General features: G+C 40.7%; 3 long non-coding RNA genes across 5 annotated transcripts; all 3 read left to right on the plus strand.

Moving 5' to 3' along the window:
• Window positions 1–8644: 8644 nt before the first annotated feature.
• LOC113604424 (uncharacterized) lies at window positions 8645–209050 on the plus strand. Of its 2 annotated transcripts, none has more exons than XR_003426370.2 (11): window positions 8645–9025; window positions 124368–124572; window positions 145464–145588; window positions 146087–146261; window positions 176922–176970; window positions 182373–182512; window positions 184796–184919; window positions 198497–198655; window positions 200069–200174; window positions 203987–204011; window positions 205331–209050. It is a non-coding gene; the product is annotated as an uncharacterized LOC113604424 (long non-coding RNA). The 2 variants fall into 2 exon arrangements; XR_008293495.1 differs by lacking the exon at window positions 8645–9025 and adding an exon at window positions 59616–60915.
• A 2542-nt stretch (window positions 209051–211592) lies between these two features.
• LOC113604356 (uncharacterized) lies at window positions 211593–218618 on the plus strand. Its single transcript, XR_008293619.1, has 3 exons — window positions 211593–214958; window positions 216851–216937; window positions 217112–218618. It is a non-coding gene; the product is annotated as an uncharacterized LOC113604356 (long non-coding RNA).
• Window positions 218619–218630: 12 nt separating this feature from the next.
• Window positions 218631–230810, plus strand: LOC106983429 (uncharacterized). 2 transcript variants are annotated; one of them, XR_008293620.1, is made up of 4 exons: window positions 218631–218690; window positions 220121–220160; window positions 220924–221162; window positions 230435–230810. It is a non-coding gene; the product is annotated as an uncharacterized LOC106983429 (long non-coding RNA). The 2 variants fall into 2 exon arrangements; XR_001431514.3 differs by lacking the exon at window positions 230435–230810 and having other exon boundaries at window positions 220924–225383.
• The last annotated feature ends 12983 nt before the right edge of the window (window positions 230811–243793 follow it).

A 243793-nucleotide genomic window follows, 5' to 3' on the forward strand; every position in this document is an offset into this window, starting at 1 on the left:
ACGCTCAACCAACTGAGCCACCCAGGTACCCCTCTGATATTTTTGGTTATAGTAGTCATGGACCACATCAGGGAACTGTTTCATTCTTGCAAGGTTAGAATTCAGAGAACTTTCTGCCTGTTGCTTGTTTGACTGTTAAAGACCCTACGTGTTTAATGTCATAAACCACAATTAATAAGTCATCAGTTTTGAAGCTTAGTAGTTCTTAGAGAGATTATGTTGGCAGTTAATAAAGGGATTATATTAAAGCACATTTAATGACTGCCTGAAAGGCTTTCTCTGCAGATTCAGCCAACCCCAAAGGCACTGTAAAAATAAATAATAGGGAAAATTATATAATAGCACACTCAGGATGGTCAAAACAGGAAGCATAGCTGATGTCTCTCGATTTGTTTCTCTTTTACACTGGTACAAACTAAATTATCAGAATAAACTATGACTTGTATCTGTTAGACTATCTTCGAGCAAGTTAGACTGAACTCAGATATTGGGATTGACATCTAAGATGAATAATGACTTTAGTGATTATATTTTCTTAACAAAAATCGGGAATCCAGTTCTGTAAAATATAGTGGAAAGAACAAGACAAAGTATTTTAACTTGTACAGTCATGGAGTGTTGGGGGATTTCTTTCTGTCCTTTTTCAGATTCTCCAAATACAATTTGAGACAGCTTATGAAAATACACATGCATAAAGATGAGAGAGGAGATCTTAGTGGCTTGGCCCTTCCCAATTCATCATGGTTTTATCCTTGTTTTCTCCTCCCCCTGGTATGTTGTCCCCTACTTTTTCAACTGCTGGCTTCTTATCCTTGTGGTCTCAGCTTAAGTGTGATGGCTTTGTTGCGTTCTTACTTTTCTGCTAAAAGTGGCTAAGGAATGAAAGGACAAGGGAGTCTGGGGTTTATCCACTCAGCAGTGTCATCCAGGACCCAAATCTGTTCATCTTTCTGCTCTCCTATCCTCAGCACATGGCTAGACACAGTCCTGTCACCTTATGACTGGAAGCTGTCCGCTGGAGTTTCATGCATCACAGGTGTTTATGGTGACGTTCCCACAAAGAAGAAGGAGCATTTGTGGCTTCATGTCACTTCTTTGGTTAGGGATTAAAAACACATCCAGGAAGGTGCCCTTCAGGTGTCCCTGTATGTCTCATTGGATCAGGCCTGAATGATTCCATGTCAAGGGGGTAGAATTACATGGTTGGCTTACAGTCATCAGCATTTACCTCCTGGGGCTGGGGATGAGCCATTTTCCTGGAGTGCAGTAAACACCTGAAGTAAAGCAGGCAATGAAAATGGAGAAGGCCACCAACATCCCTCCCATGCTTGTCCTGGGCCTCAGGTCTAGGGTAGGTAGCTTCCTCCCTCGCATCTCCTGACTTAATCCTCTCCTAGCACCAAGCATAATCTGGACTTTGTTTTTTTAAGTTTATTATTTATTTTGAGAGAGAGGGGATCCCAATCAGGGTCCACACAGGCAGCACAGAGACCTGCATAGGACCGGATCTTACAAACTATGAGATCATGCCTTGAGCCAAAACCAAGAGTCAGACACTTAACCAACTGAGCCACCCAGGTGCCCCTGTACTTACTTTATCAATAGGATGCGTTTTTTTTTTTTTAATGTCCCCGAACTCTCTAAGAGTAGGGACTTTGTTCACTGTTGTATCCTTAGTACGAAGCACAATGGAGATGAGTAGGAAGTATTTTTACTAATAGTACAAAAAAAGGAATTATATAATTCACAGTATCATCAAACATTAATCTCTTTACTTAGAAGAAATGAAACCTTCCCTTATACAAAGACCTATTTTTTTTTTCTTTTTGGCTCATAAAAGAAACATGATGAAATAATACCCCAGTGAGGGTATATTGTTCCCAAAGTCTTGAGTCACCGTAAACAGCTGATCTGAAATTCACAGATACAACAACTGTGTATGAGTCAGGCTCCTGGTAGGAAGCAAACAACACACCCTGAGTGAATTAAAGGGATTTTAGTGGAGAGCCCAGGTGTAGGGACAAGTGAAAAAGCAAGTGATGGTAACAGTGAGTCACAGCTAAAAGCTGTTACCATGCCAGACCAGAGGGGCACAAAGAAGCAGCTGGTCTGGGTTTCGATTAGAGCTTTAGCAGCAGCAAGAGGGCTCCTTGACGGGTAAACTCCAGACACAGAGCCACAGCCAAACTACAGCCTGGCAGGAGGCAGCCAGGAGAAGACCCCAGCCTCCCTCTCTTCTTACCTTTAAATTATCAGAACCAAGCTGGAAGTCAGAGGGGAAGGTCTATTCTCTATCTGTCTGTCTGTCTATCTATCTATTGTGTATATATACTATATACCATATACTATATAGATAGGTTTAGATTAGAGATATAACGTAGATTATAGATATAGTATAAACCTTGGGTTCCCTTTGGCTTCTACGTAGACCGATAATACATACACATATATGTAAATTTAAATATGCATCTGGGAAAGCAGAGTTCCTAGCTCAATTCTGCCATTTTTTTCCACTCAGAATCCATTATTGCCCTTTGCTTGTTGTGCTTTCCTTAAAAAACAAAAACAAAAACCCCACACTTACATCTCCAGTGTAAGGGCAACGAAAATCCCCCTTAACTGCCGTATTATTTCAAGGGAAGTTAACGTGCTGGTATTCTAACCTGGAAGGTAAGTCGTAAACTTTAATCACTACCGGTGTTCTTTATATCAGGTGGCAGGAAACCGTGGAAGAAGGAAATAACTCACTGACAGCAAACACATCTGTTCTTGCTCCTGCTTCCGTCATGCTATTTACATGAACACTCGTGGTGCCTTTCTTTCACTACCAACTTCACAGTCTCCTTACGACTTAATTCATAAGGAATTCAAGTCTTTGTTGCTTTCTTACAGCTTTCCATTGATGTCCGTGGAGTTCCAAGATTCAGGCCACCGGCAAATCCTTTCTCTTCCAGGGGTATACGTAGGGGTGATTGAGCGGTTCACATCTATTAGACCCACTTCTTAAGCCACTGGCCTCGTTCAGTCACAAGAATTTCCTTGGGAATTTCTTACTTTAACCTTGTGGACGATGGATGCCCATTGATGAAAGAATCAGTCAGTCGTTCAGGCTGTTAATGCCATTTCAGGTGTTCAAATCAATTTATTAAAACCCAAGCCCCGACAGAGTGCATGCATGTAAATAAATGTAGCCCAGATTTAATATGGGACTTCGTCATCCAACGGCTTCTGATGGAAACTGGGATGTGTAGGTTCTGAGTTCTCAGGCTCAAGTATGCTTCCCAAATGCCGCATCCCACGTGTCAGAATCCCATTTCTTCCCGACCAGGGAAGAATCTTCGCATCGGAGATCTGCGAGTGTAGGGCAGACATGGCTGAATATCAGGCTGTGAGGCTTCTATCTCCAGCATTTTGAATTAAGCCAATGCTTTAAATCTGTATTTCCCCTGAGGTACGTTCCCAGGCAGCCAGGAATAGTTGTTCCTCCTCACAGTCTTGGTTAAACACCATTGTGACTTTGGTACCTATGTGCCGATCTTCCCTCCGCCTGACCTGCATCCCATACTATCAGCAGCTGTAGGTTTGAGCAATAGTGACGCCACTGTGGGCCACAGGGTTTCCAGGCCCATCTTCGTCTTCAGGGAGGAGGTGTATGTGTTGATGAAATACACGAGCAATCCTGTGCTGTTCTCCTGTATTGAGGGTGTGCTTTGGGAATATTCTCCAGTAGTCTTCAGCGGTCGGCGGTGGGGTGGGGGGTCCCTGTAGGAGACAGTAGTCACGACCAAAGAATCACCTGAAGAGAGTTTAATGATGGGCTATTGAATCACCAAGGGACTGGTAAGTGCCGAAAGCTGTTAGCTCCGTGGGGCCTGAAGGACTGTGGAGAGGAAGCTGTTCTGGGGAGGAGAGAGAAGCCGAAACAGAAGGAGAACAGCCACGTGACCGGAGCAATGGCCACAGATCAAATGAGGCAGCCCCTGCCAACACGGTAATCTGGCAGGGAGAGGGCAGGAATAAAAATATCCTCCCTTGGTCCTCCTCCCACAGTAGATGTTTCTGTGTCTCTCGCTGCCTGCATCTAATTGGTAGCCAGAGTGTAAGAAAGCCTGGGAATTGTAGCCTATAGATTTCAGCCCAGAAGAACATAGATTAGAGCAGGAGAGGAAGGAAAGGAAAAATAGAATCTAACCAGAGCATCTCGCCTCTTCTTTCTTGCTATTAGAAGATGACTAGGGGTGGATAATAGAACTCTGCTACATGGTTCTGAGAGTACTGCATTTGTGAAACGAGTTAAATACCACATAGTTATGACTTTATAATTATTTCGATCATTGTTTTCCCCAAAAGCCCTACAGGGAAATGAAATCGGCAAAACAAAAATAATTCCGTTTTGATTTTCCTAAGATTTTTATGAAGTTTTCTTTTTGATCACTGTAGATATGTTTGAGGTTCTAGATGAATTCAGAAATCATTGTTCCAAACGTGCTGTGTCAAATGCACATTCAGTACCAGTAATTCTCAAAGGCACCCTCTGGAAAAAGGAATTTCAGTCTTTAACGGATTTAACTGGTTGATACAGAGAAGAGGCAGACAACGTAGGAACGAGACCTGGTGACGGTAGCGTGGCCAAGACTAGCACGTGGGGGCCCATGGTCCGCTTTGTGAATCCTGGCTTTGCCAATTGCTAGCTACGTAAATTGGAGAAATTATTTAAATTCCAAGTCACGACCGACTCATCTATAAAATGGCAATACAATAATAATCCTCTTTATTAGAGAATATGAACTAAAGTAAACACATTAGAAGCTGACTAGCTTAGCACCTGCCATATGGTGGGACGTGAATTGTAGTGAATCTTTTCCTCCGCTTCTTTTCATGTTTTCTGAGCTGCCTCAAAAACCGTTAGGAGCCAGGAAGGGAGTCTGTTTCTGAAAACTAGATTTGGCATAATATAAGCAATACACACTTTCTCTCAGCGCACTGTCCTCCAGAGTAAGGAAAAAAGGAGAAAGAAGGAATATATCTGCATCTTATATAAGAAGACATTCAGGGCAAGAGCACACACTAGCTTATTAGTTCTCAGTCCCACTGCGTCATTGGCAACCCAAGACTCAGAATTAATAATAAGGAAACAACGCTTGGGTGGGAGAGCTTTGGAATGCATTATAAAGGAGACATAGCCGTTTTTCATGCAGACATGTGGTAATATTCCCTTGCTAGCAGTTACATTTAAACTTGGTACGGAGTGAATGGGGAACATAAGATTTTGATGTTAGATTACAAAGGACTATAGTGACACACTTTAATTGCGTGGTTCTTTTTGTTTTTTGTTTTTTTTTTTTTGAGACAACATTCTAGATGCTGAGGTGAGATGGGGGGGGTAGGGGGTGGTGGGAAGAAAGACACAGAGAGAAAGAGACAGAGAGAGTTTGCTGTATATGTTGTCATTTAGTTATTTAGTTCATAGAGTTGGCAAATATTGGTAGATGGGTAAATTTTGTTTCGTGTCTAAGCTTTTCTCTCAATCTTTTAGGACCTTATGAATTATAAGCATCATATAGGTATTTCTATGATACCAAACCTTGATGGTAATAGAATTCCACCGGAGTGGAAATATTCTCCAACCAAAGTCTACTAAGTAGAAAGCTAAATAAAATTCATCCTATTTAAACTTCTTGCCCAGTTTCCAAATATATTATATTGAAATTTTCCTTTATTTTATTCTGATATTCATTATGTATTTGTTGAAAACTTGCTCTTCACTCTAAACTACATTAGGTACTCTAAGTAATACAGAGAAAAAGAAAGTGTTGCCTTAAGAATGTTTAAATGTAGTAGCTTATTTAAATCTGTGTAGACTACGCAAATCACATGTCTTTCACTGAAAAACTGAAAAGATAATATATATTCTAACCTAATGAATTCGATAAAAGAAAAGCTACAGTATCATATTGTGTGATAAACATTTACCACATTTTTGTAATTCCTTACTGAGGAGAAATGGACTGAGCTTTGAGTTGGTATGTGTAGATTGCTAAATATTGTTCAATGAATTCCTGCCATGTCTCGGGTGTAAAGGAAGGACATTCATTTGACCATTTCCTCTGATTGGTATGAATTCAGATCTGTTTAACAGCCTCAGTGAATATTTTAGAATACACAATAAGAATTTTATTATACCATATAGACTATAGACTGTCTAGATCTTCTGTGGTAGATCATTGCTCTTTTTGATGCAGATCTGTGTTACTATTATATTATGGAAGCTTGAGTTACAAATATAGTTAAATATGTTAATTAGGACATGATTGCACATCTCAGGGGACATACACGAATATGCTTTTTTGTTTGTTCGTTTCTCGGACATGGCACAGGGTTCATGTAGCTGTTTACTGGCAACACAGAGTAGGTAGTAGTTGTTTCTGATGCTCTCAAGTGATAGTCTAGCAAAAGATAAAATCAGTATTTTTGCTTGCATGTATTAAAAACAGTATCATAGGGGTGCCTGGGTGGCTTAGTCGGTTGAGCGGCCGACTTCGGCTCAGGTCATGATCTCACGGTCCGGTCCGTGAGTTCGAGCCCCACGTCGGGCTGTGTGCTGACAGCTCAGAGTCTGGAGCCTGTTTCAGATTCTGTGTCTCCCTCTCTCTGACCTTCCCCCGTTCATGCTCTGTCTTGCTCTGTCTCAAAAATAAATAAACGTTTAAAAAAAAAACTATCATATTCAGTATGGAATCGCATACTGGAAATAATCTTCTCCTAGAACTCCAAGCCATTTTTTCCATCATAATTTTTGGTGCTTCTTTTGAAAGTCTGATGACATATTGATTTTTAATCTATTTGAAGATTGAAGCCTTGGCCCTATGGACACTGTTGAAATTTTCTTTTATTATTTTTTTTGAAAAATTTTGAAAACATTTGAAAACTTGCCTTTTGTGGTTTATTGTGCTGGGTTTAGGTGAGTCATGTCAATATGGAAGTTCATATCAGTTCTGGGGAAATTTGTTGAATTAAAAAAATTTATTTCACTTAATTATTTTCATTTTACCCTTCTGGAAATCCTATTGTTTGGATTTGGACTTCTTGGATAAATTAGTTTTCTTATCTTTTTTATACAATTTCCCTTAACTTTGGTGGTGTTATTGCTTTTGTTTTCCTGTCTTCATGGAAAGTCCCTTAAGTTTGTCTTTCAGACTTTTCTGTTGAATTTTTGTTACTGTTACTATATTGCAACTTCCAGGGACTCTTTAGAATCCTCTGTGTGTTCTTTTTGTATAGTCTCCTGTTCTTGTTTCATCAATAAAATATCTTTTCAAGGTATTAAGGACACCAATGATAGCATTAAAAAAAATCTGCTCAGAGCACTAATTTCCCTTCAATCCCTTGTTTTGGTTTTATGTCTGTTATGGTAGAAGCTTTATCTCAATGCCTGCTGGTCTTGCTTGTCTACTCATATTTAGGAGACAGTCACTGAACAACTTTCAGAAGCTCAAGAGTAGGGATACTGTGGACATTGCCCCCCAATGGCTCTCATTATATGGTGATCTGATAGGACTATTTCACAAAGAACCTCCATGTGTGTGCACCTTGGCTTGGTGTATCTCACAGTGTAGCTGGAAATTCTAAGGCTGATTACCTAAATTTGATTAATCCACGGAATCTTACTGTTCCATGGAAACTTTCATCTAATCCCTGTATTTTCAGTACAATACTTATACCCTGGAGCCCTAGTGCCTCTCCAGAGTGCAAAGGAGGCAAGGGTCTGCCAGATTCACAGGGTTATGGAGGAAATCCGGTGTCTATATCGGATCTTGTGTTTCGAATGCTTCCCTACATTTCAGCTTCCAGGTGTTATTGATGTTTCTTTTGCCTCAGCTTTATGGGATCTGAAGCACAAGCTAGACTTTCAGGCTGGGTGGCTTATCATTTCTCACAATTCTCTGGGCAAGTGGTGTGTTCTTCTTCTGCCTGTTTTGCCCCTATACCTGGAAGGTTGATAGGGAGGGGCTTAGCTATACTAACTGAGTGGGAGTCTGTCTCTCTGTCTCCATGTTGTCCCCCTTCCTTCAAGATACTAAACTGGTCTTCCTCACAAGATAGACAGCCTCATTCCCAAGGTGCCCAACATCCCAGCATTTATTAAGCCTCTGCTTATTTTACATTTGCTGATGTTCCATTGACCAAGCAAGTCACATGACCATGCTGAGAGTGAATGGGAGCCGTTAGGGCAACAGTGTACCACAGTGGTCACACCAACTTGTATTCCCACCAGCAATACGGGTGTTCCTGTTACTCCATAGCCTCCCCAGTACTTTATAGTTTCTGGTTTTAGTGGTTATGCGATTTTCAAGTGAGTCCAGTGTGTGTATACTGTTTTCTTGTTGTGATTTGATTTTTATTTTAATGTCAATGAATGATGTTGAATAACTTTTTAGATACAGTGAAACCTTGGACTGTGAGTAACCTGTTATGTGAGTGTTCCGCAAGATGAGCAAACATTTCTAATAAATATTAACTTGGCCAAAGGGCAGTGTCTTGAAATATGAGTAGTATGTGATGCCAAACGTCATACAATCACAACTGAGCCAATGATTCTTCTCTCTCTCTCTCTTTCTCTCTCTCTCTCTCTCTCACTGCGGGATTGTGGGTGATCGTCTCCCATGCTTGGATGCTCAGTCTCGAGCCTTGGTATTTGGCAGAGTTCAGTGATTTTTCAGAATGTTGGAAAGTGCCCACAACGGGTGCTAACTTATTTTTTGTCACTTCAAAGCACCTAGGGACAGTCCTTTGCTTTTCATAGAAGACTGAGCTTAGGAATGCTTTGCTTCATTCTAGGTCAAGCTATCTGCAGATACTGACCTTTTCCTGTTGCCTTATTGCCAGTTATATTAAATAGAGTATATGACAAGAGTTTATTAATACTGTACTGTAGTCAACTTCTGTTAGTGACAGTGAAAGTCGTCCTACACAATAACCCTCCTCTCTGTCGTCTCCCTCACGCCAACCACGAAGGTTTTCAAAGGTAAGTGCAGGTTAATTTATTTTATTTATATTTTGTACTTGCTTTATTTTGTATTATATTACAGTATTGTAATCACTTTTATAAGGAATATTTTGGGGTTGCGGAACGAATCATCTCAGTTTCCATTATTTCTTATGGGGAAATTTGTTTTGATATACAAGTGCTTTGGATTACAAGCATGTTTCTGGAACAAATTATGCTTGCGATCCAAGGTTTTACTGTACTTGCATTGGTTATTTTTTATTAGTTTTTTTGTACTGTCTGAAACCACCCAAATTTTCTCTCTTACCATTCTGGAGGTCAGATGTCCTAAAATCAAAGTGTCGACAGGGCTGCATTCCCTTTGGAGGTTCTAGGAGACAATTCGTCTCCTTGCCTTTTTGACTTATGGAAGCTGCCTGCATTCATGGCTCCTGTTCCCTTCCATATGCAAAGCCAGCCGCATGGTGTCTTTTGGTGTCTCTCTCTCTCTCTCTCTCTCTCTCTCTCTCTGACCTCTGATTCTATCATCTCATTACCTTCTTTGATTCTGACCCTTCTTCTTCCATCTTTTAAGGTGCCCTGTGATCACACTAAACCCAATCAGATAATATCTAGAATATCTTGGATAATCTCCCTGCATTAAGGGCCTTAATTTAATCACATCTGCAAAATCCCTTTATCATGTAAGGTAACATACTCACAGTTTCTAGGGATTGGGGCATAGGCATTTTAAGGATAGGCCATCATTCAGCCTGCCACACTACTTTTGCCGTATCATCCTCTGTTATATTACTCTGTTACGGTATTTGCTTCTGTTCACTTAAGTTAAAATATATTTTTTTAAATATTTAGTTTCACAGACCCTATTTTTAATGATGTATTTTTGAGTCCGCTGTGGCAACTAAGAAATTTAATGTAAATTTAGGGTATATAATAACTTGGTAAAAGAAAAAAATTAATGACAAAATGAATAATCACCCTAACTTTTAAAGTTTGTTGGGTGTAGCTTTAAACCAACTTGCCAACATCTTATCTATGGCTTCCTCCTTAAAATAGCCTGAAAGTGTAGCCGGTGGAATTGTATGTTCTCTTCATTCATCAGTGCATGAGTTTATTTCTCCCAGCAGAAATAACGGAAGTGGTTACAGAGTAGGGATGGAGTGACCTGGATCTGTCTTTGGTCCTTTTTTTCCAGGAGAAGGGATCAGTGATTGATTACTGACTAAATTAAAGAATGACTAAAACCACTGGTGTTATTTTCCGCTCCAGCACCTTGGTTTCTTTTGTGTGGCTTGCTTTAAATATTCAGCTCTCTTCTCCTCACTGCAAAGCAAACGCCTCGTTAATCTCTTAACTGTGTCTTCTCAGTTTATGTCTCCGCTGATCCTTATCTCTCACCTTCTGCGTATTTTAGCATTGTATATAAACTTATTTTTTGTGGGGCTCAAATATTTATTCTCGAAACAAATTTTAATTTCCTCAAAAGAACTGCTTCTCTTTCTGGAACTTGAATTGTAACTAGCACCATTGACGCTTCATGGCCCTCTGTTAGGAGCTCAACATTTATTACATCTGTTTATCCAAATCTATCTATCTCTCTGTCTCTTTCTATGTCATCTATTCATCACCTATCCTTATCTCTTCTGTCTCTTTCTCTTTCTCTCTCTCTTCCTTCTTAGGGAGTGATAACATTTTTTTCTATACGTAATAAAATTTTAAATTAATTTTATATTTGGCAAGGCATCAAAATTAATTACAGGACCGTGCTTTTTGAGAGTTTTATTAGAAACGTTTTGTGATCATTTTAGTGCTGAGATGGTTCAAAGGAAGGTGTCTGGGTTTTGCACTCTTGACATATACACTCTTCTTTGGGAGGACATCAGCTCGTCTGACAGAATGTCCTAAGTGTTGCCAGTGCATAATAATTTGCATTAATGTATGAAAATCCTCTGATGATCACATTTGTATCAAGCTGCTTGGGATTTGTGCAAAACCATGAGTCAGGGAGAGAAGGAAGCAATGACAGATGGGTGGAGAGTCTCAGTTATTGGAAAGGAGCATCTTTTCTCATGAATGTCATTTTCCATTTAATTTCATGTTGTCATTGAAAGACCCTAATGCATCCGTTGAAAGAAGAGTCTTGTAGGGAATGACATTTGGGAGAGCGCCAACATGGGACACAACCTGAGGCTGGAAATGCTGGTCTGTTTGGCAGCTGCAAGGAGAACAACTGTTTGGCATCGAATTACTTGGTAGGAAGCCTCTAGAATCAGCAAAGGATTAAAAATAGAAAGATGGGACGGGTTTCTATGGCTTCAGAGGGAGAGAATTCAATTCCCCTGGCTGCAGGGATAAATCTGCAATGCCAGAACCTTCCTTAGAATGTATATGCCAGAGTGTTAGATGACAACCAGGGATGGCCACAGTAAAAGGAGTAGTTAATTCTGTTCTAAATCACTCTGCCAGTCATGCTCCATGACCTTGCGTATTATTTAATTAAACTGTATCTGAATTGGCTCAGAGCATAATAATGCTGTTCCTCCCTCACAGGAGACATTTCAAGGCTATTTAACCATAAGATGGGGGACTGATCATCTTGACATGACTTTTCCACAGATCAAGATCCTCAATCCAGGGTTGATTTTATTCAAAAATTTTGGATTGCTTCCTACACCTTTGGCATATATTTGTATTTTTCAGAGTATTCTCTTTTGCGACTAGAAATACATTTCTCCGTTACAAAGCCAAGAGTAGGATTCTCTTTGCCTTGTTCTTCTGAGAGTACAGCTAGTAATTGCCAATGAATCATAGATCCATGCTGCTCAAAATTTAATTTGCAGAGGAATCACCTGGGATCTTGTAAAAAGACAGATTCTGATTCAGTAAGTCTGTTGTGAGAGGCCCTTTCATTATTTAAAAAAATTTTTTTAAACATTAGCTAGTGGCACCAGCTCCCTAGCTTCCCACCCTACTTCTCATGGTGGTAATCCCCGCTGTCTCCTTGGCCTAACTTAGGATGACAATGGTGGTGATTCCTCTTGCACTATGATTTGGCTGCTTCTTGGTGCCCACACTGATTAGACTATTTGGTTGAGAGGGAGAACGTGGTAGAGAGCTTCATCAAATTCAGAGTATCTTGTCCACAAACAGAATGTGATTCATAGCCGTCCTGGCATATGATCTGGCCTCAGTCACTTTACCGTGTTGTTCTTTTCCTGTTCTCAGAACCAGAGCCTGATTCAATATCTGTTCCCCAGCCCTGCTGTGCCAGAAACCAGGATTTGTGCATTTGTGTATTTCTAAATGGATCATTAGAAATTGGGACCCCTTTCCTACATGACTGAATGGTTTTAGCTGGTTGAATGAGACTAAATTTGATAATATCCCCAAATAAGTTATTTTTACAGTCCACAATTAATGATCAGCACAAGGTGATTAATGTTGCTTTCTTGTGATCGTGTTTGTATCATAAAATTATATGTCAGAACTCGTAGTCTTTCCTGATTCCCCAAGGTCTGATGATCACCTGCCGAATTTAAACAAATTCACCACACAGAAATAATTAACACCATTTTACGGGACATGATTGAATTTTACATGTTAAAGTCTTGTAAATAATATTCATGATAGTATTTGCTATTAGTCAATATGCTACAGTAGTCAGTATGTTCCAGTGTAATATGAAAATTCTGATCTTCAATAAAATAGGCTTCTGTAGTTGTCTTCCCTTTCAGGGTGTATCAAAATCTGGCAAGATCTTGACTCAAATAACTTATTTGGAGAGTTTCACTTTTGCAAATAGAAATGCAGTTTGGGGGCTAAAACATGGAGGTCCTTTTGCCTATTAACTGAGTCATGAGTTCAGGAGTATATCATTCAGTAATGTATACACTGTTTTAGATATTTGCAGCACAAAGTGACTTATATAGGGAATTTTGTGTTAAGAAATGTTGGAAAGGCTGCAGAAGGCATCAGAGCCTAAAGCTTGTTTTCAGACTTATCACTACAGTTCTGGTCCAGAGAGTTAGGAAGATACCGGTGTTCCCCTGATAAGGAAACTATTGGAAACCACTGCTAATGGTCACTGAAGTGAATGTATCAGTATAAGATCGTGAGGGGTGCAAAACCTCGTATCTGCCACAGCAAGCCTTTGCTTACCAGATCTAAAGGAAGAACAGTATGGTGTCTGTCATCCTTGCATTTTCAAAGTCTCATGGGAGAGAATCTCACTGTCAGAACATAGACTGAAGTCACAACTTTGGAATAAAGGAATGTGAGAAACACAGCTCTCAGGTGACCCTGGAAAGAGCAAAAAATACAGTCAAATAAACACTGGTTTCCAGAACAATACTTGTTACACAGAGGAGATGGCATTTACTGAATGGCTTAAAGTTTTAGGATATTTACCCAGTTGGTTAACATCTCTGTTTTACAAGGTGAGAGACAAATCCTTTTAAACTGTCTGGGGACCTTCTGAGAAATTTCAAAGTTAGAGGTTAAAGTGACTCCATTTAGGATTTGTTTTGGGAAAAGACCAAAAAGTTTGGACATTTGATTAAATTATGTGACCAAAGTGACGGGAAGATTTTAAAGGCAAATACAGAAGGGGCACCTGGGTGGCTCAGTCGGTTAAGTGTCTGCCTTCAGCTCAGGTCATGATCTCACAGTCTGTGGGCTTGAGCCCCGTGTTGGGCTCTCTGCTGACAGCTTGGAGCCTGGAGCCTGCTTTGGATTCTGTGTCTCCCTCTCTCTCTCTGCCCCTCCCCTGCTCATGCTCTGTCTCTCTCTGTCTCAAAAATAAATAAAAAAACATTAAAAAATTAAAGAAAAAAGGCAAGTACAGAAGGTTACATGGTTGTGGACAAAAATTAGCTCTCTTAATATTGAGAAGACTGGGTTTTCTTAAGTAATTAAAGACCCAATAAAGACAACAGGAAGCACAGTAAATTATTTGGTAAGCCACAGAATCTTTGCTTTCTGGGTTCACTACCCAAAAGATAAAACAACAACCACCAGAAAACAAAACAAACAAACAGAAACTTTCACTATCTCTAATCAAGAGCAGACTGATAGTCCAAGAAAATAGAGAGTAAACCAAATTCTAAAATGCAACAGTATACTTTTATATTAAATCTCATTCTTCTAAAACCTTAAATAAATACATTCCAAACTTAGCTAGCTTGATTAGCTTGATCATACATAAAATGCCTTTTCCAAGATTCTTTTTCCACAAATCTTGCATGACTTTTTAAGTCATTCATATTTTGTCTAAGTTTTTTTTTTCTTTCTCATTCTTGAACAGTTGGTCATTTTACTTTCCTTACCTACTTTCCACAAGCTATTTCCTTTCATTTTTATTTCAATGTAGCTTTAATCACATATATTAATTGGAATTCTTAACCCTTAGAATACTTAATTCCTAGTGAAAATTAAGAAGGAAGCACTTGTGAGCTATCACATCTGTGGATTGGCAAATTTTCAAGTACATTTCATAATTTCCAGAAGTATATTCTTTCTCAGTGTAAATTTTTCAATGTGGCACGAACATGTGGACCAAACTAATAGACCCAAATGTCTTTAGTTTCTTTGTAAAGCCAAAATAGGATAAACCTATGTTCACTGATTCATGCTTTAGTATTTTATCTTACTTGGAAATGATCTGTGTATTCAGAGAATATCCATCATTTCACCTATCTCAGTATAACTTAGGTTTCAAGTTATCAAAAAGTTTTGGAAACTATTTTTAAGTAGACATGCTATAAAGCGTAATTATTATTGAAATGTTCCTCTATAAACTTTTACCTTACTTCCATCTATTTAATTAACTTGTTCCTAATAATTATGTTTATGTCAGTTATGAAGCTTTCATGAGACATTAAGCAGAATTTTTTTTCAGCTAACTATTAAGTTATTCTCACTGACAGATTCTGTAACAGAAATAACATGAGCTTATTTGACTTCTAGTAAACCTGTGTTTAATGCTGATAACTCTAAAGACATGCTTGTTTTAATTAAACCAACAAACTTAAACTAGCTTTTATTTGCCTAAGATTAGCCTAGATCATGTGAACTTGTAAAACATCTGAGTAGTTTCTGTATTTCTGAGAGTATCCTTGAGTTATGCAAATACTGATTGTCTTTAAGCTAATTAAACAGAGCTCTTTACAAATTAATTTTGTCAATGCCATCTGGAGGTAGAAAAAAATCACACATTTATAATCGACATACACATGCATACAGACAGATGCAGACAGAGATCTTCTAGCTTTCACTTGAAAATTTTAGCCACAGGATGGGTACAATAATGCAAAACTCACTCCATGTTGTATTTAGGACAGATAGTAAGTTAAGGTTAGCGGCTCAGATGGCTAAAACTTTTTACTAATATTACTGGAAGAGACTTTAAATATTTTTCATAAGTCTAGTTTTTAAAATAGTCTTTCTTTCCTTCTAAATATATATATATTTTTAATGTTTGTTTATTTTTGAGAGAGAGAGAGGCAGAATGTGAGCGGGGGAGGTGCAGAGAGAGAGGGAGACACAGAATCCGAAGCAGGCTCCAGGCTCCAAGCTGTCAGCACAGAGCCCAACACGGGGCTCGAACTCAAAGACCGCGAGATCATGACCTGAGTTGAAGTCAGACGCTTAACCGACTGAGCCACCCAGGTGCCCCAACTTTCTTTCCTTCTAATAAGAATCCCTTTGGTTCCTGAAGAAGACCACGTAGAATACTTAAATCTTTTCTCTGTAGAAAGAATGCAAGTTCCACCATAAAGGGTTTCTGTTTCCTAAATCCAGATCTTTTGCAATATCTGTAGGCCTTTTGAGATGAATAAAGGATGTTTGGGGATTGGTAAAAAGGATAGGCTGGCTTTGAATTCTTTCTAGAGCCACACTTCTGATCTTACAAAGACTAGCTTTTAAAGACAAGTACGGTTTGTAACTTCTTGAAGAATTGGGTTGTAACCTGAGTGATACGGACGGTGAGTCATCCAACTATTATCTTCAGCTTGCTCCTTTCTATCAGGGAGGAGATCTTCAACGAAGATGGAAATTTCCAAAGATTCCTGTGTTCTAGATTTAGACCTATATATCTTTGGAAAGTTTTAGTAAACCCTTCCATAGAGGCTTCAGAATGTTTTTCTTACCCTCTGGGAACATAGTTTCATTTTAGCTGAGGAGTGAAGGCCTCAAGAAAAAAAAGTTCCTATCAGGCTCTGAATATCAGCTTCCAACTGGGCCAGCTTCTGACCTAAGAGCTATTTTAAAAAAGAATCGTTTCAAGTATCTTGTCAGATTTCAGCTGGGACAAACAGTAAATACTCCTGGCAGTATTGAATAATTCCTTGAATGCAAGAGACATGCCCAAAGAGGGTGCAAAAGATACTTACTACCCTCCCAAGATCCAGAACCAAGGAAAACCAAGACAGACAGACTTAGTTTCCCCTGAGAGCTGCCAACCGTCAGCAGAACAGCAGAACCCCAGCTCAAAGGGAAAATAATCCACATTGCTGTCTGGCCGCTTGCTGGGGCCCCCAACCTGACTGCTACCAAGCTATGTTCCCAGGACACAAAACAAGACCAGAAAGCAGTAGCTGTCCCAGAAAAAGCCTGAACAACCAAGGCGTCTGCCAAGATCAAATCCACCAGAGTCTGAATTTGCAAAGAAAAGGACAATGTGAAATTTTACCTTTTTCTTGCAATCAGGCACCACAGGCAGAGATCTGGGAAAGCTAACTTTGGGAAGAATCCTCACCCTTTGCAGTTGTTAAAGTCAAACACAAATGGAAGCCAGACTTGAAAATTCCCTGAGCAGACAAAACCAGCTTACTCATATGAACAAAGATTAATTTAGCTTAGTTTGAAGACAAGGGAGGCTAACTTGACCTGGGTCACTTCTTGTTTCATGCGTCTAAAAATCATAAGCAGAATTTAAATAGTTCTCCACAACTGTTATGAGCTAACCAGTGACTAGTTCCTTTTCTTTTAAGAAAATTATAATATTTTAACCAATTACCGGTCGTATAAGCTTCTTTATAACAAGCTACCTGTGAGCCTCATCCCATGTTTTGGTTTGAGTGTTTTTGGTTTACAAACTATCTTTTAGGAGGGGGCACAATAAGCATTTACCGATTACTACTTCAGTGATTTGTTGGTTTCCTGTTTGTTGCTTAAGTTTATTTAGTTTTGAGAGGGGGTGGGGGCAGAGAGAGAGGAAGAGAGCATCCCAAGTAGGCTCTGCACTATCCGTGTAGAGCCCAACATGGGGCTCAAACCCATGAACTGTGAGATCATGACCTGAGCTGAAGTCAAGAGTCAGACCCTTAACTCTCACCAAAGCGCCCCCATCGGTTTTCTGTTTTTTATGAACCTTGACCCGGGCTCTGTCAGTTTTCCCAGGATCCCCTCTGCAGGCTCTGGAATGAATGGGGTGACCCGGGGGTCTTATTCTGGTTCCCAGAAATTGTAGAGGAGGAAAAATAATTTTCTCTCTTTTCTTTATGGTTAATGCTTGCAGGAGACCCCTTTTGCTCTAGGGCATCCTGTAAATAGATAAAATTCCTACGTTAAAAGTTCTGCACTGAGGCCACCATAATTCAGGTTTATCTTTGGTATGTTTAGCCTGCTTGATCAGCCTTAAGGCAAAATTTTATTTACCTGAGACCTCACACTGGCTCCATCCCTGCTTATGTCAGACCCTGTTCGCTTTTTTCTTTTTTTTTTCTTTTCACTCTTTATTTTTTGAGAGAAAGAATGCCGTTGGGAGAGGGGCAGAGAGGGAGACACAGAATCCAAAGCGGGCTCCAGGCTTTGATCTGTCAGTACAGAGCCCGCTGTGGGGCTGGAACCCACCAACCATGAGATCAGACCTGAACCCAAGTCAGACGCTTAACCTATTGAGCCACCCAGGTGCCCCAGACCCTGTGAGCTTTTTAAGTCAGACCCAGATGGCCCCCTGGACCGTTCCCGTTCCAGCCGCGGTCTGGAAAAAGAGGTGCTCCGATAGTCTGAAAGCTCTGAACACCAAGTCCGTGGAGCCAGGACCCGGGACGTGAGAGGAACGACCCCCCACCTCCAGACGCCCCGGAGCAGGGAGCTCCAGGGAGCTCGCAGGTAGGATCTTGCCTGGTCGCTCTGGCCCCTGGGGGATGGCAGGGACTCCTTTGGCTCCTTCTCTGACACCAGAACGGCTGAAAGGTAAACTGAGGCCCATTAAAGAGTTTAAGAGTTTATCTGCACAAAAATGGATTCGAATCCGGCAGCATTCAGTTCAGTGGATAGAAAGGCGCTCTGAGGAGCGCGAACAGTGAAGGAGCAGGAACAGTGAAGGAGCCTACAGGCAGCCTGGAGCCCGAGCAAGGAAGTTTTCTAGGCAGAAACGCGGGCTGGTTACTGCAGAGTTCTTTTCCTTTAGGGAATAGCGGGTGGGCGGGGCGTCCAGCTGGTAGGTCACGCGTGGAGGGCTGATCCGGTGATTGATGGACCGGTTTAAGTCTACTTCTGAGAGATCCCAAAGTGTAACTAAGTGAAGTGTCAGTTTCGTGACCCGGGGCTTGGCATAGTGATTCCATTTGGGGCCTATTGTCTTGTTTGTAACAAAGGGTGGGGGCATTATCCTTGTTAAAAAGACGGGGTGCAGGCGAAATCCTGGCATTTGAAGCGCCAGATGCAGTTTTCTTTATAAATTGTCACACGCGTGTGGGTTCCAAGTGCTTGTGCGGACCTTGTGAGAAATCCCACTTGCTGGTTACTGCTTTCCTTCTGCACCAGAAATAAGTTCTTGTTAACCATCAGTGCTTAAAATACTGCTTTCGTTGAGGAAGGAGCTCACATCAAATGGAGCTCTTCCCTCTTGAAAGAAGCCTCAGAAACTGGAGCGTCCCTGGGCGCATAAACCCGCTTGGGTCCGCTAGGAGCTCGTGTTCCTTCTCTTTGCCTCAGTTCCTTAGGAAATCTGAGTACCTTTTGAGTGGATACCGTGGGCACCGGACGCACGTGGTAAAGACATGACAAACTTGTCATTGTTATCTTTTAGCCTCTGGCCAAAAAAGAGTGTGGAGGAACTGACAAAAGGTTCCACTCTCTTCCTGTTGCTAAACTCGAGATGGTTTTGCTTTTGTGTACAGGCTTCTGAGTGCGTCAGGGAAAGAAAGGGATGGAAGGAAAGGAAGAAGGAGACAGCGAAGAGGAGGGAGAGGAAAAGGGAGGGGGCAGGCCAGGGAGGGAAATGGAAGGAGAGGAGAGAAGGAAGAATGGAAAATCTTGCATTTGGGAAAGTGAAGTGGAACTTGCTAGATGACGAAGGGGTTCCTGGGTTACCCCTGTTCCGGAGCCCCATCCTATGGCTGGGCCGGATGCCCTCTTCAGGACGCCTCGGAAGAAGTGCAAAACCAAAGCAGGGTCAGAGATGGACCTCCATCCCGGGTTCTCAAGTAGGAATTGGAAAGGAACTCTGTTAGCAAAGATTCAGGTATGTGAATTGGACTCAGTAGAGGTCGGTAACACTGGACTTGAGAGCATTTTTGACCACGATAGACTTTATATAGTAATAAGGTGCTTTTTATGTGTAGGATCTCATTATAGTCTCAAAATAATGACGTAAATAAAAGTAGATGTGGCTGAAGCTGTGAGGTTCCCCTTGTGGAAGGAAGAACTCTGGGATCGCCCTCCATGATCCACGACCATGTGTAATTCACCCTCTTGATTGGGGGGAATCCTACATAGGTGACAGGCTGTCACTTTGTCATGGGTATGCCTTATGACACAGCTGACTTCAAGAAAGGGCGACAGTCCTCAGCGGGGCTGACCTGTTCAGGGGAGCCCTTAAAAGGGACTGGGTGCGGGGCAGCTGGGTGGCTCAGTCGGTGAAGCGTCTGACTTCAGATGGTGGCTCAGGTCATGATCACATTCATGAGCCTGACCTTCATTGGGCTCTCTGCTGTCAGCACAGAGCCTGTATCAGATCCTCTGTCCCCCTTTCTCTCTCTCCCCCTCCCCACTTGTTTTCTCTTTTCCTCTCTCTCTCTCTCCAAATAAATACACTAAAAAACCAAAACCAAACAAACAGAAAAGAAACCCAGAGAGAGACTGGCTGCTTCGTGGTGAAAGAGATTCAAACCATGGGAGGGATTGGACACAGGGGATCTTCGCCCTTGCTGGCTTTGAAGCTAGAGGGGGCCGCGTGACAAGGAATGAGGCCGCTTCTGTAAGCCCAGGAGGCCATCCAGCTGACATCCAGCAAGGACACTTTTCAATTCATTTGCATTATTAATATTTTTTCCATCAGGTTCGGGAACATTTTTCGTAAAGGGCCTGCTGGTATATATTTCAGGTTTTGCAGCCACACACAGTACGTGTTGCTGTCACGTATTTTCTCTCTGCCTTCCTTTTAGATTTTGAAACGTAAAAAATTGCTTCGTTTAAGGACTGAACCCAAACAGGTGTGGGCTGGTTTGCCAGCTGCTGGTCCAGATAATCAACAAAACAATAAATTAAGGCCTGAATTGCAGGCTTTGCCAATTTCTGTAGTGTAAATAGACCAGCCGTGATGGATTTCAAGCTACCAACGTCAAGTATCTTGAAGTCAGGAAAAGATCGGCGGTAGCCTATGGTCATGTAATATTTGCATGCATCAACACTGGTAAATAACCACCTGTAAGAGCATAGATAGTAAAATACACTTAAGGTAATCGGGAAGGGTTGAGTTTTGAATATCTGTTGCCCTTGTTTTTCATATAAATTGTTGTGCGTTTTTGTAATTGAACTTTCATAAAGGTTGTGTGTGGCCAGTCCTGGACAGGCTGAGGGGTTAAGAGCTGGCTTTGGGCTGGGACCCGTCATCCCAGCACAGCACTGCTTGTGCCCTTCTGATGGCGTCGGGGGTGGGGGGGGGGTGTTCCTCATGATTCCCTCCTGGGAGCTGACTGCGGGCCCCTCCACCCTACGGACGTGACTGTGTCACAGGCGAGGGGAACAGTAAGAACAGAGGGGTCCTTCGAGCCCAGGACCCAAGAGGGGTCGCCTTTTGTGACCTCCTATGAGGCAGAGGGGAAGTGAGCTGCTCACTTGCTCAGGCTGCTCCTCTCTTGGGGTTTTGTTACAACTCTTGGCTCTATATTCTAATGCGGTTTGGGAATTGCCTTGTGTGAGTGAGGAACCCAGTCCTCAGAGAGGAAATCGCCTTGCCGGTGTCACAGGAAAAGTCCCATGCTTAGCATTTTAAACCACACCTTGAATGCCACCGTGATTCCTGTTAACGTCCCTTTGCAAATCAAGTCCCTCCACCAGTCATCAGTAGCGGCAGCCAGCTCAGGCGTGTAAAGAGGCCCCTGACTGCCGTCGCCTGGCTAGTGCTCTGGGATCCGGCAGTGTTTCCCTGGGCCGCACGGGAAGTAGTTGGAGAAGGTGACCTGTGAAGCGGGAGAGCAGGGCCTCCCTGGGCATTCGCGGAGTGGGGGGTGGACAGAGGTGGCCACAGGGCCTTGTCGTACCTGACACTTTGTTGAACACAAGCAGGGAGTTCATTGCTGTGCTGCATGCCACAGGGGTCACAGAAATACAGGAGGAAAAGTCACCTGATATCCAAATATGTGCATTTCCCCCAGCTTCAATGTCCCCCTATCCATATGCTTCAGGACCACTTTGGATGATTCCAGTCTTATAAGACCACATGTGCCCAGGACCCGATTCATTCCTGACTCAGAAAATGACACGTAGACGCACTTTGTGATCATTTTCCAGTTCAGATTTTCTAAGTTCTTGTAACACACAGAGATATAATTAAAATATCGAGATCCATATTATGCAGTAAAACAGTTAAACATCGTGGTAGCTCATTTAACATGGCTTTTCCTTGAACGAGCGCTCTTTCCTTGTTGGGTGTAGAAATATGTTTATAGGTCAAAGGCACTAGTGATCTTTGCTCTCAAAATGACTACTTTCAGGCATTAGAAATGTCTTAGGTTCTCTGTTTTGTCTTAGTCCTGGTCAGCCTAACTGCAAGCCAGGCAGAGGGACTTAATTTTCACTGCTGCTTCTCTGTACCAACACCAGCTGGAGGCCAGTTATTAAATATTATGACATAATTTTGCTCCCTGTGTTGGGAGGTCAGGGAGCCATATATTCCAGGAACACAAATTCTGGGGTACTGCAGCTTGCTATTTCCAGTGTCTCCGAGTTACTTATTTTTTTCAGGATGTTTTATGGTGCTGAACCCTCATTTGTCAGAGTCTTCCCATGTTAAACGTGTGAGGGTCACATGTCTCTTGGCCTCATTGTGTCTTGGGCTTTGACCACTTGCTAATGGAGAGAGTCCATACCGTGGGCAAACCTTATGGCCACCGTGACCTCATCTAATCACAGCATGGACTAGCTCCTCTCTCCCCCAAGGTGGCATCCGGATGGACTCCTGTGTCACCACTGGATGGGAGACACGGGAGCTCCAGCAGGCCGCTCTGACTTGATAGATCCCCGGAGGCTGTGTTTCCTCCCCCCACCTCTGGGCGAGAATGAAGTGCTGCCATATGGCTTAACTGAGTGTGCCGTATGGCTTCACCAGTAAATGCTGAAATGCTCAGATGACGAGCTGGAGAGGAGAAGGCGTTAACTGCTGGTGGGGCCAATGTTGACCAATGAAAGAGGGAGACGATAGGAAGCTGGAAACACACGCTCTGTCTTTGTCCTCTGACGCCCTGGTCTGAAGTCGGGATTTGCTGCGTGCAGCCCACCAATGTCCTGTGTACCGAGTGACCAGCTCTTTGTCTTTGGGAAGCAGCAGGCTCCCGGGTAACGCATTACTTGTGTCGGGAAAGAATTCCTGAGTTTTCCAGGTCAACATGGCACCAGCTGAAAGTAAGAATTCAACCCTTCTGTAATGACATCGCAACTGCTAGCATATTGGTATCTACGATAGGCTGGAATCCACATAGAATAGTAGAAATAAAAATACAAGCAAGTGTTACAAGAGATCATCTAATAAAATGAGTCACGTGTGTTACCTAACGCCTCAGAGGACTCCAGCTGCCCCATCCAGGTACTTACACAGTTGGATTCGGAGTACAGAGTAGATGTTGAGAAACAGGACTAATGATTGCATAGGCCCAAGTTACTGAAAAGAACCGGCCCCTGAGAACAGGACTGGCCGAATCTGTGGTTCTGGGCGCGGAACAGCCACGCGGGAACCCCCTGGTCGTCCGGGGCCCATCTCTTCTGGCTTCCCGGTGGAAGTAAGTGCGGGCCACCCGGACCAGAACAGGCCGAAGCCGCTGTTCCCAGTGGACCCATAGCAAGGGAGTCAGTCACCGTCATTCGCCTTGGGCAGGGACTCCAAGGTAGATGGGAGAAGAGCTTTCTGGTGCACAAAACCCGAGGCTGCGGGTGGCCCTGGCTGGAGGCTGCAAGTGGGGCTGACCCCAGGGGGCGCATCTGTGTGGTTGGGTGGGGCTGCGTTCTCCTGGGGCCGCGGGGAAGGCTTTGTCCGTGGGCCCTAAGTTGGAAGTGAGGGCCGAAATGAGGAAGAGGGTCAGTTATTCCAGTCCTGACTCTCGGGGGACAGTCGCTAAAGGAGTTGCTGTCTGGCTTCCTGGCCTGGGTCAGGAGGATCGTGAGGACTGTCGGATGGCTTCCTGCAGGGGGTAGCGCCTGTTGGCGTCCCGTCCCCCCCGTGTGTTCTGGCTCTTGTCCGCTTGTACCTTCAGTCTCTCAGCCCCGAGCACCGTGAAGTGCACAGTCAGGAAACAAACGGTATAGTGTGTAAGTGCTATACAAATGAACCGATTCTAAGTACTAAATCAGGGTTATAATCTAGTCTTCACTATTATTTCTTTGGAGAATTATGTTCTAGATTTTTGTTAAACATGAGTTCCAGGGAAAGGTCATCTTGATACGATTTTAAATAAAAAGGGAGGGATGGGTGTGGTTGGAGAGGGTAGGTAAAAAGGTGAGAAGGTCGCCAGGATAATCCACCTGTCATAGTAGAATGGCTACATGATTCACAAGACAAAGGACAAGCGCAATCTGAGAAAGGGAACATTGAAGACCTGACCCGTAGTTGCTCTGCCTTGAAGGCATTTAAAAACGTCAAATAAGGTACTGTTATCCTTCTCTAGCCTAGCCTTGGGAACGTTTCTGTGCGTGGTGTTGCTCGATAGGGGTCGGAAGGTTAGAGATAGTTGGAACCATGTAAGATCCTTCGGGGCTTTGGTTTGATAAAAAGGCAGTGAATGGTGTTGGAGTTCAGGTCATCTGCTCAATGTGGACAAACAGGATTTTGGTCTCCATGAGTTTGCAATTCAGTTATTTTGAAAAAGGAAGAGTATTTGAATAAGAATATTAAGAAGATAAATTGAGGTCAGGAGAATTTAGAAAGAGACCCTCTACCGCTAATAAAACCAGCCATGACATTAGCTAGTTTGTTTGCAGTTGCACATGGAAGTGGTTATTCTAAACGCTAAAATGATGCTGATATCTCACAGATTCCGGATACGTTCCAGAACAATTGACATTTATCAAGAGACATTAGAATCAAAGGCTTTTTGGCTTCATGGGGAATTGATTTTCATTAGTAAATAAAAATTCTTCTCTATAAGAGGTGGCATACCGGCTTCCTAGGGCACTGTACCAAAATAGCCCAAACTGGGTCATGTAAAGCAACAGTAATGTTCACAGTTCTGGGGGCTAGAAGTCCAAAATCAAGGTGTTGACAAGGTTAGGTGTTCTGGGGGCTCTGAGGGTGAAACTTTCCCATGATTCTCTCCTCACTTCTGGTGGTTGTAGCAAATCCTTGCTGAATTTTGGTTTGTGGGCACCTCACTCCAGTCTCAATCCCCTCCACCTTCACATTGCCTTCTTCCCTGCGCTTCTGTTCATTCATTTATTCCTCTTCTAAGAACAATCACATTAGATATAGAACCTATCCTAAACCAGTATGATTTTATTCCAGTTCTCTTTTTCTTTTTAAGCAAGGTCAATGCCCAATATGGGACTTGAACTCACAACCCCAAGATCAAGAGTAGGATGCTGTCATCGACTGAGCCAGCCAGACACTCCAATTCTTAACTAATTAATTCTGCAAAGACCCTATGTCAAAATAAAGTCACATTCAGGTGTCCTGAGTAGACATGAACTTGGGGAGCATAGTGTTGAACCCACTACAGATGGATTCTCTGAATGATATATCTTAGACAAAGATCCAAAGAAGGCACAGCAACGTTTTTAGTTAGAATTCTGCTTCATTGACTAGTAGAAAATACGACCTTAATAAACCAATCCTGGAAAATTCTGTGTAGATTTCTTCATTATTTATAAGAATTTTCTTATAATAGTGATTTATCTATCAAACAGCATGGTTATGGGCTTTGAAGGAAGTAGTAATTACAAAAGTTTGTTGACAAGTCTAGAATACTGTCCATATCCAAATGCACTGTGAGTTTAATTTTATTATCATTGTTTCCTTTTTTCTCCTCTGTTCTCTACTGGCCAATTTCAAAAGCCATTGGACATCCTGCATATTAGAGAAAGATTTTAGGAAGACGGTTTTTCATATATATGTAAAACTTGTCATTAGTAGCCGTTTCTAGTTTGCTCTTTGCTGATTTTCAGACATCGTTGATGATGTCAGAGAAAGAATGCGTATGCAACCCAGGTCAGTCAATTGGAGTCCTTTCCAGAAACTGAGGAATGGAGGGCTTCGTGCAAAAAGAATTACAAGATGAAGTGATAGCTGTGTTCTTTTGCCAGTTCACTAATTCCCGCCTCCTCCACCCCACAGCCACGGATAATTAACGGAAGTGTGCTTCTCTGACTCTCCCCCCTAGTCCCCTCGTCTATCAGTGTACCTCTGCTACCATATATGATTGTGGACCGAGGACTCTTCCGTGCTACCCAGGCAACTTCTGTGAGTTCCAGACATACCTAGCCATGCATTTATTCAGGCTCTTTGATCTCTCCAAGACCTTTCAGATTTACCACTTGTCTGGGGTGCAAACCATGCTTGGGGCCCCACCCTTTCCCCCACCCCACCCTAAAACCCGCCTCTTTTGTGTGTCTCCTGTCGCAGTGGATGACCTTCCTGGCCACTCAAGCGTGTGGCCTGGAAGCCTATGAGTCACCCTGTTGCCTATGTCTCCCATCGCCCCCCACCAGTCCCTGCATCCCCCACCTCTGCCTCTGTCAACCTAATGTAGACGGTAATCCCCCTCGCCTCCAGTGACCTCTGCAAACCTGTCTGGCTTTATAATTCTTAACCACAAGTTGTTACTTCTTCCTCTGTACCGCACACACTGCCTCTGGGATTATTTTGAAAACCTTCTAGTCATCACATCATTTAATCTCTTAACTATTTGTATCCACCTATACGAGATCAGGAGTTTTTAAAAAAGCATACCTACAGGTTCATTGTCACAACTGAAGCATTAACCACGATTCAAGGATTGACTATTTAAACTTCCCCAATTTTGTCTCATTTTTATTTTTACCCCCTCATACAGTTTTTTTTTGAGTCAGGATTTCTTGTAGTCTCTGGTCGCATCAGCTACCTGATGGATATCTCTGTGGCCCTCAGGGATTTCAGGAGGAAGAGGGTGTTGCCATGGCCATGATGGGTGCCGGCATCCTCCTCTTGGATCCCCTTTCCTCTCTGCTCTCTATTCCTCAGACTGGGGTTCTTTGCATGTATTATTTTTATTATTCAGTTAGTGTTTATTTCTATCAAGACTTTTGCAGAAACTTCCTTCCGCCAAAACACTTTCCCCTCCTCACTGTGAGATCCCAGGTCGGCGGCAGGTACTCAGGGTCACTTGCCTCAGTGCTCTGACGGGGTCTAGTCCCCTGACACACACAGTCCTGTACCTTGTGTTCCCTCTTGGCCCTCCTTAGTCACAACTTATGCATGTAAATCATTTACACGCCATTTGCTACTCGTGGTTGTTGACCCTCACTGGCTCCATTCCTTCCCCTTTCCAGTTGGTTTGTAATTTTAGAGCCCTGGGTTTTTTTGGATTGAGGCATGTCTTCAAATCTGCAGGGCTGGTGCAGGCATTGTGGGAGACTGCTGAAGCCAAGGATAATTTTTTTTTTTTTTTTTTTTTTTTTTTTTTTAGAAATACTGTGCAGAGGGGCACCTGAGTGGCTCAGTTGGTTGAGCTTCCGACTCTTGATTTTGGCTCAGGTCATGATCCCGGGGTCCTGGGATGGAGCCCATGTTGGGCTCTATGCTCAAGCGTGGAGCCTGCTTGGGATTCTCAATCTCTTTCTCTCTCTCTGTCTGTCTTTCTCTCTGCCTCTGCCTCTCTCACCTGCTCATTCTCTCTTTCTTAAAAAAGAAAAAACTATATTGTGTAAAATGTCAGCAAGTTTCTCAACTCTTTAAAACCCTTGGTGATCGTAAGTCAATAATCAAAACTTTTTTAGGGACAGTGAAGTATTATCGTACCTCCCCTCTGAGAGATCCTAAGACGTGTATATACTAGATTTCCAAGTTCAATTATTCTAAGTTATAATAGTATGCTATTTTAAGATTATCCAGAGTTTTTTATATCCCAAATCTCAGAAATGAGAAATTAAGTCAAATAATGCATTTTTTTTTTTACTTCAGAATCAATGGGACATCTTAGTATGCACTAAAAACAGTAAAGAAAGAATAGCAAAAAACATGGACAGATACTTTGAGGGGAAAAAAAATCAATAACCTCTCTGGTGATAACAACTGTACAAAAACACCAGCAAGACATCAGAATGGTCATGATAGAAATAAAACCGGGGAAAAGTTTTATCTAAAGTAAGGAAAACAGAAGAAATGTTATTTCCATGGATTGTAGCTTATTCCATTTTTTTTTTTTTTTTTTTTTTTTTTTAGTCTGTGAAGTTTATATATAAACATCAAAAGGAAATTTCAGGGAAGCTGTGATACATCTTGAATCATGTGTCAGTCACCATCTTCTGTATGTTATTACATTTGGGAAGACAAATTTCTAAAATATTGGTAACATAACCTGAAATTTAGTATTTAGTAGATTCCCAGTTCATTGTTTCATAGAGCCTTATTTTTCACTTTTTAATTTTTTGCTTCATAAAGCCTTTAAATTCAATATTTTACAGTTAAAAACTATAGGTCTGATCAAATTATCTTGTAATAATAAGAAAATTATAGCTTAGGAAACTTCTTTATCCAAGAAACAGTATGGTCTGTGGTAACCAGTCATCACGTATGTCATGATGATACGTATTTGACCCCCAAAGAATCCATTAAAATGAAATATCTTCTCTATAATTATTGTTTTTTGAAATAAGTCTCTAGAATGAGTCTTTGGGGGAGGGAATGAGTCTTTGGGAGGGGAGAAGAATAGATAAGAAGGGAGGAACAGAGATGACGGATTCTGGAGAAGACCAGACTTCCAGAATCTTTGAATCTCTAACACAGTGCCTGTCACACAGTAAGCACACACAATATGTATTGAGTAAATGCATGATCAAGAGATGAGTAAAATTCAAGAGACTGTCATTGATGGAGGGTGATGATAAACCATAACGGGATATTTCTAATCAGCCAGTTGGGTGGCCAGTCCCCATTCCTTCAATTGCTATAATAATGATGCTTGAACAGAAACCTTTTTGGGATTCTTAAAATCAAGAGTCACATGCTCTTCCAACAGAGCCAGCCAGGTGTCCCACCCTTTTGTAATTCTTCAATTTTATTTTTGAATCTGAGGTCCATGGTTTTGAATAGTTCCCATTGTGGCCTTATCTTTTTCTTTTTTTCTTGTTTTCCTTCCTAAAATGGAAAGCTTAGTGTTTTGTAAGAAGCTAAAAGTCATCTGTTGACTACAAAGAAAAATGTAGACTATTTATTTATTAACTCCAAAGTGGAACTATACAGCAATGAATCATTTCTACTTCTAGATGAAATTGGGAGAAAGAGTCCAAAATGCGATGATCAACACTACTAAAGTAAGGATCCGGCCTCAAGACGTTACTACTTAGGAAGTCCTCACAGTCTTTGAGTAGAGTTATTTCTTAAAAGTCTTTTCATTGTTTCAAATAGTGGTTTCAAATGTTTTGTGCAGAGCTCTGGAGTGGCTCTGTCATAGAGCTCAGTGCCTAAATTTTGATTTTGATTCTACGTGTTTCTAGATTTTCTCTTTATTGTATCTGGAAATAAAATTGACTTTGCTTTCCGACCTTATACCCAATGACTTTGCTGAACTATCATGTTAATTGTAATAGCTGGTCTCTGTATTCATTTGGATGTTCTATGAGGCCAAGTCAACTCTGAATAATGGTGGTTTTATTCATTTTCTAAGCTTGCCTTGTTGCATTACCTAGGACTTTGAGCAAAATGTCAGAGAGAATTGGTGATAGCAGGCATCCTTATCTTACTTCTGATCTCCAGGGAAAGGTTTCAATAATTCACAATGAAATGCAAGTTTTGCTGGAAGATTCTTGTAGATGTTCTCTATCAGATTAATGAAGTTCTCTTTGATTCCAAGTTTGCTAAGAAAGTTTTCATTAATGAAGGCTGAATTTTATAGATTTCTCTGTCTGCATTAATGGGAATCTTTTATTATTTCCTCCATTAGTTTGCTAATGTGACGAGTTGAATTATTTTTCTCCTTTTTGGGGGAAAATGTTATTAAAGTATAGCATGCATACAGAAAAAGGGCACAAATAATGTGTAGTTCAGTGAATACAGTCAAGACCAGTGATCAGCTTTCACATGAAGAAGCGAGTTGTTATCAGGACACCCAAAACCGTCTGGTACTCCTTCTAGTTTAGAGACTGAATGACCAGTATCTAGACTTTTAATACTATAGGTCGGTTTGCCTTATTTGGAGGGGGGAAGGGTTAATCTGGCTTCCTTCCTTCAACATTTTTTTTTGGTGTGTGATTAATTCTTGTTATTGTGAGTAGTTGTAGTTTTTTAATTATCATTGCTGAATAGTATTTCATTGTATGACTATGTGACAATCTATTTACCTGTGCTGTTTATGACCATCTGGTTTGCATCTTAATTTTTTTTTTTTTTGGCTGTTATGATTAGTGTATATAACAACATTCTTGGACAGGTCTCTTGTGACTATATCCTGTATGCATTTCTCTTGAAGACACCCACCCACCTACCCACCCCCCCCCCACACACACACCCTATAAAGAGTGGAGTTTCTGGATCAGAGCTTAGGCATATGTTCAGCTTTAGTAGATACTGTCCAGCAGTTTCCCAAAGTGATTGAAATTTGCATTTCCACCAACAGTGTGAGATTTCTTAGTAGAGTCTTATTAAATAATAGTTCTGGGGCGCCTGGGTGGCTTGGTCGGTTAAGCGTCCGACTTCGGCTAGATCATGTCTCACGGTCCATGAGTTCGAGCCCCGCATTGGGCTCTGTGCTGACAGCTCAGAGCCTGGAGCCTGTTTCAGATTCTGTGTCTCCCTCTCTCTCTGCCCCTCCCCTGTTCATGCTCTGTCTCTCTCTGTCTCAAAAATAAATAAACGTTAAAAAAAATTTTTTAAAAATAATAGTTCTTATCATTATTAGAGAATGTCCTTCTTTCCTTTGGAAGTGATAGAGGGCAGTAAAAAGTGGTGAAACTAGCCCTGGTCAAATGGATTAGATTATATGGCGGCTGGTTCTTCTGTTTTCCTTCTACGATGTTGAAAGTATTACCTTGCAGTAAGTAGCAATCCAGCAAGCTTTCATTGAATCAAAAGGTATCGCTTCAAAGGATCTGGCCTGTGGAGCAAGCGCTTATATTAAGTGATATGCTAGTGGATAGAAATGGGTACCATTGTGGACAGGGAGAATGAGAGAGAAGGATATGGAAATGGACAATGGGAAGATCTTGAAGATACATTTCCTACTTTTCATTTTCTCTCAAGGTTGTTTGTGGGTGAATTATCGATATTGATTATTCCACTTATTTTCCTTATTATAAAATACTGTTTTAAAACTGGAATTGTTTGGGGGGCAACCTTCAGAGAGATAAGTGGGAGATCCAGTGTCTGGAATTCCAGCTCCTTCACCCTCCCCCTGCCTACAATCAGGGCCTTTCTACCCATTTCAGCTGACTGCCATAGAAGATTTTGTTTGAAAATCATGTTTTGCTAAAAAAGAGAGAGAGAGAGAGAGAGGGAGAGAGAGAGAGAAAGACAGAGAGAGAGAGAGAGAGAGAAACCATTGATACAGCATTTAATGAAGAAAAATATTACTAAATTTTCTGTTTCCCATCTTAACTGCATGTTAAGCATTTTGTAATGATTCTTTTCAACTGTCACATGATGACACCATAGACATATGTTTTTCTTTGTGCAAGGGTCATTCTAACACATTGGAGTTTTTTGTTTTTCTGTTTTGGGGTGTTTTTTGTTTTTGGTGTTGCTGTTAAGCTTTGCTTTTAATCACATCACCCCTTTACTTACATTTTTGTCAAAGAATGTTTATTAGTCTTTCAGAGACACCTGTGACATTTTTACTGTTCTTAACATGGGTCATTTTTAGCAAACGAAAGAACTGGAAGCCGATCTTTAAATCTGTGGGATTTTAGCAAAGCAATTACCTCTTGATATATATGACCTGACATAAATGAGCCAATTAAAAAAATTTCTCATTCTCTAGAAAGGAAGTGGACTCCGATAAATAATTCTCGATGATGCTGTTAATATTGGTAGCTCATAAAAGCATGATTTATTTAATCATTTAATTAGAAGAAAAGGCAAATTTCTCATGGAGGCATCCATGTTAGGTAATAAACATTGTATAAAAAGTATTTTATCATTTCGTACTGTTAAAGTTAGAGACATTTTCCGTAGTAATCCAGTCACTTTTGAAAATTTTGTTTTCCTTCAGCTTTTTTTGTGGGTGTTTATTCTGTTCCAAGAACAACAGTTAGTTGCTCTAAATGTGTTACAACGTGTGCATGTAGAATATGAGATCTCAGCTTCCTTTTAGCCTATTAGCATCCGGTGTATGTGCATGATTTGTGGAGCAGGAGGCCTTTCTCTGACTGTTCCATTACAGTGTCAGGCCACTTCTAAGAATCCAAGTTGATGCTTTTTTCCACATGTCTTTGAGTACATCCCTAGTATACTGACTTCCAAATACCAAGCACATACTGAGGAAATATATGTAACATACACAAATCAATCATCTTATATGTGTGGGTACAAACTCCTTGTTAGGATCCCCTGGCCGTGAGCCAAGAGATGCTTTGCAACCTGGTGCTGACGTTGGGAGTTGACACTGACACTCTGTAAAGTCTCAGCCACTCCCTCCATTATCAGAGTTGGGGAGTTAAGTGACATTTAAGACGTCAGGGCACGCTCTGCTGATTATTGGCACCTGCCGGGAAGAATTGGCTCTATTTTTTTTTTTTTTTTTGGATGCTTGGATTCAGCTTGTCTGCTCTCTTCTCAAGTCTGTTTTTTATTTTCTTTTATTGCCAGGGACCAACAGTCAACAACGCTGTCGTTAGTTTCAGAGTGATATTCTCAGGCAGTGGTTCACCATATTTTTGTCATATCAGAGTTCTAGAGTCTCTGCCGATCTTGAGTCCTAAAATAGACTCAGTTCAGTTTTAGGGCTGGGGTTTTCCAGCTTTCCAAGCTTTGTTACCTAAGGGTGTCCTTCACCAAAATGGGAGGAAAGACTTAAGGCCAAATATTGCTGTGCAGAGTCATAACCAATGTATAATACGAGACCCACCCCAGCACACATAAACTGTGGTAAAATCTCAAGAAGCCAGGTCTGAGAGCAGTGGACGTGGGTTCAGGAACATTTTGTCAGGCCATTCCTATTAACTGGCTGGGAGAACAACTCAACAATAGAATTGTCTACGTACTTACACCTTAAAGAAAGAATCAACTATAGGCATGGGCCATGGCCCTCAAATCACATTTTTCTTTCCCAATCTATAGTCTCTTAAGTCACATTAAGTGCTAATGATTCCGTTACTGAATGTAATGTATCATAATTCCCAGCCTGTATGTCTGCTGTGGTCTAAATGTTTATGTCCCTCTGAAGGCCAGATGTTGAAACCTAATCCCTGAGGTGACGGTGTTAGGAGATGGGGTCTCCCAGGAGTGGTTAGGTCCTGAGGGTGGAGACTGATGAGTGGGATTAGTGCCTTTCTAAAGGAGAGCCCAGAACGTTCCCTGGCCCCTTCCGCCGTGTGTGGACACTGCAGAGAAGCAGGTAGCCTGCAGCCTCGGAAGAGGGCTCTAACCAGAACCCAGCCATGCTGGCACCCCAGGCTTGGACTTCCAGCCCCTAGAGCTGTGAGCGATACATGTGTGTTGTTCAAAAGCATCCAGTCGGTGGTATTTTGTTATAGCAGCTGGAAGAGCCCGAGATAATGTGCACAACTATACAAGGTCTCCTTTCCCTCCTTCCTGGTTGTCAGAGCAGTTTTCCTGATGGAATCCCAAGACCTACCATCTCACCTTCATGGAGATTCTGCTTCTCTCTGCTGGAGAGGGCCGGGGAGGGCAGGGGGAGAGGGGCTCCTGGGGATTTAAGCAGTAATGCCGAGGATCACGGCATCCCTTGGGCAGCCACTGGATTTAAAAGTTAAAGCATCTTCTCCAGTTGTCCGGTTCTGTTTTCTCATGGGACCGTACGGTATTTGCACAATCTTTCCAGGATGAAAACTGATAGAATAGAAACGTCTGGCATTTGCTAACACCTAAGATTGTTTTGCTACTGACACGTTGTCGGGTTGAACCCACGTGGAACGCGGGTCTGTGTTCCTCACGTCTGGGGGGACCTGCTGTCTGGACGGGAGCGTGTGTCTGCCGTGGTAGCAGAGTGAGTGTGAGGTCAGCAGAGCGAGCGAGTAGGCGTAGCTGTGACTCTTCAGGGGTGCGGAGCCCAGCGAGATGAGCCTGACCGCGAGGGTAGCCAGCACGTTACTTGCGCCTAGAGCCTGTGTTGCAGAAAATGTTCTGCCCGTGATTTCTTCTGAACCTCTCAAGGCAGCGTATTCAGCAAACCAATACTTGGGATCATTTTTAAAAGTTCAGCTTCCAATTTTGTTTTCTATTTTGGTTGAGAAAAGTTAATGAGATTTTTTTTTTCATATCAGAAAGGATTTTCTCCACTTTTTTTTTTTTAATTTTCTTTAACGTTTATTTATTTTTGAGAGACAGAGAGACACAGAATATGAGCAGGGGAGGGGTAGACAGAGGGGGGAGACATAGAATCTGAAGTAGGCTCCGGGCTCTGAGCTGTCACCCAGAGCCCGACGCGGGGCTCGAACTCACAAACTGCAAGATCATGACCTGAGCCAAAGTCGGTAGCTTAAGCAACTGAGCCACCCAGGTGCCCCTCTCCAATTCTTTTATTCATTTACATTTGCAAGGTGCACATGTCCCATGGGTCTTCAGATATCTGGAAGAGGAGTTTCCTTTGGCGTTGGTGGAAGCATATTTTTTTCTCTAATGGAACTATACCAGTCTCTACCCTGCCAGCTCCTTTAAAATACTCACCCCCTGACGTAAAACACCCTGTATTCATTTATAATTTTTTGTCTCCCTTAATCTTTTGAGCACTTGGCCTCATGAACTAAACACGATGCCCTTCATTTTACCATTTTGTAGACGTTCCACCCGATAGTTTGTCTTCCCATTTCACAAATGCCTTGTTACCCTCTTAGCTCAACCATCCTATCTGGAGTGAAGACCCTAGATCTTGTGCTGTCTCTCAAATCTCTCTCATATTCTTTGCTGTAGATTTCCAGCTTCCTTCTAATGGTACCTCCTCTCCATCCAAAATCCCCCACTCAGGCACCTCCTGTTCAGGGAGCTCAGTGTCGATTTACCAAGGACACTGGCCTCTGGTCCTCATTTCTGGCCTTATGTGGTTCATTTTTCACAGTATGTTGTCCTAAGTATGCTCTCATCGTCTCTCCACTTGTTTTCCCTTTTTCCAGCTCCGTGATGGTCACTGGGCACTACCCCTCCTTGGTCGCATAAAGTGTTCCTCCTGCTCTGTGTCTGTGACTGGGCAGCTCTTTCTGGCTGAAGAGGAGAGCTGGCCTGTCCTGACTGGCCTCACTTTAATTAATGACCACTGACCTCAAGTACAAGTTCAGACTTGGGTGATACATGTCCCTTTTATGTGATTTTTTTTTTCAAACTCCCCTGGTCTATAATTCCACAGAAAACAGAAATAGAACTATAACTTCACTCATGTTCAGGAAGACTAATTTAACAGACCAATTTAACCAGGGGCCAATTTAACAGTATTCTGTATCAAAAAATTATGAAGATTCTACAAATAATTTACAGCCAAAATGAGTTCATATAACTTTATTGCTACGGCCTCTACTTTCAACTTCCATTATTGATTATTTCAACAGAGCTTCAAAATGAAAACAAATAGACATTAATTAAAAATGACTCAATGATTTAAAAATATATGACTTGCCTTTCCAACTATCTAAAATTAACATCTAGGCCATTACACTCGGGGAGCAATTATGAAGGTTTGAGTGTGAAACGGCACATAGAAGCAGCACGGACTTATTTTTAAATCAACTTAATTGTTAGCAATAAAACAAAGTGAGGAGAGAAGACGTTTATCTTCCACAGATAGAGTAACTCTCATGTTTTGTGCCATTTCTTGATGGAGCAAACAATTTTGGGGTCTTCTCAGTGGGAGAGAAACCCCCCACCTCCCTTAGAGGGCCAGCATAGCCACACAAAATAAAGAAGACTGATCACACGTTCCAGATGAGGACATCTTCCGATCGGCCTGGGCAGACCCTGACCCTGGATATTGACAGAGAGAGAGATGGTGTAGTTATTTAGGGGAAGCATAAGAAAATGGACACGATAGAAAGTGCTAGAACTGTTTCCAGGCTTGTCTTTGTTCTCAGATCCTGGGTTTCTTCCTCCGTGTTTCACTGGGTGTTACTGTGCAAAACCAGGCAACACAGAAACCAGTAATTTAGTTAGTTCTGCGAAGTGTAATTCTCTAAAGAATTTTATGAAAGAACTTTAAATTCAGTACTTTTTTTATGGAACATAGAAAGTGAAGATAGAAACTTACAGGGGAAGCACAGAAATAACAAAACACAGGTGAAGGAAAATAACAAGATTAAAAGAGAGGAAAGTGAAAAGATACATCAAGGAATATGTAAAAATAGAAAAGTAAACTTAACTATGGAAAATCAAATGCACTCAAATTGGTAGCAGTAGTGACAGTCTCATTAACATATATGCAGTGCATATCTAATGCTCACAGCTGTTCTGGGACTTGATATGGATTGATTGAATCTTGACCTTGGCCCCAAAGGTAGTTGCAGCTACTTTTCTTATTACTGACGTTTATAAAACAAGGTAACGTTCCTGGCTGGAGACGGCGCAGTCTATTCATTCATGATTGATAATGAAGAGAAGAACAAACATTTTGGACAGCATTTTGGTAATGGACATTGAGAGGCTTAAGAAGAATTTGCCCACTAGTTTTCAGTTGAATCAGCTCCCCTAAGGAAGCAAGATTGGATAGAATAAAGTGTCCATGATTTGAAAATGTTCAAGTTAATATACAAAAACAGCAAATCCGGGGCGCCTGGGTGGCTCAGTCGGGTAAGCATCCGACTTCGGCTCAGGTCACAATCTCACGGTGCGTGGTGCGTGGGTTCAAGCCCTACATCAGGCTCACTGCTGTCAGCCTGTCAGTGCAGAGCCTGGAGCCTGCTGCAGATTCGGTGTCTCCCTCTCTCTCTCTGCCCCTCTCCTACACAGACTCTATCTCCCTGTCTCTCTCTGTCTCTCAAAAATAAATAAACATTAAAAAAAATAAAAAGAAATAGAAAAACAGCAAGTCAGAGTATTATGCAGGCTTGAAAAAATCATGCGGCTTCAGAACAATAGAAGCAGGTGAAAACCTATGCAAAATAACCAAAAAAGATACAAATAAAAAAAAAAAGATACAAGTCACATGTACTTAATGATTCTTGTTTTGTAAGTGGGAATGTAAATAATCACAAAAAAAGGGGAAGAAATGGGACTTTTTTTTTTCTATAGATAGTGAAATACGGTGAATTTTATACCTTTCATCATTCCCAAAGTTTCTACGGTTAAACAAACATCAGGTGTGGTAGATTGAGTGCATCAGTGCTCCCTGTATCCAGACCTTTCCATAATGCCTTCCCACAGTGAATCTGGCCTCAAACAACTTGCTTTAGCCAGAGGGACAGTAGCAAATTAGATGCTTGAAAAACATTAGTGCATTTCCAAGCTCTCCTGGGCTTACCTCTGATCACCATGAGAGCATTTCCCAGATGGAGATAGGAAGGAAACACAGAGGAGAGTACATTCATTCCAGTCTTGGCCATCCTAGGTTTGGTAACTTCCAGCCAACGGGCCAGCTACCAACAGTTGCACGAGCCAGCTCAGCTCAGCTCAGTAGAACTGGCCTCTGAGACTTAGGTGTGAGAGGAATTAACAAAAGCGTGCTAGTTACCTGCCTAATATTCAGGTAGTTTGTTTTGCAGTGAGTTAACTTACAGAGGGGGCCATTTGAAATTTGGAACTTCCCTGAGGACCAAACCCAGGTTTCAAAGCATCCGTCAATAATGATACATGTGAGGTATTCCATTACTCGTTTTTCTACTAGCCCTCCGTTTATGATATGTTCCAGGGAAACCTGGCTTTATATCCTCTGTATATTTAACTGGACACCTCCACTAATATTTTCCAATTCCTGTAGTTGTGATTAGATTCTTTCTTAAGACACCCCCCCAGCTTCCTCTGATCACTTGGGCTTACGGCTATCTAGAGAAGCTTCAGGAAATTTTCCTTGCTCATTGAACCCTTAAAATTCACAAGGAGACATCATTTTCCTTAGCCTTTTGCCCTACTTGCTACCACATCTGAAGCTCAGAGTGGGAATGTGTCTAAAGAGGTACACAGCTGGGGCTGTAGTGTCTCTGGCACTTTCTTCCCTATTTGAGCCAGGGCTCCGTGTTTCCCCATCGCATCCAGTGAGCTGACACCCGCATTTCGGTGACTCTCATCCCATCACTGATTTTTTTCCTTGACCCCCATTCCTTACTTTCCCTTCTGTTTGCTGTTTGTCTTTGCAAGCCTCCCTGGTCCTCAGGCTCCACTCATCACCTTTTGAATGCTGCTTCCTGAAGAGCCCGTGGTCCAGCCTTCATCTCACCTTCTTGGTTCATATATATACATATATACGTATATGTGTATATATATATACGTATATATGTATATATATGTGTATATATATACATATATATATGTGTATATATATATATATACGTATATATATGTGTGTATATATATATATATGTAAAGTTTATTTATTCTGAGAGAGGCAGAGGCAGCACGAGTGGGGGAGGGGCAGAGAGAGGGGATCCCAGGCAGGCTCCATGCTGCCAGCGAAGAGCCCGTTGTGGGACTCGAACCCAGGAAACCGGGAGATCATGACCTGAGTGGAAACCTAGAGTCGGATGCTTAACTGACTGGGCCACCCAGGCACCCCTCACCTTCCTGGTTTCTGTTTGACTTCTGCAGCCCTGCTCAACTATGACATGCCAAGCCTTTCGTCTACTCACCACCTACCTGTGAGGTATTCATGTCCCAGCCAGTGTCTTACGTGCTTTGGGTATGAAGTTTAATGATGTTTCTTGTTTACAAAAACACTCTGAGATGACCACAAATAGGTACATGGGCAAATGGTTTTGAAGTAATGTATTAACGGTCAAATCAAAGACATTTATAAAATGCTATCTTCGTCTTAAGTCTATTTCTGACCGTTCCTGACTCACTGACGGTGCACGGGGGGGAGGGCTACTTTGATGCCGGAACAGAGGAGCAACCACCGTGCCATCCTTTGCCCTGTGCGCAGCTCCCTGGGGCTGAGATGTGTGTGCCGCTCGGAACAGGGTCATCTGTGGGGGTAGTGGCAGTGTCAGGCATGCGTCACGAAGCCTGGTTGGCTCCAGAAAGAATAAATCGTTGTCCAGTTATAAGGACAGAGGGTGGAGGTCGGCTAACACATCCAGGTATGTTGGAGGAAGCACACAAGTGTTCACGGAGAGCGACAGGGCCCCGTCTCCCCTGACTCCCTTCTGAGTCCTTCGAAGTGTATTGCTGAGACTCTTAACCTTTTTTTTTAGAGGCTGATTTGCATCTAGTTGGAGGGAAAAATCACCCAAGTCAAAGAAATTCTCCCCAAGGCACTATTCAGAGCAAGCCCATTAGGTGCCCTTGGCCTAAGCGTGAATACAACTCATTATGACCTTTTCCAAATTCACTTTCTCAACTAAGTAACTATGGTTCTTATCACTACATCAGGATGCAGTGAAATCCCAAAAGGTCCATGTTGTTTCCTTCAGATCAATTATCTCAATAGATGGTATATATGTGTGCACACGGAAGTATCCTGAGCCCATCTGATTGGCTGAGAGTGTGGTTTGGCCTTCACTCCAGAGAGTTGTACTCATGTATAGATAAATGACCGCTTTCTTGTGGAATTTTGTGCTTGGTGTATTCCCAGGGCTTTGGAGAAATGTTGGAAAGTATCTCGCTACCCAGAGCTGTGGCTCTTAGTGTTAACATAGTATCAAGTTTCACACATGGGTGGTTCTCAAAAATTAGTTCTAAATAGGAAACGGAAGTATCCTCTGTGACCAGGTTAGGTGATCAGATACAGAAATTAAGATAGCTAAAAATACGTATAAAGGTTGTAAAAGCATGATGCAGTACAGTATTCTACCAGTGTGGTCCCCAAATGGCAGCATCAGAATTACCTGGAAACTTAGAAATGCCCATTCCAGTTCCCCCTTTATCCAAGGAACCAGCAGCACCAGCGAATGGGGCCCAACCAACTGTTGTAGAATCTCCAGTGTGATACACGTGCAAATTTAAGACCTACCAGTTGGAGTCCCTTGTTTCTAACAAAGGATCACAAAGTTACGCATTGTAAAGTTAACTTTCATTTACTTTTCTAAACAGTTGGGAGATCACGTGATTGACGAAGACTGTGTCAGAAAGGAAAACAGCACAGTTCCCAAATCCTGTATCCACAACTTAATCTTCCCAGTATTCGAAGGATTCTTTCATAGTTTAAAACAATTCACAATCTGTTTTAGAAGTCACATTGGGTCAATTGGAAAATTTCCATACGGACAGGTGTTAGACAATAGGAAATTGTTCATCTCATTTGTGAAATGGTATTGCAAATGCAGGAAGGTGCTGGAACACATATATATGAAAGGATTATCATATAAATGCACCCAATTGAGATAAAATGGAAAATTTGTGAAGTTTAAGCATATACACACGTTTTTAATGGCTTTAACTAAGACAGGACCTAACAAATGAAAAGATGACTATTGAGTACAAATCAAAGAGAATTGTTTCTTCTTAGGATTCTAGAGGAAAGTTACATAAGATCAAATTAAAATGTGAACACTGTTTGAGCAGGGGTGCCTGGTTGGCTCAGTCCGACTCTTGAGTTCGGCTCAGGTCATGATCTCTTACTTTGTGAAATCAAGTTGTGCTTAGGACTCTGTGCTGACAGCATGGAGCCTGCTTGGGCTCCTCTCTCCCTCTCTCTGCTCCCCAGCTTGGTGCACCTGCCTTCTCTCTCTCTCTCTCTCTCTCTCTCTCTCTCTCTCTCTCTCTGTCTCTCAAAATAAATAAACAAATAAAATCTTTAAAAAAATTATTTTAAACTGTGTAAGCAAACATATTACCAGTTTTCTTGTTCTGAGTACACTCCTAATGGCAAGAATGTTTAATGCTTGCCCGTATGTGTTATTCTGAACCTCATGTCAGAATCCGTGCCTAAGCCTCCTTTCATCTTTAGGACAACAATGGAAGGCAGCCGTTGCACTCCCTGGGTAAGCACAGGGAGAAAGTGAGATGTAAAGAAATGAAGTAACTTGTTCAAAGTCTTTTTAACTAATGACAGTGTAGTTAGGATTCATGACAAATTCTGAAATCAAATTTTGATTTTGTAGGGAACAGACTCTTCCCACATAGCATGCATCTGATGGAAGGAGCTTATGAATCGCCACACTTGTGGTCTGAATGCAGGCTGTTTCAAGAGCCATTTTCGACGAAAGCATACACACGCATGGAGCTTACTGGATTGGGATTGGGAGTAGAGGTGGAGATGGGGTGAAAGAGGCAAAATAAAGTCCTTAATGAAGATGAAGTCTGGGAGATCCCTAGAGACCAGGTGGATGTTAATGCCTAGAATCTGGAAAAGATCAGCAACAAAATGCTACAGTTTTTGCAGAGGGACACTAGGTCACTTGGAAAAAACAATTCCTAAGAAAGAAATATAGACTCTTGACTGTGACCTCAAGGACCCTACACCCTTGGGTCCCTTCCTGCCTTCTTGATTTCTTTTCCAACCTCCCTTTTTCTGTCCACTAGGCCCTGGTTCCCTCCCTGAGGCTGACAGTGATCCTGCCTCAGAGCCTTTGCACTTGCTCTGTGATCTTCTTCCCTAATGACTAATGACCTGTGTGTTGGTTTTATTCCTAAGTATAACATTTTTATGTTATAAGTAGTACTGGTTTTATTTTTATGCCAAACCCTTAGTTTCTAGGACATAGCGATGTCATTTAGTTTTGTATACTGATCTTTTACAAGTTTTGCTTAACTTAGAGTTTTAAGAGTTTGGGGTGGTTTTTTTGTTTGTTTTGTTTTGCTTGGTGTGTGGATTTCACAGAATTCTCTGTATGCGTATTTGGCATAATGTATATTATGCTGTTTTGCTGCAGCGTTCTCTAAATGGCAATTAGGTTAGGTTGGTTAATAATGCTGTTGAAGTATTTTATTTCCTTCCTGACTTTCTGTGCACTTTTTCTATCATTCATTGAGAAAGGAATGTTTAAATATTTGACTATAACTGTGAGTTTGTCTATGCCCTTTGCAGTTCTATTCGTTTTATCTCCATATATTTTGAAGCCATGTTATTAGTTGGATAAAGGTTTAGGGTTATGTACTCTTGGTGCATTTTTCATTATGACTTTATCATTATGAAACGACCCTCTCTGGCCCTGAACTATTCTCTTCTCTGAAATCTGCTTTGATATCATTTTCCATACTTCTAATTATGAAATAGTCGTGTCTGTATATTTAATGTGAGGTTCTTATAGGCACCCGAAATGTGGGTCTTGCTTTTTCGTTTCAGTCTGACTGTGTTTGTCTTCAATGGTGTGCTTTTTAGACTACTTACATTTAATGTGATTATTTTTATGTGTGGGTTTAAATTCAGCATCTTGCTCTTTGCTTTTTATTAGTCTCATCTGGTATTTGCGGTTTTCCTCTTTTTTTTCGTAATTTGGATCGTGCCTTTCTTTATTCCATGCCATCTTGTTTCTAAAACAATGATTTGTTTCATTACCTTAGGGTGTAGAGTGCAAAACCTTAAGTCATCTCAGTCCGCTCAAGTGATACACTTTTTTTGCATGGAGCAGAGGCATATTTTAGCTCTCCCATCTCAGAGGTGAAATAGGAATTCTAGTTTCCTGATGGCTGACTGCTTGCTTTTCCCATAGTGTGATGGTCAGATGAGTGCGAGCCTGCTTTCTCTGGAGAAGAATACCGAGTCGCCGCAATTGGAAGCACCAATGGGAAAAAAGTTGGGATTGTTTTTTTCTTGTTTAGGAAAGGAAAGGCTTTAAACATCCTATAGAAGAGCTCTAAAAGTTCCCTGCAGACCACTTGGGTAAGCATCAGGCATGAGCATCAGGTAAACCATTGGAGATAAATCTGGGAGCTCGCTTCTCAGTTGGGACCCTGGGGCCGAATTGGGATTCCTTTGGCTTTACACATTAGTCGCTCTGGGAGAGCAATTCACATCCCATAAATCACATTCAGTCCGTGGCTTGTAGGGTTGTCTGGAATTGTGTTTACCCATCTTATTCTGTGTGCCTGAATTAAAGAATATCTGATCCTGTCAGCATGATACGTGCCTCTCTCTAGGCCTGGTTGTGTAAACTTGAATGCAAGACACATACTTACTTCTTGCATTTGTATCTTGAGGATTGTGCAATTAATCTGTTAATGTGCTCCATTTGGGCAGATCAGATTTCATGTTGCCTACATCATCAAAGGAAGATTCGATGCTGTTAACGATGTAAATCATCATGTCAGCAGCGCTTTTAAATACTACTAAGGCATGCACAGGAACCGATATTTATTCAAATTCGAAATAAATGTTTGAATTCCCGCAGTTCTTAGATATGTGTTCCTGACTATAACTGCATTTGTGTCCAACTTTAAGCATTATATTTTTTTACATTTATTTTTTGAGAGACATAGATAGAGCACAAGTGAGAGAGGGGCAGAAAGAGGGAGAGGGAGACACAGAATCCAAAGCAGGCTCCAGGCTCTGAGCTGTCAGCACAGAGCCCAATGTGGGGCTTGAACCCACGAACCGAGAGATCATGACCTGAGCTGAAGTCGGATGCCCAACCGACTGAGCCACCCAGGAGCCCCTCTAAGCATTATAATTTGATACAGGATTAAAATGAAATGCCCTTGGGGCACCTGGGTAGCTCAGTGGGTTGAGCATCTGACTTTAGCGCAGGTCATGATCTCACGGTTCTTGAGTTCGAGCCCCACATTGGGCTCTCTGCTGTCAACACGGAGTCCACTTTGGATCCTCTGGCTCCCTCTCTCTCTGCCCCTCTCCTGCTTGTACTTTCTCAAAAATAAATAAAACATTTAAAAATTAAAAAAAAATGCCTTTGGAACACCTGGATGGCTCAGGTCATAATCTTGGGGTTTGTGAGTTCGAGCCCCGCATCAGGCTCTGTGCTGACAGCTCGGAGCCTGGAGACCGCTTTGGATCTGTGACTCCCTCTCTCTCTGCCTTTCCCCTGTTCTCACCATCTCTCTCTCTCAAAAATAAATTTAAAAAAACATTAAAAAATTATATATAAAAAATGTAATGCCCTTGGATATTTATGTTGTCCTTATTCATGGGCTCTAAATAGCAGATACTTAAATCTCTGAGCCTAGGAGACAGGTCATAAATGTAATCAGTTGTTATAACTAGTGCAATTTCTGCTGTTCTCTGGTTGAAGGAAATAACAAGTACAATTCTTGGGTTCAAACAGTTTGTCAGACCAGGAATTTATGCATGGGTGTATGTATGCATTTTTCCAGAACTTGTTCTTAAAGAACCTCAATGATGCCAAAATGCCCAAGTTTCTTTCCTCTATTTAAAAGAATATTATATTGAAATAGACTGAAAATGTAACTTTGTTTTAGACTCTGTTTTTCGGTCATTTGACAGTATCGAATCAGCGTCCCCTAGAAGTGTGCAATGTATTGGGGAGAAGAGGAGGGAGGAACCACAGTTCAGTGGTTTCCACACTGCACAATAATGGTGGTGAATAAATGCTTGATAATGGCTGTGTGTGCGCATTCAGGCAAAGGCTCATCACCAACAGGCCACAGAAGACAAGGGCAGGAAGAGTTTCATGCTGGGCACATGACAGAAGGGAGTGGGAAGGCAAAAGGACAATAGAGGACAGGGAAACGAGGCCACTTAGCCTGGTCCAATCACTCTTGCTCTATAGCTCTGCGACTTTGATGCTATTTGTGGTTTACAGCCTTTTCCATATGGTTTAATAAAAATTAGAAACATCTCCACATTCTGCAGTGCAGTTGGGATAGATGTTTAGCTGGCAGTTTCACGCTCTCATTTCATTATAAGAGACTCATTCTTAGTGCTCTTGGCACTTCAGTTTCTGGAAATTGCTTTGTTTCAGTTTGGTGTCTCTCTTCTATCCTAGGCTCGATGACGGCACATTATCACCCTACATGTCCACCGAAGGTAAATGTGATGAATGCCATACAGGGGGTGGCTTTGACTTCACTTCCTAAACTGTACTTTATTATTTTTAATTTGTTTTAATATTTATTTATTTTTGAGAGAGAGACAGACAGAGTGGAGCAGTGGAGGGAAAGAGAGAGAGAGACACAGAATCCAAAGCAGGCTCCAGGCTCTGAGCTGGCAGCATAGAGCCCGACGCAGGGTGCAAACCCATGAACCCTAAGATCATGACCTGAGCTGAAGTCAGACACTTAACTGACTGAGCCACCCAGGCGCCCCTCCTAAAATGTACTTTAGATAGGCTGATCATTTGGGTGAATAACACAAAACCTCTGTAAAAATGAATGAAAATGTTTGCTCAGGAAAAGCAAGAATGCAGGGTGAAATTTTATAGAGGATTAGTGGCACAAAAGATCGTATTTTATTGATGAGATGTTCATTCATTTATCCAAGAGTATTTCTGATGCCCTCCATGTTCTAGGCACTGTATTAGGCTTGGTTATGAGTGCACACACACAAAAAATATCACTGCTCTGGGAACTCAAAACTTAATCTGGGAGAGTGTCAATCAATAAAGGACTGAGCAATTAAAAATTTAAATTTTATATTATAATTATATTTGAGTGCTATGATAGAGAACAATTTAGCTTGGCTCCTATTCAGAAAATGTACTTTTGGAAAGTGCCTCAAGGAATTTGTATTTAAACCAAGACTCAGTGACGACCAGTCCACCGTGTAAAATATGAACAGTGTCATTCTAGGGAAAAGATGAGAAGAAGACTGGAGATGGTCAAAGCTTTCACATATTTAAGAAATGGAAAGGGAGCCAGAACACTGAGAGGGAAGCAGAATTGAAGTCAGGGAAGATTAAGTTGGATTATTTGGGGCTTTGTAAACCATAGTAAGGTGTTTGCAATAGACACCAAAGATGGGCCACTATGGTAGTAATTCCTTCTTTACTGATTGGTATTATTTCTGTTATTCAATTGAAGTTATTGAATAAAATACATTTATTCTGGGTACACTCATAGACACTCACTTCAGTGATGAAGACAGGCCATCTCAGACCATCCGATGGAGAAGAACAGGCATTGTGATGGGGCCAGTGTGCTGAAGGGAAGGACAGAGACTTTGAAAAGACACAGACTGAGGTTAAGTGGTGGAAGCCGATTTAGATCTTAATTCATGTTTAATCTTTAACATGATTCTGTTGAACTTCAGTGGATTAGAAAATAAATCCTGGAATTGCTGATGTATGCTGATGCAACGCAGCCCAATAAGCCATGGGATAAGGTGTCGTGTCAAGCGGGATTCAGGAATTGACAATGCCATGGAGATGGCATGGTTTTCCAGTTTCGATCTTGTACTTTCAAAAGAAGACGGAAATGGGTAGAAGCTTAAAATCTTGTGACGTGCATATACTGTAACCACGTATGCATCAAGAATGTTAAAATTCAGTGCTGTACCAATAATTTCCCCAATTTATAGAGCATTGGCTTCACTGGAGAGTTTGGGGGAAGGGCGTGCAGGCAATACCGTCAATATGGTGGATAGAATTATCCTTGAACGCCTAGTTCTATACTTAGTTTTTCTGCTTTCAGCCTCAATGTATTTGTCCCTTTACCAATTATCCTTTCATGTCTTCCTGGGCCCTACCCTGTTTTTGAGTCCTTCAGACAAAGGAAGTGCTGTGTAATATACCCTCTCTCACGTGGTAACGCACTATTTTCTATAATTGCTGAAATGCCTACCGTGCTGGACATACAGGAAAGGAGACGCTGTCCTTCCTCGCAAAATACTGAAACTGGATTAGTAGGAAGAAATACTTAGATTAATGACTACAATGTAGGAAAAAAGTTAGGGTTGGTGCAGGAGACATTTAAAACACCCGAGGGTGGAATTGCGAAGAGAGAGTAACGTCGGGTTGGAAGGGGAGGTCGAACACCTTTATGGAGGCAGCAGCATTTGAACGGATACGTGAAGAACGGACATCATTTTACAGGCCGGGAAAGGAGGTCCAGGTGCGGAACGTGGTGAGCGGCCGTGAGGCGTGCACGCGCTGATCTTGGGGAGGGTGGAATGATTGCCTCCAACTGATGGTTTGGACGGAAGCCAGTATTACCCGGCTTGTTCATGCCCTTTATTCGTCCTGATGCCACCAAATGACTTTGGTGGTCATCAGAAATAAAGTCTACCTAGTAAGATAAAATACCTATTCTGATACGTTTATGTCTGTGTTACTGTCGGAGTCAGGATCCTAGTGATTCACACCTTTGTGCAGTTCACTCCCACCTTGCACCAAGGTTGGTCTCCGGGACCAATATAATGCAGATGAGAGGATGGGATGTCACTTCTGAGATTAAGTCATCAATAACTGCTGCTTCTGTCTTGGTGGTGTACTTGCTCTCTCTTGGATTGCGCGTTCAGGGAAGAAAAGGTCAGCCGCCATGTCATGAATAGCTCTATGGAGGGGACATACTCAGGGAGGAACTGAGGCCTCCAGCCAGTAGTCACATGAGTGGCCTTAGAAGAAGATTGTAAAACACCAGGGAGGCCTTCGGATGACCAAAATCCTGGACTCCATTTTGATGGCAACCCCATGGGAGACCCTGAGTCAGAACAACCCAGCTACACTGCTCTCAGATTCCTGATCTTCAACGTTTTCTGTTTTCAGCTGCAGAGTTTTGGAATTTATTTTGTTACGCATCAATAGATAACTAATACAATTCCCAATGCCTACAATAAGGTCTGATATATATAAATGATTTTAGTAAAGGCTTAAAAGAATAAGTGAATGGAGTGTTTGCTTTTTATACTAGGGACTTTTTAAAAACTTTTTGATCTGAATATATAAGCTTCTATTTGGAAATCAAATTATGTTTCAAGAATTTTTTTAAAATACTATTTGCAGTCATTGAATATACTATTTACTTGTTTACTCCCCAGGTTAGTCCCTGACATTCAAATATTGCTGCTGGCTGCAAGTTAAGATTGAATTTTGAGCAGCTGTCTTCATTCCATATAAAAGGCTATGATTCTATTTTTGTTTATCACCTATGATTTTATTTTAGTCTCCAGAAGCAATTTAGAAAAAAAATAAGGTTCACTAAAGTGTTAATTCTTGAGTGAAAAATTCCATGATGAAGATGTAAACATAATCAGGAAACTTAATGTTTTTAAAGTTCTTTATTTTTCATTACATTTAAAAGTTTCTTATTATGAGGATATCTGATTTGAGAACTTAAATAACATTTATATGGATCACAGTGAGATGGGGACACCGGGTATTACTCCAAATGACTTGATCAATCCTTTATAATTAAAAAAAATTTTTAGTGTTTATTTTTGAGAGACACAGAGAGAGCACAAGTGGGGAAGGAGCAGAGAGAGGGAGACACAGAATCTGAAGCAGGCCCCAGCCTCTGGGCTGTCAGCACACAGCTCGAGGTGGGGCTCGAACTCACGAACCACGAGATGATGACCTGAGCCGAAGTTGGCGCTTAATCACCTGAGCCACCTAGGCGCCCCTATAATTTTTTTTTTCAAAAAAATGTTTTTAATCTTTATTTATTGTTGAGAGAGAGACAGAGTGTGAGCAGGGGAGGAGCAGAGAGAGAGGGAGACACAGAATCTGAAGCAGGCTCCAGGCCCCGAGCTCTCAGCACAGAGCTTGACACGGGGCTCGAACCCATGAACCGTGAGATCATGACTTGAGCCGAAGTCAGACACTCAACCGACTGAGCCACCCAGGCACCCCTATAATTTTTTAAAAATAAATTATTTTTTAGAGAATGTTAAAGTTCATAGCAAAATTGAGTAGATGGAGTAGAGATTTCCCATGTATTCCCTACCGCTGCCCCGTTGTTGACACCCCCCCTAGAATGGTACATTGTTATAATTGATGAAGCTTTGTTGACACATCATAATTACTCAAAGGACATAGGTGACATTAGGGTTCACTCTTGGTGTTGGCCATTCTGTGGGTTTGTTCAAATGTATAATGGCATATATCCATCATTATGATACCCTACAGAGTATTTCTACTACCCTGAACATCCTCTGTGCTCCACTTTTCATCCCTACCCTGCATGAACCCCTGGAAAACACTGATCTTTTAGTTTTGCCTTTTCCAGAATGCCATAGAGTCCTAAAGTATGTAGCCTTTTCAGATTGCCTTCTTTCACTTAGAAACATACGTGTAAGGTTCCTCTGTGTCTTTTCATGTCTTTTAGCCCTGAGTGATATGCCATTGTCTGGATGTACCACAGTTAATTTATCCATACCTCCTGAAGGACATCATGGCTACTTACATGTTTAGGCAATTATGAATAAAGCTCCTGTAACATCCATGTGCAGGGTTTTGTGTGGACACAGTTTTCAACTTCTCTGGAAGAAATACCAAGGAGCGTAACGGCTGGATCATATTATAAGAGTATATTTAGTTTTGTAAGCTGCTGCTAATGTGTCTTCCCAAGTGGCTGCACTGTTTTACATCCCATGCCGCTGACCCAGCGGTGGGTGAGAGTTTCTGTTGCTTCACACCTTTGCCAGCATTCGCTGTTGTTGGTGTTCCATGTTTTCGCCATTCTAACAGGTGTGTGGCTGTATCTCACTGTTCTGAGTTTTCCTGATGACCTATAATAGGAAGCATTTTTCGTATGCTTATTTCCCATCTGTATACCTTCTTTGGTGAGGTGTCTGTTAAGGTCTTTGGCCCATTTTTTCATCACATTGAGCTTTAAGAGTTCTTTGCGTATACTGGCTAACAGTCCTTTATCCGATGTGTCTTTGGCAAATATGTTCTTCTGGTCTCTGGCTGGTCTTCTCATTATGTGGACATTGTCTGTCCCAGAGCAGAAGTTTCTCATTTTAGTGAAGCCTAGATTCTCAGTCATTTCTCTCGATCCTTTAATTTTAGGTAATTGAGATAATGGACACATACGTGTTTTTACAGGTTATCCCTGTGACTTAGTGTAGCCAACGAACCCTACCGTGATCCCCAAGGAGTCCCAATCCCTGACGTTCGTGCCTTTGTGCGGCACCCTCTCGAGCGTCGGCAGGACCCGTGCTGTGCATCTGACCAACAGAGCGAACACAAGGGGATGTCACTGCTGTGATTATCTTAGGTTGTAGAAGACTCTGTCCAAGCAGACTGAAGCTAGGGCCTCCCCTGGTGAACCGGATGGAAAAAAGTGGCCATGTCTGAGAAGGCCCTGAGGTGAGGACCTGTAGGAGGCTTCTAGGAGCTGTGGGCAGCCCCCGGGACCCTCAGTCCTACTGCCCGCGAAGAGCCAGGCACTCCCACGGCTGCGAGGGGTTGCCTCTGAGCACAATCCGAATGAGCCACTGAGCGTGTGCAAGCAGCTTTTTCCCAGGGAGGCCTCCGGGTGAGAACCCAGGCCAGCAGGTGCCTCGTTTGCAGCTCCGTGAGACCATGGGCAGAAGACCAGCTCAGCTGTGGCCAGACTCCTGACCCGTGGCCACGGTGGGGGGGGCGGAAATATATATGTCCTGGTTTAAGCAGCTAAGGTTGTGTTCGTGGAGCACACAGCAAGGGCAAACTCACGGTCTGTGCTCTAAGTTTTGCAGTCCTGTTCCTAACCTCATTAAACCCACTTGTGTCTTTGATAATAACAAATATACATTAACTATTTCAAAATAGATTAAAGTTACTTAAAAATAATTACACTGGCAAATCAAAACAAATCTTTTTCTTTTTAAGAGCCTATTTCCCCCTGGATGTTTCTTTGTTTTTTTTGTTTTTTTGTTTTTTTCAGGTAATGATATAATGATAATTTACATAATATGTGGTAATGTGATAGAAATTGGGGAGATGCTATGAAGTGGTAGTAAGGGCTTCTGAGAATGATTCTTTTTTTTTTTAATCCAAGTTAACATATAGTGTAATAATGATTTCAGGAGTAGAAGTTAGTGATTCAACACTTACATATAACACCCAGTGCTCATCCCAACAAGTGCCCTCCTTAATGCCCATCACCCCTTTAGCCCATCCCCCCACCCAACTCCCTGCCAGCAACCCTCAATTTGTTCTTTGTATTTAAGAGTCTTTTATGGTTTGTCTCCCTCTCTGTTCTTATATTATTTTTGCTTCCCTTCCCTTAGTGTCATTTGTTTTGTTTCTTAAATTCCAAATAGGAGTGAAATCATATGATATTTGTCTTTCTCTGATTTATTTAGCTTAGCATAATACACTCTAGTTCCATCCATGTGGTTGAAAATGGCAAGACTTCATTATTTTTGATCACCAAGTAAAATCCATTGTGTGTATGTGTGTATGTGTGTATGTGTGTTTGTGTGTGTGTGTGTATATACACACATAAATATTCGTATATGTATATATATATACACACATATATATGTGTGTGTGTATATATATATATATATATATATATATATATATATATACACACATACACACACACACACACACATCTTCTTTATTCATCAGTCAATGAACGTTTGGGCTCTTCCCATAGTTTGGCTGTTGTTGATAGTGCTGCTGTAAACATTGGTGTGCATGTGGCCTTTCAAAACACCACTCCTGTGTCCTTTGGATAAATACCTAGTAGTGTAATTGCTGGGTCAGAGGGTCATTCTATTTTTAATTTTGTGAGGAACCTCCATACTATTTCCCAGAGCGGCTGCACCAGTTGGCATTCCCACCAGCAGTGCAAAAGGGTTCCTCTTTCTCTGCATCCTTGTTGACATCTGTCGTTGCTTGAGTTGTTCATTTTAGCCATTCTGACAATGAGGTGGTATCTCATTGTCGCTTTGATTTGTATTTCCCTGATGATGAGTGTTGTTGAGCATCTTTTCATGTGTGTGTTGGCCATCTGGATGACTTCTTTAAAAAAGTGTCTATTCATGTCTTTTGCCCATTTCTTCACTGGGGTATTTGTGTTTTGGGTGTTGAGTTTAAGCTTTTTTATAGATTTTTGGATACTAACCCCTTATCTGATAGGTCATTTGCAAATATCTTCTCCCATTCCATCGGTTGCCTTTTAGTTTTGTTGGTTGTTTCCTTAGCCCAATTGAAGCTTTTTATCTTGATGAGGACCCAATAGTTCATTTTTGCTTTTGTTTCCCTTGCCTCTGGAGACACGTCAAGTAGGAGGTTGCTGTGACCGAGGTCAGAAAGTTTGTTGCCTGTTTTATCTTCTAGGATTTTGATGGCTCCTGTCTTACATTTAGGTCTTTTATCCATTTTGGGTTTATTTTTGTGTATGATGTAAGGAAGTGGTCCAGGTTCATTCTTCTGCATGTCGCTGTCCAGTTTTTCCAGCACCACTTGCTAAAGAGACTGTCTTTATTCCATTGGCTACTCTTTCCTGCTTTGTCAAAGATCAGTTGGACATACATTTCTGGGCCCATTTCTGGGTTCTCTATTCTGTTCTATCCCTGGATGTTTCCAGTACTGCTCTGTGAGGAAGGAGATGCATTGATGAAATTTTCCTTTCCTGACACTGAATGGGGATCACTCTAGAACACATAGGCACCTGTTGGATTATTTATATATGTAGGAAAATGAAAGGGAAATGGGAAGACAGGACCATTTACTGTTGGTCACTCATGCGTTTTATTGCAAACAGATGTGGTCAGTGCATGGCGATAACTCGCCTCTGGGGTGAATGACTGGGATCCCTTTCCAGGGTAGAGTCGCTGGCTTCCGTTGTGCAGAAAGGACTGCCTGCTACCAGTTTATCAGTCTTCCTCCTACCTCAGCTCCAGGCCCCACATACAGGCGTGTGCAGAATGGCTGCCCTTCCCAGAATCCATTCAGTGTGGTTTCCACTGTTAGGGGAACCTCACATTTTTTTCAGTCCCTATATGTCATCCAAGGGCTTATCATGGCAAAAGTAAACCAGAAACAACCTCAGATGCTAGAATCCACATACTCTGCTTTTGTGAAACATCCAACATAATCTCATCTTGAATGGAAAGACTCTTCTCATCTGTACTGATCTCTCTAGTAATATTTTCCATGTTATTACGTTCTGTGTATATAGTTCCCTGCCCTGTGACACAGCAGTATCCCTGAGGGCAGTAGTACATTTCCTTTTGTGTTCCCGGCCTAGAGTCTGGCTTGTCGTTCTGCTTCGCGCCAGTTATTCAGTTGCTGCTGACAGGTGCTCACCTTGTCCATCATTGTTTCAATCGGTTCCCCTAATAACCTTGTATTTTAGATAACACTGTTATCTCCAATCTACACATGAGGGAACGGAGGCTTAACAGATTCAATGTTTGAAGCACTTGACATGGAAAAGGCAGGTGGAAAAATATTTTGTAAATGTAAAGAAAAAGCAAATGAAAGGTAAATTAATTTTAAAAGGAAATATATTGAGGAAAAAGAATATGACCCAGGAGAATTTTGAGGGGAAAATATTTGTTGAACAACACGTTTTGAGGGCCCTGATCTAGGCTCTGACAAGACTGAGGATATATTCATCTTGACCTGATTATGGAGGAAACACACTGCTTTCTGGGCGCCCCATCGTGAAGGAAGTGTGGCCCCAGGGCTCAGAGCTGGGGGACCTCACAGAAGGGAGCGGCCATTTTACCCTGAGCTGGGTTTCATGCGCAGCTTTGTAGATGAGAATAGTAATGGTATTATGTATTTTGAATGGGAAGAGGGAAGGAAACAGTTCTTGTAAAGCAGGAAAACTGTGGGACCAGTAGTGGGAAAGTAAGAAAGTATATTTGGGGCAAATTTGAAAATAAGTACAGAAGTGAAATCAGAAGAGAGGACAAAAAAAATCACTGTGTGTTTCTCTGCTTGAAGGTCAACACCATGACCCTCATCTCCCCCAGTCTGAAATCCAGCCCCCTTTTCCACACGAGGTATGTTCATTTGCTTCAGTTGTTAAGACAACTAAAATAGCTGAGCTAAAAACACAGTTCCCAGCTGAATTAGATAAAATCTCCGAAGTTGTACGCATTCTTGTGAATTATTTTATTTTAGCTGGGTGTGTGCATGGGCCACATGAGCCCTAAATGTGAGGGCAGGATCCATGTACAGTTTGTTTGCATTTCTCAGGGTGCCTGCTGGGCACAGACCACTAAAGGCAGCAGGACCTTGGTAAGTATGTGTAGAATAGTCCTGGGGCTGGGGTGGGGGAGAGGAATTACACGGAAACCGTTGAATCAGAGAATCAGCGGTTACTTCCTGAGGGGAGAAGGAAGGGGAGTGTTGAGAGCTCAGTTGGGACCCAGACACAAGAAGTCTCGGTTGTACGCATTTTATCACATACTCAGGAGCACCCATTGAAAGGTTCCTTGAGCAGTAGACTGGTCAGGAGCAGAGCCACTCTGAACAATGTAATGGAGCAGGAGGCTGAGGTTGGAAAGATGATGTTGAATCTCCTGGAACAGTTCAAAAGGAGGCAGCAGGGGCCTGACCCAGGCAGAGGAGACAGAGATGATGGGTCTAAAGACCACGGGAATGCCAGTTCAATTCTAATTCTTTCTTTGAGCGGATCTAAAATCTGAAAATCAGGGGAGTGATTTCATTATTTTTATTCTCAAAAAGGAACATCCTGTTTGGTGGGACAGGGGTTGAGTTGTAGTATTTTGGTATAACGCCACTGATCCTGTGTAGCGTTTCATAGCACCTGCTGGATACACATACGTGCATACAGGGGTGCTCAAGTTCTCACCTGACTGCCTGGGTTCAAATCCATGCCTCCCCACCTGTGTGCCCCTCCCAGTCTCACTGATTCAAGTGAATGTGAGGTTAGTAGCCGTGTGAGTACAGCAGGGCCGCTGTGGGGATTAAGGACCTGACCCCCAGTAAGAGCTCATGCTCAGTAACTAGAACCCACCCTGTTATCACGGCATGCATTTACCAAATTTTGATCACCACATTCAGTGAACAAGCCAAGGAGCACATTATCCCACTTGATATGGTCTGCTGTGTGTATTGTGTTCTTAAATATTGGCTTCTCAATTATTTTTACAATGGAGTCTATTAAGCTTATTTTCTTAAGAACAAAATTGGTATGCATTGCCCATTTTCAGTGAAAAAAAAAGATTCACTTTCGAACTTTCTTTTGAATAAGAGGAAATTTTCCATGCAATGGAACTATAAATTTAAGTGAAAGAATACACTTTGGAATTTACAATAGATAGCAGACTGTGTTCTTAGTCTTTCTGAAGGTGTGAAATTGTAGTTAATTGCTTTGTTCTCAATTTTAAAGAGCAAAGAGTTCATAAATAATAAGCTTGAGTGGCAGTTTCCAAAGGCTCTAAAACCTTTCAATGTGTTTTTCATTGCCAAAGATGTAATTCTTCTGAGTGTTGATTATTCCCATGAATTTTAAAATATTTTAAAATACCTTACACAGTCTGAACAGATGAAATTATCTGTGAATTTCCTTTGAATAGAGCGGTGCCAATGAGAAGCATACAACTTTTGGTTTCCTGTGACCCACGCATCCCTCATCTAGTTGTAATATTTCTTACAAATATAATGTAGGGTCCCACAGTGAAAAGTAAATAAGGAGTCACTGCTTCCTAACTATAAAATCATCATCATTTATTATTTTTTAATGTTTATTTATTTTTGAGAGAGAGAGAGAGAAAGAGAGACAGAGCATGAGCTGGAGAAAAACAGAGACAGAGGGGGAGACAGAACCTGAAGCAGGCTCCAGACTCTGAGCTGTCAGCACAGAACCTGATGTGGGGCTTGAACTCGGGAATGGTGAGATCATGACCTGAGCCAAAGTTGGATACTTAACCAACTGAGCCACCCAGGCATCATCATCATCATTTACTCTTATTTTTAAGAAAAATATTTTAATGTTTATTTATTTTTGAGAGACAGAGAGAGACATGGCATGAGTGGGGGAGAGGCAGAGAGAGAGACAGAGACAGACAGACAGACAGACAGACAGACAGAGAATCTGAAGCAGGCTCCAGGTTCTGAGCTGTCAGCACACACCCCAACACGGGGCTCGAACTCGCAAGCTCATGACCTGAACCGAAGTCAGACGCTCAGCCGACTGAGCCACCCGGGCACCCCCGTCATCATTTATTCTTAAAAATGGTTTTGTCTATAAAGAACTTCTGCGTTAACAGTGTTAACAGAATCCTATTTTTATTGGCTGCATATTGAGCAGATGATACTAGCTGCAGGAAATATATAAGCAAAGCAACCAATCCAAGGCATGAATATAGAAGTTGTTTTCCTCACTCACCCCTCTGCCTCAGGAGCCCATGGCGGGGTTGGGTATTAACATTTGTTATCCTAACGCTCCCAAGACTCCCATTTTCCTCTGGGGCCTTTGATTCCCACAGTCTCCCACACAGGCATTTGGAAGTCAGGCTTGAAAGGGAAGCACGACTCAGAGAGAACAATCAGTAACTGGCTAAATTTGTTTCTGAACTTTGATACAGTTTAATCTGATGTTTTGTCCCTGGGAAGTTACACAAGGTCAGAGTCTGTTTGAGGTGACCTTAAGCAATGCGGTGTCTGTGCCTGGAGCGCCAGGATTTTGCAGTGAGTGGAAAGTGGCCGGTATTCAGGCTGTGAACATGGCATTCACCTTCCAGTGTGGCCGTGAAGAAACTGACCTCCCCTCACCACGCTGTGCTGTTGTCGTTGGGTTTCTTGGCTGGGTGAGATGCTGGAGAAAACGGTTTGTGAGTTCAAATCCTACACAAAGATGAGTCGCTAGGTTTTCCTTTTCCCTGATTTCAGACTCTTTGGGAGCTACCTTGTAAGCTCGACCTGAGCGTGATCCATAGTCATTTGTGATTTGAATATCACGTCCATACTATAACGAATAGTAATACCATTGGTGTGGATGTGGGAAACAGCAGAGAGCAGGCGTGTCTGAGAACAAGTGTGTATCCCCGCCGTCTTGGGGAGGTTCTTTTTTAGGAGCCAGGCTTAGAAACTGCTGGTTTTCTTCACCCCCGCCCCCCGCCCCAGATCCCTTGTGTTGGGTTTAGGCTGAATGACCACTTAGAGGATACAGTGTAGAGTATAGTGAGACTCACAAGGTGATTGTACTATGTGATCGCTCAGATCTCTATGGAAGAAAGCTCTTGGTTACAAACTATCTCCCGCGTGGGGGGCTGGTGCTCCAGGTTGCTAGCAGTGGTGACTATGTGTCGATGAATTTTATACATCAGAACCACGTTGTATCCATTCTCTTCCTCAACTCGTATCATCTGACATTTTTGCCTCCAGAATAATGGGGCACTTCTCTGCATGCGCTTTCAGGGAAGGCGTGGCTGGACGAGAGCTGAGCTCTTTTCAGATTTTCATCAGATTCTCAGTAAAACACCCGCACCTCCCCCTACTCTCTATTTGTATTGCTCCCGTCATCCAACAAAGAAATACTGACTACTTAAAGGAAAACTCGGTCTTTTAAAGCTTATTTTAAAGAACAATGTTTAGGGGCACCTGGGTGGCTCAGTCGGTTGAGCGACCAACTTTGGCTCAGGTCATGATCTCACAGTTTGTGAGTTCAAGCCCCGCATCAGGCTCTGTGCTGACTGCCCAGAGCCCAGAGGCTGGAGCCTGCTTCAGATTCTGTGTCTCCCTCGCTCTCTGCCCCTCCCCCACTCATGCTCTGTCTCTCTCTGTCTCAGAAATAAATAAACATTAAAAAAAAGAAAAGAAAAGAAAAATGTTTACTGAGAGTGCGTGAGCCAGAGGGGCAGAGAGGATCTGATGGGGGCCCTACCCTGTAAGCAGAGAGCTGGATGCAGGACTCGAACTCAGAAACCGTGAGATCATGACCTGAGTCACCCAGCCACCCCGTCTTTTAAAGTTTATTAATCCTTCCTAACATGTGGGGCACCTGGGTGGCTCAGTCACTTCACTATCCTTCAGCTCAGGTCATGGTTTCACAGTTTGTGAGTTTGAGCCCTGCATCGGGCTCTGTGCTGACAGCTCAGAGCCTAGATCCTGCTTCAAATTCTGTGTCTCCCTCTCTCTCTGCCCGTCCGCCATTTGCACTCTCTCTCTCTCTCAAAAATAAACATCAAAAATAAAATCTTTCCCTATGTAATATCTAAAAGTATTCCATTTCCCTAATATGTGTATGTTTCTTTTTTCTTAATGTTAACTCTATTTATTTTTGAGAGAGAGAGAGAGAGAGAGAGAGGCAGAGAGCAAGGGAGAGGATCCCAAGCAGGCCATACTGCTGTCAGCATGGAGCCCACAGTGGGGTTGCTGTCACAAACCGTGAGATCATGACCTGGGCAGAAATGAAGAGTCAGACGCTTAACCTACTGAGCCACCCAGGCGCCCCGTACAATGTGTGCATTTCTGTGTATATATGAACATTCAGGATCTAGAAGGAGGAAAGAACTGTGGAATAAATAGGACCCCTGGCCGACTTCTCTGAACCTGGAGAAACTTTCACTTACTAGTTCACACAGATTGGCTTGGTCCAGCTTCCCCTTCCTCTCTGTGCCCTTCGGACAAGGGGTGCATTTGCAGCAGGGTAGATGATAATGGGAGGGGGCAGACTCTTCCCTGTCCTGGAACTCTGGAGAGGTGCTGTGTGATCTCGTCCACTCCTAGCGTGTAAATCCTCGTGTTGCATCACTGAGGACCCAAGAAAGTTCTAGCCTTTAAACTTAAGTGGAACATGTTTCATACATACGTAGTTATAATTGTTTTATAAAATTAGAGAAGGAAGAATTCTGTTTTATTAGCCGGGGTTCACCTGTGGCGATCATACATTTATTTTCACTCAAAACATGGCAGCTTTCTCTCCTCTCTTGCTCGCTCTGTCTCCAGCTTGCAGTAATTGAAAGCATGTGGGACACAGTTTGATCCGATGATATCTAAGCTGCCTGGACCAGATAGCGGCCAGTGGTAAAGGTTATGGTTGGAAATAGTTGCAGAAGAGTGGGTATTGTGATAGAAAGGTTTTTTTTCGGGGTAGGGTCCCTTTTGATAGGTGCGATCGGCTGCCTGTAAGTGTTAGTGGAAGGAGCCGTGCTGTTAATGCCAGGAAGGGTGCTGAGAGTGAGTCTGAGAAAAATAGTAGTGAGAAGCTAAGGCTGTTACTTTTGAATTGGTTGAGGTAGGTGAGGCTAATGAGGCTAATTAGTAAGCTGTAGGCTGTTGAGTTAATTCAAATTATGTTGAGTTTTGACAGCATGTTTGCAGTACTATTATTATGGTTGGAATGATTTAAAAAAATGTTTTTTAACGTTTATTTGTTTTTGAGAGAAATAGGGAGAGAGAGAGCGAGTGTGCATGGGGGCAGGGCAGAGGGAGGAGACACAGAATCCGAAGCAGGCTCCAGGCTCTCAGCTGTCAGCACAGAGCCCGACGCGGGTCTTGAACTCAAGAACTGCGAGATCATGATCTGAGCCAGAGTCAGCCGCCCAACCGCCTGAGCCACCCACGCGCCCTGCATTTGTAATGATTTTTATCATTGTCGGAGCTTTAGGTTTTGTACGTAATAAGGGCTGTATGTATTAGATACTGTTACTAAGAGGGACAGGCCCAGTGTTGTTTCACGGGCAGCAAATATTAGTAGGATAATAGGTATTCTGGCTAGTGTGACGTGGTTAAGATTACTATGGTTATTATGGTAAATATAGATAATATCATCCGTACTAAGTATAGAAGGGATGACATTAGGTGGGATTGATATATTAGCAATCCTATTAGAGATATGATGAAGGCCAGGAAGATACTAATATACACTATAGACGTTTGATAATTATAGTATTAACCATAATCTAATGAGTCTAAATCATTGGTTTTGACTTAAACTAATTATCATCTTCAGTCCATTCTAGTACTTTTTTGGATTGATTCATAGGCTAGGCTTACGGCCAACAATGAAATTAATAGTAGTACTATGGTGAGTGTAGTTGGTGGGTTATATGTGAAGCTCTGGGTAGAGGCAGGACTAGTACTATTTCTAGATCACATAGTAAGAATGCAATGGCGACTAGGCAAACTTTTATGGAGAAAGGTAGACGGGCCAGTCCTAGTCGGTCAAATCCGCATTCGTAGGGACTTGGTTTTTCTGCATAAATATTTAATTGGGGTAATCAGAATGCAATTAACAGGAGTAGAGTAGATAATAGCATGTTAGTAAGTAGGGCTCAATGATATTTATTATTCCTTTTTGGATTATACCAAAACTGGTTGATTGGAAGTCAACTGTACTGATTAATACTAAAGGAGTAAGATCCTCATCAGTAAATAGAGACATAGAAGAGCCATACGACATCTACGAAGTGTCAACACCAGGCAGCGGCTTCAAACCCGAAATGGTGATTAGATGTGAAGTGGAGTTTTAGTTGTCGCAGGAAGCGAACAATGAGGAAAATATAGCCAATAATCATGTGAAGTCCGTGGAATCTTGTGGGCTATAAAGCAAATAGAGCCGTAGGCTCCATCTGAAATTGTAAAGGATGTTTCGTAACATTCTGAGGCTGGGAGTAGTGTGAAATACACCTCTAGGGAGATTGCGATAAATCAGGCTTGCAGCGTGTGTTTTCCATTACCTTCTATTAAGCTCTGATGGGCTCAAGTGACACCTGTTCCCCGGGCTGCTTCTCTGAAACTTCATTCGCTGAGGCTGTGCTGGGCTTCCTTTGTCAGGATGATTTTGGCCTCAGGTAGACCCTATCCTTGCTGTAATGCCCAGTGCGGTGGTGAGCAGGTGATTCTCCAACATGACAGTTGCTCCGGGGGTGGTTTTCCTGCAGCTTGACTGGTCAGCCCATCACTGACCTCTTCAGAGACCTTGATGCTTTCTCTGTCTCTGCTCTGTCGTCTGCTTTTCAGCCCAGCCACCCCTCGCATGCTGCGTGTTGGCTGCAGAGACGCCCCGCATCTCGTCGTAAAGGCACAGGTGAGCCAGGAGGAAAGAAACAGCCTCCCTTGAATCTTCTAGAGTTTGGTCAAATGACTTTTGCCTCCACCTGTGGCTGCTGCACTGCCCTCTGGGACACCCTGGAGACGGCGTTTTCACCTGCCTTGTCTCAGCGTCTGCCGTCCCTGCTCTGAGCAAAGCGTTTCTAGCATTTCCAACATGTCCGACGGTTGTTATGTCCACCGCGACCGCCCTCTGCCTGCCCATCTGTCTGGTAAGTTAAAACTTACCTCCACAGAAGGAAATCGATTTTTGTTAGTAATGTGGCAACCAAGTCCTAAAGATACGGGAACCTTGGTTTTCCCATAAGCAGTATGTGTGTGTGTGTGTGTGTGTGTGTGTGTGTGTGTATATATATATATTTTTTTTTTTTACTTCGGAGAGAAGTTGCAAATGCCGTCGTCACAATAATCAACAATCTGTGTTGGAGGCAAGATTGACCGATGGATGCTGAAGTCAGGAATACTCTGTGATCCTAAGATGGAATTCTTGAATGCAGCTTGCAGGTCTTACCTGGTTTACAAAGAACTCTTGGATAAGTTTGCAGCCTCCTCTCTCTGTCCCCTCCTCCCCTGAGCATTCCAAACCTTGCAACATGGATCTTACATTAACTGCTGAATACTCTCTCTCCTCTGTGTGCATTTTTGGCACCGGATGGCCTGTGTTTTCCCTGTGTTTTATTTATCTCATTCACTTCTGTAGCTCTTCAGATGTCAACAGAGAGGCCACCACCTCCTGGAAGCCTTTCCCAATTCTAAGTCATCCCCCTGGCCTTTACCTAAACCCAGGACTGATCATTCTGTGGCAACACTTCTTGCTTAATAATCCCTGTTCCCCACTAGCCCTTAAGATGCATGTGGACCAGGGTCTACTGTGTGTCTGGCATATGGTAGGCAAACCAGGAGTAAAGGAAGCAAAGGGTCCTGTTCTGTGTCTTCCCTCATCCCGGATTCCTCTTGGCCCACAGCATGCCTGCTCTTAGCCCCACTTTCAGTGCTTTCTAATGAGTACCTTCTATTCTGTCTTACCAAGATATTTGTACTTTCCCAAGTTACTCTTGAGGACCAAAGCCTGTAACATCTACATGGATATGTTGGGAACATGTCCATGGGCTTGAGAGCTTGCATATTAAGGTAGGAAACATTGGGCCAGTCCACTTGGAATATGCCCCCCCCCCCAACAGGTGGCTGCTTCTTGTGAGGGTCACACCTGATACACTCTTTATTTTCTAAAGTAGAAGTGAGGAACTAGAGGGAGATAAATTTTAATGACTTAATACTATCAATTTATTCATTTCTTCAGTTCACTTGATTCCATATTTAGAATCACTTTGGTGCTAAGCTAGATCTATAGAACGTGGAGTATGGAGATGGGGAAAAAAGAAAAAGATTTCAGACTTGGGCCTTGGCCTCAAGAAATGAAGAAGCTACTAGGATGACAAATACATAAAACAAAATTTCAATACAATCAAATAATTGCTACAGCGGATCACTGCAGAAAGCATGGGGGGGAACATATGGTGGGAACGTCTGTTAGAAGTCCAGGAGGAGGAGAGTATGAATTCTATGCATATTAAATTATGAAACGCTCAGTTGTTTAAACTGGGAAAGTATTTGAGGTTGTCTGGTTTCTGCTTCCTACATCAAATTCACACTTTTTTAATTAATTAAAAAAATGTGTCTGGAGAGATTATTTGGCTTTCCTAAGATTGCCAAACAGTGTCAGAATCCTCATCACAGCCAAGGTTACTTCCAAAAAAAAATCAAACTATGGTGGGGGGGGGGAAGTATTCATGATCTTTAATTTGTCTTGGGAGTCATGTTTGCAAACTGCCAAACTTTAAAAATCCTCCATTTGTATTCATGGAAAAAAATAACCAGGGTGTTTGTGCAGTCAAGGACAATTTACTCTTCCTTTCTACAAGTCAGTTAATAGACCAGAGAAGTTGGCCTTAAGCACTGGGCAAAAAGATAATGTTAAGATTTCAGCCCAGTGTGGCCGAGAGATCTAGTAATCTTAGAAAAGTGGTTTAGATAGTTTTCTTATACTTTAAAGGGTGAGAGCCATTTCATCAAGAGGCTGGTTAGAAATAACTTAATTACTAAAGGTATATGTGTGTATATACACATTTGTGTGTGTGTGTGTATATATATATATGTGCACACACTTGTATTATGTATAATAGATAACACTAACTTATAATGTGTTTTCTTATTTTTTCTAGTTAAACTGCAGTTTTTAATCCAAATCCTTTTTTAAAAAATTTGTTTATTTATTTTGAGAGAGAGGGAAAGCACGAGCAGGAAAGGGGCACAGAGCGAGGGAGAGAGAGGATCCCAAGCAGGCCCTGTGCTTTCAGAGCAGAGCCGGATGTGGGGCTCAGACTCATGAAACATAACCGTGAGATGGTGACCCAAGCCGAAATCAAGAGTCAGATGCTTAACCAACTGAGTCACCCAGCTGCCCCTAATCCAAATCGTCTTCTGTTTACTGGAAGTATCATGTCTCAAGCAAACCTAGGTTGAGCTCACACACACACACAACTGCTAGCAGGGAAAAAAAAGGGGGGGAATCAGATTGTAAGGTGAAGCAGACAGTGGTGATCTTGTACAGGGTTGGTGTTGTGGACAGTGAACACAGAGCCTAGAAAAGAAACTTTCCCTCCGTCTCCTCCTTTGGTTAAGTATCTAGTAGAGCTGCAGTTCTTTTGTGTGCAGTTTTCAGTTTCTCTAATACGATGTTTTGGGATAGAGAACTTGCCATTGGACTCTGCTTTGGTACATCTGAGAGCTCTCCTTACTGCACTCACCCAGAGGGGCTTCAGCAGTGTCGGTCCTATCGAAAGCTGTTTTTATTGGCTGCTTCTTTCCTGCTCTGTTGTTTGTTTATTGGCTTAGGGACCGCTTGAACTAATTTTGGGAAGTTTCCTTCCCCATCCCCCACCCCCCACCCCCGCCCCGGCCTCCACACACACACCCAAAGGTTCTGCTGAAAATGTTTCATTCCCTTCTTATAATCCTGGATCCTAGGTACCTAGGGCAGTCCAATATTATGATTAAATAGTCTTTGCCAATTTGGTGTTTACCCTTTATCATTGGACGTGTCTGTGGCTTGGAGAATATTATCGCAGTTCAGGGGTTTACATTGTTTGCCTTCTCTTGAGCCAGGGTCTATGAACTTGGAAGGTCCCTCTCAGAGGACACAGGCTGGAGCATGCACAGAGTCTTCCAGACTTCCGAGGACGAGTATGATTTTATTCTGAAACCTGATTCCTATCTGTTCCCTCTGGGTCAGAGTTGCTTGCCGTTCAGTCAATATGTGGTCAGAATTTGTGTGTCAGCCTATTGTGCCGGTAAGGCACAATATGTTGAAAGAACATTTCTCCCTTTACTGTGTGCTCTTAGGACAATTTCCAGAGAATTAAAATGATATTTAAAATGCTCGTCAGACACATTGCTGTTTTGCTAGGGAGAGAGTTTTTTTTCCAGCTCCTTACTCTGCCATTTTATTCATAAGAATTTTTGAGCCTTGAGTGAAATCACATATGGGAATATGTTTTGCACATAGTCAGTGCTCAGAAGAGTATTGTTTTCTCTCTATCAACTAGCGAATTGGGTACAGTGGTTTTTAAGTTACAGTCATTATGTGTACAGTGAATGAAATGTATCGCAGAATTGATATGAACCTTGTGTATATATATATGTATATTTCACATAGCTACATGTATAATTTACCTACACAGGTGTATATTACATGTATTTCCATCTGTATCTGTAGCTAATCATAGCATTATACTTTTTGCTTTTGGAACACGCATTAGTTTCTTCTCTTACGCCATGAAAGAGCGAAATCAGTGAAGCTATAGATAGATTTTTAACTCCAGGTACAAACGTTTGCAAGGGGGACAATGCCTGTTTAATTACTACTGTTCTGAATATATTAATGCCTTTGATTAATAATTAGTAAGATTGGATCTGATTGAGTTAACTTGGATTTATCTGTCACTTTACAGTCATCTAGTATAAAGGCTCTGTCCTTGTTCTCGACAGAGCTGACAAAACCCAAATTACAAAGGTTATTTGTGAGAATGAGCCCCCCGAGGTTTCTTCACTTGACTCCTTTATCTTCTGCCTCCTGAATGGGTTTATCAGTCTTGAACTCCCAGCAAGACAGCCTTACTGAATTTTGCCTTGTATTCTCCACATACAAGAAGGAAAGTTATTTTATTTGAATAAACCCGCAGTAACAACGATTGCTTGTCAAGTCTTCGAAAGTCTATCACAAATACATCCCACACATATGGATTGGGGCTTTTACGTGACTCCTGTATCACCTAAACATCAACAATAAATGTGAATGTAAAATACCAATTTGGCATAGGTTTCTGGTAAAAAGAGTGAACTTCCTAGGTACGCTTCGTCCAACAAAGTCCGAGAAACTGTCATCTAGGACAAGGTCTGTCTCTTTGTATCCATCACTCATCACGTGCATGCATTCCTATCTCACTGCAGCAGAAAGCGTGGCCGAAATAGAGAAGAAGCAACCCAGAGAAGTAAGTAGGAAGGTCTCCATTGATGGGGTTTGTGCAGAGAAGGCAAAATGGGAGTGTGCAGGAGGAAATCATCCTTGCGGGCACACACGTTTTCACTTCCTTCTGTCAGAAAGAGAAGAGCGCATACTTCAACTGATGCTTTTGAGAATCCAAAGAGAAATATTGATGAAGCGACAAACAACGCGTGGCATATTCCAGAGTTGACGCAGGTCACGTCTCAACACCAGTGCGTAAAAACGTCATGCCATTCACATGACACTGTTTACGCTGTACTTTTTTGTGAGCCTTGTCATGTCCTCAAATAAGGTAGCTCCTTTCAGGAGGATCAAAGATCTCTTGCCTAGCAACAAGAGCTAATGTTGCTAAAGTGACTTGAAAGAGTTCTGATGCGCAAGTCAGGAACAGATGTGTTTTCTCCTTCACTCCGAAGGAAAAAAAAAAAAAGAAAGAAAGAAAGAAAGGAAAAGAAAAAAGAAGAGGAAGAAATGCCCCCAGCTTGTCAGTATTCAAAATTGACTGCAAGAATTGTTTTATTCTTTTTGATATCTGTCTATACAATATATACAGCTATACGTGATGTTTTGTATATTTATCTTATATATATCCTATATACAATGAGGAGCTGGTTACTTTAAACACTCAGAAAATTATGCTGAGGTGCATTTTTAAAAAAAATTTTTATTTTTAGAGTGTGAGTGAGGAAGGGGCAGAGGGAGAGCGAGAATCTCAAGCAGGTTCCATGCTGAGCACGTGGAGCCTGACACGGGGTTCAATCCCATGACCCTGGGATCTTGACCTGAGCTGAAATCAAGAGTAGGATGTTCGACTGACTAAGCCACCCAGCCACCCTGTGCCACGATGTTTTCCCAACTATTATACTTAAGAAAATGACAAGAAAAACTAGGATAGCAGGACAGCAGAACTAAAAACTTGGGGAAGATATGACAAAGAAAGGAAAAATAAATACAAATCAACAACAATAATGTTTTGAAACCCTAGATGCAACCCTTTAAAAAAAATGACTTGTTTTATATATCAGACAAGTTGTAATGTTAAATTTACAAGTAAGTGACTCAATAAAACAAATATAGCATAAGTTGAGTATTTATATTCGCAAATACTTGTGTGTGTGTTGTATGTAGTATTTATGTGAATGTGTTTGTGTCTGTGGTGCGCATTGTGCTACTTTTGAGTGGTGTGTGTGTGTAAGTGTGTGCTGAAACTTTTGTGTATGTGTAGTATAGTGGGTGTAAGGGTTCACCCACCAGTTCCGAGTCAAATGGGCTTCAATTGGAAGGTGGTGCCACAGCTCTGATCCCCTTACAGTGGAGGGGAAACTGTGGATTCTCTGTTCTCATAAGATTTTTAGGACAACTACAGAGCTTGGAGTTTGGAACAACGTGAATAGACTCACATTCTTGGAAATGATTTGAGAAACGTGGCCCCCCTCCCCACCGACCCTTGCTTTTTCCCTTAGCTTTGCCCTGCTGTTGGGGAAGAAGGTGTTTCTTTGGAAGAAGAAGGTGGCTGTTTATTATAAAACAGCAAGACCGGACCTCTCTGGGCGTGGAGGAAAATAGTCTCAATGGGAATATCTCCTAGTTTTAGTTATTTTTTTTCCCACATGGGTGGCTCAGTCAAAGAAAGTAAAGTAACATGTGCTCTTGTTGAACAGAACATCAGGAGTTTCTGTTGATCCACAATGAGATTAACTGTTTCTTTAGGAAGTGAGAAACTAGTTACTCGTAATTCAGTCATGTCCATGTTTCTACCTGTTCCAGCCCAGGTTCCACCCATGTTAAACTTTATATCTCACTCCTACCAGCAGATTTTCTTCCCCAGTGCCCTCGCATTGGTCTTGCTAATAACACTTCAGTTGGCCTCATGCCTCTGGATGCAGTAGCATTTTTTAATGCTCCACGCTGTTTACAAAGTACAGGCATTGTGATTTATTTCCTTCACAATTTATGAATATTAATGAGTACTATGCCTGCTTATTGGAGCAAGTGCTTGAGATGAAAGAGATCAAAAGCGATACTGTTATGTGTCATCGAGGTGCGTTTCGAGTGTTGATCTTGAAAATAAGACATCCAGTTATTTTACCGCCAAAATGGGTTTATTCGGAAATGTCAAAGGAATTGCAGTTCTGGGCCACACAGACTGTGCCAAAACCACAGACAAATCTAGAAAACAGAGGAGAGCAGTGTTACCACATTTGTAGAGAGAAAGGAGGAAGTTGGGAGGGGCTGCTTTGCCTGCAAATCCATTGGAGGAAAGTGAGAGTTGAGGATGGTGACAGTTGCTCATTGGCTGGGTTGTTGCCAGGCAAGGAAAAATTCTTCCTTCTTCCTGCCATGGTGGTAAATTTCACTTCCTCCTGTTGGGATTGGCAGTTGACTCCAAGTTGGTGGGTCATGGCAGCTTTCCCCTCTGGCCTCCCAACTCTGTTTAATTTTTTTTATGTTTATTTATTTTTGAGAGAGAGTAGGGGAGGGGCAGAAAGAGAGGGAGACACAGAATCTGAAACAGGCTCCAGGCTCTGAGCAGTCAGCACAGAGCCTGAGGACTTTGGGGGAAGCTCAAACCATGAGGTCATGACTGATTGGAAGTCCCACGTTCAACCTCTCAACCGACTGAGCCACCCAGGCGCCCTCCCAACTCTGTTTTAAATGAAGTTTTTCTTTGTTCTGTTTCACAAGACCTTGAAGAGAAGGTGATCTGCTTTGATTAACTTAATGACATAATGAGAAAGTGATCTGCTTTTCAGATATATTCTTAGCAATATAAAGAAATAGGGTAGTTAGGAAATTTAGCTATTTTACCTGGACATAGCCATTTGCAGTATATGATTTTATTACTATTTTTTGTAAAAGTGCTCACTGTAATAACTTAAGTAGTATGAAACTGCATTGTTCCATTTGGTAGATACTAACCATATGACACTGTTGCATGCTGAAAATGTTGCTAGTTCACACTGAGATCTGCTGTAAGTGTAAAATACACAATGGGTTTCAGAAATTTTGCGCGAAGAGGATGTACAACATCTCAATACTTCTGTATTGACTGTATACTGACATGATAATACTTTTGATATATTAGGTTAAATGATAGATATTAGGATACATTTTTCTTTTTTTTTTAACATGACTGTTACAATTTAGGGGCATCTGTGTGGCTCAGGTGGTTAAGAGCCCACCTCTTGGTTTCAGCTCAGGTCATGATCTTGTGGTTTCATGAGTTCAAGCCCCATGTCTGGCTCTGTGGTGGCAGCATGGAGCCTGTTTGGGATTCTCTGTCTCTCTCTCTCTCTCTCTCTCTCTCTCTCACCCTCTCACCCTCTCTCTCTCTCTCTCTGCCCCTCCCCCATTCAGTCTCTGTCTCTCTCAAAATAAATAAACTTAAAAAAATTTTGTTTTAAATCCTATATGTGGCTTCCATTATATTTCTCATAGACAAAAATGATTTTGAAGGATAAAGTAAAATAAGTAAAAATAAAGTAAAATAATTCAGTAATAACCAAAAAGCTTCCATTGCCTTATCTTTCCACAACTCCAACTCCTCTCCTGAGAGTCAAGATATTTCTTTGGCATTTAAAAACACATATGCGTACACATAATTGAACTGTTTTCTTTCTTTTATCTCTCTCTTTTTTCTGAGAGAACATGCGAGAGAGTAGGAGAGAGAGAGAGAATGAATGAATGAATCTCAAGCAGGCTGCATGCCCAGTGCAGAGCCCAACCTGGGGCTCGATCCCACAACCCTGGGATCATGACCTGAGCCAAAATCACACGTCAGATCTTCAACCAACTGAGCCACCCACGTGCCCCTAATCAAACTATTTTCTAACACACAATGAAATCAAAATACATGATCAAGTTTTGCAATTTGCCTTTTCAATTACAGAGTATGTAATGGAAATCTTTTCACAAATACACTTTTCTATATTTGCTCCCCCCCCCCCCACCCCACACACACTTAAATATATAATGGAACGAGGAGACTTGGCAAAGACCGCCATTTGGTACCTACAGAGCATCCCTTAGCCTGACCGTAAGTGGTGGAGCCTACTCCATGTTTCTACTGCTTGACTCCAAGGGCATGTCAGAGGCTGGCCTGTCCCGCTCTTGTCTTCCTCTCTGTGACCTCCGGAGGATCCAGCTTCTCTTTCTTGCCTGTGAGGGCTACTCTAAGCCCAGGCTGTGCTTAGAGTAAGGTTCTCCATGAATCCTTCTGTTCTGGTTCTGAGGAAAGCCCACAGACTTTTTATATTTGAAGGCTCCTCTGTTCATCAACTGTGGAGTTACAAAGTTTTCAAGAGACCTTAAAACAGAAGCTTTGGGGGGAGTGGTTCCAGATGTCAAAAAATAGAGTCCATCCTTAAATCAGCCAATCATAAGTGCTTCCTGGTCACGGGGATATTTAATAATGACATTCAAGAGAAGCTTTTGGTCATAAAACATCAGGTGGAAATGAGGGTCAGCGAGGTGAAGGAATTTTACTGAAAATCACTAGATCGTGTGAATGTCCGCTAAGTACACGTGGAGATCCCATCTCTCTCCTCGGGCTTGGCTCCCAGTATTCTGGAGCCAGATTTGTAACCTCAAAGCAGAGAGATTGGAGGATGCCTCTTTGAGAAATTAAGTATTATTTTTTCTCTATGGGGGTGGGAGGCTTACTCAGAGTCGGAATGCATGGTTTCCACTGTGAGTCCTGAGAAGGAACAAGCCTACCACACCATTGGTGAACCTGATTCGTGATTGAATGCACTGAATTGTAACATGGCGCCTGGGTGGCTCAGGGTGATGCTTAATTTCTGTGGTTAAAAAAGCCCAGTTTCCTTAAAGAGGTCAGTTGTATTATTTTATGAAAGCATTACTCTTATCGTTGGCTTATCTTCCCATAGAGAAGTTTCCTGCGAAGGAATGCCTCTTTCTAATTCTTTCTTACAGCAGAGGGGGATTTCATTCAGTGCTTGCTTGACTCCTACTGTCTAATTGAACGCAGGTTTTCTTTGGGATTAAGCATGTTGGAGTGCTTGCTTTGGTCCCCAAGGCAAATATTCAAGGACATTAAGTAATAAAACTTGCTATAGGAGCAATTAAAATATGGAATATAATTTATGAAATATTAGAAACCGAGTTGAATGTTTATTATTGCAAATGTTAATAAAAAGTTAATTGTGCCCTTTAGCAATTAATTTATGCACAATTATCTCAAAGTGTTACTGGGCCTCCTGAACTAATTATAATTATATAGAGGCATTAAAAAGAAAACTCCAAAGTATGTACAAAATAGCTCCATAAAAACCTGTATGCTTAGCTGACACGGAAGCCGTCAGCTCTGTAAGTAATATTAAATGAGTTAAGACTATACTCCAATTACTCTATAAGAGTTGATCATTTAAAATTAGTGTCCTGTGGCTGGGTACATCTAAAGAGCTCTAAAAGCGTCACAAGACATTCAAAACAGTTACTGTCTATTGTGCCTTTTATTTAATCACAGACTCCGTCTCGTGCATTGGCACTGCTGCATTTAATTTAGTAGATGTTAAGTTAATGCCCTGGAATAATGTAAATCTGCGTAATATTATCTTCATAGCTGCAGGGTTTTTTTTTTCAGGCTTCCGCAACTTAAGTAAAAATTAGGCACTTTTTCTCAGTTGAATTTATTACAAGTGATACCATTTATTGATAAGCTACTGTATATTTTACATATAACAATAGATAACTTCATTGAGGTTCTTAGATCATGCCAGCTCTTGCAAAACACCACTGTATTTCTAATGCCAAACTAATATATATAGTATATATATAGTATATATATAGTAATACATATGTGTAGATATAATCATGTTTGGAGCAGAGGCTAGCAGGATCTAAGAGCCTATTTTGCACACACATACACACACAATGTATTTATCATGGTTAACAGACTTTCATGTAATTCTGCTGTCTTTAGTGAAATCCATGAACCTTACCGTCATTTCCATCTGCTATTTCTCAATATAAAGCCTCTCTTTAATATATGAATTAATGCATCATCCGTGAATAATATTTTTACTCTTCATCAGAATGTTGCTGCTACTATGATTGCAATTTTGAAGAAAGAAAGGCACAGGGAACTGAAATGACTTGGCCAATGTTGTGGCATTGCCAGGTGCTAGAGCGAGCCTCCAGACCCAGGGAGCACAGCTCTGTACATGGTGCGTCCTAACCACCCGTCTTTGTTGACTATTTGGAGCCGTGTAAGTTGGGGTTTGACACTCCGCTTTGGTTCTTACCAGAGTTGTCACCTTGGACAGGTTACTCAACTCACTTGTAAAATGGAACATCGTAACTGAGCCAGTCTGATAGGGATGTTACCGACGTTAAATGAGATAATCTGTGTGTATTGGTAAGCAGAATGCTGGCACGTGGTCCAGGAGCTGTAGGCTTTTCTCCTCTATTGTAATTCTCCAAGTTAAATATTATTACCCAAATTTAACAGAAGAGCAATCTATCGTCCACAAATTTAGATACATCACCAAAGGCGACGTTCCCTAAATCCCAAATTCTACATGTTGTTCAGCCTGTCAGAGATACTATGGTAGGATGGCAGCTATTTTCAAGGCTACATGTAGTTACACGTGTTGGGGGTGGGTAGGTGTGGTCTTTATTTTTTGAAGACTAATTTTCTCACTACGTCTACCTATAGCTAGCTCATGTTCAGTCACGTGCTTTTCCGTTTAAGAGTCCGGTGATTGCGGTCACGTCCAGTTGATTGAATACTTACTTTTACACCCAGAACTGAGTTGTGCTGGATTTGGGACAGTGTGGCAGAAGATGGGCGTGAGGGGTGTGAGAAGGGGAGTGAGAAGAAGCGGGGGTGAGAAGAGATGCCACCCAGGATTTAAATCTTTGTCTTGATTCACTATGGAGACTTACTTTTATTTTCTGATAAAGTAGCCTAAATGTTTGTTTATGCCTAAAATGTTTCTCGCCACTTAAATTGCCTTTCTGAGACAGCCTTGAGCTGATTTTGTACTCAATATTGTAGCATCTTTTTCTAAATTGTGAATATTATTGAGAAAGGTTGAGCCCTTTCCTTTAGCTTAGCGGGTTTGTTTTTGGTGGAGAAAGCATTTAGCTCCTTAAAGTACATCGCAGTGACCAAAATTGCTTTGCTACTTTTCTCTGGAAAAGAGCTTTAATGGTTGTTCTAGTAAATGTTTAAGTGCAGAAAGGTGTAAAAGGTATGAAAATTAAACACGTAAGAATGATGCAAGGAACTATCGTAGCCCAATTCACTAATTGTTAATATTTTGTTTCCTTTGCCTCATCATTCCCCACCCCCACTCTGTGTGTGTGGGTGTGTGGGTGTGTGTGTGTGTTTCTCTGTCTTAACACAGCACACACATTTCATTTGGCTACTTAGTAGAGAGCAAGTTGTAAATATGCCCTTTTATCTGTGTATTTTATAAATACAAGTATATTGTGTCAAATAACCACTGTGAGTGTGTATATCAAGAAATTGACTCTTGGGGCACCTGGGTGGCTCAGTCAGTTAAGTGTCCGACTTCAACTCAGGTCATGATCTCACAGTTCGTGAATTCAAGCCCTGTGTGAGGCTCTGTGCTGACAGCTCAGAGCCTGGAGCCTGCTTCGGATTCTGTGTCTCCCTCTCTCTCTGCCCCTCCACTGCTCGCACTCTGTCTCTCTCTAAAAATAAATAAACGTATAAAAATTTTCAAAAAAAGAAATTAACCACTGATGCAGTGTTATTTAATCCTTAGTCTATCATCTGATTTCACCATGTGCCTCCAGAATGTCCTTAAGGTGTTCTTTTTTATTCTCACTCCACGATCTAATTCAGGGTCACGCATTCCATTTAGTTGTGTCTATTTATTATCTGTCAGTCTACAACAGTGCCTCAGCTTTTCATTGTTTTTTATGACTTTGAAATTTGGGATGTGTACGGGCGGGTCATTTGAATGTGCCTGATGTTTCCCCATGATTAGATTCACATTATGCATTCTGGGCAGGAACACCACAGAAGAGATGTGTTTTTCTCTGTATGAGAAGGAAATAAAGTCAATTTGTTTCATTATTGGAGATGTTAACTTTGACCATCTGGTTAAGGTAGTGCCCAGCGGGTACTTATGCTGGAAAGCTACTAAAGTTCTTCTTTGTGTGATTAACAAGAAACACATTTTGAGAGTATTGAAATATCTTATTCTTCTTTGAAGTTCCATCCTCTGCAGTGGCAGGATTTTTTCAAGTTTATTTATAAATATTTAGTGACTGGCCCAGATTTCCTCTACACTGCGTTAATTTATCTGAAATAGATCATAGATGATAATTAATGAAAAAAGCAATCTGCCCAAAGCTAACGCATCCTTCAACATCACTACATATAAATGAACAAACACAATACTTTTATGCCAGTATACAGTGGTGCTACGTCAAAATGAAAGCCATCTTTCAGTTCAGTTTAAGAATTTTGACAAGTCAGGATTTTAGGCTATGATTACTTTTTTGTTCCTCAGATGGGCTAAAAAATAGTAAGACGGAAGTATGGAGGTAGGTCTGAGAAATGCCCCCTTCCCCAGCCAAAGCCTAAAGCTCACAGATCTGAGAACAACTCAGTTCTTTTGGTTTTAAATCTTTACATCTTGTGAGATTATTTCGATTTGCTTGTCTGTCTACATTCTAGAACAAAATCTCTCTCTAGTAAATGTTTTTACAGTTATGTTATAGAATCAGGCCACTCTTAGAACATAAAGGATAGTAAAAATCATCTCCTCAGCATTCTTATTTTACAGAGAAAAAAGTTGAGCCCTAGCAGTAATGTGAGTAAGTTAGTTGCAGAGTATCAGGAACTGGGATTCAGATTGTTGGCTCCTGAACTGGTATTGCACCCATGAGATGACCTTGGTTTTTGAATATGTTCTGCTTGATTACAGCTGAGGATTTGGGGGAAGAAAAGTATGGGGCTGAATTTATGGTGGTATTCTTTCAAGTACCTGTTTAAAATATTGTGTGCCCTTGCCTCTCTGCTGTAATAGCCTCTCTATGGGATAAGGGGGCACAGGTGACACCATTGTGACGCATTCTTAATATCATTATTAATTACATTGTTCTCACTTTCAATGGTGTATTGTCTGATGCTTAGGGGAAATAGACTCTTGACCGCCCGTTCTTTTTAATGAAAAACTGTGTCCCCCGCACCCATCACATAAAATCCTAATGAACTTCTCCGAAGAGACATCGGTCATCCCAACTTTGAATGTTACCTTCACTTTAGGAAAAGCTCTAATGTAATCTTGATTATTCTTTGACATATCATTTGGCTTAAGGCCAGAGAGCTCAAGAATCCTTTCGGAGCCCGAGGCACTTGGAGTCTCCCTAAGTCTTGGCGGTGTGCACTTTGTCTTTGGAATCGTACCAGAAAATCCATTTAAAATCAATCTCTTATGAGAAGCAACATTACTCCCATCATTTGCCTCACACCCGATTTGTTTGGAAAATAGAGAGCACATAAAAGAAGATCTGGTTGTAGTTTATATCCCTTCTAGTTTTCCAGTTGGATGAGACTTTTATAAATGTCTGAGCACCACTGCCAATAAGGATTTGTCATCTGTTGTCAAAATAGTCATACATAATTTTTATTTTGAAGTTCAGCTTTAGATTTACTTAAATGTTTTTTTTTTGACCCCATTGGCTTAATGTTTTAAGCTCTATAGTTATGATAATATATCTTCAGGTCCCATTTCCAAACCCATCAATAACATTGCAATTCAATTCTGCAAAAGAAATTATTAGTCAATGCCTGTATATTAATCATTCAAAAACAATAAAAATAAAATTGAGGGCAGAACACTAGTTGCCTTGAAGTATTGAATAAGAAAACTCTTCTGGGAGATTTATTATCAGGATTTACAATTTTTTTTTTTTTTTTATGAAATTGAGCCTTGTCTCTTAGAATGAAATTGAAGATCACCTTTCCCGAGTCCTATAACTATGAAAATATCTTCTTGACGAGAGTATTTAGATCAGGGACCACATGCATTTAGCATGTTTCTGTTGTTTCATCTTTTCCTGTGGTCAGTAAAATAAACTGTATATTCCTTGTAAATATAATGATCACACAGATATTACTAATTTATCAGGGTTGATTTCAGCCTGGGAATTTCCAATGAATGAAGAAGTATCTCAAACAGTCAGTCACTAAGTTGAATAGAATAAAACCACCTGGAAACACATGCCAAGGACTGAAGACCTATTGTATCACTATAAATCATACCAGATAGAATTTCACTGAGATGATAAACATTTTAATCTTCCAAAATATGTTTTTTTTAATTTTTTTTTAACATTTATTCATTTTTGAGGGATAGAGAAAGGCAGAGTATGAGTGGGGAAGGGGCAGAGGGAGAGGGAGACACAGAATCTGAAGCAGGCTCCAGGCTCCGAGCTGTCAGCCCAGAGCCTGACGCGGGGCTCGAACTCACGAACTGCGAGATCATGACCTGAGCCGAAGTCAGACACTCAACCGACTGAGCCACCCAGGTGCCCTGGACTCTTCCAAAATATGTGATTCTTTTCATGTACAGTGTCCTTCTATTTACAAAGTTAAATACATGGCCAAAATTCTTTGACTGCAAGCAACGGATTCCAAAACACAGATTAGGAGGGAACAAAATACTTTTTTATTTACACAATTGGGAAGTCCAAGGTGGATAGATTTGAATTTGGGTACCTCGGGACCAGGAGTTCAGACCCCGATGCCTTCATCTCTGTATTACTGAATTCTGCTCTTAGGCTCTTGTCTTCATTGTTGGGGTTTTTAACAGGATGGATCAAGGAGGCTCTGGGCTCGTGAATTCACGGATTTCAGGAAGGATGCAGAGAATCACCCTCCCCTAAGATCTGTCGAAATCTCATGAGACCTCTATGAGAACACTCCAAAAATGGGAATGCTCGCATGAGTCGAGTGATTAAAAAAGCCAGTCTGGTTGACCACCAGAGCCCTGGAACAGAAGTCAGGGAATCTGGGTTTCCATCCTGTATTTGTTAGGAGCAAGACTTCAATTTTTGTACATTCCATGAGGCTGTGATGTCTCATGTGTCAAACCGAGAGCATCGCTGATTTCATCAATACTTCTCAAGGACCAAGTATATCCCATGCATGTCGGGGAGGTGGAATACAGCCGCGGAAGAAGCCAGAGGAGGCCCTCCTGCCACGGAGGCTTCATTCTAGCATGAGGGAGACCAGCAACGAAAAGATAAGTGGCAACAATAAGGTAATTGAAGTAGGGCCACGTGCTAGAACGAAAACGCGACTGAGGAATGAGAGGGATTTAACCAGGATAAGGAGAGAAAGTTTGTTTAAAGGGACACAGATGTGAACGGAGACCTCTCTGATGAAAGGAAGCGCATCTCCTGAGTATTTGGGAAGGTGTATTCTGGGCAGTGGGAAGGACGCAGCAGTGCTAGGCTGCGAAGAAGCTAGGCTTAAAGACTCGTTAGAAAGCTCATGTGTGTGATCCATCCTGAGAAAAGGAAAGAGAACTGAGTCCAGGGAAAACCCACAGGGGCCACCAGGAGATGAGAATCCATTGCATGGTTTCAGACAGGAGGATGATGCCCAGTTTTTGCTTTTAAAACCTCTTTTGAGATGGCTTGTCTAGGGGGGAAACACTGGAAGGGATGAGTGCCATTACACAGGCTGTGGTAATAATTGGCAGCTTCACATAGGCTGTGGTAATAATTGGTAATAATGTGGCAGCTTCACATAGGCTGCTTGGAAGGAAGGTAGTGAGAAATGTTTGTATGTGGATTTTTTTAGAAGGCATTATACAGGCAAGACCTATGGATAGACTGAATACAAGGAGGGAGGAAAGAGATTAAGGTGGATTTCCAAGGGAGGGGTCCCTGGGTGACGCAGGCGGTTAAGCGTCTGACTCTCGATTGCGGCTCAGGTCGTGATCTCGCGGTTTGTAGGATCAAGCCCCATGTTGGGCTCTGTGCTGACAGCACTGAGCCTGCTAAGGATTCTCTCTGTCCCCCTTTATCTGACCCTCCCCCCCACCTGTCTCGAAATAAATACACATTTTTTTTTAAAAAAGATTTCCTAGGGCGCCTGGGTGGCTCAGTTGGTTGAGCCTCTGACTTCAGCTCAGGTCATGATCTCACGGTTCCTGAGTTCAAGCCCCACGTCAGGCTCTGTGTTGACAGCTCAGAGCCCGGAGTCTGTTTCCGATTCTGTGTCTCCATCTTTCTCTTTGGGTACCCTCTCTCCCTCCCTCCCTCCCTCCCTCCCTCCCTCCCTCTCTGTCCCCCCACCAAAAAAAAGATTTCTAAGGGGTTGTGCCTGAGTACCCAAATATAGGGTGGTTTAATGAAATGGTATGGGGAGGACAGAGGGATGGGAACATCAGAGTTTGGCCTTTTTGATATAAAGCACCAGGTTTCTTTGATGTTGAACTTCTGGTGAGTTCTGGGCCAGTGAAGGCAGGATGGCCTGCCCTCTGTCTTCTCCCAGTGGCTCAGTAAAATGAAGCTGCACAGATAGGAGTCTGGGGCTTTCTAACACTCTTGAGTCCAGCAGTGTCGTAGAAGCTTTTTGGCACATGACGATAAATATGCAAATGGAAGATAGCCTTTTCCGGCTTGCTGCCCGGTTTTTAAAATCCCCTTCTATGATTTCTTCTGTTTCCAAATTGGTAGACAGGCATGAATTTGGCAGTTGCTATAGAAATGTGAAAATTAGAAGGCATGCTGAACTACTCAGTGACTAGATTTATCTTTGAGATGTATTTTTCCTACTTTTGCTCCTAATTAATTACAACTTTGAACATTTGGGTAGCAGATAAATTGACAGAAGGCTTTACCCCCTCTGGCTGCAACGATCATAATATAGTGAGTAGTTGTTCAGATTGTGTGACCCCAGACTGTGATAAGTACAACTGTTTCTCGCGATGAGTTGACAGTGCCTGAGACTGGAACGCCAACGAAGGTGATGCATAACATGGATTTCTGCTCTGCAGAAAACGTACGCCAACAGCTTTGAAAAGTTGTTAGAAGTTCAACGTAATTTCTCTTTGGTAACCTTAAAGAATGTTGACTTGCATGGGGGTGTTTACATTTAAGTCCTGTGACCTGGAAATTCAGGCCTGGGTGAGAAAGAGGAGAAGCACCTTCTGAGCTTGGAAGATATTTCGGTATGTGCACCGTTACGTGCTTCCATTTGCCGAGTCTCTACCCACATGCGGTTGCAGAAAGGAACACCCAGAGGTCAGCGTTGTAAGTTGATCAGCAGAGAGAAAATGGGGCCCACCGCTCAGTGTCTGCTCCCTCCAGAACTTACCTGTAGGGACAAAACAGTGCCTCAGTTTTCAGGAGCTACAAAAAAAAAAAAAAAATACCCTGTCAGTGAGGTGGACTCTCCAGTGGGGATCCAAAAGAAAAAAATGGCAACACGATGCCCAAATGAAGGCCCTGGTCTAGAGCAGGGGTCTCAGACCCCATCCATGCTGATAGAGCCACTGGTTTCATTGCCCCGTCCTTGCTTGCTGTGGAAGTAAGATGCAGTCTCATGAGTTTGCTGGCATTTTATTTTGTTATTTATTTTTTTTACTGGCATTTTAAATTTTCTTTTTGAAATAGCTCTTTCTGTCCTTTGCCCCGTTTTCTAGCATTTTTAAAATCATTTTTCTAACGTAAGTTATAAATATCTTTCCTGGTTTTGCACGTGTCATGTAATTTTTATGGTTTTTTTTTTTCCCCACATAGATATTTTTAGCTTGTACCAAGTCAAAAAACTCAGTCCTTCTCTTTCATGGTTTCAAGCTTTGGGGACCTTATTTAGGAAGTTTACTCCTGATTGCTGTTTAGGTGGGGGTTGTTTTGCTTTTGTTAGGAAAAAAATATTGTTGTTTTATCATTGCATGGTTGATTGTCTGCAAGGTGAGAGCCACAGATTCAAATTTTTGTATTTTTCTTAATGATTAGCCTAATGAAGCCAGGGACCCTATCCATCTCCCAAGGCCTGGCATCGTGTTTAGCACATAGTAGGTTCCCAATAATTATTGAACCAAAAGAATAAATGAGCTACGTCTAAAACCTGATGGCGCCCTACGGTATAAATGATTCATAAAGGTGAAGGTTTATAACAATCTGCTAAGTGGCTATTAAGTTAGAGAACTGGATTCCAAGGGCTCTGTAGTACTTAGTAAGAAAAGAGGAATCCTTTTCTGTCTAGGCTCTAGGCTCTGGATTTTAAAGGCATTAAAAAAAAAAAAAAAGACACACTTACTGTACTCAAATGAGAAACAGCATAGAAATAAGAAGGTTTTGAGTGAAATAAATTCAGGCTTGGATTCTTGCGGGGTTTTTTGTTTGTTTTAATGCTTATTTCTTCTGAAAGAGAGAGAAGGAGAGAGTGTGCAGGGAGGGGCAGAAAGAGAGGGAGAGAAAAATCCCAAGCAAGCGCCATGCTGTTAGCACAGAGCTCAATCCCACAAACCGTTGAGATCATGACCTGAGCTGAAATCAAGAGCCGGATACTTAACCGACTGAGCCACCCAGGCGCCCCAATTATGGCTTAAATTCTAATCTAATTCCTTGGTTTTCAGTGCACATGTTATTCCTGATCTTCTGACTCAGTTTGCTGTTGTTGTTGTTGTTGTCATTGTTGTTGTTGTTGTCTTCATCTCTAACGTAGGACTAAAAGTACTTTTCCGGAACGTTGTTGGGATTGTAGTGTTAGCACACACAGAGCATCCAGGCCAGTTCTTGTTAGAATAGATGGTGTATTTCAACTCTTCCCTGAGCATCCTTCCAAAGTCCTCAGCATTTGAGATATCTGTCAGAACGTTTAGCACAGAAGACTTACAACTTGTGTTCCTTATGTATGCTTTGACATGTGGGTGATTTACTGGTATCGGCGTTGACTAGTCTCTAATCGATCATTGTGGACAGAGTTGAAAGAGTTCAGTTGAATGGAACGCGCAGACTGCAAACTTCCAGGTGTTTGCGGTTAAATATGTTGTTTTCCAAAAGACCACACAGTTGATGTAGTTGTGATGAATCCTGCCCCACCCCACGGTGCTGCAGACACACGTCTGGTGTTCACTTCAATAAATAAACATTCAGCAGTGTTTAAGTTTGACTTTTGAATTGCCCTTTTTAATGAGTCGTTGGTATGTTCACAAACCCAACTCAGATGCTCACATGATATTCTGTTGCCCAGGGAAAATGCTGACTGAATTGCTTAATGATCCGAAGGATAACAAAACTCTAAGGAAACTACTCATGTGTCTGCTGGATAGCAGTGACACAGTCACTGTTGAGAGCGTATGCCAAAGAAATAAATTATGCAGTAAAGCTATTTCTCTTGTTCCACTCCATGGACAGAAGGACGAGTTTATATCCTCCTATAAAAAGCATACTGTGACTGGCAACAAACAATATTCTTACATACTTTCCCTAAAAGGCTCAGCATGCTGCTTTTTTACATAAAATAGAATTCTCTCCAGCAAACGAATGAAATACAGTGAAAAGAAAAGAACATCATTAGGAGTTAAACAAAAATGCTGACTGAATTTCTGTCACTCTTACTGCTGTAGATGTCAAATGTTCAACTTTCAAAAGGAAACTTGACAAGATTAAATGCTACCGGAAATAACTTAGGCAAACCAGGCTGGGCCTGCGCACATCTTACAACAGCATCCAGTCCCAAGCAAAATGTTGAGTCAGTCTAGTTTTTTTTTTTTTTATTTTAATGTTTATTTATTTTTGAAAGAGAGAGAGAGAGTGGGTGTGTGCATGCACACAAGTCTGGGAGGGGCAGAGTGAGACACACAGAGAATGCAAAGCAGGCTCCAGGCTCCAAGCCATCTGCACAGAGCCCGACACGGGGCACGAACTGTGAGATCATGACCTGAGCCGAAGTCAGACGCTTAATTGAGTGAGCCACCCAGGTGCCCTGAGCCAATCTAGGTTTTATCTTCTGTCGCCTTTTTCTCCCTTTGCACCAGTGGGTCCTTTTCCTATAAACGCTTAGAACCTTCTCCAAGCTGCTTTGCTTAAGAGTGCTAATTTGTTCTGTGTTAGAATTAACTTTTCCACTAAGAGCTGCATGGCTTTGCCTTACTGTTTTTGAAGTTAACAAATTAACATCTTACCCTAATAAAGACTGCAATCCCAAATGACTAGAGTACGGATATTGGAAAACACATTCGCGAGCCTTTTTTGGTTATTATTTACTCTCTTTGGGGATAAATAGGATAGGAAATAGTTGAGGAGAATCCAAAAAATGTACTTAATTTTATTTGAATATTACTTATTCATTAGTGATGAGCATATTCTCATACCCTTGAGAGAATTAATAGCATGTGTTAAATAAGAAGTACAAGAAAACAAAACCAGATTGTCAAACGTCATGTACTCATTGTTATAATATGTGCTATTAACTGTTTAAGGGCTGCTAGAAGAAACAAAATGAAGATTGATTTTTATGTGCAAATTATCTCATTGGTTCTAATTTTTAGTTCTGGGGTTAAAGTAATCAGTTTTTCCAACTGAGTTATCTGCAAGTAATAATTGCACAAAGCTGAAAGAACTCTCAAATAATCCTGTGGGTTAATAGTATTCATAGCGTGAAATCATATTATATTCTGTAGTATCTTTGCAGTGGCTTAAGACTGAAGTTCATGAATAGACTTTCTAAAAAGTAAATTTGATCTTTTGTTTTTTTCTCTATCTCCTACTACGTGTCACACAGTGTCTTGCATATAATAGGACAACCATTTGTTGAATGAATAAATGAATGAATGAATAAGGCAATGAGGAGAACACAGTAGGCCTCGGCCACTTTAACAATCATTGGTCCCAGCTAACCATCAGGGCCCAGTCTGTTATTCTGTCCACTATCCTTTGATAACTATACATTTGCCAGTGGAGGCGATCATGGTCAAATGCCAGTACGTAATTTCATTCAGAAAAGTGATACATACCATATGTTTTCACTCATATGTGGATCCTGAGAAACTTAACAGAAGACCATGGGGGCAGGGAAGAGGGGAAAGAAGTTACAGAGAGGGAGGGAGGCAAACCATAAGACACTGTTAAATACTGAGAACAAACTGAGAGTTGATGGGAGGGTTGGGGAGAGGGGAAAGTGGGTGATGGGCATTGAGGAGGGCACCTGTTGGGACGAGCCCTGGGTGTTGTATGGAAAGCAATTTGACAGTAAATTACATATATATGTATATATATATATATATATATATATATATATATATATAATTTATATTATAATAATATTATATAATTAAAGTGTCCGACCCTTGATTTCCACTCAGGTCACGATCTCACAGAGCCTGCCTGGGATTCTCTGTCTCCCTCTCTCTCTCTCGCCCCACCCCCCACCCCCCACGTGTGTGCGGGTGAACACTTTCTCTCTCTCTCTCTTTCAATAAACATTTAAAAGAAGAATTATACAGAAACTGTTTCTTCAGAAACTAATATCACTGTACCTAAAATGACTATATGTAACACATTTTTAAACATTTACTCTGTTCTTTCTTGATCCTAGCCCTTCAAATCTAAAACCAAACTTTTAAAATCTGTAACATTCTTTGCTTGAATAACAATGCATTGGGACTTAAGCTGTAATTAGATGAATTTTCTTTCCCATTTGGAGAGCGTCAGTCAAATGAACAGAGAATTGTTAATAATTGAGATAAAAATGTGCGTGTCTAGGTGAGTATGTGGATTGGACAGACGTCACCATAAAAATTACTTTTGCAGCAAGGGGTTGCAGCAAGTCCATTAACCTACACTAAAACGGAATTATTGCTTCCTTTGTGGTTTTCTTTCCTGTGAACTGTGCGAGGATCACGAGCAGTCTTGGGCTCCCTTTGGCTGCTGCTGCTGCTCTTGGCCCTGGCACAAGGTTGGCAAGATTTCCCAGTTTCCAGATAAAGACTGTGCCTTGTGGTCTCTATTATGTGAGTAACGTGGGAGTCCTCCTGCCTTTAGGACAGTCTTTGTTGGTATCTCTGGCCTCAGCTGCCTTCTCCACTCTTCTCTTTGTCCTTTGTTGAGCCCGCTAAGTCTTGTCTCTGTCGTGTGTCTTGAAGCAGCAGCTTCTGGGCTCAGCAGAGCTCCCCTGCAGGTCCCTGGGTTCTTGACAACCCCTGGATCAGCACGCATCTTTGTTTCGATTCTGGCTGCTCAAGACCTGATGTGTAACCATTCACTCTCCTCCTCACATGGGCATCCTTCTCATCCTTGACTGACCCACTGGGATGCCAACCGAATATGTTGAAAAACAGGTTGTAGGTTTGAAATGGCAGTCTTCCTTTCAAGCAAATAAATGATTTACCAACAAATAAAATGTCATCAGGTATTTAGCCATCAGCCTGTGCCTCATCAGTGGGGCTGGTCCGACCAAGCTGTGATGACCCATGCATATAGGAAAGGTTTGTAGTCTGAGCTCTGCCTCACGCCCGGACCCCCAGATCCACTTCTGTGGAGGTTTCTTTTATTCCTGCCATGGGGAACGAGACCTAAGACAGGTGGGAAACGCCTGGACTTCCCAATGTTTGGAGTTAGGGGGGTTAATATAGGAGCTGAATATAATGTCCAAGTATAATATTACATAATAAGAAATACAGATGATCCCCAACCTACGAGGGTTGTAGTTAAACAGTTTTGACATTACAGTGGGTACAAAAGTGATAGGCATTCAGTAGAAACTCTACTTTGAATTTGGATCTTTTTGGCTAGTGGTATGCGATCTTATATTCTCTTATGCTAGGTGGTTGAAGCCCCAGTCTCCAGGCAGCCAAACAATCACAAGAGTAAACACCCAAGACACTTAGGATCATTCTCCACCCGTGCAACCGATTTTGTTTCCCTCTTTCAGCACAGTACTCAATAAATTACATGAGATGTTCAACACTTTATCATAAAGTAAGCTTAAAGTTAGATGATTTTGCCCAACTGGAGGCTAATGGAAGTATATGTTCTAAGCAGTTTCAAGGTAGGCTAGACCAAGCTACGATGTTCAGTGGGTTAGATGTTTTAGTAAATGCATTTTGACCTAAGATATTTTCAACTCAGGATGGGTTTATCAGGACATAACCTCTGTAAGTTGAGGAAGATCTGTATATATTTGGTCTTTGCCTCCAGTTCCTGGCACCAGAATTGTAACTTCCTGAGTTATAGGGGTGATAGGGGTATCTTTTTGTTTTCCATAATAAGTCCCTTTCAACCAGACATATGTGGATGTTACTGAGATGACTGGCTAGATGCTCCCGACAGCTTCAGGATGGGGGCTGGTTTCCAGAGGAAGCAACTATGTAATTGGAGGGTTGGAATTTTCAGCTCCACCCTCCAATCTCCAGGGAGAGGAGAGAGGCTGAGGATTGAGTTAATCACCAGTGGCATGATTTAATCAGTCATGCCAACATACTGGAACCTTCATGAAAACCCTACATAAGGGAGCCGGGAGAGCTTTCTGGGTTGTTGGGTGCATCCATGTGCCAGGAGGGTGGCATAACCAACACCAGGGGGACAGGAGCTCCTGTGTTCGGGTTGCTTCTGGACTTTGCTCTGTGTGCCTCTTCAGATGCTTATTCATTTGTATCCTTTATGACATCCTTTATATTAAACTGGGAACAGTAAGTAAAATGTTTCCCTGAGTTCTATGCTATCATAGGAAATTATTGAGCTTGAGGGAAGGGGTGATGGTGATCCCCAGTTTGTAGCCAAGTCAGACAAAAGGGTGGGTAACTTGGTAACCCACTATTTGTGATTCGCATCTGAAGAGGAAGGCAGTCTTGAGGAACTGAGCCCTTAACCTTTGGACTCCATGTTAACTTGTGGTAGTTAGAGTCAAAATTGAATTAAATTGTAGGATGCCCAGCTGGTGCCCTTGGAGAACTGGAGAACAGATTGGTGTGGAAAAGTTACATTTGGTGTCATAAGTGAGACACAAATGTTGAGCAGAGATATGTTTGCCTTGGACAGACAATCTGCATTAGTGTATATTTTTAAGGTACAATTGTCAGGAACACAGATAGTCCAGCCACATACTGCAGTTCATGTCAGTTATTAGCCATGTGAATTTGTTTCAAGTAAGAATCTCTTTGAGCCTCCATTTTCACATTTGCAAAATACAAATATTCATAGCACCGGGCCATTGACTTATGAGGAAGATTGCATGATTTGGTATTTGCAGATAACTTAGCAACTTCCTGGCTTACAGCAAGAATAATGCTTCATTAAATCAATGAATAAAATAGAGTAAAAGGAATCTGAGTTTTCCTGCCCTACTCAGTATCATTTTCCATATCTTTTTGCCCCAGGGAGGATTCCTTATCTATTTATTTGTCTAGTTGTACAGGTCTGCCTCTCCTCTCCTTAAATGCATCATCTTCAGTTGTAGATTCTTAGATGCTTCGTGCCAGGCAAACGGGTTCAAGCTAATTGGAGTCCCCTGGACACACACTGGGAGGGCTGGTGGCCCTTGCTTATATGTGCTATCTGAAATGTCAAGAAGAGAAATATTTTGGACAGCCAAACATCAAAACCCTTTTATCACCTCTTTGATAAAGATAATTGTTGATTGTGACAGAGGAGTTGTTAAAATGATACAAGGTGGCTGACTAGAAAGGACCCTGGAAATGCACTCAATGTGGTTGAAGTTCGCCTATAAAATCTTTGTGAATGTTTCCATCTGGAATGTGCTTTGAGACAGGGCAGCTCCTTCCATGGCTCCCAGAGCATTCTTGGTTTCATAAAATTTTCCTAAGGCTCAATAAATCTTTTGGTCTTTGTCTTCTCCATTGTACGCCAAGTGTCTAAGATGTCCTGGTGCTAGGAACGCGGGCAGAAAAATTTCATGATGGTGGGAGAGTTTGTAAGATAGATAATCCTTAAAGTTGATCAAGTGAGATCTTAACATTTCAAAGGTGAGGGAAATGCAATTAATCTATTCTTTATTTCAATCAAAGCTGAATGGGACATTCCTTGCTTTATCTTGAAATACTATTCTGAATTCTAAGGGGAGCCAGTCAAGTAAGGATTTTAAGCAAGGGATGGAGAGGGGTGGGGGATAGATTTCATTTTCCAAGGTGACATGACAACAATATGAAGAAAAAAATGGCGGGAAACAGGATTGGAGGCAGGAAGATCTATTATAAACTCATCAGAGCAATCCAGACAAGGGGTGTTGGAGGTCCAATCTCAAGCAGGGGCAGTTTAAATAGAAAAGAAGAAATGGGTTGGAAAATTAATGTAGGATTAGATTTATGGGGCTTGGCCATAAGTCAAATGTAAATGGTGGAGAATAGGGATGGGAGTGAATATGAGGAGATGTCTAAGATCTCCCGAGAGGCTGAGAGACGCAGAAGAGGTAAGTAATAATGCCGCTCGTTAAAAAATAGCAATCAAAGCCAGCCTACAGACTTGAGGGAGAATGACAGGTTGAATGGAGATGTTGATTTAGAGGTGACTATTGAACTTCCCATCAGAGACAACAAAGTAGTTCAATAAACAACTGTGTGTGTGTGTGTGTGTGTGTGTGTGTGTGTGTGTGTATACACTTTGAAGTCTTCAAGATATAGTAGTAAATCGTCAAAGATACTAATTGATGGGGTGCCTGGGTGGCTCAGTTGGTTAAGTGTCCAACTCTTGATATCGGCTCATTATCTCACCAGTTCATGAGATCAAGCCCCGCATCGGGCTCTGTGCTGAGAATGTGGAGCCTGCTTGGGATGTTCTCTCTCTTTCTCTCTCTCTCTCGCTCGCTCTCCGCCACCCCACCCCCCGTGTGCCCATATGCTCTCTCTATCAAAATAAATCAACAGACGTTAAAAAAAGATATTAATTGACTTGTCAGGATCTCAAAGCATCATAAGACTGAGAGTGGGGGCTCATGACTTGCCTGCAACTGTGTATATGACAGGCCGTGTTACCCTTACAGAGACACTTATGAAATATAAATATGTGCTTTGACCTGCTTCTCTCTTCCCTTTCTGCGTATATTTGAAACTGGCATATCTCTTCCTAGTTTTAAATGCTTTAAGTACCTCTGCTTTATATTCAATAAATGTCTCACATTTAGTCTTGTCTCAAATGGTTATTATATGTTCCTACAGTTGGAAGTTTATCATTAATGTAATTCATCTTATTATAGCAATGCTCACATTTTAGAGAAGAAAACAAATCACTTGACGGGTTAGATGTTACCTTGTAGTTTGTTCAGGAATATTCTGAGAAAGTCTTGGAAATGTGGGTGGGAAGCAGAATTGGGCAGAATGTAGAGAGTTGGTCTGCAGTCTGACTCTCGTCTACTTGGAAAGAACATCAACCAGGGTAAAACTTAAGACATCTGCATGAATGGAAATCAATTGAATTGATTTTTGAGGGACTTGGTCCTTTGCTGCCATTTCAAAACTCAATACCATGTAATGTTCTAGAATAAGGCCATTAGAAAGATCACCAGAAAAAAAAATACAAAGCTTTACTTACTGCATGAAGATGATACATTTGCAAAAAAGGTTTAATTGTACAAGTTTTCAGTGAAACTTGAAAATTTAATTTAATCGCAAATCTATAATATGGAAGTAGGCAGTGTGCTTTCCAGTACTAAGAAATCTGTTCTTCCACTGATGTGTGAAGGATTTAAATGGCCGTCAACCCTCAACACTAATAGCTTTTCTCTTTTTCCTCACGTAGCCGCAGCATATATTGTTATTGCCCAGAGGACTCTCAGCAGTGTTTTTGAGCACATTTAAGAATTAAACATTAAAATTCTGCTAAATCATAATGCCAACGTGATAAAATGTCTGCTGTAATTATACCCACCGGATTATGACAATAGAACTTGCTTTATTCCATTAAATATAAGAAGAATCAATAAAATCTGTAAGCAGAGGTTTTCATTCTTTAAAAAGTGTTTGCTTACGAGTGGTGGCGTTTTTTTGGAAAATTCAACTGAAGTGTTTACATTGTGCTTGTAGCAATTTCTGGCTTCCTAAGTCACTGTTAGATACCACTGTCTTCGGGTTTTTAAATTGGGCTTGTAAACATCATATCAACAGTTGCGTACATCATGTACATGTATTTGTGCATGAACCTGATTAAAAAATTGAAAAGGAAGGAAAGGAACATCACTTGACAATTTCTATATAAAGGAGCCACGTCAACCGAACATCAGGATAAATTCAAGCAGCTGGAAGACAGACTGTCGCATAGGAGATGCCTCATTTATGTCTAGATAGAAATATATTCTCTTTGGTTCTCCTTGGGATGACGGCTTCAGTCATCCCTGGAAAATGGAGAGTTCCTGGCCCCAAAACTTCTGCCAGGATAAGAAGATGTGGAAGCAGCCAGAAGGGCGTCCCCACTCCGTGTGTTCACCGGCTCATCTCCCCAGGCTCCCATAATGGGCCGCTTGTGTTTCGTGGTAGCCAGGAGGACTGCTTAAGTGTCCCCTCTCTTGCTGGATGGTTCCGTGGTTCTCCTCTTCACAGAGTAAACCTGAGGTCTGCTGTCCAGAGTTGTGCTAACAGAACATCCCCGGCCCCTCCAACACTGCTGGGCCTCATTGCTTTTTTTAATGTTTGGAGTTGAATCTTACGTTTGTTACCTTTAACCAAAGGATGACTGAGAATGATCGTAAGGAGGAAGGGAAGATATACACCATAATATATTGGACCCTGGAGGAGAAGCGAGCACTGTGCGAGGCATGCAGCACATTTTAAATCTGTAATCATGTTTAATCTTCACGAAACCCCTATGAGGTGCGCATCAACTCCATTTTACACAGAATGAACGCCAAAGCTAGGAAACATAAGTCGTATATCCTTGTTTATATGAACTGATACAGGGGCTGGCTGAAATTCAATGCCAGGACCGTCTGGCACCAAAGCCCTTCCTGTACAACACGCCTCACATGATTTTTTTTAGGCGCGTTAAAAATTGGGAAAAGCAGCCCTCACCACTTTGTCCCCAAGTGTGTTGCGTGACTCTAACCAAACCTTGAATGGTTAAATGTAATCATTTCTCTCCTCAAGGAGCCGGACACACAGCTAACATGTGACTGACATAGCAGGTTAGTCCCTTCTGCCCACGGTGAGCTCCTGAAACTAAAGCACCCGCATCTGAGCGCATCCTCATCTGTGAGTGATACGTAGCGCTCTCTCTTAGCCGGGGTTTCTGACTTTTGATCTGCAAGTCATTTGTATCGATTTTGCCTTTTCTGCCAGTTTACACAGAACTTTGGCCCAGGCGTTTCTCTTGAGTAGCTCAGTAATGACACCACCTCTGTGATCTGGTGCTGTCCATTCTTTTTGTCTATGTGGGAACACTTTTCTCTCACTGTTGCTAAGATCTGTCGTGAGGACTGTGCTAACCCAGGCTATTCGCAAGGATTCCATGATATCCACCTGATCATAGAACTTCCTTTTTACAATTATTGCCTGCAAGCCATGCCAAAAATGCTTACTGCCCTTTGCTAAAATTTTAGGTGAAATGCTTTGGTGGTTTTTTTTGTTTTTTGGTTTTGTTGTTGTTTGCCAAGTTAGATTTATTTATTAAGGCTCAATATACAAATTGAACTTGGTGCAATCCTCATTTTTCAGATTTTTATTAACTACTATATGTCTTAGATAACTTTATAGCTATTTTTTCATTGTCTCCTTTAGATACCAAAATTGCCTAGAAACATTTTATTAAAAGCAGGAACTTGTGATTAATGCTGCTGGCACTTTAGATAGATAAACATAGGCATGCAAAATCATAGGAGGAAGACAGTAGAATATGATGCTAGCAAGGATTCCACTTCAGAGATCTCAACTATATACTAAAATATATTTTCCTAAAAAGTAAATATCAATAACTCACTGTAGGGGGGAAAAACTCAATTGAGGTGTTTTATCAAAATATTCTAAGCCAGTGTTCTAAGCCTGATTAGGAGGTTAGCACCCTTATCCTCTGACAGTTTCTGAGTACACTGGTGGAAAGCTATATGTAGAAATCTTATGAGACACGAAGTATATATGTATGTAGGTGTGTGTGTGTATCTGTGTATGTATATGTATGTATGTGTATGTGTATATGTATAAATCTTATGAGACACCAAGTATATATGTATTTATGTGTGTATACACACACACGTATACACATACACACCCACACATACATACTTGATATATGTATATGATATGTATATAATGTTGCCAGAAATATAAAATCTGTGAGGATCTTATTTTAGAGTAATTGCAAAATTCTGTATCTTGGTTTAGTGTGCTGGTTAGTCATGTGCATATATTTACCAAAACTCATCAGATTTTACATTTTGTAAGATCCATGCACTTCGCTAATGGAGATTTTACCTTAGAAAAAACTAGGGGTGGGACGCCTGGGTGACTCAGTTGGTTAAGCATCTGACTCTGGATCTCAGGTCCTAATGTCAGGACTATGAGTTGAAGCCTGTGTTGGGCTCTACACTGGGTGTGAAGCCTACTTGGAAGGAAGGACAGAAGAAAGAAAGGAAGAAACAAACAAACAGGCTCCTGGGCGGCTCAGTCAGTGGAGCATAAGACTCTCGATCTCAGAGTTGTGAGTTCAAGCCCCATGTTGGGTAAAGAGATTACTTAGAAAAAATCTTTAATAAGAGAGAGAGAGAGAAAGAGAGAGAGAGGGAGGGAGGGAGAAAGAAAGAAAAGAAAGAGAGAGAGAGAGAGAGAGAGAGAGAGAAAGAAAGAAAGAAAGAAAGAAAGAAAGAAAGAAAGAAAGAAAGAAAGAAAGAAGCTATTGGTAATATATGTCTAGAAATGTATATTGACGCTTAAGTCCAAAAGAAATATTCATGATTGAAAACGGGGAACCGAGATAGCTTTTTACTCAACTTGCTTTTTCCTTAGGCAGATGAATTATTTGAGAATCTCCATCTTTATTTCTGCTTCCTCTCCACACCTTCCCCTTCCCATCTTGAAATTTCACTATCTGTATCTGTATGCGCTAATAACTGTGGTTGGCAGCATAATGGCCCTTCAGATATCTCATCAGTCTAATCCCCACGGCCTATATGAATATGTTACCCTACATGGCTAAAGGGACTTTGCAAATATGATTAAATTAGGTATCCTGAGATAGAAGAATTATCCTGGATTATCTGGGTAGGCCCAGTGTAATCGTAAGTGTTCTCAAAAGGGAAGGAGGGAGATAGGCGAGTCAAAGAGAAGATAGGACTACAGAACCATAGGTCAGAGGGATGCATTTGCAAGCTTGGAGATGAAGGGGACCATGAGTCGAGTGATACAGGCAGCCTCTAGAAGGGGGAAAAGGCAAAACAACACAAAACAAAATAAAACACAGCACTCAGATTTTCCCCTAGGAGATGCTTCTCTGCTTCCAAAAGGAACACAACACTGCAGACACCTTGATTTTAGTCCAGTGAGACTAAAATTACAGATTTCTGCTGTCTTGAATTGCAAGATGGTTAATTTGAGCTAAGTGACTACATTTGTGAGAATTTATTACAGCAGCAGTAAGAAACTAATACACTGCCCTGAACTTGAGAAATCCCTCTGCCCTTGCAATTAATTACGACACTCACCTTTCCTAGATTTACCTTCACCTCTTCTTACCTTCTGTATCCTTGTGATATTTTCCTCTAAAAGGAGGATATTAAAAAAATGTCTGGGAATCAAATTTTAGGCTATTTAGCATGACTTTAAACACATCGTTCCAAATCTTAATTTGTTAGATTATTTCTTAAAGCAGGAATTCCCCAAATCTCCCTCTTATTCTACAAAAGGTACCACTATTCCCTAGATACCCTGGTGAGAACAGACAGCAAAGCACAATCCTTCTTCCCTCCTGATAATGGTTTCTTTTGAGAATCATCTTGTGAGGACACTGGTGGGAAGAGGAGGAATGTGTAGAAAAGAATATTTGTCAGGAGTAAATGAGATCAACATACAGGCCTAGTAATCACTCAATAACTCTTAGAACTATTATTTTCTTTGTGCACACATCCTAGTCCTTCTGCAAAATAGATTTCTAGAAGTAGCCTGTTCTAAATATGCAAATAATATGGAGATCTGGAAATTGCCTACTGATTTGCATTACTCAGTTCCCCGGCATTATTTTATAAAATGTTTGTATGATTATGCCATAATTTTATTGCCCAGATTATGTGAGCAAAATAAATTTGTGTCTCCCCAAAGGATTTCAGAGATAGATTCTCTATACTGAAGAATTTTCTTTCTTTTCTTCAGGAACACTTTTAAATAAATCATTCAAATGAGTTCTGCTGCATAATGTGTTTTCTTTTTTTAGCTTTTTATCTCTTTTCCACAAGCCATGCTTGGATAGATACTCTTAAAAGATTTTAGCAGTTGAAAAGTATTCAGAGCAAAACTGGAAAGAAGGATTTGCCATCCTCCTCTGTGATTATGCCGACTTAATGCTGGGGTATCAAAGGAGTATTATTAAAGAAAATGAAAGCTTCCAGACCTATTAATTAGACAATCAATTCTTTCCTTTCTTCACTGCTTTTATTTATTTTTTTTTTACTCAAGGTCATGTTCAAAGTCCTAGCCAGCTAGCTCCTAATTTTAGTCTCGTACTTTATTTTATTGTGGCAAGAGCACTTAAACATAAGATCTACCTTCTTAACAAATTTCTAAGTGTAAAATGCAGTGTTGTTAACTAGGGAGACAGTGGTGTGCAGTGGATCTTTCGAACTTACTCTCATCTTGCAGACTTGAGACTTTATGCCCATTGATTAGCACCTTCTCAGTTTTCCCTTTGCCTAGTCCCTGATAATCGCCATTCTACATCTGTGATTCTGTGAGTTTGACTATTTTAGGTACCTCATATGAGTGGAGTCCTGTAGTAGTTGTCTTTCTGTGACTGGCTTGTTTCACTTAGGATCACGCCCTCCAAATTCATCCATGATGGCACAAACCACCAGGGCTCTTTTGTACGGCTAAGTAATATTCCATTGTATGTGTGTCCCACACTGTCTCTACCCATCCATTTGTTAATGCCTATTTAGCTTGTTTCTACATCTTGGCTGCAGTGCCTCCTTGAACATTGGAGTGCTAATATCTCCTTGACTTGCTGACTTCAACCTGCTTCTGATAAATACTAAGAAGTGTGATTTCTGGATCATAAAGTAGCCCTGTTAATAACTTTTAAATAAATAACCATACTGTTCTCCGTGGTGACATTGGTATTGACAATGATTTCGTGGATAGAACACCAAAAACACAGGCAGTACCAGCAAAAATATCCAAAGGGGACTTCGTCAAACTAAGAAGCTTATGTATGACAAAGGAAATGAGTGAAAAGAGAACCTATGGAATGGGAGAAAATCATTGCCAACCATATATCAGATAAGGGGTTATTTCCCAGAGTATATAAGGAACACTTACAACTCAGTAGCAAAACAAAAACAAAACTGCTATAACTTGATTTTGAGAATGAGCTCAAGACATGAGTAGACACTCTTCAAAGATGACATACAGGTGGCCCACAGATACGAGAAAAGATGCTCTGTGTCACTAAGCATCAGGGAAATGCACATCAACACCACCGTGAGATCTCACCTCACACCTGTGAAGATGGCTAATGGCCAGGATGTGGAGAAACTGGAATCCTTGTCATTTCAGTCTTCAGTGTGCACAACCAAGATTGTGGTTTCTTGACCTATGACTATTCATGACAGTGCTTCGGTCCATCAGGAAGCCAGTTTTACATGTTAGCCTAGTAATTGCAGGGTTTATGAGAGACCCTTGTTGAATTTTCATGTGCTGCATGAAACCGTCTGTTTCCTTTCTTTCTTCTGTTCTTAGGTAATTGACAACGATTTGTTAAATAATTTTATTTTCTGAATTAAGCAAAACTAGCACGATTCTTTTAGGTTGCTAGAGTGATTTGCTTAAACTGTCGTACTTTCAAGAGTGCTCACACTATCATTTTTAGCTATTTGATAAAATCACTGAACCATTCTGATAAGCTCTAGATAGTTTCTAATGAAAATGATCAGAAGATTGGTGAGATATACTAGAATATATCTTTTATAATTTGTGATAGATAATAGCACAGTCAGATCAGTTTCTAAGTATTTTTTTCAGAACTTTAATTAGGCTTTATATTTTTCTTCTTAACTAAAATTATGCATACTGTGTAAAACCTCAATCATTTTAAGAAGTCACTGTCAGTAATAACATGAAACAAGGATGGGAAGAGGTTGTTAGAACTCTAGGGACCTCATGATACGGATGGACAAGCTGAGGTCCAGAGAAGGGAAATGAATGGCCTAGTTGACTCAGTGTTACTGATCCCGTGGGATGAATGACTGGATCCAGTGATGCAGCATCCCAGACCCAGGGCAGGAAGCCTGACATTTATTCGCCTCCCGTCATGTGTGAGCTGCTGGACAGTCCACACTCATGTACCTACCACTTTACACAGTTTCCCAACATTCCAGGGAAGAGACTTCATTTCCCCATTCTAAAGTCCCCACTTTGCCTGGGAAAACTGAAACTAGAAAAGCAGTTGCTATAGACTAAATGTACGTGACCACCCCCCCCCCAAAAAAAGTTCCCATGTTGAAGCCCTAACCCCCAATATGATGGTAGTTAGAGATGGGGCCTATGGGAGGTAGTTAGGGTTAAAACGCTAATGAGATTGGTGGCCTTATAAGAAGAGAGCGAGCTCATTCCTTTCTTGTGCGTGCATCAAGGACATAGTGAGAAGGGGGTGTCATCTGCGAGCCAAGAGCAGGGCTTTCACCACAGCGTGACCATCTTGGCACCTTGCTCTTGGAAGTGGAGCCTCCAGAACTGTGAGAAGGTAGATTTCTGTTGAGTAAGCTCACAGTCTATGGTCTTCTGTTATGGCGGTCCAAGCCAACTCCTACGTCTGTCCAATAACTTCTCCAGAGTTGCAGAGATACTAACTGCTGAGCTGAGCTCTGAAAATAGATGGATCTCTGTGCACAGTGCCAGTCGATCCCTTGGGGCCTAGAAGTCAACCTCTGTGAGGCTGTTGAACATCTACATTGGCTGTTGTCCGCCACTCCGTAAACTCTTAACATGATGTTAAAAAAAAAACAACCCCACATGCAAATAATTGAGGCTCACATGTATGGAGCATTTGCCATTGCTGGGTACTGTGCTTAGTGTTTCATAAAGGTTGTCTCCCTTAAGCTCACGTCCTGTTCTTCTTACTGGTGGTCTCTCTTATTTTTGTTGTCCTGAAAGATAATACCATATCCCTCCCTTCTTCAATAACGTCTCCTGTCTGACTCAGGGGAGGAATTACAGTAGAGGTCCATGGGGAAGGAGATCATTAACTTGTGTGTGTAAGAAGCAAAGGGTCTGGGGGCAAGAGGAGTTTGTGATCAAAGTATATTGGTGTCAGATGGGAAGTAACTTCCTGCAAGTGATATAACAAGTTACTCGTGATCCCATTACAATATCTCGCTAGCTAACCTCGGGCACTTTGACCCCACAGTGGCAGCTTTCCGCCCTAAGCTTTTTTTAAACCCATTTATGTAAGGAGAACCTATTTCCCCCACACAAACTTAGGGAGACAAGGCCCTAGGATTCATGGAGACGTATACTTTATTCATGGTTTGCAGCTGGTAAGTAGCCATTGTAATGTTAAAACTTACATGGAAGGGGAGAGAATTGATTCCATGTTTTAATTATGGAATCTGGGTAGATACCTCAAGAACCGCCCTTATGCCTTTTTTTCTGACACATCTATCCAGAATGGATTTGTACCACATGCTCTTTCACACAGAGAATCCTAGCCTGTACCCACCAGTTTCCATTGTATGTGGGAGTGTTGGTCCTCTACTTGGGATGCTTGAAGACCTCTGATACAAAGCCATCAGTGACTGAGATGGGCACAAGAAACCTCCATGCCCTTCCGGAAGGGGAGAACTGGGGAGAGCTTTTCTGTTTGATCCGTGAAAAATTTTTTGATGCTTAACACTCAAAGGTAAAGAGTGGGTTAAGGCTTTCTTAAGTCTTCCCAATGGTAACAATTCTATACTCAAAACACCACTGAGACCTCATAAAAAAAAATGTCTCCATGACTTCAGAATTCCAGCAAAAAGAGGTGCAGTGTAATAAATAGTGTGTCACTACAGACTGATCACCCAAATGGGACAGGAAAAGTCTGAATAAGAAAGTAGCACTACCTGCTGTGTTCTTGATGTGGCGGGCTTTCTTGGTTCCCCATTTCATCTGACTGCACCCAAATGTAGCCCCTGCAAAAAGCTTTCAGGATGCTTTCAAAACCACATTTTGTGCTCCATAAATGCTGGTTAATATTTTCATACTCATGTGTAAACTATTAGAAAAAAAATCTACGCGTTTTATTTTATATCTGAAGATTCAGCACGTACCATTGATTCACTTGACCTTATAGTTGCTTGCAGGGATCTACTATAAGAAAGACATCAATGGTTTTTATCTGAGGCTGCCTATGGCTTAACACTTTGCTAGAAACATTCTCTCATAATAAAGAGTTCTCTTGGTGTGCTCACTTATCCCCACTTGAATCTCTGATGTATCCTTATTTACCAGCTTGTTTTGTTGGCTCGTTTCTTATTCCTCCTCACGGAAAAAAAAAAAAAAAAAAAAAACAACCAAAAACCTAGAATGCATCCACCACTGCAGCAGTAAGTACAAAAAATTAAACAAGGAGAAGACCTCAAGCCACAGGAACATTGCCAAGTTCCTAGCTAATTTTATCTCAGGAGGGAAAACAGAGCAAGAACTTCTCTTAAAGTAAAATTAAGTCTAACGCTAGAATATCAAACTGGAGTTTGTTAAAGATTTGCTTATCTGGCTATAAGCTTTGTCTTCACATATGTGGAAGCATGTTGGTAAGAAGCAGGGACTGCTGAAATTCACTCGCTCTCTAATATGATCTGTCTCAGATGGCTTTGTTGCTTTCAACTTTTTTCCCCTAACAATGCAGGCCCCCATTTAAGATGCATTTTAAACAACTGCCATGCTAGGTTTCCTTCCTTTCACTGTTGGCAACATTATCATTAGATGTGCCTGAGAGGCAGAGGGACTATGTTATCTATGATCATGTTTCGTTTATATTAAAAGAAACTTTTTGCAAAGTTAAGCATAATATGCATTGTAATTAACTAGGTTCTCTTTAAAATTGGACTTAATTGGAAAACATGCAAACTGATTAGCAGGTGGCAAAACTAAATGCATCTGAACTAACACGTCCGCGATATGTCCTGTTGGGATGCGCTTTCCATTAGACAACTTTTATTAGGAGTTAGCAAGCAGCCTAAAAGAACCTGTTCTTATGCATATGTTGAACGCACCCTGTGACCCACTCAAAGAAACGCCCCACAACATGAAGCTGATGAAAGTGAAGTAAAACGCTTGTTGTATTTGACGCCACTTATACTAAAGTAATGATTAGCCAACATATCTCCTTTCTGTGTTTGTAATTAATTTTTTTTTTTTTTGTATTACCAAGGTTTTAATCATTCATGATCCCTTAAAGGGAAAAAAAAGGACATTCTTGTTAGGAAGAGAAAATACAATCACAAACCCTCTGGCTACATTAGTTCGTTTATATATTTTTTTAATGTTTATTTTATTTTTGAGAGAGAGAGGGGCAGAGAGAGAGAGGGAGACACAGAATCTGAAACTGGCTCCAGGCTCTGAGCTGTCAGCATGGATCCCAAGGCAGGGCTCGAACTCACAAACCGCGAGATCATGACCTGAGCTGAAGTTGGACACTTAACCGACTGAGCCACCCAGACGTCCATATCTACTTTTTTTTAGTTACGCAGAACTGAATTTTCTTCTTGATATGCTCTTGTACATTCTGTACTGTACCTACGTGGTGAAAATGGGGTGTGAATGGTGATGAAGAAATATTGTCATGTAACCAGTCCCCACCAACCCCAAGTTTGAGAACTAAAGGGTCTGTCCTTCCCAGGCACACTTTATCAAGGGTGCTACCACATTCCCTGATGGCACGCACCATAAATGTGGTAATTGTAGGGCTTCCATCAGTGAATTTGTCCTAAAATTCAGGAGCAGAAACTATCCTTCTCTTTCAAAAAAATAGGCATGTTTTCCTTAATCAGATAGTAAGTATTGGAGTCTACCTGAAAACTTGTAATTATCAATCAGAATAATTATATTGAACTAGCATTTTCTGTATTTGAGATCATGTGAACCTATGGCATTTTGATCTATTTTTATGCTTTTGCAGTGCGAGTAGGGATGTGTTTTAAAATATGTGTCCTTCTACGAAAAATAGACAGGTGTTTAGTCATCAACATCCAAGGTAAACTTGAAATTCTTTGAAATACATGATCTCTATTATGATTCTCCACAATCTAAGGTTTCCATGGGCAAATAACTGAAGACCAAACATAAGAGCCACTTAAGGAAATCAGTCTTGCCCAACAATCTGCTGCTTTGGAAAGTAAACTCTGAGGAAGAGTAACTATGATATTTGGGGCCCCAACTTGAGCCAATTCAGCATTAACCTCCTTTCCCTTTTCTCTGGAAATAAGGTGAGAGATAAGCTAGAGATGGATGTTACTGTGTCCTTTGAGAAATGTAACCAGCCGGAGGAAGGAAGGAGATAAAAGAACTCTTAACTCCCACATTCCACAGAATTATCTGGGGGGCTGATCTGAAGTCACTGCCTATAAAATATCTGGAGCTTTTCTTCCCTTTATGCTTTTATCTTTAAGGGTTCAATTTGACCTATATTTACGAACGCGCACGGTATCACTTAGAGGAAGGTGGGTTGTGCTCTTGATGGGTTCACTTCTCTGAAGGTGAAGTGGATCAGTAGTGTTACAGTCGTGGGACATGGAGCCCCTGAGATTGCACCAGAGCCTGTAGAAGAATCCTTTCATTTGTGTGTTTCCCAGTGACCGTCACGTAGGCTCACCACATTTGCCAGAGTTTTCCTCCAAACCTGCCATGTCTGTGGGCATAGGGTTTCCCCACACACATCTCCGTATGACGTTTCCTCTTCATCTCGCTGCACAGAGATTTTCTGCCCGCCTCACTGCCCTTTGCAAGGAGCTGGAAATCTTTGAAAGTTGAGCCTCCATGAGCTTGTGAACCCACAGGGCAAATCCAGTGAGAAATTGTACATTCTTAGTGGACCAGTGTGTAATTTACATCAAAAATGGTAGAACTCTATGACGTGGTTTCAGTTAGTGTCAGGTTTTATTCAGTTACTACACTCTTCCTGTCCTCCTTTTGTTCCCTCAATATTTATTTATTTTTTTAATTTTCGTTAAATGTATTTAGCTGTTTTTGAGAGAGAGAGTGTGCGCACGTGAGCGAGGGAGGGGCGGAGAGAGAGAACCCCAAGCAGGCTCTGAACTATCCATGCAGAGCCCCACATGGGGCTTGAACTCACAGACCGTGAGATCATGGCCTGAGCCAAAATCAAGAGTCAGATACTTAACTGACGGAGTCACCCAGATGCTCTGTTCCCTCAGTATTTAACTCCCAGAGTGATACTGTCTCTGTTTGCAGCCCTTTCTTTCCCTCTGTGTATACGAAGTCATGAAGTAATAAAGCTGTATCTCAAATCTTTCCTTTTATTCCAGATCTCGTCAGGTTGGTTCAGGACATTATCGTTAGATGGTTGGAGGACCGTACTGGCCTCCGCATGGGGCAGGTCGCTCAGTATTTTCGCTGATTTGAATACTCAGAAATTACTTAATTCATTTGTTCAATGTAATATTTACTGAGTAGTGATTGTCACATACCGTACTACATACTGAGGATAACGTTGAATAGATGAATGAAAATCTCACCTTTAAAAAAAAATTATTTAAGACAGGAGAGAGAGAGAGAAAGAGAATGAGTGGGGGAGGGGCAGAGAGGGAGAGAGAGAATCTCAATCTGATGCGGGGCTCAATCCCATGGCCCTGGGATCGTGACCTGAGCTGAAATCAAGAGTCATTCGCTCAACTGCCTGAGCCACCCAGGTGCCCCAAGAACCTACCTTTAAGAAATATTAGCAAGGTGGCAGCTGTGAATATACTTAAGGGAAAAAATACAAAATGGGGATTTTTCAAATTGTAACATATGATTTATGATGTGGGAATTGAACATCCATTTGAGGGGTCATGCTGGAGTTTTGATCAAGGAGAATGGGCCACATTGGGCACGTCCCTGTGTGGAGATGAAGAGATCTGGGAGCCCAGGACATTGGGAGGATGAGCTCAGGGAAATAGGTGCCCAAGGTGGGTCCTCCAGTCGTGCTATGGGCTTTATGCAAGGGATGAAAAGCACCTTGCGCTCAGGTCATGATCTCATGGTTCGTGGGTTTGAGCCCCATGTCGGGCTCTGTGCTGACAGCTCACAGTCTGGAGCCTGCTTCCGATTCTGTCTCCCTTTCTCTCTCCCCCTCCTCCCCCTCCTCCCCCTCCTCCTCCTCCTCTTCCTCCTCCTCCTCCTCCTCCTTCTCCTCTCTCTCTCAAATAAATAAGCATTAAAAAAATCTTTTTAAATAGAAAGGAATGCTGAACTGTGACTCAGGCTGCCCCTTCCTCAGAGTAGCAACCTTCAGGAGGTTCTCTAGCCATCCGTCCCCTCTGTCTTTCGTGGCGAGCCTACTGGGACTGCCAGTGGTAGCTGACAAGGATTCTGGAACCCAGGTGTTAGGAGTGAGATCTCCCCTTAGGCTCTGACTATGGTAGTATATCTAAAATTAAACGTGAGTTTTTAGATAACGTAGTTAATTTATGGACATCTCATCGTAATTACAAGGAGCTATCAGAATCTAAGAGATTCGCCCCCGTGAGTGCGTGTGTATGTGTATGTGTGCGTGTGTGTGTGTGTGTGCGTGTGTGCGTGGTTTTCTCTAGGTTGTTCTGGAATAAAATTAGATTGAGTCAAACTGGCATAGCTCTACCAGAGAAAATTCTACTTTCAGTGCTTTTCAAACGTCTGAAAAGTTTGCAGGGGCTCAAGAGAGTATATCTGTGCATATGGCTTCTCTTTATCACTCCCAGAAGTGCCACTCGGATTTCCATTTTAAATTATCTGGGGTGTGGAGATCCTGTTATTTCTGCACTACCACGTCTTAAAGATGTGAAATAGCTCTCCTCACAGCTCCAGAAATAGAACACCAGAAACAGAACTAATGAAACCATGGGCATTTTGAAATTAGGAAAAAAAAGATGAAACGGCTTATTTTGTTCTTAAAATAAGAAAGACCATTTAAAATGTTACCTATGAGATTGGGGTCTGTTAGTTAAGAAGAGGCTTTACCATTTAGCTTCTTTTTTTCCTGAGTAGCTTATAAACAAAGGCAAAGTTTTTATTCTTCCTCTATTTTCTGATACTCATTCTCTTGTACTTATTCAGGTTTGGGTAGAGGAAATCGTGTTTTTTAATAGTATATGTTTGTCGTACGCTTTTCAGAAAAACAGTCACCTCAATTTTTATGGTTCATAATATGGATAAAGGGGACAATAAATAGATACTACTTTTAAAGTAAATAGTAATGGCTTGTATCTATATTCTAAACATAGCTCTGAAAGGAGCAGATTGTTCAAATGTATGAACACACATACAAAGACACACACTGTGTGTGTGTGTGTGTGTGTGCGCGCGCGCGCATGTCCGCACATGCGCGTGGGTGCGTGTTTGGCAATTTTGAAAAGAAAGCTGCTAGATGGGAGCCAGATCTTGGTTACTAATAGCTCTCCTCCTCCCTCCACCTTTTGCCATCTGCTCCCACAGACCCAATGGGAAGAGGGGGAAAAGAGTAACAAGGAAGAGCAGGGATGCATGTCTGTGCTTGTGTGTTGTGGGGGTGGGGTGGGGATTAAGTAAATAAAAACTACTGACCAAAATAAAAGGAATCGTTTTCCCTTGTCCCATCTCATTTCACATCCTGAATTTAAAAGTCCATCCTCTGTGAATGGCTATTCGCGTGTATATGTTTACTTATTTACTTAGGAGAAGAGAAAGCTGGTGCACAAGCAGTGGAGGAGCAGAGGGAGGGAAAGAGAGTCCCAAGCACACTACAACCTGTCAGCCCAGAGCCCAAAGCGGGGCTCGATCTAATGAACAGTGAGATCATGACCTGAACGGAAATCAAGGGTCAGATGCTTAACTGACTGAGCCACCCAGGTGCCCCGTGAATGGCTGTACTATTTGATTTGTGAACCTAGACACTATAAATTATTTAGGAAGAGAATAATGTTGAAATAATTGAATAAATATGTTCAGACCTCTCAGAAGCTTGATACCTGATTTTCATTTAAAACCAACAAGACTCAATTTATATAATAAGGCATAAGAATTGGAGCAGGGGAAAGGCTTGGACTCTTACATAAAAATTTTCTTTTGGGGCTCCTGGGTGGCTCATTCGGTTAAGCATCCAACTCTTGATTTCCACTTAGGTCATGATCTCACAGTTCATGAGACCTGCGCTGAGTGGATTCTGCTTCAGATTCTCTCTCTCTCTCTCTCTCTCTCTCTGTCTGCCCCTCTCCCCTCACATGCGTGCTCACGCTTCTCCCTCTCAAATAAATAAACTTAAAAGAATGTTTAAGTTATATAATGGGAAAAGGGTTAGGAAAGGAGATATTAGTGTTAATTTAATGCATTTTAAGAGGACACAGTTCGCCAGGAAGTAAGTCAAGGGCCAGAATCTGGTATCTCCTGTTGGATGTCACCTTTCTGTGTTGATTTTCCTGGGTCACCACGCCCCCACCTTCAATCGCCTATTTGACCTAAGGCAACCTCCAGAAAATTATCCAGTGTTATCAGAGAAAGCCACCGAACTCTCTAGACGCCTGCTTCCTGATAAACAGACTGCTAGTACCACTGTTTGTCTTACTGGTTTTAAATACTTATGTGACTTCTTAGCAAGCGTCCCTCTTTCTCCATTTGATCGTAAAATAAATGTGTGTGTGTGTGTGTGTGTGTGCGCACGTGTGCGTGTGCGCGCGCGCGTGCGCCTGCATGTGTAAGAGAGCACGTTTTTTCTAGGAGAAAGAACGTTTGCTGCTTGAACTTCTCATAATGCTCAGAGGGGCGAGAGACTAGGGATATTTCCGAAAGAGGGATGATTGTATTCTTGAAACTGTTATATTTATTTTCACACAAGTGATCATACGCTTTTTTTTTAATGTTTTATTTATTTTTAAGACAGAGACAGAGCATGAGTGGGGAAGGGGCAGAGAGAGAGGGAGACACAGAATCTGAAGCAGGCTCCAGGCTCTGAGCTGTGAGCACAGACCCCGACACGGGGCTCGAACCCATGTACAGTGCGATCATGACCTGAGACGAAGTCGGACGCTTAACTGACTGAGCCACCCAGGCTCTCCAGTCATACACTTTTTAATATCATCATTTTGGGCGTTTGCTCAGTTGTCAGAATAAAAGGGTTATAGTTCTCTTTGAATGGGGAACTCATATACCAAAAAGAGGAAGTCTGCCAACCACACGTTGGAGTAGGGACACCATGTACGATATCTGCCGATAAAACATAGGAGATGTTTTCAAAAGCTGCCCTTTGACCATCATCTTTCAACTGTTCAGACCTAAAGAGGCTACATGGAAGCCTTTCTGTCTTTTGGTATCACTGTGTGAAGGGTTTGCATTTAATACATATCCTACAATGAACCCCCCTCCTGTCACATAGGAAACCTAAAGTCAGAAATGAATCATGACTTCCATTCCTTATTGCGTTCCACAACTGACAGAAATTATTTCCATGTTTCTATGTAAGTACATGCTTACATCCCAATATACCTTTTTCCATCTATCCATCCATCCTCTCTTCAAGGAATATGTCCCTGAAAAACATAGTAGAATTCCGTGAATAATATTCAGATGCAAATTAGCGACTTGAATTGTGTTATGCTCTGTAAGCAGCTCAAGTATTTTTTGGCCTAATTGATTTTGTGCATATAATAACAGTGACTAAAGAACTTTGAATATCTCTTTCCATTGCTGAGTCTCATTGCTTTTCTTTGAAAGCTGCACATTGTATTGCTTTTCTTGGCACTTAACACATTGTCCTCATTAGAAAAGCTTTGCCAAGGTAATTGACAGATATTTGTTCCACAATATCGTGGAGCAAATGATGTAATACTTCCCTAATCATTTGAAAACTGGATCTGTGATCCTATCTCGGGATGTCTAGAAGTGGAATTTCAGAACTATTTCAAGGTTCCCTCCCTTACCCCAGGGTCTTAAAGATTTTCTGGGAGCTTTCCTGGGAGAAAATGTGTGACGGGCCGGTCTTTAGTTCAAAGTTGTGACTGTGATACTATGGACCATTGTGCTGTTGTCCGTATCCATCTGGCCTTTCCACTTCCCACAGAAACCCCACAAAATCAAGCAAATTAGCCCCATAGGGGAATGCCACATAGAATTATCTCAGCCGGTAGATGCAGGAATATATATTTTAATGTAGAATTCATGATATTCACAGAGCCTGGTTTTACCACCACTGTATATGATGATCATAACTTTGGGAAAGATGCTGGTGAGCTGGAAAGATACATGAGGAAATGAGCCCGTTCATGTGTACCCTCGTGTTACACCTCACATGCGTGTTTTCATGGGTGAAGGTTAGAACAGTCGTCCTCAGCCCACACCTATAGCCGTGATTTCTAGAAAATTTAGCATGCTATAGCAACTTTGACAGTCATATCTGTTGTCTTCTGGAAGTGAATCTGGGAACTGGCTTACCAGCCACCGTGTGTTCATTTTGTATTATATGTGCAGTGGACAACAGTCAAAGTGTTGCTGCGTGACTCGTTCTCAGACAAGGTGTGGGCTTTCTGAAGGCGGGTTAGATGAAATGTTTATATATGAATTCTCATCCTCTGAGTAGTGTAGGTTCAATCAGGGGATTGGAGTAAATGGATTCCTTATGTATCTCTCTTGGTATAATCTCCCAGAGGATCCCACAGTAGTTTTGACGTCTTTCGTATTTCATAGTATCTGGCACTTTTTTTTTTCCAGTAGAAAAGCGGAAACCGTTAGTAGAATCTGAGACACGCAAGATCTTGGCTTCGGGTGGTAGTGTGGAGGTAGCTACTCTTAGTTCCCCCCCGATTGATAGGCGTGGGGCTTCCTGGATTCATAAGAGCGAGGACACTTTAGCTAAATGTGCACAAAAAGATGCACATACCTCACAGAGCGTGTACTGGCCAAATCTCCAGTGGTGCTTGTTGACTTGTGACTATGTGTCCCCAGCCTCTATTCTCTTTTCTCCCTTAAATCCTCTTCCTCCCCCTTCTGGGTGCTGTCCCAAGCAGGGATCCCAACAGTGCATCCTCTGGAGGGATACTGGTCCATGTGACCATGGTGTGCCTGAGGACCCTGAATACTGAAGTGACTCCAGGGTCTGTCTGTGCAGTCTTCTTCAACAGTGAGTGAGGAAGGAGATACAAGAGCACAGTAGTTAGGCCATCAAGCTAAGTAATCCGATATGCCAAGATTTAAATGCAAGATCCTGCATTTTGAGGCCAAGTGATCTTGGGCAAATAGTGAAACTTAATAAGTCTGTGTTGTCTTACCTGTAAAACAGCGAGTGCATGTACTTATTCATAGAATGGTAGGGAGGATTAAATTAGGCAATGTAAAGGATTCAGTATAGTGCTTGGGAACATAGTAAATGCTCATTAAAGAATATCAGTAGCTATTTAAGGGGCTATTTGGGCTGCTGGAAATGTCACGCTGGTATTTAGTTGAATTAAGACCTTTCTGCATATTATAAGACTATGAATAATTATAATTGTAATAATTTCTGTAGGGCTTTGGAAGCTCATGATAAATGAGTTCTGTCAGTTGATTTTAATTTAAAAAATCTATGAATATAATAGCCACATAAATATTTGCTATTGAGAATATGCTAAACTTGAAAAAGAAAGTGTTGTATTTATATCCTAACATATATATTTATTGTCTATAAGACAGGTAATGAGTGTGATAGGAAGAGAAATACACCAATAAGATGTAAAGAAGATGTGGAACTCATTTTTTTCAATATCAAGGCAAAAGATTAATATTATTCATCTCTTTAATTACCCTCTGCCCAAAATGATTTATTACCCTGTATTCACATATCATACTCTTGAACTTTGTATAATATTCCAAAATATAAAATAAATGACCTCTCACCTTCTCTTATGCTGTTCACGTGCAGTGGGAAATTTAGCATCTCTGTTAACATAAAGTTTGTGCACATATGGCTGTTGGAAGGTCCTGAAAGATATCTTCATTTTTCCTTGTTATTCTAAGAAAATGATGACCCCCAACTCTCCTAACAGAGTTTGGCATCCTGTGGGTTTATTCTTCAGCCAGATATTTTAGACTCTAGATATTTTAGATTCAGATATTATAGGAGAAGTTAATTAGGACCCTAATAAGTCTTAAAGATATAAACTGACCTCAATTAAAATTCAAGCTGATAATTCACTTCAAATATAACATCCATCAGTTTTGCATCCTTACCTTGAACTACAGTTGATGGTTTACTAGATAATCATTCCCTTTCACTTGTTTTTTTTTTTTTTTTTTTGTTTTGAACAAGGGTTCAACTCCCCAGAAGCAAATGAAAGCTCTTTAGGTTCTGCCTTTATTTTTTTAAATGGTCATTGGTGTCAATTTTTAGTATTATTTGAATTACTGGCTTCTTGTGTCTGACTTTACATTCTCTCTGTGCAATGGTTCACCTCACCCCTGCCTACAATGTACACACAGTAAGGGAGTATTTGAGTCCTAGAGAGCCTGGCAGTCCATGTGATTACAACAGGGAAGCAGGTTCATTTTAACTTCATTTAATGAGCGAACCTCTCCAGATGAGAGATTTAGCTGGCCTGCTCTACTGGGAAATGGCCGTCCTTGCTAACAGCCTAACCACTCACAATTTCCTTTTACTCATTCACTATTTTCTTTTCAACTCAGTAGAAACACAGTGTCACAGGACATTCACATGTAGTTGGTATGTGAATTAAGGGTTCCATTAGCATTCACTGACTAGACATGTTTAAATCAAAACTGATTGGGATAGGCGGAAATAATAAGGGTTGGCCGTGATCTAGGGAAATGGGAAACCTCACACGTTGCTAACGGGAATGTGAAACAGTCCAGCCACTTTGGAGAACAGTTTGGTAGTTTCTTAGAAAGGTAAGTAAATGGTTATTATATAACTCAGGAATTGTGTTCCTAGGAATCTACCCAAGTAAAGGAAAGCAAAGTATTTCCATGCCAAGACTTTTTTGCAAATGTTTATAGCGGCATTATTCTTAATGTTCAAAAATTAGAAATAGTCCACATGTCCAACTGAGTGGATCAGCAATTGTGATCTATTTATACAATGGAAAACGATTCACCAAAAAAGGAACAAACAGATATAGACTGCCATATGAATGAACCTCAAAAACATGCCAAGTTAAAGGAATCAGATGCCCTCAGACCACATATTTAGATATGAGGATAAATCCAGAAATATTTTGGAGCTAGACCACTTGATTCGATGTAGGTGATACTAGCAAAGATTATGGAAAGCTTCTCACCTTTGGCCGAAGGAAGAAGGTAGATGTTGAGCCCATTCAGCAACATGGGGGAGGTGGAAGGCTAGAGGTACACCTAGAGACTCTGTGGGGAGATGTCAAACACAATGCAGCTGAGAAGTCACCTTCAAAGTTGGATTTCAGAGTCTCAAGATTTGAGAAGTGGTCAGGGCTAGAAATGTAAAAATATTTAAAGCTATGACCTGATTCATTCATATAGAAAGTCTATAGATGGAGAGGAAAGATGAAACCAGAGCCTTGGGACAAACAGAGGTCATATGCGGAGAATAAGCCCACAAAGGAGAGTAAGAAGGAGTGGATAGTGAAGAAACCAGAGAAAGCATCTAAATGGTATAGAACAGAAGGAATATAACTATAGAAGGAGCACAATACTGCTACATATATTTTGACTGATTAATGTGTATTTAATTAGTTCTTACTGGTAAATATATTCTACTAATTAAGCTTTGCATTTTGACTTCTTTTAATTTAACGGAAGCATTTTTTTTCTCTGCATCTATAATGATGCCGTGAAGTTTCATCTTCAAGAAATTAATTAAATAGTGAGACATGCTGGAGAGGAGTCCATTTTCAGACAAATAGCCCCTGTTTTAGAAATAAATTATCATAGCCAGCAATTATTAATACAAGCATGTAAAAACTCCAAGTGGCTATATTAAAAAAATTCTCACCAGTCTAAAGCTTTTCAACAAATTATCTGTTCCTTATTTATGTAATGTATTCAAGAAAATGTGTGCGTCTGACAATGCAGCGGTTCCTGTAGAGAGGGCAAAGAGGAGGTGAGAGTCATAAATGGATTGTGAAATCTTTTATTGAAACAAATTCTAGTCTGAATGTTCATTAAGTTTTTTAGCGTAAACTTTGTCTGAAAGTGAAAACGACTGGACTCTTTCTCTTTCCAATGCATGTGTTCATTTAGCTACTGTCTAAACAGGTAATCAAACTGTTGTCGTGGGCCAAAAAGCCAGTAAACAGATGTACTCGGAAAGGAGAGGTGTGGTCTTTCTCTTTGTTCTAGTCCCTGTCCTCTGTGCCTGGTGTGCAATGCCTGGGTCTGTCTCCTGTGCCCTTGAAATCAAGGAAGGTCACCATGGACCAAGATGGAGCTGCCTGACGTTCTGTCCATCCCTTACCCCTCTGTTTGGTCCCTGAAGAGCAAGTTACCCTGTTTCCCATGGAATCAACAAAGATTACATTATGAAGATGTTCCATTCTTCTCAGTGTTAACCATTTCAGCTGCCAGCAATAACTGAACAAGGAATAACCATTAACTCACTCTGATGAAGCAAGAATGACACACATCTACAAAGTCTGCTTACTGTTCTCAGTTGCCACTGAGCCATAAAAAGCACTTATGAAAATGTATGTGTTGAAGTCAGAAAATAAAGAAAAACAAAAGAGACCAGAGGAAGCAAATTATATGCCAGAGTGTGATCTCTTCCTGCATCATAAGTATTTTCCCAGAGACCCGCTCCACAAAAGCTTATTACTCTACAAAATACAAACTTGTTTGGCATATTCCATTTTCTACAACGCATTTGAAATTGGCTTTATAGCTCTTTGGGGAAATGTCTGATTCTTGGGCTGGGGCAGGAAATACAAGACGAGCCTGGGGAAGCTAGTAGTGCCAGAAAGCAAGGAATTGCTAAAGCAAAAAACAAAAAATCAAAACCTGAGGCATGCCAAAAGGACACAGGGGTCAGCCTGGAAAAGCCCCCGGTCGCTAAAGCTGGAAAATTGGGAGCAACAAAATGAATTATGACAGAATCTCGCTACAACTCAAAAAATAAATATCTGAGTATTTTCCTCCTGCTGCGTGTGGGCTGTATTTCCTCACTAGCTTCCACAGAATAAAATATGGAAAGAGAAGGGGAGAAAATTCACAGTGAGGAAGTCTGGCATTGATGAAGATGAGCATCATCATTGAAGAGCCATATTGATGTCAGTAGTGTCCTCCTGTGATTAGGGTCAGTTACCTCTGCAAGTATGGTAACTCATTTCTGTGCCTTTCTGGATATACTACAGTGTTGTCTTTTTTTTAATTTTAATTATAGATACTTCATTACCATGGGGTCTTTTGAATCATATGGCTAAAGAGGCAGGGCTATGTGTGCCTCAGCCTGCATCACTGCAGCAAATATTTTTGTCCACAGGACCACACTCAAAACTAAAAGTCTTGCGCATAACCCAATAAGTGGGTCAGAGCATTATCCTCAAGCATAGAGTATATAGAACATGAAGAAGTCTCTTGTGTGCAGTTCTTTCTTTGTTGTAAAAGATGCAATGTGCAATAATTGTCCTTTATCTTTCGGGGGATGTGCCAGCAATTTCCTGAATCTTTGTATACTTTCTCTCCTGCCATCAGGGTATCTAGAGTATTCACTGCTGCTTAATAGATTAATATGATGTCATAAATATAATGGACCGAAGTATTTTCTGCAGAATATTCAGTGTGGCAAGACATCTTAAGACTGCATTGTGATGGAAAGCAGAAAAATTCAATCCCTAAGAGAATCAGCTTCCGTGGGCTGAAGACAATTCCCAGAGAGGGGGTAATATACAGGAGACACGAGTGGCCAAAATCTTGAGTGCTGGGGATGGTACACTGGGGAGCTGGGCGGGCACCAATTATACTTGTAATGAATACCATGAGCAAAAAGAAGCAAACCAAAAAACAAACAAAAAATGAATCACTCATGAATTAAAATAGAAAAGCTATTTTAGGCAAATGACTGACAACTAATTTCTTGTAATACCAAAAATAGAGAAGCCATTTACTTGTGATTCAAATGAGCCATGCTAAATTTCATGAGGTTTCATTTATATTTACACTGGTAGAACGTGGATTGCATATGACATCACTTTAAAGCAAGTAGCTAGAATAAAAATTAGAGACAGCATATAAATCAAAAAAAACCACAAAAAATAGCTCAGTGTTCTGATTGCAAATACATTTTTTTTAATTTTTCAAATCCTGCAAAGATAAGCTTATATTGTCACATTTTAAAGTGGCTAATACCCAGATCAAAAACTTTTCTCAAGTTTTTATCAAATATGACTCTAAGAGAATTGTCTTTATAACTTACATAGGTGTCTTGATGAGTGCATTACTACAAGGATCACTGACATCCAAGTAATTGAGCAGAAAGGCTCCGTTCTCTCGACATTGTAAGCATCCAGAACATTGATGAAGAGAATAAAATAAGGTGACAGTTGACATGTGCAAGTTTTGGTCATGGGATGAGAATTTGGGTCTGAATAATTTTAGGACTAAAGACAATTTTTACCTTGGTTTGCTGGCCATTTTAGTGAGTCTCACTAGACAGTATGTAGGAGCTCCTTCGGAGCAGCTGAGACTTTGTGATTGCAAAGGACATGGCAGAGCGTTAGGTATCAGCTGGACCACGGTAGGCTCTTGGGCCTATAACGTGTTATCAGTAAAAATTATGCGAATAGAAGCATAGTCCTTAAGAGGCCTTGTGTATTCTGCCCATCCTTTTGTGTGTTGGCCTTTGCCACGAGAGGAGCAAGCCCTAGTTCTCATCACCCAAGCAGGGGGCAAGACATGTGGAGTAGAGTCACTCCGCCTGTTACAGCAGGAAGCAGAGCTGCTCAACCCAGTTCAATCAAACCCAGCTGACTTGAAGATCCACGAAAACAAATGCTTGTTTCTGTCCGCCTCTGAGAGTGGATGGACATTTTTCATGACCAAGCCAGCTGATTTTGCACATGCCTGTGCTCCATCCTGGCCTCTTGCTCTGGATGAGTGTCCTCTGTCCCTTTCTGCGGCTTTCAAGGCTGCACTGCTTAGATTGTGCCACCATGGGAAGTGTGGCCATCTCGGGCCGTAGGACCTCCACCGTCTTTCCTGACTGCACAAGACTTGGGCCTGAATCTGGTATCACCTACACCTGTAAGCTTCCACAGGCATCAGTCACAGAGTGAGGGAATGAACTATTTATCCAATTAACAGGATGCTGGAGATAAGTTTTCCTGCCTGTGACTCACAGGGGACTGGAAAATGGATGACGTTTAGTGAGTACCTACTGCACGCACCTCATTTAAACCTTAGGATGTCTCTGTGGGTATTGTCATTCTTACAGGAGACTGAAAACTCAGAGTTTATGTTACTTGCTCAAGGTCACCCATCTGGGACCTGGCTGTAAACCCAGGATTGTCTGGTGCCAGGATTCTCTAGTGCTCCAGTGTGTCTAATCCCCACCGTGATGTTGTAATTATTCTGATTTACTAAAATCTCTAATATTTACGTAAGCCTCCTAATAGTGAGATAGATGGGACAGGAAACACTAATCTCCATGTTTTTCTGTAAAATGATGTAATTTATCCCAATATCTGGTTCCTATTCAGTAGCTACCATTAAGGGTAAGCTACCTGTCTTCACTGTTATCACAAATATTGCTAATACAATTGTACACGAACTATATGAAAAGAAAGTGGTGTTCCCAAACCATTTACTTTGGCTCGCACTGTGGAAGACGTAGATCCTTAATAACGTGACAAACGTATTCTCTGATGGTGTAACCTAAGAATTTCTCTTCAGAAGAAGCCATTTTTTTGTTTATAAAATATTAGACATGCCCTCTGGGATGGAAGAAGAGAAGCCAGGGGAGTGGATGTCAACAGAACTCTTAAAAGTGCAACCGGAACTAAATTGTTCTCCATAGAAACACAGTGGAAGCTGGTGGCTGACACTGGTGTGGCCCTGAGCATGTCTAGGAAAACGGCCATCCACTCTGTGGGTTAACTCCCCTAATCCTCAGCTACCCTATGCATTAGTTATACTTGTACTAACCCACTTTTCCAAATTGGACAACTAGCCACACAGCAGTTAAATAACTTGGCGAGTCGTACGCGCTAGAGTCGGGGTGGAAATGGAGTCTCTATAGGGAAAAAATATCCAAGGCCTGAGTCAGCACCAAGAAACACCTGAGGGTCGACTGGATTAAAGTGGAAAATGAAGTAGAAAGCAATGACTTATTTAAAATTGGGTTTTTTGGTCTCTCTGGGGCATGACGTAGACTCAAAACCTTGGTAAAATCTACCATATGCACAGTTGCTTCTTTTAAAGAGTGTTAGGTTTATTGGTGATGACAGTAGCTGTGAAGACGATGAATTTCCTTATAGCTTACATAGCGTATGCAAATAGCTAGTCCCGGAATGCCATAAAACACCTGTAAAATAATCTGAAATTAATGTGCGGCAAGATTTGAAGGAATTATACAGCAGGGGTGACACAGGCCTTCCCCCAGAGGGAGAGCCTTGCTATTACATGCCACCGCCATGTTCATGGTGCTTTATAACCACGGGGCCATCAATTAATGGTCGTGGATGAAAGGGAGAAGACCGCCACGTGCCGCCTACTTTATTCTTTTCTTCTTTCAAAAAAATGTTAATGTTCATTTTTGAGAGAGAGACAGAGAGAAGGGGGATGTACAGAATCCAAAACAGGCTCCAGGCTCTGAGCTGTCAACACAGAGCCTGATGCAGGACTTGAACCCAGGAACCATGAGATCATGACCTGAGCTGAAGTTGGATGCGTAACTGACTGAGCCACCCAGGTGCCCATACTTTATTTTTATCTGTTTAACAAATCACCAAAGTTGGAGGAGTGTCCACCAAGCTTCATATACTCATTTTTTAATTCTAAGGATAATGTAGGTAAACTATGCCCAAAGTAAAATTTCTAATTTTCGAATTCTTAAAATTTCAGTACCCCAAATTCTGCTGGTATTGACACCAATTAACGACAAGTTGTGTTCTGTCATTAGGTCAGCAAATGAAACGAAATCAGGACAAACAATCCATGCGGTGACTTTTCCAATCTGACTTTCTGTATTATAAGAATTAGGCAACAGCCAGTGGTCCATTACCATGGGGTCCCATATAGGAAATGAGCACCGAATGCAAAAACCTTGATGTAATTCTGTAAATATAGAACTGCTTTCACGTTTATTTATTCCATCTAGAGTCAGAAGAGTTATATTTGAATTCAAGTTTTCTCTTTTATCAGCTATGTTATAAAAATCCACTTAAAAATAAGACTGGACAGTACCAAATACTGGCAGATATTGAACAACCGAAACTCTCATATATTGTTGGTTGGAAGCAAAATGAGACAGCCCCTTTGTAAAAGAATTCGTCATGTGACCCAGCAGTGCTATGCTTAGACATTTGCCCGAGAAGAAACAGCTACCTGTGTCCCCATAAAACACGTGAATGCTTCTTGCAGCTTTATTTGTAATTGTCAAAAAGCTGGGAATTACCCAGAAGTCATTCAGGGGATGAATGGAAAAATCATAGTACATCTACACCATAGAATACTACTCAGCAATACACAGGAATGAACTCTTGATACACACAATAACTGCCGTAGATGAATCTCAGAGGCATTATGCCGAATGAAAGAAGCCAGGCTTAACAGGTTACATACTGTGTGCTTACACTTATATGGCCTTTGGGAAAAGGGAGACTTACAGGGATGGAAAGCAGATTGGTGTCAGCCAGGGGTTGGGGAATGGGGAACTGATCATGAATAACCCTTTAAGGCTGATGGCATATATAGTATTTCTTGATTGTGGTGGTGTTACATGATTCTATGAATTTGTCAGAACTCATAGAACTTGATGCTTTCAGTGTGTGAATTTTAGTTTATGGAAATAGACCACATACCACAATAAATGAGACCAAAAAATGTAATGCTTATGTATTTACTACCCATTTTTTTCTTTTCATATTGAAAAATATAAGGACTTTAGGCTTCAGTTTCTCTTGCACACTGCCTAGTGGTCACCCCACAGGATTGTCACGAGGACCAAGCCATCTAATGGCACAGTGCTTCCTAATCAGTAAATCATCTGCAGTTTCTGTTACTTGGGGAGACATGAGGTCACAGATTGTTACTCCTTTCTCAGAGGAAGTCAGTCGGTTGCCCTTGGCACTTGCTGGTAAAGTGCAGGCTCAGGACTGAATTCCAAGTTCCATTTCTGTGAGTCGAGAGAGACTTCTTCCCGTATCTTTCCCTGTATCTCCATCTTATGCAGTAAAAAATAATAATAAATTCAAAAATAACCTAGAGACCTTTCATCATAATTCTTTTGCCAAAGGAAACTATCTCCATACAATTGAACATATACACATAACGTTTTAAAGTCAACGGTGATTCATACCCGCCTACCCGTAGAGCATTTGCTTGGGTACTTGTTGTACCTTGTTCTCAGGAAGCCTCCCCTGTGATGGGAACAGCCTCCCTCCTGCACTTTAGGGAAGGGCTTTTCGTCTTCACCTAATGACTTTCTTAGAGACTGGTCAGAGAAGGGAGCAGGTGATGCAGCCCCAGGGTTTTTCTTAATTAGAACTGAGGTGAGGAGTCTCTCTCTAAAGAGTGGGAGGTGTGTTCTGAGAGCTGCTGGAGAGCGAGCCTCCCATCTCCTGGGACAAGCCAGGAAGAGAGCAGGAGGCAGCCTGCAGAGAGAGGACATGGGGGTCCCAGAGTCCTGAGCATTGAGTCCTGCCCTTGCTTGCTCTCCCGCCCTTGACAGAGATGAAGCTCCCAGTGGGTGTGAGTCCCACGTCTTCTCTTCAGTGCCGTTGTATTTCATCATGAACTAGTTTCGAAATGAGTTTTTGTTTTGTTCTGTAACCAAATGAGCCCTGACTAATAGCCCATAGATCCGTGTTAATGAATGCTGATATAAGCCATAGAGTCATGAACTTTCGTGTTGAAAGTTAAGGTAATTCATGAAATTCCCTGATTTTAATGAAGAAACTGAAACCTGTAGAGTTAAGTAATGAACCCATTATCACATAATGTAAATAGCATAACCAGGAATTAAATTTACGGGTTCCATTTTGCTGTGCTTCCTCCAGTGCATGCAAGTAAGAAGCAACACGTGTGTCTTTCTGAACCTCTTGTGATTCAGCAGCAGGCGATGACACCAGTCTGTGCCCAATCTCATATCCCTTGTTGGCAGTAAAGCGGTTTCTTTTTTAATTAAGAGAATTGGAAAACAAAGTGCTACGTAATCTGGCTCCTTGTTACCTCTGGGATTTCTAGTTTACCAGCCTCCTCAGACTCCCATAATTCCAGCCACCCTATCACCTCCCCGTTTGAGCACAGCTTGTTTTTCTCCACCTATTTACTTGAGGCCTGTATGTGCCTTTATACTTGACGTGGGCCTCTGGTAGATGCATGTAGTTGGGGCCTGTTTTTTGATCCACTCAGAAAATACTGGTGTCTTTAGACCATCGACATTCGACTGGTTACTGATAAAGATATAGATGGATGAATATCTACCATATTCATTTCTGTTTTCTACTTGTTGCCCTTGTTCTTTGTTCCCGTTTTTGTCTTCAAGTCTTTGAAAGATTCTTTCCTTAACCGTGTGCAGTCTACTATTAAGCCCAAATGAAAGGACATTCTTCATCTCTGTTGCAGTATTTTTTATATCCAGGATTTCTTCGTGCTTCATTCTTAGAATTTCCATCTCTCTACTTACGTTGCCCATCTGTTCTTACATGTTGTCATGTGTTAGAGCTCTTAACATATCCATCGTAGTTGTTTTAAATTCCTTGTCTGATGATTCTCACATCCTGACTGCATCCATTTCTGATGCCTTGTCTGTCTCTTCACATTGTGTTTTTTTTGCCTTTTAGTGTGTCTTATATTTTTTCTTGATCACCTGTCATGCTGTACAGGGTAAAAGGAACTGCTGTAAATAGGCCTTCAGTAATGTGCTTGTGAGGTGTGGGTGGAGGGGTGTGTTCTACATGCTGTGATGGGTCTCAGTCTCTGAGCGCACCTCTGCCTCCAGCCCGTGAACTTCACCAGTGTTCCTCTGTTATTTCTTCCCCCTTAGGTGGGACAGGATGGCTAGAGTGGACTGGAGTTGGCTATCTGCCTATCCCTGGTCAGTGACGCTTTGATGATATACCTCAGCAGGTTAGGCTCTAGTTAAGTAGTTTCTTCGGAAGGCAGGCCTTGATAAGAACAGAGTGCTCTGGTGTATTTTATAATAGTACCTTTTCCCCTCCTCCTGCCTCAAATAGGAGGCGATCTTTTTCCTGATATCCTGATTGAACTCCTGGAGGGAAATCTCACAATATTGTGGGGGTGCCCTTATGACTGCCCCCCCTGGAGTTTTTAACTCTCACTTGTCCCCACTGAGCCCCCATCAATTAAGGAATCATATTTCAGGTTTCCTGCTCTATCACTGGTCCACACGTCAGTTTATGATTATGTCTGTGCTTGGGGAGGCAGCTGCAACTACCTCTTACTTGTCTGTCTGTTTCTTCAGCTTTGGAGACAGATGTGTGCCCTGTGTCCTCACCTTTCTTATGGATCCGAGGGATGCCAGAACGGTTGTGAGTTTTCAGTCTGCTCAGCTTTTACTTTTTGGGAAGGAGTGGTGACTTTCAAGGTCCTTATCCACAGAACCAGAAACTCCAAGCTCCTCCTTACTATTTTGCAGTCATGTGCCCTCCTGAAATCCTTTTTCCTTTTTCCTTCTGCTTGGGATTGTCTGCCATCGACTGTCCTCTGTGCTCACCCCCCTTCTTCAGATGTCAATTTGTCAAAGTCTTCTCTGGTCGCTTCATGGAGTATTAGAACTCCCACCCCTCCATGTTTTCCTGTCCTCTCTTCTATATTTTCCCCTTTAGAAGACATCATTAACATCTCTCACTTCTCTTTTTACCTGTCTTCCCCACTGAAGTGCAAGCTTCGTGAGGACAAAGACGTCTGTCCATTTTGTTGATCGCTATTTCCACAGACCCTTGGAAAATGCCTAGAATATTTGGCACTCCGATTTTTATCAAAATGCATCAGATGAATGGATTAGTAAGTGGTTAAGGGATTTCATTTATTTTATCAAAAAATCAAAACATTGATATTTGTTTGCTGAATTCAGAATGCACCCATGAAATGTTTTTGAAAGTTTCATTTTTGTTCTAGTAAAAGGAGGACCCCAATTCCACCCAAATTCTATACAATGAATAAAATCTTTATGGGAAAGAGCACTGTTTGGAATCTAAGGACAGAGTAAAAAGCATTTCCTGGCCTTGAGTCGTCTGTTCCTGGAAACAGGGTCTCTGTCGAGCCATGGGCATCTCTTACTTCCTGCTCCATCCGTCCAGAGCCTTGTGGTCTCTTTCCTCCATTTTCTCTGCATGTGTGACACTCTCTGTTTCTCTGTCCATGGGTTTGCTATGGTTACCCCCAAGAAAGTTCATAGAATAAAGAAAGGGAACAGAGTTGGCTATCTTTGATCAGGTGTCCATCTTGCGTGATGATATATAACCAGGATAGTGGAGAAGAAGTTGGGATAACAGGAAGAACAGAAATGCCTCCTCTAGGGACTGTGGGCAAGTGATAATCTCTACCAAAGGCTAAGGGCAGGTCTGACAATGGAAGTATCCAAAAGTGATTTGTCATTCTATGAAGTCACTGCTGTAATATAAATACAAGTCTGTGATTGTCAGCTGTGTGATGGATCTGGAATAGACCTCAGTAGATGACATAAATATTTTCCTTCATTTTAAAGAGGAGGAAATTCAAATACAGAGAACTTTTGATTGCCATTAATCCTGTCACCTTACTGAGCTTTGATATCTTGCAAATTTCCCCTAGATATCCTAGGATCTCCATTTCCTTATTAGTGAAATAAAATGAATTCCAAATTAAAAAAAATAAGATGGGCCTTGAAATCAAATTTCACCAGTAATCTTCCCTACCATTCTCCCACTGTTTCTGTCTTTGTTCGCCCATGTTGTTGTTTTTTTTATTTTTCCTGCATAATTTAAATGAAAGAGTCCTACTTTCTTAACTGATGAAAAATCTTATGAAAAGAAGCAAAATAGTCCAGAGGAAGTTCTTGATTAAGAAAAGACAAGTGTATCAGCTCCGTACAAAGGAAACAAGAACTTGCAAAGAACGCTTACACATACAAACACATTATTCATATACAGGTAAATTCTCAAATATATTTACACCCCAAATGTTATTCTTTTGTGAAGAAAATAAATCAGACATCGTATCTATAAAACTTCATTTTGATTTGTGCAACAGAGGAGCAAAAAAATAAATGTTTTGTGCCTTTGCTTGAGAAGTATCTATTTACTTTACATTTACATTTGTATGGTTTGCTATACATATTTTTCTTTTTTTTCTTTTTTGCATGTATTTATTCCTATATACACCTTGGGAAAATCACCAGGGACACTTGTTAAAAAATGAAAGGAAAGCTACTAAAATAATACGCACTGCATAGTCCTTAACACAAATCAACTTTAAAGAATAATGTACTAAAAAAACAGTAAGACAAAAAAACTCTTGTAGTGAACACGGTATAGTTTGGAGCAGGATTTGTTAAAAAAACCATGGAGGTTGGGGCACTTGAGCAGGCTCAGTAGGTTCAGCATCTGACTTCAGCTCAGGTCATGATCTCGTGGTTTGTGAGTTCAAGCCGCGCCTCAGGCTCTGTGCTGACTGCTCAGAGCCTGAAGCCTGCCTTTGTTTCTGTGTGTGTGTCTCTCTCTCTGCCCCTCCCCTGCTCTCGCTCTCTCTCTTTCTCTCTCTCTCTCAAAAATAAATAAACATTAAAACAAACAAACCACAGAGGCTAAATGTGCGAGCCACAGCTACTTTTACAGGTTAGTAGAACTTTGTACAAACGTGAGGATGTGTCTTTGCCGATGGGGGTGATGTTTTGTCAGCTACTGAACTCTGAAGTTGTAAACAAATGTTTGTTTCTGTTTCCCAGACAGTATGTAACTAAAAAGTAACTAGATGTTGACATTTTTTAAAGCTTATTTATTTATTTTGAGAGAGAAAGAGAGAGAGCACAAGCAGGGGAGAGGCAGAGAGTAAGGGAGAGAGAATCCCAGGCAGGATCCACGGGGTTGGAACCCACGAACCACCAACCGTGAGATCATGATCTGAGCTGAAATCAAGAGTCAGAGTCTTAATCACCTGAGCCACCCAGGCTTCCCCTAGATGTTGACATTTTAAATATATGGGTTAAATTTAAGAAAAAAGAAGAAACAAATGTTAATTAAGTTGACATATTTTATGAGTTACGTCAAGGTTACATAAATGAAAACGGACTTTTCTTGAATGACATTGGGTATATTAACTAGCCTTCTTGAACCTCAAATTCCTTTCCTCCAAAACAGATACCAACTCAAAGAGTTAGTAGGAGAAATTCCTCTATTCCTGTCTGCAGAAAGCTTGGCACGGAGCCTTCTCTGTAGAAGAATGGTCAATAATAGTTTCTTTTGTTTTACTAGAATCCTGTAGCATCAGGGAATTACCATGCAATCAAATGCCCTCTAGCAATCAATATTTTGGAACATTTTGTGGAAACTCACACAACTAATTGGCTTTATTTTTATTTGGCAATGAGCATTTGTAAATTACAGAATTTTTTTTTGGTTTCTTGAGGTTCCGTAGAGGATGTCACTGCCAGTGGGTGATCACCACCTGCATCTCGACCAGGACTGCATGTACACACAGTCGAGTATATAACTGAATCTCTGCCTAGTGACTGTGGAGTCGTGACAAATGGTCTGTCCACTTTCTCAGTCCTTGCTGTAATGATCTGGCCTTGATGAAATGGTGGTTCATATCACTTAAGAAATTTAACCATGCCAGATAATCATCCCGTATTTCTTTCCATTCTCATAAATGACAAAACACACTGATTGCACGTCTCTACAATTTGACCTTTTCCTCTCCTTTCCATTGTCCTGTGTTACTAAGGAATTTAATACGTGTGAGTAGCTTTGAAAAGAAAAATATTGTCAAAACAAGCTGCAACATAATTTTGTTCTTTTGATTTTCTCCTGGCCGTCTTTGACGTGGATAATGATTCACTTCAAACATTTCATCAACGCAGAGTGGCCAATCAAGGCCTAGCAGGGTGTCTGTGTTCATAACACAAGCCATCAACATCTCCATAGCGCTCTCTAAACAGGATTTGGTTCATTTCTTGTTCTTCCATTCAGTTTGCTCCCATGCTGAATCGCTTTTAACTAGATGCATTTAATATGTCCCTATTGAAGTTTCAAGGCTAAATAACGATGAGTCATGTAGCATATTTCTAGACCACTTAGCTATCATCTTTAGGAAAAAAGAAAATCCCAACAGAACCCCAAAACAAACCAAACAAATAACCGTCTCCAAATATTTCCTGCTGATCTCATAAAATGTCTCATCTACCTTTGTTGATAAAACCAAACAGAACTCAGTCGGCATGTGTTTACTAAAAAATTAAAATAATAAACTTTTGTATTTATAGGTTATGTTACTCTTTAGCTAGATACACCATTCCCAGTACTGCTCCTACTTCATGATCTGTGAAAAATATTTTCTATAAGCAAAATTGAAGACATCATTCAAAAAGTTGAGATTTGATGGCAGGAGCTCTAGATACATCTACGGTTTGAGGGCAGATAAATGCATGTAATATATACAGTGGGTAAGCTTTTTGTTATGTCTTATGTAGCAATTTAATTGTCACCATCGAAAGACTTTTATAAAGCTAGAAAGTTTTGGGGGTGGCTCAGCTGGTTGAGCATCCGACTTGATTTCAGCTCCTGTCGTGATCTGATGGTCCATGGGTTCAGCCATGCATGGGACTCTGTGCTGATAGCATGAAGCCTGCTTGGGATTCATTCTCTCTCTCTCTCTCTCTCTCTCTCTCTCTCCCCCCCCGTCTCCCTCCCCCTCTCCCTCTCCCTCTCCCTCCCTCCCTCCCTCTCCCCGTGTTCCCCCCCCACTTGTGCTCTCTCTCTCTCCCCCTCAAAATCAATAAAGAAACTTAAAAAAATGTAAAGCTAGAGAGTTTTACAAAGCACTGTAAGTCACATCCTCTATAAAATATGTAAGGAGCTTTTGAATGCATTTAATTAACATATATATTTATATTTGCAAAGGCATATTTAACATCTGGAAGAATGCATCACAACTGGAAAGAGAGACCTGTTGGTTCAGTGGCTGTGGGACTAGGAATCCTCCGCCACTCCTTGTTTCTGGCATGTTCTGTCCAGGCCACACAAATGTTTTACTGAAAATGCCTTCCATGTGCCACCCAAACTCGTACCAAGAAATGGAAGGGCTTTGTGTCAATAATACTCAGTCACACTGTGCTTAGCACAGATTCTTGCCCCAAATTTCCCAAGGAACTGGCATCAAATCTGACGCACATTTGTGACTCATCGTTTGTCAGAATAATATTTGACCCTTTCTACAGAACAGTTTTTTGTGTTTGTGGGTGTTGTTTAATATACAGAAATGTTTTTTTTTCATATATTAAACAACATCCACAAACAGACACCCACTGGGAGACAGAAAAATCTTCTATCTGTAGAAGGACATTTCTGTAAATAGAGGAAGATTCTAGAAAAACCTTAATTCTGAAACTCATGAAGAACTGAATGATGCAACATTGGTCATGAAAACCATTAGGTGCAAGTTTCAACAGGACATTTATGCAGTTTCAAAACTTCCTCACCATAGATATTAATAAGAAAAGAACAAAATACCTTTTTAGAGGAGAAATCTGGCAGACAGCACCTTAACCAAGCGGTCAAAACTAGTATCACTGTTAATAGGCTAATGTGATAGGTGCCTACTGATAGGATCCACTAAGGAGGACAAATATTGCTGAGGTGGTATTCTGCCCAAAAAGAAAAAGAAAGCATTTAAATTGAAACATGAGGAAAGATTTGGTTAAATCCTGAAGGAGAGACTATAGCACAACTAGCCTGTGGACCTGTTGGTTATTCTTTAGCTTATTTCTAATTTCTTTCCGTGAATCATTTCTCAATCACCTTTAAAACTTGTTGCCAGAGTCAAGAAAATGAAATCTTAGTGTATGTATGAAGTGAAAATATAATTATAAGACCCATCAAAAATGTTGCACTGGAACAGTGAAACAAGAAACCATCCCTTCAAGGCAAAAAGAAAAATTTGAATGCAGTTTTCTCTTTTTACGCCAGAGACTTTATTTCTTGGATATGGAATTTTACATGTTTTTAAGTCCTTATATACTCCGGTCTTCTTATCTGTTCAAAGGTGCTCAACTCCCGTTTTGTATAGAATTTCTGTTGGCTACCAGATGCTGGGATGGGGGAAGGAACATTAAATGCTTTAGGAGTTAACACACTGGCAGAGTTGAAGTGAAGAAATTAAGTAGAATGCAACCTGATGAAGATACCCCCCAAATATTTTCTGGTCATTAATGTACTACACGGATGCTGATTTGATTTAAATCTCTACTCAGTCTGTGTGCTCTCTAGGGAGTGGTCCCATGAGTCTCTCTTTAGCATGGAAGCAAAAGAGAACTCTCGATCACCTTCACATAAGAAGATTTTCTAACTTTGTCCATGTTCAGTGGGAGTGACGGAGAAGAATAATGAAATAAACCTGAGCACATCCGTACTGACCTTGAGCCCAATGATTGTCAGGCTAATGGCAGGCTAAAGCTTAGCTCCTAATATCCACATCTGTGCCTCCCCACATGTTATCTTGTTTTTAATTCTTACATTGATTAGGTATGATCACAGTGTGATTTCCCCTCCTGCAGACAACTCATTTGTATTGCAAATTGTTAATAACATCCTAAAGTCCAACAATACTGTCATCACTGGGGGCCCCCACAGCCTTCGGATTCACTTCCGCGTTATTGAACTAACAAGCCTGGATACAGGGACAGCTGCAGCTCCTGGTGAAGCTCATGTAATCAGAAATGTCTCTCCCAGTGGGGACCTCAAAGTATTAAAGGATTGTAGCAAATTAGGTGACTCTGATGAGTAGAGGTGAAAGCCTTTGTTTCCTTTGTCCTTTTTGTGGGCACACACAAGCATGAGGGATGCTAGAATTTCTTTGAGCAGGTAGCTTCATGGGAGCGTTCCAGATTTACATTTGTATTCATACTCCATATTTTGCCCTCCAAGTACGACCCCGGGTACATTTATTGAACAGTATACACAACGGATATACCTCTGGGCTTTGGAATCAAATACACTTAAGTTGGAATCTTGGCTTCTCTGGTTACTACAGAGTAGTTTTGGACACATTTCTTTTCTCCTTCTGCCTGTTTCTTCATTTCAGAGATATAAATAGCAGTAATCCTTTTGTGTATTTAATGAAAATATGGATTAGAGGGCTGTCTGTGTACAATAAATAGCAGCTACTGCCAGAGCTCATCATGGACGTGCTTTCTGCGGCAAGAATATGCGCTTTCGTAGGTTTTATTTTAAGGGAAAGAAATTTATTATATATTTAATAGGATTAAATATATACTAATATTTTCCAAATTGCATCTTACATGCTGGAATCTTGTGGGGGCCGAAAGAATGTAGCTCCAGGAGTCATTTGAATGGTCAAATCAGTAAATAATCTCATTTGAAATACGGTCAATACATTTACTTAAATGTCCCAGATTGTTGGTAATTTTGTTCTATCAATCATTTTCTTTCACTTTTAGGGCTTTATTTTTGGACTCGAGTGCAGTAATTGAAGATTTCTGCTTCTGGCTATGATGGATTAGTTTGCAGCTGACCAAACTGAAAGCCAAGAACACAAGAAATGGTAAATACAATGAGAACACATTTTTGAAGGTACCAGAGAGTTATCAAGGCAGTTAGAACGTGTACAGCCAAGAACCTGGAGAGAAGGAAAACACATTGGAGGTAAGCCCAACACTCTACGTGACATTTTTTTTTTTTGGTCAAGGCATTTGTAGATTGTTAAACAGCATGGAGCAGGATGTAGAAAAGCTGAGCAGAAAGTAGCAGGTAAGCAGTGTGAGTGATAGTCTTACAGGTGTGAAAGCCAAAGACTGGGGATCAGATCATTTACAGCAGCCCAGACTGGAGGGGGCAATCCCTGCAGTGAAGGGAAAAGAAGCAGAGGAGATCTAGCTCTGCTCCCATTTTCATCTCAAAGTTGTTTGTCACTGAAAAGGGGTCACAGTGCAAGAGGTGAAGTAGAGATTGGCCGCTTCCAATGTGTAAGAAGATACTTGGAACTTTCTGCAGATTCACAGCATGAGAAATTGAAAAACTAGAATCTAGATTCTAGATCTAGAATCTAGAAACTAGAATCTTAGATCCCCTAAGGAAGGGATCCTGATACCCAACCTGTAAGAAAAGTAACCAGAACATAGACCAGACCTTGCAAACCCTAACCCCACCCTTGAACCTTTGTGTTCCTTGAACCTTGAACCTGCTTGTGTAAGGGGATACCAGGATTAGCTACGTGCATGAATTTAAAACCTAGGTCCCTGGAGGAATAGAGCATCAGCTAGAGCCTGTAAATTTTTTCATGCAAAATGGATGGCATTTAATGAAAAAAATAAGAGGTAAACAAGAACTAGGTCCAAGAAAATAACAGTGTTAGAAACCAAGCCAGTGATCATCCATATTTTGAAGTATGTAGACAAGAAGTGATTTTTATCAAGAGGAGAGATAAGTTAGAGGTTTCCACAGAGAACTGGAGTCCATACAAAATCCCTTCATGATTTCAGAGTAGAGAAAGTTTTCTTAAACTAGATGTTAAAAGCAATAATTGTAATGTCTCCTAAGTCCATCCATGTTGTTGCAAATGGCAGGATCTCCTTTTTTTAAAGGCTGAATAATATTCGTGTGTGTGTGTGTGTGTGTGTGTGTGTGTGTGAAGATTTCTTTATCCATTCATCTGTTGACAGACACTTTGATGGTTTTCAAATCTTGGCTATTGTAAATACCAAACAGATAAAAGCAGAGAGTAGAAGGGTTATTACCAGGGGTGGAGGGGTGGGGTAAATGGACAGAAGGGAAGATGTTGGTCAAAGGGTACAAACCGGTTGTTATGTAGGATGAGAAAGTATAGAGCTCTAATGTACAGCATGAAGACTATAGTTAAGATAACTGAATATTGGAGGCGCCTGGGTGGCTCCGTCTGTTAAGTGTCCGACTTCAGCTCAGGTCATGATCTCACAGCTTGTGAGTTCGCGTTCTGTGTCCGGCTCTGTGCTGACAGCTCAGAGCCTGGAGCCTGCTTGGATTCTGTATCTCCCTCTCTCTCTTCCCCTCCCCTGCTTGTGCTCTGTTTCTTTAAAATGATTAAATGTTAAAAAAATTTTTTTAATTAAAAAAAAAGAAAACTGAATACTGGAGGTGCCTAAAGGCTCAGTTAAGTGTCAGACTTCGGCTCAGGTCATGATCTCGCGGTTCTGAGTTTCAGCCCCGCAGTGGGTTCTGAGTTTCAGCCCTGCAGTGGGTTCTGCACTGGGTTGCGGAGTCTGCTTGGGATTCTCTCTGTCGCCCTCTCTGTCTCTGCCCCTTCCCCACTTGTGCTCTCTCTCGCGCGCACGCGCTCTCTCTCTCAAAAATAAGTAAACCTAAAACAACAACAAAAAAGAATACTGAATACTAGAAATTTTCTAAAAGATTGTTTTCAGGTGCTCTTATCACACACACACAAAAATGGTCACTGCGTGAGATGATAGGTTAATTAGCTTGAATGTAGTAATCATTTCACTGTATATGTCAAAACATCATGTTATATATCTTAAATATATACAGTGAAAAAATGAATACAGTATCATTTTGAGAATAAAAACAGTAACCATACAGGAAGAGTTTGACAAATAGAATTTTGTACGCATTAAGAACTTGGGTCATTACAAGGCACAGAGAAGAGATGAGAAAGGCAGGCCGGAGAGTGGGGGAAGTTATTTTGCATTATATAACAAAGAACTCATATACAGAATAGACCAACATCTTTAACAAATTACACTTCACAAATGAAAACAACCAGTAAGGCATTAGCATATAAGATACTCAACACTACTGATCGTTCAAAAATGCAAATTACGTGACTGCCAGAGTGGATACAATTGAAAGGGTGGTGATATGTTGGAGAGGATGTGAAAGAATATGAACTCCCATCCTGCTGGTAGGTAGAATGGTTACTAGCACCTTGGACAGGTCTTCGGTCCGGTATCCTAAATCCGAATGTGTGGATTTTCCATGACCCAGCAATTCAGCTACCAGGTCCGATCAACAGAAAAGCTTAGAATATGTACGGTAAAGATGTACGCTTATATCCGTGCCAGTGTTATTTACAATAGCTCAAACCCAAATACTCACCAACTGTAGAGTAGATAAATAATTTATGGCATATCTGTACCATGGAATAATGTATAAAAATAGAAATAAATTAACTTATGCTACAAGGAACAATTGTGGATAAATCCCACAAGGGTGATGTTGAGCAACAGAATTTAGACACACACGTGAATATGCTTTGTTACTAGGTTGATGTAGATCTCATAAACGGGCAAAACTAATCATTGGAATTAGAAGTATGGCTCATGGTTATCTTTGGCTGGAGGTGTGTGACCTGGAATAACAACCCGGGAATGTCTGCGGCACAACTAACGTTCTCTTTCTTAACAAAGATAATAGCTGCGCGCGTATGTTCATTTTAAATGCATCACCTCGTGATATGTGCATTTTCTTAATCTCTAACAAAGGGAAGTCAGTACCTGAGATTCCCTCTGACTTCCCTTAATAAAGTTATTATTGCCTTCTCAATCAAACGAAACCACCAGCTTTTGGAGCTTGTCTTTATATATAAATAACATTTGCCATTTATCCGATATCTCTTTCCAGGATTTATCACTTTCCCCCCTTCCCCAAAGTGAAAACTGCTTATAATCCTAACTTTCTGAACAGAGCACATTGGGCGTTGCTGTTTCTCATATATGAGAATAATCTTTGTAATTATTAATATTGTATGAAATAATTGGCACATGGCTTGGGCTTCTGGATGCAATATGAGGTGGATTAGGCCATTAGTTCTTCCAGTTGTTTGAATGATGCCCTCCTGCTTTCCCAGCCTTTCCTCGTCTGCCTGCAAAAGTCTGGAAGAGATACGTCCAGATGGAGGAGCGTGTGAGTGCAGGCACACCATACCCTCCCCACTAGCATAATTTTAACAACACACTGATATTAACATGTATTGCCCAAGTCAACCTAAACCAGAACTTACCATTTGTATTACACCAGCGTGGTTTTGCTTTTGCTTTGCCTTTATGGCTGTCTGTTTATTTGTTAGGGTCACCATGCCCTTGGCGGTATACAACACTATTTCTACCCAAAAGGATATTAACATACTTTATGAAAATATTACTGTTCCCGTATTGGCTCCTTGTTAATACCTTCCAACAATCTCATAATGCTTCGTCTCTCCTCTTGCTTTGCAGATTTGCTGATTCTTATTGTAAGTTCCTCCCGTCCTCAGGGTCCACATTTTCTGTAGCATTTGGAAGAAAAATGATTTTACTGTGAGAAAATAATGACTTAATTGTCAGCAAACAATACTTGTGAAAATGGAAGCTATTATCACCTCATTGGTCTGCAAATCGATATCCAACAGGCATTGTAGCCACAACACTGAGATCAAATGAGCTCTGGGGGCTGGTGTTCCGTCTGGGGAAAGGGAGTGAGCTTTAGGGACCCTGGCGACTGTGGGGTTTTGGAGTGGTGATGGGGGGGTTGGGGGGCGGGGGGAGAGGGTGGATCCAGAGCCTATAGCCAAGAAAGAATTCTTGAGACATTTTTGGTGCAAAAGGTGCTTTTGTTTAAAGCATAGGGACAGGAGTGGGGGAGGGGTAGGAAGAGCTGCCCTGGGGTTGTGAGGAGTGACTGATTATATACTACAGAGTTGGGGCAGGTTAAGGCCAAAGAGAAGCCTCCAGAGGCACGTTCATATGCTAAAGAGGACTCCTATGACACTTGAGGCCTTGCTGTTGTCACGCTAAGGTGTTTTCCCCCCAGTGAGGCATTAACATTAAGACAGTAGGGGATTCCTGGAGAAATGTTATACTCTATTTGCCTCCAGTATTTGTCAAAGGGCTGCGGGTTGTAAGGAAATTCGATTTCATTTACCATTTCCTTCTTTCCTTTGTTCCCCGCGTCACTATGGAGGGGAGGGTGGTGTTAGGGTTCCAGGAAACTGAGTCTATAGGTTTCTGGAGGTTAGGCTGCTGACAAGATTGCCTTTTTCTTATAATTTACTAAGACATATGTAAACTGCTGAAGACTCAGGTCCTTCAGGACTGTGATCTCTATCAGGTAACTTTTTGTTTGCTCCTTCTCTTAGCTTTTGGGCAGCCTGGAATGCTTGAGGAACGTCACAGGTATCCCATCTGGTGGGGGGAGGCGGTGTTACTAGCTTTTGCTTTGCCCTCACCTTGTCTTATGCTCCCTCAGCAAGACGAGCCAGTGGGATTTTCTCTTAATAAAATAGTCTGTGTATAAATGCTCTATCACATCTCATTTTAGCGTTTATAGTCATAGCTTATGATAATAGCGGCATTGTTGGTGACAGACCGACTTTTGCCGGAATAAACTGGACAAAAACAAACAAAGAAAACGCTTTGAAGACACCAGAGAGCTATAGTGAAGGCCATAGGTATTTGGGGGACTAAGGTCTGAGGAAAAGAAAAAAGCCAAAGAACTAGGAGTCTGGCAGTTGGCCCCATTCTTCACTCAAGGCAATGAGAATTCTTTTTTTAAAAAATATTTATTTGTTTTGACCAAGTGAAAGAGAGAGAGAGTGCATGCGTGCATGGGGGAGGGGCAGAGAGAGAATCCCAAGCAGCTCTGGGCTGTCAATGCAAAAGTGCAGGGTTCCATCCCTGGAACTGCCAGATCCAGACCTGACCGGATACCAAAGGACTGCTGCTTAAAAGACTGAGCTACCCAGGTGCCCCCAGGCAATGAGGGCCTGAAAAGCAGTTGCTAAGAGACTGGGAAGAGTAAATATTCCAATAGTCCCAGGGAATGGGGAGAAGGAACAAAAGAGAGTTTATTTTCAACCCAAGAGGAAGGACCCTTTTAAATCAATAGGGGTGGCACTTTAAACTTCAGGCTTTGGCTCAGGTCATGGTCTCATGGTTCATGATGAGTTCGAGCCCCAGTCGGGCTCTCTGCTCTCAGGACTGGAGCCTACTTCAGATCCTCCGTCTCCCTCTCTCTCTGCCCCTCTCCTGCTCCCTCTGTCTCTGTTTCTCTCTCAAAAATAAATACTTAAAAATAAATAGATACATAGATCTCCACACAAGGCTATAGCTGAACCAGAAGCCAGCACTCACTCATACTGAAATAACTAATTAAAAAAATTTTTTTTAATGTTTATTTATTTTTGAGAAAGAGAGAAAGACAGACAGAGCAGGAGCAGGGGAGGAGCAGAGAGGGAGGTGGCAGAGAATCTGAAGCAGGCTCCAGGCGCTGAAGCTGTCAGCCCAGAGTCCCACACAGGGCTTGAACTCACAAACCTGAGCCGAAGTGCTTAACTGACTGAGCCATCAGGCGCCCCAAAATACCTAATTTAAAGTCTGCTCCAATGCTCAGTTACATTTAGGTGATATTCTCCAATCCAGCAGTCTCCCTGAAGCAGAAAAAAAAAATCTTTATTCCATATTTTTACGTAAATATACGAGTCAATAAAATATAATTTGACATAAAAGAAGACATGACTAAGAACCAATGAAAAGTCATAAAAACAGATGCCAAAGAAAAGCAATGAAAATATCAGATATGTGCCTTGAAATCATGGTAATTAAACTGTTCCAAGTATTAAACGACAGGATAGAATTGCCAGAGAATTAGAAACTGTAATGAAGGACAAAGTAAAAGTTCTAGCAACAGAACGCCACAAAACGGAAACAGTTGGGAAGTGGATGAACACTGTGGCTACCTTAGACATGTTCTGAGAGATGGTTTGTTGGTAGGTGAGAATAAAATACCAAGTATGAAGCAGAGCGTGAAAAGAGTACGACAAATACTAAAAAGAATTTAGAAGACATCCGTGACATGGATAAAAATTCCGACATACATGGAACTGTAGTTGCGGGAGAGAGGACACGTAATGGGGCAGAAGCAGTATTTGAAAATATAATTGCAGATGCGACGTGGGACACCTGGGTGGCTCAGTCGGTTGAGCAGCTGACGCTTGATTTCCACTCAGGTCATGATCTCACGGTCTGTGGGTTTGAGCCCTGTGTCCTGCTCCACCCTGGGCATGGAGCCTGCTTGGGATTCTGTCTCTCTGTTCCCCCCCACCCCTCCCCCATGCATGCCCCCTCTCTCTCTCTCAAAAATAAACACACTTAAAAATATAATGACAGATGATTTTCCAAAAATAGTGGAAGACAATAAGCCACAAACGTAAGAAGTGTTACAAATGTCAAGCAGGATGCTTATTAGAAAGCCACGGGTAAACACTGCTGAAAACCGAAGGCAAATGGAAAAATCCTAAAAGTCAGCCAGGGGAAAAACTGTGTATTACACTCCTAGCAAGAAAAATAAGGTAGGTTAATACTTGGCTTCTCCACCTGAAGCAATGGCAGCCAAAGTACAATTCTTTCTCATTATTTCTAGAAAGTGCTCTAAGAAAATAAGAGTCAGTGTGGAGTTCTATACCCAGTAAAAATATCCTTTGGAAAATGGAGGGCAAAACATTTTTCAGCAAGCAAAATGTGAGAGCGTCTGTCACCGCAGATCTTCATTAAAAGTAATACTGACAAGTGTTCTCAACAGAAAGCAATTGATGATTAAAGGCAGATCAAGGGTGAAACTAAGCAGATAAATGTGTGAATAAAACTATGTCATTCTTGGATAGACCGTTCCAGTTTTACAAAATGAAAGGAGCTGTGGAGATTGAGGACACAATGCCTTGCTGGATATAAACACTGTATTTAATACCACTGACATGTACATCTAAAAGTGGTCAATTTTATGTCTATTTTGCCACAATAAAAAAATGGGCAAAGAAATACACACATAGGCCACCAAGGTATAAGGAATGACATAACAAACATTCTCCACCAGCAGCTTAAAAAATAGTGTTTTGGCAAGGGACACATCAGTGATGAGTTCCCTGAACTCGTGGTTTACAGGCTTGTTTTCTGCCATGGCAGTAACTCTTGAGGGAGCAGTCCTTCCCCCCCTAATAAAGGTCTCTTTCCTAAATAAGGACTCTTCCCTGCAAAGAAAAAAGTTAAAAACTATTGTACAGAACGATACATCATGATGTCTTGTGGAATATTAAATTCCTAATAAAATAGTCAACCCCAAGAGTCCATGAATCAGAGAAAGGCCCATGTATTGACTAGAAGGTGGCACAAGTACTAATTTAAATTCGACTTTATCAAGAATGCCTGTTGTAATCTCTAGAGTAACTTTTTAAAAACATAACATAGGAATAAAAGGAATATCCTAACTTACAAGCCAATAAAGACGGGAATGGAATAAGATTCATCGTAAATCAAGCTTTTTTTTATCATGGGTTTCCTGCAAAGAAAACCTGGAAGGAACAGACTTGTGAGCTGGTAGTTCTGGCGGGGAATGCGATGTCAGGGAGCAGGAGTTCGTGGGCAGGAGTTGAAACGGGGAAGGAAAGAAAGCTAATACAGATGAGCTACCATGGTGAGCCGCAAGGCTACATCCTACTAGGACTGTCTGAGGGAACTTAATGAAATAAAGATCATAACTGTGTACCTGGGTGACGAAAAGGACCAACATTAACCCATCCTCTGCCCCAGTGTGATTCCATATGCATTGGCTCCCCTCCCTATTGGGTTCTTGGGGTGACTCCCACTTACGGCTTAGAGAATTTCCTTCTCAGGCAACCTGTGGAGGCAGGCTCAAGATAAGGCACTGATATCACATGCAGAAAGTGGCAAAGTCTTCATAGAACTGACTCCTGAAGATTAGAGAAAGAAGTAGGGTCAATCAGATTTTAACAGGTATGCAGGAGGCTCTGTTGTAAGGTTTGGGGTGGTATTCCTGAAAAGCACCCCCCCCCCCCCGCAAATCTCTTAGGATCCTAGAGAGCCTGTGTGCTACTCAGTTTTCTTTCTGTGAGGCTCTTTTTCCCTTAAATTATCCAGTGTGTGTGTGTGTGTGTGTGTGTGTGTACACGCCTTGTATGCAAGTAAGAATCCTGACTGATGGAAAGGAGAACATTGAATGTTCAGGCACCATCTTTAAACTAATTATTTAAAGAAAGGCCAACAAGAAATAATTAAGATTCCTCAGCAGAGACATTACAACAGGATGCAGCTTTATAAGTAATATTTGGATCTCACATTAAATGTCTGGAGAAGCATAAGTACTTTAAGAACTGAAAGAGTTGTTTAGTGGAACCAATGTTTCTGATCAGAGAGCAATTTGGGCTCAGACATGAAAAGAATGTTCTAGGTATGGAAAGGAAAATATAGTCAAATGTTGATAAAAGGAAGGAACCTCAAGCTGTAGGAACAATTTCAAGGAGGCACCCATCCAGAATTTTTTCATGCTTAAACATTATATCTAAATACAAGAAAAGTATTTTAAAAGTTTCTTTGTACAAGAAAATTAACATGAAAAATAAAGGCTGGACTTGGGGTGCAGATGATACATTCAAAAAAGAGAATGCAGGACATTCTGTATCTTTAATTTGCTATTCTCCCTTTGTATGAATTATCACCAGTGAAATGGAAAAAGAAAAATATTTCAGTGCACGTGCAACCACAGGAGATGTGGTAAGTCCTTTGCTATTTCGTGAAAATTTAAATTTCCAGATTCATTAAATAGCAATCCTAGGTGTTGTAGCAAAAAAGCTAGGAGAGCCATGTTTATGGTAATTTGGGGGAGGGGCAAGGACTATTTTCTGGAAGATGGAGGGGAGAGGCTGGGTAGAATCCCCCACAAATGGCAGCTCATTTAGAACTCCACCAATAAGATGGAAAAGTATGTCATTTAAGGAGCAGCTGGGAGCGCTGGCAATATTTTGGTCGCAGCATCCAAGACTAGAGATGGGGACATGTTTGCAGGATTTTGTCACCTGCAGGGCAAGGTGCCCACCTTTCTCAGCTGTTGATGTAACAAGTCCTTCTCCCCTCGATTCCTAGAATTACGGCATCATACTGCCTGGAGAACTAGACCAGGGGGTGAAGTGCCTTTGGTCCTCTCTCCTGTCTCTTTGAGCTGAAGGTTGACCTGTGTCTATAAAAGGAATAGTGCTCTAATAATCTTCCAACATTCTCAAAGCAGTGGGGCCGGCAAGGAAGACAACACATGTGTATGACCTGAGACCGGGCTTGAAGAATGGAAATGCTTATTTGCAGCCTTAAAACCCCCACATCCTGATTGCACATCCAGGAGAAGAAATGGGCGCCTTTAAAATATTTAAAATATCCGTAATGAATGACACCCTCTAGTCTTCGGACCATTTTCATCCACCACTTTCATCATCCCTCATACCTGATGCGCACTGTCACACTTACTAGCCTTCTTGAGTCTTAGACGTGGGAGTAAGCAGCCCACGGAGGAGGAAGGTGCATTCCAGAAACAGAATCAAGTGTTTGAAACTGCGCACCCCCTGCGAGTTTCTCAGCCACGTTGTTTTCTGCTCTCCTGTGTCCTGTATCCTGTGCTGGACTTCCCCTGTAATATTTAGATTGTGGCTTCTAATTCATGCGGCATATTAATCTAACCTAACTGCATGTAAAGCCCACTGCAGGAATTTGTCCGTGGGTGGCTTGGCTTAATTATCCAGAGAACTGAATACGACACGGGCCCAATCCTGCTGTTCTGATTATTGGAAGGACAGTCCCCCTCCACTGTCACATTGTCATGTTTGACGGCTCAGAGAGGAAATGTTTACGCGATTGAAAATAGTTTGGCCCCTAAGTGGCAGATTTTAGAGATAGTTTAGCCTACTTTATTCCAGAAATAATCTAAAGAAGAGATGCGTGAATTAACAAACTGGGAAGAATGGTTTGCTTTATCCTCTACCTGAATCCTTACATACATTAGACTATTGAATCTCATGCTAGCTGTCATTTTGGAAAGGTAATTACTTCCACTCTTTATTGTGAAAAATTAATGTCTGTATCAATGTGGGGAGTTTTCCAGGGACAGTGAAATGCTTTCTTCGGGCAGAGAAGACAGTTAACTGTCCTGGGTACCTGAATGGAGGAGTCAGCCTACCTGTGCCTACGAGCTGTGTGGCCTGAGTCAGATGAGGTGAATTTTGGGTGTCTTTTTCCTCAACCGTAAGATGGAAATAATAACCTGCCTTTTTCTAAATTTGAAGTGTAATTGTACATGTAAAATGCTTAGAATCAGCACTTGTACTTCTTGGCATATGCCCAGTAGAACTGAAAGCAGGTATTTGAACAGATATTTGTACACCCATGTTCCCAGCATTCTTCACCACAGCCAAGAGGTGGAAACAAACCAATGTCCATCAGATGGAGGGATGGATCAACAACTTGTGGTATGCGTATACAGTGGAATATTATTCAGCCTTAGAGAGGAAGGAAGTTCTGATATGCACTCAACGTGAATAAACTTTGGTCACATCAGGCTACGTGAAAGAAGCTTGTCACGAGAAGACAAATGCTGTATGATTTCACTTTATGGGGTACCTGAAATGGTCAAATTCATGGAGACGGTAGAATGGCAGTTGCCAGAGCCTGGGTGGAGGGAGGAATGGAGGATATTTATTAGCGGGAAGAGTTTCACTTTGGGATGACAAAGGCATTTCGGAGGCAGATGGCGATGATGGTCGCACCACAACGTGAATATAATATATGCCCTACGCCTCAAAATGGTTAAAATGGCACATCTTATGTAATGGATATTTGATCACAGTTTTTTAATGTTTACTTATTTTTGACAGAGACAGACAGCACAAGCAGGGGGTGGGGCAGAGAGAGAGACACACACAGAATCTGAAGCAGGCTCCAGGCTCTGAGCGGTCAGCCCAGAGCCCGACGCGGGGCTCGAACTCACGAACCGTGAGATCATGACCTGAGCGGAAGTTGGACGCTTAACCGACGGAGCCACCCAGGTGCCCCACTTTTACAATTTTTTTAAAAAGCTCTGGACAGTGGTCAGCAGGGTGGTTCTCTCTGCGGTGCCTGGGTCACCAGTATCCAGCTTCACCTGGGTCTTGTTCTGGAAGCACATTGTGAGCCCTGTCCCGGGTCTTTCGCATCGGGGACTGTGATGGTGGAGCCCAGCAGCGCGCTTCAAGCAAGCGCACTGTGTGATTCTCCTGCACGCACACACCAAAGTTTGAATTTCACAGGAGGAAACTATTGCTAAGTAGTTAACAAATATTAGCTGCGATGACATCCCTTCTTTTGCTGACTTTGCTAAAGCTCCCTCGATTCAGGTTCCAGAAAACATTTGTGCTTTTATTAAACTCCATACTTGTCTTCTTTATAATACCTGCTCTGATGTTTCACAGCGAGCATGTGCAACAGCAGAAGGAAGTATGAAGGGGTAAACAGCAAAGAAAAGATATTTACTAGTGGGGGTACATCCCCAAAGCTTATCTTTCGTGTAGTTGAGTAACAAAGAGACCAGAGGTCGTTTCCATAGTAACACACATTCTGCAATTTATAAATTGCAGAATGTAGAAGAAAATTCTTGAAAATGCCTATGGAAACTGTAAAGGTCTTCTGAAGAATGTCTGTAATACCTTAAATTGGCATGTTCCCTCTCATGATAAACATAGAGGTTATGGGTTATTCAAATGGGTCGTAAGCATCTGGGGGGCCCTTGTAATCCTCATTAAACTTTCACTCACCATAAAGACCTCTTTATTCTTAAAATGAACACGCTGTGAAAGAAGTCATTGCAAAAATACCCAGACTGTGATAGACATTAACCTCCTCCATCAACAGCTTCCACTTTGACTGAACTCCAATAAAACCTAGGAATTCTCAACTGGAAAGCACACCTTCTGCAGCCACGTTTGCTTTTGTGTGTGTGTGTGTGTGTGTGTGTGTGTGTGTGTATGTGTGAACCTGTAAGTCAAATGACTCTCCCTTGGCTGAACAAAACCAAAATCTGATTCCTTTCGCTCATTTCTGTCAGGCCCCCGAATGGGTAAACTCTTCACTCAGTTCTTGATAACCAGGGGTTGTTTCCTCCAGAAACCAAGTACTCAGCACATGTGGCTAACCCCACTCAAAATTCCTTTTCTTTTCTTTTCTCTTCTCTTCTCTTCTTTCTTTCTTTCTTTCTTTCTTTCTTTCTTTCTTTCTTTCTTTCTTTTTGCGGGAGCTGACAATGTGTGCTCGATATTTTCGGGAAATTGCTCTGTAATGCATGTCTGTAAAGGGAATGCTGGTCTCAGTGGATCCAAAGACTTGCCCTCATGTATTTTCAGGCCACATCTGGTGGTGTGCCCCAACGTGTGCGTCTTAGGGCTCTGGGTGGGCACCAGAAGGAGTTGGAAGTTCAGGGGTGCCATATTAGGTGGCCCCCTGCCAGTCACCTTGATCACCTGTGACTCAGCTTATGTATAAAATAAGACTTGGGGCACCTGGGAGGCTCAGTTGGTTAAGCGTCTGACTCTTGATTTCAGCTCGGGTCATGTTCTCACCGTTCATGAGTTCTAGCTCCACATTGGGCTCTGTGCTGACAGTGTGGAGCCTGCTTGGGATTCTCTCTCTCTCTTTACCTCTTTCTGTCCCTCCCCCCACTCTCTCTCTCTCTCAAAATAAATAAATAAAGGTAAAAAGTTTAAATTAGACTAGATTCTCAGGTTCTTTCTCTCTCTAAAGGTTCTGTGACACTCTCCCCAACCCACCCAAGGACAAGTTATGGAAAGCAAGCTGGATGGTCATAATAAATGACTAGTAACTCCAAACAGGAATATAAGAAATTGTTCCTATTCATTGTCAGGTCTAACTGAGTAGTAGTGACCCTGAAGGAATCAAAATGAGGCAAAACTCGGCATTCCCATTCAAGGATAATTGGGCTTTGGGAAGGACATTGGGTGTTAGGCCCATATATTCAAAACCACCTTCAGAAATGTCACATACGTCAGGACCGCTCTGAGCCCTCTGCCCTAGGCTCTGAAAGGACCTTCTAGAGCAGGGATACAGGGTGATCCCATCAGTAACAGCTAAATAATGCACACCCAAGGGTAATTTATGTTTTGTAAAGGGGTCCTGTTCAAACTGAAATGTTCAAAAAAAAGTCGTTTTTCTTAATGTTCTGGAACTTGCTCTGGAGCCCAGTTCCTAACAGTAGCTAACCACAGCAGGAAGATGGGGAACGCACAAAATGATTTTAAACGAACAAATTCAAGGCAACAATTTCTTCCTGTTTAATTTTGATTCATTAGGAGAAAGTGCCAGCAAAATTTAAATCCCTTTGTATGGCTGTTTGTCTATAGCCCATTTTTCCTTTTTCCCTCCTTATCCCTTAGAGAGGGCTGCTGGGTGAAGGAGGATGTGTGCAAATCCTAAATGTCTGGGCAGTCGCCCTCCATTCCCTCTGCCCTCAGAAGCGAGTGGTCCTGTAAACTCCTGGGGACCCTGCCTTCCAGTGGCTTATCTGTCCTGCTCTTGACTGATGGGCTATTGATGATGTCTGGTACCCACTGCTGTTTGTAGCCTTCTGCCTCCAGTTTGAAGGGCCCCACTATCTGCAGTCTGCTTGTCTCACTCCAAGGTGTCCGCAGGTCACCAGCTAATGTGAACTTGGCCTTCTCAGGATCTAATCACATGGGAACCCTTGGTGATTGTGCGTGGTAGTGCCATCTGTGGGAACTTGGACGTGGGACACTGTCTGAAGGCTTTGATCTCAGGGACCACCTTCCACTTTGCACTTTGTGTACCTCTGATGCCCTGTGAGGGGTAGTAGGGAGAAGGCACCCTGGTACATTTTCTGCCACTCACGTCCCCCTTTGACCAACTCCCAGTGCCAGAGCAGGACGCCACACTGCTCCCCCACTTTCCCTTACTGACCACCTTCCTTTCCACATTGTCCCTACCTCGTCATGCACAGTGAACCCCACACTCTCAGCCACCCCATCTTAGCTTTCAAAAGGCAGAAGAAAGGTTTTGACTTGACCATGACCTTTTCTCCCAAACAAAGCCTCTTCACTTGTCAAGAGCTATTCTATCACTAGGGACTCAAAAATCTTAGTGAAAAGTCAAAAGCAGAATACCGACGCTGCTTTTTTCCTCCACCTTTTAACAGTCCCAGTCTTCCTTGATGCAGCAGGTGCCTTTGGCCACAGAAAGAAAATCTGTGACACCACTTGGGAGCGTGCTCTGTGCCAGGCTGTCTTCTGTGCACTGTCTGTATTGACTCTCCGTTCTCTCAGCCACACTAGGAGACGGGTACCATTATTACCCCCACTTGGTAGAGGGAACTGAGGCTTAGATGAATTAGGTAACTCGACCGGAGACACACTACTAGTGATCTAGTAAGTGGTAGGGCTAGTATCCCAGGAAAGAGCCACTCAAGAGCCAAAAACTTCATATATATATATATATATATATATATATATATATATATATATATATACATACATACACACACACACACACACACACACACGTTCATATGTATATGTTTATATATAATATGTTCATATTCATATATCTGTGTATATATATAATCCTATTTGTTTTATATAATTATTTATAACATATTATTTAAATATTTCCTATTTTATTTGTATGTTTACAATTTACTAAATACTAAAGGATTTAATACTTAATTAGCTAATTGTTCTCAATTTCTTTTCATATTTTTAAAGCAGAAAAGCCACTTCTACTAATCCCTTGGATAATAAGCCAGAAGGGGCGCTGCTCCAGTTGAAGCAGGGACAGACTGGGGGTGCCTGGGGGTCTCCAGTGATGGCCAGTGCCCTTTGCTTCCTCCAAGGCAATGATGAACCCTCTTCTTAGAATCTTCTTAGAATCCAGTTTGAGACCCTGCTCCCTGTAGGTGACTCTCTCATCACAGGACTATCCCCTAATGCCTGACTCAGAATCGGATTGCCAGGACTGGGCCCATCACCAACCATCCAGTTTAGTTTTTGACTCGGTGGGGACCAGAGGCAAGTACTTACGTGAGCAGTGGGCGGTAGTCTCATGACACTTGACTTCCCACTTCCCTCCACGTTTAGAGTGCCCTACCCTCACCCCTCCAAAGCAGAGGGTGCCAACTAGAAGCTGGTGCTCCCACTTGGTTTCAAGGGCATTTGTGTTTGGCCATCGTCAGACTCCTTCTTCCCACCTTGCTTGCCTATTTGCCTGAACAGTCTGGCCCCAGACAGCATCTCTGTGCCCACCTTTGACCCACGGTCGCTTCCTCATAAGCCTGAAATTAGAATCCCGTGACAGACCACATGCTCTGTGAGGGCCATGATGCCATCTTTTCTTCACTGTGTCCCCAGCACTTGGTACACGACTTGGGACGCAGTGGCACTCCACACATGTTTTCTTAAGTTATTAATTAACTAATGGCACTAGCTTGTGCTCCTATCAGTTGACTCAAATGTCAATGAATTAATTATCCTGAAGAAGCAGATGTGGTTTTACATGCTTAATTTATAAGAAGGAAGTCTTTTGATTATCATGGGTTTTGTTTTTAAAAATCTTTAAAAAAAAAAAAAAGTGGGGAGATTTTGTGATTTGATGAACCATGGAGTTAATTGCTTGCTCTGAATTTCAATTACTCTTTCCCCTGTCCAGTCTGTTAAAGACAACTTTTGGCAGCTTTGACACTTCGTTTTACGTTTTAAATAGGAGGTCAGCTCACCAAGGAGCTATAATCATTCAGCTGGGGAGAGGAAATTTATCAAATTTTGTATCCCAAGTATATAAACCAGTTTGAAGCAGATTTATAACTTAGAAAATACTGTGATTTTTCATATTTATTTTCCATATTTCAGTATAATTCCCTGGAAACAAAGCCATAACCTGTCAATGTTTTTCTATCATTATAATTGCAAGTAATAATATAACAAGCTTTCTCGACCCTCCAGGAAATTTGGAAATACTCACTAACCTCCTATCTCAGGGTACAGCTCTCTTAAAACAAAAAATGCTGATATGTCATTAATTATTTTTATCATGCTCGGTTATCATAAATGATAGGAGTTTGTGAGTGAAATGCCATCTTCAAACGACAAGAATCATGTGAGCCTCATCAGTGATACTTTAAAGAATATGTATGTCAGCTCAGTGTCTGAATGATTTCCAATGATCAAAATGTTAGAGGCAAGAAATAATCTCTCAGTTTGAAGTCATGTCCACTTTCTCTATATCCTAATCCCGCCTTTTCATTTGCATTGGATTTGGGCAAATGTTCTCAAATAAAATTAAAGATATTAAAACAGGTGGCATATCTGAACTTTACCCTTGATTTAGTATCAGAGTTCCCCCCAATAGGAACATCGCTGAAACACTCTCTCTCCAATAGTTGACTCTGTCTGACAAGTTGTCACATAGTGCCTTGCTTTCTATTTCTTAGGCATCATTTTTTCCAACAGTATTCAGTTTTTGAGTAACGGATCCTTGACGCTATAGTAATCCAACTTTCCCGTGAACCTACCTGGCCACTGGGCGGACAGGTCAGAGGCTACAGCCAAGATTCACGATCAGGTTGGTTAGATTCTGATACCTTGTGCCCATTCCTCTTTGCCATTTTGCTTTTATATACAAATTGTTAATTCATGTTAATTCACTGTTGAGTTTAATTCTGTCACAGGTAAACTGTGTATTAAATATTTTCAACACTACAGAGATTCACCATTCTGCCACACAGAGGCCGTACTAAACCTCACAAATACCTTTTAAAGGAAAAGAAATGGCTCTTTTCTTTATGCACCACTAATTCCCTATCATCTTAATTTTTTCAGTTATTTAATTACTACCCTTGGGAAAGGCACGATTTTTCGTATAAATACCATGAAATCAGAGGGATGCCGTTCTCTCCAAAACTAATGTTTGTTAAGAAGGAAATACAAGATTGAACCCCCCCCCCCAAATTAAAAAAACAAAACAAAACACCTCTTCTCCTGTTTTAGGTTGTAATCTCTTAAAAAAAAAAAAGCTTCCTTTGCACTTTAAAATGTCTTTAGTAAAGGCCACATTTCACTGAAATACCACATTAAGAGGTGCTTTATTTCTTTTATTCTGAAGACTTTAAATAAGTAAATTCATAGCTACTACAGTGGTTTCTTTAGAAATGTATTGAGGCTTAAGTAAAGAATATACGCACGCGTGCGTGTGTGTGTGTGTGTGTGTGTGTGTGTGTGTGTGTGACTGCGCTGAAATCCAATCCCAAAGTTTGTAGAACCATTCTAAATAATGCCCTTCCCGAGTACCTGAAAGGAGGTAAGTGAATCACAAACTCTTAAACTCTAATCATACCCCTCTACCATTCAGAAAGCACAGCTGCATGTGGTGTTGCTGTTTTCATTTTTATATCATCAAGGGTTTCCCCGGAAATCAGGGGATATTGTTCTGTTTGAGTCAGCACTTCAGGGCACTTTCCTTCCGTTGCTGGATTGAAAACAATGATTGGCCTGTGTGCTCTCGCCCCGGTGACCCTCATCATCCTCCTTTTTCCCACACATCTTTTTCTGTGATCTGGTTGCCATCCGTTCCCTTCCTTCTAATTCTCAGTTTTTTGCATATGGTGTTCCAGCAGCGTGGAGGATTTTCCTCCTTTTCTTCGTCTTAAGATGGCCTTAAATGTTACTTCCTCAATGGAGTATGATGTAAACCAAGAAGTGTTGTGTAGTCCCATTATTTTTGTACCACCCTATATATGGTAGGCTGCACAGATCAATTATAATTTAATTGTGAAAAGGTTGATGCACTCCCAGCACGGCATTTCCACTAACCTGACCCTCTTTATTATTGTTTTTGTGATATTTTTTATTTAGTTGCCGGGGTGGGGGGACACAGGATCTGAAGCAGACTCCGCACTGAAAGCAGCGAGCCCGATGGTGGGGCTCGAACTCATGAAGTGCGCCAAAGTTAGATGCTCACCCAACTGAGCCACCCAGGCGCCCCTCTGCCACCGTGATCCTCTTAATGTTATATTTAAGTAGCTCAGTACTCACTGATATCCCCCACTATGCTGTAAACCATGTGAGGACAGGGGTTCCCTGTGTATATCTTTATTGTTTTGTCTGGAGTACATCACAGTCCCTGGCACAAAAGTAGATCCACAATGAGTATTTAATGAATGAATGAAACTTGACTCACCCGAGCTGTGCTAGTTCAGATTTTGATGTCCTCTTGGACCACCAAAAGATTACCCAACCTCGGCATCATTACCATCCAGGCCAGATTTGTTATGTGTGTGTGTTAGCGGGAGGGGACTATTCCATGTATCATAGGATACTTAGTGGCATCCCTGGCTTCTATCCACGAGGTTCCAGTAGCACCTCCCTTTAGTCCTGACAATCAAAAATGTCTATAGATGTTACCAGATGTGGTCTTGGGTGTCCAATTTACTCCCTGGAGAACCATCCAACTTACATAATAATTCGATACTTGTCTTTCTTCGCCCAAAATCTGTCCCGTTGCCAATAATGAAACACTTTTAGAATAAAAATTCCAGTTGTGTCTCTACCTTGCCTGAGTACTTTTCACTGGGTTACCATGTCTACAGAATTTATAATTTGCACTGTAAATAATGACATCGTCGAAAGCAGGTCCTGAGCTATTAGCCCTGTACTACCTGCGCAATGAATTGCTACTCTGCCCTTCAGCAAGTGCACTGACCTCCGTGGGTTCCAAGTTCCTCATTCTAAAAGCTCTAAATGATTTATAATGTTCTTCTCTCTCTCAGATTCTCAGATTCTTTTTATAATCGAGTTACCTGTACAAATTAGCAAACAGGCTTTATGTGTTTAGCAAAACCTGTTTTTCAAGGTATTTCAAAAACTAGCTCTCTCTGCTCCAGGATACTTTCTAAGAACCCAGAGTTGAACTTCAGTGTCCTTCTTTTGAGGTACCATGAAATCCTCTGCAAACCTTGTGCAAAACTGCATGTTATCTTATTTTGAAAATCTTGTTTGTTCTCAAATAGACTGTGAGTAGTAGAGTACTACGTTGTTAAAGATGGGATTCTGAAGCTGAGTACCTGATCATGTGACCTTGGGGAAGTGATGTAACTTCCCTGAACCTAATTCCCCACCCCACACCCTCCACGGGTCAGGAATTATAATGAGGCCTCGTATGGTTATTGTGATGTTTAGAGTTTGGCACGATGCCTGGTGCATAGTAAATGTTCGATAAATTTTACTGTATTTTCCTTATTCTAAGACAGCAGTGGAAAGTGTGTTTTAATCACCGACTTTTTCTCTCGGTGGCACATCCAAATGTTCACCTTGCAATCAACGAAGTCATAGGCTAGAGAAACTGTAGTATGATGAACTCACAGGGCCCACCAATGTAGGGGGACAATATAAACTTGCTGAATTAACTATCATTGGTGTACATGCAAGTTTCAGTGCTGTGTGGACACGTGTTCCACTTTATGGAAAAATGTAGTTTTCTTGACTTGTATGGAAACCAACAGAAGTCACTTCTTGTTTATGACCTAGATGGTCAGATTCCAAATCACTTTATAAAGTTATCCTCATTTGCATTGAATGTCCTTTAGTTGTAACATTTAATTAATATTGTAACTCATCAAAGGTGCTGAATAATAATATATGCCACTATCCGATTTGGCCACTCTCAAAGGAGCATACATTTATTCAGATTTCCCATACCGGAGAGATTAAGGCCTGAAGATGTTGCATCAGAACCTACAGCTATCTTTGTTTATTTTTCCCCAGGCTGCTAATTATGTCCTCAAAATATGATTAGCTGAAGCAATTTGTATGCAAAGCATATTCTGTCTTTCTGTCATTGTCATGTGGTTACTCGACTCATGTAACCTAACAAGAACCCATTATCAGGAAAGGTAGTCTGTGCACACGTGAGAACAATGAATAAAATGCTGATTTAAAAGGTGTCAGTAAATTCAGAAACAGTATTCATGTTCTTAGAAAATTAAATACAACATAGTCAAAGGAATATTCGTTGAGCAGCTAGGAACAGTCCTTGAGTTGGGCTATACAGTGGAATCACCCAGGGATCATTTTAAAATATAAAAATGGCCTCAGGGCACCTGGGTGGCTCAGTCGGTTAAGCGTCCGACTTCAGCCCAGGTCATGATCTTGCGGTTTGTGAATTCAAGCCCCGCCTTGGGCTCTGTGCTGACAGCTCAGAGCCTAGAGCCTGCTTCAGATTCTGGGTCTCCCTCTCTCTCTGCCCTCCCCCTGCTCATGATCTGTCTCTGTCTCTCTCTCTCTCAAAAAATAAACATTAAAAATTTTTTAAAGTGTTTAAAATACAATAAGCCTTTGGCTCATAATTATCTGACAGTATGGCTCTTCATGGGAAATCTTCCGTTGTTGTCATGAAAAAAAAGCAAAACTCACACCTATCATCGGTGTGATTTCTGTTGAGAAGGCAGAAGGTGAGAGCTTAGAGAAGGAACCTGGGGAAGCAGGAATGAGAATTATCTAACAGGGAACCCAGACATATGAGGGGGAACCACGTGGCACCTTAACACAGGGGGAAGAAAAGTGGGGGCTGGTGTGCTTACTGTGCTTTCAAACCATCAGGAAGTTTGCTGGTTTGTGTCACTCACTGTATTATACTAAACTACAGACACAGAGATTGCCATGGAAAATTCATTTTATTTTATGATTTCAGGACAAGAGAGAACCTAAATAAGACACGTACCTGGTGCGTTTTATGAAATGCCACAAACGTGACTCAGAACCAAAGCGGATCAATCGCCTTACGTGTGTGCAGATGGCAGTGGAATTCTAGTCATGGTATTTCTCTCACTCATGCTGTTTGGTGGAACGGAGAATGAAAGGGAAAAAAGGAATCGTTACATATGTTTTTTTACAGCCACACTATATAAAGTACATGTATTCAGTGTGATTTACCCTTAGTAAACGGATGATATCAAATAGAAATGTGTACTGCTTTTGATCATTCAGAGAGAGGGACCTTCTTCCTCTTTAATGACAGAGGGTCAGTACTGGCTCTTTATGGCATACATGTTCCTGCGTTTAATTAGTTAATTAAGGCATCGACTCAGAACATAGGAAATCCGGGGGGAAATGTTGTTTTAACCTGACCTCATTGTCCCCTTTGTTGACCACCTTTGTGATCCAGCCTCTTCCCCTTAAGAGATAGGAGTTGTTTTCCCATTTCTTGAATCTGGGCTGGTGTCGAGATGTGTGTTGGCCAACGAAGGAGGTGTGGTTGTGCCGGTTCCAAGCCTAGGATTCGAGAAGGCTTACCTTGCTTGTACTCTCTTTCAGAACCTTCTGGCCTCCTTGGGAAAGAGCCTGAGCTGGCCCGCTGGGGTATGAGAGGGAGAAGCTTAGCCAGACCACACCCGTGGGAGGAGAGATGCCTCGCTGACCCACAGGTGCTCTACACAGAAGAGAGAGGCCAGCTGAGATCAGAGAGCTGCCCAGCTGGCCTGTAGACTAGGTAAGCAGTAACAAAGTATTCTTGTTTTATGTTTTTTAATATTTATTTATTTTTGAGAGAGAGAGGCAGACAGAGTATGAGCAGGAGAGGGGCAGAGAGAGAGGGAGACACAGAATCTAAAGTAGGCTCCAGGCTCTGAGCTGCAGAGCAGAGCCCGATGCGGGGCTCGAACTCATAAATCAGGGATCATGACCTGAACTGAGATGGGACGCTTAACTGACTGTGCCGCCCAGGCACCCAAAAGTATTCTTATTTTAAATCAGGAAGTTCGGGGGTGGCTTGCTGTGCAGGAGCAGAAACATGACCTAGAAAGTAGCACCTGGGCATGAGATGCTACCCTAGCAAAATTCTAAGATACGTGGCATTGGCAAGAAGGAAAACATGAGCCGGAGCTTAAAAAAGAAAAGGGCAAAGAGCTTTGTTACAAACGCTCAGTAACCGGTGAGAGAAAGGTTATTGGTTGCTAGAAAAATGGTGACCGTAGTCCACGGACAGAACTGCCCCTCGTGGTGAGTAGAAAACAGGAGCAGAACCTAACGAAGTTGGGGCCTCGGCGAGGTGGTTTTTAAGTGGAAATGAAAATGTCACTTGATTTCTCTTTTGCCGAATGTGATGAGGTAGGGCAGTAGTGAGAGGAGCTGGTAGATACATGGAACACATCTTTAGGGAGGCAAGTTCACAGCCACAGATTCTCGCATTGGTCAGCACAGCCGGCCTGCTTTGTGAGGGAGATCTGAGCCATCAAATTGACTGCAGTGGTTTAATTTCAGCGTCTCATCAAGGGCGGCTGCCAACTCTGAGATTTAAGAAATCATTTCATTTCAGACTCTGATCTTTTGATGATTATCCATAAAAGCCGCCAAGTTTTATCTGACGTGATGTTTAAAAATTTCATACACATTTGTCATTCCCTGTGCTTCGGTCTTGAAACTTACTTTAACAATTTTTCTCAATTTATGTAATAGGGAGGTTTGGCTTGCCGGTTGGTTTTACAAAGTTTATCATGCAATGTTTGGGTTGTTGTTGGCTTGCTTATTTGGATTTTGCCTATTTATTAAGCGATCTAAATTGTTTGGGCATCTAAATACATCTTCTCAAGGATTCTTCATCTGCTTGTATGTAAGATTATCCTGAGTACCACCAGAATTACCCATAGTACCTGTCTAGTGCTAGGGGAATTTTAAAGATAATGTAGACCTATTTTGTATTTCATGTCCGGTCAGCATTTTTATGTAAGTAAAAATTTAAAAAATATTTTTAAATGTTTATTTATTTTTGAGAGAGAGAGAGAGAGAGAGAGAGAGAGAGAAGGAGACAGAGCGTGAGTGGGGGAAGGTGCAGACAGAGAGGGAGACAGAATCTGAAGCAGGCTCCAGGCTCTGAGCTGTCAGCACAGAGCCCAAGCTGGGGCTTGAACTCATAGACTGCAAGATCATGACCTGAGCCAAAGTTGGATGCTTAACCAACTAAGTCACCCAGCCACCCCTATAAGTAAAAATTTTTACAGAAATTTTTTTATAGAGGTCATGTTAACATCTTCTAAAGATGAGTAAACATAACATTGTAGGCTACGGATGGGGAAAACTAATGTAAACCTTAAAAACATTCTTTTTAGTATTTTTATCATTTTTATTTATCTCTGTTACCCATAGGTGTTCTGTATTAGAGAATTGATTTCTTTGGGGCATCGTTATCTCTATAATTAATCTCTGTAATTACATCTCTATAATTAATAGCCTTTCAAAATTTTAAAAATTAAGTACATGTAATTATAATAAATATCCAAATACTTAAATAGATAAGGTAAGTAAATTTGAAAATTGTACAAAAAACTACAATTGTTTCTTCCCCGTCAGCACTTCTGAGAATGATGGATTCATGTTTAAGTGGATGAATTTCATTCTGTGCACACTTACTGTATCTATTTAAGATCCATAGCTTTTTTGAGTATTTTTGGGAAACAGAAAAGACTTGCCTTGGTAATTTTTGTTTCAAACTTGTATCTTTTCAAAGGAATATGTTTAAATCATGGTAGCATGTTGTCCATGTTCAGTTTTTGTCTGCTCATACACAGCAGATAATCTGAGCTGATATTTCATTTTGACTGTAGAAGTGCTTAGAGAAGCCTGAAATGTCACAGAGAGAAATGTTTTTTCATGTTAATTTTGGAGACAGAGACAGACAGAGTGTGCATAGGGAGGGGCAGACAGAGAGGAACACACAGAATCTGAAGCAGTCTCCAGGCTCCGTGCTGTCAGCACAGAGCCCTACGCGGGGCTCGAACCCACGAACCATGAGATCATGACCTGAGTTGAAGTTGGATGCTTAACCAATTGAGCCACCCAGGCACCCCGAGAGAAATATTTTCACACAACATTTGTTGTGCGTGCTTCTAATGACAGAAAAATGCCCCATCATCTACGGCAGTGTATCCCTTGCTTAGAGAGTGGTACCTGACACGTATATGTGCTCTATAAATACTTGCTGAATGAATGATTATGGAGGAAAATCTAATCTCTCTGAGCGGCTGAAAGGAAGAGGAAGAACATGTAATATCATGACGAATGTGGCGGTAATGACAGAATGACGCTAGGGCAGCTGGTGCCCTGGAGACAGCTTCCTGGCAGTCGGGGATCCTCGATTCCAGCCTCGCATTCTGTACACTCCCTGACTTCAAACCAGGCCCTACGCTCATCCGAGGCCAATTTCCTCATCTATATTATGAAGGCCAGACTTTAACATGCAAACAGTCTATTTTTTTATGGTCTAATACCCCTCCTTACAAATGGGATTCTTGTCAGGTTTTTTTTTGTGTAAGTCTAGCCAGCTTCTTAGTGTTTGATTTCCTTTTTCTACTTATTTTCTTTACCAGCGTGGAGTCTTTCTTTTATCTGAAGGTTCTGCTCTGGCAGTAGTGTTCTCGCTAACGTAAATATCAGTTATTTATGCCTGGAAGAAATCTTACAGATGATCCTTTCCTATTTACTCATTTTGTTTCCGTAAGAACTGAAACCCTGACACATAACATGAATTGTTTGTTTCCACATCGAATTGGTGGTAAAGGCAAGATTCTTGGTTTTCTGATTTGCTGCAAAAAGAGAGTTCTTTCTACTCGTCAATTATACTGGCTCAAGAGAACTTGGGTTGTTATTCAGGATTGAATTCCCATCTGCTTTCTTCCTATTGTTTACTTTGTTTTTTTTTCTACGTGAACAGATATAAGTTCTCTTCAATTAGCAGTTACCAACCTAGCAAGAAGAGCAGAAAACACACTGTAATATGGTAATGAAAACTTCTTTATAAGGAATAATGCAAGAGCAGAGTCCCATTGATAAAGTTTTAGCATCTGAACTTGAACTACCATCCAAGTGATTTTGTGAAAGGTTCTCAATGTAGCCAAAACATCTTCCCAAATCTTTAATTTGGGGCATTTTGCTTTTGGGAATCAGAAGCGCAAAATAAAATTTTGTTTCACCGTCTTCCCGTAAACACGTGAATTTCCCTGTGCTACAGGATCTGAATCCAGGAAGCACATCTATTCCTTTTATTAATTTCATTATACCATATCTTTTTCCCTGGGACTGGAAGCGGATGGCTGTTTCAACACTTAAAATGTTTACCGATGGCAGCTATTTTCATGAATTCACATCTCAGCACCGTGGGGAATGTTACTTTAGCCTCTAATCGTGAGCTGAATCTGTCAGAGAAAATGATGAGCAGCAGTTGGTAGCAAACATTATTTGCCACACTTGGTAGAGCCTTCTCTATGCTGCTCTCTGATGGCAAGTGGGGATTCACACAATTCTTGGGGCCAGAAACAGTAACTCAAGTAGACTCTCTAACCAGAATTCTCTAACGTCTGGGAATCATTTAAAAAGCCATCTTATTTTCCAGCCAGCAGTGATTGCTGTTAGCACTAGGAGCAGTTCATTAGTGAGGGACAACTAAAAGAACAGGAATCGTACTCTTACAAATAAGTTCGGCTTAAAATAACCTTTGTGTTTTATTCTTCAGTGAACCACCTGTCCTACATTTCTGTTAGACCTCAGCCCGGTAATAAGCATTAAGCTGTTTAATAAAACAACCGATCAATTTGATTGAAAGTGGCTCAGGTTAGTGATGCTGTTGTCACATGAAATAAAACATAAGGGTGATTACCAGGTCGTAAACGTTTGACTTTGGTTATAAATCCAAGCACTAAATATTTTGCAGTCGCCTGAAATCCCCTGTCACACATATTTCATCATTTCCTCCCCCGTGGTTTCAGTGAACATCATCGTTTCTATTCTCTGAGCTCTTGTAGTAATTATACTCAGTACTTCAACTCTTAATTCTGTGTTGCATTGTGTTAGCGGAACATGTCAGCACCTGAGAGAATCTTGCTAAATCCTCTAATCTAACCTCCTCACCTAAACAGAAGGTGACCCAAGGCTCCTAAGTGATTTTTACAATATCTGTATTATGTACCTAGTGTAGAGCACAATTGAAACTAGACTGTAAATGTAATGGTGTCTCCAGGAGTTTGCCATCATTACAATGTAGTACCCTTGTCTCCCCAACGCAGTGTGTTGGGTGCCTTTGCACCTTGCACAGGAAGGTTCACTGGAAGAAAACTACAGGTAGAGCAGGCATATAATAAATACTTTAGCCTGCTTCTCTTATCCCCAAGATTGTGTTAGGTTGGCAAGCATAGCTGGGAAAGGCCACTTCAGTAAATTTTACACCTGTCATGAAATTCTATTTTGGCAGACTGGTTTTTAAAATAATTAAAACATCTAGAAAGCATGATCGGCTTTTGTAAGGTTTAGTAGGAGCCATTACATAGATTCCAAAGCCTAGATTCAAATACAAAGTACTAATTGATAAATAAAGATTATTTGAATTATCCTGCTTTACCAAATTATTATTTAAGAACTTTTTCTCTGGGGGTGCCTGAGTGGCTCGGTTGGTCGGGCGTTCAACTTCGGCTCAGGTCATGATCTCATCGTTGCCGAGTTCTAGCCCCGTGTCGGGTTCTCTGCTGACAGCTCAGAGCCTGGAGCCTGCTTCAGATTCTGTATCTCCCTCTCTCTCTGCCCCTACCCCACTCATGCTCTGTCTCTCTTTCTAAAAAACAAAAATAAACATTAAAAAAATATATTTAAAAAAACCCTTTTCACCTGAAACTTTATAAGGAAAACTATCTCTGCTAGACATCCACATTTCCACTCAAAGGATGGGGGGATCTTTGGGAAAATGCTAGTTACGAAACTGGGACAGAAGACACAAGGTGAGCCTGGTGTGTCTTGCAGTGCTGAAAAGTAGGGAAATGGTACAAACAAGCAAACAAAAAACTACAGTGAATGTCAAAGCAACACAAGATCCAACTGAACGAGTTCCCAATGGCTAAAGAGGGTTGATTGGAGCAATAAAAGAGATAAAGTGGTATTAGATTATAACACAAAGTATAAAATAAGTATAAAATCTCTGAGTCCATACAGATATTAATAAATGAATGGAGGAGGAGAGACAAATCTGCCCTGCAGAAGAATTGCAAATATTTTACGTAGATAGTCTGCCCCCGGCGAATTGAAGTATAAATCCCTCTCCTCAGTGTGGGCTGCACCAGTGACCTCCTTCTCAAGAACGCCGTATGGAAAAGGGAAAAAAAATAGAGTAACTTGATTGTGGAGAAACCCAACAAACACTACCTCAGCCTGGAGATCAAGGTTAACATCAAGAGAAATAAGTCACATTGATTTATGTAGCCTTGATATTATGTGATAAAAAATTACACTGTACCCCTGTGTTCTTCCTTCCCCAAACCCATAACCCTAAGCTAATCATAAGAAACATATCAGAAAAATCCCAGTAGAGGTACGTTTTTCAAAATCCTTGACCACTACTCTGCATTGTCAAGGTCATCAAAAATAGGAGAAGTCTGAGAAATTTTCACAAGTAGCCTAAGGAAACATGATTACTATATATAACACATTATCACAAATGGGATCCAGGAACAGAAAAAATGCATAAGGTAAAAAGTAAGAAAGCTGAATAAAGTATGGGTTTTCGTAGTGTTTTAATCTCAGCTCATTTAAATTAACAAACGCACCATGCTAATATGAAATATTAATAATGGGGGAAACTGGGTCAAGGGTGTAAGGGAACACTGTACTGTGTTCACAAATTTTTCTATAAATCTAAAACTTTCTAAAATAAAAAAATTATTTAAAATAAGTGGCAAAATAGTTGAACACGTGAGTTGCAAAATATACAATTTGCTGTGAAGCCGGTGAAAAGATGCTCAACCTCATTAGTCATCAGGGATATGCAAATTAATACCACAGTGAAATACCACTGCACCTGAAAATACCAAAGGATGGTGAGTATTTCTTGCATCTGGAACCGTCCTACATTACTGGGAAGGATACAAAATTATAAAATCATTTAAGAGAACAGTTTGAGGGTTTCTTAAAAAGTGAAACATAGATTTTCCTTCTGACCCAGCAATTCAACTCCTAGATATTTATTCTGGGGAATGAAAACCTATGTCCCACACAGACATGCAGACAAGTGTTTACAGCAGCTTTCTTCGTAAGAGCCCAACCTTGTCAGTTAGTAAGAAGTTTCTTCTATACAAATTCTGTTCAATAATGAAATGACTATTACATGATTTTCTAGTAATTTTACCAAATATATTGTCTCTGGAATATCAAGATACATGTTATATAAACCCAAATATGGTAATCCTATCTTTTATGTAAGGCTTAGTTATTCATGTAAGGATAACCAGTCTATTTAATTTAATTTATTTATTTTTGAGAGGTGGGTGGGGAGAGTAGCAGAGGGAGAGAGAGAGAATCTTAAGGAGGCTGCATGTTCAGCACAGAGCCCAATGCAGGGTTCGATCCCACGACCCTGGGATCATGACGTGGGCAGGAATCAAGAGTTGGATGCCCAACCGACTGAATCACACCTCAAGGATAACCAATCTGTGTTAAAGTAATTTTTCCCTATAGATTCCCACTCCAATTCTGATTACCCAGTCATGCTCAGCAACAGTGAGATGACTTCCTTCAAATCATGAAAAGATTCTTTTTCAATGTGCTTTTGAGCTGTAGGTGGTTCAGGTCAGATCTACTTCAAAGAGAGCTGCTTGTGATTTTTCCTTTCTGTGGGACATTTGGCTCACTTTCTAAGTCAGAATATACTTTGCAGTAATGGAAAATGGCTAGATTCATGGGTGGGTGGGTGAGTGTGTGTGTGTGTGTGTGTTATTCCCCCATGGGTTAGATGCAATGTTGTTTTTGGTTTTCTTCAATATTATACTCTGAACCAAGATGCAAAGTTAATATATTGCATTTAAATTTAATAATATATATATATAATTGTGGTTGTTTCCATAGAGTAGCAGCCACTTATATAAAGAGTGAAAATAGATAATTATTCAGATATTTTGATATTGTTAAACCATCTAAGTAATGATTAAGTATTTCATAATTCAAACCTAAATAGTTGACTTCAAGATCTATATTTTCATAATGTTTCAGTAAAATAGAATTATTTCAAACCCACTTATGACCAGTTTTTAAATTAATAAAATGTTCTGTTGAGTTTACTTCTGTCATTTATTTGAAAACACTCAGGTTGAGGGGCCTGGGAGGCTCAGTTAGTTAAGTGTCCCACTCTCCATTTCAGCTCACATCATGATCTCACAGAGCCTGCTTGGGATTCTCTTTCCTCCTCTCTTTCTTCCCTTCCCCCACTCACACTGTGTGTGTGTGTGTGTGTGTGTGTGTGTGTGTGTGTGTGTGTGTGTATGTGTGTGTCTCAAAAAAAAAATTTTTAATTAAAAACAAAAAGAAAGAAAACCCTGAGGTAGCCTCTACTGAAATTAAATGATGAAGGATCTCTGTATTTTTCTACTGACACTAATATTTCAGGAGCTAATATTTTGCCTCTGATTTAAGATTCTGATTATTGGCAATGAAGATAATCCATGAGACCTGCTTCTTATAGAGAGAACTGTTCCTAGAAGATGTATTACTTTATTATTTGGACATTATTTATTACATATTTCAAACTTTAAATTGTTTGGAGACAAGAATTACTTTTTAAAATATTCTTTAGGTTCAAATTCCCCCACCTTGTCATGCAAACAAGCATGAGTAAATCACTCCACAGCAGCATAGCAAAGAGAAAATAAAGGTCATAAGGGACCTTATAATGTATTACAGTTATTTGCTGGGACACTTCTAAAATCTGCCACATTTAAGATGCAGTCATACATGTGAGGATAGTTTTAAAATGAGCAGCTCTCTTACCAACATAATTTGCAGAAATTGGAGGGCTGAGTTTGTTCAGGAACAATAATGCAGTCTCTAAATATCACTGCTGAAGGAGAGAAAAGTGTGTGCGTCCAAATTCATATTCGCACCTTCCTTTCCCTCCCAAAGCAGCAAACAGCGCCATTGTCCTTACATCTGAGCAAACCATTCATCTAGGAGGTGTTTGTGATACTTAACAATTTCCTCAGAGTCTAATTAGTCATCAGGCAATGCCAATTCAACCTCCGGATGTCTCTAGGAAACTATCCACAGATAGGCTGCAATCCATTTCCTAGTTCATGTTGCAGATTATGGCAAAAGTCTCTGCATTTCATTCCCTGGAGGCACAATTGTCTTCTTCCATGGGAACCTGATTGCCTGATCTAAATATTTCAAACTGCACTAACTGCTCAGTTGCCCAAGGATCAAGAATACTTTTATCAAGATCTGTGCAGACTTTTGAGCTTTGCCCACTATTTGTCTTACTCTCAGTCTCCCCCTTTCCTGTGTTCAACAGGCACATTGGGCTTCTCTCAGTTACATGACTACGCCTTGCTCCTTCCTGCCACAGGGCCTTTGCACACGCTGATCCTCAACCTGAAATGCCCTTGTCACTCAAAATACCTTTCACACACCCATATCTGTACAGATGTCAGTTCTTCAGAGAAGTGACTCAGTTCCCTAAAGCAGATGACATGCTCTGTTTATACACCCTTTATAAAACCAATATACATTTTTTTATTGTTCTATGTTTAATAATGTATTGAACACATGGACATTCGGCTCAACACTTTATTCTGAACACTAAATATAGTGAAACAAATGTTTTTCGATGAATGAACAGATGTTGATAAAGCACCTACTTTGTTCCCAGCCAGTGATCTGGCTCCTGTAGAAATAACAGCAAACTCCACAGAGACAGATTATTATCAATAGATAATGAGTAAACGTCGAGAAGTGTGTAGGAATACTAGGTGATTCTATGGATAGAAAGAAAGCATAATACAACAGAGGAAGGGATAGAGTGACAGGGGAATGTGATATAGTTTTTTTTTAAGGTTAATTTATTTTTGAAGGAAAGAGAGACAGAGCGTGAGCAGGGGAGGGGCAGAGAGAGAGAGAGACACAGAATCCGAAACGGGCTCCAGCCTCTGAGCTGTCATTGCAGAGCCTGATGCGGGGCTCGAACTCACAAACCGCGAGATCATGACCTGAACTGAAGTCGGTAGCTTAACTGACTGAGCTACCCAAGTGCCGCAAGGGATGTGCTATAGTTTTATGTCCCCTGGTCCGGGACAGTCTCCTTGAGGAATAGACATTGGAGAAGGGAGTTACATTAACTGAGTTGCAAGACATTCTGCTCTCTGGCTGCATCACATAGGGTCTTTGAGGCATGTTGCTTTAGAACTTTGAATTTTATTCTGAGTGAGATGAGAAGTCATTGGAGAGTTATAAGCAGGGTGTGATGTGGTCTGACTCCGTAAATAAAGTGCCGTATCCTGAATAAATAATAAAGGCTCACTCTGGTCGTTCTGTGGAGTACAGAAAAGATAGAAGCACATAGATTAGTTACCAGCTTACAACAAACATGCTGGAGAGAGAGGTTTGGATTCTGGATACGTTTTAAAGGTAAGGTTTTCAGGATTTGCTGGAGGAGTAGATAGGATTGGTAAAAGAGAGGGGAATCAAGATGACCCCAGGATTTTAGTCTGAACACCTCGAGGGGAGCTGCCATTTCCTGAGAGAGGAGAGCTGGCCGGGGGTAGGGGTATAGGTTTGGGGTAGGTGGGTTTGGAGGGGGAATCAAAAATTAGTCTTTGTTTTAAGAGAACCCAGTTTTCTTTATGGGCGAAAGGATCTCGATACAGCAAATAACTAACAGCATTAGCAACTCATGAACCAGAAGTCAGGCTCAAGGGATTTTGCATTGAAATATTGACATTATGCTCTGAAGAAATTATAAAATATTTATATAGTGGTAATTAATTTTTAAGTCTTTTTTTTTCTTTTGGAATTAGCTTATAAGGCCAATACAGGGCCTGATAGGAATTCTTCTAGGTGGTTTAAAGCCTCTAGTTTTAAGTGACTATGCCAAACACAATGTTTAATTTACTAACTCTTGACTATGTTGATGTATTGTAACTCGATGATGTTTTATTGAGGGATTCACCACCACACTATACCTTACTAAATCATCACGATAATTCCATCGTAGTACTGATAATCTATGAGGGAAGAGATAAAGAGTTTACCTCCAAATAGGTTGAATTTGAAATACTTGAAGACCTCTTAACTGATACTTCCAAGTGTTACCCTCTTAATGTAGGAGCAAGCAAAGGACTTTGCCTGTTTCAGTCTAGGATGTAAATTTTTAAAAATCGCTTAAGTATTTATAAGCATAGGCATGCCCTCATATGTCTTTGGGATTCAAATTCATAATACTGTTGTAATTGGGAAAAACTCAGGCTGAGAAATAAATTTAAATTTATCCACAGTTGATATTGCAACCACTACCTTGCAGAAGTTAAAAACATACTTACAAAAAGAAAAAAAAAGACACTTCATCAGCTCAAGAGGTTGATTTTTCCCAAACAGATACACCAAGGATGAGCTCACACTTCAGAATAACAAGATATGAAAAGGAAAAAATCATATTAGCAAGAGTTGTCGGGAAAAAATATATGTAATCAGAACCCAAGAACTAAAGATTGTGGAATTAATGCAAACCAAGTATTGACAAATGTCTAAGAGTGGATCAAAACACAAGAAATGAAGTGCACAAAACCTAAGACGAAGATAAAATCTTAACAGAAGCTGAGGGCACAAAGGTATTTCCTTATCTCTAGAGGAACAAGGATAATAATTTACAGTGGACTTTGTGTCAGTAACCATACAAGCAGGAAGAGAACAGAGTGAAATTTTTAAGTGTTGAAAGAAAAACAAAACACACCAACTTAGAATTCTATATCCAGCAAAATCACCCTTCAAGAGTGAAAGAGAAATAGACTTCCTTTAGACAAACTAAAACAGGGAATACATTGCCAGCAATCATGCCCTGTGAGGAATGCTAAAAGAAATTTTTCAGAAAGAAGAAACTCAGATCTACAAAAAGAAAGAGAAAGCACTGGAAAAATAATGAAGTAAAACAAAATCTCATCATATTCTTAATTGATCTAATAGATCAGTATGGACGATGACACGAATGCCAACAATGTTACAGGGGATGGGAGGGGGACTGGCTCATAATCTTTTTTAAGGTGTCTGAAACAGTATAGTATTATTTGAAAATATAGTTAAGTTAGTTATAAAAGCATATTATGATCTCTAGGGCAACCGCTAAAAAGATTTTTAAAAGATAAAGCACATTCGGAAAAAAATGAACTTCTTAGAAATGAAATTTCCAAATTTTTAAATTTCTAAAAAACAATTGTTTTTTGAGAGAGAGAGAGGCCTCAAGTGAGTGAGGGAGAGAGAGAAAGAGAGAGAGAGAAGCGGGGCTCAAGTTTACCCAATGCAGGACTTGAATTAACGAACCGTGTGATTATGACCTGAGCCAAAGTCAGATGCTTAACCGACTAAGCCATCAGTCACTCAAAAGAAAATTCTTAAATTTGAGTATAGTTGACAATGGTACATTAGTTTCAGGTGTACAATAGTGATTCAGCCACTCTCTATATTATGCTCTGTTCACCACAAATGTAACGACCTTCTGTCATCATACATCGCTGTTACAATGTCATTGACTGTATTCCCTATGCTGTACCTTTTATTCCCGTGACTCATTCATTCCATAATGGGAAGCCCCGTATCTTTCACTCCTTTTCACCCACTGTGCCCTTTCCTTCTCCCCCCCCCTAGTTTGTTTTCTGTATTTATATGTCAGATACTGGGTTTTTTGTTTGTTTATTCATTTGTCTTGTGTTTTAGATTCCATGTGTAAGTGAAACCATATGGTATTTGTCTTTTTCTGTCTGACTTATTTCACTTAGCGTAATAGACTTTAGGTCCATCCACCTTGTCACAAATGGCAAGGTCTCATTCTTGTTTATGGCTGAATAATATTCCACTGTGTGTGTGTTTATCACATCTTTTTTTTTAGTGTGTATTTATTTTTGAGAGTGAGAGAGAGCAAGCAAGCAGGGGAGGGGAGGGGCACAGAGGATCTGAAGCAGGCTCTGTGCTGACAGCAGAGAGCCTGACGTCTTGCTCAAACTCATGAACCGTGAGATCATGACCTGAGTCAAAGTTGGCTGCTTAACCGACTCACATGTTCTTTATCCATTTGTCTATGGATGGACACTTGGATTGCCTCCGTACCTTGGCTGCCATAAACAGTGCTGCATTGAACGTAGGAAGCATATATCTTTTTGAATTATTGTTTTTGTTTTCTTTGAATAAATAGCTGGTAGTGGATTTTGAAAACACATATTGAAAACTATATCACTGGCTTTAAAAATTAAATGGATGAGTTGGAAAAAAAAGATTAGACCAATGAAAACAGAAGTAGTGTTAGGGCTAAAAAGTCTGGAGAAATTATGCAGGGGTAGTCTAGAGATTCAGAGGGTTGGAAAACATGGAAGAGATGTCACACAGGATACAGGCTATAGCAGACTCTAGCCTTTAACCCTTTGAGGAATACCACACAACAGTCGTTTAGGATGCGATGATATTTAAGGCCACGAGAAGGGTACAGGTGGTTCTTGGGGGTCTTTCTGTGTGCAAAACAAGACAAAAAGACAAGGCCAGCTTGGCTAAGCAGATCAGGGGAGGCTCATAAACAGAGCCTGGCACACTTGGTTGATGCCCCAATTTGGATAGACCGAGGATATAGTCACTGATTTGAAAACTATGGTGTGAAACGTCTGGCAGTAAATGCTCAATCATTTATTTGGTAAAAGTGGTGAAGTGCAAAATAGTTGGAAAATACACATATGCCCTTGTTATGGTGAAGTTTGGGGAAATAATTACCATCTGTGTCCTGAATGCATTATGGTGGACTCAGCTATGTTACATCTGAAGTATCTCAACCCTCCTGTTCTATGATTCCATGAGCAGGAACGTAGGAATATTGAAATGGACTGTTCCTAATATAGATGAGTGCATAACATAGGATCTTATGACAGAATTTTACTGTGTAAGTGTTCACAAAGAGCAGACCAGATTAACAGGGACACATCAATAGGAATATTGATTTTTTTTGGTAGATTAATACTCTGTGACCAATATTAAGTATTTTAAAGTACTTTTCAAGGACTTGAATTTGTATAGGGCTGTTAGTGCATCAAATACTAGGAAAGAGGGAAATGAAGTAGGTGAAAGTTTAACATTCCAGGCTGTTTGCTCCATTGTGCTGTGGGAGACAAGAGGTAAGATCACCCTTTGTTCACTGTATTTTCGAGACCCTTTTGCCATGAATTATGTTTGCTGATTTGTTATTGTTCACTTCCAGTTATATCTGAATAAAATTGTTCACTGTTAACCATATCGGAATAATTTCAAGAAAATTTTTGTATTCCCCCAAATGATATCAGGAATTTGAAATACATACCCTAGAGCAAACTTTTAATTTAACTCTTTCGTCCTTTCTATCGTTAGTATTTTATGGCTGACAGCAGAAGAGTTAGCATTACCTGTCTGCTTGATGATTAAGGTGTGCATTCACCTAACTGACACATTAGGTAAGAATTGCTCATTTCAAGCCAATGTTTTTCTCCAGGACGTATTTGCAAAGATTTTCCTTTTTAAAAATTTTTAAATTTCTGGGGCGCCTGGGTGGCTCAGTCGGTTGGGTGTCTGACTTCAGTTCAGATCATGATCTTGCATTTCGTGGGTTCGAGCCCCACATCCGGCAACCCAGAGCCTGGAACAGATCCTGTGTCTCCCTCTCTGTCTACCCCTCCCTCCCTCATGCTCTGTCTCTCTCTCTCTCTCTCTCTCTCTCAAAGTTGAATAAATGCTTAAAAAAATTCTTTTTAATTTTAAAATTTCTAATTGATTTAGTGTAACCTCCATCATCTCACAGAGTTCCAGGAGACATTAATGAAAAAAGATTAAGAAAAATGTTGTGTTTACATTTGTTAATGTATTCACGTGCGTAGCTATCCGATTTCTAAGACTGTGCTTCAGAGGCTTATAACAGATGACGAATCTAATATATGGGTAAGGAATGTACCCTCATATATGGGTGAGTAATGCACGCGGTGCCTCTGGAATGCATAATCTATGAAAATACCCTTCCTAAAATCAAGTTGAAAAGACCCTGAAATCTACAAATGGCGTGTAACACAGCATGAAGGAAGATGGTGGAAGGTGGGGCATGGTGGATTATTTGGGGGAAGAGATACATTTTCACAACAATATTTGGTTCTGAAATTGCTTTTGACACTAAAAAATGAAAATATATCACTGTACTTCTAGAGAAAATAGTCTGAATTTGAGACAGACTCATATGTTGTATCTTCTTTCCATTTTGTTTAAATCCATGAACCCATTTAGGCCTTCTCAAATTAATCCCATCATTTTGAATGACCAATTAAATTCACGTTCAAAAGATCCATTCAGGCCTGTGCTTGATTGTAAAGTAGGTAGACTGATTTTTTTAAAAGTCTAGCTTTGACCACCTGGTACAAGTTTTTGTCAATGTGCTGGTCAACGCCAATGCAAAAGATGAGTCAGTAAATAAAATCAAGTACTAGAGTATTGTTAACAGATTTGGGTAAATATTTTAGAGGAATTAATGCTATATGTATTTATGAACATAGATATCATTATTGACCCCAAATTTATGTTAAATAAGTAAATAGGAGACATATTGAAACCTAAGGTTTTCATGTGTACAGTTAAATTAGTCAAACCAACTCATAGCGGCCCCTGAAAACCAGGCCTAAATAAAAGAAGTCTTGCTTCCTGATATAAAAATGGTAAGAAACAGGGAGTGGCGTAGCCACATATCTCCAGTTTCACCATGTCCTCTGCCTTCTTACCCACAGATTTATATTTAAATAGGTGGAGGTATTTGTGGCAGAGTTGCTGAAATGCAGGAGTCTGCAAAACCCCGAGTGGGTCACAAACTTTGTTGTTTTTTTAACCTGTTCCCTAAGCTTGTCAACCCTAAAGAACAATTTGTAAAGCTTTCAATGGCATGGTAAGATAAAACTAACAGCCCTGTCATGAATTGGAAATCAATAAAGCATTAAAAATGCAAATACATTCTTGTTAATATGATATAATTGTGAAGAACTTTTAGGCCTTCAATTACCATTTAACACAAAAGCCTGTAACGATTTAATTAGGAATCCTTCACCTAATTGAGGTCAAGATTGTTAGCAGTGGATGTCTAATTAGCTTGCTTGCAGCAGCTATCTTTTTTCAAAACTCCCTGGATAGAATCCTTCCTTACAAGATATCTACTCCCCCCAGTCCACAACAAGCGCGCGCACACACACACACACACACACACACACACACACACTGCGTGTAAAAGCTATTCAAATAAAGTCTGGACCTGAGTAGTAATAATGTAGCACCATCCTATTTCTGGTTTTGACAGTATGTTATGTGTATACGTTATCATGGCCAGAAGCTGGGTAACAGGTACTCAGGAACTCTGTGTAACTACATTGGCAACATGTGCGTGTTCCCCGATTTCAAAATAGTTAAAGATTCATCCCTATCTTTCAGAATTACAAGAGCATTTGAATGGTCTACTTTCTCTTCAGAGGTTTTAGTGATTTCTTTTGAGACAATTATTGGTTCCGTGAAATAAGGCCAAATTAGTATGGTGTTTGATATGATTCAAGTAAATACAAGTTTGGTCAATCCAAAATTAGGACCTCAGGTCACACAGTAGCCCTTCTAAAAGTTGTTGGAGAAGATTTCCCTGACTTTACACATCCCTCGTTTGCTTTTGGCCAGATTATGGGCTTTTGTCATCCAGTTATAAACCTCAACTGGAAATAAAATCCAAAATAAAGTCATCAAATTAATCTCCTATGCCTAAAGGACTAAATAGCCCATTTTATGTTCTTAAAGATTAAGTCTTCATAATTATTTTAATGGAAAATATATAAAAAGAAACAGTATTTTAAAATGAGCAAACAAGTACCAGGAGGGATTTACCGTTATTGAGTCTCCTGTAGCAGCAATGACCAAATTATGTCCCCTGAAGCTGTAATGTTGTTAGGGAGCTCAGGAAAAAAAAGAAGGTAGTAGCTGAATAAGTTACATAATTATTTATGTATAAGATAATGTCTCTATGTGTATAGATGAGAATTTTTTTTTAACTTTATTTTTGAGAGAGAGACACAGAATATGAGCAGGGGAGGGACAGAGAGAGAGGGAAACATAGAATCCAAAGCAGGCTCGGGGCTCTGAGCTGTCAGCACAGAGCTAGACGCGGGGCTTGAACTCACAAACCATGAGGTCATGACCTGAGCCAAAGTCAGATGCTCAACCGACCGAGCCACCCAGGCACTTTGAGAATTTGTTTCTTTATACTCAGCACATGCTGAGCAAACTTTGGCTTTGGAATTATTTTTAAAATTTCCAGTTAACTTTTAAAAATCAGCATTCTACTGAACACCTGTTGGGAATGACTAGAAGAGAGGGCCAAGTATGCTTGCTAGTTAAGTCTAGCATCAACAGCCCAGATTAGAAATGTAGACCCCACGTGACTTGGGTTGGTCATTTTAAAAACCGGGAATCAGTGACTCCCTTTCATGACTTCAGGGTTTTTACACTTTTTTCTTTTTTTTTTTTTTTTAACGTTTATTCACTTTTTGAGAGACAGAGACAGAGCGTGAGCAAGGCAGGGGTAGAGAGAGAGGGAGACACAGAATTGGAAGCAGGCTCCAGGCTCCGAGCTGTCAGCACAGAGCCCAATTCGGGGCCCGAACTCACGAAGTGTGAGATCATGACCTGAGCCAAAGTCGGAGGCTTAACCGACCGAGCCCCCCAGGTGCCCCAGGGTTTTTACATTTTTATTAGGGTTACCTCATTCACCTTATTTTTTAAAAATCCACCTTTAAAATTGCATTATAAAAAACCACCAATGAAACATTTATTTTTATCTTGGTTATAAGTCACAAAGTTCCAGACTGGCATGACTGGAAGAACGATTCCGTGTCCAACATGGATTTTCACCTGTGTGGTCAACACTCCTGATCCACGCCAGGACCTTTCAGTTCTTTGAACATGCCAAGTGTTCCATGCCTCAGGGCTTGATCGCAGGCTGCTCCCTCCACCTAGACTTCTTGCCTCTAATCTATACAGTACTGCCTTTTTTTTTTTTTTATCATCCATTCATTCATAATTTAAATGTCACTTCAAATGACATTTGGAGATCTAAGTCACTCTGATACTATTGACTTTAAATAGGGAGGTTCTCTGGATAGTCTGTGGGGATTTTCACACTGGAGAAGAGAATCTGTGTGAAATCTTGCAAGCCTGGGGGTGCAGCCTGTGTCCAGTGAACGTCCCACGCACATCCCTGCAGCCGTGGGAATAGATCACTGAGCCATCCCAGAGAAATGAGTCATGGCGGAGGGTGCATTTTGTCAGAGGGTTCTTACGTCCTCCGTGGTCCTGTATGTGGAGGTGTAAGGCTCAGCCTGGGGAGATGATCGGCAGAATAGTGTTAAAAGCTGTGGTGTTGGGGTATTCACATCTAGATCATTACCTGTACAGTCTGTTATGTTAGAAGTGTGTGTCCTTCATTTTCATATTTTATCCATTTTACATTTCCAACTACCAGTTCCTGCTTGAATGTATCGCAAGCTTTACTAATAGGTGTTTGACTTACCCCATGCCTATAATGGTAACCACCTTCTTCTCATATGTGCCCCTTTTCTCTTTAAGACTCCAGTTAATGGCACTGCTTTCATACTTGTAAGGCCACATAGTTGGAACACATGGTGTGAGAGAGGGAGAATGTTAAGATTTTGCTAAAGAAACAGGGTGCTTGGGTGGCTCAGTCGGTTAAGCGTCCGCCTCTTTATTTCCGCCCAGGTCATGATCACACGGTTCATGAGTTCAAGCCCCACATCAGGCACTGATGTGCTGACAGTGCAGAGGCTGCTTGAGATTCTCTCTTTCCTTGTGTTTCTGCCCCTTCCCTGCGCTTGCTCTCTCAAAATAAATAAACTTTAAAGAAAAAGATTTTGCTAAAGAAATAAAAAGAAAATATCCTTGTGAATGAATTATGTCATTCATTCACCACTTTTTACTAGCCATCACTGTTGAATGAAGCTGTGCTAGGGACTTTGAGCTGCAAATGTGAGTGTTTGGCTCTGTTGTCCTTCGGTAGAAAATTCTAGTCCCTTGGTAAATCAGGTGATTTATCAACCAATCCCACCTCTTGGCCTTTCCCCCTGTTTTTCAAAACTCTCAATCAGCAGCAACTACATGGACCATATATTTTTAGACACAAAGATAAAAAAAGTTCAGTACTCTGCATTACATATTTTAAAATAATGTTTACCTATTGGCCTTGCCGTTTTTACGAATATATTTAAAATAGCGTCCTCCTTCCCTTCGGCTTCATTTTCAACTTGATTCTAAATGGGTAATTGATAGAAGACGAAGGGATGAGCAACAATAAAGAAACGAGGCATTAGTCAAAATACAGTGGTATAGAAATGTACTTATTAAAATGAGAAAAAAATGGAGCTCCATACAAACAACCCTTAAAATTACCTGATTGAGTTATTGAAAGGCTTGTTCACAGTCATAAAAATAGCATTGTCGTACAATGCTGATGTTACAGTAAGAAAAGAAGCAAGTATCTTCCCAGCACTTTAGAGAGTGCCCCTTCTAAGTCAGCTGCTTTTACTCAGCAGTTATGTGGTAAGCACTTTCCTTAAGGATTTTTCTGTTTCTTCCAATATAGAGGGTAGGTCTCTTAGGTAAAATGTGAACTAGAATCAGAAAAAGGGAAGTAAGCGAACTTTTTTGTGCCATAAAAGAAATCATTTAGTTTGAAATTAGAGTCATTCCGATGAATTTTGGCCTACAACTGTCAACGTACCTGATGTTACCATTCTAGGTGTTTCTGACCACAAAAATCAGGAGCAGCTCTTTGGTTTTGTGAAAATGCAGCGTGTGTTCGAAAACCCTTAGCACAGAATGCCAGGATTAGTTTTAAAAAATCATCCATCCTGAGTAAATTGCTATTTTAGTGGATATTTATTTCTTTGCTTTAGAAAATTATACCAAATACGTGTTTTTTTTTTTTAAGTTTATTTATTTATTTTGAGAGAGAGAGAGGACATGAGTGGGGGAGGGACAGAGAGAGAGGAGAGAGGAATTCCTCTCAGGGCTGGATCTCAGGAACTGTGAGATCATGACCTGAGCTGAAATCAGGAGTCAGACATTTCACCAACTGAGCCATCCAGGTGCCCCCAAATATATTTTTAAAGAGAAGAATTGGTGATTTTTTTTCCCCAGTGAATTCATATGCCTTGTTGAAATGTCTTCTGATATAGCTACCTGGTCTCCTTCATTTAAAAATCTAAGTAGAAACATATTACAGTTATTTCATGTTTTTAACCTACCTTAAAAGTCACAAAATAACCACAAATAAGATAATTGTCAGAGGCAGTGAATTTCCTCTTTGTATTTTAATTTACATGCAACGGTTGCTGATTTGATTTTTATCTTGCTCCAGCAACCACTTTGGAGTGACTGTGTGGTTTGTTCTTTAATCTACCCATTTTTCCTAATTCTTTTAAAAGAAGGGTGAAAAATGATAGTATGATTTAGCTGTGCAACAGTTGTAACAAACAACGGGATCGTCCTTTTTTTAGAAACTCTCAGCGCCATATACCCCTATCCTGGTTACGTTTTAGAAAGATGGAGGGTGTTTGGCATTCTCTTTGTATCTCTTAATCAAAGACCCGTTCAAGTGGGTAGTGAGGCTAAAAAGGACATAGTTCTCACGGGAGAGGCAGGAAGGAAAACAGCCTCTCTCTAGACAACTGGGGAAGGTGGTTATTACCTTCCCCAGGTAGACAGGCCAGACCTTTGACATGTTTCTTTGTATCTTAGTCTCTAAGAGATGTTTCTCCTGAAGGCTGTATTGCAAACATAAAGGGTGCAGAGACTTCCTGTTTATGACCACCCTTCTTTTCAAAGGCACAGGGCCCCTTCTCCTTCAGAGCTCTCTAGGCGTGTCTCCACCATGTCTACCGATTTGTAGCACCGTTTGGCGACAGTGTTTGGGGCAGGCAACATGGCAGCCTTGAAGCAACTGCAAATATTTAAAATTAGTGTGGGGGGGGGGGGGCGCCTGGGTGGCTCAGTCGGTTGAGCGTCTGACTTTGCTCCAGTCATGATTTCGCAGTTGACGAGATCGAGCCCCACGTCGGGCTCTGTGCTGACAGCTCAGAGCCTGGAGCCTGCTTCTGATTCTGTGTCTCCCTCTCTCTCTCTGCCTCTTCCCCGCTCATGCTCTGTCTGTGTCTCAAAAATAAAGGTAAACAGTAAAAAAAATTTTTTTTTAATTAGTAGGGAGGTGAGGAGAAGTAAAGGGAGAGAAATGAGTTGAGAGACGCTACCCAAATGGCTAAAGTCTAAGGACTGGATGGAGGTGGGACACTCGAGGACAATCCCTAGTAATAGTCACTAAAGGATATTTTAAGAATGTGGGTGCCCGGCATTGAATTTGAAGTCGTGTTTGTGGTTCCTGAATATGCCCCAATTCTGTTCCCCTCCCCCAAACCCTAATTCTTCAAGTAAGACCACTAAATACACAATTGTCGTATGTGAGGCTTCGTTGTAATTTAGTGACTGCATAGAAAGAGAGAAATTTTTCCAAGTTGATGCCGTGTGGAATGGAAATGAATGTACCCAGGACGGTGAGATAGTCTAAATATATCAGGCACGATTGGTGAGCCAGGGGTGACCAACGCGGTCGTTCCCACTGCGGAAGTAGGACACATTTGGGGAAGCATTTTGGATACACAGAAAGATTGGGTTTTAGGTTGTAAGCCAGTTTCTCTGGCAGGAGCGCACCAGCTGGCATCTCCCTTACAGAGGAAGTGGTTAACAGAAGAGTGGTTTGCATGATAAAATGGGGCCAGCAGAATCGAGATGAGCCTCTCTGTGGCTCCTGGCAGCCCAGATCACAGCACAGAAGGGAGTTGAATAGAAGCCTGTTCTAGGGAATGGCAGCCAAAAAGCAGTGACTCACTCAGTCATCTGGTGAAACCACTGGTGACTCAGCTGAGTCTACTGTGGAAGAGGGGCAGAGACGAGGGGTGCAGGAGAGGACGGGGTCGGGAGGGAGGGCTGCTTTAATGTTGCCACCCCCCCACCCCCCGCTCCCGTCATTCACAGTGCTTTGCGGGTCACCCCATTCACCTGCACACACCTCCTGTCCTCATGCTCCCCACCAGGCCCTCCTAGCATCCTTCCCAGCCCTGCCTCTACCATCCTTGATGGGACTGGGTTGTGGGGCAGCTCATGCTCCTCTGGGGGGTACAGTGGGCTGCTGCTTTGCCTCCCTTCTATGGAGATGTCAGGGAGACAGGAATTAGCGAGCCCCTAGGCTCCTGCGCCTGGGGACTGGTGAAGCTTGCCTGTCCTGCCATCCTCCTGGGATTGCGCTCTGTTGGACCTGCTCACACTGAGATGTGCCAGTTCCAGCACGTTCTCCTTTGCTCCAGGCGTTGAAAGTGTAGTTTATCACCTGTCACCTGGCCTAAGGAATTGGGTCATCGGTGCTTTGGAGCACGTCTCAGAGGTTCTTCAAATCCCCGGCAGCATCGATAAGGTGCACAGAAGGAGCTGGCTGGGGAAGGCGAGTTCCTGTATCCATCCCTGTCTCCACCAATGCCCTCATCCTGGGCAGCGGTCCTGCTCTCTCAGTTCCAGATTACAGCCACAGAATGGCAGCGAGCCCCTGTTCAAATCTTTGGACAGGTAAAATGTGGAACACTTCGAAAGACGCTGTGTTTCTTGCCATTTTCAGAGTACTTAAACATATTGACGTAAATGTAATCCTGCCTCTTCAGAATACCTGGGCTTTAGCCAACCTGGTTTCATGGTAATAAGCATCTTGTTCCTACTTAATGTCCAGCATGAAGTCTCCAAGCCCCTGTAACTGGAACATTTAATAAGAATCATGGCATTGTAATTATTCTCCCTGGGAATTGGGGTTTTCACCTAGAAATGCAGTTTTACTTTATGGCATTTTCTTAATTGCGAGATCTCATTTTTGCTCCCAGGCTCCCCGTGGGCTACAGGACTTTCTCTTGTATCTGCTACTCACCTGATGCCCGGAGACTTTGGTCCCCTCCTCTTTATGAAGCATTTCTTGGAGACGAGACCAAGTAGTGCCTATGCTTATATTATTTTTCAAATACCATTCTTTCTAAAATTGGAAAAATAAACAAATGAATGGAATTGATTTCTACTCTTAATAAGAGAATTCTAAGTTTTGCGAGGACAAACTTTTAGATAGACTGAGACTTGGAGAGAAACTTTAGTGGTGTATTCATGTGCAAATTATCCTCTGATACTCAGCTTCATTTATGTTCTGATTAATGAATGCAGACTCGATCACTGTGATCAATTCGGGGGATAAAATGTCAGCGGGGTCTTCAGTTCTTGCTCTCAAGTCAATCATACTTACTGCATGCCTATTTTTTAATTAAATTTATTTTTAGGACAATTTTAGCAATAGAGAAAAATTGTGAAAATAGTACAGAGAATCTCCATATAGCCCATACTCCGTTTCCTCTCTTAGGAACATCGTATGTTAGTATGGTACATTTGTTACATCAACGGACCAAGATCGATGCATTTTTTATTAACCTATTCACGCTCCCTTAGTTTTTACCTAACGTCCTTTCTTATTCCAGCGTCCCATCCAGGTGACCTATGTCCTTAGCCTACTCGTGGCTGTGACAGCTTCTCAGACTTCCCTTGCTTTTGGTAATATTGACAGTTTTTAGGGATACCAGTTAAGTATTTTGTAGAATGTCTCTAAATTGGGATGATCTGATGCTTTTCTTATGATTAGACAGGGTTGTGCAGGTTATGTGGGGAGGAAGTCCACAGAGGTAGGATGCCATTTTCATCACAATATTTCAAGGGTACATACTATAAATATGACTTATTGATATTGATGTTGATCACCGGCAAAGAAAGTGTTTGGCAGATTTCATCGCTTACAATTCCTCTACTCCCCACTCCCTTCCCATACTCTGTTCTTCGGGAGGAAGTTACCATGCACTAGGCATTCTAGTGGTGGTGCAAAGAAAATACCAGATGAGCCAGGAGGATCGTTTAGTACCAGAAACTGAGGACATGTTCAAAAAACAACAGGATGGAATTATGTCAACTGGTTGTAGGAGTCAACCTGAAAGATTTCCCAAAGGCCAAAACTGAAATAATTTTAGCAAAAAAAAGATATTATATTGGATAATAGCCCAAAGTATAAAAGAAATACCCACATGTCGTATTAATATACATAAATAATTGAATAAATACATATGCAAGAAGAACTTCTTTACTGAAATAACAAGGCATATATGTAGATAATCCCCCTTCCCGAGGATGGAACGTGTCCTCATCACTTCAAGTCACTGAATGTGGGTTGGTCTCAGTAACTTGCTTTCAAAGAATAGGGAAGAGGGTAAGAATAATAACTTTAGACTAGAGAAACCTGGCAAACCCTGCCTTAGCCACGTGGTGAAGGCCAGTATCATTCATGATGTCATATCGACATCATGTACCTCCTGATATGAAGTGATAAGGGAAGGTAGGACACTTCACCTCTGTGGTAATCTTCCCTAAAGCCTGTGACCCTAGTCTAATCTTGAGAAGACATCAGACTGCCCCAGACTGGAGGACACTCTACAGGATGCCCAGAAACCCTCCTCAAGACCATGAAGGCAGAAAGAGAGAGAGAGAGAGAGAGAAAGAAAGAAAGAGAGAAAGGGAGAAAAGGAGAAGAGAAGAGAAGAAAAAAAAAGAAAGAAAGAAGGGAGGAAGGGAGGAAGGAAGGAAGGAAGGGAGGGGACCAAGAAGCTGTTGTACATCACAGGAAACTGGGAAGACATGACAATCAAGCCTAATGTGATGTATCCTGTGTTGAATCTTGCAGTGGAAAATGAGCATTAATGGAAAAACTGATGGAATCTGAATAAAGTCATAATTTCAGTTAATAATAATGTTCCTACATCCGTTTCTTGGTTTTGACAAACGCACTATGGTTATGTAAGATGTTAATGGGGGAAGCAAAGTATCTATATAGTATTGCAATATAAGGAGTTTATATTTTGAAAAAATAGTAGCATTTCTAAATTTAAAATAAATCATCTCTTGAAGAGACGTATTCAGCATATGATAAACAAATGTATGGACTAACTGGAATGACTCCTTGTATCTCTTGTAACGAACAGGGTAAGTCACAGGTAGCTGAAATATTTCTGACCTTCAAATCTAAGGAAACCATAAAAAGATTCAAGATTCTATCATCTTTACATGAACCAGGTAATCAAGCAGAATTTCTTTTTATTTAGAGCAGATGGATATTCCATATTTCTTCCTTGAAATTCTTAACTTTGCAAGCAAGGCTGTTCTTGCATTTAATTAAAATTAAAAAAAAAGGCTTCGAATGTATGATACCCACTGAATATTGGTGGCTCCCCCAGTCACATTGCTTGGAATATGAAAAGAGATATTTTTACCATGGTAGGTGGCTTACTCTGAAGACATCGCAACTGGAAATATGGTCCCAAAAGCTGCAGAATATGGTGCCTTTTGGGGATAACTCATAAAGTGTATGCAGGGATTGTAATGGTCACATAATTCCTAGCCTCCCACTTGGTGCTTGCAGATATAATACCACATATTAACACGAATTAAATTATATTTAGAAATATGTATTATGTCTTGTAGATGCACAGAAGCCACAAGAGAGTATAGTGAACTATAGGAAGGTGTGATTTGTATCAAAAGGAGAATGGCAGTTAATTTATTTGTGTTTTTAGGATCTAAGTAATAGTTCTGATAAGTGACAGGCAGAGTATGTAATTTTGATCTTACTGGTCCTATGTAGTGGGCTTTGTGATGAAATTATGTAAGCCCATGAATTTCTTACATTTTATAAAAACAGTATTTTATTTAGAAAATGAGAATATATTTTTATTTTTTCTTTCTCATGTCCTTATTCCAGGATTTGGCATACCTTTGATCTAGTAGAACATGTGGAGTGTTGAATCAAGAACGCTCTGTAGCAAAGGCCAGAGATCGAAACCTTGTACTTGGTTAGTGAACCCAATCCACTAATTATTACAGAAACTACTTGATTTTGAACACTATGAGTTTTACTTTCTCTGTGGCCACTTAAATATACAGAAGGATGTCGTGATGTACATTCATTTTTTTTTCCTTCTTAAATGAACTCCTTTCAGATAAAAGAACAGTGGAGAAGAAAACACTGTTCAGGGTAAGTTGAGGATTAAGAAAACAACATTGCTGCGCCCTCTTGCATATAATCAATTTTTCTACTAAAGGGTAAATTTGACATTCTTCCAACCACCACTAAAACTGTCAGAAAACCCTTAAAAATAGCATTTAAAAAAATCAATAGTGCTCCTTCACATCTTTTAAATTGGTCACTTGATTGCCTAGTTCCCTGAAACACTTTGGAATCCACTTGAGTATAGATGGCTTAAGCCAGTCATCATGAAAGCCATTAAAGAGAGACACCCAATTTAGACCACAAGGTAGCGTCGAAACATATTAACATGTGTCCTCAGATGTTGCTTGTAAGCACTGCCATGATTTCTTGAATATACCCATCTCCTGAATCAGTATCAATCGTTATAATTGATACATGCATTTTTGGTTTGATTTAAAAATGTAATCCAAATTTGGAAGCCTGGGTTTCTTTTATAGGGTAGTATACGACAATCCGAGGAAACACCAAGTGTGATTTCCAATCAGTGGTGGTGTGTAAATAAATGCAGGACTCTCCTGAGGTTGGGAGCTCTGAGAAGGTCCTGATAGGCACTGCCATCCTTGTCTTTCCCTCCGCACTCCATTCTCCACACACCCCGCATCCTCAAGGCAACAGAAAGGTTGGATGCACAGAGTGGCCATTTGACTGTGTCTGTGGCCACCCTGCTGTAATGGCAGCCAGATTTATGAATGAGAACTATTGTGTCTGCTTGTGTCCGCAGTACAAGGGCTAATGAGTCCAGATGAAAGCAATGATGGAATGATTTGGCCAAGAAGTGACAGCCAAATGACATGGATTCTTAAAAATAGGATTTGGGGTGGCAGGGTGGCTCAGTTGGTTAAGCGTCTGGCTCTTGATTTCGGCCCAGGTCAGGATCTCACGGTGGGTGAGATTGAGTCAGCACAGAGCCTGCTTGGGATTCTTTCTTTCTCCCTCTCTCTGCCCCTCCCCTGCTCTCTCTCTCTCTCTCTCTCAAAATAAATAAACATAAGAAAATAGAATTTTAATTTTAGAATTGTTTGATATGCATATCAGTTGATTGTTTACAGAATGCTGAATTACTTTTCAAATCACCTGTGTGCGTGTTCTAAATGTAAGGTGTAACACAAGCAACAGAAGGCAGGTGAAGATGCCCATGAATGCCGCTGGATGCAGGACCCTGACCGTGCCTAATGCTAAGGCTGACCTGGCATTTGCAGTTAATGGAGCTAATGTATGTTATAGGCTTGATCTGTGTCTTTGTAAAATTTATACATTAAAGTCCTGACCCGCAGTACTTTAGAACGGGACAGTATTTGGGGATAGGGTCTTTCAAGAGATAATTATGTTAAAATGAGGTCATTAGGGTGGACCCTAACCCAATGTGGCTGGTGTCCATGTAAGAAGAGGAGATTAGGACACAGGGACATAGGGAAAAGACAGTCATCTAGCTCTTCAAGCCTCAGAAGAAACTCTGCTGGCACCTTGGTCTTAGACTTCCTATTTGTTTGTATGTTTGTTTGTTTGTTTTTTGAATAAGCCAATTTGAGACTGGTTGTCAGTCGGAACTCACTGATTGCTAAAATATTAATGCTGTGTACTTCATTTTTTCTTATTGGCCCATGCTGTTGGTTTTCTTCAAGAATATGGTGGTTCCTTGTTGGCCTTTTGTGTCTCATCATAGAAAATCCAATGGGAAGTTCTGTGTGCTTGTATTTTCCAGAGCTTCATTTTAGGCTGAACCAGTAGAGGGCAGTCTCGGTGCTGAGGCACCCTCTTCCAGAGTGGGAGGGCTCACTGCTGAGGGGAATAGCCACCCTACTGTCCCAGTTCTCTCTTCAGACAGCGTGTGTTAGCACTTGGAGGAAAACTTTGTAGAGCTTGGCCTGGCTGGCTGCCTTTGCGGTGCGTGAAGTTGGAGGAGGTGTATGGGACCCGGAGGATTGCATTTTTAACAGTGCTTTGATTATTCTCTGTTGTTTGAGCTCTGTCTCTTGTTCCTATCTCCCACATATCTGCCAGCTCCCCTTCTGGATATTTCTGGGACTCTGCTTGCAGGGCAGGCTGATTCTCTCTTCTCCTCTGGTCCTCCCTGTGGTTCTGACATCCTCTACTCTTGCACCAAAATTTCTGTCCATTTTCAGTTTTCTGGGAAAATATTTAAAATCTGTTATCTAGGGATGACATCCTCTACTCTTGCACCAAAATTTCTGTCTGTTTTCAGTTTTCTGGGAAAATATTTAAAATCTGTTATCTAGGGATGACTCGTTCCATTCTCCCATCTATTACTAGTATGTCCAAGGACACAAATGTTAAGAGGCATCATTTATTTTATTTTGTTTTGTTTTGTTTTACTTTACTTTACTTTACTTTACTTTACTTTACTTTATTTTATTTTATTTTATTTTATTTTATTTTATTTATTTTAAGAGAGAGAACAAGCGAGCAGGCAATGGACAGAGAGAGAGGGAAAGAGAGAATCCCAAGCAGGGTCCCTGCTGTCAGTGCAGAGCCCACTGTGGGACTCAGTCTCACTAACCACGAGATTGTGATCTGAATCAAAATCAGGAGTCAAGCACTTAATGGACTGAACCACCCAGGTGCCCAAGAGACATCTTTTATAGCCACTGCCAAGGAAGAAGGATTAATACTAGAGGGTCCTATCCGAGAGACCCTCTGCCCCCAAAGAGGGGGCTGGCACCGATCAGCCACAGATGAAGTCTTTGACCGTGTCAGTCAACTGAGACCTCTTCTGTCTCTGTATCCTGTCCCTACTCTACTTTAAAACCAGAAGAGCCATTGGTAGCCCGGCAGGATAATGGAGAGGGGAGAGAGGAGGACAAGAATATGGTGGGGAAACAAACAATGGTCTCCGTTCTCCATCATAGATGTTCAGCCTGTGGGAGGCTGGACCTGAGTGGGGGAGGAGCTCCAACCTTGGACAGAGTTTCAAGGTTTGCTCTCACCAGGACCAGACATTTTAATTGCTAACATTAGACTGCTTATAATTTGACTTATGAGGGGTTTTTGTTATCTTAGGAGTGACTGGAAAAAATGAGACCCTCTCTGCTGTTCACATAGTACAAACGGGGAGTTAAAACCACAGAGCGGATTGAAAAGGACGATGACTGATTCTTCACTGACTTTTAAAAGATATGTCAAGAATGTTTTCCTTTTTGGAAATGTGTTAGGATGACAACTTATGGGTGGATTGACTCTTAATTTTGCTCCTTAAAAGAAACTTGAAGCTGCCTGGGTAGCTCGGTCGGTTGAGTGTCCAACGCTTGATTTCAGCTCAGGCCTCGGTGTCGTGGGATCAAGCCCTCTTTGGGGCTCCATGCTCAGCATGGGGCCTGCTTGGGATTCTCTCTCTCCCTCTCTCTCTGCTCTTCCCCCTCACTTGTGCATGCGTTCTCTCTCTCTAAAATAAAAAAGAAGAAAAAGAAACTTTCACATACTTTTGCATGGTCTGCGATGTAATGGTTCTCCAAGATAAGTGCATCATTTTTTTCCTTGTAATGTTTTCTCCATGTGATAATCTGATGGTGCTCATGTGCATGTGCAAACTATCAGGGGACAAAAATACTAACTCATAGCCTAAAAACCAAAAATGAACATAATCTCAATATTACTATCAAGTTGAACATTCTGGGATGATTTTTTGTTGTTTGCACATAGAGGCTGTGTGTGCCCTTGTCTGACAAGTTAAGTTGATTCTGATTAATTTTCTCTTAGAATGTGGATGAGGGCAGCTGTCCCAGGGTCCTGCTCATGCGCTTCCTGTCTTTTTTTTTTTTCTTCAAGATTTTATTATTAACGTGCAGTCAAATTATATGGATGAGAAGCAATGCTGCGCCTTGCGCCTACCTCAAAGGTGTGATTTTTTAAAATCAATTTTATGGAGGCATAACTTACATCCCAATAAAATGTACTCATTTTAAATGTATAGTTCAATGAGTTTTGACAAATGCAGACACACATGCAACAATCACCACTTCCGAGGCAGAGTCTTTTTATCATCCCCCAAAGTTCACTTGGCCCATTTGCAGTCCGTCCCCTCTAACCCCCAGGAGTAGGCAAAACCTGATTTGCTTTCTGCCACTATAGGTTAGTGTTGCCTCTTCTAGAATATCAAAGAAACTGAATTATACTTTCTGTGTGTCAGGCTTTTTTTTTTTTTCTGCCCAGCATGTTTTCAAGATTCATCCGTATTCTCATGTTCATCAGCGATTCATTTCTTTTTGTTGATGAGCGGTGATTACATTCCCCTCCCTAAATTTCTGTGGTTAGCAGTGACCTGCGCCTACAGCACCTGCAAGAATGAGTCCGGGGGTGGGGGTGGATTTTATCCCCAAACATGTCATTTGTATATTGTGCAACCTTGAGCCAGTCCCGCCTAAGCCAGCCTTTTCATGCTCGATGTGGGTGATGATGGCACGTTACTTTGTAAGCCCAAGAATGGTCTACATAAGAGACGCGGGAAGTCAAGGGTTGGTAGTGCCTTTGCCAGCACGAAGATGTGGAAAGCCGCGTGTGGCCTAATAACTCTCCTCATGATCCCCAACAGCGGCGTTTGAAGCCTGATTCAGGAAGCTGCCACTGCCGTATTCTGTCATTCCCCTCTATGTCTTCATGTGTGGGAAGATACTATTTCCCACCTCCATTGCTGTGAAAAATGATGATCCTCTCACATACAAAGGGTTGTATTTGCAAACAGGAACTGAGAAGTAGGAGTAAAAGGCTTCTTTGGGAAATGTATTTTTATTCCTAAGCAAGTATAAACTCATATTTTTGTAAGGTAAAAATTAATAAATGGAGAAACAAATAATATAGGACAGGGATGTCTGTAGTCTAGAAGCACACTTTTTTCAAATGGTTCTAATTGCTCTTAAAATATTATTATTCCAGGTGCAGAGCACTATTTGCTTTTCTGTGCTCCATACCCATCACCGTCAAGGTAAGAGGGATGAAATGCTGCGTGTTTGCGCACTGTGCCTGGTTCATGAGTGATGCTTTAGGCTGCAAGGTAGTGTTTTATGTCAGTATCAGACTGTTGATAACCAGAGATGTCACCCGACTGGCCCTTGCGGTTCATATGAGTTCAAGATGCCCTCAGCAATAACCACTAGGGAACTTTGAAAAAAATGTTTAAAACGTTCATTACTTACACGTCCTGGAAATTACATGGCCTGCCTAGGGCCACACAGCAAGGTCACAGCAGGAGGTGGGGAGAAGCACATGGGCCCGATGTCCTGCTTCTCTTGGGGTCAAGGTAGGGGCTTCACATCCTTAATTCCAACAAAGGTTCATTTGAACCCACGGAAAGCAGAATCTGAGAGTCAGGGACAACTTTTCTACTCATGTGCTTTGGGAAGGTCCTGCTCTCACCCTCCACTGCTTGTGCAGGCCCTCGTCACACAAGAAATGAGGTGTCCTCCTGGCCCTCCCCCTTCTGTGGTTCCCTGACCACTGTAGATTCCCAGAAGTCTGTCTGCATGGTGATGTCATGAAATACCATCCCAGTGGTACCTGGGGACTTACGTGGAGGCAGCCGGGGTCCTGCTTAATGGGCTTCCTCCTGTCTGCCTCCTCGGGACCAATCCGTCCTCCTCTCAGGAAGGAAATCTTTCATTCATGATCTTCACAGGAACAGTATGACAACAAGGTTAATTTTACGTGTCAGTTTGGGCTAAGTGATACCCAGGTAGCTGGTAAAACATTATTTCTGGGTGTGTCTGTGAGTGTGTTTCTGGAAGAGATCAGCATTTGGACCTGTAGTCAGAATAAAAAAGATTGCCATCACCAATATGGATGGGCATCACCCAGTCCATTGAGGACCCAATAGACCAAAAAGGTAGAAGAAGGACAGATTCTCTCTCAGTACTTGAGCTGGGATATCCCTCTTCTCCTGCCCTTGGACATTAGTGCCCCTGGTTCCCATACCTGCAGACTTAGGCTGAGACCATTGGATCTACAGGTCCTCATGCCTTTGGGTTGGACCAAACACCATTGGCTTTCCTGAGTTTCTAGCTTGCACATGGAAGATCATGGGACTTCTCAAACTTTGTAATCACATGAGTAAATAGCTCATAATAAATATTCTGTATGTCTGTATGTTCTTGGTTAGGTTTGTCTGGAGAACCTGAATAATACCTAAAAGTGGTTTTAGAGAAAGGGAAAATTTTTTTTAGGTTTATTTATTTATTTTGAAAGAGAGAGAGTGCAGTTGGGGGAAGAGGCAGAGAGAGGGAGAGAGAGAATCCCAAGGAGGCTCTGCATTGACAGATGAGGGGCTTGACCTGAGCTGGAATCAAGAGTTGGACACTCAAGATCATGACCTGAGCTGAAATCAAGAGTCGGTGACTAAACCGACTGAGCCCCCCAGGCACTCGGAAGAAGTAAAATTTAGGGCTGAGTTTTCTGAATTGGTTCTGGGGTTTCTGGAGTTGGCTCTCTAATCTAATTAGATTTAAAGATGCTAATGATTCTGTTTGCAGCAGTAAAGAGAGCTCTGGTCGTCCATGGTGTGAGCCCTTGATAGCAATATGCAAAAGACGTGCATTGGATCCTCCTCATCAAGGAGTTAAGAGACTCTGTATGTAATACTTGGAAACCTTTTTGGCAAACGGGGGAATATAAATGACATTGGTTCCTTTTTCCTAATGTGGCTGGACGAAGTGGTGAAAGAAATGGATGAGCTCAGAGATTTGATCTGATTTCTCAGCTGAAACACCACATAAATGACCCAAGAGCTTCTATATGTGTCTTGAAGGCGATGCCATACACACAGGGCTGAAATTGCTGCAAATCAAGCACAGGACCCCATCCTGCAACTGGCTGAGTTACAACACAGATTGAACTCCTAGCCTCTCTGGGCGTCTGTTATTAAAGTGAGAGCAATGACTGGGAAAGAATGAGAGCCTGTTATTTGGAATGGGGACATGTGGGAAGATCCTGATGAAGCTGGGGACGCTGAGCCTCTCAATTCTAATGAGTCTTTCACGCTGGTGGAAGGGGCCTCTCCACTCTCAGTGGTATCAGCCTTACCACCCCCATCTCTGGGATGGAGACAGGGAAAGTTAAAGTAGGACAAAGCAGACTGTTCTTCCTGAGATTCAACTACTTTTCTAGAATAAAGGTCCCGGTATTACTCCCTTTGGTGGATTTCCAGAATTTTGAAAATCCTGATTTTGTTCCTCATACCAGTGATCTCATTCTTTTATGGAGAAGAGGAATTTTGAATGTTCTTACCCCACTCTTCTTGCCGACGTCACCTAGGGTCATGTCATGAAGCTATTAAAAGCATGACTGTAGCCCTTTTCTTTGTTTTTCTAACAGTTAGGTGTTGTCCAACCAGAGGTTACAGCTGTCCATAGTATTCACTTTGCTGAAAAGTGGCAGATGGTTTTGCTTGTGAAAAAGGCAAAAAAAAAAAATTCATAATGTTACATTTTTAACAGCAGCATACAATAATCCCCAGCTGTTCAACGTTTGTCACATTTTGCAAAGAACCTATAACCATCAAGTAGGATTTATCTTCTGTATTTTTAGGTGGACATACCTCAATTTGTAGAGGTTTTCTGTTTTCCTTTTGGTAATATTTACATAATGCTTTTTAAATTTTTTCAATGTTTATTTTTAAGAGAGAAAGAGACACACACAGAATGTGAGTGGGGGAGGGGCAGAGAGAGAGAGAGAGAGAGGGAGACACAGAATATGAAGCAGGTTCCAGACTCTGAGCTGTCAGCACATAGCCTGATGGGGGGCTCAAACCCATGAACTGTGAGATCATGACCTGAGCTGAAGTTGGTCGCTTAACCAACTGATCCACCCAGGTGCCCCTATAATGTTTTTTGTTTTTGTTTTTGTTTTATAAATAACTCTAACTGATCTTTTCCTCACTTTAATTTTTTCCTCAAGGGTTAGTGTAGAAATGAATCAAATTCTCACTTAATTCCATGATTTTCGTGACATTTCTGTTATCTCAAGAATGCCTCTTGTCACCATGACCCCTAAAGGGGAAATCTCTCTGTGAATCATATGGCTGGAATTAATCTTTTAGCATCTCAAAATAACTCTGAATATTCCTGCTCATCTTTACTTCAAAATATTGGCCCAGTCTGTGCATGTATATTTATTTATGTGCAAGCCAAGTAAACCTAACCTTTTTGTGATCTGGAATTTTCATGACTTTTGAGTGTTCTTATCATGTGGTCTTGGAACCCAACTGATGGAAGTGAGTTTATTTATAAAGAAAATATTATTTGAAACCGCTTGAAAATAGGCGATACAGAATTGCATAACATTGTGACTTTTCAAGAACCTTTTTCACAAAATATCTGAGAAATCTCTCTCTTTTCCGCTGTGTATTCACTTTCATGGTCTATAAATATTACTAGGAACATGGTTTTGGGGGAAAAAACTGTTTTTCATGTAACAGCGTTGAGTGAAACTGATCTTTCTCTACAGTTGACCCTTGTGGTCCTTTTTGAATTTTCAGTGATTAATAATGTTGAAAAATATCAGCATTCGTCTGAAAGTTAAGAACACGTCAGAAGGCTGATAGCCCCTTCAGTGTCCCCTGAGAGGAGGGGAAGAGAGGAGTGATTGAACTGGATGAAGAAACCAGTCTTCAGTAATGGTGATTAGAATGTCTTTTGTAGATTTTATGGAAACACATGATTATCTTAGATCGTTTCCAGGGTTTTAAGAGCTGCTTATACAGCTGAAGCATCCAGAAGCTCGGGTGTAGTTGGATGTGGACCCCAGTGTTGTCTTCTCACTGTTAGATAATATATGATGGAACTGAGGGAGGAAAGAAATGGGGGGATGGGAGAGCTCCTGCTTACCTGGACAGCGGGACATGAGCTTCCCTCTCTCTAGACCTGGAAGATACTTAAAGCAGATTCTCTCACTTGCATGGGTGTTTCCATAACTTCTTCAGAGCTCCCCCACCTGTCAGTCTGCTGATTGCACTCAATGGCAGTTTGGGTGATGTTTTCTGTGATATGATTGCCACTCCTCTCTCCACCTCTAATATTCAGGACCTTCAAGCCACACAGACTCTCTGCTAGAGTTCTGTCTTCTTTCCAGGTTTACTTGTTCAGGTGTCAAAATAGGTCCAGGAGGTCCAGGCTGAGTTTTAGTATCTCAAGGATCGTACAACATCACCTGCTCTATGTCCCTGCTCAGTAAAAGTCCAGGGCAATTCCTGTGTGGCTACTTTTATTGTTGTTCTGCTTTATTTAAAACTTTATTTTTTATTACTAAAAAAATGTTCGGGGCTCCTGGTTAAGCGTCCAACTTTGGCTCAGGTCATGGTCTCGCAGTTTTTGAATTTGAACCCAGGGTCGAGCTCTGTGCTGACATCTCAGAGCCTGAAGCCTGCTTCGGATTCTGTGTCTCCCTCCCTCTCTGTCCCTCTCCTACTCACACTCTGTCTCTGTCTCTGTCTCTCTCAAAAATAAACATACATTTAAAAAAATGTTCTGTAGACCTCTACATTTCAATGGCAAGAGTCAGATTCCATTTTACCATTTTCACCCCTTCCAGGAAGCATGAAGCAGGCTTTCTTTCCTTTGGGCTCCATTGGTACCTCACCTTCTACCCTCAAGATTCCTCCCCCTACATGCACACAGAAGCTTACACCAACTCACACACCCTGTCCTCCTGTGTATCGAGGGGGGTGGGTGTGTGTGGGACAAATGGCACCGGTTTCTCTGAAGAAATCATCTTCATAAAATTCTCTCTACAACTAAAATTCCTGAGGCACCTGGGTGGCCCAGTCAGTTAAGTGTCTAGCTCAAGTCATGATCTCGCTGTTCATGCGTTTGAGCCCTGCGTCAGGCGCTCTGCTGTCAGCGTGGAGCCCACTTCAGATCCTCTGTCCTCCTCTCTGCATCTCCTCCACACACCTTCCCTCTCTCTCAAAAATAAGCCTTAAAAAAAAATGGAATAAAAAGATAAAACTCCTAACCATTTTCTACCCTCCAGCCAAGTGGATGTCAGTTGCTAGCATTTCCTTTTGATATCTACATCGTGATCTGACTCCTAACACTTCATTACGCTGTATCTCTTATATCTGTGTGTCTCAGCCAAAACTTTCAATGCTCCTTTGCAGGAGCTTAAAGTCAGAATACCTACTTAATTGTATTTATTTGGGCTGCGAAAGATTTCCAAACATGCATGCGCCAGCAGAGCAAAACTGGTCTTGGGTCCGTCATTGAATTTGAAAACGTACTTATGAGTTGGGGCCATTCAACCGATCAATCAACTCATCAAAGACTATCTTCCTACACTAACTCCTTCTAAACACAAGTAGCAAATTAAAACTGGTTCTTTTCTGTATCTTTTTCACAGTTGAAATCAGAATAATTTCAAGAGCAGGCTCGCTTTGGCTGCACGTGTACTAAAGTTGGAACAATGCAGAAAGATTAGCGTGGCCCCTCAGCAAGGATGATGTGCAGATCCACGGAGACTAATTTCAGGAGCTAAATCGGGTATCAATTTTTACCTCTGTTCAAATAAGGAACGTTGTCTTCTTGGCATCTTTTTCATTCCTATCTTATTTTCCACACTCACCAACAGACCCTCTTCTGGTACTCTGCCCCAGCTTGGAGGTTGCTAATTACTGGGGCGAGGTTCAGAGCAAGACTGAAACCAAATGATCTGCAGTCTCTGTGTACCCTTGAGAATCATTTTCTGCACAGCACCTTCGTGCTTGGTGGAAAAGGCAGACTTCATTAGCGTAAGTCACGAATAACACAATGAAATAGTACTTTCCAGACTTCAGTGACACTACAAGATTCAACGAAGAAGCTCGTTTTGTCTGCGAGAACTTAAGCCAGGAAAGACTTTCTTATCTATTTGGCATTTTCCTATTTTCCCCTCAATCTAAGCTAATTTATCTTAAGGCACTGTCACCAGTGGTCCTCACTCATGTAAGGTAAGTACAGTTGTTCAAATGGGTAAGCTGTGTTGGATACAGTAAAATATGTTCGTAACTCAAAAAAAAAGTCTAGACAAATGAGAAGAGATCTCCCAGATAAGACTTCCAGGAATCACACTGGCTCACTTCTCCCTTAGTAAGAGAACCCAATATGTAGCCGTGTCGATTGTCAGTAATGGTTTTCCCTGCCTTATTGCCATCTAGGTACAAGCTCTAATAATATCTTCTTTTTGAGATGTAAGGAGAAATTCTGTGTGGTAATTGTGAAAAGAACAAATACCTTAAATGGAAGAGTTTATATCCTCATTTGGGAAGCGATAACAAATACCAACATAGAAGATTCAGGATGATCATGGGTACCTTAGTATTCACTGTAGCACTAGTTATGATGGCAAAGAAATTGATAGCCTAAAAGTCTAGCAGAAGGTTAGTTATTGTACAACCACAGCACCAAAATCCTCCGCCACCATGCATTCCCGTCACGTTTTTCAAGAATACTTAATAATACGGGAATGTGTCTCGCTGTGCAAGACATGCTGTGCAAGAATGAAGTATATTTTTCCATGTGATGGAAAATTATACAGCCTTAAATATTGTTTCTGAAGATTACTAGTAACATGGGGAAATGTTTATGGCCTTATGTTCACCAAAAAGCATGATGTCCACTTGTACAAAATGCCACTAAGTGCATAGAAGAAATCTTAAAAAGAAATACATGAGAATGCGAAACACTGCTTTCACACGAGTGGTCAGGATACGTGCATACCTCGCCCCTCTTCTTTAGTATAGCTGAAGGTTTCTACAGGGGAAAAAGTACCATCTTTGCAGTGGAAATATACTTCTAACTTGTATTTCTAAGAATAAATACAAGCACAGTAGAGACTTTAAGTAAAAGGAGGGCTGGGGAGGCTTCCTTGGCTTTGGCATTTAGAAGGTAATTGAAGAACTTAGCCAGAACATTTTCAGTGAAGGTGATGGGGGGAGAAGTCAGTTGGCCGGAGATTAAAATTTTAAATGGGAAGCTAAATGTGTTAGCGAATTTAAACCCTATTTCCAAACCACTTGGCTATGAAAGGGATGGAAAAAGATAAAGGAGTAGCTCAAGAGGGACATTAGGTTAGGAACGGGCTATATCTATACGTTTAATGGGAGATACCAGAGGATATTTAGGGCTGCGTGGGAGTCCGTAGAAAAGCAAACGTTTTGAATATAGGTTAAAAGCCTCAATTTTCTCTGGGAAGGAAGAGAAGTTATCAGCAGAGAAAAGTGGCTGGTGGCAGGTTTTGAGAAGAGGTTAACAAAGAATTAAAATCGTTGCTGTGGTGTTTTTTTTCCCTGCACCGGTAGTTGACCAGTGGGCATGACAGTATTGCTCAGCAGCATTAGAGCCCAGATGCCACTGTGTTCTGGAACGCGTGACGACACCAATCTGCTCAAATGTGTGATTTCATCTAACAGTCTGCGGGGGGCTGGGATGGAGCAGAAGAGGTGAATAACGGGACCGATGCGGAATGGAGAGATTAGAAGTTTGGGTGGGAAAGGGGGACCCAAATTATAACTCCTTTGCAACCTCAGGGACGTGGGGGCTGAGGAGCCTGCGCTGGGAATTAGGTCTTGTAAAGGAGTGGAGGTGTAGCCCCCAGATCAGGAAGCGGACAGGGTCCTCGAGGGCGGCTTGAGGCACTCAAGCCATTGTGTCATCTTGTGTCTCTTCCTTGCGGATGGGTCTGGCTCATCGTGCTTTTATCGGCAGGGTTTTTATTGTAAACGTGACCTAACCAGGGAATATTTTCCAGGCTCACTTTCTTGTATTTATTTTTCTTTAATTGCACAGAGTGTTGTGAATAGTCGTAGAAGCAACCGTGAATAGCGTCTGTCACAGAGAAATGAGCGGTCCTTGGCCACAGCACATAAAGCTGCTCCATGGAGCTGGGGAGCGTGCCCTGTGGTCTGTGCAGGTAAAGGGGGCTTCCAGAAAGAAAGAGCACCCCGAGGCTCTTCCTAGGCAGCTAAACTCTCCTTGCTGGAGTATCATCCCTGATAATCAGATTTCGTGTCACCCGTGAGCTAAATTATGTGTGAAGGCTGAAAGTTGAAAATTCCCTCTCTCACTGGAGGAAATAAGATAGAAGGTTAGTGTGTTTTTAAAAAAAAAATTGTAAATATATATAAATATATATATGTATATATTTTTCTCATTAGTGTGATAACACAAATTCACATACACTGTCATTTTATACGTTCCGATTGCATTAGAGATCAGACATGATTTTTCTTCTGTGCCATCAAGAACATTATTTTTTAATCATTGCTGCCACAGCGTGTCTGAGGCTGTCTGGTTCTTTTTAATCACATAATCAAAGGAATGTAGTGGGTTCATCATGAGCATCTATATCTATAAGACAGTGTCCACATAGACTATGGGATAGTTTATGGCCTCAGAGTAGGAGAGGGACTAATATAGCATATATAATGATTAATATTATAGATCAGTTCTTCCATATCTACTTCAGGGCTCCTTTGCGTTTATTCCGTGTAATAATTAATAATAGGCCCCGTGGGCTTTAAACATTAGCCATGTCCTGTGAATAAATAATAAATGTATCATAAACAAGCAGGGAGAAAAGGAAATCCCGTGCACACTTTAACATACTCAATTCAGTATCTGTACTGAATTTCCCATAAATGGGTAGAATGCGTCTTAGAAAATACCCCTAAAATCAAGTACTTATTAAGACAGGTTCACACTGATGATGGTACAGATATTGAGCATGTAATCTGTGCCTCGTACTATTGCAGGTGCTCTCTCTGTATTATCTCACTTAATCTTTGGCTCAGTCCCATCAGATAAATATTACTACTGTCACAATTGTAAAGGAAAATAACCTGAGAGGTACACTCCCATGCTAGAGATTATATACCCACCACCACCTGACCATCCCTGCCCTCTGCAAGACTCTATGTGCCATTATTTGTTATACTTACGATAAGGTAGAGTTCTTAACTTTGATGGTTTCCAAGAACGATCAGATTTTTTGCCCCATTTATCTAGTGGGATTCATTATTTTTGCTTTCCAACACTGTGTCATTACACTGATCTTCTTTTATATCTAGGGGTAGACTGTTTTAAAAGCTGAATTGATGCAGGCAGTAAAATCTAATGACCGTGTGTCAACGTCATTAGTGGAATGACAAAGTTAACCTGATGCATCTCTTAATACAGAACAAGAGTCTGTACCAAAATTGGTTAATGCGAAATATTAAAAATCCTAACCATTAATACGTTCTAACATTGACCGTAAAATGGTATGGCGTCATGTTTGGTTCTGATTTTTTCCTATTTTGAAACATCTTGTCTTTGAAGGTTCCTTGAATTTTAAGGTACACCAATATAATGAAATGCAAACATCATTTTCCATGCACCATTGAACCTAGCAGTTGGAATTTTTAAAATGCATTTGTAAGGAGAAACTCAAAGAAGGACGTGTTTTCGTTTATTTTTATTAAAATTCTGCATGCTTACCTAAATTACTCTCCTGAGTGGCACATGGCAACTACATAGCAACGTAGGCTTTAAAGAAGTTTTGCAAGTTCAAATTAAATACCATTTCGCCCAGGCTAATGGGGTTTTTAGCAAAATTCTCCAGTGGTGGGGGGAGAAAGGCAATAAAGTTTGTCTAAACTGGACAATAGCTGATTGGACCTTGAAATGGGTCAGAACTGGCCCATTATTGGAAAACATTGAATGACTTTTCCTGTCAAATTTTCTGAATTACCCCGGACCCTTTCCTGACCTAACCCAGCACGTATGTATTTCTGATAGCAGTTTCCCCGACCCAGGATTCCCCAGTACAACTGACTAGCCTGCATTTATCCTAAGAGGGGAAAAGCTGTCTAAAAAGGAGACTTTTCTCCAGAGTCATTTCAATAGGGCCATGACTTTCTGTGTGCTCTCATCTGCTCATCTCGTCTCATCCCAAAATACAGCCATCCCTTAACTCTCTATGACCCAATGGTTACTCTCACAGTGGTAGTTTTCCTTGATATGGTGGAGTTCAAGCGATCTTTCAGGAGACATCTAGATGTTCGATATCTCCTGTGTCCTTGCCCATGCTTCCTGAGCGTATTGGTTACTGCAAAGGCTTCTCAGTTCTGCTTCCTGACTACACCACTAGCTGGATATTCAAGTGACCGAGGTTTAGACTCTAAATCTGTCGCTGTCACTTGTAGGATTTGGAGTAAATCACTTAATTTCCTTGAACTTCGTTGCTCAGATCAAAGTAGTGTATAATTAAGAATGATTGTGAGGATTACAACAGATATTGTGAGTGAAGTTTATTTGTTGACACATTGTAATATAATTACATATAATTAGGGAGGCTATAAAATAAACCCAAATGTGAAAGGGTGGAAACGTGAAATGGCGGTAATGGGAGAAACATTATATTGAGAGGAAAAGAAATTGACAAGGTAAAAGTGAAAAACAATGAAGTCTGTCATAAGGCTGTCGTAACCAATCCTATTTTTTAAAATAATGTGTTGTGCCACAGTTTGCTTTCATTGCAGAATGAAAATTCAGAATTAGAATAGTATGCTGTATAAGCTTTGGCACCCTGGAATCGATACGTCTTTCACCTTCAAGTCAGTGAGAATTTATTCTTGAGAGCGGTCCATACTTAGCAGAAATAAAATTACAGACCTACCTCCAGTGAAAACATTAAAAAATGTAATAGCTATAATTCTCATGAGAATAATGAAGCCTCACATGTATGGGCAAGAAATACTATTTAAGAAATTACTCTGTCGGACGTTCTAACCATTGTACATGCATCGCCTCATTTAATCATACCAACTTTACGGTGTTGGTGATGTCAATAGCACCACGACACAACTGGAGCTCATTGACTGTACATGACTTGTCCACAGTCACAAGACAAATACGTAGCAAAACCAGGATGGGAACCTCCCTCCTTAGCTGCACAGTACATGTCACAGTCACTAGAAGGGCTCCCTCCCTCTTTCCCCTTCTGGCCACTGGTGTGCAGGACGGAGCTGGCTCTAGCGTCTTGCAAGGCTCCATTGTTAAGTCGTGAGCAATTTTGTGAGATCGTTGTTAAACACAGTTCCTTTTAAACTGACCACAGTGGAAACATTTATAGCACAGAAATTGGCAAATATTACAGGTCAGAGACACCCCCTCCCAGCCACCGGAGCCAGGTGTTAAACATTTACCATCATACCACTGAATTAAAGTTGGAGATGTTCTTCTAGCTTCCATTTATGGATAATTTTAAATGCCTTTTAAATTCCCTCAAAAGCAAAACGGAAAATGAATCAAAATGAACCATAAAATAACAGTCAGATTTCCATCAGGCAGTTTGTGTTACACCATGTTGATGTTTGATATCCTTTGTAAAAATAGGGCAATTCTTAATGTTGAAAGTTAAAGAGTTTCATCTTCGGGAATTTTTCTCTCAGTAGAACTGATTACTTCCAATGAATGGGACTATTCCTACTTTGTGTGTAGAAAGAGATGTAGTACTTTACTTTTTACAGTATTGTAAAGAAAAAGATTTTATCACAAAAGTTACTGAATGCTATATGAATAGGAAATGCATTGACTAAATTTTCTCTCATGCACAATGAATGTCTCATCCCTAGATGTTTTCATCCACCCCAGGTAAATGCCAGCATATCCAAAACCAATTCAAAATGATGTCTGTTTTTCCTTCTAAGTTAAACAAATATTTACAATTGAAAGTAGCACAATGATTTTACTTTCGGCTAAAATTATTCTCTTTATGGATTAGATTTGTCACAAACATAAGGTGATTTGTAACTGATTTAAGTAAATCTCAAATACAAGTTCTATGTGTTTATTAATCTACCTTCATGATTTTAACTTTACTGATTTAATAAATGTGCAAATAGAATGATTCTGGAGCAAGTTTAACTAGAGTATCAAAATATCCAGTCTAAGAAATTACCTGTACAATTATGATATTTTAACTCTAATATCAATTTGGTTCAGAAACACTTGCCAAGAAAATTATAATTATACTTACAAATTGGTGTTTTTTTTCATTTACCTCACTTAAGAACTATGTCTTAATGTTACGGTGTTCATGGTTTTTGAACACCTCGGGGAAAATGTTCTGGTCATCACTGACAAAGTGTTTAATAAACTGACCCATTTCTTCTCTGAACATGTGCATTTTTCACTCACCAATATATGAAAAGGCTTATCATTTTTGTACCTTTCCATAATGTTTAACACTTGCCTGAAAGAATAATAATACTATTTTACAAATGATGTCCATCCTGGAAATGTTACATGAACAAATTTCACCACTCATCCAAAAGTCGATCCAAAGCTATAAGAATTCTCTTGGGACTATGTCCATGTCTTTGTGAGAACCTCATAATATTATTCATATTTCACTTTGGTGAGCCTTTCCGTCTCTTCTGTTAGAGGATAAGCCCCTGTAGTATATAAAAAAGGGTTGGTCATTTCCTATAAATGTTACGATAAAGGCATTTGTTATTTTTTTCTTTTAAGATTTTATTTAAATTCAAGTTAGTTAACATATAACGTATTGGTTTCAGGAGTCGAATTCAGTGATTCATCCCAAAGCTCATCCGAACAAGTGTCCTTCTAAATGGACAGTGTCCTTATTAATCACCCGTTTAGCTCATCCCCTGCCCACCACCTCTCCAGCAATCATCAGTTTGTTCTCTGTATTTAAGAGTCTCCTATGGTTTGTCTCCTTCTCTGTTTTTGTCTTATCCTATTTTTTCTTCCCTTCTCCTATATCCCATCTATTTTGTCTCCTAATTTCCACATGAGTGAAATATAATATTTATCTTTCTTTGACTGACTTATTTCACTTAGCATAATACACTCTAGTTCCATCCACACCATTGCAGATGGCAAGACTTCATTCTTTTTGATGGCTGAGTAATATTTCATCATATATATATATATATATATATATATATATATATATATGGCACATCTTCTTTATCCATTCATCATTCAATGGACATTTGGACTCCTTCCATAATTTGGACATTTTTAATGGTAAGTTATAAACATTGGGATGCATGTGCCCCTTTGAATCAGTATTTTTGTATCCTTTGGATAAATACCTAGCAGTACAATTGCCAGGTTGGAAGGTAGTTCCTTTTTTTAACTTTTTGAGGAACCTCCACTCTGTTTTCCAGAGTGGCTGTACCAGTCCACACTCCCACCAACAGTGTAAGAGGGTTCCCCTTTCTCCGCATCCTCACCCCTCAACAACATCTGTTGTTTCCTGAGTTGTTAATTTTATCCATTCTGACAGGTGTGTGGTGCTATTTCATTGTAGTTTTGATTTGTATTTCCCTGATGATAAGTGATGTTGAGCATCTTTTCATGTGTCTGTTAGCCATCTGGTTATCTTCTTTCAAAAAGTGTCTGTTCGTGTCTTTTGCCCATTTCTTCACTGGATTACTTGCTTTTTGGGTGTTGAATTTGGTAAAATCTTTATAGATTTTGGATACTAACCCTTTATCTGCTATGCCATTTGCAAATTGAGGTCAAAGAGGTTGCTGTCTGCATTCTTCTATGGGATTTTGATGGTTTCCTGTCTCACATTTAGATCTTTCATCCATTTTGAATTTATTTTTGTGTATGGTGTAAGAAAGTGGTCCACTTTCATTCTTCTGCAAATTGCTATCTAGTTTCTCCAACACCCTATGCTCAAGAAACTGTCTTTTTTCCATTGGATATCTTTCCTGCTTCATTGAAGATTAGTTGACCATATATTTGTGGGTCTATTCTGGCTTCTCTAGTCTGTTCCATTGATCTGTATGGCTCTTTTTGTGTAAGTACTATACTATCTTGATGATTAAAGCTTTAATACAGCATGAAGTCCAGAATTGTGATGCCTCCTGCTTTTCTTTTTCAACATTACTTTGCCTATTTGGGGTCCTTTCTGGTTCCATACATATTTTAGGATTGTTTGTTCTAGCTCTGTGAAAAATGCTTGTGTTATTTTGATAGGGATTGTGTTGCATGTGTAGACTGCTTTGGGTACTACAGACATTTTAGCAATATTTGCTCCTTCAGCCCATGAGCATGGAATGTTTTTCCATTTCTTTGTGTCTGGTTCAGTTTATTTCATAAATGCTCTATAGTTTTCAGAGTACAGATCTTTCACCGCTTTGGTTAGGTTTATTCATAGGTATCTTATGGGTTTTGGTGCAATTGTAAATGGGATTGATTCCTTGATTTCTTTCTCTGCTGCTCCATTATTGATGTATAGAAATGCAACAGATTTCTGTATGTTGATTTCTTATCCTGTGGATTTGCTGAATTTATGTATCAGTTCTACAATTTTTTGGTGGAGTCTTCTAGGTTTTCTGCATAAAATATCATGTTGTCTGTGAAGAGTGAAAGTTTGACTTCTTACTTGCTGGTTTGGATGCCTTTTATTTCTTTTTGTTGTCTGATTGCTGAGGCTAGGACTTCCAGCACTATGTGGAATAAAAGTAGTGAGAGTGGACATCCCTGTTGTATTCCTGACCTTAGGGAAAATGCTCTCAGTTTTTCCCAATTATGATATTAGCTATGGGTCTTTCATATATGGCCTTTATGATGTTGAGGTTTCCTTCTGTCCCTACTTCGTTGAGGGTTTTTATTAAGAAAGGATGCTGTATTTTGTCAAATGCCTTTTCTGCATCTATTGAGAAGATGACGTGGTTCTTACCCTTTCTTTTATTCATGTGATGTATCACATTGATTGATTTGTGGATATTAAACAACCCCTGCAGCCCAGAAATAAATCTCACTTGATTATGTTGAATAATTCTTTTAACGTATTTTTGGATTCGATTTGCTAGTACCTTGTTGAGAATTTTTGCATCCATGTTCATCAGGGATATTGATCTGTAATAATAGTAGGGGACTTTAACACCCCACTTAAGCAATGGACAGATCATCTAAGCAGAAGGTCAACTGGGAAACAATGGCTTTGAATGACATACTGGACCAAATGGATATAACAGATCTATTTACAGAATTTCATCCTAAAGCAGCAGAATACACATTCTTTTCGAGTGCACACAGAACATTTGCCAGAATGGATCATATGGGTCATAGATTGGGCCTTAAGCAGTACAAAAAGATTGAGATCATACCATGCATATTTTCAGACTATAATGCTATGAAACTTGAAATCAACCACAAGAAAAAATTTGGAAAGACCACAAATACATGGAGGTTAAAGAATATCCTACTAAAAAATGAATGAGTTAACTAGGAAATTAAGGAAGAAATAAAAAAATATACGGAAGCAAATGAAAGTGAAAATGGAACAGTCCAAAACCTTTGGGATACAGCAAAGGTGACCCTAAGAGGGAAGTATATAGCAATACAGGCCTTTATCAGGAAGCAAGAAAAGTCTCAAATACACAACCTAACCTTACACCTAAAGAATCTGGAAAAAGAACAGCAAATAAAGTCCAAAACCAGGAGAAAAAGGGAAATAATAAAGATTAGAGCAGAAGTAAATGATAGAGAAACAAACAAAAAACCAGTAGAACAGATCAATGAAACTAAGAGAATTCTTTAAAAGAATTGACAGAATTGATAAACCCCTAGCCAGACTTACCACAAAGAAAGAGAAAGGACCCAAATAAATAATATCACAAATGAAAGAGGAGAGATCACAACCAACACTACAGTAATACAATTATAAGAGAATATTATGAACAAATATATGCCAACAAATTGGGCAATCCGGAAGAAATGGACAAATTCCTATAAACACATAAACTACCAAAACTGAAACAGGAAGAAATAGAAAATTTGAGCACATCTATAACCAGCAAAGAAATAGAATCAGTAATAAAAAAATCTCCCAACAAAATACAAATCAAAAACGCAATGAGATACCACCTCATAGCTGTTAGAATGGCTAAAATGAACAACTCAGGCAACAACAGATATTGGCAAGGGTGCAGAGAAAGAGGATCTCTTTTGCACTGCTGGTGGGAATGCAAACTGGCGCAGCCACTCTGGAAAACAGTATGGAGGTTCCTCAAAAAATTAAAAATAGAACTACCCTACTACCCAGCAATTGCACTACTAGGTATCTTATCCATAGTATACAAAAATACTGATTGAAAAATACTGACACGTGCACCCCAATGTTTATAGAAGCACTATTGACAATAGCCAAAGTGTGGAAAGAGCCCAAATATCCATCAACTGATGAATGGATAAAGATGATGTGGGGTGTGTGTGTGTGTGTGTATGCATGCATACGTACATATATATATATATATATATATACATACAATGGAATATTACTCTGTGATTAAAAAGAATGAAATCTTGCCATTTGCAACAACATGGATGGAACTAGAGTGTATTATGCTAAGTGAAATAAGTCAGAGAAAGATAAGTATCATATGATTTCACTCCTTTGTGGAATTTAAGATACAAAACAGATGAATAAAGGAAGGGAAGCAAAAGTAATATAAAAACAGAGAGGGAGACAAATCATAAGAGACTCTTAAATACAGAGAACAAACTAAGGGTTGCTGGTGGGGTGTTGGGTGGCAGGATGGGCTAAAGGGGTGAAGGGCTTTAAGGAGGGCACTTATTGGGATGAGCATGGGGTGTTATACGTAAGTGCTGAATCACTAAATTCTATTCCTGAAATCATTATTACACTATATGTTAACTAACTTGGATTTAAATTAAAAAAAAAAATCTCCCAACAAACAAGAATCCAGGGCCAGATGGCTTCCCAGGGGGAATTCTACCAAACATTTGAAGAAGAATTAATAGGGGTGCCTGGTTGGCTCAGTAGGTTAAGCATCTGACTTTAGCCCAGGTCATGATCATGCAGTCCATGAGTTCAAGCCCTGTGTTGGGCTCTGTGCTGACAGCTCAAAGCCTGGAGCCTGCTTCAGATTCTCTGTCTCCCTCTCTCTCTGCCCCTCACCCCCGCCTCAAAAATAAACATTTAAAAATGTTAAAAAAATAAAAATAGTTGGTAAAAAAAAAGAATGCCTATTCTTCTGAAACTGTTCCAAAAAATACAAATGGAAGGAAAACATCCAAACTCATTCTATAAGGCCAGCATTACCTTGATTCCAAAATCCAACAAAGACCCCACTAAAAAGGAGAAGATAAAAGCATTTACGTTCATTTATTTATCTATTGAGTACATAACGTATATCTTTGTGTAAGTGCTTAGGATGAATTGTTGATAACTTTACATCATGATAGCATATATTTTTAAAAGGCAAGACTGATAATCTATGTTTATTTGCTATTTTAAGATATTAGACTTTAATAAATATTATGTGTATATTGAGAACAGGACATCAGAATCAGCAGTTTAGGGAATACGGGTTGGCCCACTTGGAGCTGTATGAACCTAAATCTTTTGGACACAGCGGGGCTTGTAACCTTCTGGGACAGGGCCTCCTACACACTACCTGGTAAAATCACCCTACTTGGAGAATAACTAAAATTTTTCCTCCAACTACGTGTGATCTTTACACAGCTCAATTCGTTTTCTTTTTTAAATACCCTACACATTTTAAAGCAGTTTCAAGGAAAGGCCAGTGCACATCTTTACATCTCTAGGTAAAGCCATTTTTATGTGAAGTCTTTTTGTAGATCATAAATCCAGTATTTCCAAACCTATAGTTGTCTTTCTGCTGGCTCATTCCCAACCCTGATTTACTAGTAGGTTGACATATATTCTTACATTCTTCTGTATGGGAGAGATTATCAACACTTAGATAGCACATGGTATTCAAATTGCTTCATTGATAACGTAGACCCACTCAAATTAGAGATTCTGTGTTACCACATCTGTTCATGATCATATTGCCATTAGAATTTATTTTTCCATGCATAATATATAAAAATAAGTTATATATAAACATTTATAACTCTGTTATATATAAGTAATATATGTAATATTTTTTACATCTATATGTGTGACGTGTGTGTAAATATGTAACATTTACACATAAATATGTAATATGTAATATATAAGTAATAGATTTCATAAAAATATATGATATATAGAAATGTTAATAAATTTAAATTTACGTATAAATTTTATTTTCCTGATTGCTTTGTTTAAGCTTTGCAAGTCAAGGAAGTCTTTCCTCATATGGGTTGCAAATTATTTATCGCTTAAATTTGTGTGGTTTGTCCTTTGACGTTTAATATGTATGTGTATAGAAAACAAAACTATACGTGAGTTTGGATATTTTAAACATTTTACATTAGTTTATTGATTTTCTTCTGAGTATGACTTCTAAGACATTCCCTAGGATTTGAGAACTTTGAAGAAGCCTAAATGTGTACGCTGATTATGAACAGTAATTTTTTTATGGTTTGAAATGTCCTGCTCTGAAAATGATTCCAGATCGATATTCCAGAGGAGGTGAAACAAAACGCCATGCTCCACGAAGAGATTCATTCTTAAAATTATAACTTGTTCATGTTTTGTTTTCCATCCCAGAGTCTCTTGCATAAAAATTAAATCCAAATCTAAACCACAAAGATTAACATCCTAAAAATAAAGGGAAGTACAAGTAGTGAAAGGCGAACAGGAATAGAAGTTAAGACTTGTTTTCTTCAGTGGCAAAGGAGACATGACATCAGAAGCACATCTACTAACGGTCGGGTAGTAAGAGAACCACGTACGTGCCCTGGTGTTTCGTTTACCCCCTGATAAGACAGTAGGACTGTTTTGCTGGTTTCCAGGCAATGTGTGAAAGACTCTCTGGAGCATGGAAAAAACACTGAAGCAAAAAATATACTTTGGGGCGCCTGGGTGGCTCAGTCGTTTACGGGTCCGACTCTTGATTTAAGCACAGGTCATGATCTCAGGGTCGTGAGTTCGATCCCCACGTCGGGCTCTGTGCTGACAGCACAGAGCCTGCTTGGGAGTCTCTCTCTCCCTCTCTCTCTCTCTCAAAAAAAAAAACCCTAATAAATATATGTGCATATATGTATATAGTTTGTTTTCAACCATGTCTTTTGCCAGAACCTCAGGTTAACTCTTTGACAGCTGAAAAATAAAAATAAACTTCAAAGTATCAGATCTCCTCTTTCTACCTGGTATAAGTCAACTACAGATAAATACACTGTGAAATGTATTTATGTGTACGCATGTGTAAATTGATACAGGTTTTCCATAAACACCTAATGACTATTAAAAATGTCTTCAATGGCACACGTGTGTGATAGTCGGGAAAGGCCTTTGATACCATTGTAATTACTTATATAAAGAAACCGATTGGTTTTGCTGAATTCACTGACTTCTAAACTCTGTCTCTAAGGTTCTATCACTTCAAAGCTGTCTTGATTAAGATGTGGGAGGGAATTAAATTGATTCAAGGTGGATTAATGAAATACTGATTTGACTAGAGTGTTCTCCTGCACTATTTAATATTCCCTTGCTTTTCCTTCGCTTTGTTGAAATTCATTTTCCTTATTCCTTGAGTTTAATATATGATTATTTTACAGAAAGTACTCATATAGAGTGCTTGAGCACCACACATGTGGCCATTTTATATCGGTTGCAGTATTCTGAAATTATAGTTTCATTATCTCCTGGCCTGTTTTTCAGAGAGAAAAATATGTGTATCCCCACCATTATAAGCTTTGGAAGCTTTGGAACACTATTGAGATTGAAGTGCTATGCTTGCAAAAAGAAAAAAAAATTGATTCTAACAAATGGCGTGCTTTGAGTTTTCCTTTCTACTGCATTTTTATTCATTTTTTAATTCTCACATCGTGTTCTGAAGCAGTTACAATGAATCATGGGGCTGAATTCAGCTTTGCAAATATGTTAAAAGAAATTATCAGGCACTTCACTTCATCTAGAAATATCACCCAAGGAAAAAATAATAAACCTTTGCTAGCTAGTGTTGCACAATAAGCAAAATGAATTGAATCAGTATTATTGCCTTCCATTTGACAAGCACAACATTGGACTATCTCTGACAGAGGAACTATTCGTAAACTTCTTTGAACATAGTTACCTTCCTATACATTACTTACTAAGATCCATAATGTGCCTCAGTAACATTGCATAAATACCCGTGTGCTTGAACATGTATTATGTGCCTTGTTTAAACTCTTCCATTTGAGACATGGATGGTGTTTAAGCATTCGCTCTGAGAAGTGGAGTGGCCTGGGAGTACCTTCACCTAGACCCAAAGATAGTAGAAACCGCAACATACATTTAGGACCCACTGTCACTGGTGGCTGAAATGAAATGTGTTGGCTTTGTGAATTTCTCCAGCGAGCACCTTCATGGATCACGTGAACGGCTTCCCAAATGGTGATTCCTAGTGTCTTCATCTATGGGCAGCAGTTAACAAATAACTGCTTACATGTTGCTTCAAATTCTAAATGTTACTAATCAACTTGTAACTAACAAGAGCTTTCTTTTTTTTTCCTTTTTTTTTTTTAATGTTTTTTATTTATTTTTGAGACAGAGACAGAGCATGAGCAGGGGAGGAGCAGAGAGAGAGAAGGAGACACAGAATCCAAAGCAGGCTCCAGGCACTGAGCTGTCAGCACAGAGCCTGACGCGGGGCTCGAAATCACGGACTGTGAGATCATGACCTGAGCCGCAGTCAGACACTTAACTGACTGAGCCACCCAGGCGCCCCAAGAAGAGCTTTCGGTTGGTGGTCTCTTCCTGATGACATGTTCTACAATAAATGTGAAAAGTATCAAGCTGGCTTTTTGTTATCCAGAGACTGACTTTTCTATATTTTTTTCTATGCACAATATTTGCTTACCCACAATTTTCCTATAAACCATCAGACTGAACTCTGTCTTTCAAATCAAAGAACAATAAGGGGAAAATAAGGTAGAAGTTAGCTAAGATCATTGGGTGTCATAGGTTCGTGTATGTACAAGTTTATGAGACGGTAGGTCAGTCAGCGGCTTTGTGAGTTTCGGGAATTGTCCATTAGCCTAGCTAAATTTTCATTACCAAGGAGAGTAAGAAACCATATTTTATGCTATTCTGAGATAGCAGAAAACCTTTGAAATCTGAGTTAACATAGAGTCTGTCTGCATCCTACGTATTTACTCAGGTCCCTGCTGTTGAGACTTTTCAGTGTTTTCTTTTCACATAAATTATTAATAAGTTCTGCATATTCGGAGACAATATCAATGTAAGTAAATTTAAAGGAGTTTTCTACACCTCTTAATGTTTTAACTATTTCAATACCCACTTTTCTGTATTCTATTTCCGTTAAGAGGCAGGAATTAGTTTCCTTTTGTATCACAAAAACTAAGTTCTTAGATAGATATGGACAGACACAGACATAGTCATAGCTATAGCTATGGATAGGCATTCGTGTATACCTTCAGAATTAAGTATACTTAATTTGAGTCATTTTTTTAAAAGTCGAAACTGTTGAGGTTTTTATTGCTGTTAGGGTAGCTTTGAAAGCCACCCTCTTTGTGATAGTTGTTCCTCTGATTCCTCTGCAGGGGCTGAAAATGTCAAGACTTGAGAAGGACTCGTCTCCTCTGTTCCCTTCAGGATGTTTTAATGATTACCATGTGATTACAGATACACTGTTTTACTTCTTGAAAGACGTGGGGAGATTAAAGCAAACAGACAACTGACATCAAATTGCTAAATTAAAGGTAAAAGTTGGCACTTCTTACATAAATAGTATTTTTTGTAACATTACATTTGAATTCTTTAAGAAAGAGCTGCGTTTTCAAAATGTGTCCTTGCGGTGCCTGGCTGGCTCAGTCGGCAGAACATGTGACTCTTGATCTCAGGGTCATGAGTTTGAGCCCCACTTGAGCATGGGGCCTACTTAAACATGTCCTTAAATTGTATGCTTTCATGACATTGGACATTTATTTTTTTTTCCAATACGTCAAGAATGTCATTCATACAAAGCCTTATATTATCTTTAATCATGAAATACAACTAGGTTTATTGAATATGAATACATTCTGTAACTTGATGCGTTATAAAATGCTATGCCCTGCTTGTTTGGAAAAAAAAAATCTCCTTTTCAATGTGAGTTTGGCTTATGAATATTGTAACAGTTCTGTTCACATTCAGTGAACTGAGACAACCTTCCTTCTAGTATTTGGAGTCTCTTTCCATGAATTTGTCTTATGAGAATGCATATTCAATGGTTGACTATCTCTGAAGAAAAACTTTGGAAATCTCATAACCTTTGTGGGTACTCTGGGCTTTGTTTTTATTTTTCAGTATATACCAGGCAAAAATTTCCGTGGGTTTACTTTTCAAAGAGAGGTTAAAGAGATGTCACAAGCAGAGTAGATGGTGCTGTCATTTTTCTCACCAGGACGGTTTTGTTTCGGTAGATAACGCACATAATAATTATCTTCCTCAATTAACAGCCCATTTAGAATATCATCACCACTTAGGTTATATACCAATTTGCGTTCTGAATGCTTTAAAGATTTTTTCTAGAACATACTAGAAGTCTTTCACAGTCACTGAATAAATAGTGTTATTTTGTTAAACATCTGAATTTAGGAACTGTAAATCCGGGAATATTCAAATGGTAGAAAGTATTCTTAAGTCCAGGGCCAGTGACAGTAAGAACTTTTGTTGTGCGTGGAGGAATCTTTTCCTACCTCTTTTTTGTGCTTGATAGTAATGACATACGTCTGCTAAGTATAAAATCAGCAAAAGAGGAGTTCGTAGCCAATTAACAGGGTTTTACTGGAGCAAAATATTTCTGGTTTAGGTAAAGATGTAAAAAGTGAAATGGGATCTGGGCTGAAGCCTGGGGAGATAGACTCTATCAAGTGTGTGTTCTGAGCTGTGGGCAGCTGATATTCCCATCACGTGGGCCCGGAAGTGTGCCTGCTGGAGCACCCCCGTACCCCCTGCTCCTCTCTCAGAGCCTCCATTTTTGCGACTGCAGCCCTCGTAGCAGGAACAAATCAACAGGCTTCAGGGACATTCACATGTCCTCCTAAGACCATACCCTGTGAACTCCGGATTCCTGCTAAATGAAAACAGGAGTACACAGTAGGATTGTCTTCAGTTCTGTGCATCTCTCGCAGGAGGAAGCTCCCGTGAACTCTGGGCTGGACGCCGTCCAGAAAGGGATCTACCTTGCTGTGACATGCCTTGAGTCATCCGCTCCTCTGGCCGGGCCCGTCATTCTGGGTATGATAACCTTAACATTTTAGCTAAAGCCTCTTCTTCACAGGTGATTTAGGGGGGTAGACTTTTTTTATACAGACATATCGAAGAACTCTCCGATTGTGTTGATTAAGTACTTAGACCCCAGAGGCAAATTGCCAAGGTTTAAAATAAGGTGGTAAAGCGTACCACCATGGTGCTTTGGTTTAGTTTCCTAGTAAATAGATCAGGAACAATGAGGACAGTGATAGTGGTAATAACAGTATAACCTACTTCTCGGGTTGTTTCAAACATTCCCTGACATTATGTAAGGTATTCAGGAACATGGCAAACAGAACATTAGCTGCTACAATACTCCATGTAAAAATAACTTTATTTCGGGGCGCCTGGGTGGCTCAGTCGGTTAAGCATCCGACTTCGGCTCAGGTCACGATCTCGCGGTCCGTGAGTTCGAGCCCCGCGTCGGACTCTGGGCTGATGGCTCAGAGCCTGGAGCCTGCTTCCGATTCTGTGTTTCCCTCTCTCTCTGCCCCTCCCCCGTTCATGCTGTGTCTCTCTCTGTCTCAAAAATAAATAAACGTTAAAAAAAATTTAAAAAAAAACTTTATTTGGACAAAGCAACCAACAGTCCTACTACTGTATTTTTATAGCCCCTCTGAACTAGACGTGCAGTCATCAGAGATCCCAGAGGTTAAAGTTGGGGCCTCAGACAAGTAAGGGTTTGTCCTCAAGCTCCTTTCTAACGACTACACCAAGAGGTGCCAACACAGGGTGGGGTGGGGGATCCGAGAGCTCAGCGGAGGCACCCGGTCCAGCCTGTTGACCCAGGGGTTGCGGGGAAGCACCCGGTAGCGTCTGCTTTCTGGGTTGGCGTATTCAGTTGCACTCTCAAATTACCACAGACTTAAAATGATACAAATGTATTGTCTTAGGACTGTGGAGGTCAGAAATCTGAAATGGGTCTCATTGAACACAAAATCATCATGTGACCGGGACTGTGTTCCCTTTGGAGGCTCTAGGGAGGAATCTGTTTCCTTTTCCCGGTTACAGACCACCCCGATTCTTGGGCTCGTGACCCTTTGCTTCATCTTCAAAGCCAGCAAGAGTAGGTTGGGCCCCTTCTCACATCACACCACATTACCCTTACCTACTCTCAGCCTCCACCTTCCACTTTAAGGACCCTGTTACTACATTGTGTCCACCTGTGTAATCCAGAATAACCTCATTATAAAGTCGGCTTGTTAGCAACCCTAATGCTGTCTGCAACTTAAACTCCCCTTTGACATGAAAGGTAATAGATCCACAGGACCGTAGGACATGGTCATCGTTGGGGATTCTTCATTCTGCTTGCCACTGAAGGCTAACTATCACACTGAGGAATGAAATGGAAGAGGAAGAAAGAAATACATCAGTGGAGATTGAAAATGTTCTTTAATATTCAAGGGTACAGAAAGGAAACATGGCACACACTCTCAAACACACACAGAGGAACTCTACAAAGCAAGGTCTTCCAAGATCAGTGGCTTAAATTTTCTCTCAAAAGTGAGTATTCTCAAAACGCTGCCTTGTTTCTTTTTGTGAGAGAAATGCACACAGGGTACAATAAAAGCAGCTGATCACCAGATTGTTTGCAGAATGAATGGAAATCGAGGGATGATTTCATCTTGGCACAGATTTTATTCACATTTTATTAGCATTAACCCGCACGCCTTTGTCCTTGTACTGTCCATCATTTTTATCAGAAAAAAAGCCCTCAGCTTCCCGGTCATCAATGAAGTCAATCTAAGCAGGATAAAAAAGAGAAAATAATAAGGGGGAAAAAGGCATTTTTGGTTATATTTGAGCTGACCGTACTTCTGGTTTTGCTCGAACATAAAATGGTAAGGTAAAAACAGTGTATAATTCTGGTTTTAAAACAAATCAGGCAGGACATGAAGCAGGTGAGATCCTACTTCATAGATCTGCCACAATTCCTGATTCTAGTCCCGGTTCTTAAATTGTCATTAATATTTGGTGTGCATCTTTTCCAGACACTTCTCATGCATGCTCATGGTCACATTTCACACGATGAAAATATATGATTTTCTACAGCCGGGGTGTATGTATCTACCCTATTGGGTCTGAGGTGACAAGTGTTTGATTGGAAGACATTTACATCTTATGATATTTAATGTATCTTTCCAGGAAGAGATGTCTTTGGGCTATTTGAGAATCTCTTTTGTGTACCCCTATTATTGAGTAGAGCTTTAAAGCTTTCTATTCTAGAACGAGACCTTGCCCTGAGACCTATTCGTAGGGCATTGTATTTTTCTTCTTCTCCCTCCTTTTGTTTTTATCGACGGTCTCTTCTTAAAGTGAATTATTGAACTACAGGCATGGAGTAGGCATGAACTAACCACGCTCCTTCCTTTTGGAAACACAACATCCTTGCATACATTGTTTCCTTGATGGGCTCTCCACTCCAGTCGTCTTAACCGGTCTCTTAAATTCTCCATGTTTTTTTGCAGTCCTGCTGATGACATTCTTAGGCTGTTATTCCTATGGAAGAACGGGTTTTCAGGAAAGTCTGTTGATGTTTTATCTTTGGTAATCTGTGGAATTTCTGCATCTGTACCCATGTACCACAGAGCTATCCCCAGTGGGGAGGACCCCGTATGAATTCTGGGCCTGACACAGCGGCCACAGCCTAGTTTTCCAACCTCCTGTAGATAATTAACCTCTTTGGGCCACTATTTCCATATCCATAAAAGGGGCCCATAGAAGGGAGAGGAGGTTTTCAAACTCTGTTTTGAGCCCTGCATGAAATAAAAGTAGGGGCAGCCCTAGAATGAAGGTTGGGGTGGGGAAGGGATAAGAGGAAGCTTGCCTACTTTAGTTTGTTCAGATTTAATAGACAAAATTAATATGTTGTCTTGAGCATAATAAAGGATTTGATCCTTAAAGAAAATACTGAATATGGGGCACCTGGGGGGTTCAGTTGGTTGAGCATCTGACTTTCGCTCAGGTCCTGATCTCATGGCTCGTGAATTTGAGCCCTGTGTCGGGCTCTGTGCTTACAGCTCAGAGCCTGGAGCCTGGTTCGGATTCTGTGTCTGTGTCTTGCTCTCTCTTACCCTCCCCCACTCACTCTGTCTCTGTCTCTCTCTCTCTCTCTCAATAAATACATAAACAAAAATAGTGAGTACTGAAACACACTAGACTAATCTCTACATCAACATCTCTGGGAAGATACTGTAGAATCCTGTTGTGTGGACTAAATATGAAATATCTGTGCAATTTGCCTAAAATTAAATTAAGCCAAATCCTAATTTATTATTTACTTCCATTACAAAAACATGGAAGAATGTATGTGAGGCTCTGCATTTCAGTAGGCCCAACTGCTTTTCATCTGCTATTTGCATTATCAAAAGCCAATACATTTGAAAGCATTTTATAACTGAGCACATTTTCATCACCGTAAAATTTTTATCTCTTGAAGGAACTCAGGGTTCTTTTTTCCTATCAACTCTTTGCCAACCCACTCTACTTTCCCAAACATGATTAATTTCTCCCGGTCATGGAAATCTACTGGCTCAAAACTCCCACAGCTAGATTTATATATTTATTTTGCAATTACCTTTAGTTGTACTAGACTAGAGATGGTAGAGGACAAATCATAGGTTAATTACCAAGCATACAAGTAGCTGTATCTTTTGGCTATGCATGTGTGTGTGTGTGCGTGTGTGCGTGTGTGTATGTGTGTATGTGTGTGCGCGTGTGTGTGCGCATTCGTTGCCTTGCTGAGGCTATGGTTTGGGAAGTTAATTAATCCCCATGCATCTCTTTTTTTTTTCCAGAATCTCTAAAATGCTTCTATGAGAGGTAAATGTTACAGCTTACGTGTTAATCCCTCATCACAGTGCCTAGCACATAGTAAACTGAAATTGGGTGATATCTCTGAATTATGTACCTTCTCCGTCTGCCCAAGCAAGTGCCATCCAGTGCCAAAGTAAAAATATACGTACAAGGTTTATTATCGCGATTGAAAGAGAATAAGTTAGAACTGTTTAGGTATTTCTACTTCCTATATTTTCAATGAATTTTTTTAAAAAAATTTGTGAACGTGTACAATCTCATTGTTAAATCATAGACTATGTAATCCAAACAAAATAACATCCATCTGAAGAAGACCATGAAAGCAGATAATACAGTAGGTTTGGAATACTGAAGCAGAGAGAACAAATACAGAGTAATAGGAGCCAAAACACTTGTCTGGCACCCAGAGCAGACCTTGCTACATTGATAGAATCCATCTTTTTAGATACACTGAATTATCTTATGATGGTGTCTGTCCAGAGTGTGTGCTGAGAATAATATCATCCAGAAATGCATAAGGGATGAGTCCTATTTATAACCCCATTGTCATGTAATGTTATGAAGAGGGGCTCACATATACATAAGGAGGATCAATGAGTTTATTTCCTCTAAATAAAAGTAATAAAGCATAAAAGTAACAAGTAGTAAACTAAAAGATGTTCATACAATGGAAACATCTGTAGGAGAATATTCCTAAAATAAATAGTATGATGAAGGAAGAAAACCAAAAAATAAATGAGATATTGAGCTTGTTTTTTCAATCTGTGACTTCAAAGAATAATTTTCGCCAAAACAGAGAACAATTATGAAGCAGTGAAGACTCAGTAAAATACATATTAATCAAATACAGAATTTGAATGTGCATATAAATTTATAAGCAGTGTGGAATGAACTTATTTAATATTCAGAGATACAAAGTAAATTCCTAAATATTGCAGTTTTATTTAATTTTCCTCAAGTCCTGAAAACAATTCTTGTAAAATATACTCTGATTTAAATAAATTCAGAGTATAATTTCCTTTAAAGATGCATTTTTACAGCACATTTATCTAGTCGCTAGATGCTATACTAGGAAAGCGTGAAAACAGCCAGTAAAACTCAAGTAAAATAAATCATATACTCATTTTCAAATATAGCATCCTAGAATATTAGAATGAAAAGCATTTTTAGGGACGAACTGATTGTCTTCCTCAGCCTTGCTTCAATTTTTTATCTTCGTGCTAATATTTTCCCTTTAACCATTTGTATGTTTATCTTCTATGTGAGATGTATATTCTCATAATATCTTTAAAAAAATTTTTTTAATGTTTATTTATTTTTGACAGAAAGACAGAACATGAGTGGGGGAGGGGCAGAGAGATGGAGGCACAGAAACCCAGGTAGGCTCCAGGCTCTGAGCTGTCAGCCCAGATCCCGACGTGGGACTTGAACTCACACACCACAAGATCATGGCCTAAGCTGAAGTCGTACACTTAACTGAGCCACCTGAGCACCCCTAAATCTTTTTATATGTAAGAAAAGGTATGTCTAGAAATCCCTTGAGATTCATTTTATAACAGGATAATACATAGATAAATTACTTTAATGTCTTCTATCCTTCTTTTGCATATAAAAATTAGAAAGATGAACTCACTCAGCCAGGCACATAGTTAGACAATAAGAAATTAGGAGAAGCCCCAAAGGCCGGGGCATCTTTTTTGCAGTTTGTCTCCTGTTTATTTGTACATTTCAGTCAACAGGAAACTGCAGTTCATTCACTATACATAGAATCTTTTCATCTGTAAGGTCACAAATAACATATAAAAGTATGCTTTCATACAGAATGTATTACAATATATGCATAAGCTCACGTGCGTGCAAAGATGTAATTTTCAATGAAAAATGCATGCAAATATTATTATATTGGAATCCATTTTGGCTAAATATAGGAAGACACATGTTAGGTAAGGCTGCCACAAACTTAGGAAAATAGAATAAACATCGTAAGTTCTGGCCATTGCATTTGAATCAGTACTGAAATGAGTATTGTAACCTATAGTGAAAAATGAATGGAGCTTTCCGTGATGATTTTCCCCAAAGTGTGTTCTTTGGACCATGAGTGTTAGAGCTGGTTCACAGTAAGTGTTTTAGTGGAAAGGGGTACTTTGGCCAAATACGTTTATAAACTCTTTGGTTGGACAACATTATCCACTTTCCACTGTTGTGTAAGAGTTCAGGTGCTTCAGGGTACACAAGTGCCCAGTGCATGTCCCAGAGGGAAGGTAGACAGCAATTCTCTGTTCCATTTGACCATGGGACTGTTATGTAAATGAGGATCGCACAAGAGCTGTGTTGCTTGGAAGATGTGTGTAAACTGTTTTACATTATGTTGTCCACACATGTCATTTATTACATGTTATGTGCGATCTGTGCATTTAATTCCATAAGGCTTTAGTGGACATATTTCATACACATGTAGAAGTATAAATATATATAATGGAATGTATATGTGTATATAGTTAAGTACACTTTCTAGACGGAACCTTAATTTTCCTCTATGGGAACAAATCCTTTGAGTCCAGACTCACCTGAACAATAAAAGTTTAATTTCAACTTGCCCTGTGTATAGGGTAGACATTTCGTAAGGATGAATCAGACCGTAAATGACAGTAAAACATTGCAGGTTATGTCAGGGACTCCTTTTTTATCACTCTGTTTCCTACAAGGTGAAGATTTGTAGGTGTATTAAAGGCGAGTCAGTTGATGACGTGTACTTTGAGGTCTTGATTCACACATCTCAAAAAAACCAGAATATTATTTTTCAGCATTGTTTCTTATAGGAAGGTCTGTTTGAAAATGAGCGTTCGCCTTTAAGGCTGCTGTGCATGTCTTAAAACACTGTAGAAGAGGAGCAGATCTGTGGAGAAAGTATTTTAATGAGCCAACTTCTAGGGATGAGCAAAGTCAGGCAAACTGTCAAAAACGAGCCGCTAAGCTCACTGGGTGGTGTTCTCCAAATGCAAGTCATTCTCTATTTCGCTCCTCTGAAAATAATTTAACACCATTGTTCTTGTTTACCTACAGTGATCACCATTTAAAATGTAGCTGAGTAGTTTTTCTTCTTTCCCAGGCTACACTTGGTGAAATTGATCCACCCAGCAGGTTGTGTGTGTGATGACACAAAGAGGAGTCAGAAATCGCACACCTCCCAATTAAACAGCTTATTCATGGTCAATATATTTGCCATCCATCCCTGTAGTGGCGTTGTATCTTCTGTAATTCACACTGTATCACAGACTATTCGTGCGAGCTAATTATAATAAAACATTGAGGTTACTTAAGAGGTGATTTTTTAAAATACTGTTATAGCTGAAGACTCACTAGATTCAGATAAAAAAGACTATTTCGGGGTGTCAATTATGGTAGCCCCCAGTCACGTATGGCTATTTAAGTTTAAATTGAATAAAATCAAATGCTGCTAAATAGCTTCCTAGCTTGGTAGTAATCTTTCTTTATTCTTTGTAATTTTTTTTTTTAATTAATCAGGAAAGAGAAGTGCAAGTGGGGAAGAGGTGAAGAGAGAGGGAGAGAGAGAATCCCAAGCGGGCTCCACGCAGTCAGTGCAGAGCCCCATGCGGGGCTTGATCCCACGTCCCGTGAGATCATGACCCGAGCCAAAATCAAGAGTTGGACACTCAATCAGCTGAGCCACGCAGAACCCCAGGTAGTTATCTTTCAATATGCAATAACCACATGTAGCTTTGGACTATTATACTGGACAGAGTAGATACAGAACATTTATATCATCACAGAAAGTTCTTTCAACAGCCCCATAGATCCTCTTGTTCCTAGATGAGATCCCAAAGTATATGAAGGTAAAATTCTATGTCCAAAGACATCAGGGACTTGTTCAAGTTCATATTACGTAACTTACTAAATTTAAATGGAATCTGGCTGTGTTTGTAACAGTGTGAGCATACATATTCTTGAGTGTTGTTATAAAGTGATTGGATAAAGTGATTATCAGTAGTCTTAAAATTGGATTTAGATACGTGATTTTTAAAATGTTTCTGAGGGGCTCCTGGCTGGCTCAGTCAGTAGAGCATGTGACTCTTGATCTTGGAGTTATGAGTTTAAGTCCCACATCGGGTGTAGATATTACTAAAGAAATCTTTTTTAAATAAAAACAAAACTTTCTAAAATGCATTGGAATATAATTTCCATGATACCTCCATGTTAAGTGCAGATTTCCATGAATTAAAAAAATGTACATACTAATTAATATAAGCACCAACACCTCCAGATAGAGAATTTCACCTCAAGAGGTTCTTTTGGGACCCTGCCCAGTCAAACCTACACCAAGGGCCAGCCTCAGGCAACCAGTAACCTACTCTCTGTCAGGATAGATTACACTTCTCTTTTCTGGAGTTCAAGTCCTACACATATATTTAGTGTCCTTTTTCCTGTTTGTTTTAAATTCTGTATGCTTGCTAAACTCACTTTTTTTTAGTAGTTACTTTCTTCATGTAGATTCTTTCGGAGTTTCTACATAGATGACCAGGCTGGTTTTTTGTTGTTGTTGTTGTTTTTAACATTTATTTATTTTTGAGACAGAGAGCCAGCATGAACAGGGGAGGGTCAGAGAGAGGGAGACACAGAATCCGAAGCAGGCTCCAGGCCCTGAGCTGTCAGCACAGAGCCCGACGCGGGGCTCGAACTCGGGGACTGCGAGATCATGACCTGAACTGAAGTCAGACGCCCCACCGACTGAGCCACCCGGGCGCCCCAGTGACCAGGCTATTTGTAAAGACGGTTCCGGATCTTCATTTCCAGCAGTGTGCCTTTTATTTCTTTAACCGTATTTCTTTGGCTAGGAGCTCCAGCACAACAGTGAAAGGAATTGTAAGAGTGAACGTTTTGGGGCACCTGGGTAGCTCAGTCGGTTGAGTGTCTGTGTCTAGATTTGAGCTCGGGTCCTGATCCCAGGGGTGTGGGATCGAGCCCTTCATTGGGGTAGGCACTGGGCAAGGAGCCTGCTTAAGAGTCTCTCTCTTTCCTCCTCGGCCTCTCCCCCCCACTTGCTTGCGCACACTCTCTTAAAAAAAAAAATAGAGTAAACGTTTTGTATTGTTCCTGAAGGTAGAGGGAAATATCCAGTCTTTCGTCACTACGCACGAAGTTGTCTGTAGGCTGCCTGTTTGCCCATCACAGGGATTTGACTGCGATTGTGGGAGCTGGTGAAGCAGTCTCAAGGCTGTTTGTGTTGGATGCTTGAGGTTGAAGTCAGCATGTCAGGCGGTTAAAGAAGGAAGAAAAGTGAAGAGTGGGCTCATCGTGGACAAGGTGGGACCCACGAACATGAGCTGGAACCTGAGGGTGGACAGGAACCTGTGTATGCTTGCAGCGTCCTCAGCTCCGACCACGTAAGTGTCGTGCAGGGGAAGCCGGTGCCCTTGCGTGATGGAGCTCAGCGGGCAGCTGGCCCGAAAGCCCAAGACACCGCGAGGACCCAGGGGGAGGAGGAGCGACAGTGGGTCTCTATGCTGTTCCACGAAGAGGACGATTCGGATGGGCGAAAGCACTGCTTTGACTGCATCCCACAGATTCGGGCAAGTTGTGTTTTCATGTTCATTTAGTTCAAAATGTGTTTAAATTTCTCTTGGGATCTCTTCTTTGACCTGCGTGGTACAAGTGTCTTTTTCAGTCTCCCAATTAAGGGGATTTTTCAGCTCTCCTTCTGGTACTGATTTCTAGTTAAATTCCATCGTGGTCAGAGAGCCGACATTGTATGGTTTCTCTTCTTTCAAATTTGTTAGGATGTGTTACGGCCCAGAATGTGGTCTCCCTGGGTGAATGTTCCCTGGGAGCTTCCGTAACTGCTGTTGTTGGATGAAGCGGTCTGCAGACAATATTACATCCAGTGTCTGATGTGTTGAATTCAGTATGTCCTTACTACCTTTTTTGCCTGCTGAATCTTGCCACTTCTCGTAGAGGAATGTTACACTCATAGAGGAAGCGTCCAACTTTGACAACGGATCTATCTCTTTCTCCTTGCGTTTGTCACTTTTAGCTTCCTGTAGTTTGATACTGTTAGGGATGCCCTGCTAATGACAAATAATCCTATTTTTTCTCCCTATTCCTTGCATTATTGCTGCCATTCATTTCATTTGTACCTAAGTAACTACAAACACATAAACATACATAATCACATAGGTTGTTGCTGTGATTTTAAACAGTTATCTGTTAGATTAATTCAGAATAAGAGAAGGAAACGTTTTTATTTTGCCTTCATGTATTCCTTCTCTGATGCTCTTTCTTTATGTGCATCTGAGGTTTTTTTTTTTTAATGTTTATTTTTGAGAGAGAGACAGACAGACAGACAGAGTGAAAGCAGGGGAGGGGCAGAGAGAGAGGGAGACACAGAATCTGAAGAGGGCTCTGGGCTCTGAGCTGTCAGCACAGAGCCTGACACAGGGCTCGACCTCAAGAACCATGAGATCATGACCTGACCTGAAGTCGAACACTTAACTGACTGAGCCACCCAGACACCCCTGCATCTGAGTTTCTGACCTATATCATTTTACTAATCTCTTAAGAACTTTTAACATGCTGTACATTACATCCTCATGACTTTTTCTTTTATAACTAGAAGTTTGTACCTCTTAATCCCCTTCACCTTCATCTGCCACCAGCGTCTCCCCTCTGGTAACTATAGTTTGTTTCCTATATCTGTGAGTCTGTTTCGGTTTTGTTCATTCATCTGTTCTGTTTTTCAGTTCCCACATGTAATTGAAATCAGACATTATTTGTCTTCCTGTGTCTGACTTATTTCACCCAGTATAATACCCTCTAGTTCCATCCATGTTGTCACACATGGTAAGATTTCATTCCAGCGCGCGCGTGTGCGCGCGCGCGCGCGTGTGTGTGTGTGTTTGTATACCACATCTTTAACCATTCATCTATGGATGGACACTTACATTGCTTCCGTATCTTGACTGTTGTAAATAAATGCTGCAGTGAACATAGGGGTGCATGTATCTCTTTGAACTGGTGTTTTCATTTTCTGCAGATAAATACCCAAGAAGTGGAATTTCTGGTTCACATAGTAATTCTCTTTTTAACTTTTTAAAGGAACCTCCATACCATTTTCCATAGTGACTACACTAATGCACATTCCCACCAACAGTGTATAAGGATTCCCTTTTCTCCACATCCTGGCTGCACTTGTTATTTTGTTGTTGTTTTTTTTTATAATAGCTAATCTGAAAGATATGAGATGATAGCTCACTGTAGTTTTGATTTGCATTTCCCTGATGATGAGTGATGTTGAGCATCATGTCATGTGTCTGTTGGCCATCTGATGTCTTCTTTGGAAAAAATGTCTTCAAGTCTTTTGTCCATTTATTAATTGGGTTGATATATACATGTGTGTGTGTGTGTGTGTGTGTGTGTGTGTGTGTGTATACATATATATATATGTATATATATATTAAGCTCTACAAGTTCTTTATGTATTTAGGATATATGATTTGAAAATATCTTCTTCCATTCATAGGTTGCCTTTTCGTTTTCTTCATGGTTTCCTTCCCTGTGCAAAAAGTTTTTGGTTTCATCTAATCTCATTTATTTTAGCCTTTGTTGCCCTTGCCTGAGAAGGGTGATCCAAAAACAAAAATAAAAAATTGCTAAGATTAATGTCAAAGAGTCCACTGCCTATGGTTTCTTCTAGGAATTTTATAGTTTTAGGTCTTACATACAAGTCTTTAATCCATTTTGAATTCATTTTTGTATACAGTATAATATAGTGGTTCAGTTTTCCCAGCACCATTTATTGAAGAGATGGTCTTTTCCCCACTGTATATTCTTGCCTCCTTGGTCATAGATTAATTGACCATATAATCATAGATTTATCTCTGGGCTCTCTATCCTCTGATCTGTGTGTCTGTTTCTGTGCCATTACCATACTTTTTTGATTAGTACAACTTTGTAGCATAGTTTGAAATCAGAGCGCATGATACCTCCAGCTTTGTTCTGCTTTCTCAAGTTTGCTTTGGCTCTTCAGGGTGTTTTGTGGCTCCATGCAAACTTCAGCATTCTCTGTTCTAGTTCTGTAAAAAATGTCACTGCTATTTTGACAAGGATTGCATTGAATATGTATATTGCTTTGGGTAGTATGGACATTTCAACAGTATTCTTCCAATTCACGAACATGGTATATCTTTCTAGTTGGGCCAGGTTCAGTTTCTTTTATCAGTGTCTCAGAGTTTTGAGAGTACAGGTCTTTCACCTCCTTGATTAAATTTATTCCTAGGTATTTTGTTCTGTTTGATGTAAATGTAAATGGGATTGTTTTGTTAATTTCTCATTCTGATAACTTATTTTTAGTGTAGAGAAGTGCAACCAATTTCTGTATGTTATTTTTGTATCCTGTGACTCTACTGAATTCATTTATTCTAATAGTTTTTTGGTGGAGTCTTAAGAATTTTTTAATATATATAGTACCATGTCATCTGCAAATAGTGACAGTTTTACTTCTTTTCCAATTATAATGCCTTTCATTTTTCTTTCTTAATTGCTGTGGCTAGGATTTCCAATATTATATTGAATAAAAATGGTGAGAGTGGGCATCCTTGTCTTGTTCCTGATCTTAGATGAAAATCTTTCAACTTTACACCATTGAGTATTATGTTAACTGTGGATATGTCCTGTATGTTCTTTACTATATTGAGATACCTTCCCTCAATACTCACTTTGTGAGAATTTAATACTTGTTGCAAAGCAAATCTACTGGCAAAACAGTTGCTCAATTTTTGCTTGTGTGATAAAGTATTTCTTTTTAAATGCTGAAGGATAATTTCACAGGGTAAAGAATTCTAGATTGGTGACATTTTCCCTCTCTCCACACTTGAAATATTTCACTTCCTTCTCCTCTTGCTTGCATCGTTTCTGAGAATCAGATCTAATCCTCTGATCCTCTCTAGATAAGGTAATTTTATCCTCTGGGCTTTTTTTAAGGTTTTTCTTTATCTTTGATTTTCTGAAGTTTGGATAGGGTATGCCTAAATGTAACTTTTTGTTTTATATTTATTTGTTTTATATTTATGCTGTTTTACATTTATTTCACCAAGCTGCCTACATTGGTAGTTTGAGGTCCAACATTAATATTTGGAAATTCTCATGCATTATTGGTTCAAATATTTATTCTGTTACTTTTTCTGGTATTCCCCATATGCAAGTATCACATCTTTTGTAGTTGCCCTAGGGTTCTTGCATATTCTGTGGCATGGGTTTTTTGGGGTTTTGTTTGTTTGTTTGTTTGTTTGTTTTCTTTGCTTTTTAGTTTTGGAAGATTGTATCGAAATGTCCTCAAGTTCAGAGAGTCTTTCCTCAGTTGTGTCCTTTCTGTGACAGTGTTATTGATCTCTCATATTTTTAATTGATTCTGAGAATTTCCATCACTATTTCCATCACTACTTACATTACACATCTGTTCTTGTATAATCTCTTTTCATTAACAGAGTTGTTTTGAATTCCTGCTCTGCTAATTTTAACATCCCTGACATATGAGTCTGGTTCTAATGCTTGTTCTATTTCTTCAAACTGAGATTTTGACCTTTTAGTACTCTCAGATTTTTTCTTGGCATTGGCACATGATGTACGAGGTAGAAGGAACCTAGCTCTGGTTCCAGCAAAAGTTTCTGCTTGTGGGTTTCACTCTGATAAGTTGAGATTCTCTGTTTCCATCTATGTCTCCAAATTTGGTGCATCGGTTTGCCCAGCGACCTTATCTCTGGCAGATCTGAGATGATTTGATTTTTTCAGTTATTTTCCTTATTGTTAATATAAAGTAATGACATTCACACTCCTTACATGTAAGACTAGAATATGGAACTTATTGCAAGACATGAAAGGAAAACAAAAACAAACTTCTTTAACTCTGGATAACACTTTCTACATTTTCTTCAAATATCCCATCCAAACCAACATGTAGGGTTTTTGGTTTTGTTTTATTTTGTTTTGTTTGTCGTAAACAAAACTTCAGTTAAGATGTTAACCCCACCACAAAGGCACACAGTTCTGTTAAGGTGAATATTGCTATTGGTGTGAAGAAATGGATACAGGTAGCTTCTTAAAAAAACTGTTGTTTGCCACTAGGACCATAAATAAGAAAGACAAAAGTCCACAGTGGCCCCAACCATAAATATCCTAAAAACGTAACTATGAATCCAAGTTGTTGGGATAAATATTGAACTCGTCTTCCTATAAAAACATTTCTTGACTAAACTTTTCGGTTGAAGAACTGTTACATGCAGTCATAAAAATAGTGAAATTTAAACAGTATTTAAAATTTAAATAATATTTAATGGTATGTAATGAAATATATGACCTCCATTTTTACGAGTTTATTAGGATGCCTTTTTTTAACTTAGCCTTTAATGATAATAGGATATAAAGCACAATTCTCAAAATTTTATTCAGCTCATCAATGAGGGAACCATCAAGACTTTAAGAGCTCGCCTAACAACTGAGAAAGAAGGAGATTGGTTAGTCAAGAAAAAAATGTCTAAATATGTCTAAGATTGCTAAATTATGTATAAGATTGGCTGTCTAAAGGCCAATAAATTATATTATCAATATTTTCTGGTTAACCTCTAACTTTATTGAGCTCTAAACTACCTGCACATTTATCAGTTGTGGATTGTGAGTCAAATACACTGTGACCACAAAGTTACACCTCCAGGAGTATCAGATCAGAATCCAGCAGGATTTTAATAAAATGCTCTAATGTCAGAAGTAAGCACTACTTTGCCTCTTTCTAGATGCGGCTCCATAGGTCAACTTGTCTTCTACACCAAGATGCCTTTTGGGTTCAGAGGGATGAAGTGAAAACTCCCAGCCCCTGCACATCCCTGCTGGAGCTTTATGTACAGTATACAACCCAGACAGACCAGGTGTAGCATGCTAAAAAATAAGGTAAGAAATCAGTATACAGCAGCCCCAGAAGACCGCCATTTATCTTCAAGGTAGTAAATTCCATCAGTGTGTTTAAAGGAGGAGGAAAGAGAGTTGCAGACTCAATGTTAGCCCTGTCTCACCCACATATATGTAATATTTCTGTAAGTTTTCCACCATTTGGTTTTGGTGGTGGCAATTGATACAATTTTTTTAAAGGGCAAAATCATAACTTTCATGCAAATGTAAAAAAAAATCCATATGCCATAGATTTTATATAACTCAATGAGGAGGCCAGCAAGATGTTCCCATTGGTTCAAAGGAGAATTCAAACAATTTACCCATATACAGGCAACCGGGAATGTGGAAATGAATTTATGTGTAAATGCTAAACTTGTCATCATTTACAGGACAGTAATCTATTGCATTACACAAAATTAAATCCATTAAATTATTCTGGAAAAACGATAACTTACAGAACTTTAGTTTCTTAGCACCTGTAGATTAGAAAATAGCTCAAAAACAATGAATTAGAAGATGGAGAGGGTGAGCTGGACCGAAACCCAGTAATCTTTGGTGTGGATGTGTGTGCATTTCAAATGTGTCATTTTTTCCTGACAGTGGACACTTTTATCAGGTGTTTACCCAGAAGTGGATTTGCTAAATCAGGGGTATTCGTATGCTTAGGGTTAGTGGCTAGTGCAACATACTTGTTCTCAAGTGATTATGTCAACTTACACACTCATCAACGAGGTAGAATTCTTTACATGCCCTTGAAAAAGAGGAAGTTGTGAACCTCCGTTCATATCCAGAAAGGGTGAACCTTGAAATAGTCACCTTTGTAGATCTCACGTATCCTAAATTTTTAGAGCCGTCATCTGTGGTCTAATACAGAATTGTTCTGTTTTTTGCCTCTGGTTCCAGGCAAAGACTTTGTAAAACCCTTGGAATTAGAGTGACAGGTAGTGTATCTATTATGCTAATGAGGGCACTCATGGCCAAGCCCTAGTTAGCTTCAGGATGGAGGCTGGTCCCCAAAGAGACCAACCCCTGCTTAGAGCATTGTAACTTTGGGCTACCTTGACTTCTGGGAGGAGGGGTGGGGGGGGGGCCTTGGAGATTGAGTTCAATCTCATGTCCAGTGATTTAATAAATCATGACTACCTAATGAAGCCCCACTAAAAATTGCACACACAGAACTCAGTGAAGCTTTCCGCTTTGTGAATACCTGGCTGGTATCTAGAGTTGCCGCGTATACTAAGTGTATGCCGCTTCTTTGTTGAATGAGTAAATACAATGATTCTACCTGCGTCTTACATCCAGCTCTTGCGTAAATCGTTCCGGAAGTGTAAATTCTCTGAGCACCGGCCAGTCTAGGGATGGCTTGATGTTCTGTCTGTGCAGACAGATTCTAGAAGGTTATGACTAAGCAGCGGGAACACTGTGTAGGAAGGCTATAAATCATCCCAGCAAATGACACCCGTTAGCACAATAATTTTCAATTCAAAGCAGGTCAAGACAAATTGACCATCCAACTTATGTCCAGACAGTGGGCCCTGGCCTCTCTAATATGATTAAGAGGAGGCCATTGTGTCTCATTATCTCCCAATATGAATAGGATTCTAGTCTATAATTCATAAGTGCTTAATTTGTGAGGCTAAATTCCACAGACAAAATATTTAAATATTCCTCTCTAGGGAATTAGATTAGCACAAGAGGCAAAAAAAAAAAAAAAAAGTCTAAAGCTGACATTAGGCATTCACCAGTAAACATTCACAAGCAGCACCATGTCCTCCGATATCAGAATGACACCTTAGCCTTCATTTCCTAGGATTGTTTAATTTTGGATAAAAAGTGTTATGTTGGACTTTGGATATCCAGCTTCGACATTTTGATTTAATCTTTGTTCACAGTGCAGAGTTAAGTTTTGATCAATGGAGCGAGAAGAAATGGATGCCACAGGAGAAAGGATCTAATGCTCTCCCGGTGAATTGAGAAAGGTAGAGCAAAGAGAGAACCTTGACCTTCACTGTATGTGGCTACCTGACTTTCTCTAGGTTCAAAGTTTTACTGGAAACTTTTTTTTTTTAACTCCTAGGCTTACATTTACTATTTATGTCTCCCATGCAGAGTATGCTTTAAAAAAATTTTTTAATCAGAAATTTCATTTTCAGGCAGGTACACAATTTGTGAATGACTAAAGAGATCTCACTGTATCATGGAAACCTCATTGTTGACTTCTGGCCAATTGCGAGTAACTTCAGTATCTAATTCAGAAAAGAATGGTCTCTTGCTCTTGCCAAAGCAAAAGCTGCAGCAACCTTAATGGAAGACAGACTCTGCTCTAGGCTATTTACAACAGGGGACAGGACAACACTCAACTCAATGTCACTGAGCTGAACTTCATTGAAGTTGAATGAGGGCAGAAAAGAGTTCGTAAGTGCTGGCATGAGAGGCAGAACCCAACTCCTCTGTGTTTGCTAATTAGATTTACCCAAAGGAAAAATAAATTCTGTAGTACCGTTGGGACAGGAAGTAGTTTTACAACCAGGAGCAAAGCACACATCAACATTAGGCTCCTATCTTTTCACAGAGACTGGGGCGTGCTGGGGGGCTTGGGGGGGGCGTCTAGCTCCCTCGATGTTTACATTCAAAAAGATGGGATGCAAAACTGGCAAGATGCTTTTTAAAAGATTTGTCATCTCAAAGAGGCAGGAAAAAATATTGACAAGCTTCCTTACATAAATGTTCTAGAAAGGAACATCAGGTACCTTTGTAAAAAGTTTGATGGAGCTGAGGGTAATGTGAAGGCCATCTTGGTCGATGTATTTAAATGTGTTTAAAAGTACTGAAGCAGTTGGGGCCCCGGGTGGCTCAGTCAGTTAAGCATCTGACTCCTGATCTCAGCTCAGGTCTTGATCTCAGGGTTGTGAGTTCGAGCCTTGCATTGGGCTCTTAGCTCAGTGTGAAGCCTGCTTCACAACACCAACAAAATTGCTGAAGCAGTCTACCTGCCAGAGTTGTATAGGAAAATAGAACCAATAAGATGGATGTACCTTCCACTAGATATAAAGAGTTGGATTTAAAGGGATGGGCTCATGTTATCTTGGGGGCTGGCAAGTCTGAAATTTGCAGGCAGACTGGTGACCCAGGGACGAGTTGATGCTGCAGTTTGAGTATGAAAAGCTATCTACTTTTTACAGGATCCCCTCTTCCTTGGGAGACCTCAGTCTTTTTCTCTTAAGGCCTTCAACTGATTGGATGAGGCCCACCGACATCATGGAGAATAATCTGCTTTACTCAGATTATTCTGAATTAAATGTTAATCTCATGTAAAACATACCTTCCCAGCTGCATCTAAACTGATGTCTAACCATCTGTCTGGGTACCATGACATCACCAAGTTGACACATAACATTAATCCTCACAGGCTGTAAGCCCAGTATATAGAAAAAGCCTCCAAAGGGCTAGATGGAATTTTGAGAATGTGTTTATCTGTAGAGTAGGTGTCTGAGGAATATTCCTGTGCCACTGTTACTGAATAAATCAGCTATTTAATGGGGGGAAATTCAGGTGACTTGACAGGGACTCCCTTCTTGTGAGTTTTTATAGTTTCAGAGAAGCAGAGACCATCATAATTTTTCTTTTCTGGATAACGAAGCTTGCTTTGAAATACATGAATATCAGCAGAAAAGCTTTTTAAGAAAAGGATCCAATTTGGGAAGGAGGAACAGTGCTTCCATGGCCACACAGGTAAGGAGATTCTGACCTTCTGATGATAAGAGAATAGTATTTCTGTAACTGCAGGGGACCCAGCACACAATCTGAGAAGTAAAGAGATTTGCAATTTACATTTTCATTGTGATATGGAAAAAAAAAAAAAGATGTGGGAATACAGCTTTTCGTAGAGTTAGTCTGCACACCTACAACCCGTGCTAAGAATTAGATGTAGGTAGCCTTAAAAATGATGGCTTTGGATATTGGGTAGGGCTCGGTACTTTGGGAGAGTAGCAGATAGAACAAAATAGAAGGGTGCATTCAAGCACTAAATAGAGATGTTAAGAAAAGCTTGCAGCAGGTGAAGTTATTATTCACCCGATGTGGTGCTATCTCTCAGATCACTGGATACACCTTAAAATGCAAATTGCTCTTTTCTAGATATTGGCGATTTTTTCTCTCCTACACGGGCCTGAAGATCATTTTCTACCCATGGCCTTGTTTTTCAACTTCCAAAAATCTGTAGAAAGATGAAGGTACCCTAATCTGTTCCCATGGGGTTTCTCCTTCTCTTGGAGTTTTCATCATCCTATGCTGTTCAGCTCTCAAGAATCTGCTAATGAGGGGCGCCTGGGTGGCATAGTCGGTTAAGCGTCCGGCTTCAGCCAGGTCACGATCTCGCAGTCCCTGAGTTCGAGCCCCGCGTCGGGCTCTGGGCTGATGGCTCAGAGCCTGTTTCCGATTCTGTGTCTCCCTCTCTCTCTGCCCCTCCCCCGTTCATGCTCTGTCTCTCTCTGTTCCAAAAATAAATAAACGTTGAAAAAAAATTAAAAAAAAAAAGAATCTGCTAATGAAAACTTCTAGCACGAAGGAAATTAAACCACTCTAAGACACAGATTTATGGAGACGTATTTGTTAGCTATTTAATCACATCTCAAAGATCAGCAGTCTGCATAATGACATTGAATTGTGCTCGTTTCCAGAGCCCACATTCTAGGTTCCTTTTTCCTATTCCACCTTACTTCTTTCTTTCTTTCTTTTTTTTTTTTTTTGACACTGAAGGGTAGCAGACTATGCCACTTTGGTTAAGGATTATTTTGAGCTGAAGGCAACTGAGAAGCAGAGACAAGATACATATGTAAAGGTGTCTCCTCTCCCTTCTCTACCAGGAAGAACAGATGTGAATCACTGGAGACAACTCTAGACCCCAGTCAGCTCAGAGACGGCACCAGGGGGACTTCATAAACATTACTAGCTAGCCCTTAGTTTCCTCCCTTTCCCTGCCCTAGGAACCCAAAGTCCATTTCCTTTGTCTTGTCGCTTTACTAAAAAGCTACGGTTCTTTCATTCTGATGCTGTATCAACCCAAGGTCTAGCTACCCCTTTGAGTCCCTGATTACCGAGTATGGGCAGGTGTAGGGGAGACACGTGTTGACAACCTTCTGTTGTTCCCTTGTCTTTTGCAGAGCCCCAGCCAGACAACCTAGGACCACAGAGGAAAAATTGGTAAGTTTCAGTATTTCAGGGGAAGAGAAATACCTTCCTTGTGTATTACAATCTTCTTCTTCCCCTACTCACTTAGAATGCAAATTATTTCCTTCTTGGAGTTCATAAAAATGCCCAGTTGACCTTATTTCCTAGATTCTACAAACCTTATCAGTGGCATGATACTTCATAAATTTAATAACAGTGTGGGATCAAGCCTGATTTTAGGGTCTTAACACTGAAAGGAAGGATGATAAAACTGAAGTAAAGCAAGTTAATGATCTGCAGAGAAAATGGACTTCAAAGGAACCAGTAGTGTGTGATTTCTTGAACTGAGTAGGATGTGTGTAGGTTTCTCTTGTATTCTTACTCTTAAACTTTATGTATGTATAAATATAGCTAACATATTTGTAAAGTATACATTGGATTGTAAATTTAGGTATATATGCATACATACCTACAAATGTATTTCATATGTATACTTGGTAAAGACATCCATTTGTATTGGCTGATTTCTGGTTTGGATGGCGCATAGGCCAGTCCTCTCCCTTGAGATTACTTTTCTTTAGTCATTTTTCATCATTGTTTATGTAACTCATGGATTGGATTGCTTTTGAAATAGACTTTCTCCGACTTAATTTCATAATATTACTTCTCCAAGATCACATTTACTAGAAACCCTTCTTTATAATTGTGTAAAAGGAAAAATCTCCCTGGATAGGAGCACTTGCCTAGGAAATATCAAGATGAAAACTGTTTGTTGAAAATTATTCTAACCCTCCAGCCTTGTTAAAGAGTCGTAAACTTTGAGTGACCCCACATATGCGAGGCTGGCATTGGACCTGACTGAAGACTCTTTCCTGACCAAGGAGCATGAGGATTTGCATTAACTAATCCTGAACAGACCAATGGAGACCTCCTGCCTGTCCAGAGGGATAGTTCTCGAGCCTTAATGGGCTCATCTGCCATGAAATCCCCTTCCTGACTTCCACCCATCTAACATCTCAGTGGGATTCTTCACAGGTATGTTCTTAAAAGTGGCAAATAAATACAACCAGCTTTAAAAATTTCCTCCTGGCTCGGGTTGATTTTGCAGTACTTTTGAAACCTAGAATCAGGCTATTAATTGAATTTAGGGTAAATAGGTCTGAAAATATACGTACAAGAATGAAGCTGAAGTTCTCTGTAGTCAAGGTTTGATCCAGCATTAACTCTGTCAATTAAAAAAATGTCATCAATGGCTTTTTTTCATTATTTCTTAGAACAATTGTCCTAGCTCAGATCATTTTAGCAGAACAAAGTCAGAAACTGAATTTTTTACCCTTCTTTTCCCTCCTTTGATTTTCTGTGCTCATGGCTAGCACACCAGTGGCTTGCAGATGAGGTTTGTGTTTGTTTGTTGTTATAGTTGGAGCTTTTAAAAAAATTCCTTGCCAAAACCTTTGTTTTATCCTCTGCTGCAGAGAGTACATATCATGAATGTATCCAACTGAGCTCAATTATATCAAACAAAACAAACAGAACTTGCGAAGTGCTGCTCTCTGCGCCTGCTTCCCCAAGAAAGGCAATAAATTGGAGTGGTCTTTTCATGGACACCACGTGGCTGTCATGGGGGCCGTGATACAACATGGGAAGGCAAGGACTGAAGTTACATGGTCCTAACAAATGGGTAATCCGTCCCCAACCTGAATTGGGTGAACACTACACCCATCAGTGTTTCCATCTCATTTAATGCCCGTAAGAATGAATTCACTGGAATTCAGTGGCCGTAGGCTCAGAACATTTGCAGTGTGTTTGTGCTGGGCTCTAAGACTGATCACTTCAGCTTTTTAATGCACTTGCTATTAAAGGACATTAACCCAAGGATACAGAAAGTAGAGGAAGATGCTCAGAATTGCATCACAAATTAAATTATTTTCAAATTTCTTTCCACTCCGAGCTCACATGCTAATTTTATACAGCCATCATCAATGCTTTTATATGGTTATGTTAACCATGTATTTGGTAATGATATTTAGTGGGTACATAATGTTACATCAGGTCGATTAAGCAGTTTCCTTAAACATTCTGTTATTCCTGGTCGTGCAAAGTGAAGCTGTTTTTACTGAAACAAATGACTAAAATTAACCTGTTGTTTAATAGCAATGCAAATGGATTTTTCTCCATTGCCATTTATTTTAGAACAAATTTCGTATAGTGGTCAAACACTATGTACTTTTCTGATGACTCCTTATGAATTTTCAAATACAGATATTTTTCTCAATGATGTGAGGATCATTTATAAACATCACATCTCTTTTTCCATAAATAAAGTCAGTGGCTATTTCCTAAATATGGCTGTTTTCTTATGCAGTCACAATATATATATGAAAATCAGGATGCCTAACACCGATACACTACTCATATATACCACAGGTCATGTTAAGATGTTACCAACCGTCCTAATAATGTCCTTCATAATAATATTTGTCTGGACCAAGTCAAGTCCAGAATCACATTCAGTTGTTGAGTACCTTGATTCGCCTTTCGTATGAAACCGTTTTCAGCCTTTCTTTGGCCTTTCGTGACCTTTAGATTCTTGAAGGACACGGGCCAGTTATTTTGCAGAATGGCCTTCAACTTGCATTTGCCTGATGTTTCCTTGTGACTAGATCCAGATCACGCATTCTTAGTAGGAACACCACAGACTCGGTGTTGTGTCTTCCCAGAGCATTATTTGAGAAGACACAGGCTGTCAGCTTGTCCATTTGCTGGTGATACTAAGTTGATCATATCATTAGATGGTGTCAACCAGTTTTCTTCCCTATAAAATTACTATTGTTTCTTTTGTGATTAATAAGTAACTGGAGAGAGATGCTTTGAGATTATGTAAATATTCTGTTCATTAAAATTTTATCCATTTTATCCATCTCTTAATAATACTTGCCTGCATCAGTCATGACTGATGGTGGCAAAAAAGTGATTTTATAATAAAATTATAAAAATCGTTTCTGTATTTATTAGTTTTCTGCTCTACATGACCGTTTTCTCTTTCCCAACATTCATTTATTTACATCAGTCTAGACTCATATTTGCTTCTTTAATTCAGTTTTTATGCTCAGATTGTTCCAGATTGTGCCTGCAGGGAACCCCTCCAGACTGTCTCCTGACGTGTCCCCATATTAAACACTGATTTACTTTTTGGCACAAGATGTTCTACGCTTATCTTGAAGTTTCTCTACTTCTCCAAGAATCCTTGATTTCTGTAGTGGGTACTGACATATAGAAATGAAGGTCTGGGGCGCCTGGGTGGCTCAGTCAATTAAGTGCCTGACTCTTGATTTCGGCTCAGGTCATGATCTCACGGTTGATGAGTTCAAGCCCTACATTGGGCTCTGCACTGACAGTGTGGAGCTTACCTGGGATTCTCTCTCTCTCTCCCACCCCTAAATCCTGCTCACATACTCTCTCAACAAAAAAAAAAATTCAAGGTCTGCATGCTTGGACAGAATAGTGAAAATTTGTGGCATCTGACCCACTCCCTCCCACATGCCCCTAGCTCATTGTGGCAAAAGCACTCCTCTGTGTGGGGCAACTAGAAATATAGGCTTCCCTCTTCCTGTAGCTCACAGGCTAGGACTCTAGTTCTTTGCCAAAGGAGTAAATCACTAGCATTTCTAATTTCCTTTAGCTCCTGATGGCAGAAGCAATTTCCCCAGAAGGCATAGCCGAAAGCACCAGGCTCCCTTTTCCCCACATAGGATGGGAGCTCCACTCCGGGTTGTAGCAAGCCAAGAATGGCCCTAATTATCTTTGCCTCAGCTTTGTTCTTAAGGTGTAAGTTTCATGCTGGAGGGAGAAGCCAAGCCAATTAGGTAACACTAGTCACCCAGCACATGCTTTTAGAGCAAGATGTCACCACCACAGAAGAAGGGGGCCACTGTCCTTATCCCCAGCTCCTGTACAATGTCCTAGAAGTTCTTACAGAAGCTCCCGTAGGATGCCCCAGAAGGACAGGCTCTGTAGAAGAGGGACTCTTCTGTTCTACGAGGGGACTTCGGGAAAGAATATGGAGGTGTCCATACTCAAATACATTGACAAAGCAACAGAGATCTTAGTGGAGTGTTTAAGAGGGAGCCCATAGCTTCATGATAATGGGAGCCAACAGCACAATGGTAGGCCAGTTAGAAGTTGAGCACAATCAAGGAAAGACATAGCCATTAAGAGCCATTCTGGTTTCACATCCAACTTTGAGGGTTGAGAAGTCTCTGCACAGGTGCTAGGCTGAACCCATTCAGGAGAAACTAGAACTCTGTGTGACACAGATGTAAAAATGGTCCCCAAGTCACACATCCATCAACAAAGGGCAGAAGCCTCACTGTCACTAGAGGATCAAGGACAAGCTCTAACCAAACATTGGGTGATCTATAAGCAACTCAGAAACTGGGCTCCTTAGAAAACTGGGCTCAAAAATACAATCACAACCATCCCTGGCGCTCTGGAATAGTGCATGCATGCCCAGGACTGTGCCCTTCCAGAAGTGATTGGGAAGGGATTTCCAAACTCCTAATCTCTGACTGAACATGGGGCAAAGATCTAAACTTGAACTGTAGTAGGGGCCTCTAAGCCAGATGCACAGAAAATGGTAAAGGCTAAAATCTGGTTGGCCAAGAGGGCGTAAGCACAGATGATGAACAAAATGTGGCTTCTGCTGATCCAGGGGTAATGTGCAGGCAGAATTTGACAAAATCCAGTACTTTTCAGGCTAAAATATAATTTAAAAGTCCGAGCACAGCTATTACACATTATAGATACATTAGACATCAAAGATGTTAAAAGGACAAAAGTCATGTTTAAAGAATTAAAGGAAGATATGACAATGTCTCAAGAAGACAGAACTTATTAAAGAGAAATAAATGGAAAGTCTGGAGTTGAAAAGTATAACACAACAATTCACTAAAGGAGGGGCACTGGGGTGGCTCAGTGGGTTAAATGTCTGACTCTTGATTTCATCTCAGGTCATGATCTTGTGGTTCATGGGATTGAGCCCTGCATTAAGCTCGGACAGCCGACAGCACAGAGCCTGCTTGGGATAATCTCTCTCCCTCTCTGCCCCTACCCCACTCGCTCTCTTTCAGAAAAAACAACTTACAAAGTCTCACTAGAGGAGGGGCACTTAGTTAAGTGTCCAACTTCGGCTCAGATCATGAACTCACAGTTTGTGAGTTTGAGCCCTGCATTGGGCTCTGTGCTGACAGTTCAGAGCCTGAAGCCTGCTTCGGATTCTGGGTCTCCCTCTCTCTCTCTCTCTCTCTCTCTCTCTCTGCCCCTCTTCTGCCCATTCTCTATCAAAAACAAACATTTTTAAAAAAATTAAAAAAAAACACAACTCACTAGAGGAAAGATAATTTCAAGAAAATGAGAAGCCCAATGCAGGGAGAAAATGTTTGCAAAAGACACATCTGATAAAGGACTGTTATCTGAAATATACAAAGAACTTTTACAACTCAACAATACGAAAACAACCTGATTAAAAAATAGGACAAAGACAGCAGCAGACATTTCACCAAAGATATGCAGATGTCAGGTCAACATATGAAAAGATGTTCCTCATCACATGTTCCCACATCCCAGGGAAAGGCCAAAAACCTATCAGAATGTGCCAAATACACAACACCGACAACACCAAATGCTGATGAGGATGTGGAGCAACAGGAACTCTCGTTCACTGCTGACGAGCATGAAAAATGGCGTAGACAGTTTGGGAGAGAGTTGGGCAACTTCTTACAAGACTAAACATATTCTTACAGTATGTTCCAGCAATCCTACTCCTTGCTGTTTCCTCAAAGGAGTTGAAGACTCTGTCCACACAAGAAGCTGCACACGGATGTTGAAAGCAACACTCTCCATAACCACCAAGATGTCCTTCAGTGGGTGTGGATAAACTGGAGTCCAGCCAGACAATGGAATATTGTTCAATGCTAAAAAGAAATGCGCTATCAAGTCATTGAAAGATAGGGAAGAACCTAAGGGCATACTACTAAGTGAAAGAGGTCAATCTACAAAGGCTGTGTACTGGACGATTTCAACTATATGACATTCTAGACAAGACACACCTCTGGAGGCATTAAACAGATCAGTGGTTTCCAGGATTTGGGGGAAGCAGGGATGAACATACTGAGCATAGAGGAGTTTTGGGTCAGTGAAAATATTCTAAATGACATTATAACAATGGATACATGTCACTGTACATGTTTCCAAATCCAGAGAGTGTACAACACCAAGAGGGAACTCTAACTTCAACTATGGACTTCAGGTGGTTGTAGTGTGTCACTGTAGGTTCATCAGTTGTCATAAACTTATGGCTCTGGTGGGAGACACTGATAATGGGGAGGCTGTGTGTGTATAGGAGCAGGTATATGGGAAATGGCTGTACCTTACTCTGATTTTGTTGTGAACCTAAAACTGCTCTAGAAGACATCTCAATTTTGAGCTAGAGGACCTATTCAGGAAAATTAGACAACAGAAAGTTACAAAATTCATACAGATTGTAAGAAAGAAAGATAGCTCTATTCAAAGATGGCATGATCTTTTATGTATAAAGTTCTAAAGAATCACTAAAAACACTTTTAAACAAACTAATTCAACAAGGTAATGGGACACTAGAATATTTTAAAAATCAATTTTAACTTCTATACACCAGCAATGAACAAGCCAAAATGAAATTATTAAAAAACAAAACTACATGCACCCAGGGTACTTTAGAAGATTGCAATATCCAACATGAGAAACCCCTAGGCCTAAGATATAGCAAAATATTTGCTTAAGTATGGATTTTGTTATTAAGATGATGCAAATATCTCTGAAAAGGCAGCATCTCCTATTATAAGAAAGTCTGGGTAATTACTAGGTGAAATCAATTTGTTGCCAGAAGGAATCACACCAGTTTGGAAGGGAAAAATTAACAAATATTTACACAAAGAACAACAAGTTGTTTAGGAGTAAGAAGACCCAATAAATTAAGCATGCAAAAAATCATTGGAGGTTTCTTTAGAATCTACTCAATCAGAGAAACTTTGTTAAAAGAATATGCTGTAGATATGACCACACTACTTTGTGACCTACAGGAAATAACTAAAAAGCATGACCTTATCAAAGGAACTTGTCAAAAGATACATTGGATCGTACACACATTCTGCCTCTCAATCTAAAAAAAAAATCTACCAGGTGTCTTTTTAATGCACTTAGAAGTTTTAACAATGGAGAGAAACTATACCCTTGATTTGATCCTTGCCATATAAGCTCTATCATCCTTTCTTGAACAAAAACCTTGTGAATTTTATCTTTTACCTCTTGATGATAAAAAGCACTTTCCTCTTTCAGCTCTACATGTCCGTACTGGGCTCTACGCTCTTTTACTTCCCAAATTATTTCAGACCACACTCAATTTCATCAAAAATTTCATCAGAGAATTGACAAACGGCCATTAGTATAGTCTTCTTAGATATCAGTTTGCCTCTTAACTATCATTGCTGTTGTAGTCACATGTTAGTTTCCATGAAGGTAGCTCCTCCTACTCAGAATAGTCCAGGTGTGCAAAGAAAGAACCCCAAATCACAGCGGCTTAGTTATATTTTTCCCCAATCCAAGCAGCAGGTGACTCTGCACATTGATCATCAGGGACACAAGGCCACTTGGGGCCGCCATATTTTTAACTATTAGCAAAGAGAAAAAAGCCTGTGGAGGGTTTCAAACTAACATGAAATTCTCTGTACCAGAAGCACAGGTCACTTCTGCTTCCCTGGTCTCACAAGTCACGTGATGCCAGTCAATCTCATGGGTTTTTGGAAATGCGATCCTTACATGTGAGAACCAGTGTGAATGGGGGATTTATACCTTTGTGGGGGGTTTATTTATCCCTGTAAAAAGTCCTCAGGATTTCAGAAGTAATGGTTAAATTGAGAAGCCATTCTTTTTGTACAAAAACAGAGCATCAGGCAAAAGTGTGTGCAGAGGTACACGGCACAAGAAAATGTTATATTAACATGCTGGAAGTGGAGGGAAACTTAAGTGACACAGTACAGTGGAAAAATATATTTCACTTTCAGTCTAAATATACTATTTTTCCTGATCCCTCTGCTGTAGCAATCACAATATAATAATACCTATGCCATTTAGCAAAATTCCCTCTCACCTATCAGGATTAATCATAGCACTTTCTTTTAATGGAAATACTTGCTCAAGTTTGCAATGCCTGCCACACAGAAAATTAGCAAATAACATACTTAAAAGGGATTTTACTTTTTTTTAAGTTTATGTATATTTATTTGGAAAGAGAGAGTAGGTAAGAGGCAGGCAGAGAGGAAGAGAGAGAATCCCAAGCAGGCTCTGTGAGATCGTGACCTGAGCTGAATCCAAGAGTCAGGTGCTTAACTGACTGAACCACCCAGGCGCCCCCCTATTAGGGATTTCCAAGTCATTTAGTAGTATAGCTGTAAATATTAGTGCTTTTATTAACTTAGCCCCAGACTGCATAAAGCAAAAATTAGCAGAATTGTAAGTGACTCAACTACCAAGTGGTAATGCCGGGGTTCAAAATCAGCCCAGCATTGGCATCACCACCTTTGGCGAGATGCACTATTTCCTTTGATAGATGAATGTGAAAATTAATAATTATTCATTAATCAAAATCAAAATATAAAACACCAAAGACTTCCATTCGTAATAGCAAAACATGCTGTGAGGTGACTATAAACAGTCTTAAAATATAACCTTTTAAAGGACCATGGTATTAATAGATGAGAGACAAAAATAAGAGAACGCTGACCTCAGAGTCATACCCAGGTGTGTGTGGAGACCTGGTTTGTAAAAGAGACATTATTACCAGTCACTAGAAATGATGGGTCTCTTATTAAATGCTAATGGGAAAAGTTAACATCCATAGGGAAAAATATATATTCCTTGTTCATACTACATGCCAGAATCCAGCCCAAATATTCTAACCACCTCAACGAGGTAAAGCTCATCTAAAATGTCTAGAAAATATATAGATAATTATCCTTAGGATATTAAAGTAAAGAAGATTTTCTTAAAGCAGCACAATCATAAAGGAAATCCTGCGACAATAAAATAAGTATAAACAGATTCAAAATGTAAGACACAGACAAGGAGTGTCTTTATAGCTTATGCAAGCAGCCAGTATAAAGAAATCCTAAAAATCAGTAATGCACAAAATATGTATGAGCAATTCACCTGAAAAGCAATAAACACGTAGCCAGAAAATGTTCAACCTCACTGGTAATCGGGAAAAATGCAAATTGATGCCAATATTTCAGTCTTTTACAGGAGAAACTGTAGTATATTTTGAGGAAATTGATCTTAGGAGAGAATCAACAGATTGTGTTATTAATGGCTAATATGACGAGGAGAGAGAGAAATTCATATTTTGCTTTGATATTATTTGTAGGCTCTTTTTTTTTTGGCTTCCTTCAGTACATCAATTTTTACTATAAATAGTTCAGGGACAGACAGCAGAGGGGATATAATCAAAGCATGCCAGGAAATAATGTGTGGCGCAGTCTTGAAGGAATTTAGAGGCTTTTGCAGCATCATTGAGTTGACAGCCATGCCGAAAACATACACCTACACAAGAAATGTAGCCTGAAGTAAAGACGCTCTTGGCATATCATTTAACAGGGCGCTAATTAGATGAACAACAACAAGAAACATGCCAAGAAGATACTTTGGGAGATTTTTTTAAATGCTGAGCGGATGGAATAAAATGCTAAATATTCTCATTTGAAGTCAAGATGTTTGGTTATACACTGCTACGTAACCTACCACCCCCACATAGGGGGGTTTAACCAAGTACTTTATCACTTGTCATAGTCATGTGCATTGATCGGCCTCAACGAGACAGTTCACCCTTGGGGCCTCACAGACAGTTGCCATCAAATGGTGGTTGGGACCGGAAGCTCACGTGTCCGGCATCTCAGCTGAGGACGAGGGGAACATCTGGGGAGTGGCCAAGAATCCTTACACGGCCTCGTTTTCCCCAGAGCCAGAATAAGAAGGAATCTTCCAGCTTCTTGTCACCAGCTTCCCAAATCCCAGAACATCAATTCCGTTGCATTTGAGTGGTCAAGCCAGTCACTTAGGACAGCCCAGATGCGAGAGGGCTGGACACGGGACGAACTGTATGCCATCTATTGTACAAAGCAAGCGGTATGTGGAAACAGGAGGAAAGTAATGGCAGGTAGCTATCTTTGGAGACTAACCACCACCCGAGATAACTTCCCTATCTCTTCACTCCTCAGAGTTGATTACTCAAATCATTCCATGAGCTAGCACTATATGTGAATGGAGGAGTTCTTCAAGCTCTTATCCCCAGGGATGCACGGGCACAAGCCAGCACCAACAGAAGTCTGAGTCATGAGTGCCACCATGAGAAAGGGATGTTATACCCTCCCTTCCTAAAATAACTCTTCCTCAGGCAGGTTAGTCACCTGGCTTATTCAGGGGATTGTCATTATCACTGAATGCCAATTAAATCAAGTCTCAGGGGGCGCCTGGGTGGCTCAGTTTGTAAAGCTTCCAACACTTGATCTGGGCTCGGGTCATGATCTCATGGTTTGTGAGTTTGAGCTCCACATTGGGCTCTGTGCTGACAGCATGGAGCCTCCTTAGGATCCTTTTTCTCCCTCTCTCTCTGTCCCCTCCCCCACTCACTCACTCACACACACTCTCTCTCTCTCAAAATAACCATTAAAATTTTTTTAAAAATTAAGTCTAAGAAATCACATTGATTAAATGATCTTCTAAAAATAGTTCATGTCTGAAGAAATTTCTTCCTTGATGTGATTTCACCCATGTATCCTTAGCTTTAATTTTTTAAACATTTATTCATTTTTGAGAGTGAGACAGAGTGTGAGTGGGGGAGGGGCTGAGAGTGGGAGACAGAGAATCCGAAGCAGGATCCAGGCTCTGAGCTGTCAGCACAGAGCCCAACACAGGGCTCAAACTCACAGACCGGGAGATCATGACCTGGGCCAAAGTCAGACGCTTAACCGACTGAGCCACCCAGGTACCCCCAGCCCCCACCCCGCCGCTGCCCTGTCCTTTACTTTCTTTAAAACTGAGATAAAACATCAGTTTATTTCACTGAAAAGCAATTAATAGGTCAGAGTGATATTTCCTTCTGATATTCCTTTTCTTTTTCACATTGTTTTCCAAGTGAGTAGCTGTCATATGTCCAGCTAATAGCATGTGGTATGAACTCTCATTATCAATAATTCATTTTTAACTCACTTTTGGAGATACGGCATAATTTCTCATTTATTCCAAACACAACAAGTTCTTCCTCAAAATCTATGTCAGAATTTTCGTTTGTATAGAAACTATTTTATAATTCATCACTAGAAATGTTTTCTTTATTAAGTGCACAGTTCAGTATTAACTATAGGCATGATGTTGTACAGCAGATCTCTAGGACTTACTCCTAGGACTGAAATTTTATGCCTTTTGAAGAGCAACTCCCCATTTCTTCCCCCTCCCCCCCGGCTCCTGGCAACCACCATTCTAGGGTTTTTATGCACTTGACTATTTTAGATGCCTCCTATAATATTACAGTATTTGTCCTTCTGTGTCTGGCCTATTTCACTTAGCATCATGTTTTCCGGGTTCGTTCATGTTGTTGCTTATGGCAGGACTTCCTCCTTTTTAAGGCTGAATATTATTCCATTGTATGTATTCACCACATTTTCTTTATCCATTCATCGGGTGATGGGTACTTAGGTTGTATATCTTGGATACTGTGAATAATGCTATAGTTAACATGGGTGTGGAAGTATTTCTTCAAGACCTAATTTTTTTAATGTTTATTTATTTTGAGAGAGAGAGAGAGAGAGAGAGAGAATGTGGGAAGGGGCAGAGAGAGAGAGAGAGAAAATCCCAGTCAGGATCCACACCATCAGCATGGAGTCCAGTGAGGGGCTAGAACTCAAGAACCATGAGATCATGACCTGAGCCGAAACCAAGAGTCGGACACTCAACTGACTGAGTTACCAAGGTGCCCCAAGATCTAATTTTAATTGTTTTGAGATCTATTTTTAATTTTTGAGGAACTTCCATACTGTCTGCATTCCACAATGGCAGGACCATTTCTCATTCCTATCAGTAATGCACAAGGGTTCCCTTTTCTCCACATCCTCACCAACATTTATTTTCTTTTTTGTTAATAGCCATCCAACTGGAGTGAGGCGATATCACATTGTGGTTTCGATTTGGATTTTCCTGACGACGAGTGAGGTTGAGCATCTTTTCCAGGTGTCTGTTGGCCATCTGTATCTGTGCTTTGGAGAAACATCTATTCAGATCTTTGGTCCATTTTTTAATTGGGTTATTTAGGATTACTTATTTATTTTGCTATTGACTAGTACAAGTGCTTTGTAGGTTTTAGAGCTTAACCCCTGTCGGATATAGTATTGGCCAGTATTTTCTCCCATTCCGTGGATTGTTTTTTTATGGATGATTGCTGTGCAGAAGCTTTCTAGTTTGATGTAGTCCCACTACTTTATTGGTCCTTTAGTTGCTTGTGTTTTTGGTGTCCTGCCCAAGAAACCATTGCCAACACCAAGGTCATGTAGCTTTTCCCCTGTTTTCTTGTAGGAGTCTCATAGTTTCAGGTCTTTGTTTGAATCTTTAATCTGTTTTAAGCTGATTTTCCTATATAGTATAAAAGAAGACTCAAATATTTCATTCTTTTCCATACGGATATCCAGTTTTCCTAGCACCCTTTGTCAAAGAAACGTCGGGAAAGAAGTCATTCTTGTTTTATTTTAAATCATAATTTCAGTTTCACGTCTTTTTGCTCTCAAAAGCTTTCTTTTTCTCATGAAATTCAGGGATTACATTAAAAGGTTAGCCACACAATTTAGCTTTTAAACATCTCAGTCTTGCAGCTTGGACTTCTGATATTGGGAAATTCTGAGCTCAAAATACGTTTCTTTTTTGCTTAATTTCTTTTTGCTGTCAGTCAAGGATCTCTTTTCTACATTATAAAAGACTGTTCTTTACTGAGAATGGTTGATATTTAGCTCTATTCTCTAATCCTTCCTCTTTTATCTAAAGCTTTGTATCCCAAAGACGAGCATAGGATCCCAAATGTCGAAGCTATAGGACACTTTGCCGTGAATCCTGGCATGAAGGACAACCCAGATGATGTCATCAGTCTCTTTATGTGTTTGTACAATTAAAGCTATTTTGCAAAAACAAATTAATGAACTGAAAAATCTTGTTTCTTGATCTTTCAGCTATATTTCACCAAATATAATCTGAACGATTGTTTCTCATCTCAGTGTCAAACTCTTTTCCAAAATGGTTGTGTGAATAAAACACTCCCCTAAGCAGTGGACAAGAGCTTCTGTTGTCTCCCACCCATACAAACTCTAGATTTTGCCCAGTTTTTGAAAATACAATTCTAGTATTACCTGTGATGAAGAGAAATTCTTGACTCAAATGTAATTGAACTTACTAATGATTTGCACTCTTTAATTACTGGAAGAAATCTGTTTTTTAGGGTAGGAAGAAACAAATATCTAAAGTATCAAGAATTTTGCAGTGTTGATTTTCCAAGTGTTTTTACAATTTCATACACTCTGGGGGCAACTGGGTGGCTCAGTCGGTTAAGCATCGGACTCGGGCTCAGGTCATGATTTCACAGGTTCGTGAATGCATGCTGACAGCTCAGAGCCTGGAGCCTGCCTGCTTCAGATTCTGTGTCTACATCTATCTTTCCCCCTCCCATGCTCGCACTCTGTCAATCTCTCTAAAAAATAAACATAAAAAAATAAAAAGTACAAAAAAATAAAATAAAAAATTAAAAAATTAAAAGTACAATTTCGTACACTCTGAAGAAATGCATATATACGTATATATGTATACGTAGAGCATATTACTATATTCGTTATCCCTAACGCTATACAAAGTCCCAAACCTACAGATCATGCCAATAACTCCAGCCACTTGACTGCCGATGTCCCCCACTTGAGAAAAGGCAAACCATAGGTCAATCCATGTATATATATGACCTCTCTTCAAAAGTGCAAAGGTAATTCCGCAGCATCATGGGGAAAACAATAATTTACCTTTGCATTATCGTACTTCCAAGGGTTTGGTTTGTGTCGGGTTTTTTTCCAAAAGACAATGTAGCAGCTCTACTTAAAACATTTTGCATTTCAGGACTGTCTCCCTCTGAAGCGTAATGGGAGTTGTCACAGCAACAACCCTACGTACAAGAAAATATTTATTTTAAAAATCTGCTCTAGTTTTTCCTGGTTGTTGAGGAGATGAGTCCTCTTTTTAGGAGCAAGTTCTCTATTTTGTGAGTATGTAGAGGATTATTGACCTTCTAAGTTTTTCACTCCCAGGAGTCATTGTTTCAGGCATCATGAGGCTTAATTTACGTCAGTGTCCTACATCCTAAACATTGCTGAAGACTGTGCTGTCTCCTCACAGGATTGATTTTAGAAATTGTGTGATGGAATAGAACAGGCTATTGTTTGTGTTTGAGGGGGAAAAACACCCATGATATTTCCCAAGGCAAGTAATCATCTTCAACAATATTTATCCTTGGTGTATTCAGAGTTAACAGAAAAGCAAAGGAGAAGGGAGACGTGTAAATACCGTATTTGTTTTTCTCTGTCTCAAAGTTTACCTGTTCTTCTAATGAAATGATGCTTTGTTTGACTTTATTTAAAATAGCAACCTCTTCATATTCCTAACTCTTTATAATTTTGTCTCTATGACCACCTCATAACTATTTTAACAGTTGTGCCCAATGCTGGAAAATACAGATCTTAAATATAGGGATATATTTTAAATGTGCGTATTTATTTATATTTAATATATAATATATGTTTCTAAAACTAAATTCATAGTTCTATTCTAAATGTACATATTTTAAAAAGCATTGGACACAATTTATTTTCTCATATACTTTTTTCTGATGTTTTAAAACTTAGTTATCCTAGTTTCTTCAAAAAATAGGTTTATGGCAGGGTGCCTGGGTGGTTCAGTCAGTTAAGTGTTGGACTTGGGCTCAGGTCATGATCTCATGGTTCGTGGGTTCAAGCCCTCTGTCGGAGTCTGTGCTGACAGCTCAGAGCCTAGAGCCTGCTTCGGATTCTCTGTCTCCCTCTCTCTCTGCCCCTCCCCTGCTCGCTCTCGTTCTCGCTCTCTCTCTGTCTCTCTCTCTCTGCCTTTCTCACTCTCAAAAATAAATAAAACTATAAAAATTTCAAAAAATAGGTTTATGGCAACTTTCAAACTATAGAGACTATAATGAAATCAAAATAATAAAACACTTAAATGGGGAAACTCACGTAAAGGTAAAACAAAGATACATAATACAAGATGAAATCTGGTTCGCATAAAGTTGCTAGAAGGGACAGTTGAATTGACTTCCTTTTCTCCATCAATCAGTCTAGTGAGGGGAGCACATTTACCCAACTGCTTGGCTACGTCCTAAAAATGCTATTAAAGTCAGTGCTCAAAGAAAACACAATTGTCCTTACTTCTGCTGAGAAAACCGTTCCCCATTAGCATCAGAGACCCTGTGTAAAGCACAGATTGTTTTCACCATTTTATACTAAATCACATAGGTTTCACCTTATATGTTAAAACATCCCTCAAAATTATAATGACAGTGATGGAAAACTATAGTTGAGGAAAAGTGCCCCATGATGGTGTCATTAGGCTGGGTTCTTGGTTCAATCCTCCTCTGGATCAATACAAGGATAGAGTTTAGAGCACCCAGAGAAATGGACAGATTAAAACAGTTCAGGTCTCAACTACAATCTTTGTAAATTTCAAGGACCCAAGTTGTATTTATGGATAATGACTGGGGTGCAGGTGTTCTATTTTACCCTTTCTAAGTATACCAGCTAGCCACAGTGGAATTTCATTCTTTGTCAGAAGATGTTGATAAAGCCACGGGCCATGTATAAATTAGCCTCCTACCTACCCATGGAAGACTGGTGGGCAGAGCCTCGTGGTGTTCAACACACATGTGTGCATGCGCCCCACCCGCACCCCCCGCCGTAGACTCAAACCTCAGAACTCTGTCATAAATATAGCCTGGGAAAAGTTTAGAGCAGATATACAAAGACCGTGAATCTCTGATTAAGGACCCAAACAATAACAAAGTCTGAAAATAAATATCCTAGTATAACCAAGATTAATGTATGAAAAGCATATCCTATCCTAGGCCTATAGCTCTTGGACTTCTGGGTTTTAAAAATTCCTTACAAAGTGCACACACACACACACACATTACATGCATGCTCATGTACATATAAGCATAATATCCACATACTCCCACTACCTTTTATTGCAAATCAAAGCCAGAGAAGCTAAGCATGCCAACATGGGTGCGTGCACACACACACCCCTCTTACTCTGCCTCCCACTGTCATTTAAAAATATGAAGGTTATTTTAACGAGTCCAAAAGGTCAGCTTACTACCAGAGGATGTCGGCCTTAAGAAAGAATTTTGATTTGTTAAATTTTCTTTTTTTTTCTTTTCTAAGATTAAGTTCACTTAGTCATAGACTAACGCAAGCATTAAGCATGTTCTGTCTAGGAAACTGAATGAGTGCCTTTGCTGGATGGGGTTCAGTTAGTTTCAAGCTCTAGCCATGAAACAGATCCCATGTGAAACACAAAGCACAGTCTGATAAACAATGCACAGGTAATCCCACAAACGATGGTGAAATTTCACTTCCATCAAGTTCTGTGAATGAGAAGTTCCTAGTGCAATGACAGTTCTTAACAATGATTTGTCTACTTGGCCACCTCCCGCAGCCTCACCAGTGAACAGCACAATGGCAGGGAGGCGTCCTGCTGTTTCTGCCATGGCTATTTGATCCCAATTAGACAGATGTGCCTTCAGTGATCCGACATATTTCTTGAGGATCTACTATTTTCCTGGGACTTTTTCAGGGGTTCCAAAGAATTTGATATTCAATGATCGATTAGCAAATGGCGTATTTATTATTTGGCTCAGTCTTCCCTAACCCCTAGGCTATGAATTTTTTTTGCTCGTTAAAACATCTTAGAGAACACTCTAGTTACATCCAACAGAAATGACATGACATGGCTTCGTCAGAAAAGAGAGAGTTGCTAGGTTACCCTTATATTCTTTAAAATGACCCTAGCTCTATTACATCTAGCAGAAAACCCTCAAAATTGTTATTGTACTTCCTATTTAGCTTTGATGTCAGTTTACCTATATTCTTACCATATTCTGAACTTATTTTGCTAATACTCATCAGGATGCAGGAAGAAATAAGAGGGGAGATAGGATTCCCATGCTAACTTGACATTTTCCCCAAAATTTTACAAAGGAATATAAAGAAAAATGTTCATATTTAAAGTTATAGTCAGGGCCAATTTTAATATCTTTAAATTTTAAAAGTTCAAGGAACTTCATGAAAGTTTGGATGTAGACACATCCATTGTTGACAGGTGAATTTAATGGTCTCTTTCTCTATATACTTAATAATGAGGATGGTAAGTTGAAAAATTGATGTTTTTGCTTCTGTTGATTTATGCATTTTCTAAGAGACTACCATTGTGTTAGCCCTTATAAAACTGATAAAAAATTAAATGTAGAAGTATACAGTATGCCACAATATAGTTATGTTTTTCCCAGATATCTTTGTCTCTTGGACATACATTTTTTAAATTCACTTTAGGGATATTGTTTTGCTCACTTCCGGAAACAAATGGACATTTTTCTGGCCTAAATTGATCACCTACTGCTCACAATGCAACATCTGGTATTTTTCAGTTGCCAAGCCAATGGAATCTGTGCTTTTAATTACAAACCTTACGTTATTTCAATGGGCACAAGTTCCCATTAGGATTCGGTTTAAACTGTACTTAGACCCAAGACTGTTCCTTCCTTCCCTCTTGGTTTTTTCACATACATTACACCACTGTGAAACGCCATTCCCTGTTTTTGTTATAGTAGGTCCTGTCTCCAGACTCCCAGCCTAAAGCCATTCCTGGGAAGATCCTGCTACACTTTGGTCCCTACCAAAGGTTTGGAAGGATTAATGGCAAAGCCAGATCATATTTGATGGCTTAATTATTTGGGACCAACTTCAGTAATAGTCTCTACCCTTTGTGTTCTTTTTTTTTTTAAGTTTGTTTATTTTGGGGATGGGAGTGATGGGGAAAGAGAAAGAATCCCAAGCAGGCTTCACACTGCCAGCATGGAGCCCAATGCAGGGCTTAGTCTCAAGAACTGAGAGATCATGACCTGAGTTGAAACCAAGAGTCGGATGCTTAACTGACTGAGCCACCCAGGTGCCCTTTCACTCTTTGTGTTCTTGCACAATCTCTCTTAACTATTTCCTTCTTGACCTGTGAGGCAGTTCCCTTTTCTTCTTGACCTATGAAGCAGTTTTATTTTTCATACTATTTACCTCAAGTCATGATCTGCTCAGTGAATGAGCTCATCTTCAAAGCTGAATGGAAAGTAACCATACAATGAGCAGAAGGAAAAAGTCAGAAAGCATGCACTATACCTTTATACTTTTAAGACTGTGCCTCTATTCATTATTTATTGCTCCATAACCACCTGCTGTGGTTTTAATGGCCAAACAAACACACATTTATTCTCTTATAACTCAGGAATGTGAGCACAGCTCAACTGGGTCCTCTGCTTTAGGCTTTCTCCCAAACTTGGCAACCCCATTGTCAGCCAGGGTTGTGGTCTCATCTGAAGTCTTGACTGCGAAAGAATTGGCCTCTGAGCTCATTTTTTTGGTCATTGGCGGGATTGTTTCCCTTGGGCTGTTGGGTTGAAGGTCTCAGTTCCTAGATGGCTGCGAGCTAGAAGTTGCCCTTGGCCTGTGGGCCTCCCCAACATGGCAACTTACTTCCAGAGTAAGCAAGCATTACTAATAAGATGAAAGTTAACGTTATTATGTAACTTAATCACAGAAGGGATAACCCCCTCACCTTTGCTATATTCTTTTGGCTAGAAACAAATTTCTAGGCCAGCCCACACACAGAGGGAGGGGACTACAAAGACTTGTACTCAGAAGCAGGGACCATCAGGGGTCACCTTCGAAGCTACCTATTGCAGCATCAACATAGAAAGATAAATGTTCAAGATTTCCCTGTCTACCATTAGGTTATGTCCATGGGCAAATTTTGGTTCTCACACAGAGTAACATCTGTTTCTATAGAGGCAGCAAGCACAGTCTGGACCTTACTCAAAACCACAAGCTTTTTTCTGTTTGGGCAGCATTTGAGAGCTAGCTGCTGGCAGGCCAGTCTTCCTAAATTGACCTGGCTGAGGCAAGAATTAGATTTCAGGGAGAATCTTTCCACATAATGGCCTTTTAACTATTATGTAAAAGGGTAACCATGGGCCTGTAATTTATTCCTCCCTCCTCGGGGATCCCTGAAGAAGTTTGACCCTGACCAGAATTCTTTGCAAATATCGACGGATCGAATATGCTAGCTAAAAGATAAATGAGGGTCCTGAAAGGGTTTGCTATGCGCTGATTACTAATTTAGAAATGATTTTAGCATTACATCCTGGTCCATCTAAATTGTTTGTGTTGAATTATCTTGCAAATCACAGGCTGAAGCCCTGCTGAAGCATGGAGGCTACACACAGAGCCAGAACAAGGCCAGGTGCCTAGTGAGACTCTGGAACTCATCAGCTTCCCTGGCTAGCTTGTCATATATTCTTGACAAGTTCCAAAGCCAAGATATGCCTGGCGTGGGAAGAGACACTCGGAAAACTGTATCTGCAGGTTTGGAGCCTCCCAGAGACTATACATGTTATAGCTCTGGTCTCATACCCATCGATAACTATGCATCAGGCTGGTGCTGGGCAAAATGAAACCATCTTTCAGAAGCAGTAGGAATGATAAAGGTAAATGCAACTTTAGAGGAGTCAAATGACCATTGGAGCAACTCATCTCCGTAACAGCTTTGAGATATACTTGGCACACAGCAAACCACGCACATTCAGACTTTTGGCCCACATATACACTTGGGAAACCATCACCACAAGCAAGAAAATGGATACGTCTTGTTTCATACTGCTGACCCAAACCATGATAGATACTGTGGTGTGAGGTGCTCCCCACATTTGGGCCCCTCATGTAATATTGCAATCTACAGGTCAAGAAAAGACTCAAAGACTGCAAAGCTCAGGTACTATACAGGGGACCCAATGGTGGTCAAGATGCCCACGTGCCTCAAAAGAAAGTTTAGACTAAGGGGAAAATTATAAAGAAAGAAGAAAAAAGTAATAATGGGTGTAGTATGCTGGATGGAGTTGCTTATTTCTGTTGAAAAGGCAGGATGATATAGGGCGCCTGGGTGGCTCAGTCGGTTGGGCGTCCGACTTCACCTCAGGTCATGATCTCATGGTTCGTGAGTGCGAGCCCCACGTCGGGCTCTCTGCTGACAGCTTGGAGCCTGGAGCCTATTTCGGATTCTGTGTCTCCCTCTCCATTCCTCCCCTGCTCACACACTCTCTCTCTCTCTCTCAAAAATAAATAAAGATTTAAAAAAAATTTTTTTTAAAAAGGCAGGATGATAAAGGAAGCAATGGCAAAGATCGTCAGTAGGGTGTTGGTGGCAAAATCTTGTGGCCTGAAAGATGCAAAACCAACTTTAGCTCTGCCTGTGATACCCACAAACCTTCACAGCACCTTCACATTCACTGCATATCACCTAATATGGATAAGCATAAATCCAATTATACAAATCCATGATTTGGAATGGAAAACACATAAAGAAGGACAGAATTTATTCCCTAGTTAAAACGATAACATTTTTAAAGCAAACTGAGGGTTTGGGATTTGCTCACCCAACTCTCAGGAGGGCAGTTGAAGGAACTAGAAATTATGTGGGTGGAGTGGCCTCTGGGAAATAACTAAAATATTTAGAATGATTGCCCTTGGGATCCAGTGTATCATAATCCCCATGGGGGGTGGATGGGACACCCAAGAAGACTTTAAGGTGAAACTATCAACATGCCATGATAGATAATACCAGATAAAGGTTAAACTTTAATTTGGAAAAGTTGATGAGAGAAGGTTTTTGCTGGTTGCATCACCTTTATTAAAATGCATATTTGGGATGGGTGCCATGTGTACATGGAGGACGATGTCTCCCCCATTATTAAATTGTCTTCCATGTCTGCCTTCAGCCTGGTCTCAACTGAAATACTAAATGAGAATCTTTGCAATTCCCAAGCCCTCCTCTGTAGAAAATATTAAACAATATAGAATTCCAGGAGTGCAAGAGGAGATTAATGCTTTAGTTAGCATTAATGGTTGGAGCAGGCGTATTGATCTCCATTAATTCTCTTTTTAACAGCCCTTCAAGCCAAAAGGCAAAGCAGATGATTTGCAGATACTGATAGTGGACGATTGGGAATTCATCTAGGTAGGTCTACCAGTTGCTTCAGATGCACTGTAGATATGATTTCAAAAAAACAAAAACAAAAAACTTTGCACCAAAAGGCAATGGGCCAAAGGAGACTAGTATGTAATATCGATTTAGTTCATGTTTGCTCTTCTATTTTTATTTCAGAAGCTAGTCAAGTACAATTTGTGTTCATGTGTTCACCAGTCACCATCTAGTGTAGCTTCACATGGTCTTCATAACCATTAAGACTAAGGTGGCGGGCATCTGGGTGTCTCAGTTGGTTAAGCGTCTGATTTCAGCTCAGGTCACAGTCTCACAATTTTTGAGTTCGAGCCCTGCATCAGGCTTTGTGCTGACAGCTCAGAACCTGGAGCCTGCTTCGGGTTCTGTGTCTCCCATTCATGGCCCTTTCCCCACTCATGCTCCATCTCTCTCTCTCTCAAAAATAAATAATAAACATTAAAAAATTTTTTAAAAAAGTTGGTAACATTAGTGAAATATAATTGCCTCCTCAGAGGAAGGAGCACAGGGGAATTTAGAGATTGAGAGCATAGCAGACAGACTCCATTAAAATTCAAGACTCACCCTAGTCTCTGAACATTTGAAAAATAACTAGAGCTAGAACCACAAAGAACTTTCTTCATCGTGTGAGAAATAACTTATGATCTGATCTTGACCCTGCCACTAAACAGTCCCAAGACCGGAGAAACTATTTGAGTTATGGCAAAATCATAGCTCCCATTTGGGGATATTGTTAGTCCTATTCACAAAGTCACCAGAAAGAAATCGGAGATTGAATTGTGCCCTGACAGAAACAAACAAATAAAAGATTTATAAAGGACTGCCAATCAGGCATTGCCTCTTGAGCCTTACGACCCCATTGCACAAATGACTGCAGAAGTGTAAGCAACTAGAACACACACAGACCAGAGCCTTTGGCAGAAATCGATATAGCTACTCAGTGGAGAAGGCAAGGATTTTAGACTTGAAAATGGTCCGATGCAGCTGCTCAATGCAGCCATTTAGAAACATAATTGTAAGCTTGCTGTTGGGCATTGGTAGGAATTGCTTCTACTACAGGAAAGCTTCAGACAATCTCAAAACCAGAAACACCCATCATGACTTGGGTGACTGATGGCAGATAAACATTCAAATTGAGGAAGCATCTCGATGGCGCTCACTGACAGAGGGAAATGGTATCCTCAGAAATACACGTTAGCCAGGGTTCGAGAGCGGTTCACTGCATTTATGAACAAATTTCTTCACTGCATTTGAAGCCTTTGGTGAAAACCCTTCAAAGTCCTCTCTGTGGTGGCTGCTGGATTGCTTGAACCCCCAAATCCTCCCCTAAGTCTACTGATTGGATTTCCCAAACCGAAAGTCATGAGGCTGTTTGGAAATCCATTCTTACGTGTTCTACGTATGGTATATCCTTGGTGGAAGAAGGAAAAATGCTTATGTGGCATCATGAGAAGCTTTATGTTACGCTGAAAACAATTCGCTAATCCAAGTAGAGACACTAGAGGGAGCTATCCTTCAGGAGACTGGACAGGGCTGGCCATCCATCTAGAGACTTGGTAAAGCAATCTGAGAACACAGTCTGTATTATTAGACTCATCAAACATCAGTCTTGCCAGCAACTCTGGAGAAGAGCATCTACCCTTACTCAGGGGACATCTTAATAGTAATGAAATCATATGTATTTAACAGACAGTGGTGCTAGTGGAAAAATGTCACAAAGACTGTGCAGTTCGATAAGATAAGCTGCAAGTTACGTATGGCTATCAAGCACTCAAAATGTGGCTAATCCAAGTAAGATGTGTCATACGTGTAAAATACATATGGGATTTCAAAGACAACACAGATAAAGAATGTAAAATAGCTCACTAATTCATTTGAATTACATGCTGAATTATTTTGGATATATTGGGATAAATACATTAGTTCATTTCATTTTTCTTGTAACTTTCTAAAGTGTGCCTCCAAAAAATTTAAAGTTACATGTGTGGCTTGTATTTTATTTTTCTGAACAATACTTGTCTAGACTGATTCTAAGTAACCCTATAAGCTAGGGGCCTCAGCTGGGCTGGAGATTGAAGGTGTACACGTAGCGAGAATAAGGCTACAAGAAGATCAAGTCTGGGCAGACCCCCAGACTTGGCTACTCCCTGTGCTAACTTGTTCCACACATGGCCAGCTCTCACCACTATAAA

This window comes from Acinonyx jubatus, chromosome E2 (assembly GCF_027475565.1).
Source record: "Acinonyx jubatus isolate Ajub_Pintada_27869175 chromosome E2, VMU_Ajub_asm_v1.0, whole genome shotgun sequence".
In the NCBI taxonomy this organism is placed as follows: domain Eukaryota; kingdom Metazoa; phylum Chordata; class Mammalia; order Carnivora; family Felidae; genus Acinonyx; species Acinonyx jubatus.